The 285,592-nt window shown below is 50.9% G+C and overlaps 3 protein-coding genes and 3 long non-coding RNA genes across 9 annotated transcripts; 2 read left to right on the plus strand and 4 right to left on the minus strand.

Annotated features, from left to right (window-relative positions):
- The first annotated feature begins 14,899 nt into the window (after positions 1-14,899).
- RBM19 (RNA binding motif protein 19) lies at positions 14,900-135,731 on the plus strand. 4 transcript variants are annotated; one of them, XM_086345989.1, is made up of 25 exons: positions 14,900-15,030; positions 17,317-17,499; positions 17,875-18,000; positions 18,190-18,228; positions 18,499-18,691; positions 19,824-20,041; positions 21,694-21,774; positions 23,926-24,004; positions 25,289-25,360; positions 26,289-26,492; positions 27,023-27,153; positions 27,910-28,031; positions 28,472-28,568; positions 29,115-29,225; positions 33,404-33,604; positions 35,249-35,378; positions 41,757-41,932; positions 42,770-42,830; positions 46,656-46,735; positions 48,586-48,641; positions 51,971-52,087; positions 100,274-100,379; positions 115,090-115,210; positions 134,401-134,511; positions 135,184-135,731. In XM_086345989.1, exons 1-24 carry the CDS (start codon positions 14,995-14,997, stop codon positions 134,496-134,498), a joined length of 2,838 nt encoding a protein of 945 aa, XP_086202115.1. In that variant the 5' UTR covers positions 14,900-14,994; the 3' UTR covers positions 134,499-134,511; positions 135,184-135,731. The 4 variants fall into 4 exon arrangements, with proteins under 4 accessions (XP_086202115.1, XP_086202117.1, XP_086202114.1 ...); XM_086345991.1 differs by lacking the exon at positions 21,694-21,774; XM_086345988.1 differs by lacking the exons at positions 134,401-134,511; positions 135,184-135,731 and adding an exon at positions 117,774-120,043.
- Positions 55,144-65,312, minus strand: LOC147355526 (uncharacterized). Its single transcript, XR_015144009.1, has 2 exons — positions 65,181-65,312; positions 55,144-56,223 (listed from the first exon to the last, which is right to left on the minus strand). It is a non-coding gene; the product is annotated as an uncharacterized LOC147355526 (long non-coding RNA).
- On the minus strand, positions 74,979-78,498 carry LOC147355527 (uncharacterized). Its single transcript, XR_015144007.1, has 4 exons — positions 78,362-78,498; positions 77,127-77,231; positions 76,072-76,198; positions 74,979-75,428 (listed from the first exon to the last, which is right to left on the minus strand). It is a non-coding gene; the product is annotated as an uncharacterized LOC147355527 (long non-coding RNA).
- LOC147355528 (uncharacterized) lies at positions 102,843-105,302 on the minus strand. Its single transcript, XR_015144008.1, has 2 exons — positions 105,175-105,302; positions 102,843-102,971 (listed from the first exon to the last, which is right to left on the minus strand). It is a non-coding gene; the product is annotated as an uncharacterized LOC147355528 (long non-coding RNA).
- A 7,591-nt stretch (positions 135,732-143,322) lies between the features above and the next one.
- LOC147355529 (uncharacterized) lies at positions 143,323-145,213 on the plus strand. Its single transcript, XM_086345992.1, has one exon. The coding sequence runs from the start codon at positions 144,694-144,696 to the stop codon at positions 145,063-145,065; it is 372 nt and encodes a 123-aa protein (XP_086202118.1). The 5' UTR covers positions 143,323-144,693; the 3' UTR covers positions 145,066-145,213.
- A 105,153-nt stretch (positions 145,214-250,366) lies between these two features.
- On the minus strand, positions 250,367-255,365 carry LOC147355530 (uncharacterized). The gene is made up of 3 exons (XM_086345994.1): positions 254,502-255,365; positions 253,208-253,646; positions 250,367-250,510 (listed from the first exon to the last, which is right to left on the minus strand). The coding sequence occupies exons 1-2, from the start codon at positions 254,691-254,693 to the stop codon at positions 253,527-253,529; spliced, it is 312 nt and encodes a 103-aa protein (XP_086202120.1). The 5' UTR covers positions 254,694-255,365; the 3' UTR covers positions 250,367-250,510; positions 253,208-253,526.
- Positions 255,366-285,592: the final 30,227 nt, after the last annotated feature.

Raw genomic sequence — 285,592 nt, forward strand, 5'->3', positions numbered from 1 at the left:
CATGACATTGTAATTCAAAGCACAGGCTCAGGTGCCAGAGATAATCCTACTGTCTAGCTGTGTGACCTTGGGCAAGCCACTTTCCTCTTTTGAGCATCAGTCTCCTCATCCAGAAAGTGGGAATCTTACTATGGCCTCCCTAGTAGGGAAGGTTCATATGAAAATAAACCAAGGCAGCACCGTAAAGTGCTCAGAACAGTCCTCAGCACATTGTGTACACTCAGGAAACATGACCATTGTCCTCGTGATGCGGAAGAGCAGTGTCAGGCGATGCTGTGTGACCACGGCCATTGCAACCACCTCTCTGAGCAGATTCCTATCATGAAAGGATGATGATAATAACATCATTATTATGATAATATTGTTATTGTGATAATAAATAATAAATTTGTTATTATGATAATAACAAAGAACTCACAAATCTGAGTTCTTATCATAGGGGCACTGTGATAAGGCAATCCCACGAGGATAGATGGCACAATGGGTCACGGGTCGTTTAGGGTTAATTTCTTTTAAAATCAGGAGAAAAGGGGACTTCCCTGGTGGTCCAGCAGTTAAGACTCTGAACTTCCATGGCAGAGAGCATGGGTTCAATCCCTAGTCAGGGAACTAAGAACCTACATGCTGTGTGCTGCTGCTGCTGCTAAGTCGCTTCAGTTGTGTCCGACTCTGTGCAACCCCATAGACGGCAGCCCACCAGGCTCTGCCATCCCTGGGATTCTCCAGGCAAGAACACTGGAGTGGGTTGCCATTTGTGGGGCAGCCTAAAAAAAAATTTTTAGTTATTAATAAAAATAAAGTCAGGGGAAAAAAATGAACATAATAGTAATGAATATAAAGCTGTGAATCCAGCCTGGGTTATATTTATCTTTATACCAACACAGTCATAAAATAGATATATGACTACTGCAATAATTATATGACTAGGTATAATGTTACATATCATACATGTATAACATATATATAACATATGATTGTACATGTGTTATATATAACATGTGTGTATATACATATATAACATGGTATGTATGATATGTAGCATACTTAGTCATATAACTATTGCAATAGTCATATATCTATTTTGTGACTGCATTTATGAAAGTGAAAGTGAAGTCACTCAGTCATGTTCGACTCTTTGTGACCCCATGGACTGTAGCCCTGCCAGGCTCCTCTGTCTTTGAAATTTCAGGCAAGAACACCGGAGTGGGTTGCCATTTCCTTCTCCAGGGGATCTTCCTGACCCAGAGCTAGAACCCAGGTCTCCTGTACTGCAGGCAGATTCTCCACAGTCTGAGCCAACAGGGAAGCCACTACATTTTATACGTATACACTGTATGTAACATAAAATTATATATATAAATACATGTATCTTTTATTATGCACAGGATATATATATATATACACACACACATATAGAGGGGCTTCCCTAGTGGCTCAGACAGTAAAGAATCCGCCTGCAATGTGGAAGACCTGGGTTCGATCCATGGATTGGGAAGATCCCCTGGAGGAGGGCATGGCAACCCACTCCAGTATTCTTGCTTGGAGAATCCCCATGGATAAGAGGAGCCTAGCGGGCTACAGTCCATGGGGTTGCAAAGAGTCAGACACGACTAAGCAACTAAGCACACACAGCATACATATATAGAGATACATGTGTATATATATATACACAAACACACACATGTACGTGTAGATAGATATATATGTATAATTGTATTAATGGGGGGGAGCAGTCGTCTTACTGTGTCCAAGTCCCAGAGGAACTAGGAGTCCTGAAGTGGGCCTGATGCTGGCGTGGACGGTAAGGCTCAGCCAGGCTGGAAGTATCCGGGCAACTACATAGATCACACCTCAGAGATGTCCTCACTCCCCAAGGGACAGGGAATCTGGGACATGTATCCACCCACTTCGCTGGGTGAGAGTAATCACAAAAGCCTGCCTAGTGTCAGGGTGTGTAGGGCCTGAAGCTGTAGGAAGCTCTCGGAGGGGAGACAGGGCTGCAGAAGCAGTCTAGCAGGTGTCAGCGCCCAGGGAGTGTGGGCGGACATCAACGCCCTCTGACCAGAACATCACTGCTTTCAGTTTCTTAGGCATCTTCCCAGAAGTAGTCTATGCATATATAAGCATATGTATGTGTATTTGATATATTGTTACACAAGTGGTACCCTCATAAAAAAAAGATACATTTTTAAAAATGGATGCATTTATGAAGGCATCATCAAGACACTTGTTAGAGTAAAAATAAACATGTATATACAGTACGGTCTTTAAACCAAAATGGAATTATACTCTACATACTGTTTGGAACACTGCTCTCTTCCTCCATTGAATATATATCGAACATCTTTTCATGGCCTTCTTTTTAGGAGTTAAGTGAATATCATTGTGTAAAAATATTTCAGAGTTTTAAATATTTTTTCTTAAAGTTTTAAACAATTCTTGATGGTTGGCCATTTCTAGAGCTTTGATTTTTCACTATTATAAACAACACATACTCAAAGCTTTAATACGTGGGTGAAATAACTTCCTAAAATAAGCTCCAAGAAATGCAACCACTGTGGAAAAGTCTTCTATGTGGTTTTGCACCACTTCTATGGAATATTATAGAAGGTCCATTTCCCAACACCATCATCAATACTGATTATTACATTTTTTTTAATTCTTGCCAAGTCGGAAATAAGTTAATCAGTAAAGATATATTCCCGAAATATTCCAGAGGCACCATTGTGTGAAGTCTGTATGTTGTCCTGTGAAAGAGAGGAAAATCCACCAAATTGTGGGGCCCGTCCTGCTGCTGCTAAGTCGCTTCAGTCGTGTCCAACTCTGTGCGACCCCATAGATGGCAGCCCACCAGGCCCTGCCGTCCCCGGGATTCTCCAGGCAAGAACACTGGAGTGGGTTGCCATTTCCTCCTCCAATGCATAAAAGGGAAAAGTGAAAGTGAAGTCACTCAGTCGTGTCCGACTCTTAGCGACCCCATGGACTGCAGGCTACCAGGCTCCTCCATCCATGGGATTTTCCAGGCAAGAGTACTGGAGTGAGTTGGGCAATCTGGGCTGCAGGGCACAGACCTGGCCGGCTGGTTACGGTTCATTGACTCCCAGTCCCGCCCCCTTATCCGTCCTTCACCAGCCTGTTGGACTCAGCCAATGGGAGGCACCATCAGACAATCGGAGGCGGGTCAAAGAGCAGAGAGGTCCCACCCACGCCCGGCCTGCACAGGTTCATGAGATAGGTTGAGTCTCACTGTGCCCATAGCTCCCCTTTAAGTAGTTCGTGATCGCCTCACTCCCTCTACCTCTTCACTCCTGCAGTAACAATATCTCTGTATTAGTCTCCTATGGCTGCTGTTAACAAACCACAAACTTAATTTAAAACAAAACACATTTACTCTTTCACAGTTCTGCAGGTCAGAAGTAGAAAACCTGGGGAGACTGTCTCACTGGGGAGACAGTGAGGTATGTGTTGAGTCGTGCTGCCTCTGGAGGCTCTGGGGAGGTTCTGATCCTTTCCTTCTCCATCCTGGGGGTGAGGGGTGCTGCCAGCATTCCTTGGCTTGTGGCTGTACCTCTCTCATCTTCAAAGCTACATCTTAAAATCACCCTCTGCTCCATCTCACATTGTTCATCTCCTCTATGGGAATCAAATCTCCCTCAGTCTCCCTCTTCTAGCTTCACACAGAAATCTAAAAACACTTAATAGCTGAAAAGACACTATTTTTTTCCCCACTATATTTTTTCTCCAATAAGGTAGTATTCTCAGTTTGCAAGGATTTGTTGTTGTTCAGTCGCTAAGTTGTGTCTGACTCTTTGCAACCCCATGGACTGCAGCACACCAGGCTTTCCTGTCTTTCACCATCTCCCAGAGTTTGCTCAAACTCTGAGTTGGTGATGCCATCCGAGCATCTCATCCTCTGCTGCCCTCTTCTCCTTTTGCCTTCAATCTTGCCCAGCATCAGGGTTTTTTCCAATGAGTTGGCTCTTCGAATCAGGTGGCCAAAGTATTGGAGCTTCAGCAACAGTCCTTCCAATAAGTATTCAGGGTTGGTTGATTTCCTTTAGGACTGACTGGTTTGATCTTCTTGCAGTCCAAGGGACTCTCAAGAGTCTTCTCCAGCACCACAATTCGAAAGCATCCATTTTTCGGTGTTCAGCCTTCTTTATGGTCCAGCTCTCACATCCATACACCACTACTGGAAAAACCATAGCTTTAACTATACAGAGATTTGTCGGCAAAGTGATTGCAAAGATCAGGGCCAGGATAGCTAATCGGCAGGGCCGTTTCTCAGCCTGCCATGGGCTCCACTGTTGCAGCTCTGGTGCCTTTGGTCTGTCAACTAAAAATAATAGTCACAATCTAATAAGAGTTGAGAGTTATGTTTCACTCAGCAGGAATTTGGGGACTTCAGACCAAGAGAACTGCTCCGAGGGGGTAATGGGAGAAGATAGGTTATATAGAAGTTTTGCAACAAAGGGCAGATAGCCTGAATGTCAAAATAGTATTGCCAATTAAGGAAAATCAGTTATCTTAAGGAATTTAGCCTTTTCTATGTAGCTTCCCATGTGGCTCAATAGTGAAGAATCTGCCTGTTAATGGTAGGAGACACAGGAGACAAGGGTTTGATCCTGGGTCGGGAAGATGCCCCTGAAGGAGGAAATGGCAACCCACTCCAGCATTCTTGCCTGGGAAACTCCATGGGCAGAAGAGCCTGGTGGGCTACAGTGAATGGGGTCACACGGACAGATGACTGAGCAACTGAGCATGCATACAGACATGTATGGGAAGATGCAAGAGTCTGGGCTCACTGAAATCATGCCTTTGTTATGCACCTCAGCTATCTGGGGCCAGTATCCTGTGTTTCACATCCTGAGTTTCCTCGGAGCTCACCACTCAAGGGAGTAGATACAGTCTGATGGCTGCTGCTGCTGCTGCTGCTAAGTCACTTCAGTCATGTCCACTCTGTGCAACCCCATAGACGGCAGCCCACCAGGCTCCATCCCTGGGATTCTCCAGGCAAGAACACTGGAGTGGGTTGCAATTTCCTTCTCCAACACATGAAAGTGAAAAGTGAAGTAGCTCAGTCGTGTCCGACTCTTAGCAACCCCATGGACTGCAGCCTACCAGGCTCCTCCGTCCATGGGATTTTCCAGGCAAGAGTATTGGAGTGGGGTGCCATTGCCTTCTCCAGATGGCTGCTGCTGCTGCTAAGCTGCTAAGTCACTTCAGTTGTGTCCGACTCTGTGAGACCCCATAGACGGCAGCCCACCAGGCTCCCGCATCCCTGGGATTCTCCAGGCAAGAACACTGGAATGGGTTGCCATTTCCTTCTCCAATGCATGAAAGTGAAAAGTAAAAGTGAAGTCGCTCAGCTGTGCCTGACTCTTAGTGACCCCATGGACTGCAGCCTACCAGGCTCCTCCATCCATGGGATTTTCCAGGCAAGAGTATTGGAGTGGGGTGCCATTGCCTTCTCCACAGATGGCTGCTAGATGGCAGGTATTATTTCCTGAGTTCCCTCAGCGCTCACCCCTCACCTCCGGTGGTGGAATCACTGGTGGCTGGGACATCTTTTGTTTGCTGATGTGGCAGGAAATATTCCATTTATCAGATCCTTGGCATCTCCTAACCCTGCCCATGACTCTAGTCAGTCCCTGTATCCAATGTCTTCAAGACTTCCAGGGTCTTTTCTCTGCTTGCGACCGTGACTATCAGTGTCCTTTCTTTCCTTCCCAGACAGAACGTTCCCTCTTGGAGTCTGCATTTAGACAGCTTTCCTGCACTTCCTCTGGGTTCAAACCCATTTATGTATCCAGAAATATTTACTGACAAACGCCAGCTGCGCTGTTGAGCAGGCTCCCACTGGCAGGGAAGCAGTGTTCTGTCTCCCTGACGAGGCGAAGTCAGGAATAAGCCCCATCCATTGTGACCAGGTTAGGCCCATATGTCTAGGACTCCTGCGGCCCAGTGGACCGTGTCCTTGAAACCTCCCACTTTGAATTCAGGTTCACAAAGATTTTCCGCCTTGTTCCCGCCGCCCTAAATGTGTTTGCACATGGTCCTCTGGCGCCACTTGCTGGTCAATCTCTAGAACTGCAGACAAATTTCTAAATGGGCAGCGCAAAGACTAGATGAGTAGAGAAGCCTCTTTGTTGATTAAGATGGGCTTCCCTGATGGCTGGGCTCGATCCCTGGGTTGGGAAGATTCCCTGGAGAAGGGAACAGCTACCCATTCCAGTATTCTGGTGTGGAGAATTCCATGGACAGAGGAGCCTGGCGGGCTACAATCCATGGGGTCGCAAAGAGTCAGACAGGACTGAGCGACTTTCACTTCCCCTGGTGGTTCAGTGGTAAAGAATCCACCTGCCAATGCAGGAGACACAGGTTTGATCTCTGGGTCAGGGAGATCCCCTGGAGGAGGAAATGGCAACCCACTCTAGTATTCTTGCCTGGGAAATCCCATGAACAGAATCCATGGGGGCTACAGCCCATGGAGTCGCAAAAAGTTGAATGCGACTAAAGCAATTTAGCATATGAGGGATCTTAGCTCCCCAACCCACCAGGGATGGAACCCACACCCTCTGCACTGGAAGGGAGAGTCTTAACTACTGGACCACCAGGGACTTGCCTCTTCTAGCCTGCTGGTTCCTCATCTAGTCTGATGGTGGCTGGATCACTCAGGCTCCACCTCAGTCATCTTGCAGAGTTTTCCCTTTGTGTCTGTGTTTCCACGTGGCTTCATTATAAGGACACCAGCCTTTGGAATGAGGCCCCACCCTATATCTTAAAAGAATTCATCTTGAGATCCTTCACTTAATGACATCTGTAAAGACCTCAGTTAAATAAGGTCACATCTGCAGGTTCCAAGGATGTCAACATATCTTTTGCGGGGGCCCGGGGGTGGGATGGGGGAGAACATGATCAAACTCCTGGCAGGTGAGAACAAGGTTGGCACAGGTGAGAAGCAGAGAGTGGCTGGCGTGGCTGGAGCTGAGTGGAGGGGGAGCAGTGGTCAGTGGAGGGACCTCATAGGACCTTGAGGCCTATGTCAGGAAATGAACTAGCTTTTCAAGCCATGCCTCCTCGGTGATCCTCTTGGGCAGTCAGGTAGCTGTAACCGGAACGGTGGAGTGACCAGGCCGTGTGTCTCTCCTCCTGCAGGTTGACCTGGCCTTGTCCTCAGGGTGGGAGGGGCTCCCAGAGAGATGGCAACGTGTGAGCCCCCTATCATCAAGGCTCAGACATAGCCCCGCCGCTTCCACCCCGTTCTGTTCATCAGAACCAGTCCCCCAGCCAGCCTGTCCCAATGCAGGAAGGGGAAATGGGCTTTCTCTTGATGGGAAGAACTTTGAGTCTCCACACTGAGGATGGGGAGAAAAGAGGGAACAACCGAGGTCATCCTTACACTCGCTCCATCACAGCCGGATTAGAATCGTGGCTGCGTAACTTCTGAGCTACGACATTCATGCTTCCCTTCACTTCTTTTAACAGATAAACATGGATAGTAGCTAATTATCCATGGCTCAGGGGGCTGCTTCTCAGGTGGCGCTAGTGGTAAAGAACTCACCTGCCATTGCAGGAGACATAAGAGACACAGGCTTGATCCCTGGGTCGAGAAGATCCCCTGGAGGAGGGCACGGCAACCCACTCCAGTATTCCTGCCTAGAGAATCCCATGGACAGAGGGCTGGGCAGGTTACAGTCCATGCAGTTGCAAAGTGTCAGACATGACTGAAGGGACTTAGGAACAGCATGGATCAGGGATCCATGACCATGTCCAGCAAAATGTGGAGTTTCAGCTCTTCCTCTTCAATTTAATTACAACATTGCCTTTAAGTCCCTTCTTTGCATCTCAAACACGTTAATTGCCAGTTTTCAAGGCTCACTGCCTCCAGGAAGCCTTCCCTGAGTGCACACTGACCCACCTGACCAGGGCACTACCTTTGTTAAGCCCTTCTAAACAGTCAAATAATCAATGCCTTAAAAGCCTTTGGGCATTACTGTTTTTCTTTAGACTTAAAATATTTCAAGCATCTGACCCATGGCCCTGAAAGAGCCCAACTTCCTCTTCAACATTGCATTTGGTAAATAAATTCAATTAAAAAAAAATCAAATTTGCACCCAGCAACAATTACCCCACCTCCCCCCAGCCATCCTGTCCTCCTTCCTAGAGGAAACTGTTACCAATTTCTCATCTATTCCCCCAGAGCTAGCCAAGCACTGGCTCAGCAAATATTTTCTATGAAGAACCAGGTGGCAGTCCATAGATTCGGTTTTGCAGGCATGTGGCCCTGGTCACACTGTCTCACCTCTGCTGTCGTCACACAAAAGCAGCCACAGACATGACATATGTGAACATATTGGACTCGATTCCAGTACAATTTTACTGATGGACACACAGATGTGAATTTTACATTATTTTCATGGGTCACACACCACGGATTTTCTTTTGGTATTTTTTTCAACCACTTAAAAATGTGCAAACCTTGGGATTTCCCTGGAAGTCCAGTGGTTAAGACTCTGCACTCCCGATGTAGGGGACATGGGTTTGATCCCTAGTCAGGGAACTAAGATCCTATAAGCCACATGGAATCACAAAACAAAATAAAAATTTAAAAGGCGTGCAAACCCTCTTAGCTATGAAGTCATTACAAAAACAGTGATGGAACGGGCCAAACCCAGCCCAGGACACGGTATGTCGCCCCGCATTCAGAAAGACCACACCCCCCCCAGTTTTTTTCTACACCAAGGGCAACATCCTTCTACACCATGTTTTTTGCCCTATATAATATGCCTTGGCGATTATTCCACCTCTATAAATACTGATTGCATCAGTATTCATCCTTCTCTTTTAATTTTCAAAATATCTTTTTAAAGAGGTAGTTAATAGATTATTTTGAATCATTTTTGGTATACAGAAATGAGAGAAGATTTGAGCTCTCATGCACCCTGCATCCAGTTTCTCCTACCACGAACATTACTCTGGTAGGTTTGTCACAGTGAACCAATCTACAGTGACATATTGCGTTGGCCAAAAGTTTCATTGGGGTTTTTTCGTCACATCTTAAGAAAAACCTGAATGAATTTTGGGGCCAACCCCGTATTATTACTAACAGAAATCCGTGCTCTGTTTGGACTTCCTCAATCACCGCCCTGCCATGTCCTTTTTCTTTTCCAGAATCTCAGGCTAGATGGTACATTTCAGTTGGTCAACCCGCAGCCTTCAGCTCCTCCTGGCTGTGATGGTTTCCCAGATGTCTCTCATTTGGGTGACCTCGACAACTTGGAAGAGTTCCGGTCAGGGATCTTTGTAGGCTGTCCTCTCATTGGAATTTGCCTGATGTGTTTTTTCATAATCAGGTGCCTCGTGTGCAAGAAATCAAGGGTCCAACTTTCTCTCTTTTCTCCATCCTCCAACCCTTCTGAGATCTCTCCCTACCACTGGCCCCTCCCTGCCAGGAAATGAGTTACTGTGGGGTCTAGACAGACTTCTCACTGCCTGAGAACTTTTGTGAAGGCAGTGTGATTGATGGGAGTCAGCTTAGATTTATCTGCCTTTTTCCTTTTTAATCCCCAGGTGCAATCAGAGAGGCCAGCCTGGTAGGATCCAGGTGCCCCTGGCTTATATATGCTGGGAAGGAAAAAGAGGCAGCAGACGGAACAAGAAGGCAGGAAAGCAGGAAGACTAATAACAATGTTACAACGTAGCTGTTTATTAAATGCATTGGGATATACAGGTTCTTCCTTTCCTGGACATGTGGGGACCATATTTTTCCGGTCCAGAGTTGGGCCGTGTGATTAGCCTAGAGCATTCAATTTTCTTTTAAGACTTTTGAAAGGCCTTCTGATATGTGAATTGAGAGAAGGCTACATTTAGTTGCACATTTTAATAAAGGCAGTTCATGAAAATAATAAAAGAAAAGTACATGAAACCAGGCCTGGCTGGGCAACCCACACTTGCCCTCTCATAAAAGGCTAAGATCTCAGAGCTCCCTTGTAAAGCCTGCTCCGGCCGGGCCCCACCAGGCCTGTGGAGTGCAGAAAACAGCCCCCTAATTGTCATTTAATTAAAGAGCACTTTCATACCCATCAGTAAATAACTGTTGAATAAATTGAATGTCTTGGAAACACAGTGACCCGTTGTCACCTACTCTAGACGTGAGGGTCCGTTTTTACATTGGGGTGTCTGTTTTCTTTGAAACACACAGTATGTCTTATGTAGACAGGACATAAGACATGGAGAGGGTGAAATATGACCTTTGGAGTAACCTACTACCAAGCAAGTAAATCCTCAAGTAATAGGTTAAACAGACATGCCCACCTCCTACTCCCTAGAACCTGTAAACGTGACCTTACTTGGAAAAGGGTCTTTATAGATATCAACCAAGGAATCCTGAGAGGAGGCCATTCTAGATGTAAGACAGGCCCTAATAAACATGTGGACACCAAAGGAGGAAAGGGGATAGTGGGATGTTGGGAGATTGGGGTTGACGTATATGCACTACTGATACTACGGATGAAATAGGTGACTGAACCGACTGTGTAGCTCAGGGAACTCTAAATGCTCTGTGGTGACCTCAGTGGGAAGAGTATCCAAAGAAGAGGGGATACGTGTATACATGTAGCTGATTCACTTCGCTGTGCGTGAGTGCTCAGCTGTCTCCTACTCTGTGTGACCGCATGGACTGTAGCCCACCAGGCTCCTCTGTCCATGGGATTCTCCAAGCAAGAATACTGGAGTGGGTTGACATGCCCTCCAACCCAGGGGTGGAACCTGTATCTTCTGCACTGCAGGCGGATTTTTTACCACTATGCCATCTGAGAAGCCCCTCACTTTGCTATACAGTAGAAACTAACACAATACTGAAAAGCAACGATGAGTGTGCCCTATGTCACTTCAGTCATGTCCAGCGCTTTGCGGTCCTATGGACTATATAGCCTGCCAGGCTCCTCTGTCCCTGGGATTCTCCAGGCAAGAATACTGGAGTGGGTTGTCAAGCCCTCCTCCAGGGGATCTTCCGGACTCAGGGATCGAACCCACATCTCTTTACATCTCTTGAATTGGCAGGTGGGTTTTTTTTAACCATTAACATCACATAGGAAGCCCCCGAAAGCAACTATACTCCAATAAAGATTACTTTTAAAAGAAAAAAGATGAGCCCTACACCCAGTAGCAGGTATCCTCATGAAACAAAAGAGAGGGAGGTGGATTTGATTCAAACATGAAGATGGAGGCAGAGATGGAGTGATGCAGTCACGAAGCCAAGGTTCCCCTGGAACCTCCAGAAGCTGGGACACTCAGGAAGCATCCTTCCCCAGAAACTCTGGGGGCAGCCACGCCCTGCAGACACTTTAATTTTGGATTTCTGGACTCCAAAACCGTGAGAGAAAACATTTCTGTTGTTTTAGGCCACTGAATCTCTGGAAATTTGTGGCAGGTGGTAGGAAACCAATACACCCCAAGATCCTATGTCCACTGGCAAAAAAATGCACAAGCTACAAAGTAGAAATTGTGTTATATTCAGAAGACTTACTGAGGACTTAAGCCAAGGAGCTTAGGGCTTCTCAGATAGCTCTAAGTCACTGTTCCAAAGAGGTAAGGGAGGAGCCAGGATACATAGGACTTTTTGACTGAAAAAAAAAGTTGACTACAAATGATTACTGATAATCACAAAAACAGACATCTTAAATTAACAACTTTAGCGATTTTCTATGTATGGAAAGATGCAAGAGTGTGGGCTCATGCAAATTATTCCTTGGATATCTTGGCCACCTAGGGTCAGGATCCTGTTTTTCTCCATCTTGAATTCCCCTCAGGGGGCACCTTTTGGGGGCAGCTGCAGTGGCTGATGGTTTGGCAGCTGCAAACACCGTCTGTTTATTGAACTGGCAGGCAATATTCCTTGTCTACACCTGTCACGTAATATAACAATATTTAACAGCTACACTGAAACCATAATCACAGAAAACTAGTCAATCTAATCACACTAGGACCACAGCCTTGTCTAACTCAATGAAACTAAGCCATGCCGTGTGGGGCCACCCAGGACAGGCGGGTCATGGTGGAGAGGTCTGACAGAATGTGGTCCACTGGAGAAGGGAATGGCAAACCACTTCAGTATTCTTGCCTTGAGAACCCCATGAACAGTATGAAAAGGCAAAATGATAGATACTGAAAGAAGAACTCCCCAGGTCAGTAGGTGCCCAATATGCTATTGGAGATCAGTGGAGAAATAACTCCAGAAAGAATGAAGGGATGGAGCCAAAGCAAAAACAATGCCCAGCTGTGGATGTGACTGGTGATAGAAGCAAGGTCCGATGCTGTAAAGAACAATATTGCATAGGAACCTGGAATGTCAGGTCCATGAATCAAGACAAATTGGAAGTGGTCAAACAGGAGATGGCAAGAGTGAACGTCAACATTCTAGGAATCAGCGAACTAAAATGGACTGGAATGGGTGGAATTTAACTCAGATGACCATTATATCTACTACTGTGGACAGGAATCCCTGAGAAGAAATGGAGTAGCCATCATGGTCAACAAAAGAGTCCGTAATGCAATACTTGGATGCAATCTCAAAAACGACAGAATGATCTCTGTTCGTTTCCAAGGCAAACCGTTCAATATCACAGTAATCCAAGTCTATGCCCCAACCAGTAATGCTGAAGAAGCTGAAGTTGAATGGTTCTATGAAGACCTACAAGACCTTTTAGAACTAACACCCAAAAAAGATGTCCTTTTCATTATAGGGGGCTGGAATGCAAAAGTAGGAGGTCAAGAAATACCTGGAGTAACAGGCAAATTTGGCCTTGGAATACAGAATGAAGCAGGGCAAAGGCTAATAGAGTTTTGCCAAGAGAACGCACTGGTCATAGCAAACACCCTCTTCCAACAACAGAAGAGAAAGACTCTACACACGGACATCACCAGATGGTCAACACCGAAATCAGACTGATTATATTCTTTGCAGCCAAAGATGGAGAACCTCTATACAGTCAGCAAAAACAAGACCAGGAGCTGACTGTGGCTTAGATCATGAACTCCTTATTACCAAATTCAGACTTAAATTGAAGAAAGTAGGGAAAACCACTAGACCATTCAGGTATGACCTAAATCAAATCCCTTATCATTATACAGTGGAAGTGAGAAATAGATTTAAGGGACTAGATCTGATAGATATAGTGCCTGATGAACTGTGGACAAAGGTTCGTGACATTGTACAGGAGACAGGGATCGAGACCATCCCCATGGAAAAGAAAGGCAAAAAAGCAAAATGGCTGTCTGGGGAGGCCTTACAAATAGCTGTGAAAAGAGGAGAAATGAAAAGCAAAGGAGAAAAGGAAAGATATAAGCATCTGCATTGCAGGGTTCCAAAGAACAGCAAGAAGAGATAAGAAAGCCTTCCTCAGCGATCAGTGCAAAGAAATAGAGGAAAACAACAGAATGGGAAAGACTAGAGATCTCTTCAAGAAAATTAGAGATCTGCCTCTTGAGAAATCTGTATGCAGGTCAGGAAGGAACAGTTAGAACTGGACATGGAATAACAGACTGGTTCCAAATAGGAAAAGGAGTACGTCAAGGCTGTATATTGTCACCCTGGTTATTTAACTTATATGCAGAGTACATTATGAGAAACGCTGGACTGGAAGAAACACAAGCTGGAATCAAGATTGCCAGGAGAAATATCAATAACCTCAGATATGCAGATGACACCACCCTTATGGCAGAAAGTGAAGAGGAACTAAAAAGCCTCTTGATGAAAGTGAAAGTGGAGAGTGAAAAAGTTGGCTTAAAGCTCAACATTCAGAAAACTAAGATCATGGATCCAGTCCCATCACTTTATGGGAAATAGATGGGGAAACAGTGGAAACAGTGTCAGACTTTATCTTTTGGGCTCCAAAATCACTGCAGATGGTGACTACAGCCATGAAATTAAAAGATGCTTACTCCTTGGAAGGAAAGTTATGACCAACCTAGAAAGCATATTGAAAAGCAGAGATAGTACTTTGCCAACAAAGGTCCATCTAGTCAATGCTATGGTTTTTCCTGTGGTCATGTATGGATGTGAGAGTTGGACTGTGAAGAAGGCTGAGCACCGAAGAATTGATGCTTTTGAACTGTGATGTTGGAGAAGACTCTTGCGAGTCCCTTGGACTGCAAGGAGATCCAACCAGTCCATTCTAAAGGAGATCAGTCCTGAGTGTTCTTTGGAAGGAATGATGCTAAAGCTGAAACTCCAGTACTTTGGCCACCTCATGTGAAGAGTTGACTTATTGGAAAGGACTCTGATGCTGGGAGGGATTGGGGGCAGGAGGAGAAGGGGACGACAGAGGATGAGATGGCTGGATGGCATCACCAACTCGACGGACGTGAGTTTGAGTGAACTCTGGGAGTTGGTGATGGACAGGGAGGCTTGGCGTGCTGCGATTCATGGGATCGCAGAGTCGGACACGACTGAGCGATTGAACTGAACTGAACTGAACTGAACATTGACAAGTGATGCTCAGTAAATGATTCACGGTACCTGGCAGCCTGTCTGAGCCTCAGCCCATGTCTCAAAGACAGGCAAGATTCCCTAATCCTGCCCCCACTCACAGGGCCAGTTAAAAGCTGAATAATAATAAAATAAAACGGAAAAGATAGCTAAAACGATTTCTGCTTAAGCACAGTTCAAACACTGCTCCAGCCAGTCAATTCCCTGCCAATGTTACGAACGAGCGCCCCCTGCCGGCCTAGCCATTACGGTGTCTTACCCAGGCGCCGCCAAACAGCCTGCGCCTGTGCAGGATGCAAGCACTCAGGCCCGCCCCTTAGAGGGTGTAACTTCCTTGGGTAGGTCTTTGGCCACGCCTACTTCCGTAGAGGCGGGCTACGTCTCTAGCACGTGACTTTGTTCCGGCTTGCCAAAGATGGCGGCGCCCAGAGCGGTAGCGTGAAAGTTACTGGTGGTAGTCGCTGCCTATTCGTGCTGAAATCAAAACAGTGGGACAGTTCGCCATGTCGCGACTGATCGTGAAGAACCTCCCGAATGGGGTGAGTACAGAAACTGGGTTTGAGAATCTGAAATTGGGACCCAGCCAGAAGTTGGAGGTTGGGAGGGAGGTGCCTGGGGATTCTTGAGGGGCTTTCTCTCTCGGGCAGGGTTCCTGGATGATTCCGCAGGATTGTCGGCAGATTCATTTGACGGCTGGGAGAGACGGGTAGTGCCTCTTAAAGGTTTTACATCTGGCCCCTTGGTCCCCCAAACCTCTTTCCCAGGGAGGTGCTAGTCCCCACGTCGTGTCGAATGCCTTGCTCCCATAACCCCCTTGTTCGATCCCTTTTTTTTGTTGACTTCTGACTGAATTAGACACTGCATCTACATTCCTCTTCCATTTGGGATACTGTCTGGGAGAAAAATGGGGTGTAATTGGCTGGGTACCTGCGTTATAGTTCCCGGTTCTCGCCTTGAGGGCAGTAGGAATGAATAGTTTTAAGAAAACTGAGTGACTGTGAAAGGTTTTAAACCACTTAATTCCGTAAGTGTAAAGGGGTGGCCCAGTCATACTTGTCTCTGCCTAGAGCCCACAGAACCTGGCACTGTGGTAGGCATGCAATAAAAGCATCCCGAATAAATGTGAAAAGATAGCTGAATGTGTAGTGTCAGATGGCTAGATGCCTTCTACCCCAGAGGATTGTCTGTACGTATTTAACAGTGACCTTTCCTTGGGTGGAGAGGGCCCTCCACCTCTGGTGTGGCCAGTAAGCTCATTCCCCAAATACAAAATGTGCCATGTGGATGGCATGAGAGATCTGTACTCCTTAGAAAGAGTAAGAACATAAAGCCATTTCTGTTTCATTTTTGTGGTTTTTTACTTTACCTTTTTTTCCTCCGTGGCAGGTTGGGGATAATCACTTAACCATATGATTATTAAAATTCAGTATAAAATGAGGAGCAAAATCTTTTTTTTTTAAGGGTCTTTAAAATTTTTTTATATTTATTTGGCTGTGGGATCTTTAGTTGTGGCATTTGAACTCTTAGTTGTGGCATATGGAATTCAGTTCTCTGACCAGGAGCCCCTGCATTGGGAGCACAGAGTCTTAGCCACTGGCCAGCCAAGCAAAGACTTTTGTTCTGTCCTGTCCTCCATCTCCAAGAGTAACCATTTTTATGACTTGGCGTCTCTTGACAAGTTACTTATTTCAAAATCCTTAATGTCATCACACGGTAAGCCTGCATATTGTCAGCTCCTACTACAACTGTTTGTAACTAATTCTTTCATTTATCAGACAAGATATACAATAGGAAGAGATAGGCCATACTGAGAAGCAAAATGAGATGGTAGTTAGAGGGGAAGAAAGGGTCGCCATGCTAAAATCCTCATTCATCAGATTGAGGCATCAAGAGATGCTGTCTAAAGCTAAAGGATGGATCAGTAATAGATGGGTTTTTTTAAGATTTTTATTTATTTATTTAGTTTTGACTGTGCTTGGCCTCCATTGCTGAGTGGGGGTTTTCTCTAGTTGCAAAGCAAGTGCTTCTCACTGCAGTGGCATCTCTTGTTGCAAAGCACAAGTTCTAGAACAAGGGCTCAGTAGTTGTGGTGCACAGGCTTAGAGCTTCCACAGCATGTGGGATCTTCCAGGACCAGGGATTGAACCCGTGTCCCCTGCATTTCAAGGCAGATTCTTAACCACTGGACCACCAGGGAAGCCCCCAATAATTGGTATTTTTAAAGTAACCTGTTTAGGGTAAATGATGAAAGAATTAAAAACAATAAATAACAGAGACTGGAAGGGAGGAATGGATGATGTAGGTTTCTTATCTTTCATAGTGGAAGTCAGCAGGTAGTCTTTGGGGGTATAAATAGGCCAGGAAACAAAGTTGAGAGCTGACTGTTGGGACATAGAACGGTGCTTATGAGGAGTCCTGAAAACAAGCTGTAAAGATGCTTACTCCTGTCTCCCACAATCAGCGAACACTGTGCGGTTTACCATGTTCCGTATTTCACACATCTACTGTGACAGCATTTGTTAGATGTTTGCATCGCAGCAGCTACCGTGCTGGGCTCCTGGCACAATAGGTCTCATTAACCTCCTAGCAGCCCACAGGCCTGCAGGATTCTGAGTCTTGACTTCCTCACTGATGAAGGGACTTGGTTAAGGCCACACACAGACCAGTGTTGGAGCTGGGTTAGAACCAGGTGCCAGCCACAAAGCATGCTCTGCCACTGCCCCGCCTAAGGGGAGGAATCCCGGGGTCTCGGGTTCCCAGCCCATTTTGTCCCTTTGGCTCCGAGGCCTCCCAGCTCCTCCCTCACCATTCCTGTCCTGTCCTAGATGAAGGAGGAGCGTTTCCGGCAGCTCTTCACCGCCTTTGGCACGCTGACGGACTGCAGCCTCAAGTTCACCAAAGACGGCAAGTTCCGCAAGTTTGGCTTCATCGGCTTCAAGTCCGAGGAAGAGGCCCAGACGGCGCTGAACCATTTCAACAAGAGTTTTATTGACACGTCCCGGATCACGGTGAGCGGGCATGGACCTCACCCCTACCTGCCTGTCGCCAGGGATGCCCTGGCTCTTTCTCTCCACATGCGAGACCAGTGCCTGGCCCCTTCCAGACCGTGATGCCTTTGGTCTTCCTCACTGTTCTCAGATCCTCGTGCTTGTTAATCCCCTGCAGCATTTGTAGAAGCGGTTTTCCCCAGAGTCTCTTGATTCCCTGCGTTGGGGGAGAGGAGCCAAGAATTTGTGTGTCTCCCAAGCTCACAGGTGATGGTGTTGCCGCTGCTCCCAAATGAGAAGCTCTGGTCTACAGTGTTCACCCACTGCCCCTGGTCAGCACCCGCTTGTGCTGGGCGTGGTGGCAGGTGTCATCATCAGCCTCTCTGTCTCTCGCAGGTGGAGTTCTGCAAGGCCTTTGGGGACCCGACAAAGCCCCGAGCCTGGAGCAAGCATGCTCAGAAATCGAGCCAGTCCAAGCCGCCCCCAAAAGACAAAGACGCCATCTCCACAGAACCTAAGAAAGTGCGTGGATGGTCACTCCCGGCCATATCCCGGGTGTCAGCAGAGCAGTCACCCCGGGAAGGCAGGGTAGTGGGAGGTAGAGGGATCTGAGAATCCCTCTTGGATGGTTCCCAAAAGCAGCCCTCCCAGGGCAGTGGGGTTCCATCTCCTTTCATCTCTGACCCTCACACCTGTGCCTTCTGTTTGCAGGACGACAAGAAGAAGAAGGTCGCAGGTGAACTGGAGAAGGTGGGTCTGTCTCGGTGACCACGCAGAGGGTGGGCAGCAGAGACGGCCCTTGCCGCCCGTCTCTCCTTGCCATGTCTCTGTGGCTTCTTCGTCTTTCTGTCCAGTGCCACTCTCCCCAGGACCAACCCGCCTGGCCCCCGGGAGCCCTCTAGAGACTGGGGGAACATGGCCTCAGAGAACGTGGTTACTCTCCAAAGAGTTAGCAAGGTTGAGCCCTCCCTGACCTACTTTGCCTGTTCTCTCTTCTTCCCGCTTCTCTGGCGCCCACAGCTGAAAGACGATAATGAGTTCCAGGAGTTCCTGTCGGTTCACCAGAAGCGGACACAGGTGGCCACTTGGGCAAACGATGCCCTGGACGCTGAGCCCTCGAAAGGGAAGAGCAAGCCAGCCAATGATTACCTGAACTTTGACTCCGACTCAGGGCAGGAGAGCGAGGAGGAGGAAGATGGGGAGAACTCGGAAGGTGAGGGTATGCCCCCCGCTATAGTGTGCGCCCTGCACCTGCCCACACCTGAGCACGAGTGACCTGGGAGATAGCAGATCAGATGCTGCCCCATAGAGGGTTGATTATCCCAACCATGGGTACGTCGGACTTGATCGATCCTGGTCCCTTATCCAGTCAGTGGATTACTCACTCAAGAATTGATTGAGCGCCTGCTGTATGCCAGGCAGTGGATGTAGCAGTGAGCAAAAGACGAGAGTCTGCTCCTATGGAGCTGTCGTCCTGGTGGGGAAAGAAACAGTAAAGGAATCAGACTGATTCCTTTATTCAGTATTCAGTAAATGATGTGAATGTGAGTGCCACAGAGAGAAAGCAGGAAGTGGGGGGTGGGAGAGGCCCCGGAGAAGGGTGGTCCTTGAACAGAGGCGGTGAGGGATGAGCCTCTGTCCTTAGAAGGGGCTCACGGTGTAGCCATAAGGGGCTCAGCGTGGTGAGTGCGGTGATCGAGGGCTGGAATCAACTTCGGTTGAAAGGCAAGGGAGTGAATTTGAGGTGAGTTTTATGACTGGTAAAGTCTCTGTGCAAAGCTGGGATCCAAAGGACTCAGTGGGAGTTGGGGGGACTCAGAGAGGGTGGAGGGTGAGGAGGGGCTCCAGGCAGAGGGAAAGGCATGGCAGAGGAGTGGGAAGAGCAGGAGCCAGGGGGTGTCCACATGCTCAGGGCGGCTGCAGCAGAGGGGGCTGGCGGAGAAGCCAGTGAGCTCACCAGACCCCACGAGGAGTTTGGATTTCCCCTGAAAGAGCAACTGGGGTAAAACCCGAGCTCCTTGTTAGGCCTGGGAGCCACCGCCAGGTCTGGCTCAAGGAGTAAAAATCCTCTCTAGGGTCTCAAAAAGTCGTGAAGCCTCACACTTGGCCAGTAAGAGAGGCTGGTGAGAGAGCCCTGAAATTCTCCACGTGGAGTGTGGAAACTGTCAGAACACTGTCATTTCAGTTATTTATCCAAGGGCTTGCTGGGCACCAGTGGGGCTTGGCAGGGGCTCCTGGTCACCATGAGCTTAGCACCTAATGTGTCACACCACCACGCTGTCTGCCACCCCAGCCCTCTGGTTTGCTCGCAGCCATCACCAATTCCAGCCTTTCCATCTTTCCAGAGGAGGAGGATGGCCTCAAACCCAAGGAACCCAAGGCAGCCGTGCAGAAGGAGCTGTCCGACATGGACTACCTGAAGTCCAAGGTGGTGGCAGCTGAGTCACCGTCCTCAGAGGAGAGTGAAGATGAAGCTGTGAACTGTGAAGAGGGGAGTGAGTCAGAGGAAGAGGGTTCCTTTGCTGCCCCCGCCCAGCAGGACAGGGAGGCGGCCCCAGCCAAGGTGTGTGTGGATCTGTGAGGACCTGGGGAGGGAGACCTGGACCTCGCCTACCTTCCCTGCAGCCCCTTTGTGGGGAGCTTAATATTAAGGAAGGATAGTTCAGCAGCCTGGAGACCTGCCTTAGCTCTCAGCCCAGCTGCTTGCTTGTTGTGTTACCCCAAGTAAGCACACTCCATCTCTGAATTTGGTTCCTTTTGCTAAGAGAGAGGCTGCCTGCCCCTCCAGAGTTGGGGGGGATGTAAACAAGCTGAAAAAGGGTCTTGAATATACTATACTTAGTATTCAGTAGGAAGGTAGTCGGGTGTGAGCCCACAGTCGGCAAGAGTAGATGAAATTAACTGAGCGTTGACTACATGTGAGGTTCAATGCCAGGCATGTTGTTTGTCACTGAATCTCATGGTAGTTGTGGGGGAATGGGGTTTCTTGTCCCATTTTACAGGTGAGGAAACTGAGGCCCAGAGAAAGGAAGTGACTTGCCCACAGGCATGGCTGGGTAGTGGTGGGAGTCAGGACCCAGATCCAGGTCTGCCAGGCTCTGGAGTCTAGATTAAAACGTGGGCACTGCCTTCCAGGACAGCCACCCCGTCTCTCACATGAGGGTTCTCTTTGCTCAGGACAGCGTCCCACATCCTTTGGGTCCTCATTCCCTCTTCTCCTTCCTCCTCTTTCTCCTTTCTCTTTTCCCTCCTTTCCTTCTCTGCCCCCTCATAATTGCTGCTTCTTGTTCTCTTTTCCTAATATACATATTCAAAAGAGATAGTCAAGTGTGGCTAAGTCAGGGAACTGCGTTCAACTCCAAGCTCTGACCTGGAGCAGCCATGGGTCCCGAGGTGAAGTGCTTCTCCTCTGGCCTCTGACCTTCATGTGAGATGAGGCTCAGCGAGCCCTGGTCCCTGTGTCTGATTCCCAGGGCTCGCTGAGCCTCATCTTAGATGAAGGTCAACCCCCGTGCCTGAGTGTGCACTGAAACTCAGAAGTTGCAGGCTTCAGGGACGTATCCCACAACTCACGCAGGGCAGCGCCCCACAAAAGCACATGACTCTTTCTGCAGTGATGTTAGACCTGATTGTTCATCTACTTGGGATAATTGTAAACCTTAAATTGTGCCGGAACAGCTCAGAGCAGATTGCACCAGCAAATGAGTCCAAATCAGGGCAAGTTTTATTACCCAAGGAATTAACCCCCAAATTAGGTGTTTTTCAGAGCTGTTTCAATTCTAAAATTACAGAGGACATCCCGAACCTGTAACCTCTGTAAGACTGTTTTACAGATTCAGGAGGACGGCTGTGTCTGCGCAGTGCTTTGTGTGATGTCTGGCATAGAGTAAGCCCTGACTCCGTGGTGGCACATGTCACCTCAGGGCTCCTTCCATGTCTCTTGCCCCTCCGTGTGGCCTGGGGCCCCTGCGAGCAGAACCCCCGTGAGCCAGGCTGTGGTTCTGGCCCTCATCTTGGGGCCACATGGAGTCTTGGCGTCTCCTCCGCCAGGCCCTGGCCAGACTCCGCATCCCTGGCAGGCACGATGCTCCGGGCATCGCCCGTTCGCCTAGCGGCAGGGGTTTCAGCACGCTCACTGGGACGCCCAGGTTGGCTCCTCCTGCAGCCACACCTGGGACCTCAGTGCGATCATTTCTGCTCTCTGCCATCACTCAGACCGAGAAACCAGCCAGCCAGAAGGAACCCACCACCCCCCACACTGTGAAACTGCGGGGAGCCCCATTCAACGTCACAGAGGTGCGTGCCAGGAACCGGGTGAGGCAGGGAGCCCCTGGGGAGGGGGAGACAAAGCTAAGGGTGCCTGGAGCCTCTGTTTCGCTGGGGCTTCGGGGTCAGTTGAGGACTTGAGCTGGAGGGAACTGGGGGCCAAAAAGGCTGAGACATAGAATCTCGGGCATTGTCAGGCTCAGAAAACTGACGGCTATACCGAGACAGAGAAAGACTGAGCTCCCTCATTGATTATCTATACTAGGGGTGGGCAAACTTAGCTCTGCTAAAAACTTTTAAAAAGGGACCAGCTAGTAAATACCTAAGGCTTTGTGATCAGTCTGGTCTCTGTCACCACTATTCAACCCTGTTGTAGCAGAGACAGCCCTAGATGACAGGCAATCCAGTAGGCATGGCTGTGTGCCAATAAAACTTTATTTACAAAAACAGGCAGCGGGCCGCATTTGGCCTGCATCCTATAGTTTGCTGGCTCTGAATCTACACAAGAGAGAACACTTTGTAAGTTTCCCTCCTTATGAAAGTAGTATAAGTTCAGTGTAGGAAGTTTTGTTAGTGTAGCTAAACAAAAAAGCAAAAATGACCTATTGCTGGGATGACTGTAGAAATTGCCAACCCAACTGCATGGAGAGAGGGGAGTGGTAATTAGAGAGGATCCTTGGATGCAGTACTAATGACCTCCAGGTCTGGTTACTATAGGCGGAAAGAAGGACCTTCCCAGGCAAATTGGAGCAGGCTCCTCCAAGCCCTACATCTATATCCCGTTCACTGACAACCACTAATCAATTCTGGGTGCATCTTCGTAGAGATTTTTTTTCTTTGTATACAGACACTGACCTATGTCTTTTCTTTCTAAAATGCAGTTCTACAGCAGGAACTATTTTGAAACTTACCCCCCCATCATATTATGTCATAAATATTTCTGAATATTGAATATTCTGCTATAACACCATTTTTCACGTTGCATGCTCTTCTTTACTTGGCTATGTCACGTCTTAGTTGCAGCACGAAGGCTCAGCAGTTGGGGCACATGGGCTTAGTTGCTCTGGGGCAAGTGGGATCTTAGTTCCCTGACCAGGGATCGAACCCAAGCCCCCTGCATTGCAAGGCCAGTTCTTAACCACTGGACCACCAGAAAGTCCCCTGCGTGCTTTTCTTTACTCTGGATGCACTGTGTTATATTCAGTGCTGCTGCTGCTGCTGCTGCTAAGTCATTTCAGTCATGTCTGACTCCTTGCAGCCCCATGGACTGTAGCCCGCCAGGCTCCTCTGTCCATGGGGATTCTCCAGACAAAACTGAGTTGTGTCGCCATGCCATCTCACAGGGGATCGTCTGGACCCAGGGATCAAACCCCACATCTCATATGTCTCTTATATCCAACCCCCTAAACTGAGACATGGGTGTTGTTTCCAGTCTTCTGCTGTTTTGAATAATGATGCAGTCAGCACATTTCTTGAGATCAGAGGTCAGCAGGCTTTTCTCTATCGACATCGGTGCACATTTTAGGTTTTTGTGGGCATATGATCTCTGTTGTGCTTTTTTTTTTTTTAATATTATAATCCTTTGAAAATGTAAAAGCCATTCTTAGCTTGTAAGCTGTGGGCAGTATTTGACCTGGGGGCTATTGTTTGCCAGTCTTGGCTTGTATAAATATTTTATACAAACACCTGCACGTACATTATTAAGGCTTGGATACAGAAAATCAGTCCCTCTCTGGAAGCTTGGCCAGTTTATGCTCTCTTCAACCGAGTATGAGAGTGCCTGTGAACCCTGGGCATCCCTCTTTATCAGTGCAACAGGTCAAAATGACATCTCATCTTTCTGAGTAATTTGTGGAACTCAGTAGTCATAAGAAAAAGATGGATTAATTGGCTAGATAACATTTAAAACTTCTCTAAGGCAACTTTGTACCATAAAGTCAAAAGGCAAACAGCAGGCATTTACAACACAAACAACAGACAGAACTCGTTTCTTTAACTTACAAACAGGTAAGTAGAAATCGGGAGCTATGGATGACCCGACAGAAAAGTAGAAGCAAGGATATCTTCTAAGAGAAAGAGTTCAAATGGCCCAGAAAGATGCTTGAGTTCACTGGTAATTAAAGAAATACAGACCAAATCTGTATTGAAATGGGGAACAAAAACTTTTTCTTCTCCTCACAGAAAAATGTCATGGAATTCCTGGCACCTCTGAAACCCGCGGCCATTCGAGTAGTGAGAAATGCTCATGGGAACAAAACAGGTGAGGCGGCGGCTGTTTCCGGGGGGGCTGGAGAGGCAGGTGCCTGGACCGGAAGGTTGGGACAGTGGAACTGTGGAGGTGCTTTGAGGGTAGTCGCTGTACTTCTCCTTGCGGCCCCGTCTCAGTGAATGTGACAGTGCCAGGACGGAGTCTGCCTCCTGTCCCCGCCACGGGCATGTGGTGTGCGGCTGTGGAAGCAGGCCCGGCCCCCAGGCCTGGGGGCTCAGTAATGACTGTGGCCTTCAGCCCAGGGGCTGGGGACCCCCGGGGACTGAAAGTAGGAAGAGGCCACGATCAGATTCAGGATGGCCCCCTGCTGGTGAGAGGAGGGTCTGGGGCAGGGCCCGAGGAGGCAGGTGGGCTGGGCTGGGGGCTTTTGCAGTCCCCAAGGGGAGGGTCTTGTGACACAGACCAAAACCCTGGCCTTTGGCGCAAATTATGGCCCTGCTACCTGCTAGCCATGTGTCCGTGGACACATCCCTTAACTCAGGTTCCCCAACCCTGGACCACGGATTGGTACACGTCCACGGCCTGTTAGGAACTGCACAGCAGGAGGGCAGCAGCTGGCGAGCAAGGGAGGCTTCGTCTGTATTCACAGCCACTCCCATCACTCAAATTACCGCGTTACCACAATATAACAGAAATAAAGTGCACAAGAAACGCAGTGCGCGTGAATCACCCTGAAAGCACCCCCACTCCCAGTCTATGGAAAATCGTCTCCACGAAACCAGTCCCTGGTGCCAGAAAGGCTGGAGACCTCTGTCTTAGCACGCCTCTAGGAAAGTGGGGAGGGGAGGCCCCTTTGCGGCTCTCGGGGTTGAGGCCCCTTGAGGTCGAGGCCTCTCATTCTCAGAAAGACTCCTTGGAAAGGCACCTCCTTGTCTGTGCCAGTCAGAGCCACAGGCGGTCACTGTGCAGGTGGCCCCTCTGGTGCCAAGCTGGGCACAGCCCTGCCACCACAGACACTTGTCTGGAGAAGGCCAAGGAGCAGGCACTGGTCAGCGCGGGGTGAGGCTGGGAGGGAGGCCAAGATCGCCTTTGTTCGTGACTCCTGTGGTCCAGCACTTTCGTTCCAGAAAGCCAGCCACAGGGTCAGAACTCTTCCTGCAGAGGGAAATTTGCCCTGGGGAGAGGGGAGTGGAAAGAAGAACCTGTGGGATTTGCCAAAAACTGTAGGTTTCCCTGCTGCTTCCCCCAAACACCTAGCACAGCGTGAGTGTTCCTCGTGGCGCCCAGCAGTGTCTGCAGCCTGCGGACCTCACCTTTGTCATGGTCCTTTGGCAGGGTACGTCTTTGTGGATTTCAGCAGTGAAGAGGAAGTGAGGAAGGCCCTGAAATGCAACAGGGAATACATGGGTAAGGATGCCCGCACGGTGGCAGGGGCTCTTTCAGTCAGTTACTCCGTAAGGTCATGTTAGGGGTCTGCTGTGCGCTGCCACGCACTGCCTGGGGCACTGAGGATAAGGCCCCTGCCCTCCTAGGGCGGAGATCAGGCTGAGTCTCCTGTAGAGGAAACATATCAAGAGGGGGAGAGAGGCGGTAACCAGAGGGGCTGTGCTGTGGACAGATGCAGGCAAGGGTCGGGATTGGAGGATTTAAACAGGATCTTGTCTTCTTGGACCACGTTGAGCTGGTGACATTGGAGCAGAGGCTGGAGGAATTGAGGAAGCTGGCTCTGGCTTTGTGGGGCGGGGCCGTTCCGGTACAGGGAACTTGAGGTCCAGACTTGGGAGGTCTCTGGACTCTCTACAAGGACGTGATCTCTGACCCCTCCCTGGTGTGGACAGGTGACTCAGATCCAGCCATCAACCCCTTGTGAGGACGTGAGTTCTCTTAGAGAAGGGAGTAACCTAAGGAGTCTTGCTCGCAGCCCAGGTGGTAGGATTTATTGAGTGCCTATGTGCGTGTAGAGGGAAGGTGATGGTTGCAGTCTAATCAGCTGCTCAGAGCGATGCAAGGACGCAGCTGAGCGGCACCACCAGGGTGGGGCTGTCACCCGAGATGATTCCCAGGGCAGCGCCAGGGACCGGGCCCTGGAATCAGGAAGATGCAGCCTCGTGACCCAGGCCAGCTCCTGCAGGGCTGAAGCCAAGCTTGCAGGCTGAGTGACATTCAGGCCCGGCTTCAGCTGGGGCCACTGCCCTGCTGAGCAGAGCCTGGCATGCGGTGCCATCCCCAGCCGCCTTCGCCGTGGCCTCTGGAAGGCAGCAGCAACGATGAATCTGGAAGCTGGGAGGTTCCGGGCCTCCCCCCGGCCGGGCCCTGACGGCCTTCCCTTGCCCAGGTGGACGCTACATCGAGGTGTTCAGGGAAAGGAATGTCCCCGCGGCCAAGGCGCCCCTGAAGAATGGTGCCAAACCCTGGCAAGGCTGGACGCTCGGGGAGCACGAAGAGGAGGAGGACCTGGCCGACTCCGGGAGGCTCTTCGTGCGGAACCTGCCCTACACCAGCTCTGAGGAGGACCTGGAGAAGCTCTTCTCCAGATACGGTAGGGTGGTGGCCTCCGGCTCACTGCACGCACCTAGGGCAAGTGGCCTGAGTCCCTGTCTGCCTAGGCTTAACCTTGGCCTGACGACTTCCCTTGCTGGTCTCAGTTTTCTCATCCATAAACTGGGCTTCATCATCTCTGAGCTGCTATCAGTCAGACAGGTTGTAGGTAGAGGAGCTCGAAGTCCTAGATAGCATCACAGCCACCGTTTGTGATCTGAACCCAGACTCCCTTAGCCCTCACTAATTAAAACTCAGAATTGACGGGGTTGGGTATGGTTTTCTGAGATATCCCTGGTGTCCAAACTCTGACTTTGGTCTTGGAAGCCCACTCACTGTGTGTGCGAATATGAAGTGCTCTCCAGTCTGAATTCTGCTGTCTAAATAGTCCTCCTGTTTAGTTCAGCAGCCGCCTCAGCTCCACGCTCTCACTGGTTAAAACCCCTCCCCTGACTAGTGCCCAGCATTTTCCTGCCCGGAGCTCACACCTGGCCCTTGCCCATGGGACACTGACGCCCTTCCTGCCCGCAGGTCCCGTGTCGGAGCTGCATTACCCCATCGACAGCCTGACCAAGAAGCCCAAGGGCTTTGCCTTCGTCACCTTCATGTTCCCGGAGCATGCTGTGAAGGCCTATGCCGAGGTGGACGGGCAGGTTTTCCAGGTGATGGCCTGTGGGCTGGCGGACGACTGGTGGGCCCAGGCGGTGGGAGGAGGCCGTGAGTGTATGCACATGCGCGTGTGCAGGCACGGACATGCAAGCCAGCTTCTAGGGACACGCACCTGATGCCCGTGAAGCCACCTCCTGATCTGAGCTGCTGGGAGGGTCCCCCCCCCCAACCCCACCCCGAGGGCAGGGTCTGCTCAGTTCTGGTCCCTGATTTAGTGCCTAGAGGAGCGCCTGGCACATAGTAGGCCTTTAAAAAGTGTTTGTGGATTAAATGAACATGCTCTCCAGCTTGAGAAATACCACTTGGAGGAGGAGGAAGGAAGGAAAGGGTTTTGAACCGGGCATTGAAACGGCCACAGTATAGAATGTAGGAAGCTTCTCTTTCCAAGTAGCGTGCTCGGCGCACGCGCCTCCCTTTCCTGTCATTCATTCACTCGTTCATGATCTGTTGATTCCCTGCAGGCGCCAGGCCGGACCTGATTCTTGCCCGCATGGGGCGCACATGCTCACAGGGACAGGGTAGGGTGGAGAGCCTACAGGCGTTACTTACAAACTGCGCAGCGTGCTCTTTAAGGCGGCATCAGACCCCTGTGCTAACCTCATGGGTGTTCTGCCCAAGGCTCCCGTCTTAAGACAGAACTCTCAGCGCTGGTCCAGCCCCCACGTGGAGAGGCCAGCGTCCCCCAGGCAGGATGTAGAAGCACTAGCCCCCTGCCTGTCCTCACCTACTTCCTCTCGTCCCCACTCCAGGGCAGGATGCTCCACGTGTTACCATCCACCATCAAGAAGGAGGCCAGTGAGGATGCCAACGCCCCGGAATCATCGTCCTACAAGAAGAAGAAAGAGTCCAAGGACAAAGCCAACAGCTCCAGGTCCATACCCGCCTCTGACCCGGGCTTCCCTGCCCTCGTCCCTCCTCTCCCTGCCCCCTGGGCTCCCGGCTCCTCGTGGTGACCTTAGCCCCTCATCTGTAACCTTGTTGCACCTCAGTTTCCCCATCTGTAAGATGAGGAGAATCAGAATCAGTGGTGCCTCACTTTCATGGTGTTGTAAGGATCAAGTGAGTTATTGTAAGTGAACCACTTGGTCCCTAGTGCGGAGTGAGTGCTTGACGGACCTGAGGGGGTGGTAGTATCATCGTGACTCCGTTGTCTGTGGGCCCTGGGGGTTTGGCCTACACCAGGGAAGACTGAGCAGAAGGAGGCTTTGGGGACTTAGGGAGGCAGGCCCAGGAGCTCCTTTCTTACAGGCTTTGCATCTGAAAAGAGCTTCCCCTATTCACCATCCGTCTGATCTCTTTGTCCTGCCTCAGCTCTCACAACTGGAACACGCTGTTCATGGGCCCCAACGCCGTGGCCGACGCCATCGCCCAGAAGTACAGCGCCACCAAGAGTCAAGTGTTCGACCACGTGAGTGGGCGCCCCATCTGACGTGTCCCCTGCTCTGGGCAGGGGAGGGGGTGCTCTGGACCTGCTCTTGGGGAGTGGTTCTGGGTGGGAAGGCAGCAGGGCCATAAAGGGCAACAGTCCAGCTCTTCTTGAACCTTCCACCAGAGGAGGAGGTGAGGTCATTAACCAAGGCGCCCTGCATTGGGGTGATAACTTGAAGAAAGCTTCAGCCAAGTAGGGGGACAGAGTGAGAGCGAGCAGGCCGCTCAGGGGTGAGACATTCTAGCATAAATTGAACAGAGGGTGAAGCTGAGTCTGTATAGAAGCCCCGAGGTATGAATGAACTTGACATGAGACCCTTACGTACGAGTGGAGGGGTGAACATGGGGTCCTTGATTCACCCCGACAGACGTGGAACCCAGAACCATCAAGTCAGCGGGCATCCACGGGGAGCATCCATAGGGTCTCACTCTATCCATGCCTCCTCCTCAGACTGTTAGGAGGTGTGACAGCTGACCTGTTGCCTGCCCAACAGCCGACAGGGCACCTTCCCTTTCCCTCCCGCAGGAGACCAAGGGCAGCGTGGCTGTGCGTGTGGCCCTGGGAGAGACCCAGCTAGTCCAGGAAGTGCGGCGTTTCCTCCTCGACAACGGGGTCTGTCTGGACTCCTTCAGCCAGGTGGGTGCCCTCAGGGGTGGGGGTCTCAACATCAAGGGACGTGGGCAAGGGTTGGAGGGTCAGGTCTGTCAAAGACGTTGACTTTGCAACTGTCAATTAAAGTAAGAAAGATCATTGGCTCAGACTCCTGGCCTGTCGGAGCTGGATGGTGTCTCTTGGGGGCTGATAGGCAAGAGTTTCTGCGCACAGGTTGGGTGTGTGTGTGAAAGTCGCTCAGTCGTATCTGACTCTTTGCGACCCTTTGGACTATACAGTCCGTGGAATTCTTTAGGCCAGAATCCTGGAGTGGATAGTAACCTTTCCTTTCTCCAGGGGTTCTTAACATCCCAGGGATCAAACCCAGGTCTCCTGCATTGCAGGCGGATTCTTTACCAGCTGAGCCATAGGGGAAGCCCAAGAATATTGGAGTGGGTAGCCTATCCCTTCTCCAGCGGATCTTCCTGACCCAGGAATCAAACCAGGGTCTCCTGCATCGCAAGGCAGATTCTTTACCAACTGAGCTACCAGGGAGGCCCTTACACAGGTTGGGGGGAGCCCTGAGCACCCTTCATTCTGTCGCTCCTCTGCCCCGCTAGCGCCTTACTAAGAGTACCTGTGGTGTGTTTGGCGGCTGAGACCTTTCTCGAGCCACGTTGGGGGAGGGTCCTCTACGTGCTTCTGCCCCACTACGTAGAGGTTCTTAGGTGTCTGGACAGTGAAGTCTTCGAGGGCCTGTTGTAACACCTGACGTCACCACCACACACCACCCCCCAACACACACACATCGTTTTACTAGGAACCTGAGGTCCGGGGGCAGAGATGGGAGGACCAGAAGGTCAGACAGTGAGTCTGTTGTAGGAGCCTGGACTCAGTCTCAGGGCTTTACACCCCCAATCTGCAGTTTCCTCAACTTCACCAAACCTTAGAGTTTCACCATAAAAGAATGGTTCAGATGGAAGGACAGGTAGCTAGTAGGAGGATAATTAAATGGTTGGATGGTAAGTGGGTGCATAGAAAGTGGGAATGATGGGTAGGGGCATCTCGTGGGTGAGTGGATGGATGAATTCAGAAAATGTGCTGGTCTAACGTTCACTAGGGCTTCCCAAAGCACTCTTTGACGTTTATGTGCTTTATTAATTCTTTCACCCTCATTACAACCCCGGGGAGGCAGCACCATGTGCTCCCCTTGTACAGAATGGCCCATAATCACAGATTCACTCGTCTTGGGTCACGGTGGAGCTGGATTTGAATGCAGGCCCGAGTGTCCATGCCTCTTAACAGTGCGCTCTGTGACCTGAGTTACACTTAAACACCCAGTGGTGCCCAGCTTTCCCCCGCTGCCGATGGCTTCTGTCCCCTTCTCCTCACTCAACCCTCACAGCAACCGCGGGAGGCCTATAGCTGAAAGGTGGGTGTTGCCATTAGCCCAATTTGGAGATGCACAAACTGAGGCCCTTTAGAAGAAAACAGAAGCAAAATACTCTTTGACATAAATCATAGCGGTATCTCTTTGGATCTACCTCCTAGAGCTATGAAAATAAACAAATGAGATCTAATTACACAAGAGCTTTTGCACAGAAGAGGAAACCATGATCAAAACAAAAAGACAAGCCACAGAATGGGGGGAAATATTTGCAACTGATGTGATCAACAGGGGATTAATCTTCAAAATAAATAGCTCATGTAGCACAATATCAAAAATCAAATATCAATATCAGCCCAATCAGAAAGTGGGCAGAAAATCTCAGTTGACATTTCTTCAAATGAGACATAAAGATGGCCAAAGGCACGTGAAAAGATACTCAGCATTGCTAATTATTAGGTAAATGCAAATCAAAACTGCAATCAGGTATCACTTGACACTAGTCAGAATGGCCATCATCAAAAAAATCTCCAAACAATAAATGCTGGAGAGGCTGCGGAGAAAAGGGAACCCTCCTGCTCCCTTGGTGGGAATGTAAATTGGCACAGCCACTATGAAGAACAGCATGGCGGTTCTTTTAAAAACTAAAAATTGAGCTACCATACGATCCAGCAATCCCACTCCTGGGCATATATCTGGTTACTGCTGTTCAGTCACTAAGTTGTGTCCAACTCTGTGACTCCACGGACTGCAGCACGCCAGCTTCTGTCCTCCACTGTCTCCTGGAGTTTGCTCAGATTCATGTCCATTGAGTTGATGACGCTATCCAACATCTCATCCTCTGCTGCCCCCCTCTCCTTTTGTCGTCCATAATTTGAAAAGATTTATGTTAACATTCAGTGAAGCACTATTTGTGATAGCCAGGACATGGAAGCAACCGAAATGTCCGTCAGCAGATAAATGGATACAGATGTCCACATCTAGACTGGAATATTACTCAGCCATGAAAAAGAATGAAGTCATGCCATTTAGAGCAACATGAAGGGACCTGGATTATCATACTAAGTGAAATAATTCAGAGAAAGACAAGTATGATATCACCTACCCGTGGAATCTTTAAAAAATTATGTGAATTAACTTACAAAATAAACAGATTCACAAACTTCCAAGAAAAGCTTACAGTTCCCAGGGCAGGGGATGTGGTGGGGAGGGATAAATGAGGTTTTGGGATTGACACGTACACACACCACTGTATATAAAATAGATAATCAACAAGGGCCTTCTACTGGAGGGCTCCCTGGTGGTCCAGAGTGGTTAAGACTGCATGTCCACTGCAGCGGGAGTGGTTTTGATCCCTCGTTGGGGAACTAAGACCCCAAGTAGTGTGACCAAAAAAATGCCAAAAAGTACCTACTAGGGACTTCCCTGGTGGTCCAGTGGTTAGGCTCCATGCTTTCACTGCAAGGCACATGGGTTCAATACCTGGTCTGGAAACTAAGATCCCACAAGCCACATGGCCAGAAAATAAACACAATTTAAAAAAAAAAAAAGGACCTACTGAAGAGCACAGGAAACTCGATATTTTGTAACTGCTTATATGGGAAAAGACTGAAAAAGAACGAATGTATGTATAAATGAATCACTTCACTCTAACCTGAAAACTAACACAGTGTTGTAAGTCAGCTGTGGTGTTGTTTAGCTGTACAGTCATGTCCGACTGTTAGTGACCCCCCAGGCTCCTCTGTCCATGGGATTCTCCAGGCAAGAATCCTGGAGTCGGTTGCCATTTCCTTCTCCAGGGAATCTTCCAGACCCAGGGATTGAACCCGCATCTCCTACATTGGCAGATTCTTTACCGAGTATACTCCAGTATAAAACAAAGGAAAAGAAAATAGGCCTAGAGGAAAAGCACTTGATCAGAGGTTTCAAATTAGACCCGTGGCTGAGTTGAGACTTGTACCCAGATAGACCCCATGCCTGGAATTCTTCCTGTTAATTTTTTCAGCTCTTGCACTCCATCTGCCATTCATTTTTAAGAAAATAATTTCTAACGTTAGCCAGCTCATGCTGAATCAGTTTGCTTATGTCAACTTGATAGACTCTTTTCCCGGAATGATCCATGAAATGGGTGTCGTGTCCCCGTGAAAGGTGATCAGCTGAGCCATAGCCGAGGGTATGTCTCAAGGTCGGACACCTGGTATCTTGGTTTGGGTTCTTCCAAAAGCCAGTTCAGAGACAGATTCAAGCACAGGTAGTTCATTGAACAGAACACACAGGCAAGAACGGGCGAGGGGGCAGATGAGCCCAGTACAGGCTGTGCTGCTGGGGTGGCAGGCTGAGGCTTTCCCGGGGGGAACACTCACCCAATTCACATGGGAGTTGTCCCACCCAAGGGACTGGGGATGTACCAACTCCAGAGGACCATGGGCTGCTCCCACTCGGTGTTAACTCCTCACACATGTGGCAACAGGTGATCTTCAGTTTCTGGCAGAGGCCCTGAGTGCAGGGATTCAGGTCCCGGCCCTGGCTGGAGTGTTCTGGAAGGTCCAGCTGTGGTGAGGCAGTGTCAGAATCTGCCTCGCCTCAGAAGTGGAGGGGCTGGAATTTGACCCGGCGGGGGAGGGGGGTACAACCCTGGAGCCCTCACTTTCATCCCTGCCCCTTATCCCCCTCCAGAGAGGGTAGGGTTTCCTGGGCCAGCTTCCTGAGGGCCTGGTACCCCAGGTCTCACGTGGGCGCCTGGTGTGGGTTTATCCACCCCTCACTTGCTGCCAGTGGGGGTCCGGTGAGTCCCTTCCATCGTCCCACCTGAGCTGTCCTGTCCCCCTCCCTGCAGGCTGCTGCTGAACGAAGCAAGACCGTGATCCTGGTGAAGAACCTCCCTGCGGGCACCCTGGCAGCTGAGCTGCAGGAGACCTTCAGCCGCTTCGGCAGCCTGGGCCGCGTGCTCCTGCCAGAGGGTGGCATCACAGCCATCGTGGAGTTCCTGGAGCCGCTGGAGGCCCGCAAGGCCTTCCGACACCTGGCCTACTCCAAGGTAGGGCCACCCGAGCCCCGCTTCCAGGAGGGGACAGAGGGAGCTGACGGATGGGCCATCTTGGCATAGACCTTAGACCCGGCGTGTGCTGGAAACCACCGTCACTGTCGGGACTGCAACTGTCACCCTGCCCCTGGGAGCACCTTTGGATGGGAAATGTGAAAGGCAGGCTACACACATCCCCCGGGAAGCCTGCCTTGGTTCCCTGCCAACCCTGGGCCCCTCAGCTTTCTAGTGCCCCGTGAACTTGACCATCATCCATGCTGCTTTGGATGGCTTGTACCTACGATTAGTTGAAAGCCAAAAGGCAGGCTTCCTCCTTTTGGTGTATGCTAAGTCACTGCTGCTGCTGCTGCTGCTGCTGCTAAGTCACTTCAGTCGCATCTGACTCTGTGCGACCCCGTAGACGGCAGCCCACCAGGCTCCCCTGTCCCTGGGATTCTCCAAGCAGGAACACTGGAGTGGGTTGCAATTAAGTCACTGCAGTTGTGTCCAACTCTTTCTGACCCCGTGGACTACAGCCTGCCAGGCTCCTGTGTCCATAGGATTCTCCAGGCAGGAATACTGGAGTGGGTTGCCATGCCCTCCTCCAGGGGATCTTCCCAACCCAAGGATCGAACCCATGTCTCATGTCTGCTGCATTGGCAAGCAGGTTCTTTACCACCAGTGCCACCTGGGAAGCCCTTTGGTGATTACGGAAAAAATATATGTATTAGTGTATTCCTTTCTGTGGTTGCCATGATAACACTAATTTAGTGGCTTAAAGGAACAGAAATGTTTTCTCTCACAGTTCTAGGGGTCTGAACACTGAAACCAAGCTGTTCAGGGGCCAAGGGTCATGCTCCCTCTGAAGGCTCTTGGAGGTGGGGGCATGGATCTTTCCTGGCCACTTCCAGCGTTTGGTGGCTCCAGGCAGCCCTTGGCTTGTGTCTGCATGACTCCAGTCTTTGCCTCTGTCCACACAGCTTTCTCCTTTTCTTCAACTGAGATCTTCCCTCTCCTTTTCTCTTACACGAACTCTTGTCATTGGATTTAGGGCCCTCCCAAATAATCCAGAGTGACCCATCTCAGAATCATTTACTTAGCAAACACTTTTCCACATTCAGAGGTTCTGGGAGTTGGCACATGGACTTACCATGGGAAGGGCCACCATGCAACCCGCTGCAAGAAGCTACTGTCTATCAGGCTCTTCAGTGCTTTGCAGACCGTTTGTCTTGTTTATCCTTAAAAAAAAAAAAAAAAAAACAACCCTCTGCACGTACACGTGTGCACGAGCACGGTCTGTGAGTGTGAGTCTGTGGAAGGAGAGAAAGCCGGCTGTCCCACAGCCTGCTGTACTTCCTCCAGGGGGCTGCCCTGTGTCCATGGTTCTGCCCCCAGTTCCGCTTCCCATTCACACCCCGTTAGAGAAGGTTGAGGGGACACAGATGTGTCCAGTGACAGCAGATGCTCTGACTTCTCCCCTGAACCCCGAGGTGCAGCAGCGGCCCCCTGTTCTCAGGGCTCAGGCGGCACATAGGGCTCTAGGCTGTGCCCCTCCTCCTGACTCCACTCCCTGAGGTCAGGGAAGAGGGTCACCATACTCTGAGCCTCAAGCTCTTGGTCTCTGTTGTGAACTGAGTCCCTCTCCCCACTTCTCTGCAGTTCCACCACGTCCCCCTTTATTTGGAGTGGGCTCCAATGGGCGTCTTTTCCAGCCCAATCCCCCAGAAAGAAGAACCCCAAGATGCACCAGCGGAACCAGCGGGAACAGACAGGATGGAGCCAGAGACCGGTGAGAGCTGGGTCTGAGATCACGGTGTCCTAAGGCAGCAGGCAGGGGAAGGACAGAGGGCTGGGGGCAGCACCAAATTGTGTATCAGGTATTTGGTTGAAAATTTTTTTCATCCTGAGACTGGTGGGTGGGTGCCCGACTCTTGGATTTTATAGGCACAAAAAATGTCCTTAAAAAACAGAACATAAAAATGATGGGTATGGTTAAGGTAGGCTGACTTTTTTTTTTAATATAAATTTATTTATTTTAACTGGAGGTTAATTACTTTACAATATTGTATTGGTTTTGCCATGTATCAGCATGAATCTGCCACAGGTATACACGTGTTCGCCATCCTGAACCCCCCTCACTCCTCCCTCCCCGTACCATCCCTCTGGGTCATCCCAGTGCACCAGCCCCAAGCAACCAGTATCATGCATCGAACCTGGACTGGCAATTCATTTCATTGTGAAAGGGGAAAAAAGGCAGGTAGAATCTTTTAGGAGCGATTCAGAACAGAGCAAGAGAAAACAGCCTTCTAGTTCATACATCTGCCAGGATAGGTGAGCCTGGCTGTTGGGAGAGAGACTCAGTCTCTGGGTCCTTGGGATGGTATGGCGCCCTCTGGTGTCCAGTGACTGCAAAGGCAGGAAAGGGGAGGGACCTGAGACCCCACCGGCTTCACGCTTGGGTGGGGAGGGGGCGCTGCTGGTGCTCAGCAGCACAGCTCTTCCGTGTCAGCCCTGTTGTGCAGATTGAATTTTAAGACAACTTGCTGACCCTGCTCCCTGAATGTCAGGAGTGTCCCCTGTAATTGTAATGTCCCCTGCATGCCAGGTGTCCTCTAGGGGACAGTGCAGCCCTCGATTGAGAACCACTTGGTCAGAGGCCTATGATTCCGTCCTAGAATCTGAGATCTTTAGAGGGGACCTGGCAGCCCCTTAACCAGACAGTAAGATCTTGCCTGGGGACCTCCCTGGTGATCCAGTGGTTAAGACTCCAGGCTTCCACTGTAGGGGGCATGGCACAGATTCTATCCCTGGTCAGAGAACTAAGATCCTATGTGCTACACGGTTTGGCCAAAAATAGATAAATAAAAACCAGAAACAGTTTTTTAAAAAAAGATCTCGCCCATCGGTAATATCCCTCCTCCTTACCCCCATCTTATCATTAGGTTGCCAGTTTATTCAAATAAGGATTAAAGAACTGCATCTCCCATCTACCCCTAATAAAAGAATGGGTGTTATAGGAGTGGGAGAAGTGAGCAGTGGGAAACAAAATTCTCAGATGAAAGAACAGCCGTTTAACTGAATAGACCTCGCTGGTCACAAACCTCCCTAAGCTGTCTGCATTTCCCAGTTCGCCCTGGATTGGTAAAACCGCCTTCAGGACTGGCCCGGTCGCTACAAGGCATTGGGAGCCCCTGGACAAGAAGCCTCGTTTCCGTTAGGAAGGAAAAGTCCTCAGTCTCTGCTTTGTGGGGCCCCCAAAGCACCCCTCCCCATTGTGGTTACCAACCATGGATACAGATCTTTCAGAAGTCCCTCAGTAGCCCCCGTCTGTGAGTTATTTTTGTCTACAGATTGGATTAGCCTTCTCTTCCAACCTGCTTATGCTCTCTTCAAAAGGAATTTTCTTTATGTAATCACGATTTCTTCTTAATCAGCCATCAGCCTCAAATTATCGTCAACTTTGATTTTTCACTTAAGTTATTAAACTTGGACGTGACTCTTGTTTTTTGTCCAAAAGCAAGTCGTCCTTTAGAGCACGGATTTGCCAGGAGTGAGGGTCCTGGGAACAGACCAGCGGAGGCCTCTCCCTGCCTTGGTGGGATCGCTGAGCGTGGTGGCTGCTGCCACGTGGCTGCGCCCTTCTACACCTGTCCTGGTGCTCCCCTCCTGTCTCGCCATCCTTTTCTTCTGTGGTGCTCGTCACAGTTTGTATTTATCCTGTCTATTCATTTGTTTCACTTGCTTAACATCCATCGCTGCTGGGTGCCAAGCACCCCGTGGGGCCCCAGGCATAGGGTGGCTCAATGAATGTGAGTCGAAGGAGTGAATGAATGCAGGAAAAGGGATTTCTGTGCGTCTCTATCTCCCCCTGTGAAAAGTAGGGCCTGGGTCATCCTTGTCCTGTGTCCCGAGCCCCAGCATGGAGTAGAGCTTGGTGACGTTGGAGGATTTGTGCTCCATGGTTAGTTCAGCCTCAGCATGTGGCGCCATCTGTGGCCGTCATCGCCATGGCTCCCCTCATGGGTGCCAATTTGCACCCACCCCTTCACCTCCCTCTTTATTTAAAATTAATTAAGCTTTGGCTGTGCTAGGTGGTGGTTGCTGCGCGTGGGCTTTCTCTATTTGGGGCAGATGGGGGCTACTGTTCATTGCGGTGCTCGGGCTTCTCATCGCGGTGGTTTCTCTTGTTGCAGAGCACAGGCTCTAGGGCCTGTGGGCTCAGTAGTTGGGGCTCATGGGCTTAGTTACCCCGAGGCAGTATATGAAATCTTTCCCGATCTGGGATCGAACCTGTGTCCCCTGCATCAGCAGGCAGATTCTTAACCAGGGGACCACCAGGGGAGTCCTCACCTCATTCTTAACTTTGTTGCAAACGCTTGTCACTTTCAGATGTGCATTGTTACGGCTTCACTTCCTGTCTGTCGGACTCCCTCACTAGCCGTCCATCCCACAGGGCGGGCGCTGCTTCTGCGCACTGCTGTACCCCAGCCCTTGGCAAAGCAGCGCCCAGTGTCTGGTGGGAGAGCAGGAAGTGGTTGCTGAGCAAGTCCACGGGCCAAAGCCGCATTTCCTCCCCGCCAGGCCCTGCACTAAGCACTCTGGGTCCTCAGGATTTGAGGCTCATGGCTCCTGGGGAAGTCTCTGTCTTCCTTGTCCTCTCCTAGCCCTGTGACCGGGCAGGCCACCAGCCTTCTCCGAGGCTGTTTCTGCATCTGTACATCGGGCAGGAGGCATTTGTGAGAGTGTGGTGAGAAGCCGCCCGTCCATCACCATTACTCTGACCCGCATCCTGCCTAATTCAGCACCGTCAGCTGAAGCGGATGGTCTCGAATTCAGCCCTGAGCATCAGCCAGATGCCAGCTGCTGAGCTGGGGTGACCAGGATTTCCCCAGAAGCTCCCAGGCTGATCGGGAGACGGGGAGCTTTTAGGGGGTAGCTGAGATGTCACAGTCATAGACGTGGGCCCTGGACGCAGAATGTTCTGGAGCCCTTCAAGGGGAGGCTTTGCCAAAATAGTGTACTCTGGTCAGAAAGTAGAGGACTGCCCCGCCCACCCCCAGAGTGCAGGTGTTGAGCACACCAGACCAGGCCCTGCCTCCTGCGAGGGGCTGCTGTCCAAGGTCCTGCGGCCACTCACACAAAGGCGGCCTTGGCGCAGGGAGGAGGGAGCCTGTAGTTGTGGCAAATACAGGGGATTTGGGGCCAAGAAGTTGTGTGCGCCTGTGCTGATTTGAGGCCCCACTGAGTCCGGCGTCGTCGGCAGGCAGATCCCCACAGAGCTCATCTCCCGGCCTCCGTTCACCCTTTTTTGTTCCCTTTCTTACTCATATCTCATACATGGTCCCTGAGCTGTTCGTTTTCACCCGCTCCTCCCCAACGCCCGCCCTCTACACACTGTCCACGAAGCTCCCCCAGCTCCCCGTCCCCTCGGCCCTGGGGACTCAGCCAGCCCCCAGCCCTGGATTTTCCCAGGCTCCCCAGGAAGGCAAGCAGGAGGGGAATGGATGGAGGAGTTTTTGTTCACTGCCCCCCTCTCCCCTCCCCCTGCCCCCGCCTTCTTTTCTGCAAAGCCCTCCATTCTCTGTACCTGTCTCGAGGGAGGGGGACAGTGTGTTTTATCTCTCCACAACCAAGACCCTCACCTCCAGATAAAGGGCTCCGAGTGGGGGGAGGTCCTGAAAAGCTGCTTGCAACTGATAACAGTCTGTGCTGTCAGCCTTCCGCGCCCAGAGCCGGGAAGGGGAGGGAGCCACCGTAAATTCTGCGGCCCGATTATAATAAAGCCCCATGTGGCGACGCGTGACTGGATTTTACTGTGCCAACCACAGATGGAAGCATACCCCCTCACCCCCGCCTCTCCCAGCCCCCTCCCACCCCACCTTGCTTTCCAAGCCTCCCCCCTGGTCCCCAGCACCCCCACCCCCGGCCCCATCCTGCTCCTGCTTCTTCCCTCTTTTCCTTGATCCTGGTGAGGTTGTTGGCAAGCATCTATGTGGTTCATGATACATCCTTTCTCCTTCCCCATCTTCCTGTCCTCTGCCCACTGGAGGTCAGGGGAGGACGTGCACTTCACAACGACCTCTGGCTTCGTCCTTGGCCATTTGCGCACCTCTCTAGACCTGGGCGTGGGCCACAGCAGGCCTGGACACCCGGGGAGGAGGAAGCCCTTCCCAGGGACGTGGCTGGCAGAGACACAGTCCCCTGGACTCAGAGCTGTGGCACCCGCCGTTCTCTACAGCCTGCCATGGGCCAGCCTGCTTCTCAGGGCCATCGGCCTTCAGAGTTGGGGATTCACAGCGTCTCCCCCGGCCCACTGTTGTAACTGGCTTCTGTGCATTAACTCCCGTAACCGTGTGACTGCTCTTCCCCTTTTCTGAATGGAAAGAAGGAAACACAGAAAGGTTGAGTGACTTCTACCAAGTCCCACATCTGGAAAGAGCCAGGCTGTGCCCCACAGCCACCAGCTCCAAGGTCTGTGCCCTTAGCCATGAGCCTGCAGCTTCTTGTGAAAGATCCGAGCACCGGTCCATAACTTGGGTCCATCTTCCCACATGGCAGCCGTTGGCTGGTGCCAAGAACAGGCTGCCACTTAAATGGCCGTGAGCTCTCCTGGTTACCATCAATCCCACCAGTCTTTTCTGCAGAAAAAAATTCTTTTCAGTTAGTCTCCCATGAACCTCTCTCCCAACCTGAAGATGCCTGGGGTTTAGGGTTCAGGTGCAGCGACTTCCAGGACTTTCTTCGGGCCCCTCCCATCTATGGTGATGTGTCACTGTGGTCAGCAATGGGATAATGTCCTCATAGTGCCTGGCCCAGCCCATGCACGCAGTGGGGCATCTGATCAGCATCTCTTCCTTTCTCCTTTCATCTCCAAGACATCGGGCACAAGGAGAGCCAGTGGGGCGGGTGTCCTTCAAAGCTGAAGGTCATGGTGTTCTTTCCAATTGAAGTTCTCGTTCAGAACCTGGAGTCTTAGCCTCTGCATAGCTTTCTTCCCTGTCATTAACAATACTTTTTTTCCACCCCGCTTTGCTTTGAAAGTTGAGTTTTGAGGACAAATGGCCACCCCACGGAGTCACTTGTTGGATAAATTGTGTGAGTTTCTCGGGTAGGGGAGGGAGCCTTCATGTAGATTTCTTCTTTTTTGTCCTGGAGCGAGAGTCTAGATTCTAGGTTCACCTCCAAGGGAGTGCCAACAGCAGAGGCTGCCCGTTCAACTGATGTGGAATGGCAAAGTCCTCACTGTTGCTGTTTCCATTAGGACTTGAAAGGGTTGTTTCATGACAAAGTGGTTGAAGTTTAATTAGGACTGGCCGGCAGTGGGCTTGCATCAGAAAGGGCCAGGGAGATGGAGATGGCTCTGGTGCTCAGCATGAGGATACAGGGGACGGATATGAAACCCCAGTAGCTCCCTTGGGCTTGAACTATTTGAATGCAAGTGTTCATAAGAGAATGGAGGGTCCCCATTGTGTGCAGGGCTCAGACCTGGGGTGGGGGAGGGAGCCTTGGAGAGGTGGTGATGAACTGCCTTGGAGAATGGCTGAGATGAGGTTTGATTTCCCCGGGGTGGTGGTGGTTGGCGGGGGTGGGGGTCGGTATGGGAGGAGCCTCTAAAATCTGTGGGGGAAGGGTGATTGTCCCCAGACCCTGATCATGAAAGAAACTAGGGAGGTTGACCCAAATAGAGTACATTTCCCAGCAGCATAACTTCTCAGGAGGTTCTGATGTGATTCTCAGCCTCAAGAGGCTTCCACACTCACCACCAGGGCTGACCAGTGGCCCAAGTTGCAGCCATACGCCCACCCTGTAACTCACAACCTCACTCTTGCCCTTCCCTTCCCCTGCAATGCTGTTCCTTCAGACGAATGTTGATTCGTCTAAGTTAGGGCTCCTGGTTTTTGGTCTGTGCTGCATACTTTTTTCTCTTGAAGACAGGAGCAGGATAGTTTCTCCCCTCCCCAACTTTGCCCCCCAAGAGTTGCTAAAACCCAGCATGAGCCAGAGTCTCCAAGTCCTGTCCCTTCCTGACACTGGCCACTCAGAGACAGAACCCTCTTGATCCCCCTTGGTCTAGCAGGTTCTGTGCTTTAGGTCCTGGTGCTTAGGCAGGTAAGACATCATTTAATGGATTTCTTTTGTTGGGGGGGGGGGCGGTTGGCCTGTGCAGACGGTGAGACCCCAGAAGGTGAACAGCCGACGGATAGAGCAGCACACGACGCTTTAGCAAAGATGGAGGAGGAGGAGGAAGAAGAGGAGGAGGAGGAGGAGGAAGAGAGCCTTCCCGGGTGCACCCTGTTTATCAAAAATCTCAACTTCGACACCACCGAGGAGACGCTGAAGGGAGTAAGTGACTTCTTGGCCCAGAGGGAATGGGTGGGGGTGGGACTTCCAGTCTGCTGATCTATCCCTGTGGTCCCTGCATCTGTTTCCCACTCCCCACCCCCTCGCCTGGAAGTGAGACCTGCGGCAGCGTGTAGATGAAGAACCTACAGCCACCCGCTTGACTCTTTTGCTAGGCTGTGTGGTGGACATCTCACCCAGAGATTTGAGCCATGGCCAGACCAGTGTGGGGGCTGGGAGGGGCATCCGCGCGCACGTGAGACACAAGAGAGGGCCTGTTGGGGCGTCTGGGGAGGCGTACGTGGTGTGAAAGCTGTAGTCAGAAGACCGGGCCCCTCCCCACATGGTGTCTGCGAGGTTGACATAGACGCCAGGCCAGCGCAGTCTCCTGGCTTGGCAGAGCCAAGCAGGGGCACAGCAGTGAGCACGTCAGGGGCAGCCCTGCCAGGAGATCCTGATGGCCAAGAGTGTTGCATTCATAGGAGGGGGCAGAGGGGAAGACGATGGGGAACTCAGCAGCCTCTGCTTTTACTCTCATCCTCCGCACGCCTGCGGTGACCTGGGTCCCCTCCAGCTTTCAAGTCAGTGGGCCCAACCTTTTTGACACTAACAACCAAATTTTGTGAAAGACAATTTTCCCATAGACCAGGACAGAGGCCATGGTTTCGGGATAGTTCAAATGCATTTCATTTCTTGGGCATTTTTATTTCTGATCTAATACTGCCGCTGATCTGACTGGAGATACCGGTCCACGGTCTGGAGGTTGGAGACCCCTGTTTCAAGACGCACCTGCACCAGTCACAGGATTAGCTGGTGACACATGCCGACCTTCTCTTCCAGGTGTTTTCCAAAGTGGGTGCGGTGAAGAGCTGCTCCATTTCCAAGAAGAAGAACAAAGCAGGTATTCCACACGAGAGCTCAGTCAGAGAGAAACAATTGTGAAAGAAATGGTGTTGCTCTGGGTGGGGGGTGAGGGTGCCTCTCGCCCACTGATTCTGAAGGTCTCCTTTCATTTTGGAGCATTGCCAGCCCCACACTCTCCTGTCTGGCTCGTCCAAAATGGTCCTCGTTTCTAGGTGCGTGGAGACTCGCGATTTCCAACGGGAGCAGCCATGCACATCAACTTCTCCTGAGTCGAGACCCTTTGCCACCCTGGATTGTCAGGGGTGGTTTCGGAGCAGGGCTGTTAGGGGGCTGGCAGGGTTGACCCTGTTCAGCGGCAGACACCTCTCCATCCTCCCAGCGTCTCTGCGCTCCTGGAGGTTCTTCCCTCCAGGGAGGAGCAGGAACCGACCCACCTTGGGCTTTCCCACTTCCCTCCCAAGACCAACCACTCAGATGTGGAGCACCTGAAACACTCCACTGAGTCATCAGCCACACCCCTCACTGGCCTTGGGGTGCCTCGGCCAGGCAGACACCACCTTCATCCCTCCAGTCCACCTTGGGCATTCTGACGAGTCCCTTGGCCTCTGGTCTATTTTTCTTTTCCAGCCCTGGCTTCCTACAGATGATGGACAGGCCCTCGGCCCTTGCTTTTTTTTTTTTTTTTGCAGTCACAGAGTCCCTGTCCCTTCAATTTGGGGTATTTGTAGGGATACCATGTGGGTCAGCCCACGACTGTGTCCTAAGAAAAAAATGAGCTAGTGATGAGAGCCCGGGGGGCCTGGCTGGACAGGAGCCCAGCCAGGGGTTCTCCACGTCAGATCGAGACTCAGAGAGGAGGGAGATGGAGCAGTTAGTGGGGTGTGTGGCTGAAGGAGGCAGCAGAGGGCTGTGGTAGCAGGTTGGGAATGTACTGACGGGGCAGAAGATGCTCCTGGAAAGGTAGGTGGATTCCACATCACAGAAGGCTTCCTGCTGGGGAGAGGAGTCTGGGCTTTTTCCCAGAGCCGCCTTGGAGGGTTTGAAGCAGACACGTGGCACAGGCTTTGGGGCATTCCCCCGTATTGGTTTGGGCTGCCATCACAAAGCAGGAACCAGGAACCAGGTGGATTCCATCTCAGAAGTTCACCCTCTGGTTCTGGGAGCCAGAAGTCCAGGATAAAAGTGCAGGCAGGGTTGCTTCGTTCTGAGGGCTGTCAGGGAGGATGTGTTCCAGCCTCCTTGCTCGGCTTGCAGGGGAAGGTCTTCATGTTCACGCGGCATTCTCCCCGTGTACACCTATCCACCCGCTCCCATCACCACTTTTTTTTCTCATAATGACACCAGTCTTAATTGGATTAGGGCTTAGCCTGATGCCACTAAGTCACTTCAGTCATGTCCGACTCTTTGAGACCCCATTGACTGTAGCCCACCAGGCTCCTCTGTCCATGGTATTCTCCAGGGAAAAGTACTGAAGTGGGTTGCCATGCCCTCCACTAGCGTATCTTCCCGACCCAAGGATTGAACCCGCGTCTCTTAGGTCTCTTGCACAGGAGAGTTCTTTACCCCTAGCACCACTTGGGAAGTCTAATGACCTCATCTTTAACTTGGTTATCTCTGTAAGGAACCTGTCTCCAAATAAGGTCGCATTCAGAGAGGCAGAAAGTAGGACCTCAGCATACACATTGGGGGGTCGGGGGATAGGCCACCGTTCAAACCATGACATCCCTGTTCCCGTGAGAACTGCATACATAGTTTAGGCTACAAAGGAAAGGCTACAATGTAAGCATCAGGTGAACAACAAGAAGGCTGTCTTGTGCCGGATCAGGAAAAGAGGTGATCCCTGAAGTCTGGGGCGTGAGTCATGCTGGCAGAGGGGTCGCCCACTCCACCTGCGGCTGTTCCTGCTGGTTTTGGTGTCACTTGGCCCCTCTGGAGCCTGCCTCCCGGCCCCCCAGAACACCCTTCAGCTTTAGAGCAGTTATCTGGTCTTCTGGTGTTGTGAGCAGCTCTCAAAATCTACACTGTCTTTCAAGAGTCTCTGTTTGAGAGCCCTGCTCTCTGGGGCTCATCCATCAGTGTCTGTTACCAGCGAGGGGCTCCAGAGGAACCAGAAAGCTGGCTCAGCTGGGGTCATCAGGGGACAGTTGTAATGAAGGGGGCAAGTGCCTGGACGTGGGCTGGGCTGAGACCCACGGGATGCTGAGGCAGTGGGTCCTGTGGGAGAGCACCCCTCCCCTGCTGAGCTCAGAGGCTGTCGGGGAAGGAGTGTGTGACCAGAGCCGTAGAAGAGGGGCCCCCAGGGACTTTCCTGGGGATGGAGGTCGGGCAGGGGGTGAGACTCCATGCTTCCAGTGCAGGGGGCTGGGGCTCAACCTGGTCAGGGAACGAGATCCCCCATGCTGCAACTAAAGGTCCTACGTGCCGCACCTAAGACTGAATGCAGCCGAATAAAGAAGTACTCAGAAAAGAAGAAGAAGAGCCACCAGCAGAGCCAAGGGTGTGGATTGGTCACTGGTGCTGCCAGAACACACCAGAGCACGGAGACAGTGGAGTGCTTGGAAAGAGCCGGGGCCCTCGACGCGCTCTCCTCCGCCCACCCATTTCAAATCAGGGTTTCCCATTGGCTAAACCCGACACGAAACCAGAAGGCCAGGGAGCCCGGGTTGTACTGTCTGTGGCCGTCAGCCTCCCAGGGCAGGAGAAGGGCGGAATGGGTCTGCACAGCGTCAGTGACTTGGGGACGAACTTGACTTCTTGTATTTGCCGTTCGCTCGATGCACTTTTTAAATAGCCTGTGTGCACAGACACCCCTCACCCACCACCCACACCCTTGACCCTGAGAACAGAGTGCGCACAGATCCTCTGACACACAAATACTGGAAGTCCCCACAGGGCGGTGCAGCCCATCAGCCAGCAGTTCGTCTGAGCCTCCCTGGTGTTGCCCAGAGAGCCATGCACATTTGGGCTGTTTGTGGAATGCCTTCCTGCCTTGGGCCCCCCCTGTTGTGACAACACGTGGTTGTGAGCAGAAATGCTCACACGCAGGGGCATGTGGCAGAGGGGCAGCCTCACAAAGAAGAAATGCAGAGATGAGGACCACTGAGCCAGTGATGATACAGCTTGGAACCTCCTTTGAGCCCATCAGCCTTGAGCCAGCCCTCTTTGAGTGAAGCTGTGAAAAAGAATACAGAATACAGTCAGTAATCGGCATCCCATTTTGTGTCAAAAGGGTGAGCTGTCAAGACAGAGCTTATTCTCATGTCCCCGCAGTTACACGCGTTTACGTACAGGAAGCCAAATTCCCTATAAATGGTTGCACTGTCCCTGGCTCTCTGAACTCGGGACTCACGCCCCAGCAGTAGGGAGCCAGAGAGGATCTCATAACACAGTCACCCCCCCCATCCCAAGCTGATGTCTGAAACCTGGGAACCGGAGGTCCCTGGACGGTCAGGAACACTTGGGAGAGTAAGCCCCTGACACCCTTGACTCTGCTGCGTGTGTCCATTCTGTGTGTGACGTGTGGAAGCAGGGGACTGCCTAGGTAGAGTTTTTTGCTGCTTGGCCCAAAGGCGGTCATCCCTCCCTCTGGAAGACGGGATTCTATCACAAAGCTAATTATCATGTCTATCATCTGTTAATTAATAGTCCACCAGGCCTCAGGTGGCGGCTCTGTAACCGTGTTGGCTGATTCTTCAAGACGACCAGTAATAAATGGCAGACCAGGGGCTGGGGTCTTCCTGGGAACCAAGAGGGGCATGAAGAAATCAGGGGGCCCCTGGGAGCCCTTGAACTTGGTCCGTCCTAGCTTTGTTTTCCTCCCCGCCGGGCACCCTGGTGCGACTCCCAACTCTGTTTCTTTCAGGAGCGCTGCTGTCCATGGGATTTGGGTTTGTGGAATACAGGAAGCCGGAGCAGGCACAGAAAGCTCTCAAGCAGCTCCAGGTAAGCGGGGAGTCTTGGCCGAGGTCTCCCAGAGGCGGCGCTAGGCAGGCGGTGGGGCCGGTGTCCTGTCCAGCCTCTGAGACGGAGCAGGAATGCAGGCAAGTGCACATCTTCTGAGGCCCTAGGCTACAGCGGCCTGAGGCCCTGCAGCTTCCTCCGCTCTCCCAGTCCCTGCGGTGCTCTCATTCACTCTCTTGATCAAGAAGAGCCTGGTTTGTGCCCGGCCTTCAGGAGACCGGTGAGCAGACCTCTGAAGAAGTAACACCAAGACCAGGTCGTGAGAAGGGCTCGGGTTCCCTGGCAGAAAGGGGGCAAGGGGCAGTGTTTGCTTGTGCACCTCCTTCTTTCTGGAGACCCCCTTGCTCCCCGCTATCACCTGCCACCTGTCCTGCCATGTGGGGTGGTGGCCAGGGTTGGGGCACTGCGGACAGGCTGGGCACTCATGCTTGTGCCTCTTGAATAGCTTCTAAGTGCAGGGAGCATGGAAGGGCCCCACAGGGGTCCAGGATCCCTTTTAAACCAGTATTTGGAACAGCCCATGTCTGTCTAGGCTGGGCAGGCAGAATGAGATGGAGCTGACTAGGGCGGAGTTTACAAGCCAGGGCCTCGCCCCCTGGCTCCTTGTTCTGAGATGTGTGCTGGCTGGACTCTGGGTGGTAAGGGCACCCATACGGGGCCACCTCTCTGGGGAGCCGGACTTCATCATAGGGACCCTCCAGGCAACTGAGTCTGTCCCGGTAGAGCTTGCTGGTCAAGAGAAAGGCCTTAGGGGTTAAAGGAAATGGAACTGGGCGCTTAGCCCGTTTGATAGTTTTTGTAGACAGTTGTGTAGACTTCTGACAACTCTCTCCCTGGCCCAAGGTGACTCCCAACAGAGCTGAATTGGGTTTCGGTGGGGGTTGGGGCGGGGGTGGCCTCTGCTTCTCTGCTCTCCACCTCAGGTGCCCACGGGGCCAGGGTGGCCGTGTAAACTAGCCAGGGGCTGGATCACCCAGAGCAGAATTGGAGTGTCCCCCATCCAAAGGGGCCACGTCTTGGCCTCAGCCAGTTACTGCCTCACGGGCAGGTGGGCCCCAGCCATACCACATCTTCTCTGGTTTTTTGTTTTGTTTGGGGTTTTTTTCAAGAGACAGTGGAAATCCAGCTGTGTCGTTAGATGCCATGTACTCCTCTAAGTGGATTTCAGCTGTGCACGCCCAGTGGTCTGTCTTTTCTCGCCCGTGTAATCCAGAAGTCTCAGATTCCCCCGCACACGGGAGAGTTACATTCTGTGCCTTGCTGTGTGCTGCATGTGGGCATGTTGCCCGCCACCCAGAGCCGTTTCTACAAGGCTGTGTGTGCTGTATTTTATGGGAGATTTAAAGGATTTTCAAGGGTAATTTTGCTAATACACCAGTTTTGCCTAAGGGACCCATGTTAGAGCCTCGCTTTAGAGACATCTCCGCTGTGATTTAGAATTTTTTTTTTTTTTCCAAGAGCCTACAATTCAAACCAAACTCTCTCTTTGGAAACCAGACCGAAGGGGCTTACTTGGCCTGAAAATGCTTATAAACAATGAAAAATTCTGTGCCCCTCGAATGGCTTAAAGGTTAAGGCCATTCTTGGCTCCAAGAGGACTCCGAGGGCTGGGTCTCCATCACCGGCAGCTGCTGCCCACGCTCGGCAGGAGCCACTTCTGGAAGAAACCTTCATTGGTCCTTGACCCCAGCGGGCTTCTCTGCCCTGAAACAGTCAGCGCCCCCTGGTGTTGCCATTCCCCTTGCTCAGCCAGAGCCCGCTCCAGCAAAGGATGGGGCTACAGGCGCATGTTTCTAAGACAGAGGGACAGGCTGTGTTGTCTCCTCTCGCAGGGTCATGTCGTGGACGGCCACAAGCTGGAAGTGAGGATCTCGGAACGAGCCACCAAGTGAGTCTCCACCTCCGCACCCCCTGGCCCTTCCCTTGGATCTGAACCTGTCCCTTTAGCCCTGATGCCGGTGCCTCAGAGGGCGTCTCACGGCCCTTTAACATCCTCCCCGACCCGACCCCTCTCACCTCTGGGGCCCCTTCCTGATCAAGGGGGTGCCCCACATGCCAGCTTCGATGCCCTTTCCCTGGTGAACTGGGATGGTGCCAGTCCCCAGAGTAGATACGTAATACACATTCATTACAACAGAAGGAATACAGGCCAGAGAAGCAAGCAAAGCTGGCTTGTTCTTGCTGGTATCAGTGAGCCAAGGTAGAGTCAGCTGCGAATTGTTGGCACTTTGATGAACCAAAAGCAGCAGTTAAGACCTAGACGTCTTATTCTTTCCGTCTTTACGGGGCTTTCTTTCTTGGAGCCAGACAACAGTGCCCAGAGAGCCTCTGCTTAATTCGAAAAGAGGTTCAGTAGGCGTCAGAGATGGAAGCAGACCACTGCACTCAAAGACCAGTTACGTGAGCTAGTGGAGGTCTTCTCGGGGTTTAGTGTTGTCCTTGTGTCTTCACCCGCTCGCACATCCTCGTTGAACTCATACACCAGGAGTGCTTTGAACAGCGGCCAGCACGTAGGGATCAGACGTTCTCGTCGTTGTCCTTGTCAGAGCCACCCGCCCCACCTCACTGTTGTCATTGAGCAGATTGGTTGCTGGTGAGCTCACCTGAAGCTGCTGCTGTTTCTTCCTTCTCTGTCTGTTTTTCTAATGCTACCTGTGAAGCCTGCCTAGGCCACATCTGGTGGTCTCGATCCAACCTGGTCCATGCCATGCTGAGCATCTTCAGCCAGAAGCAGGCTTGGTGCGGGAGCCCCCAGAAGCTAACAGAGGTTCCTGAGCCATGACTTAAGAGTGAGAGTCCAAGCTTTGAGCCCCGCAGCTTTGGGTTCTAATCCAGGGGGCTCCATGGCCTTGGGTAGGTGACTTTGCCCATCATGTAAAATGTGAGAACCGGAGATTGTGCACAAAGCATTTAGCACATGCCCTGCACATGATCACTCAGCTAGTGGTGCTGGTCTTTTCTTCTCAGTCCCCTGACTCCAGGGAGTCAGGCTGAAGTCATCTTACAGGTTCTCAACTCCTAGGCCGTGTTTAGTCTTTCTTTCATTCAACCAAAAATTACAGAAAGTCTGCTGGGAACCAGACAGTCTTCTCAGGAGCTGGGGAGGGAGAATCCTTGGGTTTCTGAAGTGGTGCTGTTTGATAGACCCTTCTGCAGGGGTGGGAACATCCTATGATGCTCTCTGCACTGTCGCTACGCATGGCGTTTGAGCGCTTGGGACATGACAGGTACCGCTCTGTTAGTTACCTGTCACACTATACCTGAGTATCCCCAAACTTGACAGATTAAAACAATAAACGTTTATTATTATCGCATAGCTTCTGAAGTTGAGGAATTCAGGAACACCTTAGCTAGGAAGTTCTGCCTTGGGGTCTCTTAGGAGGTCACAGGCAAGATGCTGGGCAGGGCTGCAGTCTCATCCGAGGGCTCAACTGAGGTTGACGGTTTTGCTTCCAAAGTGATGCCCTCACACGGCTGTTGCCAGGAGGCCTCAGTTCCTCACCACATTGGTCTCTTCCCTAGGCCTGCACGAGTGTCCTCACGGCACAGCAGTGGTTTAGCTCCAGAGCAGGTGATCCAGGAGAGAACAGGGAAGACGTGGCAGTGTCTTGCAGTGTCTCTTATGACCTGGTTTCACAGGAGAGCAGGAGGGGCATAAATACCAAGAGGCAGGGGCCGTTGGGGACCACCTTGGAGGTTGGATGACCCAGCAGCTGAGGAGTTGAATGTCTTAATTTTGTGTCATGTTAATTGCAATTTAATTGCTTGCCACATGCGGCTGGTGGCTACTGTGTTGAACAGCACAGCCCTAGAAGACAGACAGCAGAGAGACACACGACTAAATGTGTAAAGGGACTTAAGACTCCGTGCTCCCAATGTAGAGGGCCCCGGTTCAATCCCCAGTCAGGGAACTAGATTCCACTTGCCACAGCTAAAGATCCCATGTGCTGCAACCAAAAACCCTGCATGCCGTGAGGAAGATAGAAAATCCCTTGTGCTGCGGCTAAGGCCTGGCTCAGCCAAGTAAAAATAAATGAAGTTTAAAAACCAAAAACCCCCAAGTGAATTTTTTTGACAGTAACGAGTGCCAGGAAGAAAAACAGCCAGGGGGTGGGAGTGGGTTGCTGTTTCAGTGGTGATGGGGAGGAGGTGACGGTGGATCAGACTTCAGATGAGTCAGAACAAGTCATTTTAATACCAGCTGCTGTGTATGGAGGGCTTGCCCTGTGCTGGGCACAGTGCAGAGTGTTTCGACACATCTTTCTCTCATTAAAACCTCAAACAATCCGACAAGGTTGGACGGTTATTAGGCCTGTGATACAGCCAAGAAAACTGAGACCCAGAGAGGCCAAGTGATAACTTGCTCAGGATCACACAAATTCTAAGTGGCCACGAGACTCTGACACTCAGATGGTCAACTCATGCCCCTGCTCGCCACCCTCCCCTGCTGCCACGGAGCGGAAGGTCTCCCTGGAAGAGCAGGGGGACAGGGTCCAGGTGGCCTTGAGCCTCAGGTGGAAAGTTTCCTCTCGCAGCCCTGGCCTGCCTCCGTGGTTAGAAGCTGCTTCAGGCCCCTCGTAGCTCAGTTGATAAAGAATCCGCCTGCAGTGCAGGAAACCCGAGTTCGATTCCTGAGCGCAGAAGATTCCCTGGAGAAGGAAATGGCAACCCACTCTAGTATTCTTGCTTGGAAAATCCCATAGACAGAGGAGCCTGGCAGGCTACAGTCCATGGGGTCGCAAGAGTCGGACACGACTTAACGACTAAACCACCACCACCACCGGGCCCCTGTATGCTGTGCTTCCGATCAGTGATGAAATGTCTCTAGCAAGACCTGGGGAGCAGCCAGAGCCTCTCTGGGCACCTGCAAAGATACGGAGGAGACTGGGTTTGGGGTGAAACTGCCCCAGCTGCCCCCATCAGAGTTCATGAGTGCCTGCTAGTCCCAGATGAAGGGCAGCAGACACCCCCTGGGTGGGATGTGTCACCTGGACATCCACAGCTGCAGCGGAGACGAGAATTAGGCTGCATGCCACCCAGGGAGCCCTCCTTCCCTTCCCCTTCCTCTCAGCTGCGTCCACACTGACTCTGTGAGTCCCTCACCTGAGCAGAGGAGGAAAGCATCAGGGCTGGTGGTGGGGGTGGTGGTGGAGTCAGCGGAGGGCAGCAGCTGTGCCGAGGTCCCAAATAACCCGAAGCCTTCCCCTGACCCACCAGGCCAGCCCTGACATCGGCCCGGAAGAAACAAGCGCCCAGAAAGCAGACAACCTCCAAGATCCTGGTGCGGAACATCCCCTTCCAGGCTGACAGCCGCGAGATCCGAGAGCTCTTCAGGTGAGAGGCAAGGCTGTGCTGGGTGGGAGCCGGCTGGGCCTTCGGGTCCTTGATGGTGAGCTGAAGGCCATCACAGTGGCCTCTCAAAGGTCATGTTCTCGCCACCAATGATGTGTCTCCCTTAATCTCAAACACTGCTGTCTCAGAGCACTGGGCAGAAAGGTGTGCAAATGGGATGATCAGTTTTTCTCTATCCACACTGGTGACCTACAGGAGGGGCAGGAACCAGGCAGACTGAAGCCCAGCTCCTCCCTCGATGGGCCCGAAATCCTGCCGCCCAAGTCACCCTTTGGTTTAAGCAGGCAGTCTGCTGCCGTCTCTGTACATGTGAATCACCTGGTGACTTTGATAAACACACCTTTGCTCAGACTCCGCCCCCAGAAAGTTACATTCCTTCCCTTGGGGGTGGAACCCAGACATTGGTCTTGGGATCAGAGTGCCCCAGGGGATTCCAATATCCTGCCGGGGTTGGGGACCCCTGGTCTACATTGCTGTCTGTGGAAATCCCCTTTTGAAATGAGGGGAGATCGCGTGCCTACATTATGTAGTCCATCGCCAGCTGCTAACACAGGAATCAGAACTCAGAGGTCTCTCAGAGGCCAGGCAGGAAACAGCCTGGGAGAGCTGGCAGGTGGGGACTGACGGGCTGAAGGCCAGCGGCAATCTAGGTGTCTCAGGTGCTTCTCTTAGGTTTAGAGAAACTGGCAATCTGGATCCTTGGGGAGAATAAGTTGGCAACTAAAAACGCACTTTCTAAAAACAGCGCTTGTGGGACAAAGTCTATGCGTGGGCCAGATAGAGCCTGGGGCCACAGGTTTGCAGCCCTGTGCTGGAACATTGCACCAGTTGGTTCAGGTAAGTTAGCTACCACCTAGTACCAAGCCCTGGATGAAGTGTCTTTAGGGAAAGGGCCTAAGGGGGAAACGTTTAAAGCAAGCGCGCTCTCCAGGTGTGTGCCACGCAGCACAGCGAAGAAGCCACTAAGCTCTCAGAACCTAAGGGCAGGTGGTGTTGGCCCCAGCCTAGCAGACCATGGGAGCCTGGCTGCAAACTTGGAGTGTTCTGGGAACCTGTAGCCCCTTGCCCTGCACGTGGCGGGTGGGGTGGGGGGCATTTAGGATTCTGCGTGTTAGACCTTGTTTGTTGATCCCGCGTTTGTCCAGTTCTCGAACAAGGATCGGGAGAGCCAAGTCCCCGTTAGGGTTACCCATTAGCTTCTTGCCAGGTAAGCTGTGGATGGAAGATAGAAGTCCTAGATTTTGGAGACTAGAAAGGATGTATCATCGTTGTGTGAAATCTACTCTCTTTGCTCTTAGCGGTTTAAAGAATGGGAAGCCACTTGAGGGATTTCCTTTAAAAACTCCTGTCCTCCTTCCCACAATCTAAATCACACACTGGCGTGCCGTTCGTTAACAGATGTGGTCAGCACGGTGCCGATGCAAAGATGCTAGCCCTGTCGGTTTCTGAGTAGTAGGGTCTTAGTTATAATTTCTGGTAAGGTGGAGTCACAATGTGGGGGCTGTTTTCCATCTCCCGATATCTGGGGAGACAAGTCAAGAAGAGTGAGCTTGCCATCCCAAGAAGGTACGTACCCTGAGCCTCTCGTGGCTGCTGGTTTCAACGAGCTCCTGCTTTTTGAGGAGTCCAGTTTAAAGAACTGCCAGATCAAACCAGGATTGTACATGTGGATGGAGAATCGCAACTCGCCGAAATGACAGCTTCGCTTGGTTTTGCAGTCTGAGAATGACACTGATCCAGGGAAACAAAAGACAGAGATGGAGAAGGAAAAGCACTGTCTGGTCTCGCATTTTATGTTTGTTTTGAGAAGACAGGGAATTAGTGTCCCTCCCCGAACGTCATTACGCGTGGCATCTCTTCTTCCTGCCATTCCCGGCAGTAGTTTTCATCAGCCCCTGAAAACCCAGAGCCTTCTTGGAGCCTGGCTTTGTTGTGTGTCCCGGCTGGGAGTTTGAGACCATTCCGAGCGTGGGCAGCAGGGGGCGCTGTGAGTCTTCTCAGAGAGACAAGCTGGGCCAGAAAACCAGACCCAGTTTCAGACAAAGCCAGCAGCCCTCAAGGGTCAGAGGCAGGGGAAGATGTCAAGGTTCAGGGGAACCAGTCCAGTCCATTTTGATGGGCAAGTTTTGTGGGGTTATCCTACCAGGCGTGACCACAGCTCACTGCGTGTTGGGCTCCACACCATGCTTTCCTGTGCTGTATCTTTTTTTTTAAGCAGCAGAGCAGCGCTGCAAAGGAGGGGTGCTGTTATCCCTTCTGTACCCAGAGGGACGCTGGAGACCTGGAGAGATGAGGTTTCCAGCCCAGGACCACACGACTGAGCTGGAAGTGGGGTGTCCTTGGTCTGACCCAGAGCCCTGGCTTGGAACTGCACCTCTCTGGGCCTTGAACCATGAACTGCACCTCCCTAATCCTTCTCTTGGGTCTTGAAGAAGTTACCGTCCCCAGATCATTTTAGTAGAACTGCCATCCCGTGAGGGTGTGTCGTTTGTGCCAGGCACTGTGCTAGTTGCTGGGCACAGAGCCATGTCAGGAGAGATGGGCTCCTGTTCATGAAGGACCAGGGAAGAAAGTGACTGTGACAGACAGTGACACACTCAAGGGGTGCGAGCTGGAGTGCAGGGCCGTGGGAGAGTGTAGCCTGGTTCTTGAGACCACCTGTTGAGAGGCAGCAGCTCCCCCTGGGGGGACCCTGCCCGTGAGCTGGGGGCAGCAGCTTCTCGGCTGAGGCAGTGTTGGCCTGGGCCTTCCTGGAGACCGCCAGCCTTCCATCTGGGCTTCACTGCACCGGACCCCAGCCTCTGAAACCCAGCCTGACGGGTGCCCAAAGACCCTGCAGATCCACGCCTCCACAGGATTGTCCTCTGGGCCAATTCAAGGCTCACCCTTTAGAAAAGTCAGGGAGGTGGGACCTCCCTCGTGGTTCAGTGGTTAGGACTTCCCCTTCCAGTGCAGAGGGGTGTGGTTCAATCAGGGAGCTGAGATGCCACATGCCTCAAGGCCTAAAAACCAGAAGATAAACAGCAGAAGCAATATTGTAACAAGTTCAATAGAGATTTTAAAAATGGTTCACATCAAAAAAAAACACAAAAACTAAAAAGTAAATGGAGTAGCACTTCCCAGCTCCCTCCCTGTTGCCCCCTTTCTGGACCTCAGTTTCCCCCGGCATGAAATAGCAGTCCTCATACTGCTGGTAACGTGTGCTGTGAATTTTGATAACGATGCCAGAGTAATAATCACTAGTGTCTATCCCTATCACGAAGCAGACTTTTGGAGCCCAACCTCCGCACCAGGCACTGCAGAGTGCTTGTCGTCATTGTCTCCAGAAGAGAAACCAGCTCCGGAGCCCAGAATCCTACCGCTGCGTCGTCAAGACGGCTCGGGCTGGCACCCGGCTCCCTCACCACGTGGTTGCCTCAAGGGCTGTTAAAAGGATTAAGTGAGATTATGCATGTGGGGCACTTAATACAGCGCCGGGTACGGAGCGGGTAGTTAATCAGTGTTCGCTGTGGTTATTAAACAGCACAAAGCCAGTGGCTTCGGGCTGGGAACCCCGGGCAGGGCTGACTAAAGACAGAGCCTGTGTCTTTGACAGCAGTGCCGAATCCTTGGAAGTTTTCTGGAGTATGTCCATTTTAAAAAACTTGTATTTATTTTATTTTTGACTGCGCCGGGGCTTCGTTGCTGCACAGGCGTTTCTCTAATTGTGGAGAGCCAGGGCCTCTTCTCGAGTTGCAGTGCGCGGGCTCCTCGCTGTGGTGGCTTTTCTTGTGGAGTGTGAGCTCCAGGCCACGTGGGCTCAGCAGCTGCGGGTTCTGGGCTCTAGCACACCGGGTCCAAGGCCACGCGGGCTCAGCAGCTGCGGGTTCTGGGCTCTAGCACGCCGGGTCCATAGTCGTGGCCCATGGGCTTCGTTGCTCTGTGGCACGTGAGTCGCTGCCGAACCAGGGATCGAACCCCTGTCTCCTGTCAAGCGGGCGTCCCCGCTGCTCTCTGGGTTGGCTCTGGGGTTGGTCTGTGGTTCACTGTGGAGGCCACAGGCCCCTGGTGCATGGATGGTTCCCAGTAAATGTGTGCTGAGCACCTGGATTTAACTGCAAAGCCTTCCTCTGTGGGATCTGATAAAGACAGGGCGTGAGACATGGAGAGGTTAAGGAGTTTGCCCAGGGTCACACAGCTCTGCAGCGGCACAGCAGGGTGGCTCTCACTCTAGACGCCCCTTCCCTCACCTCCCCTGAGGTCAGGATGTCAGGTGGCAGAAACGCAGCCACCTCGGGCAGGCTGAGCCTTCAGCCCCAGGCTGCAGATGGACACTTTTTCATCCGAGCAGGTTTCTTCCGCTTCCTCAGAGGTGCGAACCGCCTGCCAGGGGTGTGAATGGGTGAGCTCACAACAGGTGTCTAGAGGCCTTAATTACTCGGCTTGCGTCTCCCATCCCCAGCACACCTGTTGTGCCCGCTTTGTGGATGGCGTCCATCCGTCCCCGGCCCCCTCTCCTCCTCATTTCCTTTTGCAGTGACACGGTGACCACGACCAGGACCGTGGAGGGAAGGCCAAACGCAGCTGGCCTGCCGAGTTCCTCTCTCGCGCTCCCCCCTACAACCCGCGTCTCCCCTCACCCAAGGGCGGGGTCACTGCCGGTTTAACTCCTGGTGGTCCGCAGTACTTTTCCAGAAGCTTTGAGCCCTGTTATCTGCTCTCCACAGACTCCCTGGAAGACGCCTGGGGCCACTTCCCCTTCACCAGGGAGAAGCCCTGCAAAAAACAGCTCAGGTCGTTCGAGAGAGCCAGCCTGGACCAGTCCTGAAGGCGGCGGGGTCAGGGGTTGAGGGGGAGAGAAAACCCTCAGCCAGGTTCTGAAGGGGTGGGGTGAGGAGGGCACAGCTGTCCCCAGGTCCCCCCTCCACCCACCCCTGTCATCTGCCAAGTGCCACCCCCGCAGAGCGACCCTGAAAAGAAGGCTCTGCATCCACTGATCAGACCTGGCCATGCTCATTCATGGTTTTGTCCACGGCTGCTCTCACCTGTAGCAGCGTCAGAGTTGGGTGGTTATGACCAAAACAAGATCCACAAGGTTATGGAATACTGACAGTCCACCCCTTCATGGGGAAAGTTTGCTGAGCCCCGGACTAAAGGAGATCGTGGGGCCTGCAAGGAGACGGGGCATGCCCTAAGGGGCTTTGTTTCTGTCTTCTAGTTTTAATTGTACACAGAAAGTAGTTTTTTCTTCCCCCTCTTATAAAAAAGAAAAATGTGACAGGTAATGCTAGGGCCCCGCTGACCCCTCTGAAGACAGGATGTGAGGTCTCAGCTCAAGGAATTGCCCTGTCCATTTCTGCAAACTGCACCCAGGCCATTTTTTCCATCAGAGTATCTCTGCTCCTCCAACGTTGCTGAGTTTGTTTGTTTGTTTGTGTGCTTGCTTTGTTATAGGACCGTTTTTTTATGAGCAGTTTTTGGTTTACAGCCAAATCGAGAGGAAGGTTTAGACGTTTCCCACGTGCCCCTGGCCCCACCTATATGTACACGGCCTCCCGAACTAGCAGCGTCCCTACCAGAGTGGGACATTTGGACTCAGTGACTGTGTGGTCTGCGGTGTTTTGTCTTTTTTGAATAACAAATGCTCCTGGGAACATTCTTGTGTATGTCAGTAGCCATGTGCGTGTTTTTCTGTAGGGTGTACCCATAGGAGTGCAGTTGCCGGGTCATGGGTGAGCATATGTCAGCTTCAGTAAACATTACTGAGATGCTTTCCAAATCAGTTCTATCAGTTTCCACTTGCAGTTGCCCACTGACCTCGCCAACACTTGGTAGTGTCTGTCTTTCTCTTTTTAGGCATATCTGGTGCGTATATAGTAGCATCATCCCATGATTTTAACTTGTGCTTCCCTGATGGCTAAGGAAATCAAATCCCTTTTCATACTTTATGGTGATTTGATCATGTTATTGTTCAGTCGCTAAGTCACGTCTGATTCTGTGACCCTGTGGACTGCAGCACACCAGGCTTCCCTGCCCTTCAGCATCTCCCAGAGTTTGCTCACACTCATGTCCATCAACTCGGTGACACCATCCAACCATCTCATCCTCTGCCTCCCTTTTCTCCTGCCTTGAATCTTTCCCAGCATCAGAGTCTTTTCCTGTGAGTTGGCTCTTCACTTCAGGTGGCCAAAGTATTGGAACTCCAGCTTGAATATACCCTTGTGGAATGTCTATTCAAATCTTTTGCTCATTTTTTAAAAATTGGGTTGTCTGATTTTTTTTATTATTAATTTTCTTAGTTACCTTTTACATAATTATGCACATTCTGGATTCCAGTCCTTTGGTGGATGTAGGATTGCATGCCCTTCCTCTCCCATTCTGTGGGTAGCTTAGCGGTGTCCTTGGATGAACTGAGTTTCTTAATTTTAAACATTGTCAATTTGTCATTTCTTCCCTTTCTTGGTTAGAACTTTCTGGGTCCTGTTTAAGAAATTGGTGCCTCCTCCAAGCTCATAAAGACGGTCTCCTATGTTTTCCTCTGAAATCTTTGACCCTTCGTAGTTATGCAATCCATCTGGAATTGATTTTTGTGTATGGCGTGAGGTAGAGATCAAGGGACATTTTTCCCCCACATGGATATTCAGTCGGCCCAGCATCATTTATTGCAAAGGCCATTCTTTCCCCTGTGCTCTGCAGTATTGATTTTGTCATAAATCAGGTGACCGCGTATGTGAGGGGCTGTTTCTGGACTCTCTAATCTGTTCCACGGGTCTATTTGTCTCCCCTTTGCCAATACCCCCAGTCTTAATTACTGTGGCTTTGTAATAGCTTGCTCTGCGGTGTCTTTGTTCCTCGTGACGGCCTCGGCTGTTCTCGGCCCCCGTGCTCTTTGGGTCTGTGTGTTTTATTCCTCAGCAGCTGGAGGTTCTGAGCAGAGGGAGTGGTGGGATCTGACATATCTGTGAATGATCTTGTAAGGAGACTCGAGAGGTTTCTGTAGTCCCCTCGGCTAGAGGTGACAGTGGCCGGGACCAGGTGTCAGCCGTGGAAGTGGGGTGCCAGATGTGTATGGGGGTGCATTTTCAGAGTCCTGCTAATGGCTTTAATGAGGACTGCGATGCAAACGGGAATCAAGGATGACCCCTGAATTTAAGTCCTAAGCAACGAACTGGATGGTCCGGGGGCAGGGCAGTCCAAGGGAGGATGAGCCCCACTCTGCACACCCACCGCCTCCTCGCCCGTGATCCAGCACACATAACAGGGGCCAGAGAGCGCGGCTCAGTTGGCCTGTCCACTGGTGTGCTTGTGTTTGGGGGTTCGGGGCCACCCGTTAGCTGTGTGATGTCAGCTGCGGCAGCGGCATCGCTGTGTCAATGTCCCTCACCGGCATGCTCTCTGCCGTGAGAGGGAGGGCTGTTGACAACAGTCGGGTGTTTGCACGGCCTTTACCAGCAGGCCCTACCGGGGCCTGAAGTGCCTTTGTGCTCACGATTTCATCTGTTCCTTCCCCCCGCAAGCCTGGGGAATGGCCGCTGATGAGGCAGATGGCCATGCGGCCATAAAACCCCAAGCAAGCGGCAGAGTCAGATCTGTGCTCCCAGTCATTCTCTTTCTCTGCTGCCTTTCCCGTTACAGAGTCGGGGACAGAGACACTCCTTGTCCCATGCGCTCCTCTCATTCGCTCAGTCGTGTCCCACTCTTTTCGACCCCATGGACTATAGGCCGCCAGGCTCCTCTGTCCATGGGATTTCCCAGGGAAGAATACTGGAGTGGGTTACCATTTCCTTCCCCAGGGGATCTTCCCAACCCAGAGATTAAACCCTCATCTCCTGCATTGGCAGGTGGGTTCTTTATCACTGAGCCACCAAGGAAGCCCCCATGTATCCATGTAGCTTATATCTATTAAGTCCTTATACTATGCCCATGATTTTCCATGTCCGTGATGCTTGTCAAGGCCTGTCTACAAATACTTAACATGTGCTCACTGCAAGCTGGGTACTGTGCCCATTTCATTCAAAGAGCCTGCTTCTGTCCCTGGGATCACTACATTCTAAGGACATGATGGGCCCACCTGGGAAGGTGATTACAGTTATGAGGCATAACAACAACAACAAAAACACAAAGGTATCTTCTTTCACTGAGGGACTGTCCCAGAGACAGAATGCAGGAGTCCCTGCCTGACCTCTTTTTATTTTGAAAGAGATCCAGGGTTCTGAGTGGACTCCACAATCCAGCTGTAGAACACAGCTCAACACCCTTACATGGTCCAATCCCAGAGGTCCCACCCAGCCCAGCCTATGGGGTGACCACATCTCAGCTCCAGCTTTTAATGCAAGGGCCCCATGGTATAGAGGAGAGAGGCATGAACTAACCAGGCTGTAACTGATTAGAGGAGACCTCAGGGCAAGACTCTCAGCAGATGTTACTGGGCATCTTATTTCTGCTCAGGGGAAAACCAAGCAAATACATACACCTGTCACCATGGCTAAAAGAACAAAATAAGAGTAATACAAAAGGCCAATGAGGATGCAGAGAAACTGAATCAAACACATTGCTGTTGAGATGTAAAATGGTCCAGCTATCCTGGAAAAGTGTGTGGACAGTTTTAGACAAATGAAACAGACACTTATCACACGACTCAGCAACTGCACTCTTGAGCATCTGTACCAGAGAAATGGAAATGTGTGTTCATACAGAAACCTACATGGAAGACTCCCATGGTGGTCCAGTGCTTATGAATTCACACTTTCACTGCCAAGGGCCCGGGTTCAATCCCTGATCAGGGAACTAAAATCCCACAAGCCACACAGCACCGCCAAAAAAGAAAAAAGTTTACACATGTCTAACCACTGATGAGTGGATAAACCAAATGTAGTCTGTCTCCACACTGAAATGTTACTCTGCCATAAATAGGAATGAAGTACTGTTGGCTTCTATACCATGGGCGAACCTCAAAAACAATATGTTAAGTGAAAGAAGCCAGACACAGAAGACCCCACATTACATGATTTCATTTATATGCAAAGTCCAGAAGAGGCAAACCGAGAAAGGAAGTAAATTAACGGTGGTTTAGGGATGGGGTAGAAATTGCGGGTGACGGCTAAGGGATGTGAAAGCTGATGAAATTTTCTAAAATGGCTGCAGTGATGGTTGCACAACTCTGAACACACTAAAAGCTGTGGAATTGTACACTTTGGGCGAATTGTGTGGTATGTGAATTGCATCTCGATAAGCTGTACTCTTGCCTGGAAAATCCCATGGACAGAGGAGCCTGGTAGGCTGCAGTCCATGGGGTTGCTGAGAGTTGGGCACGACTGAGCAACTTCCCTTTCACTTTTCACTTTCATGCATTGGAGAAGGAAATGGCAACCCACTCCAGTGTTCTTGCCTGGAGAATCCCAGGGACAGAGGAGCCTAGTGGGCTGCTGTCTGTGGGGTCGCACAGACTTGGACACGACTGAAGCAACTTAGCAGCAGTATCAGCAAGCTGTTGGAAGGAAGGGAGGAAGAGGCACACACAAGTTCATACCTGTTTCATTCATAATGTCCTTCAGTGGGCACGTGGTTAAAATGCGATGCATTTGGGTGGTAGAATACAACTCAGCAATAAAAAGGAACAAACCAAGACACCGTGGTGTCCCAGTGGTTAAGAATCTGCCTGCCAAGGCAGGGGACACGAGTTCAACCCTAGGTCCGGGAGGATTCCACATGCCTCTGGGCAACTGCGCCCAAGCTCTAGAGCCCGTGCTCCGCACCAAGGGAAGCCACCACAGTGAGAAGCCCGCGCACCGCGACTCGAGAGTAGCCCCCAGTCCCCACAGCCAGAGGAAGCCTGTGCACAGCAACGGAGACCCAGTGTTGCCAGCGCCCCCAAGTTCATTAGTTAGTGAATTCTTTTTTTAAAGAACAGATCGGGCTTCCCTGATAACTCAGTGGTAGAGAATCTGCCTGCTAATACAGGAGACACGGGGTTGATCCCTAGTCCGGGAAGATTGCACATGCCGTGGAGCAACTAAGCCCTTGGCCACAGCTGCTGGAGCCCACGAGCTGCAGCTTCCGAAGCCTGCGTGCCCTGGAGCTCATGTTCTGCAGCGGAAGCCGCCGCAGTGAGAAGTCCACACACCACAACTCGAGAAAAGCCCATGCAGCGTTGAAGACCCAGAGCAGCAAAAACAAATACATAGACTATCGACACAGGCAGCAATCCAGATGGATCTCTAGAGAATTACACTGAGTGGAAAAGCTTATCCCCAGAGGTTACATACTGCCTGATTCCGTTGCTCTAATGTTCTTCAAATGACTGGATGACAGAGGTGGAGAGCAGATGGCTGGTTGCCTGGGATTGGGTAGGCAAGAGGGAAGGATCCTGTGATGGGCCGGCTCTGTGTCTTGTGTGGGCAGACGAGTCTACATGTGATAAAATTGCACAGAACAGAATATTCACACACATGGATACATGCAAAACTGGTGTTTGGGAGCTTTGGGAGCATGGAGTATTAGCCCCTGGACCACCACGGAAGTCCTTTGTGATGTGCTAAGTTGCTTCAGTCATGTCTGACTCTCTGCGACCCTGTGGACTGTAGGCCGCCAGGCTCCTCAGTCCATGAGATTCTCCAGGCAAGAAAACATGAGTGGGTGGCCATGCTCTTTTCCAGGGTATCTTCCCAGCCCAAGAATCAAACCCAGGTCTCATGTATTGTAGGCAGGTTCTTTACCATCTGAGCCACCAGGTTTATGTATAAACTTGGCTATGGAAAAAGAGTAGGCTTCAGTTGTTTGCAGTGTGAGTGAACAGGTTAAGTGTTTTTGCACCCTTTTCGGAGAGCTAGGGAACCAGCAGGTAGGTTCCTTAGGCTCTTGTCCATCTGCAGATCCATCTCCAGGTCGTCAGTCCTGCAGGCTAGGTAGGGAGCCCCGAGGGGTCTGGTTGACTTGTGAGCTGGGTGATACTCCCTTCATTTCAGAGGCCTGCTTTGCAGAAAATCCACGCCAGACTCTGCTTCTGTTTGTTTTTCTAATGACCCTGTTCCCTCTCTACCAATAATACATCTACTCAGGGGCAGTCTGGAGAAGGCAATGGCACCCCACTCCAGTACTCTTGCCTGGAAAATCCCACGGATGAAGGAGCCTGGTAGGCTGCAGTCCATGGGGTCGCGAAGAGTCGGGCATGACTGAGCGACTTCCCTTTCACTTTTCACTTTCATGCATTGGAGAAGAAAATGGCCACCCACTCCAGTGTTCTTGACTGGAGAATCCCAGAGACAGGGGAGCCTGGTGGGCTGCCGTCTATGGGGTCGCACAGAGTCGGACACGACTGAAGCGACTTAGCAGCAGCAGCAGCAGGGGCGGTCAGAGGCTGTAAAAGTGACTGCAGCACTTGCCCACAAGAGGTACTCGGGCCACCTGAGTTCTCCTTTTCCACACCGTCCTTGTCCCCCCGTCATCAGAAGTCAGCCATGAGCTTGGAAAGGAGCCAGTGTGATTTTCCAAGTGAGAACGCCCAGCCAGGGAGTCAGGAGAATTTTGGCTGAGCTCCGCCAGCACCCGCTGCATAGCCTTAGGCACTTGGTGACTTCTCAGAGAGTCTGTTTATTGAGTGACTCAGTGATGGGGTTGGGCGAGACCAGTGGAGCAGAGGGCTTCCTCCTCTCGAGAGCCAGCACAAACCCTTTGGTCATGGCTGCTGTTCGGTCTCAGAGGATTGTGAGGCTGCCTGGGCTCTGCAGGAAATGGCACTGTAATTGACTAGCGATGTCTGCCACGGACGTGGGCGCGGCATCTGTGATAGGCAAGCGGCTGCAGGTATCCACCGAAGAATATGGTATTTATCACCCGTCGCTGGAGCTCTTACATTTCCATCTGCTGGACTGAGTGGTAGTGCAGTTCCAAACCCCAGCCTGTGTGAAAGCCTACTTCGCTCTCCTCTCTAAAAAAATAAGAATGAGCTGAGAAGTTGAGAGGCTGTTTCTTCCTGTGGTTGTTCTCTACCTTCCTTTGCGATTCTGTAGATCTGGTCTTCCAGCGCAGCCAATGTTTCCTATCTCTCCATGCCCAGACTCATTCCAGAGTAAGGTGACGAAGCCCAGACAGTGGAATGGGGCACCCTGGGGAGAACCACGTGGTTCCGAGGTTGGGGGGCAGGAAGGAGGCTTTGTGCACTGGCTCCCGCCCGCAGCAGCCCGCCCCTACCTCCTCGCTCCGCATTTGGTGCCTTTTCAGTTACAAGGTCTCGGCGCTTTGTCTGGGTTTGCAGGAGGGCGGCAGTCGGCTCATTGTTGCCTCGGGTAATTGTGCTCTGTGTCTCCTGCACCCTGGCGCTGAATGGCAGCGGGGAGGGAGCCCCAGGAAATCTTGGGACACCTCGGAGTAAGAGCAGCTTCTGAATCCTCTCCCATCTCGGAGCTTTCCATGGAAAGGGGGTCCTGCCACACTGCATTTTAGTTAACAAATACCTCTTGGGTTTAGCAGATATTTACAAAGCATCTCTCACGAGGCAGGGACTGTGCCAGAAACCATCGTGAACTCCCGAAAGGGAAGGGACTATCTTGGTTTAGGGAGAAGTGGATCCAGGGTTCACTCCAGTAGAACCCTCACGGCAGAGGGCAGGTCATACACATGGTTGGTCTGGTGACTCAGCTTCTCTAGGGCTCAGTGTTCCTCTCTGTGCGTGGGCGTGTGCTAAGTCGCTTCAGTCGTGTCCAACTCTTTTGTGACCCTACTGGCTGTAGCCCACCAGGCTCCTCTGTCCATGGGATTCTCCAGGCAAGAATACTGGAGTGGTTTGCCATGCCCTCCTCCAGGGGATCTTCCTAACCCAGGGATTGAACCCAAATCTCTTGCATTGTCTCCCGCATTGCAGGCGGATTCCTTACTGCTGAGCCACCAGGGAAGTCAGTTCATCTCTGTAGAATGGCAGGATTAACTGCTGTTTCCAGTTTGCCATAAGGACAAGGTCAGTGCTATTGGTGAAGCACTTGGCCCTGCTCCAATTCAGAGAATGCTGTATCTGGTACCCAGAACTCCCACGGTACACTGGGAGGGCACTGCTTATTCCCAGCTCTCCTCCTAACTAGCCACACGCTCTTAGAAGACTTACCTTGTTTTTCTGCTCCTCCCCAAGGATACTCAGAAGTGAGGGAGCTTAACAGCATGAAGGTCTCCAGAAAGGTTTTACATTCTAAAGGAGCATTTTGTAAAATCACTGGCCATAGCCGTGTTTCTCAAACTTGAGAAATATATAAACAGCCCTCCTTTTAAAAGAAAAATGTCATGGCCCTTCCCCCCAACAGCAGTGATGCAAATATTTTTATTATGACGTTACTTAACTGTGTACAAATGTAAACCCCAGCATCAACCAACAACTTAACACAGTTCTCTTAGGACCATATAACCAAACACATTTTCACATTAAATACAAACAAAATTCAAAATCAATAACATTCGGATTAACAACATTTTTTTTAGTGTGATGGATGATGTTGTTTTGTGGAAACCAAATTCAGAATGTGGGTTTTAATATTAGGAAGATGTTGCCACAGGTCCAGATCTGTAGTCAGTTTCCCTACTTTTCTGTCAGTCATACTAATGTGGAGGATGCTTGTTTGCATAAGTAAGTACGGGCAGGAGGGGAGGGATTTATTTGCCAGTGCAGCATAATCAGACCTCTCTCCTATTGGAATCTCAGCCAGTCATCAGGTGTCCCTTTTCAGGCAGCGTCACTCAGTGGTTCTATAAAGCCATCTCCATCACTTGAAAATAAAAAGTTAGCATTAAAGCGTCACTGAAAATATCAATGAATAGGACAACCAGTTTCTTGTTGACTTGAGGACAGAGAAGTGTTTCATTGTTCCTTCCGGCTAATCATTTTCTTGTTGCAAGTTGGGGCATGTAAAGGTAAGTTCAGCACGAGACAGCATCTGTTCTTACCCCAAGTGCTGTCTACCCTGGTACAGGCCTTTTGAGGTTAGCGCTCTTGTACCAGGACTCTCCATAGCACTGTTATAATTCACATATGCATGCATATATTAAAAATTGCAGAGTGGGATGGGTTGGGAGATTGGGATTGACGTATATACATACATATGAAATAGAGAACTATTGAGAACCTGCTGTACAGCACAGGGAGCTCCGCTCAACACTGGATGGTGACCTGAAGGGGAAGGAAACCCAAAAAAGAGGGGATAAATGTAAACATATAGCTGGTTCACTTTGCTATACAACGGAAACGAACACAACATTGTAAAGCAACTATACCCCAATAAAAAGTAATTTAAAACAAATTACATTTTCTGAATACAAACAGAAGATTTTTTAATTATCCTACAGAAGTAGCTAATCTTGCCCATATCCCTGCCCCTACTATCGTACATGTCCCCAGGTCGAACTGAGAGGCAGCAGACCTTACAATGAGAAACTCAGTTCTATTAAGTAGGCGCTTACCATAGTACAAATTTCAGGTCCAAGGCACTTGTGGGGTCCACTTAGACCTGTAGATCTTTTTCTCTAGCGAGCCCGCTTACAGTTGAAATGCTACTGTTTTTTATGCAGTTCATGCAGAAGTCACTCACTTGGTCACGCAGAGTTCATTGAAGCTTTTGGAGCTCTGTAGCTTGCCCTCCCCGCTCCGAATTTGTTGGGAAAAGATGGGGGCCAAGACAATTGGAGATGTTAAAATTAAAGCAAGAGGTTGCTCAGCGCAGGGTCTGTCAGAGCTGGAGGCTTGTGCTAAATCCATCACCACCCGTTAGCTTCATAATTCAGAGCACCTCACACTGTAGTCTGTGGCACTTGCAGCATTGTGCAGTATTCAACCTGTACCACTGTCTGTGGCAACCCTGGGAGTCCATCAGGTTGCAGTTTCACTGCTGGCCCCTTCATCACCAGCTGTCAGACTTGAACAAGTCATTTAAATACCCACATCTCAGTGTCTGCATCTGTAGAATGGAGACCACAGTACACACCTGTCAGCGTTATTGAGGATTCAGTGAGGGGATAAAAGTGAAAGTGATGTGCTTCCCAAACTGTGCGCCGAGGCTCTTCAGGCTGCCTCAGTGACCTCAGAGATGCACTGTGGGTTTTTCAAGAAGAACACAGCGACATCATCAGTCATGGTGCCAACTGCAGCTTCAGTTGTTTATACCTATTAATGGTTTATGGGCTTCCCTGGTGGCTCAGACAGTTAAGAATCCACCTGCAATGTGAGAGACCTGGGTTTGATCCCTGGGTTGGGAAGATCCCCTGGAGGAGGAAATGGCAACTCACTCCAGTATTCTTGCCTGGAGAATCCCATGGACAGAGGAGCTTGGCAGGCTATAGTCCATGGGGTCAGAAAGAGTGGGACATGACTGAATGACTAAGCAAAAGGCACATTAATGGTTTAGACTGTTTAGCTATTATAACGTCCTCAGTTTGGTTCAGTTCAGTCACAGTCGTGTCCAACTCTTTGCGACCCCATGAACCGCAGCACGCCAGGTTTCCCTGTCCATCACCAATTCCTGGAGTTCGCCCAAATCATGTCCGTTGAGTCGGTGATGCCATCCAGCCATCTCATCCTCTGTCGTCCCCTTCTCCTCCTGCCCTCAATCTTTCCCAGCATCAGAGTCTTTTCCAATGAGTCAGCTGTTTGCATCAGGTGGCCAAAGTATTGGGAGTTTCAGCTTCAACATCAGTCCTTCCAATGAACACCCAGGACTGATTTCCCTTAGGATGGACTGGTTGGATCTCCTTGCAGTCCAAGGGACTCTCAAGAGTCTTCTCCAACACCACAGTTCAAAAGCATCAATTCTTTGGCGTTCAGCTTTCTTTATAGTCCAACTCTCACATCCATACATGACTACTGGAAAAACCATAGCCTTGACTAGACAGACCTTTGTTGACAAAGTAATGTCTCTGCTTTTGAATATGCTATCTAGGCTGGTCATAACTTTCCTTCCAAGGAGTAAATGTCTTTTAATTTCATGGCTGCAGTCACCATCAGCAGTGATTTTGGAGCCCAGAAAAATAAAGGCAGCCACCATTTCCACTGTTGCTCCATCTATTTGCCATGAAGTGATGGGACCGGATGCCATGATCTTAGTTTTCTGAATGTTGAGCTTTAAGCCAACTTTTTCACTCTCCTCTTTCACTTTCATCAAGAGGCTCTTTAGTTCGTCTTCATTTTCTGCCATAAGGGTGGTGTCATCTACATATCTGGGGTTATTGATATTTCTCCCGGCAATCTTGATTCCAGCTTGTGCTTCTTCCAGCCCAGCGTTTCTCATGATGTACTCTGCATATAAGTTAAATAAGCAGGGTGACAATATACAGCCTTGACATTCTCCTTTTCCTATTTGGAACCAGTCTGTTGTTCCATGTGCAATTCTAATGGTTGCTTCCTGATCTGCATACAGGTTTCTCAAGAGGCAGGTCAGGTGGTCTGGTATTCCCATCTCTTTCAGTGCTCAGTCATATCTGACTCTTTGTGACCTTGTGGACTGTAGCCCGCCAGGCTCCTCTGTCCATGGGATTTCCCACACAAGAACACTGGAGTGGGTTGCCATTTCCTTCTCCAGGGGATCTTCCCGACCCAGGGATCAAACCTGCATCTCCTGTGTCTTCTGCATTGCAGGCAGATTCTTTACCTGTTGAGCCATCAGGGAAGCCCAACCTGTTACAACCAAACTATTAGGTGTGTCTTTTGACCTAGGAATGCCATGAGAAAATTACTGAAGTGTCAAGGACAGCAGGCATGAACCAAGAATGTTTGGGAAGCTGTGGCCTACTGTTTGGTACAGTCACAGCTCGATAAAGGAGATTGTTTTATTATAATTTAACCAGAAAGGCTGTGCCGACCCCACGCTTCCATTCTCAACTCTTCATGTGTTGCACGTGTGGGATTGGTGTCCTTGATGGCTAAGCTTCCCTTCCTGCCTCCCTTTGCTCCACCTCTGCTTGCTTGTAAAAAGCATTTCAGAACATTGACTTCCCAGCTGAGATTTTTTGAAAAACCCTGGGCTGCCCGCAGTCATCTCAAAGGGGTATCATGACGCGTCTGAAACATAAAAGTCTTTAGAAGGAAATGCATTCACTCGAGTGTCCATGTGCCTCACAGGGTTCTTGGCGAAGGCCAGTACCCGAGGTCTCAACTCCAGGGTGGGGGAGAGGGAGTGGCCTTGACCGCCTGACTTGTGCAGAGGATGGCCTTGACACCCTAAGCCTTTGAATTGTACATGCTCCCCTGGTTGTGGAATCCCCCGTGCTCCCACAGCAGCTTTCCCTGCTCTGGGACAGGCAAACACAGCACCCTGCAGGGAAGGTGTGTGAACCCAGGGCCCAGCATTGTGTGTGTGTGGTTTGGTGGTGGTGGTGTTGCTGTTCAGTCATTAAGTTGTGTCCCACTCTTTGCGACCCCATGGACTGTAGCAGGCCAGGCTTCCCTGTCCTTCACTATCTCCTGGAGTTTGCTCAAACTCATGTCCGTTGAGTCAGTGATGCCATCCAACCATCTCATCCTCTGTTGCCCCGTTCTCCTCCTGCCGTCAATCTTTCCCAGCATCAGGGTCTTTTCTGATGAGTCAGCCCTTCGCATCAGGTGGCCAGAGTATTGGAGTTTCAGCTTCAGCATCAGTCCTTCCACTGAATTGGTTTGCTGTGGTTTGTTTTAATTCTCCTCCTCCTAGCCACCTCTGACCGTCTGGCAGGACTGGGGGTACACTTTAGCGTGCAGATACAGAGTTAAACTCTATGAGCATGCCAATATGTCAGTTTTGACTGGCAAAAACAACATTTTTACTTCAGCCTAAGTAATTGTTCATCCTTAATTGAATACCTTCCATGCAACCGTCAGTTCCATGCACTCATGTTTGTGATCTCCCTTTTTATTAATTTTTTTCCTTTAAAAAAAGAATTAGTTGCACAACTAAAACAGAAATGTTTTCCTCGTTGAAAGAAAGCTGGAAAGCCAGACGTTTAACCACTGCCACCCCAGAGAAATCTACATGATCCATTTGGCCACCCACCCACCCCTGCCCCCATCCCCTCTTCTAGGTCTTTTCTCGTGCTTTCTATATATATGTGAACCCTGGTGGCTCAGACAGTAAAGCGTCTGCCTGCAGTGCGAGAGACCCAGGTTTGATCCCTGGGTTGGGAAGATCCCCTGGAGAAGGAAATGGCAATCCACTCCAGTACTCTTGCCTGGAAAATCCCATGGACTGAGGAGCCTGGCAGGCTACAGTCTGTGGGGTCGCAAACAGTCGGACACAACTGAGCGACTTCACTTTCACTTTCACTTTTCAAAGACAGAATACACAATTGCATTGGTTGATTTAGACCGAAACGGTGCCGTATGTCATGTATCATGAAGAGTTTTTCCCTCCTCAAATGTATCTTGGCGATTTTTCCAACTTAGTCCCTGTAGCTCTGCCTCATTCTTCTCAATGTGCTATGTCATCGCTTTACTCTGGGAATCATGCAGCCCATTTTACAGATGAGGAAAGTGGAGTTTAGAGTGGAGACAGTCACAGAGCCAGGAGGTGGCAAAGCCACTTCTGACTCCCCAGCCCAGGCTGGATTTCCTCCCCCCGAGCAGCCTGCTCGGTCATCGTTTACAGACTGATGTATAACTCCCTCCAACCCAACGGGGCTGCTGGGCACTCCCATCATTCAGGTAAATGGAGAATTACCACTGATAGCATAGATGGCCAATTTCCAAGGAATTAGAATAGAGTCATGCTGGAACTCCGTGGAGTGTAATTGAATGTTTGATGATAGGGGCCTGCAGGACCCTGGGTCATCATTGCAGATATCAGTTGTCACTGCGAGCTGGTAGAAACCTTAGTTCACAGGGCGTCCTGGCTGCTGGCCTGAGCGACTCTCAGTGAGTGCCCGTCCCCTGTGACAGGCCTTGTCCTCCGGCCAGAAAAAGCAGGCTTAGAGAAAGAGACAGTGCTTGTCCAACATCGGAAAGCTCAGGGACGTCGGGGGTGGTGGCCCCCAGCTTGGCCTTTAACATCACCCCACCAGATGTGTCCCACCTGAGCTTCTGCAGAGCCCCGTCAGCCAGAGTTTGGACTCTGCGCTCAGCCACCACTGGCCTTGGTCACAGCCCAGACCTTCACTCATTTGAAGGAACAGATGTGCAGTTTCTTCCTTTTTTTGGGAAAAGGAATATCTGAGAGTTGAAGGAACTTGAAAGTGCCAGCGGCTTGCCTAGGAATCTATAAAGGGACCTTGTCTTTTTCTCTCTATTTACAAGTAGATTCCTCACCCACTTGCAGAAGGAGTAAGACCTTAGTTCAGTCACTGCAGAAATGTAAGAAAACTGTCAATTGGAAGGAAATTATAGTACAGTTCCCATACTGGGGAGTCCTTCAGTAAAGGGGTACTCAAGTCTGAGCTTCGTAGCAGTCAAAGCAAAAAGGGGAAAAAGCACCAGTGCCTGCTAATTCTTAAGCTATCGTCCAGCCCTCTAAAGAGATACTGCTCCCATGGAGGGCTCCCATGGGACTGGCAAGATGAATTTTTTTTTTAAATTTATTTATGTTTTTGCACAAATTTACAGCCCTGTTCTGGAATAGAATACAGAGTTGACACAAAACATTAAAATGAGCACAAGACAACTTTGAATTATATTCATGGAGTCTTATCTTGTCTGACCTTTGGGATAACGTGCATCACTGAGGCGTCTTGAGAAGTCTCAAGTTTAAGTGGAGAGAAAGGGCTAGAAAGAGGGGGATGAAAGAAGGAAGATGGTGCCAGGTCAGGAGGAGGCCCAGTGCCGAGCTTGTGTTAGTGCACCAGCCCATGCTGTGAATGTGTGGTGCGTTCTGAGGGCAGCATGGTCCTGTAGAACTCTGCGACCGTGGAAATGTGTCCACTCTGGTGACCATCAGCTCCATGTGATCACTGAGCCTTGGAACACGGCCTGTGCAGCTGAGGAACTGAATCTCAGTGTTGTTTAGTTGACCTTAAATAGCAAGTGTTTTTCCTCTCAATTTGAAGCAGTCACATGTGGCAGAGGCTGCCATACCGGACAGCACAGTATAGAAACGTTCATACCTTTTGATCTGGCGATTATGTTTCTAGAGTTTTATCCTAAAGAAATGATCAGAGGTAGGGACGAACTTGCTACACAGGGATCTGCCATGAAGGATTGCTCATGGCAGTGAAAAACTGGAAACACTATTAATACCCAGCAGTGAGAGAGGGTGGGTTGAGTAAATTTTTGAATGGAATGCCAGAGAGACATCAACAGCGTTCATAAAGAACGCAGACGAGAGGGGAAATGCTTTTGTCCAGCAATTAAGTGAAAGACGCAAGAATCCAAATAGGGTACAGTGTGATCTCCAAGTAAGCATGGGGAGAAAAAGACAGGAAGGAAGTGCTCCAGAATAACAGTTGCTGTTGGTGGGTTTATTGTCACTTCTTATTTCCATCTCTGCATTACTGTGCGTTCGGCAGATTGCCTACATGAGCGTGAAGGTTGCTTTAGATTCAGAAGGAAAAGTAGTTCTTCAAAATAAGACAGAAGAAGATGGCTATCCATTGCTCTGAGTTTCAGGGGCCAGGAGGGTGGAGGATATTTCTTGAAATATTCTGGTCAAACTCAAAACCCAGTTAACTTAGAATAGATCCTCTGAGTGGCTCCTAGCTTTCTCTCTTTCCCCATCTCTATTCCCTATTGCCCTTGAACTCCAAAGCCAACCCTTTAAAAAAAAAATCTATTTGCATTTAGTAGAGCCAGGATAATATACCACTTTAGTGGTGTTTTCTTTTTTTTTTTTTTTTGCTCAGCACTGTACAGAATTTCAAAACTCATATTGAAAACTCTATTGCATCTTTCTCTGTTATTAGTAAGGCAAAGTTGTTGTTTTGGCTGCGCCGGGGCTTAGTTGTGGTATGCGGGATCTTTAGTTATGGCATGCGGAATCCTGGTTCCCCAACCAGGGGTCAAACCGGGGCCCCCTGCGTAGGGAGCTCGGAGTCTTAACCGCTGGACCACCAGGGAAAGTCCCAAGGCAGAGTTTGACTCTTTTTAAAATTCTCTCTTCTGATTAGAAAAGTCACCTCATTCCAGAGCCTTTGGAAAACCAAGCACAAGCCAAAGAAAACTGCCCCCTCCCCACCACGAGACACAGCAGCTGGCTTGGCGGGTGCCTTCCCGCGTCCTCTTTCATACGGCTCTAGTCAGGGCAGGTATTAATATCACCGTCTCACACATGAGGAGACAGCGGGGTCAGCGGGGTTAAGTGCCTCGCCTGGGGTCTCGTGGCTGGTTAAGTGGCAGAACCAAGCCCAAGCCCGAGTTCTAGTCTGCATCCTTTCCCTGGCTCTCTAGGTGAGGTTTGACGTGGCCCCCAAACAGGCTCCTCACCTATTCATGGGACGTTGAGAGCCTCTTGTCCTTCCGAGTGCGGCACTTAAAAGCTTCCTATAATGGCTCAGCTCACAGAGTAAGTTACACCGGGCTGATCCTTTCTTTATGGGAGTTTACTCTTTAAAGTAGGCACGGGTGACACAGACGGGGTTATTCAAGACGTGCATTGTCGCACACACAACGGAGTAAGCTAAATGTTTACCCGACACATGGACGGGGGAATAAAGGCTTTCTGCAGAGAAATGAGTGGGAAGAAAGAGAGTGAGTCATGTGGAAGAGGTTTTAATCCAGGCAGCATGATTGCACTTCCCTGGGACAATTATACTCTGCCTACCTTGAATTTAAATAAAGTCCCTTCAAGTCCCTTCAACAGCTTGTTCGCAAAAGTGCTTTTTTTTTCAATTTCACCCCAGCCTGAGCCGTCACCTCGGCTTCTCTGACTATAGCCAAGCTCAACCCAGTGTGGTGTGTACTCTGGAATTTTCAGAGGCATTCCGTATCCTCAAGTGAATGAATGTTACGGCCTCTGCCTCCTCTCCCACCTGGAGGATCCCAGCCCTGCCTTAGATCCCAGATGAGGGCTGGTTCCAGCCAATGAGAAGGGAGTTTCAGATCCTTTCTGAGCCCCCTCCATCCTAGGGAAGACAGGGAAGTGCTGACCACACACTTTGTATTCCCTGGGGCTTATTTGTGCTTTTCTATACAAGCTGTGTTCCTGTTGGCTTCCCCAGGGGAGTAACAGCCTAAGTTTGAAGGAAAGAGTTGGCTTGATAAATAAAAACACAGCCCAGCAGATGGTGATGCGAGGGGGCGGGGGGCGGGGGTGTGAGGCATCCTGGGAAGGAGCCTCCCCCTCCCTGGCTCTCTCCCTGGGGCTTCTGACTCAGCCTCCCTGGACGGGTGGAGAGAAAAGAACCCCACCACCACTGGCACATCCAGCCACATCTTGGAGTGGGCAGCATTCCCTTTGGGGAAGGATGGTGGACCCGTTCTGAAATCCTGTGGGACCCCCTTTAAGGGGAATGGAATGGGGACCGTCTTCCACGTCTTGGTGGTTTGGGGTTTTTTCCTTAGCCCATCTCTCCTCCCCTCGGGCCAGCACTCATATCTCTAGCATCCCTGACCATTCCCCGCTGCACCCAGAAGCCCGCGGGGTGGTGGGGGGCAGCGGCACGTCCCCGCTCACGAAGTCACTCATTTGTATCTCATTTTCGAGTTATTATCGAGCCACCGGTCGTGAGAGTGTTTTGACAGCAGCTGTCAGCAAGGTGCAGGCAGCTGCCATCGCCTCCGATTGGCTGAAGACACCTATGGCAGCGTGCCGAATAACATCCTAGCCTGTCTCGCCCCGACCCCAGCCAGGGACCGGGGAGACCAGGGTGCCAAGGGGAGAAAAAGCAAACAGAAGAGCAGAGAAGGGAGACCACGCCGGCCACTCGAGGCCCCAAGGCAGCCAGCCCGGTTCTCAGCTCGGCAGCATCCGGAATCCATAGCATGTTTTCCGACTCCCGCTAGAGAAGACGGCCGTAAAAGACTCAGATTGTGTCTCGCGTTTTGTGTAATTTATTTTATTGGAGGTTTTTGGGCAGCAAGGGTGGGGAGGATGAGAGAGCATCCATCCAAACAACCATTTAGGCTTGTCAGAGTTCATTTATTGAATTAGCGAGGTTACCACTGCCGGGCTCCCAGCTGCCAGCCCGCAAAGCTGGGCTGGATGCAGCCTCGAGCCTGGAGCAGAACCAGGCGCTCCGATCAATTACGGTGGCTTTTTTTTTTCCTTCCTCCCTCTGCTCGACTGAAGTGCAGAGGAATGTGTGTGTGTTTTCCTTTCTCCCCTGAAGAGTCTCCTTCTCTCTGTAATATCAGTCGTTCCACGTGTTTCTTTCCAAGCACCGTGCATCCAAGCAGGGAATAAATAATGCTTTGTATTCACTGCCTTTTACCTAAGCAGTTTAAAATTCATTCTTTTCTCTTCTTCTTTTTCTTTAAGTACTGGGGTCCGGGGCGGGGGAGAGAAAAATGTGAGCGACACCAGAGAGCAGCTGTTTCGTGATCAGGAAGCAAGCTCACTTCTGCCTTAAATCGAGGGCCCGTGGGGTAGTCGCAAAGACGCAGTGACCGCAGGAGAATGTAATCTTTATGTACCAGGTAAGGGAGCCCATGTGTCATCCTTGTTTCCTCCCCTCAAAAAATTCCCACATCGACTCAGACTTCCACGATGGGGGTCTCTTACTTTGGGTTTCTGTCGCTGCAGTCAGACTTGGGGCTGAGATGGTTTGGGCATTACAGCCGGGTACCCTCCTCCTCCCTGCAGAGTTCCCTCACCCGTTGGTACCCAGAGAACTGAAAAGGGCTACATCCTCAGGATGCCTCTGTTTATCTCTAGCACAAGTGGTCACGGGGCTTCGCTGGTGGCTTAGCGGTGAAGAGCCCACCTGCCAGTGCAGGAGATAGGGATTTGATCCCTGGGTCAGGAGGATCCCCTGGAGAAGGAAATGGCAACCCGCTCCAGTATTCTTGCCTGGAGAATCCTATGGACAGAGGAGCCTGGCGGGCTGCAGTCCATGGGGTCACAAAAGAGTCTGACATGACTGAGCAACTAAACTGAACAAAGGCTTCAGCAGCGAGCACTCACCAGGGGCGTTTGTGCCCACGGGGGGATACTCGGCAGCGTCTGCAGTCGTGTTTGGTCGTCACAGTGTGCTAGGTGCTAGCAGCCTCAAGCGTAGGCCAGGCATCCTTCAGGGCACAGGACGGCCCCCCTACAACAACAGAGTATCCTGCATAAGACATGGGTGGTGCCCGGGGGGAGAAACCCTGGCCTGTAGGGAGAGGGACCTTATTTGCAGAGGAAACAGCAGAGGAGCTGTCAGTGTACCAGTGTTTTTAAATAGGGCTGCTGTCGGCATGGGATGAGAGGCGTCTGAGGGGTATTTCATCTGTAAAGCTGCCACTTAATCAGTGCCACTGATGTCCCCGCCTTCATTGTGACAACCAAAAGCAGCCCCCTTCTGGGTGAGGGCTGCCTCTTTCCTTAAGAATCCCTGCTTTGGGGGCTTCCCTGGTAGCTCGGTGGTAAAGAATCTGCCTGCCAATGCAAAAGACGAGAGTTTGATCCCTGGTCCAGGAAGATCCCACATGCCTCAGAGCAGTTAAGCCTACGCACCACAACTTCTGAGCCAGTGCTCTAGAGCCCAGGAGCCACAACCCCTGAAGCCCACATGCTCTAGAGCCCGTGTTCCGCAACCAGAGAAGCCACCACAGTGAGACGCCTTTGTACCACAGCTGGACAGTGTGCCCCGCTCACTGCAACCAGAGAAAGCCTGAGCGAGCACGGAAGACCCAGAGCAGCCAAAAATAAAACTAAAAAAACACCTGCTTTAGTTTTGTTTTTAGTCATGACTGTGTGCCCAGTGCCAACCTAAAGTCTTAGGTATCCTTTTTTTTAAATAAATGTTTCATTTTCTTGGCTGCACCACACTGCATGTGGGATCTTAGTTCTCCTGACTAGGGATCAAGCCCAAGACCACTGCACTGGAAGCGAGGAGTCTTAACCACTGGACCGCCAGAGAAGTCCCTTTGCACATCCCTTTTTATATTTAGTCTTTACCGCAGTCCCAGGAGGTCGATGTTCTACCTCCACTGTAAAGATAAGAAAAAAATGAAGACTAGAGAGGTGACAGCCCTTACCTGCAGCCAAGAAGCAGGGAAGACAGGGTTAAAACCCAGACCTGTCAGAGGCCAAAGTCTCAGTCACTCTGCTTTCCGATCCTCTCGGAGCCTCCGTCTCCTCACCTGTTAAATGGGTGGAAGTGTGATAACCATTCTCCCATCTCAGATGTTTTCCTGAGAATCATGAGAGAGAATGCATGCAAAGGGCCTTTGGAAAAGTACAGGGTACAGATGTAAGGAAAGTGTAGTATTGTTGCACCTGCCAAGAATCTGAAGCCGTCTGAACAGTGAGAAGTGTTTTTCGTGAACCCATGTCATCAGCTGAGTCCGTGGCCCCTGGAATGTGAGCTTGGAAGATCGCCCTTAAAGCTAGACGAAGTTGGGCTGAAACATGCAAAGTGGCCACATGGCTGTCTCAAATACCCTTTGGGTGATCAGATGCTGGCTTCTTCAGGACTGTTCCATGCTGTGTCATTAAACAAACTGGTTATATAATGGTATTTCAAGGGGGATGTTTTTAAAGCATTGAGTTTATACAAAAAGCATCATGGGTGTAGTGGTTAAGTACCCACAACCCAGAATCTCAACAGAGCAATGTTCTGTGCTGTCTCTCTGTCCCCAGCTTGGATGGGTGATGGGGGGGTGGGCAGTAAGTCGGGGAACCAACAGCAGGGTGAGCTGCACATCCAGATCACTTTGGGGGCTTTTAAAAGTGGGGAAGACAGAGCCTCATCCCAGCCCAATTGAAGTGGAACCTCTCGGTACTGGCATTTTTTTTTTAACACCTTAAGTAAGAATGTATTTTTTCAAAAACAGGGTTGTTTTTATCATTGCAGTGCAGTTCTCAAAAATCATGAAATTACCTTGGATGCAGTCATCTTATCTAATCTACAGACCTTATTCACATTTTGTTAGTTGTCCTAATAATGTCCTTTATTTGGGGAAGAGGCAGAGGGGCCAGGTCTGATTCAGAATTCAGTCCAGGATCACATGTTGCATTTAGTTTACTCATCTCTTTAGTGTTTGTCCCTCAGTCGTGTCTGACTCTTTGCGACCCCATGGACTGTAGCCCACCAGGCTTCTCTAAAGTCTGTGGAATTCTCCAGGCAAGAATACAGGAGTGGGTTGCCATTCCCTTCTCCAGGGGATCCTCCCGACCCAGGGATCCAACTTGAGTCTCCCACATTGCAGGCAAAGTCTTTACCATCTGAGCCACCAGGGAAACCCAGTTTCCTTAATTTTGGAGACATTACCTGGCATTTCTTTGCCTTCCGTGACCGTGACAGTTTTGGAGCAGCCAGCCAGTTGTCTTGCAGATGTTCTCAGTTGTGGCTGCAGGCTGCCTCCTCGGAATTAGATTGGATCGAGGCTCTTTGGTGGCGATAACCTCAGAAATGGCATCCTCTGAGGTGCTCAGCATCAGGAGGCACCTCCGCTTTGTCCCACTGCTGATGATGTTATCTTTCTTTTTAATTAATTAATTGGTTGCACAGGATCTTAGTTGTGGCTCGAGGGCTCTCGGGTTCAAGGGCTCAGTGGTTGCAGCGCACAGGCATCTGTCTAGTTGCGTTACAAGGGCTCGGTTGCCCCATGGCATGTGGAATCTTAGTTCCCAGATCCTCGTCCCTCTACATTAGAAGGCAGATTCTTAGCCACTGGACACCAGGTGATGTTATCTTTGATCACTTGGTTAAAGTAGTTTCTGCCAAGTTTCTCCACTGTTAACCTATTATTGTTCCCTTTGCAATTATCAATATTAATAGTAAGTATCTCATCTCAGGAGGTGCTTTGGGGCTCTGCAAATACCCTGTATCTGGGCTCGCCATACTGCGGTTAGCATCACTAATGGTGCCTGAATTATTCATTGCTGTGCTGGCTAACAAATGGTGATTTTGTAATTCATTCATTGCCCACAGTTATTGGTTGGTAGTCTCCTGGGAAGAGCCTCTCTGCCCTCTCCCTGACCCCCGCCCTGCCCATATTTATTTTTTAAGTTTTTATCAGTGTAGGCTCAAGAATTATTCAATGAGTCAAAACCCATGATCATCATTATTTATTATGTTATTGAAATTGTCCCCAGTTTGGCCAGTGGAAAGTCCTTCAGGCTGGGGTGTATCCTTTTGACATGCCTCTCTTTTTTTTTTCCTCTTTGAGTACTTCCTTATCTTCTGGCGTAACAAGATACTGCAAACTCATCTTGTACTTTTTCAGCTCCAGCCCTGGAACCAGCCATGTCTCCAGGGAGCCCTGGTTCTTTTCAGTGAGTGATGGTATTTAGATACCAAGATCTGGGTGCGGGGTGTGCTCAGGGGTCTCACGGCTTCTGGACCAGGATTTTAGCTCTTTTAGGGCAGGATAATTTTCTGTGGTAGAGGCTGTCCTACATATTGTGGGACATTTAACAGCATCCCTGACCTTTAGTGCTAGATGTTGGAATTTTAGTGTCTGGAAGCAGTGGCGGTTACAGAATTTCTCCAGTGGGAGAGACGGGGTGTCTGCAGGGACTCATGTGGGAGCTGTAGTCACACGGTAATGAAGCATATGTCTTACTTAGAGAGCAGGTGGCATGGGGACAGTTGAAAGTCCTGAGGGCTAGGGTACCCCCAAGTCACTCCTTGGAGCCGTCCATGGTCTTGTCCAGCTCCCCTCCCCAAAACTCTCCGAGCCTTCTCATCTCCCTCTGCCTAGAGCTCTCATTTTAAATTCACCCCAACCCCAGTGCCTTCTCGCATCCCTCCTGGTACCAAACAGGGTTTGTCTTGCAACTCTTTTTTAGTATGACCTTACTTAAAATAAAATGTGCTGGTCCTGGTCCTTACCTCTGAGGCAGAAGTGTAATACTAGAACACAGAGTGATGACGAGTTGGGATGAGGCTTTACAGTCTGCAGACCTGGAGGCCAGGTCACACATGGGTCAGTGCCATGGCCACCCGCCCAGAGTGCCACAGGCCAGGTTGCCGATGTCGCTGAACAACCTGTTAAAACGTGAAGAACCCGGCAGCCTGTTAGTCTGTCCATTCCAAGGAGAGTGAAGATTTTCTTCTTCTTCTTTTTTTAATATTTGTTTGGCTGCACTGGGTCTTAGTTGCAGCATGGGGGATCTTTTGTTGCGGCATGCTTGCTCTCAGTTACAGCATGGAGGATCAAGTTCCCTGACCAGGGACTGAGCCCAGGCCCCCTGCCTTGGGAGCCTGGAGTCCTAGCCACTGGACCACCAGGGAAGTCCGGAGCTTTTCCTTCTTTTCCCCACAAGCCAGGAGACGCCCCCTCCCCAGCACTGCATCTCCTCCTGTATTACTGCCATTCGGTGTTTGGCACCCCAATTTCAGAGCTTCCTTCCCCGACACATCCCCAGACAGCTCCAGGCTGGACTTCCCAGGACCCCTGCCCGCTGATGGGGCCTGGCAGTTTCACGGAGGGAGTTGCAGTTATGAAAGGCTTAGCAGCTGGGGTGCTGGCCGCCGGGTGTGTCCTGGACACACCCTCGGGTGGAGGGTGTCTGCATCACCCATGTGGGCGGGGTTGGCTTCCATCCAGACGGATTGGTCACCTAAAAGAGCCATTCACCACCCCCAGAGTTAGTGTTATTTCCAGAGTCAGTGGTGTAAGGAGCAACGGTGGTTTGTAGAATGAAGGGTTTCTCCAGCTCCTAGAAGCAAGCTCCACTCAAGTCAGGGAGACAGGAGGTCACAGAGCCACAAACGTGGCTCCCTTTCTCGTCCACGCCCTCCGTCCACACTGCCACCTAGCATCCTGACCACCCTGTCCTCTCCTGTCCCCACCTTCATCCTCCTCCATCCATGGGCCCCCAAAGGAGGGAGGAAGCCACTCAAAAGCTTTGACAGGCAGTGGCTTTAAAGAAAGCTTTCCAGGTGGCACAGTGGTAAGGAATCCGCCTGCCTATGCAAGAGACGTAGGTTTGATCCCTGAGTCGGGAAGATTCCCTGGAGGGAGAAATGGCAACCCACTCCAGTATTCTTGTCTGGGAAATCCCTTGGACAGAGGAGCCTGGTGGGCTGCAGTCCGTGGGGTTGCGAAGAGTGAGATATGCATGCACAGCTTTAAATAAAGACCCTTGAGGCTCTGGATATAAAAGGAACGTAGTTGACAGCCGGAGAAAGGCACAGTTGGGAGTGGATGTCCCCACAGCTTTTCTAATTCACTCGTTTCTCTGCTGCAAAGGTAGATAGGGAAGGCATGCCCACCTGGGTCCTGGGAAGAAATGTTCTCAGCCTCCCATCTCTCCAGTCGGGAACCTTCTCTAGCTGCGGGTGCTTCGATTATTTTTTGGAGGTGGGGACATCAGGCCACTCGACACTCGTCCTCCTTCCTCTGTTCCCATGACAGATTAAATTATTCCGCAGGAGCCTGCACTCAGGCTAAATGACCGCAACAGCCGTATCATGGCAACTATACCTGCCTCTGGTTCTATCACTTTCTTCTGCAGCCGCAGCTGCTGAGAAACTTGGTTGAGAAAAGTCATTTTCAGCGTCGGGCGGGGAATCCAAGACAATAAGGTTCCAAAGCTCCCTCCCGTGTCCACACACCCTTTAGAGCAATGCCCCAGTTAGGGCAAAGCTTGCCCATGTAACGAAGCAGATTGAGGGCATGGGCGTTTGAGAGGTGATGTAGGTGCTTAGGTTGGCAGGCTAAAAACTAAAGGGTGTTACAGACTAAGTGGAAAAAAATTGTTTTAATTTTTACTTATTGATTATTATTATTTGAGGAGGTGCTATGCTGAGTCTGCGTCACTGCATGCCGGCTGTTTCTAGTCGCGGCGAGCTACACTCTGGGCTCCCAGGTGGCACTAGTGGTAACGAACCAGCCTGTCAGTGCAGGAGACAGAAGAGATACAGGTTCTATCCCTGGGTCGGGAAGATGCCCCTGGAGGAGGAAATGACAGCCCACTCCAGTATCCTTGCCTGGAGAATCCCCATGAATAGAGGAGCCTGGCAGGCCACAGTCCACAGGGTCGCAAAGAGTCAGACACGGCTGAAGCGGCTGAGCAGGCATGCCCTCTCGCTGTGGCGCTCGGGCTTCTCGTTGCAGAGCACAGGGCTCGGGTGCGTGGACTCACTAGTCAGGGCACACGGGCTTAGTTGCCTGTTTCGTGTGGGATCTTCCTGAACCAGGGATGGGACCCATGTCCACTGCATTGGCAGGCAGATTCTTAACCACTGGACCTCCAGGGAAGTCCGACCAAGTGACATTTGATGAGGTCCGTGGGGCGGCAAAGAGTCGGACACAACTGAGCGACTGAGCACAGAGCCACAGATATCTTCATTTGGTTCTCCTCACACCAGAAGCTTGGAGAAAGGATGTAGGTATAGAGAGATTGGCAGGTGACCCGGGAGCACCGAGGGGAGGTCAGGAAGGAGCAGTCATACACGGGGGCGGCCAAGGCCACTGCTGTGTCACCAGGGCCTGATCCCCCGGAGACTCCTGAGATGGGCACAGAAGGCCTTTCCAGAACAGTCTGCCTGAGAGCCCGCACCCTGCCAGCTGGACTACCCCCCGGGGCCAGGGCTGCCTTCCACTTGGGATTGAGCAGGCACCGGGAGCAGAGCGGGGGCCACCGGAGGGGGACGCTGGCAGGGAGTGGGATTGGAGTCCTCGGGGGGACTGGCCACCACAGCTGCAGCCGCACGCCAGCACTGGGGAGAGGTGTGCAACAGAGTCTGGTCCCTTGAGCTGCTCCCCACAGGCAGCCGCATAGCTGGTGGCGTGTGCTTCTCTCCAGAAGTGGTGCTGTGAGCACATGCCATCCCATGTCCTGTCGTCTCCCTGCTGGGTTTTGTTTTCTTTTTTTAACTCCCTGGCACCTGTTTTTTGGTTTTGTCTTCTTTTGTGTTGTCTTCCACTTAATCGACTATCTTGGCTAAGTCTGATTTGGGAGCAGTTTTCTAACATTGCACCCAAAGGGAGTGGGGAGAAGGGAGAGGGGAGTGCCCTGTTCTGAGCACAGCATCCTCTCCTCCAAGGACAGAGTGTTCAGGTGGATATTCTCTTCTCGTAGTCCTAGAAAAGCTGAGTTGGGGGCTGCTGGAGTGTCTCCAGGCCCAGCCATCTGCAATGGCAGGCTCCCGGGAAACCATCCCCTATTAGGGTCTCCTCCAGTGGATGTTGCCTTGGGAGGCCGAGGGGGGGGGGCCTAATGATACTTTCTGCAAACCTCCCTAATTACCAGCCGACATGAATTTTCTCACGGCCTCTGATAGTGCCCCCTGCTCATACAGGCAGACCTCGGAGATACTGTGGTTCAGATCCAGACCACATCAATCAGGAGATTCACAATAAAGCGAGGCGCACACACATTCTCTTTGGTTTCCCAGCACACGTAAAAGTTATGTGTTCACCCTGCTATTAAGAAAGTCTATGAAGTGTGCAACACGTTGTGTCTAAAACAATAATGTACTTACCTTAATTGAAAAGTACCTTCCTGAGAAGTCCCTGGCAGTCCAAGGGTTATGACTCAGTGCTTTCACTGCTGAGGGATCCAGGTTCAATTCCTGATTGGGGAACTAAGATCCCACAAGCCACTTGGCGTGGCCCAAATAAATAAATAGTTCCTGATTGCTTAAAAATACCAAAATGATTACAGTCATCACATCCAGGATCACAGATCAGGGACCACCACAACCAATCTAACAGTGATGTGAAAGTTTGAAATGATTCAAGAATTACTAGAATGTGATGCAGAGACACAGAGCAACCAGATACTGCTGGAAAAAATGGTACCAGTAGACCTGCTCGATGCAGGGTTACTGCAGATCTTAAATTTGGTCTGAAAAAAAGTGCTGTAGTATTTACAAACCACAGGAAAACGAGGTCTGCTTATGAATGCCTGATCAGGGAAAACAAGTAACGCAGGAAGGAGCCAGGAGGTAGACACCTGCTTTTCAAGGTGATGTAAGGAGGACATGGCTGTGCAGGGGGAAGGTTCTGAGCTGGGGTGTGGGGTGGGTGAGGGCGGGCAGTGACGGTGTGATGACCGAGGGGAGTGGGATTGGGCCAGAGGATGAGATTGTCTGGAACTGGGGTTGTCAAACTTCTGTAAAGAACCTGTGATGGTTAATTTTAAGCATCAACTTGACAGGGCCACTGGGTGCCCATAAAGCTGGTAAAGCATCATTTCTGTCTGTGAGGGCCTTTCTGGCAGGGGTGAGCATTTGACTTTATGAACTGAGTAAAGGGCAGGAACCTCACCAGGTGGGGGAGGGTGGGGGGCAGGCACCATCCACGGCCTTACGCCAGAGCCCGAATAGAACAAAACAGTGCTGGAAGCGGGACTCTGCTCTTCTGCCCCCAAACACTGCTGCTCTCGTTCTCAGGCCTGGGAACTCAGACCAGACTCACGCCAGAGGCCCCTGGTTCCTGACCCTTGGACCTGGGACTTCAACACCATTGCTCCCCTGGTTCTCCGACCCTTGGACTTGAACCAGAGCTAGCTTTCCTGGGCCCCAGCTTGCAGGTGGCAGGTTGTGGGGCCAGTCTGCCTTCGTGAATGTCTTTCTCTGTATGTATTGGACTGGCCAAAACCCGTATTCACGTTTTCCCTACGATGTTGTGGAAAAACCCAGATAAACTTCTTGGCCAACACAAGATAGAGAGAGAGAGAGATAGATAACCTATTGGTTTTGTTTCTCTGGAGAACCTTGAGCCAGAGAGTAAATATATTCGGCCTTGTGGGCTGTGTGGTCTCCATCACAGATACTCAGCTCCATCTGACTCGCCAGCAGGCCTAAACAGACTCTAAGCAGACAGGCAGAGCTGTGCTCCGTTGAAACCTTACCCAAGAGAGGTAATAGGCCAGATTTGGCCCGTGGGCCAGAGATTGCCAACTCCTGGTTTAAAAGAACCAGTCGCTTTTTCCTCATCAGAGTAGACACGGATACTGGAGAGCAGGTGATGTCTCTGCTGCAGTAACTGACCTTCCACCCCACCCCCCAGTCCACCCCATACACCATCAGTCAGTATCCCCAGAACACAGTAGTAATGATCACTGGCAGAGCTGCTCCCCACCAGGGAAATCACACACACACACCCCTGCAGAATTCTAGGCTCCAAAGCACACCTGTGCACAGCTACCCTGTTTCGCATTGGAGAGGATGAACTCTGGCATCCCGGGCCCTGGGGCAGCCCGTCCAGTGAATAGAGCATCAGTCTGTGCATGCTGAGCATCATCAGTCTGTGGGTACCAGTCCCATCTCTGCCACTTGACCTATAGAAGGGAGGCGAGGCCAGGGGCCTTCCCCCTCTTTCTCATCTGGAAGGTGGGTTGCAGTCCTGGCCCAGGACTGCTTTGCATTGGCTCAGAAAGTCAGAACTTGCCAGAGAGGAGCACCCTTACCTGCCTCACCTGATCCCCTGTATTGACTCTGTCACCCTCCCCTTCATTTGTCCCTTGTGCTCTTAGCATGCACTAAGGGCACAGCTCTGTGTGAAATGCTTTAGACATTATGTCTCCTTTAAGCCCCACCACAGCTCTGTTGAGTGTGAGGGATTGTTATCCCCATTTTTACAGACTTGCAAGCCAAAGTAGAGAGTGGGGGAGGCAGCTTGACCCCCAAGCTTGTGTCGTGAGCCCGTGTATCCCTTGTAACACCACCGTGCCTCCTGACCTCTGATGTCTCTCACGTTGAGTGGTTATTGTTTAGTCGCTCAGTCATGTCTGACTCTTTGTGACCCCATCATGGACTGTAGCCGGCCAGGCTCCTCTGTCCATGGGATTTCCCAGACAAGAATACTGGAGTGGGTTGCCATTTCTTCCGCCAGGGCATCTTCCCGACCCAGGGATCGAAGCCTCGACTCTTACATCTCCTGCATTGGCAGGCAGGTTCTTTACCACGGAGCCACCTGGGAAGCCCTAGTTTGACTGGGGGCCACCCCAAACATGGGGTACGAACTCATCCTTGTCTTTGGAGGAACAGCTCCCCACCAGGGGTTGGGAAACAAGACGTCTGATCTATGTAGAATTTGTTTCTCTGGGGGATGGGGGGTGGCTTGAATGGAGCCAGAGAAACCAAGCCTGGTTTTCTTTTCTCTCCCATCTTGCCCCACGAGGGCGTGAACACCTTTGATTGTTTTTCCTCTCCCAGTAATTCCCCACGCCCACCCCAAGGTGCGCTTCGCCCCAGGTCTGCTGCTTCTGAAAAAGTTGCAACCACACTTCCTGTCTTCCAAAAGAAACGGGGGCAGCCGTGGGGGACGGGAGACGCGGCCAAGATCCACACCCCACGTGCCAAGAGGCAGCTGGGAGATAAAGCACGTCCACGGCTTTGTACGTTGCCAGAGACAGGATAATTTACTCTTCCCTCCTCTCGAACTTTGCAGAGGACGCTCTTTAACTCGCTGGGGAGATAAACAGTGTTTGTTGCGGAGGGGACCTCTCCCTACTGATGACTGACTCTTCCCTTTCTCTTCACCCCTGCCTGGGGCTCGTCAGTTTTCTTACACCCTGAATCCTATCTGGCCCTAATTGGGTTTCTTATCATAGAAAGACGCCCCCCCCGCCCCCCCGCCTCAACCCGAGACACCTGTACACACCAAGATGCATCCCACGGTGGGACGCATCGTGGCCCTCACGTCCAGACTCTCTCCCTCTCCTCCCCCCAGAGCCACTGGAACTGGCTCTCTGGAGGCCATTTCTCTCTGTCCCTGACTCCAGACCCCTCCAGCTCTCGGCTCCCACTGGACCCTCAGCTCCTGAACTTCCTCTTCCCTCCTGTAGTTGAACTGAGCTCTGCGCTGGTTTATTCAGCCCCAAACAGATGGCTCCCTCTCACCAATCCATTTCCACCTCTCCCTGCCTCTGAAAACTCGCCAGCCAGCCCGAGCTTGGTTTGTTTTATTGTCATTTTCTTTCCCAGGCTTTTAAAAATTCTGTTTGTCCCAGTCAGTCAGGGTGAGCGTCCCCCTCCCGCTTGGTGCCGGCAGGGGACCGTCCACTCCCTGTCTCCCGCCAGCCCCTGGAACGGCCTCCCAGGCCTTCCATCAAAGGCCCACGCTGTGGATTTGCATCCCACATCGTCTGCAAGGGTGTGTCAGCTCTCTTCCCCCTGGTGACAACCTGCCGGCTTTTCTTGGAAAGCTCAGATATTGAGGCTGCTCAGTTATCTGAGGCACACTCCAGTCTGAGCCCTCTGGACCAGAGAAGGGGGTCCCTCCCGGGTGTGAGGTCTCGGTCAGGGGGGCCTGCCTGCCCGGCAGACCTGGCAACCACACTGTCTGCCTCTTCCCAGCCATGAGTAGGGCTTGATGGATGCTCAGGATGCTTGCTAAGGGGATGGAGAGCTTCCTGACGCTGTGGCGGTCCTGTGGCGTTCCTTCTAACGGTAGGTGTCAGAAGTTTCTAGGATGCCAAGCTCTTTAGGAGCTGCTTTCCGTATCTGTCAGCATCTCCTTAGCCTCTTTTTCTGCTCCCTCCCATCACTCACCTGATGGCTTCCCAGTGGCTGACAGGTTCCAGCGAGAACCCGAGAAGGGGGTGCAGGAACAGAAGTGGGTTACTGCGGTGGCCTGGGGACGCGGTACAGCAGAGGAAGAAGTCGGGGAACTCCACGGTCAGACAGCCCTGGGCATTGCCCTGTGGGTTCAGACAGTTGGCCCCTCGGGGTCACGTACACTCTGGGAGCTCAGCGTCCATGAACCTTGCTCCCAGCAGTGACTGAGAGCAGCAGTGTCCACCCTTTTGGCACCAGGGACCAGTTTCGTGGAAGACAGCTTTTCCCTGGCCCGGGGGTGGGGGAGTGGGGGTTGTTTCAGGGTGCTTCGAGCACATGACTTTCATCGTGCACTTTGTTTCTAATCTAATGCCGCCGCCCATCTGACAGGAGGTAGGGGTCTGCGGCCCAGAGACTGGGGACCCCTGGATGAGAGCTTCCTCCGAGGCCCCAGGCACCCGTTTACCTCCCTGAGCTGTGTTTCCTGTTTCTGGCATCGAGGACCTGGGTCCTAAGAGGGACCACACATGGTTTGTTCTGCTGCACACCAGGCACCTTTAGCCCCATCCCGGGCCCTGGCCACACAGTAGTCCAGCAGGGAAGAAGGACCTTAAGCAAAGAGAGAGCAAGATACAGGGAAGGATGGAAGTCGGTGACATCCAGGAAGAGGCGTGCCTCAGGTGATGGCAGAGGCAAAGCTGATGTATGTCAGCGGGCCGGGTGGGAAGCCTTCGGGATCCTCCACCTGGCAGTCTGTCCCGCTCGCCGTTTTGTGGGGCAACAACCAGGCTTATGGGTCTGTGTTGACCTCCAAGTCACTGAGCCCAGGACATATCACAGAAGGCGTGTCAGGGCTGTGTAGATACGTCTGCCGTTTGCCCCTGCATCTGATGGCCCCGGGCTGCTGTGCTTGGCCAGTTCTTTTAATACTATGTTTTGGTTTTTTTAGATTCACACAGGGGTCAGCAAACTAAGGCGCACATGCCAGCCCCCCGGGGCTTCCCAGGTGGGGCTAGTGGTAAAGAGACTGCCTGCCAATGCAGGAGATGCAAGACACGCGGGTTCGATCCCTGGGTCAGAAAGGTCCCCTGGAGGAGGGCATGGAAACCCTTTCCAGTGTTCTTGCCTGGAGAACCCCATGGAGGAGCCTGGCAGGCTATAGTCCATGGGGTCGCAAAGCGTCAGGCACACTGAAGCAGCGTGGCACAGCCCCCTGCCTTTGTTAGTCAAGTCTCACTGGCACATAGCGGTTTGTTGACACGCTGCAGTGGCAGAGCTGGGAAGCTGTAAAGGCAAAACTATAGACTGTCTGACCCTTCGCAGAGGAAGCGTGTGAACCCCTCGTCAGCCCTCACTTCTTGAGGCCTTTTATTAACCTCTTGGCCCTTCTCAGCTGCTTTGGGACAAGAAATTAGATCAACGAGTTTGCAAAGTAAAAGCAAACAGGCTTTCAGTGGGAGGGGGCAGGGTCAAGGGCTCTCCCATGGGTGACCAGCGGAAGCTTAGGACGTGGGCTTCCTGGCGTCATTCTCTTTTGCCCGTGGGACTCTGCTTCCTTCTGGAGTCTACGCGAACACGCAGCAGCATCTCCTCCTGCAGGACGCAGGAGCTGTGTGGCACGGATGGTATGCGACTTGCCATGCTCTGAGCCCCCTGCTCCCCGCGCCTCTGTCCTCGACCCCTAAGTGGTGGTGTTGACTCACATCCCATCGGAGCTCCGATTCCTGAACCCGGGCAGGATGCTGCTATCGCCTTCCCGCCCCTTTTCCTAGAGATGCTGTCGGGACGCTAGAGGCTTGTCTGGGTGCTGGGCTGCCGCCTTGTGCTTCTCCAGAGAGAGGAGAAGAGCCGGGCCTGCAGCCATGAGGCAGGCGTGCTCACTGGTGCGCCCCGGCAGCCCCGAGTCGCTCTGTGGTCCATGTTCAGTCTCCCCGGGATGCCTTCCTCTTGATGCATCAGGAAGTGGGAGACGCTGTTGGCAGCTATGGGCTGCTGATTGGCACTACAGTGGGGGGACCATCAATGGAGAGTTTCTAATCCCCCCAGTGACTAGAAGTTTTCTACTTAACCATGTCTGCCCCTTAAGATCCCTTCAAAACCTTACAAGCTCAGCGGAAGTTCTCCCTGTATTTGTGAGATCTGGTTTCTCTTTTTTTTTTTTTTTTTTCCTTCACATCCTCCTTCGTCCACCCACCGTCCACAGTCCCCAGTTAGGACCTTGTGGATCACTGGGAGACCTGTGCCCTTAGCTTGAGGTGTCAGAACAGGCCATGTTAGTTTGGGAGAGTGGTGTGGGCCTGATGGCAATCAACTGGAGGTCATCTGGCTTCATGACATGCAGTCCTCCCTAGGGTTCTGAGCGTTAAGATGGATCCAAAAGAAATGACGTTGAAGGGGGGCCCTTCTGTGTGTGTATGGATGTGGCAGAGGAGGGGGCGGGCACTGAGTGGAAGTGCCAGGGGCTGAGAAGTGGAGTGGCCCCCCTTCATTCAGCCTGCTCAGGAGGTCTGGCTGTGACCTGGCAGCGGGCATCATGAGGGCTGTGGGCCAAGGGGCATCTCTCTGCCCAGCACACCATGCCCACCCTGCATAGTGGGTCCACCTGCCTGCCCTGTTTAGCATGGGAACTAACCGTACCCTTTCCTGCCTCATAGAGACCCCAGGAGGGTACAATTCTAATCCAGTATCAGAGGGCTCAGAGTCTGATCGTGAGGGGGGTGCCTGGGAGTGGTCCTTCTCTGAGTGAGTAGCAGCAGTGATGGGCAGAGTCACCAGGTATCAAAAGGCATCAAGTTGTACCCACGTTTAACCCCGACTTCAGACTTCCTGGATTCTCTCATCCTCATTTCCTATTTTCTGCAGTTACTGTGGAAATATCGGGCACCACAGAGACCATTACAGGAAGTCAGATACACAGCAGATTAATTATTTAATCAGATGTAAGCCCACCAGAAAGAGGCTAGGTCTTAGAGAAAGTGTTTTTTTTTCTAATTTTTTTCTTTCCTCCCTCTCGAATATTTTCTGTATTGAGACTAACACCAAAGGGTGTTAAATTGGTTCTGAATGTCCAGCTCTGGCTGCCCACATTCTTGTAACGATTTCATTAGCCTGAATTATCCACTTTATTTTCTTGTAATGGGATTAGCTGTACTTGAGGCAGCGGAAGACCAGAGGGGGAGAAAGGTGGTGGGGAGAGCATCCGCCACGTATTCCATTAGCTCAACCCGGCAGAGGCGTGGAACCCACCAGAGTGCACGCCCCCGGCCAGCGGACGTGTCTAGGAGCTCTCCTTCCAAGAGGAAGAGGGGACACGCTCTGCCCCAGTGGGCTTGCTCGGCCCGAGGAAGATGGAGGAGCCTGGGTCTGGCTGAAGGATGCCTCCTTGAGGACAGTGCTTCTGATTATCTTGTAACAGCGGTAGGACATGTGGAGAAGATGGAGCACCGCTGCTTTCTTCAGGGCTCCAAGAATCACAGTCACACCTGGCCCTCTTAACCTCTTCTCCTTGCAGGAAACGCCTGGGTTCCCTGACCAGCCCCGCCTGCTCCTTCTCAGCTTTGACCTGGCACATCATAAGAGCTTGGGAAGGGTCACTCTTTTGGCCCCAGTACAGATCTGTATGGAAGACAGGGGTGTTACTGATAAGACAGCTTCCCTTTCTTCCTTACGTGTGGGAACCATGGCATCAGCAGCCCCTGTATGGCGGCCTAGTTATTCCCATTTTACAGATAAGGAAACCAAGCCTCAGAAAGCTGACATCAGGTGCAGGGCTGAAATCTGAAGCCACGTCTGACTCCAGACTTAGATTCTTTCAGCGATGCTGTGACTTGGCCCCTCGTGGTCAAAACTAGACTCACTCTGAGCATTCCCCCACTTTGCACAGTCCTGGGTGAATTTGAGGTTTCACCCAAGTGTTCAAGACAAAGGCCTTTCACCTGGGGGTGTATGACTCTCTTACTTCTCTTTCTCTTCCAAATTGGACTTCCCAGCTGTGTTCAGTGGAATACCAGTGTCTTGGGAGATGCTCGGGAGGAGAGATTCAATGGCTGGATGAGCTTGAGAAACGCTGTTTTCTTTCTCGCACTTGCAGATAAATCCTCCCTGCTTGAGATGTCTTAAAGGCACTGACAAGGTCTGCAGCCAAGAAGCTTGCTGAGTTCTGTTTAGCCAGATCTCTCCTACATGTATTTAATTTCAGAAGTCTTCTTACACAAAATACCTATAAACATCTTTCAGGACAAATTTGGAACATGTTTTTTTTAAAAGTTACCTGTTATTTCAAAAATCTTGTTTTAATGGCATTTTCTGCCTGAAGCCTACACTTGGATCTAACAGACAATGTTCAGTCTGGGGCTACGTCCTGGAGAATGGTGAGGGGCAGTTGATTGGCTGCATGTGTAGCCACCCACGAAGATGTCCATGCCTGGTTAGGTGCTGCGTGGCAAATGCAATGGGAAAACCCTCTCTGTCCTCAGGGAGCCCAAGGGGCCAGGAAGGGAAGGGCAGGGGCCCAATCTGGGGTAATAAAGAGCGGAGGACAGTCAATCACTTGGGAAGTAGACCAGCACTTCTGATCACTTAGGATCGAAGCAGAACAGAACCCACATGTGGGGATGCTAAAAACTCAGCACTGAAAATGTTTTGACTTTGTTACCAGTATTTGAAAACTCCATTTCTTCAAAGAGTCTGGACTGCAGACCTCTTTAGAAAAAAGATCTCCCAGCTGGCTGTTTAAGATGGGGCTGAGGGGTCCCTGCCCACTCTGATGGAGCAGTGGTCCTCAACCTGGGCAGGCGCACCCTCACCTGGAGGGCTTGTTACCACTTGGACTGCCAGATCTCCCCCAGAGATTCCGATTTCAGAAAGAGAGGAGTGGGCTGAGACTTTCTGACAAGCCTCACAGATGACACTGATGCTACTGGTCCAAGAATTGCCCAGAGTTGGGACTTGGCCAGTTTGCCCCAGCTCTTGGCCCCCTCCTGTCATCTGTCTGGCCCCAGAAATTTTTGACTCGAGGGCCAGCGTTCTGTCCCTTACATTGTCCTGGGCCTGGCACATCTCAAGATGTTCTTATACACCTTCCTCCCTTTCTCTCTGTCTCTCCCCTGATTATCAGTCCAGCCTGGAAACGACTCAGCCAGGGTCACACAGGCGGTGAGGGCAGAGCTGGGCCAGAGCCCCTCCACCAGAACCTCTGGGGAGAATCTGGGCTCTGCCTGGAACGCAGGCCCTGAATCTGATTCAGAGATGCCATTTAACTGCTCATCCCCGAGAGGGTCACGCCTGCCTGCAGAGGACCCTGTGAAAGGCTATTGAGAAAAGCTAAGCGCTATCCTCCATACCTCCTTTCTCACTTTCTTGGAAACCAGGCCATTCTCAGCCTCCAAGAGGCAAGAATGAAAGGCCTAGTGCGCCGATGGTGATAAGGTAACCTTTCTGCATCCAGCTCTCACCTCAACGAGCGGTGCGTAATTGGAGAAGTTCACTCTAAAAGGCACTCTTTAAACAGCGAGCAAGAACAAAAGAAGGAGGAACAGCTCTGAGCTTAAATATGCCTCCATGAACCCGCCCCCTCCCCACCACCACGCCCCCACAACAGAGTAGAGGCCTGACTGGGGGTCAGCGCACACCTTTATAACCTTCTGGGGGAGCAGTCACTGCAGGTGGAGCCTCACACCGAGACCCCCAGCACCTGGCTGCAGCTTGGCCAGGGTTGTCTGGAGGGAATGATGTCGTTGCTCTCCAACCTAGCAGGGCAGAATTCTGAACCCCGTTGTCTGGGCTCTGGTCCCTTGGTGAGTAATCCTGTCCCCCCACCCCCACCCCCGTTTTGCTGCTGTTACTCACTCCTGCAGTTGAAGGAATCCCTGTGGCTACTTTGGAAGGAGCGTGGACCTCCAGAGGCCAAACACTCCCTGTGATACCGTGTGGTTGTGCAACATGAGAGAGCGTCCTGAGGACAGAAGGACTGCGTGTCCTGGCCTGGCCCCAGACATGCCGGTGTCTGTTGCAATAGCTTATGCCTTGTGTGAGATGATCAGAGAGAAGGAGGGGGACCTGGTGCTCACCAAGGACTCGGTCAATGTCAAGTGCGTGTTTTTGTGAATGTTTACAGGGCGTTTTCTGTGGGCTAGGCGCAGGCCAAGGTTCCGCAGACGCAACAGAGACTCGACCCTGCTGTCTTAGAGTGTTCTTTCTGTCTCTTGTGGGTCTTTGTGAACAGCAAGGGAAAGACAGATAAACAAGCCATTCCAGACAGTGTTCAGAGGCAACAGAGAGTGGCTGGTGCAGCAGAGGAACAGCGTTAGAGTCTGGGTTCTGCCTGGAGCACAGAAGGCCTCATTGAGAAGGTGGCATTCAAGCTGAGACTGGATGATAAGAGGGTCGATCATGGGAACAGCTCAGCACTGAGAGTTGTGGGTTATGGGAAGAGCAGGGTCATAGGTTCTGAGGCTAGGCCAAGCTTGGTGGCTTCTGGAGCAGGAGGAAAGCCAGAGTGGTCAGATTAGTCTCCGTTTCCCAGTTTATGAGGCTGGAGGATTGGACGAGGAAGCCTCGGCTAAAGGCTTTGCTCTGTGCACATTCCAGAAGCCGGAGGTTTGGGTGATGGGTCGTGTTGCCTGGCTTCCCTCGGTTGCAGAAACCCATGTGTCCTAGATGGAGGGATGGATTTGTCCTCAGGTGTCCATTCAGCCCGTCTGTCCCTCCATTGTGCTTCCGCTGGGGCCCTTAGCATCATGGCGACTCAGTAAGGAGAGGAGCCTTGAGACGGGATGCCGGGCGAAGCAGCTGCTGACCTGCCACATTCATTTACCTGGTGGGAACTACTCTGTGGGTCCGTGAATTCACAGATGGACTCTTCATCAGCATGCGGGAAGAGAGGGAGAGCAGTGAGCAGAGATCAGAAGCCCCCAGCTGTGGACACTAAGCAGTTGAGATGGGGAGGGGATTGATCCCAGAGTCCTTGGGCAGTGGTGGGGGAGCTCACCACCTGCCTGTAGCTCTTCCCTGCCAGCCCAGAATCCCTAAGAACAAAGTTGATGTCTGGCCCACCCTCACCTCTCACCTGGCACCTTGCACAAAGAGCCCTTTGGCCAATTATTGATAGACAGACCACGCAAATGTCCAGTGAGCAGAGGCTCAGGAGCAGACTGCCCACTTGGAGTTCAGCCTGGCTCATGACCACCTGTGGGACCTTGAACAGGTCACTTCACCCCCTGTTGTAGGTAATGACTCAGGGGCTGACCTTGGAGAAATCACATAATTTGAGCCTCAGTTTTTTCCATCTATAAAGTGGGCACAGCAGTACACAGATCATGAGGCTGTTGTGAGATCATGTGCAGCCCGTGTTTAACACGCCGTAGGGCATGTGGCCCTAAGAAAGACCGTAGGGATGGATGGATACGTCATGTGTGTTAGAACATTGCTGGTGCCAGTGGTATACTGGAAAGGCTTCTAATGCCAAGAGCTTTAGCCCTTTTTTCTTGGCTCTAGAAGAAACAGAAAGAAGCCTGCAGTTTATTCTTATCACAAAACCAGCCCTTCATCTCATTCTTGTTCAGACCACAGTGTTGTTCCAATTCTGGATCCCTTGGGTGGCAGCTGATTTCCCTGCGCCCACCACCCCCTCCCCCACCTCAGTAATGCCTTGAGCACCGGTGGAGAGATGTCAGACTTCCCCCACGTGACTCAGCACTTCTACTGAGACCCTGGTTCCTCCAGTGGATCCAAATAGGAGAGCAATAAGGACTTGTGTCCTGGGAGCAGAAGGGCCGAGGCTCCCTAGGGTGTGCCTGACCTCCACTTGGTGTCAGCGTGCAGGCTGGAAGGTTGGCCTGTGCATGAAGCCTCCAAACCCAGGCATCAGAGTAGCTACAGAATCATCAGGGTCGGCATCTCTGGAGGGCTCTCTCTCTCTCTGTCTCCCCGTCACTTCCTTCCCCTCCCCAACCTATCCCATCACTTCAGTGGAGGAGAGAGAGGCTGCTTCATCCTTTTCAGTAGCAGAGCTAAAAATACCCCCCCACCCCACCCCCCGAGCAAAGTTGCCATCCAGGACTGCAGCAGGTCTGGTCACAGAGTCTCAAGGGAGGGGATCCCTACACACACGCACACGCGTGCACATGCACACGTTGTGTCTACATTCAGACCTTGTGTGCAAACAAATTTGCATGCCTGGACTTGTTTATGAGGCCCAGGCATAATTGGCTTGCCTCGCTCTACACCTCAGCGTCCCCTCCCCACTCCCCTACCCCCTACCCCCATCCCTACCCCCACCGCACCTCGAAAGAGATGAGAAACATGACAACAAACTCGTTGTCGAAAGCCCACGAATCCCCTACCAGTCACGCGCTCCCTGGCGTGGCGGAGATGGGGGTGGGGCTGCGGCGTGGGGGAGTGATGGGTGAACCCGAGGTGAATGAAATAATTGGAAAAGTGAGGTGTGAGTTTGTTACTGAAGTGTGAGCGTGGTGGGGGAGGGAAGGCGGGCCATGTTTAAAAGCCCGGTATGTCCTCTTTATTCACAGCTTCTGATACAGTAATTGCTATTTTGTGGTTTCTATTATCTACACAGTGGGGAGCATCCGTGTCTCCTTCCCAAGCGGTAGAGTCTGGGCTTGGGTAGGAGCGGGTGGGAGGGTGGGGTTCCTGGGTGCCCTGTCATCTTCTCCCTCTCTGGTTCCCTGGTGGCCCTGCCCAGCCTCACCCAAGCCTCTGCTCCCAGGAGACACACACAACTTCCTGCAAAAGCCGCTCTTAAACATGGCTCCATGGGCTTTGCTGCCAGATAAGAACCTTAATAATGTTTGGTATTTATATATCGCTTATCTCCAAGGAGCTAAAGGTACTTCATTGATTTTCTCCACTGCCCCCACCCCCCCCACCCCGGCCCACCACACCAACCTTTTTTCTTTTTCTATTTTAATTCTCTTTCAATATCTCTCTGAGATCATTAGTGTCAGCTTTATTTTCTCCCACACAGTAGTTTCAACCAAAGCCATCCACGTCCCCAGCATCCTTTCTCCACCAGGAGCAAAAGCTGGCTTGGGTTTCACGTCCCGGACCGTGGGGCTTAGGGGGGCCACTTGGCCTCTTTGGCGCTTTAAGTTTTCTCATCTGTAAAAACAGGAGGCAGCGACTCTTAACCCACAGTTGTTGTACCTAGAAACGGTATGTTTAAAAGCCCTAGCACGTCACAGGCACGACGACTCTGTCGTCGATCGCTGGGGTGACAGCCACAATGACAGTGTCTTGACGCTACAGCCGTTCATTCTGGGGCTTCACAGGTAGCGGTTCTAAGATCTAACCCTAATCTTTCAGCCGTTTCAGAAGCCTGCCCTCTCTCTCATCACATTCTCAGAAGGAAGGAACAGGCGGGCCCACCATCACCCCTTCCCAGTCCCCCAAAGGGTGCTGTTGTTCAGTCTCTCAGTCAGGTCTGAGTCTTTTACGACCCCATAGACTGTAGACCACCAGGCTCCTCTGTCCATGGGATTCTCCGGGCAAGAGTACTAGAGTGGAGGGCCATTTCCTCCTCCTCCAGGGGATCTTGATGGCCCAGGGATCAAACCCATGTCTCCCGAATTGCAGGCACATTCTTTACCATCTGAACCACCTTGGAAGCCCCCAGCCCCCAAAGAATAGTTTTGGTTTTGTTTTTTAAGCTCCTCGGGTCCTGGGACACAGCATTTCCTTGGCCTTGCAGATGTCTGTCTGGACATCTGCACAGCCCAGATGGGCTGTGACCTCCCCCTTGGCCCACCGTCTCCCTGGGACAGGACCCTAGCTCCCTGGTCCCTGCCCTCATCCCTTATGGACTGAGGCTGCCCTTCCATCCAGGCTTTCCCCGCCGAGCTCTCATATCCCACTTCTCCAGGCCACGTGAGCATGGCTCCTTCAGCTTCTCCCCATCAGCTTTATTCTCCACCTTTTAATTATTTTCCTCGCCTTTCTCCGGACCCTCAGCTGCTTACCATGCATAGGGCGTCCACAGCTTGCAATGCTCTGCGGAGAGGGAGGAATTAACCTCACCAGTCTCTCCCTCTGTCTGTCTCACGCGCGCGTGCGCACACACACACACACACACACACACACACACACACGTGCGCGCGCGTGAGCTCCCCTGAAAGGAGCCAGGCTCAGGAGGTTGGAGCCCCTGCGGGCAGAGGCAGGGGGTTTGCACTTAGTATGGAGGTGGAAGGAACTGGAACTCAGTCAGCCGTCCTTACTGCCATCTCAGGCAGGTCACTTGGACCCCTCAGAGCCTACACGGGGCAATCCTTGCTGCCCCCTACACTCGGCCTTCCTGCTTCACGCCAGATGGGGCCATGCCCCAGGGACAGAAAGAAAGTCCCCGCTCCTGAAAGTGGTCCCCTCCAGATAACTGAAGGGGGTGAAACACTGGGCAGTGGAGAGAGCTCCGGGTTCACGTCAGACACTCTCTGGCTCTCTCTCCAGCCCTGCTGCCTACTTGCAAGAAGCACTTGCCTCCCTGAACCTCAGTTTCCTCATCTGTAAAATGGGCATGGTGAGACCAATGATAATGAATGTTTGTGCTGTTGGTGTGTGTACCCAGTGGCCTGGTTCCTCCACCCTCCAAGTGTGGCTGTGATGTCCCAGTGGTCGTGTCCCCCTTCCACTAGGGGTACTGTTTCTTCATTCCAAAACTACCTTCACACATCCACTCTGAGCCAGGCCCGGGGCGCCTTGCCACAGATCCAGTGGTGAGCAAGATAGATGTGGTTTCCACTCTCGCAGAGCTGGGTTCCAGCCCCAGGGGGAGGCAGAGACTTACTTGGGTGTCCGTATGGCAGCACCCTGAAGCGCAGTGGGCCCTTGAACCCCAAGCAGATCAGCCAAGGCTGCTGCCTTAAGTCAAAGCCTAAAAGAGCCTGGAAGCTGAGGCAGGAGTGGAGGGCGAGTGGAGAGACCAACACACCCATAGGTTGTGTCTGTCCAGTGCCCAGCATGGCCTGGACACGTACAGGTGCTTGCCAAGGCCCCCTGTGCCTGAGAGCCTTCTCAGACCAGGTTTGGATCCATCCGATGCTCCTGCCCCTGCAGCCCCAGTGGCTTTCTGAAGAACTTGGGGCCAAAGGGCCGCTTACATCTACCCGAAGGGGTCTACCAGGAAGTGTGTGTATCCCCTGCCTTCCGTGTCCAAGGCCAGCCCTGGAGGAGGCGCTGGGGCTTCGCTGGAGAAAGAGGCGGTGTATCTGTCGTGGGGCGTGTCGGCCTTTAGGTGGCAGAGTAAAGCAGGGTTTGTGGACTGGGCTCCACTGGGCGCTCTTCCACCTCACCTTCCTGCTCATCCCCCCCTGCCCAGCCTCCAGGCCCTTCCAAGTCGGCCATGAGCCCCAGCTGGGGGGGGTGGTGCTGGGAAGACTGACAAGGTGCCCCCCAGCCCCTCCCCTCCCTGGCAGGCCGGCCTCCTCACCAGCAGCAACCCCCCACCCCCTGCTCAGAGCGAGGCCAGGAGGGGGAGCGAAGCGGCCGGGTGCGCGCCAGGGAGACGTGCAGATTCATTTTGAGGCCTCATAATGCCGCATTTACACACCATCCTGCCTCCAGAAATTGGGCCGGCCGATGCCTGGTCATGCTGGCAGGGCCGCGGGTTAACTCCTTGGATTTAGCTTAGATCATTTCACAAGAGCTTACGGCCTTTACTGTGTTTTTTTCGCCCAATCGGTCTCTGGCCCTGAGGCATCCTAGACCGTCGTAGGTAGGCGCGTATGCCCCCGCACCCGCAAGTGTGTGTAGATTTTCAAATAAAATAATACCTCTCTTCAGATGCCACACACATTAAATATTTATTGGCAGCAATCGCGTGTATACATTTGATAAATGGATCTGAGGATGGGGTGGGGGTGGGGGCGGGGGCAGTGGGATGGGGTAAAAGCAAGGGAGGCCCCATCCTTTTGTCCCGGAATTTCTCAAAGGCTTATCCTTGAGGGGCAGGGGGTAGAAAGGAGGGGAGGGGCTGGGGGGATGGCCAGGGACCATGTTTACCTGTCTGATCCCTGTTGGGAGGGGGTGGGGGGAGGGTGAGCCATTTTCTCCCCCAGAGCTTGGCCTGACTTCACTTAGCACATATCAAAACCCAGAGGCCGGTGGGAGAAGTGGAGTTCAGAGGGCGTGGCTGTGCGTCATTCAAGCGCCAAGCACTGAAGAAGCACTTCAGGTCCCATGTCTGGGATCAGGGACTCATCCTGCTTACACAGTGCAGCCGTGGGGCCGATTTCAGGTCAAGAGACCGTGCTGACCCCAAGTCCGGGGGCCCCTGGCGCGCACACATGAGCAGGCCCTGGCCCTGGCCAGTCAGGTGTGCAGGAGTCTGGATCCCCGCCCCCCACTCGCTGAATATTTACCCCTGCCCTCCAACTCCCCAGGAGCAAAGGGAGGATGAGTGTGTCCACCCATTAGAAAGGAAGGGAAAAGTCTCCATCAGCGGGGTTGTCCCCTTGCTGCCCGGCGTGATGACCAAGGCCTGAAGGGAGGAGGCCACCCACGCACCCCCACTAGGGCACATGCTGGCCAGTGGGGAGCCGGCACTGACACGAGTGTGTGCACACCTGTCTGTGCACACGTGTGCAATCTGTAAGCACCCCAGTCTTCTGACTGGCAAGGATCAGCAAGTGGGGATCAGTCCTGGCCCACCCTCATATCTGCCCCCTACCCGGCTCCAGTGCAGGCAGTTCTGAAACTCGCATGTTTTTGTTCCAGCACCTTCGGGGAGCTGAAGACCGTCCGCTTGCCGAAGAAGCTGACCGGGACGGGCACGCACAGAGGCTTCGGCTTTGTCGACTTCCTCACCAAGCAGGATGCAAAGGTGAGACCAGGGTTCCTCCCACCCAGCCTCTCCTTTCTGGGCCATTTTGCCAAAGAAGCAACAAGGCACCTTAACAGATGTGGGTGCCCCTACCCGCCCCCCGCTGATGTGGGTTTCCTCTTCTCTCCCTGCAACCCTGCTAATTTGTATGATGTCCTTGGAAGAGAAGACCCTGGGTTTTGTGTTGGAGGAAGGGGCAGTTCAGGGTGCCGGCTACTGCAGGTCAGACAGCAAGCGTGGGAGACAGTGTGGAGAGTGTGGAGGGGAGCCGGTGGGTGGTGCTCAGTGAGGAGGCCACCAGACAGCCCAGTGGGAACCCCTGGGGTCACCTCTATCCCTACTTCTTCCCACTGGTGCCGGGGGCTTCTGTTTTGTGCTCGCTTCAGGTCAGGCCAGGCAGGTGCTGCTGTGTATAAGCACGGGTGCAGAGCTACTTGGAGAGAGCTTTTCTTTTCGAAGCAAGGCGGCCTCTCTGGGTTTGGGGCTTGGCGCACGGGGGTCCTGAGTCCTCATGCTCTCTCCCCAACAGCAGAGAGGGGCAGAGGCTATGTGACCCAGGGTTCATTCAGCTGTGTCTGTGGTCGCTGGGCTGTGGCGCCGTCTCCGTGGGCTCCTTCTGTGAGCCCGTGCCACAGCCCACCCGCCCCCACCCTGGCCTGTCATCCCTTGAGGGCTCAGTGCAGCGGGGGAGCAGCTCACACTGAGGGCTGGCACGCGCCCTGCCTGTGACGAGGTGTCTTCGGAGAAGCAGGGTGTTGGTTGGGAGCACACCCATTGGCCTGCTGCAGGGGTGGGTGGGGCTGGAGGTGGCAGCTCAGGGACACAGCTGCGGCCTTTGTGGGCCCTGGGAAACACGCACAGGCAGAGAGGGCACCCTGGGACCCCGGCAAGCCTGCCAGCCAGCCACCTTTGTCTCTCAGCGTCTTGAACTCAAGTGCCTGCTTTGTTGACACGTGGCCATGTTTGTCCAGACATCTGCTCCTCTTTCTTCTTGCCTGGCAGCCCTTCCCTTGCCTCTCATCCTCGTGGCAAGAGAGACCGCACCCCCTGCTTGCAGCCAGCCCATGCATGGCCTTGACACTCACCAGTAAGGGGTGCACCTGTCGGGGTCCCCACGCTGGCTGGCCGGGAAGCCGGGAACAGCATGTCTAGAGCACGGCTTCTAACGGCTGGCCGCTCTGCTTTCCCAGCTCTGCCCTGTTCCTCAGTCTTCTTGTCTGTAAAAAACGGGGCAGTGACAGGTCCCACGGTCACGGAGTGAAGGCAGATGGTGACACGGGTCCTGGCACACGGTGCTCATTCACGCCAGCCCAGGTCCCTTCGGGGCCACCAGCCCTCCATCCGCAGACAGGAGAGGAGAGGCCTGCAAAGTAGTGCTTTCTGTACTGCATCCGTTGAGCCCTCAGCTTCCGTGTTTGTATAGAACCACCGTCATCTGCTCTATGTCAGGGAGACTGTGACCAGAGGAAAAATGAAGGGGCTTTGCTCCTGCTCCCTAAATCACATCTTTTATTCAGATACAGTTGGGTTTCCCAGGTTGCTCAGTGGTAAAGAATCTACTTGCCAATGTAGGAGATGTAAGAGATACAGGTTCAATTCTTGGATCAGGAAGATGCCCTGGAGGAGGGCATGGTAACCCACTCCAGTATCCTTGCCTGGAGAATTCCATAGACAGAGGATCCGGTGAGCTACAGTCCATGCGGTCGCAAAGAGTCGGACACAGCTAAAGCTACTTAGCATGACACAGCACAGCCAGGGCTGGCTGTCAGGGCACAGACTCTACAGCCGGGATCCTAGCACTTAGCTGCGGTGTGACCTTGAGGGGGGTCCTACATGCCTCAGTTACCCCCCATATAAAACAAGAACGGGATTTTCCTCATCCTGTTATCATGAGGTTTGGATGAAGTGATAGTCTCAGAGTGGGATCTGGCCTCTGTGAGCTCTGCATGTTAGCTGCAATGAGCAGGAGTATGGTGAGGGTGGTGGTGGTGATTGGAGAGGAAGGCACAGAAGGAGCAAAGAGAAGAGTTGTCAGCGCTCCTCCAGCTGGGAGCCGAGGCCTCTCCCCAGAGCCTGACAGCAGAATTAACGTGGCTCTCAGGACCCAAAGGGTGGGACCAGACGTGAGCTCCCAGCCTTGAAATTCCACGTGTCCCCGTCCCCAGGACACAGTCAGTATCTCTTTGTTCCCTGGGATCATTAGAATGGGGCAGGAGGGCAAGGGTCCACAGGTGGGCAGGGCAGTGCCAGCTCCCCGTACCGGAGGCCAGGCTGCAAATGTTCTCTGCCAAGCCCAGCACAGCCCTCTGCCGATTCTTGGAGATGGCTCCTCCTCCCCCACCCACCCCCGCCCCCGCCCCTTCTCTCCCTTCCATCCTGGGCTCCAGGAGGAGAAAGGGCAGCTGAGGACAGCAAGGACGCAACCCCACACCCCTCCGGGACTGGCTCTCATTGCCCCTCACCTCACACAGGCGGCAGCCGGGCTCCTGAGCTGTCCTGGCCCCGATGTCCCCGTCTCTCTCCGGCCCTTTGTGCTGCCGAGGAGTGAGCTGGTCTCCCGTAAAGTCTGAACCCGCCAGGAGCGCGCCTCTCCTGCAAAGATCCCTTTGCTCTTTTTGCTTCCCGGAGAAGCCGCCGTGCCTTCTCCCTCTCCTTCTCCCCGTCTGCCTGAAGAACTTTATTGTCTCCCGAGTGGAACATTTAGCGCTCTCCACTGACCCATAGCGCCATGCGTGCTGCATGTTGGTGAATAGGATTCTGAATATTGTAAATACCTGGTTAGCTCAAGGGTGGGCGTGAGTTTGAAGAGGGAAAGCAATGCTGGAAGGAGACACTGAGTTAGAAAACCCCAGAGATCCTTTTTTTCCCTTCTCCAAAGATAGCACTCATGGGAATCCCAGGGCTGGCAGAGGGGCCTCCAGGACCTCTCCCCATCCCCCATTTCTCAGGGCAAGCACCCTCCTGACCCCCAGAGGTTCTCCCTTTGAAGATCTGCTTTAGAAACCCTTTCCAGGTCTTTACTGAACCCTGACCACTCGGCTCCCTCACCAAGGGCTTCATTTCATCCCCGTTTTTTTCCCCCACGTGAAGATGAGTGGTCAGGCACTGTCTTGGAGTCAGCAGTGACTGAACCTGGAGATGTAAGCCTCCCACGGGGACCCCAAGAAGTCCTCAGACAGGAGAAAAGGCAAAGAGGAGGAAAAAAAGGGAAGGGGGACTCCTACGACGGGCGGAGGCAGGGAGGAAATAAAGGCCGATTGCAGCACCTTGGGTCTGGAGAACAGTGAGGAGATGAGGTCTGTGAACCCAAGTGTGTGACTCCGGGCACAGGGCTCCTCCCTGGCACCAGCTGGTCCATTTCACCAGCTGGCAGAGGAGAGAGTTAGGCTCCCGGTCAGTCCCCGGAGGTATCCCCACAGCACCCAGGTCTTTCTTTGGGCCCTGAGCACCGGCCATCTGCGTCATCCCCACACCCAGGGATTCTCAGTCTTCTGACCTTGCTCCATGACCCCGTGTTCCAACCCAGCATATCCTGGGGAACTCCATCATCTGTCTGCCCCCCACTCCCAGGGTCAAGCACAGACCCCCAAACAGGAAAGAGAATGCTAGCACAAGGCTCCACGGAGAGCTCAGGGTAACCAGGCAACTGAGGACAATAGTCAGAGGCTCCAGCGACGGCCGGGCAGGCTTTGTGTGTAACACGTACTCGGCACACGCATTGTCTCCTCCCAACCTGCGGCAACCCCGGAATGCAAGAGAGATTTGCATTAACTCGTTCCCTGGTTTCTCCGAGCACTGGCTAACCTTTGTGCGTACAGGACCGTGGGAAGCTGGGACCTGGCTCTTGCTGACATGCTAAACTGGGGGTGGGACCTGGCCTGGCCGTCAGCCCCTATCACAGGCTCCCGGAACTGGCAGGTTCTCCTAAACCTAGGGCGTTTTACCAGCCCCTGATACCCCAGGCATAAATGTCAGTCCCTTTGAAAGGGCTGCTTATTATCTGAGCCTCCAGGTGCAATGAGCCTGCCTGTCTCAAAGAACCTTCCCGCACGTGCTAGAAAGAAGCAGGGATAAAGGTTGGTGAGAGCAGACGGGAAGTCCCAAATTCAGTGGTCTTCTCCCATGGCCTGGGTCTGCCCTTACGTGTAGGGGTGTTTGTCGTGTCTCGGGCTCACACAGTTCTCTGGGCCCTGATGATGTTTCTGGAAGGGGAGCCCCTTGGCACCAATTTAAAAAGCACATCCACTTCTAAAAGCCCATCTGGGCGTTCGCATGCATAGGCTTAAGGAAGCCATTTGACAGATGGAAAAACTAAGGTTCAAAGGGATGGGGCCACTTGGCCAGAGCTGAGAAACCCCACATGTCCATCTGATTCCAAAACCCATGTGTTAGCACTTCCTTCCTTCATTCACATATTCACTTAAAGCGAGTGTTGGCTGCAACCAGACGGTGTGCCCAGCCCCTCTGCCCCACACCCCCAGCCAGCCCCAACCCCTCCCCAAAGAAAAGGACTCACCAATTAGACATTTTGGAGGAAGGCCAAAAGGCTGGGCCTTAAAATGTCTCTTGGGAACAGGCCCAGGATGGAATCAACTCCTCCAGGGGCCCCAGAGAAGTAGCAGGCATCCCTTTAGCAGCCTCCACAGCCCCAGTCTCCATCCAGCCCTCCCAAGCAGCTTTCTACCTGCACGGGTGACCTGGGATTCCAGACCAGCTGTGTCCCCGCCCATTGGCCAAGAGGCCACCGATAGCCATTGGGATTCCATGTAGAAGCCGCCACCTTCTCCGTCTTTACCTGGACTGCCGGTCGGTCACTGAGGAAGAAGAGCAGACTTGAGGTTCAGCAACCAGAACATTGTTTTTTTTTCTTTTTCTTTTCCTCCCCATGCATGCGCCTTTAATTTCTCCCTTCTCCGAGCCCACCGAGCCTTTGTACTTTTGCAGTTGCAGCTGTTTTTATTTGCCGCTGCTGCTGTTGTTTTAAAAGGTCTATTTTCACATGGAATGTTATCCAATTAGCAGAGCAATGTGTTGGCTTAAATAAACACTTGGGGGGAGCCGGCAGTAGGGAGATGGGATGGCGGGCGGGTTGGCAGGCAGCGTTCTTCTCACTGGTAAACAGCCGCAGCTTTAATTGGGGGGTCGCGCCAGTTGACGTCTCCTTTCCCACTTCTCACTTTTTGCTCGCTGCCTGCGGAGGTGGTGGGGGGGCAGGGAGGGGTGATGTGGGCACACGGCCTCAGGCCCACCGCAGTTGGGGTGATACTGAGCATCTCGTAGTGGGAGTCCCACCGGGCCTCTCCGCACCTATGGACTTCGCCTTGCAAATTCCACCAAAACGAGACTGGTGGTGGGAAGAGGTGATGGTGAGCGAACCAGACAGAGCTTCTCAAGGCGGAGACAGCCGCCTCCGTGCTGGGTGCCTGGCCATGGTGCAGGCGCCATCAACAGCTATCGCCATCAGGCTAGTGATGGTATGCGGTCTGCACACATTTGCTTATCCAAGTGCAAGGACAGCAGAGAGTACAGCCTGCTCCATGGCCCCGAAGGAGTGCAGCCAGGGACTGAAGGGGACATGGCCCCATGGGAATGAGAAATCCAGGCTGTGTGCTCCCCCGGGCAGCCCATGTTCTAGAAAGGCAGGGCGGCACAGTGGTTAGCAGCGTGGCCGTGAAATCAGAGCTGCCTCCTCCATCTGTGTGAATGTGCACAAGGGGTTTTACCTCCCCGCACCCCAGGTTACTCGTCCCCACAACCAGGAATAGTAGTACTACCGCCAGGCAGCTGTGAAGGTTAAGTGGAAGGATGCGTGCCAAGCGATTGCCATAGGCTTTGGCAGAGGGCAGCAGAGAAGGAGAGGCAGTGGTGTGCTCTGGGCCCCTGGGAGGTGGTTTCGCTGCACTTTGGAGACTGGGGTCAGTTGTCTCTGTTGCCTTAACTGGATGCAAATCCGGGAATTAGGGTGCTGTCCCCACTGGTCCACTGAAGCGTGTGTGTTAAGTGTGTGCATTCATGCTCGTGGGGTTCTTATTTATTTATTTTCAGTGTTGATTGCACGGAGTCTTCACCGCTGTGTGGGCTTTTCTCTAGTTGTGTCGAATAGGGGCTTCTCTCCAGTTGTGGTTCGAGAGCTTCTCATAGCTGTGGCTTCTCGCGTCTCGTTGTGGAGCATGGGCTCTAGACGCGTGGGCTTCAGTAGTCATGGCATTCAGGCTTGATTGCCCCACAGCATCTGGGATCTTCCTGGACCAGGAATCGAACCCGTGTCTCCTGCATTGGCAGGTGGACTCTTAACCTCTGGACCAACAGGGAAGTCCTCATGTTTGTACTTTAATTGCGAGTTTTGCCTAGTTCCTATCATCGGGGCCCGGGGCTAAAAGAAAGCACCTTTGAATCCTGAGCCTTGCATTTGAGAGCAAGGATTTGGACTCAGCCAGCGCATTTATGGGCTGAGAACCCGGGATCAGGACAAGCCACCCTCCTGCAACGAGCAGATGTTCATCCATCACCACCGGGCATGAGTGGCCCAAAGCGTGCCCGTGTCCTTCTGTCCCTCTGTATGTCCTGCAGCTGCCCCACCCCCGTGGGGTCAGAGTGGAGGCCATGGGGCTCCACCGCTCTGAGAAGGGCCTGGGTTCAGATGTCCTTGTCTCAGATTTACTCAGCGGTCTAGACCAGTTCCCAAGGAAAGGTAACCAGCCCAGCTGAGCTGACCGGCCTTTCTCCCTCCCAGTGGCACAAAGTTATCATCATCTTAAAATCAGATTACCAGGAATTCCCTAGCAATTCTGTGCTTAGGACTTTAGGCTTTTGCTGCCGAGGGCCCAGGGTTCAGTCCCTGGTCGGGGAACTAAGGTCCTACAAGCCGTTGTGGTATGGCCCAAAAAAGTAACGATAAAACTACACCACCAAGGGCAGAATCACCGGTCCCAGCAAGCACAGGCCCTGAGTGTGTGCTGGGCACTGGATTAAATGCCTAGTCATGTATTCTCAGCCTCAGGAAGCCTGAAACTCCACCACTTTGTAATCGAGAAAGTGAACACCGAGAAGTTTCTCGTCAGATCAAAGGCAAGAAAGCACCAGGACCAAGCTTTCCGTGCTGCTGTGAAGCCCAAGGCCATCGCCAGACCCCACCGCCCCACTGCCTGGTCACTCTGGGCCCTCGGCTCCCTGGGGGGGCCTCTTTCTCTAGTGGCTCTTTTCTCCGTCTCTGAGGTCAGAGGTCATGTGTCACCTTCCTGTTCCCTGGTTCTGTCCCTTCATTTGGGCTCTTAGTAGGTCCTCCAGTGATGTTGAGTAGAGTTGAGCTGTGTGGATGGATGGATACAAGGTAGAGACATCTAGTCATCTGAAAGATTTGGACACAACAGCCTAGAAAATGGGTCCCTGAGCGTTCCTTAGAAAACTGCCCTCAGCTCCACGATATCAGACCTCAGAATGGCCCTAGGTGCTAAGTGGGGGGCCCCCAGTTGGAGTCACCAGTGTTGTGCAAAGAACCCCACTTATTCAGGGGGGTAGCTCCTCCCCCGTGGAGGCCAGAAGCAGCTGGAAGATTTGCCAAGAGCACGCGTACAGGAGTCCGGGAGTGTTGGGCCAGGGACAGAAGTGATGTGTCCCTCAGGCGCACGGTCCAAAAGACAATACCAAACGTCCCAGGGTGGTGGCCCCCCCTCTCTGGAGCCGCCAGCCCCTGGTGTCCGACGCCCTCGGCCGAGAAGGAGCCGAGCTCCCAGCAGGGCCAGCACTCCGAGCTCACGTGGTCGTTCTTGGCTGGCACAGGCCATGATTCCTCCAGGCAGCGGGGACACAGATGGTTTGGGACAGGTTGGCGGCATCCGTGTTCAGGTGGATCTGGCATGTGCTGAGAGATGCTGCCCTCCCTCTCGGCAGGAGACAGCAGAGGGCCGAGAGATGCCCTGTCTTCTCAGGACAGGAGGCCTGGCCTGGGTCCCTGAGACGGGAGTCCTGCCAAGGGCATCGAATGGGCTGTCGCCAGGAGGCAGAGGCCTGTCTCCAGGGAAAGCCAAAGAAAGACCTTCCAGCCGGCGCTGGAGGCCAGGGCTCTCAGGGCCTGCAGTTGGTGGCTTAGGTCAGAGGAGGTGAGAGAGGCGTGCTTCTGGGATGGCCGGGGCAGAGAGCCGGGTGATGGGGACAGCTCCGGACCCAGGCCTGAGACCTGCTGTCTGAAGCGGGCCGTCCATCTGCCCGGGTCAAGGCAGAGGGGACTTCAGGCGGCCATCTGCATCAGCAAACAGAACCCAGCCCCAGATGGTTCAAGGGAAGAGAGATTCATGGAAGGGTAAGAAGGGCTCAGGGGCTCACCAGGGACCATGCAATCCACCCCCTCCCAGGGCCAGTGACAGTGGGAGCTGCTGCCACCTCAGGCTAAGGGACCTTGAAGGGACAGGTGAGGGCTTGAGCTGTCAAGGGGGAGCCACCAGCAGGAGCTGTCGTCCTCGGCAGAGGGAGCAAGGGAGAAAGTCCCCCAACCTCTCTGATCCCTCCCTCCAGCCTCCCATATGCTTGTCCTAAATTGAACCCAGGGCCCATGAGCCCTGGTTATTCCCTACAGGAGAGTCACCCCGGAGAAGGGGTTGCAGAGGAAGAGCAGAAATAACCAGCACGGGCACATGGGATCGTGGCAGGAATGGCCCCGAAGTGGCCCAATTAGGGGGGTGTCTTGTCATCCGTTGCCGCCTCCTCTTTGCCAAACCACTGCATCCTTAGAGTTCTGTTCTGCATCTTCAGGCTTCAGCATTTACCCTGCCGGGGGACCGATCAGGTGTTCAGCCAAGTCCTAGTGGCCCAGGGGACTTCCCATCCCGAGGTCCCGAAGTCACGCATGTTGGGAGCGGGGTCTTTTGTCCATCTCGGTGCCACACCCAGAAGTGTGTGTGTGTGTGTGTGTGTGTGTGAGGTCTTGGCCTAACCAAAGGCGGGGTCTTCTGTCCATCTCGGTGCCACACCCAGGAGTGTGTGTGTGTGTGTGTGTGTGTGTGAGGTCTTGGCCTAACCAAAGGCGGAACCTCGGGCTTGATGGGCCAGAGGTACTCATTTTCCTGCCACCTGCACGGACTGAATCCAGGGGCTGGGGGAGCCAGGGCAGGACCCCTAAGTCCCAGGCAGCCCTCCGTCTCCAGCCAGGACCAATCTCAGCGTCCCTCCCGGTCTGGAGATGTTTTCAAGACCCTCGGTGGAGAAGACTCCAAGGCTGTATCCACTGATCATGTGTTGCCCCGAGCAGTGTGCTGCGGATAGCAAGGATAGAGACCTCCCTTGGAGGTCCAGGTCAAGCTGGGGAGCCTGGCACACAAGCAGATGCTGGAAGACAGCTGGGGGCGCAGGGCACAGCATGGGGGGTGCTGGAGTCTGTAGGAGGGGAGCAGGGGGCCACCAGCAAGTCGGCTCTGACAAGGGGAGCCCTCCAAGGCTGAGGAGAATGTTGTGAAGGCTCAGAGATGGAACCCATAGAGGCGGAAAGGATAAGTAAGAAGGACCTTGTGCTGTGCTGTGCTTAGTCGCTCAGTCGTATTCGACTCTGCAGTCCCATGGACTGTAGCCCACCAGGATCCTCTGTCCATGGGGAATCTCCAGGCAAGAATACTGGAGTGGGTTGCTGTGCCCTCCTTCGGGGGATCTTCCTGACCCAGGGATCATACCCAGGTCTCCCTTTATAGTCTGAGCCACCAGGGAAGCCTAGGAATACTGGAGTGGGTAGCCTATTCCTTCTCCAAGGGAATTTCCCGACCCAGGATTCAAACCAGGGTCTCCTGCATTGCAGGCAGATTCTTTACCAGCTGAGCTACCAGGGAAGCCCAAGAAGGACCTTGACGTGCCTACAAACTTTGGCCTCAGTTTTCCTCTCCTTGAAATGGGAGCATGACCTGTCTCCTCATGAGTAGGCTGAGGTCATGTGCTTAGAGTTCTCTAGAGCCCAGGAGATCTATAATCCTGGGTTTGCAGCCCCTTGGATGGCAGGGGAGGAACACAGGCACCAGAAGCAGGATTTGGCGAGAAGCAGGGAGCTGGGAACAGCTAACTTGCCACTTCCTCCTCCGTTGGCACACCCAGCCCTGCACAGAGCTCTGGACAGCCTGCCATGACTGAGGCCCCATGGGCACACCGTGCCTGGAGCTGAGGTCTGGGAGGCTTTTCTCTGGGGAGAAGGTGGCTTGGATTGGGAGGAAGCTGCTATCAGACAGCAGTCCAGAGGGTCTGGGGCTGGGTCTCCCCTTCACCATTCCCCTGTCTCAAATATATAACAGGCTCCTCTGGGCTCTTTTTTTTTTTTAAGCAGATCATTCTTTTAAAATTCATTAATTATTCCTGGCTGCACTGGGTCTTCCTGCTGTGTGCAGGCTTTCTCTAGTTGTGGCAAGTGGGGGCTACTCTTCGTCATGCATGAGTTTCTCATTGCAGCGGCTTTTCTGTGGAACATGGGCTCTAAGCTCGCGGGCTCAGGAGTTTCGGCTCCCAGCTCTAGAGCACAGGCTCAGCAGTTGTGGTGCATGGGCTTAGTTGCTCTGCGGCGTGGGATGTCCCGGGGCCAGGGATCGAACCCATGTGCCTTGAATTAGCAGGCAGATTCTTAACCAGTGGACCACCAGGGAAGTCTTAACCATTTCTTTTTTTAAGTCCTTACTGAATTTGTTAACAATATTGTTTCTGTTTTATGTTTGTTTGGGGTTTTTTTGGCCCCAAGGCATGTGGGATCTTAGCCCCCTGACCAGGGATCGAACCTGCACCCCCTACAGTGGAAGGTGGAATCTTAACCACTGGACCACCAGGGAAGTCCCCGGGCTCTTTTAAGGAAGCCCAGATTACTCGGGATTATACAAGGCCAGTTTTAGCCAGGAATCACTGTCCTTCCTGCCCGGGACAGTTTGAGGCCACCACATTCCAACCAGCAAGGCAATGGGGCTGGAAACACAACCTGATTTCCTACTCACCTGAGGGGATTAGAACCAGGAAGGGTAGTTCTGCTATTTTTAGAGATTCACATATTGTGCTCTAACCTCAAATACAAAAGAGCTTTTGTAGCCTACTTACTATTGTTCCTGCTCTTCAGTGTGGCAATGGGAAGTCAGGGGCACACGTCATAATAATATCAACAGCCAGCCTTTAGTGAGAATTACCGTGTGCCGGGCAATGTGGTGTTAGACTTAATAGTTCATTGAATCTGCGCAACCATTCTTCTTTGCTACCTCTAGATTTACACATGGGGAATCTGAAGTGCAGAGAGGTTAAGCAGCTTGCCCAAGATCACACAACTTACAAGCGATGAAGCACGGATTTGAACCATAAGTAGGCTTAGACTGTAAAGAATCTGCCTGCAGTGCAGTAGACTCGTGTTCGATCCCTGATCCAGGAAGATCCACTGGAGAAGGGAATGGCTACCCACTCCAGTAGTCTTGCCTGGAGAATCCCATGGACAGAGGAGCCTGGGGGGCTACAGTTCATGTGGTCACCGGAGTCAGACACGACTGAGCAACTAACACACAGACACAGCCCAGATCCAAGCCCCCAACCTTAACTGCCATGCACCCTCATGTCTTAGAGTGAAAAGCCCTTCCAGAGAGAAGGGGATGAAAATTTGAAAGGGGTGACAGGAGGCTGGGAGACAGAATTTTTAGTAATTCCCACAATGAACAGGGCTTCCCTGGTGGCTCAGCCGTAAAGAATCTGCCTGTAATGCAGGAGACACAGGTTCAATCCCTGGGTTGGGAAGATCCCCTGGAGGAGAAAATGGGAACCCACTCCAATATTCTTGTCTGGGGAATCCCATGGACAGAGGAGCCTGGTGGGCTACTGGGGTGAGCCTGGTGGTCGGTCCATGGGGTCGCAAAGAGTCAGACACAACTTAATGACTTTATCACCGCCACAGTGAACAGAGACTGCTCCAGGCTTTGTGTGGCACTGGAATGGAGAGCGGGTAAGAAAGAAACACAGATGCGACGACTGGAGCTAGAGAGAGGCTGGGGTAGGAGCATCACGCCTGGACCCTCCTTCCAGGCTCCATTATCACTTCTTCGGACCCTGACTTAACCCCTCCCAGAGGCCGCCGTTCGGCCACCCCCACCCAACCGTGTCCCCGGGACCACCGGTCCTCAGGGACCCTGGCACCAGAAGTACCCACCATGCCAGACTTGCAACCAATTTCTCTCCCCCCTCTTAAAACCCCAACTCCCCCAGTCAGGCTGTTTCTCTGCCTTGCCAGCTGAGAACGCGTGTGTTTTAAAGCTCTGAATGGGCCATTTCGGCTCGGAGTCCAGATGCATTTTTATATCTGTGTGGGAAAAAAATGCAGAGGCTCGGCTGGCAGTCAGAAAGAGTTTTTAAATTAACGTTTTAAAAAAAAGAGAGAAAGTTTCCCGCACCTGGCCCCGCTCAGAAAAGCACAGAGAAGAACAAAGACATTTCTTTAATTTGGCCCCACCCACATTTAATTTTTAAGAGATAACGTGTCCCGCCCAAGTACTTTTCAGATGCAGCTGTCTATCAAATACCTACCCTGTGCCAGCCTCGGGGCTCATACTGTGTAAGTCACACACGTAACCCCATTTTACAGGTAAGGTAACTGAGGCTCATAGTGGGGCAGTTGGCTTACCCAGGGTCACACTTGTCTTCCTAGGCTGCCATGGCTTAAAAGAGCAGTGTTGTCTTCTCTTGGTGGGTGCTTGCTAAGTCGCTTCAGTCATGTCCGAGTCTTTGCAACCCCATGGACTGTATAGCCCGCCAGGCTTCTTTCTCCATGGGATTCCCCAGGCAAAAATGCTGGAGTGGATTGCCATGCCCTCTTCCAGGGATTTTCCCGACTCAAAGATCGAACCCGCATCTTTTATGTCTCCTACATTGGCAGGAGGGTTCTTGATCACCAGCGCCACCTGGGAAGCCCTTAGTGTCGAGGCCAGAAATCCAAGATCAGGGTGCGGAAGTGTTGGTTTCTTCTCAGGAAATCTCTGTTCCACGGCCTCTCCTAGCTTCTGGTGTCAGCCAGCATTCCTTGGCTTGTGGACATCACTCCAACCTCGGTCCTCACGGGCATTTACCCTGTCCGTGTCTTCTCATGGCCATCTCTTGTAAGAATGCCAGTCACCCTGGATCAGGGGCCCGCCCTGCTCCACCAGGTCCTTGTCTTAATTTAACTGCAGCTGCAAAGACCCTCTGCGAATTAAGTCACAACCTGATGGGGCGTGGAGAGGGTTAGGATTTCCATGTATCTTCTTTGCGACAGGGACCCAATCCAACCCGTAACCATCACAGTACAGATGAGGTTAGAAAGGGCTTGGTTCCGGTCCAGACCACTGCTGGGTACGCACTGCCTCCTCGCAGCATCAGAGAAGCCAGAGGGACATGCCCCCACAGCGTCTCTTCTCGTAGCAGATGGCGCTGACTGCTACCCAGAAGCAAAAAGCAAGACATTGCTGCCAGCTGCTGCTGCTCCCCGGTGCTCACAGTGCCCAGGGACCTGCCGTCTTCAAACTCAGTGCTAACCCAAGGCCCCTCTACCGAGAGAAAAAAAGAAAAATCAGAGCTATCTGTGGCAGCAACACCACCTCCAAGAGAACTAGTATCTATTGAGCGCTTGCTGTGTGCCCCCAGGCTGTTCTGAGCACTTTGAGTGTTAACACTACTCTAGAACCCTAGAGGAGGGTGCTGTTAAAACACCTATTTTATAGATGAGGAAACTGAGGCCGGGGAGGTTTCTTTAACTAGCCCAAGACCCTGAGGCTAGGAAGTACAGGACCCGCCCTGCCCAGGCAGAGTGGCCTCAGAGCCCAAGCTCCTGGCCACCAAGCACCACCAGCTCTGTGTACGTCAGGGATATTTTGGGAAGGGCCCCAGCACAGAGCCGTTTAGCTCTAGACCCGGTGATACTGAAGACAGAACCTGCTGGTGCCGTACAGTTCCATTTATATGAAGAACAAGCAAATCTGCAGACCTGGAAAGTGGACTAGTGTTTGCTGGGGCTCCTGGGGGGTGGGGAGTGGCTACCGGTGGGTCCACAGTTCCTCTTGGGGTGATGATGTTCAACGAGCTCTAAATGTCCTTGTCCATCACTGTTCTGAAACAGGTGTGGGGACGGTCACATGACTGTGAATAGCCTAAAAGCCGTTGCATTGTAGATGGGTGATGAGTTATATCTCAGTAAAGCTGTTACAAAACAAAAATCAAAAAGAGCAAAGTAGGCAGCGTGCAGGGGAGGGTCAGGAAGGGTGGAAAGCAGGAGGCGGGAAGAGCCGGGTGGATGCTGGCAGCCCTGAGCGTGGTTCTGCAGAGGGCAGCAGAGAGCCGGGGGACGGAACCCCCAGGGCCGGCAGAGGACGTATCTGCCACCCGGTGTAAGCACGGGGCCCGTGTGCTTGTCATCGAGGGGCCAGACCGGCTCGGCTTCCTCAAGAGGCGCTGCCCCGGAGGAAGGCCAGCCGACTCACAGGCTCGCCGTCCCCAGACGGGCTGTGACCCTGGCGGGGAGCTGGCCACCTGGCCCACGCACCAATCACAGGCGGGGACGGTGGCTGTTGTGACCACCCCACCAGTTGTAGCTCTGCCCTGGTCACGTAACCCCTAGTGGAAGAGGAGCGCGCAGTGCCTCCTCACACCCCTGCCAGGGAGCGGGTGTCCCGGGGCCAAGGCTGGCCTTCAGCTATGCGGGGCAGGGGGCCAGGCTGCGAGGAGGTCTCTGCTCACGCTCTGTGTCTCTCTCCAGAGAGCCTTCAACGCCCTGTGTCACAGCACCCACCTCTACGGCCGGAGGCTGGTGCTGGAGTGGGCCGACTCAGAGGTGAGCCTGCCGGCCCTGCGGCGCAAGACGGCTGAGCACTTCCACGGTAAGAGGACTCCCCCGCCCCTCCATCTCTCTGCACCTACTTTCTGTATTCCTTCTGCTTTCTCCGAGCCGGTGCGGGGTGCTGACCTCTGCGGGTGGCATCAGTGGCCTCCACACCATTGGTGTTTGCCCGTCGAGTCCGGTCATCGGGAGGCCTGGAGGAAGTCAGGGAGAGGGGCAGCCTGGGTCAGGGTGGTCATCCTCACCACCCCACCCCCGCCGCCTCCCTACCTGTCCGGGTGCTGCCGGCTGGCTGTGACTGCCACCAAAGGCCACAGCTCCCATCCAGTAGCCCTCTCCACCTAGCGAGTGCTCTCTGTCCAGGGTCCAGGGGCCCCTCGCCCCAATTTCTCTGCAGCCGCTACCCCTTTACTTGTGCGTCCTCAGTTGCCCGTGTGCTTCCTGCCAGGACCAAGCCCCGCCTCTCACAAGCCTTGGTGGTATCACCCGGCCCCGCCGATGACTCAGCCCACCCCCGCTAATTATTAGTGAGCCCCTGCCGTGCCCCGTCCGGCAGTGCAGCACTGACCTGGGCGGGTGGCCGGGGTTGGGTCCAGGTGGAAGGCGCCGGATCCAGACAGGCCTCCCAGCAGAGGCGACGCTTGTGCCCACAGAAGGGCTCCCCGAGGTTATGAGTGTGACAGTGGAGAAGCAGGCTGGCCAGCATGATGGGAGCAGGTGGAGTCAGAAAGGGTGGCCGGAGGGGCTTACACAAGCCTTGCCTTCTCCAGCATGTCGTCCAGAAGTGGAATGGAAGCCCTGTGACTGTAGCTTCGCCCACCAGACTCTTTAGAACACACCCCCTGCCCAACCCAGGGGCCTCTCCCGCCTAATCCTTCCCCACCACACCTCCCTCGGAGGTCACCATCCCCAAATGCCCAGCAAGACACTGACTTTGCATATGCTCTTCCCTCTGCTCACAGTGCCTTGCCTCAACTTTTTTTTCAACCTGGTCAGTGCCTATCTAGCGTTTAAGGTCTAGCGCAAAGGATACCTCCTCCAGGAAGCGTTCCCTTTCCCCGCTCCTCAGGTTATCAGTAACGGCTCTGTCCTCTGCTGTTTCCACGGGTGTTCCTATATCTCCTTGCCGCATCATCATGTATTTCTTTACGATTCTTCTCCCCGCTGGACCAGCGCCTTTCCCATGGTGGAGACTGCACCACTGGGCTTACCTTTGTCACTGATGGGCTGATCTCTGAGCCCCCATGCCAGCCGGGGCCCGTCCAAGACTGGGGAATCCATAAGTAAAGGCAAACGAGAAACCAGAGACGTTAGGGCTAAGTACACAGCCACAAGCACACGACTCAATAAGTCCCCAAATCCTATCTTTATCGACAGCCATTGACAGGCCCAAATGCACCCATCGGCAAATGTTTGTGTAAGGGACTCTTCCATCCCCCCCTACCTCTCCTCCCTGGGGCCAGCGGGAGAGTGCAGGCTCAGCAGTCCTGCCCTGCCTTGGAGAGCAACCCCCTTCAATAGATTGATCTCCAAAGACAGCCTCCCCCCAGAAGAAAGCCGCAGCTGGAAGCGCTTCTGTGAGATTGGCCATCTCCCCAGGTCAACTGCAGGCCGAGGCCCAGATGGGCAGGTATTAGGTTGGCCAAAAAGTTGGTTTGGGGGACTTGCCTGGTGGTCCAGTGGTTAAGAATCCACCTGCCAATGCAGAGGACACAGGTTTGATCCCTGGTCTGGGAACTAAGATCCCACATGCCCTGCAGCCAAAAAAAAAAAGAAGGGGTTAGGGTTAGGGCATGTGGGACCGTGCGTGCCACCACGCAGCACACCTGCTGAGCCCGCACCCTAGCAGCCGTGCTCTGCAACAGGAGAAGCCGCCTCGACGACAGCCAGGTACCAGAACTAGAGAGTAGCCCCCGCTCGCCGCCGCAGCTAGAGAAAAAGGCCATGTGCAGCCAGCAGGACCCAGTGCAGCCAAAACAAATTTTTTTAACAGTTTGTTCATGAACTATCCGGAGAAGGCAATGGCACCCCACTCCAGTCACTCTTGCCTGGAAAATCCCATGGACAGAGGTAGAAAATCCCATGGTAGGCTGCAGTCCACGGGGTTGCTCAGAGTCAGACACAACTGAGCGACTTCACTTTCACTTTTCACTTTCATGCATTGGAGAAGGAAATGGCAACCCATTCCAGTGTTCTTGCCTGGAGAATCCCAGGGACTGGGGAGCCTGGTGGGCTGCCATCTGTGGGGTTGCACAGAGTCGGACATGACTGAAGTGACTTAGCAGCAGCAGCATGAACTATCTTTTGAAAAAACTTGACGATGGTTTGGAAAAGATGGTATGGAAAAAAAACCAAATGAACTTTCTGGCCAACCTAATGCAATAATAGTGGGAAAAACAGCAGTGAATTTGCATCCATCTTCCCATTCATGCTCTCACAGCGCTATGCAGTGGGTGTGAACAGCCCCATTTTGCAGATGACAGAACTGAGGCCAGCTGAGTGTAGAGGGACTCATAACAGCTACTGTGTACTAATAATAAGGACTTCTTCTGTGCTGGGGCACCGTCTGTATGTGATACGCGTCGTGTCTCTCATCCTCACAGCGGCCCCTGCTGCCGTGGGTACTGCTGCCCCAGCTTGCTGCTCTTCAGTCGCTAAGTCGTGTCGACCACATGGACTCCAGCACGCCAGGCTTCCCTGTCCTTCACCGTCTCTTGGAGTTTGCTCAAACTCATGTCCATTGAGTCAGTGATGCCATCCAACCTTCTCATCCTCTGCTGCACCCCTTCTCCTCCTGCCCTCAGTCTTTCCCAGCATCAGGGTCTTTTCCATTGAGTCAGTTCTTCGCATCGAGTGGCCAACGTATTCATCGTACAGATAAAGAAACAGAGGCATGGAGAGGCTCCGCTGAGTGCCTCCTAGCCGAGCGTCCTGGGACGAGTCCCTGCGCCGCCTGGGGCTTCTGTTTGCCATCCCACAAGTGGCTCAGTCGTGTCTGACTCTCGCGACCCCACGGACTGTAGCCCACCAGGCTCCTCTGTCCACGGGATTTCCCAGACGAGAACACCGGCGTGGGTTGCCATGTCCTTCTCCAGGGGATCTTCCCGACCCAGGGGTCGGATCCACGTCTCCTGCATTGGCAGGTGGGTTCTTTACCGCTGAGCCACCGGGGGTGGATGCCCTCAGTCACTCCGTTTTACAGATGAAGGGACTGAGGCTCGCATAGATGACAGAACTTGCCCAGGGTCACCTAGATAGTAGGGGGTGGAAGCAGAGTTTGCACTCTCGGACAGCCTGGCTGTAGCACCCCATCCTTGGAGTGACACCCCCTCCGTCCCTCCCCAGTAGGCAGAACGCTGTGGGGGAAGCAGGGCAGACACGTCAGCTGAAAACCGGTGCTCTGAAAATGTCAGCCCTCTCACCCACCTGCCCATTGTCTGTGGATCTCCTTGGGAACGGGGTACCGCAGCGGCCCTAAATACTCAGAATAGGGCTGCTGGCCTCCTGCCCTGCTGGCTGCACCCTTTTCCCGGCTCTGCCCCTTTCCCATGGCGAAAAGTACCCAGCTCGTTTGTGTCAAAATCCGCATTGTTCAGAGCTTCCAGGTCCCTGGCAGACTTCAAGGGCAGGTGGGATCCATGCCCAGTTCCTCCCCCCAGGCCCTGAGCTGTGCCAGGAAGGCACTCAGATCTCAGGTGGAAGCCCCGAGCCCCATTTGCCCAACTCGAGCACCGAGGCCACGACAAAGGGCTCCCTGGGGAAGGTGGGCCTCGGAATGAAAGGCCGGCGTCTTAGCCATTTGGGGGGACCCAGCAGGGAGCTCACTGGTGACACCGTGGCCTCCGAGGTGGTCAGAGTGATGGAGAGGCCCGCCATTATGGCTGGTGCAGTCACCGTGCATCACCCCAAGTTCACCCTCACCTCCGGGGCTCAGCTCCTCCACCAGGCCCACCACTCCCCTGGGGGAGACCGTGGGGACAGGGTGCTGCTGGGCCGAGGGCTTCCCAGGCCCTCTGACCAGCTCTTCTCTCCCCTGTCGGTCACTGACAAGCCGAGGTCAAGGCGCACAGTTCCACGAGCAGTTCGGGCCAAGTAATACTCATTACTGTTATTATTCCCATGACAACCTTCATCTGTTAAGCCTCAGTCCGTGCCAGGTACTGTCTATGGGCTTTCACAGGTATTAATCCTGCAGAATCCTGGCAGGTAAACACCGTCATTATCCTCCGTTTCCCAGATGAGGAAACCGAGGCCCAGAGAGGGCCAGTGACTTCCCCAGGGGTGCCCAGCCACTAGTGACCGAGTCAGGAGTCAGAGCTGGGCCTCTAGCCATCCTGCTGGCTACCCGTGAGCAGCTGTGCACATGGCCCCTTACGTTTCACCCCAGTCTGTGCAGTGACCTCAGGCAGGTTGCTCCGCCTCGGTTTGCCATCTGTACAGTGGGACTAGGGTGTTACCTCAAAGGAGGGGCAGGGGCCGGGGCTTACAGGAGATGATGCTTCTGAAGCTGAGGGTGCCCAGTGAGAAGGCAGCAGATACTACATTTTCTCCCCTCCCCTGCCAGGTGCTTACACATCCTGTTTTCCTTGCATTCCTGTGGACCCAGGCCAAGGGAGGATGCTCTCTGGGCAGAGGAAAGAGACGTAAAGAGGAATCCTAGTTTTTAGAAGCCCGGACAACAGGGAATATGTGAGAGAGAGGAAGGGAGGGAGAGAGAATGAGAATGAAATGCCCATCAGCTGGGCAGGGCACGGGATGGTGTGTTTGCATCTGATCCTGGATGCCACCTGGTCCCCATGCCTGGCACACAGAAGGTGCTTCTCAGTACACGGTAACAACAAGGAGGAGGAGATGGATTCCTCGCTGATAAAAATTCGTGCTGTCTGGCCATCTGATGCGATCGTGGGAACTAAATGCCCTCAGCTCCCTGTCTCAACCTCACCACTTACCTAGGGTCCCTTATCAGCAGCCACAAAAGCTCAGAGCAAACCCCCCAGTGCCCCTTCCCCAAGGCAGGGGTGGGCAGTCTTCATTTCATCCACTGGTGTCCCTGATCACGTGGGGCATTAGATAGTCCCTGGTGAATTGACATTTAACAAAACACCCATCAAATGGACCAGCCGAGAGCAGGTCTTTGAAAGTCATTGGAAAAGCTGCCCCGAGTAGGCAAAGCCCTTGATTCCGGACAGCGATACTCGCGCCCAGGGATGAACACGACCACCCCGTTCCTCAGTCCCGCCTTCCCGTCATCTCCCTGCCTCCCTTCCTGGCCGGAATCAGCTATCTCATCCACAGTTCTGCGGCCCCCCGGCAGGTGAAGTGCTATTCTTCGGTGCCTTGCATGCGGGAGGGTGAAAAGAGAGAGCACGGAGGGAAGAAAGCAGAAAGGCGGCCACTGGCTGCGTCCCTTTCTTCCCGAGCGTGTTACAAACCAGCAGGGTCAGGGCATTGAGAAGCTTTCAGGGCCCCGGCAGGCTGTGGTACCTGCGAGCGCCGCCGACAGAATATAATGGTACGGAAGCAATCCGCCCGCAGAACCCTCTGTTTTCGAGCGCGCACAGCCAGGGAGGCCGGGGCAAACAGGCTTTTATTTGGCCGGGAGCGCGGCTCTGCTTCCCAGCGTTGTCTTATTCCAGCTGGGAGACTGATGGGCTGTGGTTAGCGGCTGTACCTTTCACCTCCAGAGCTGGGAGCGCAGACATGACCAGCGTGGCAAGTGGCTGGCAGTGCCGCCGCTCCCCCACCCGGCCAAGCCAGGCCAGCCTGGGATGTGAGAGCTGCCCTCATCAGGCCCAGGCTGTCACTGGCTTTCAGCATGGTGCCCCTCCCTGCTGGGGAAGTAAGGAGCCCAATTCCTGGGCCCCTGGCTCCGTCGGCCTGACCCACCCACCCGTGACTTGAGATCTCAGCCCAAGTATCAGAGATTGGACTTCTCCCCGACACCTGCCGTCCTGGGAGTTCCCCTGTCACCCCACACCTCATCTCCCTGACACTTTAATGAACACAGGTTCCCATGCCAGATGCATAGTGAGGTCATACTGAAACGTGAGAAAGGTTTATTGCAGGGCCATGCAAAAAGACAAGCTGGCTTCTGACCCCAAAAACCCTCAAGCTCCCCTAAGGGTTCCAGCAGAGCGTATTTAAAAGCCTGTTGGGAGGAGGGGATCCCCGGATCCGTGATCAGATCGTGCATAATTTTCTGACTGATGGTGAGGTAACAGGGCGGTGTCACAGGGGTTAACTTTATCGGTCCTTAGGCTCCAGGAAGCCTGGGGCTATGAGCTCACGGTCATCAGGTGGTGGTTGTTCAGCCGCTCAGTCGTCCAACTCGTGATCGTATGGACTGCAGGACGCCAGGCTTCCCTGGTCCTCCACTGTCTCCGGGAGGTTGCTCAGATTCATGTCCCTTTGGGTCGGTGATGCTGTCTAACCACCTCCTTCATCTCATCAGGTAGTTAACACCCTCCATTTGATGGGGTGGGTGTTCATATCTGCGAAACAACTGGAGAAATTTGCATCAATTATTGCTGTCTGGACACTTCAGAGAAGAGCTAAAGCAGAGGATATGGGGGCAGGCCTGTCCTGGGAAGGCCCCATAGGGTCCTGCTCTGTTGCACTGTGTGTTCACCTCTGTGGTTCAACCTGGCTACTCCCCAAGAGACGTGATCCTCCAGGGGACATGGTCCTCCCCACGTCCCTGGCCTCGTCTTAGCATCCAGCACAGAGCAGGTGCTCACCAACAACCCGTGGGGTGAATAAGCGAACAGAAAAGCCCTGGTCATCAGAAGGGCCCCTTTTAATGGAGCGTCTAATGTGTCCTGGACTCTCTGAGAGCAGCCCTGTGTGCTGTGCTGCCAGGGAGCCCTAACCTTGACCCTTGAAACCCCACTGGTCAAAAGAGAGGCAGTCAAGTGCCTCCTTGTTAAAGATGAAGTCAGAGAAAGAGGAGAGAGCTTTGTTGAAGATGTACCGTGCACCGGGGGCGGTGCCAGGTTTCACGCGCTATCTCATTTTAGCCTCAAACTCCCTAGAGAGAGGTGCTGTTCCCGTTTTTCGGGAGACAGCCGTAGAAGGGTCGAGTGACTTTTCCTGAGGACACTCATCTTTGCACACTATAGGACAGCTCACCCTATCACCACTGCCGAGACCCCAGCAGTTCCTAAATCCCTAAAATTATCCCCGCACCTTTTATCAGATCTGGGTTCCATGGTCCAAGTAGGACCATGGTTACAAACTACAGCCCACAGCCAGATCCAGCCTACAGCCCATTTTTGTAAATACAGCTGTTTTTTGGCACACAGCCATGCCCATTTTTCACATAAAGTCTCTAGCTGTGTCTTCACACCGTAAGGACAGAGTTGAGTAGTTATGACAGAGACCCTACGGCCCACAAAACCCTAAAATATTTACTGTCTCCCCTTTTAGAGAAAAAGTTTACTGCCCCTAGGGCTTGTGAAATGGCTGCCCTTCTTTTATGTCTGAAGCCATGTGGGTGACTAATTTCTCCCACATAACCCCCCTTTCTCAGAGAGTGTACTGTTTTAGAGGCATGATAATCACAGTCTCATCCTCCTACCTCAAGTCCTCTGCCTAGGAATCCCCCAGCTTTTCCTGGAGCAGAGGCTCCAGAGCCTTGCTTCCCCTTCTGGTCATTCACACCCTCAATTCCCCATTGATTGTCTAATTACCCAGCCTTAACTTGGCAGCAAGGACAAAGCAGCCACCAGAAGAGACAGTCCCTGCCCTCATGGAGCTGGTGTTTGAGTGGGAGAGACTAATAATTTAAAAAGTGATGACAAGAAAGTTCTGATGATCGCAAGCTCTGTGCAGGAAATGCAGACGGCTAATTTATTCTCCTCAAGGGTGGGAGGAGGGAGGAGAGATTCCAAATGTGGTGGTTTTTGTTGCAGGAAGGGGGACCCTTTCCAAGGCCCAAGAGCCGGCTCTTGTCTAACACTCAGAAATGAATTGTCCAAGGAGACACATGCGCTCACAAAGCAAGAGATTTTTGGGGAAGGGACGCCTAGGTGGGAAGCAGGACGGTAAGGGAGCCCAACAGGACCGCTCTGCCATGTAGTCTCAGGGTTTATGGTGATGGGGTTAGTTTCCGGGTTGTCTCTGGCCAATCATTCAGACTCCATTCCCGGTGGCACATGCATTGCTCAGCCAAGATGGATTCCAGTGAGGAGGATTCTGAGAAGGTGGGTAGGACATATGGACTGGTGTCTCCTCTCTCCTTTTGACTTTTCCCAAATTCTTCTGGCTGGTAGGGGCTTGTTAGCTCCATGTTCCTCACCAGGACCTTCTGTTGTAAAATAATTCATGCACATGACTCCTACAGTGCCTGGCCAGGGCGGGCAGCTTCAGTCAGTGTTCCCCTAACAGTTGCAAAAGTCTTTCCCAGGCGTTGGTGTTTTTGTGTGAGGGAAAGAAGCCGGCCAGCCCAAGAACTGGGGGGACATCCTTCCAGGCAGAGGGAGCCGCAGGTGCAAAGGCCCCGGGGCAGAAGGCTGCTCATAGCAGGCCACTGTGGCTGGAGAAGAAGTCCCGGGTGGAGCGTGGTCGGAAACAAAGCCACAGAGGCCAGCAGGGCTCCCTCGGGGGATCTTGTGGCGTGGGATCTTATGGGGTGGTGCAGGAAGCCTGACTTTTCATCAAGTTACATGGGAAGTCCCTCAAAGATTTAAACTGGGGAGTGCCATGGCCCGTCGTATCACACTTCATACTTCATGCTCGCTGCTATACCGGGCAAGAATATGGAATAGGAGTCCCAATGTAGTCGTCCCAGCTGACCAGGGCGGTGGTCTGAGCAGGGACGGAGACCAGAGGGGTGGACAGAAGGCAGTGGTTTGAGCATATGCGGTAAAGGTACAGCTGACCAGACTTGCCTCTGGAAGGCAGAGGGGAAATTAAGGCCAGAATGGAGTTATTTGCTCAAAGCGAGCCTCTCAGAGGATGGTGCTGCCACGTGATGATGAAGCTGGGAAGAGCGGGTGGTGGGGGGAGGTGATCTGGACACGTCGGGTTTGAGACACCTATTAGGACTCACCGTGGGATGTCAGGCAGATAGATCTATGAGTTCAGAGCTCAGGGGCGAAGTCCAGGCAGAGATATAAATTTGGAAGTCATCAGCATACAAATGATATTTAAAGCCCGCAACAGTTCACCAAACCCTCCCCTTCTGTAACTTAATCATTCACCGGACGGCACATTTTCAAAAGATCGGGGACCAGGAGAGCCTGTTATCCCCATGCTAGCCCTTGCAAATGGCCTCCTTGATCTTGGCCATGAAAACATAATCTTCAGGCTTTAAAAATCACAGTCAGGAAAGTTTGAGCAAGCATGTGGAGTCACAGAATTTATTATTCAAAATATCCGTCTGCCATGGATCTTGCCAGCTACCTGGAGACAGAAGGTTCCCATAAGCTCCCCTCATCTCATTTTTATTCCATTTGTGTGTCTCTCATTCCCACCTTAAGGCTTCGCAGTGGCAGCCCTTGTTCCAGAGGCCTCGAAAGACCCAGGAGGCGAGGGAAGACTGTCCTGGATTGCCACCAAGGGTCCCAACAGAGTAAAGGCCACCATGGGCCCCGGGGTGCTTTACAGGAGGTGTTTCACCCCTGCCCCTTGGAAGTGGCTGCCCATCCCTGTCCAGGGTGCTGAATTTAGTTCCTTCTCCTGCTCCCAGCCATATTGACGGGCCACAGCAGGAGAGGTTGAAACTGACCAGGAAACACACTCTTCCTCGACACCCGGCCACCCCAGCTGATGGAGGCAGAATCGAGAGAAGAAAAATCAGGAAGCAGGAGTGGTTTCAGTCATGGTGGCTCCGTGGTGGCAACTGCTAGCAAGGGTACCAATGGCTGGGCCGTGGGGAGGGAGCCAGGCTCCGAGAGCCGAGTGTTTTCTCCCTGCAGAGGCACTGGGGAGGCTGGAGGGGGCCTGGAGCAAGCCAGAGCAGGTGTCTCCCTGGGCACCCCCTCCCCCTTGCTCCCACCCACCCCATGCCCCGATCTTCTTTGAGTGGTGTTTTGGAAATATTTCCAAGCGCTCCGGCAATATCCTGCACACCGTCTCCGCCTTCCCCCGGGAGTGGCTGTCCGTGCGGAGAAGGTACTTGCTCCCAATCCAGCTAAATTGTTATTGACTTGTGTTCTCTGCGTTCTGCAAACATTTCACTCAGCCATCGCCAGCGAGGCCAGGAATCCCTGCTAGGGCTAACGGGGAAACCAGCTGTGCCGGGCCATTTCTCCTGCTCTTCCTCATCGATCACAGAATTAAACTGACAGAAGGAGAATTTCAGAGCAACTTGGGAGGGGAAGGGGCCGAGCCCGGATTGGATGAAGGTTCAGGGACCTGGGGACCAAAGTGCTAGAAATAGGGGCTGGAGGAGGGTGGACTCGCCTCCAGCTCTGTGGCTGGTGGCAGGGGGTGGCCGGTTTGTTTCTGAACCGTAGGCTGGCCCAGGCCTGAGAAACCCAAGGAAAACACACGGACGAGGAGGTTGTCGTTACTGCTCAGGGCCACAAGTGAAGCTAGTGGGGCCCTGTAGGCAGAGGGGAGAGAGAGTGAAGCAGGCCGCTCTGGTGAGCCGTCGATAAGATCGCGGGTCTGTATTTTGCCTAGAAGATAGGAAATAAGGCGGGTTTTTTGAATTAATATTATTATAAATTTTACTTACTTAGTTTTGGCTGTGCTGGGTCTTCGTTGCGGCACCCGGGCCTTTCTCTAGTTGGGACTCGCGGGTCTCCTCTCCAGTTGCGGTACTTGGGCTTCTCATTACAGTGGCTTCTCTTATTGGCCTCTCTTGAAAAATAAGATCTGACCGCTCCTGGTCCTGCACTCACAGGGTAGCTGGGGCCAGGTTACATGGGCTGTTTGTTTATTGTTGTTGTTTTTCCCCCTTTTGCCACAGTTCGTGTCCGTCCCTGTGGTCACCGCTCAGACCGATTAACTCCATCACATTCCTCCCTGGCGCCTTTAGGCCTTTGCACTTAGAGATCCTGGTACAGACAGCATCCCACCTTGGCCTCTTGAGATGACGTTACTGATTCTTTTGAGCCTCTACTCCCAACCCAAGGACTTTGCCAAGAGAAAAGGGACAGGGATCTAATGCTGACCAAGCCCCCAGAAATGGGAAGATCTCTCCAGGCCCGAGACAGGAGAGTGGGGGGCACCTTCTGCCTCTCCTGGTTTCTTTTCCTTTTTTTTTTTTTTTTTTTTGGTCCTCTGCAGTGAGTCACCTTCCTTTGGTCTCCCCACTGCCTCCCCAGCCTATACAGGCCTCTGCAGCATCTGTAACTAATGCAGACATGTGCTGGACCAAGCCCCAAAGTCCCCAGGCTTAGCCCAGCCCCAAGGCCCTACCAGGGACTAAATCCACAATAATCCAGGCCAGGCAGCTTCACCAACCCCCGTGGATGGGAGCCCACCAGCCCAGCTACCTGTAACTCCTAGGCCCCCAGGATGCCCAGAGCACAGCAAGGTCGACCTGAGTCCTGAGCACTGTGAGTAATCATAGCAGTAGTCACAGTAACCAATGCCCACCCCAGGCCATTTGCATCAGAACCTCTGGGAGTAGGGTCCAGGTATCAGAGGTTTTCTAGATGATTCTATCAGGCTATGGGTTGGGAACCAATAGCAGCTTTTTTTTTTAATTTTAATTGTGCCCCATCTTTGTTGCAGCATGTATAAGCTTTAGTTGCAGCCTGTGAACTCTTGCGGCGTGTGGGTATCTAGTTCCCTGAGCAGGGATCAAGCTTAGGCCCCCTGCATTGAGAGCTCAGAGTCTTAGCCGCTGGACCACCAAGGAAGCTCAGTAGCTCCTGGAGAAAAAAAACAGCTGATGCAGGCAAGGGGGTGCTGACACATGGCCTGCGTCTGTTTCACGCCCTTCCTGTCTAGGAGTGCCTTCTGAGGAGTCTGGGCCGCTGGCTCCCCCTGCAGGGCGGGCAGCAGAGCCAGGGGACACACGTGTCTCTGGGGTGTGACAGGAAGGCCCCGGGACCAGCCCGATCTGAGCTCAGGGTCCCACGTGGGCACATCTTCCCCAAAGCCCTAGAACAGCTGCTACTGCGTCTGAAAAATGGGGCAGTGATATCTCCCGGCTCGTGGGAGGCCTGTGAGTCCACGCCCATTCCGCTGCCTGCAGCCCAGAGAGCTGGGCTCGAGGCCCAGGGATGCAGGGTTCTCTGGGCTCCAGCTCAGCCCACTGGCTTCCCCGTTTCCTGAGCACTGCCCGCCCTCCGGGTGTTCTTCGAAGACACCTGTGTTTTTACGCTTCTGCGTACCTGGCATTGGGTTGTGGGTGTCCACACCTTATTTGTTGACTGCTCTGCAGTGGCCACTTCGGTCACGCCCTTTCTACAGATAGGAGCGCGAGACTCGAGCAGGCCAGAGGTGACTGGGGTGACCACTGGTGTGAGTGACAGGTGACTCCTAGTGTGAGTGACAGCTCACAGCCCACCTCTGCCAGCACCGGGACCCAGCGTGGCCTCTGTGGCTGCTGGTTCGGTTTGTCATTTGTGATTTTCTTGGCAGCTGATTCCTAGCACCAGGCCTGGTACAGTGTGTGTGTGTGCGTGTATTCAGTGACTACTGTGTGTGTGTGTGTGTGTGTGTGTTCAACGACTACTTGCTGTGAATGACTAAAGGCTGGAACCTTCAAGGCCTGAGATCAGGAGAGCAGGCACTATCCCCATTTAACAGATAGGAACACTGAGGAATGGAGTTACGCGACTCCCTTAAATCCTTGAGGTGGCACAGGTGGGCCTGGGGCCCAGTCTCCCGCCTGCTGGCTCAGAGAAGATTCTTTCAGATCACACGTGCTTCTTGGGAACCAGCTGTGCTTTGAAAAGGTACCTCCTTGAAACAGCCTCCTTGTACCAATAAAGTGCCACTGGTTTGGTCGTGGGAGCCAGGCTGGTCCTGTCTACACACTGCCCATTATTCTGTGAGCATCTAGTGTGCGCCTACTGTGAACAGAGCCCTGGGATGCAGACCTGTCTGGGAATCTGAGGATTTTGCCCACGGGGTCCGCAAGTCTGGAGCATGGGAGGCAGGGCTCCCAAGAGCGGGCAGCCTCAGACACTAGGCCAGCCTTCGGGGTGCCCAACACCCCCTCCCCACCCCCGCCGACAGGGCCCACACCCTGTCTCCAGCGCCTCGTGTGCCCGATGGCCTGGGGCAGCAGGCCATCTGAAGGCGGTGGTGCCCTGTCCACACCTGGAATGCCACCCTCTACTCCCCACCCCAGCCTCCTTCCTCTCCTCCCCTTGAGGGACAGACGGGAGAGGGTTACACCTGCTACCCTTTCCCGCCGCCCCCAGCCTGTTGGAGTCGCCTGTTTCGGGTTTAATAGGGGAAACCCGCTACACGGGCCTGCACTTTATACTTTGCCTCACTTGCCCTTCGTCTCGGGGAGCAGTGAGCTTCGGACCTCCTGGAACAGTCAGAAAACACCCAAATGAGTGAGGCCTCCATCTCCAGGAGCAACCAGCACACAGCCCATCAGTTACTCTTAGGTGGGGACATGGGCCCGGTGTGCCCAGGTTAGCCGGTTTCAAGAGAAACTAGAAATGGAGGCTCTTGTGTAGCCTTTCCCATTTTTCCATATTAGTAACTTTTTTTTTTTTTTAATCAATGATGTCAGCAAATCCAGACGCTCTTCAGTGTGCCGGCCCCGTGAGGCCCTGCTTCGTGCCGTTTGCTCACCTGTAGACACAGTGTCTGCCGTTTGCGTGCCTTAGTTTGGGTTCCCCGGAAGCAGCCCCTGAGGTGTGGGTAAGGCTCCCAGCAGAGCAGCTGGGAGGGGAGCCGGTAAGCAGTGTGTGTGCAGTATGCAGCCCGGGGGGACCCCCCTAGAGCTGTGCCGCTCCGAACTGTCCCCCAGAAGTCGAAGGAGCCGGGACATCTTTTCAGGGGGCTTCAGTCCCCATCACTGCCAGCCTCCCCTGTGCTGGGGCCAGGGGTGCCCTCGTAGCCAGAGAAGGCCCCTGGCCCTCCATGTGGGTAGGGAGCTGTTAATACATCCCCAGGTTGCCCGCTGACGCCGTGGGTGACCCCCAGGAAGGGGTAGCCACCACGGCCACTGTTACCTGTCGAGGGTTGGTGCCACCACTCTCGTTCGTCTCATGCAGGAGGGAGGTGGCCGGCCCATGTGTTCTCCGTCACTGCACCCGCTGATGACAGTCAGGGTTGGCTCACCTTCATCGCATGCCTCGTGGGTACAGGGCTCTGTTGTAAAGGCCTTCAGCACCTCTGCCCTGCTGATGGCTCTTCGGCCCCCGTGAAGCCAGGTGCTCTTCAGTACCTGCCGAGACGGAGCACAGAGCGGGGAGGCCAGGCCCCCGGTAGCCCAGCGGGGACAGCAGCCTCACCTGCGATCTGGGCAGCCTGGCTCCAGCCAGCCACGCCATCGGTCGCAAACCCCTTGTCCACGACCGGTCACACTGGGGTCCCTTCCAGAACCCTCTCCTCCCTGACCAGCCATGAAGCTTCCTCTCCTCCTCCCAACAGCCCCCTGCCCCCGCCCGTACCCTTCCCCCTGCCCGCCCCCCGCCTTGCACGCAGGGCGACAGCGCCAGCCAGGGACGGGAGAGAGACGCGGGCTGGCATTCTGTCAAGGAATTAATTGAAAAATAAAATCATTAGATGGGGAACTCCAGAAATGCAAAATGGTAGTTGGAGGGTGGTTGGGGGGCGGTGGGGGGGGACGGGGGCAGGACTGGGGGGTTGTTGGGGGACGGCTGAGCTCTTTGTCAAGTTAATTTCTCGGGTATTGATGTTTGGTGACATTCACTTGTTGTTTATCTTCGGGTGCAGCTGTAATACGGAAAGAAAACGCACAGCTTGTTTCGTTTATTTATTTTACACCTTTCTCCGGCTCTGCATTATGTTTGTTTGGTGAAAACCCACTGAGGCTTTTGATGTCGGGGAAATAGGATTTGAGCAGCTGTTCCCGGCAAGCGGGGCGCTCCGCATGCGGGCAGGGCCAGCAGGGGGTGCTGGGTGTCGCTCGGTGGGGACTCGGGGCCTGACACGTCCTCCGGGGAGGGCGGTGCTGGGGGCCCAGCCTGAGCCAGATATGCCAGGCCCCCCCGGGTGCTGAGCCCTCGGGGTGCCAAGCTCCCATAAACTTGCTAATCCTCGCCACCGCCCCAGGAGGTAGATGAGTCCTGTGCCCACCCCCAGTGGACTGACGAGACAGCCGAGACCCAGGGAGCACAAGTGACCTGCCCAAGGTCACCGAGTGCGCAACGGCAGCGCCGTGACCTCAGACCGTCTCACTTCTGGGCCGTGAAGTCGGCTGGTTGCTAATGACTTCCCCCACCCCTCCCCCACAGCCCCCAGGGGAGACCCCTGCGCCTCTCCAGTCAGTGACTGGAGGAGGTGGGGATTGGGTTGTACTTGCTTTGGCCTTGACGAACCAAATCGCTTCGTTCCTTTCCCTTTTATTGATCACCTGCTATGTATTGGCCTTCCTATGACAGCACCCCCCCCCACCAGTGGCACTCCCTGGCCTGATGGTAGCCCGCCCCACCAGTGGTGCTCCCTGGCCTGATGGTAGCGGGACATGTTAAGTCAGCACCTCTGATGTGAGTGATAAGTAAAGGTGGTGGCCTCGGCGCTGCCATGGAGCCCTCACCAGGTGCTGGTGTCGCTTCTTTCTCTCCTTCAGTCCTCGCCGCAGCCCCGAGGTGGGCAGTCCTAGTGGCCCATATTACAGATGAGGATACTGAGGCCCGGAAGGGCTCAGTCTGCGGCACACAGCCTCCAGCCTCCAGTCAGTGCTTGGGGCTGCGGGGTCAGTGCCAGCCATTCCTGAGCTCAGTTATGACAGGTGCTGGGGACAAGTCCAGGGGCTTTGAGGGGTTTTCAAAGGAAGGAGGAGCCCTCACCCTCAGGGGAGGTCAGGAAGACAACGGAAGGCGGCTGCAGAGAAGAGGGGTAGGAGAACAGTCATGTCCCCCCATTTGGTACATGAGGGGTTCAATCCCGGACCGGGCACATGCCCTGCCCAGGGTCACCCAGCTCGGGAAGAGCCAAGGCCAGTGCACCAGCCAATCCTCAATCCAGACTGTGACCACCTGCCCTGTCAGAGTCCTGGGTGACCTGGGCCCCTCCACACATCCCTGCCCCCTGGGGGGCCCGTCAGAAGATGCCCCTCCCCTCCCAATACAGAGGGTGCATGTTGCAAACTGAACTGTCTGAGGTGGAAGCCAGGGGCTGCCATGTGTCAGCTGGGGGGCCTTGGGGGGCATGCGTTTCCCTGCACCTCTGTTTTCCCATCTGTGAAATGGGGGCAGTGGTCTCACACCGGGGGCAGGGGAGCTGTGTAAGGCTCAGGTGCGGCCCTGTTTCTAAAGTACATGTCCCGTGTGTCTCCTCTTCCAGCCATGCCCTCACCGGGCCTCAGTTTCCCCAGGATCAGCACCTCTTGTCCCGCCTCTGTTTAATTATTATCCTGACAACTGCTGTTTTATTATTTTAAAGTTCCCCACCTCAGTGCCCAAGAAGGACTTACTCATTCATTTGTCCGTTCATTTGTCCACTCTTGTGTTCTCCAGATGATGACCTACTGTGTGCTGAGCCCTGGGACAAGATCGCCCCAGTTCCCATCTCACAGGGTTCAGTCTGGCAAGGCTAGGCCAGCGTGATGCTGGGGACACTCAGGTGGCAAGGGGCCCTCGGAGCCCCCAGGCCCCTGGACAGCGGGCCATGCTTCTCTGAAAGGTCCCCCAGGTGGGCCGGTGCCCTTGGGGGTGCCCTGTGCTGGCCACTGGGGGCACCGGGAATGTAACCCACAGTCACCACCTGCAGGGCACCCCTGGGCCAGCTGGATAAGAGGTACCAGTACCTGGCACCGCCCCGGTATCAGTCTTGGAATCATGAGTCAGGCCGTGGGAAAGAAGAAACAATTCTGCCAAAGTGAAGACGGTATCTGCCACCATCAGGACTACTGCTGGCCGCCACTAGCTACCCTCTGGGACCCCAGGCCAGTGCAGGAGAGCAGGGACACGCCGTTCCCAGCGCTCACACCCGCCCCGTTGTTAGTCACTGGGAGGGGGCGTCAGTGACAGGCCTGCAGGCTCTCTTTGCTTCCATTTCCCGGCTCCTATTACCTGCCCACAAATTCAATTTCCAGAGGCCATTGTGCACCTCTGGTGATTATGAGGAAACCCGGGGTGAGGAGAGGAAGGGGCTGACTACCCTGCAGGTGGCCACCTCAGCTCCTAGCCCGTCCGGTCCCCTCTCCCTCCTCCTCCTCGTGACTACCGATGCTGGTGATGCTGGTGTGGGGCTCGGGCCATGCGGGCCCCCCACCCCTTCTTCACCTTCCCCAAGGGGCCAGCTCCACAGCGTCGCCCCTTCCTGCCCCATTTGCTCAGCCTCCCTTTCGACAGCTGCTCGTGGGCCCCCACTAGGTGCCCAGCAGTGTGCTGAGGCAGGGGACACGGACATAAACGGGACAGTTCTTTCCCGAAACGAAGAAACGCGCGCCATCGGCGGTGAGAAGCACTTCGAAGTGAGGGGTTCCTGTAGACGATGGCCAGCGGGTCCTCGCTGGGGAGGAGGCGTGGGGGGGGAGTCTCGGGTAGGAGCAGAGCCGGGAGACCCAGGGAGGGGCCAGTCCAGTGATGTCCTAGGACGGCCTTTCTGCACTCAGCTGAGCTCCTGGAGCAGAGCAGGAGCGGAAGGACCCGTCGCGCAGCCGTTGGGGGCAGGGTAGATGGCCACAAGGGTGAGCGCAGAGGCCAGGAGTCCACTGAGAAGTGGGAGTGCTCGGGTCAGGCAGGTAGCCATGGAGAAGACAAGGGCCAGTGATGGCGTCCGTTTCGTAGGAATGAAATGAAATAATCTGAGACCAAGTCACTCTCCCAGGACCACCTGGAAGAGACCCAAGATGCTCCATCTCCAGGGCAAGCATTGGACTGGGCCCTGGGGAGACCCGCCGCCTGCAGGAGCCCCTGACCCAGCTGGGGAGATGGCCGCTAAGAGTCACAGGGGCGATTAGTTCTACCCGGAGGACTTCACAGAGCCAGAGGAGGAGAGGGGATTTGGACAGCCTCTAACAGCTGCCTCTGAACAAGCCCACCATGAATGAGTGGTTAGATTAGCAGGAGACAGACAGTCGATCTAAGCTCGGAGCCTGATGTTCCCCCATCCCCGCAATTCCCCTCCTGGAGGGCCAAGGGAACCAGCACATTCTCTTGCCCTACCCTTTGTCTCCCTGGCGATCTCTGGGCAGCACCAGAGACTTAGGAAAATAGGAAAGACCGTGGGCTCTGCTGTGTCTTGGGTCCTGGCTTCACCGCTTCCTGGCTGTGTGACCTCAGGCTTAGCTGCCTGCACTCAGCCCCCGCGCTTGTGCAGGTGATGACAACAGCTGCCTGTGGGATCGCGGAGAAGACGAGCCGCGGCGCACAGCAGGTCATCAGTAGTGTGTGGGACCCAGAAGACATACATTTTGCTGAGCCTGCCACGTCCGTCTTTCCACACTGTGCATCTCTGTCCCCTTCCCTGTCTTCTCACAGAGAACTCCTCCACACTCTTCAAAGCCCAAGTCAAATAACCCCTCTTCTCTAAAGCCACCTCTTATTCCCTCCATGTTGCCTCTGGAGTCCTTGAGCATCTCGTCACCCTGCTTTTCCTGAACACCTGCCGTATGCCAGCTGCCCACTACCCCATTGAGAGTCCATGACCTCCAAGCAAACAGGAATAGTTCCTACTTGTTCCCTAACCTCTGCCCTCACTTGATTCCGCCCCTCTGGCTCCCTCTACACCCCGCAGAGATGCTCTAACCTCTGCCCCCGCTGGGAAGGGCCTTCCTCCATCTCTTTCCTGGGTGGGTGGATGATGGGCAGGGATGGCTGGCAGGACTGGGAGAGGGGCCACCCCTGGACGAAGCAGAGACTAACCCTCCATGTTTTTGTCTTCCTCCCTGTGCTCTCTTCCCCTTTCTCATACCCGCTTTGATCCTCCTCCTTCCCACCCCCCCATTTCTTGTCTGGTCTTATTCCTTCTGCCTCCTGTCTCGCCTCCGTGTCTGTATCTGCTCTCCCGTCTCCTGCCACTTCCCTGTCTTTCTCAATTTCTTCCCCCTCCTCCCCACCCCCACCCCCCGGCTTTCCCCTCCCCCTCCCTCTGTCTCTCTGTCCCCGCTGTCTTCCCGCCTCCCATCCCTGTTGGCTGTTCTGTCCTCCTCTCTCGCCATCTGGGCGCCCACAGAGCCCCCGAAGAAAAAGCGGTCTGTGGTGTTGGACGAGATCCTAGAGCAGCTGGAAGACAGCGAGGACGACGGCGAGGCGCAGACCCTTCAGCTGTGAGCTGGCACCGAGGGTACGTGGCAGCGGGGCCCTGGGGACGGGCTCAGCCGCGCCGGCTTCCGCACCCCTACCACAGGGCTACCCCGTGCTCCACTGGTCCAAGGTCAGAGGGACGAGGGTCTCAGCTCACAGCCCCAGGCATCCCGGGCATTGACTGCGCCTGCCCTGTGCCCGGCACTGGAGGCCCGGAGAGCAGCCGAGGCACCACCACGCTGGGGCGTCCCGCGCAGCAGCACAGGGACCCAGAAGTGGCCAAACCTCCCAGCCCCGAGTCCCCCGGCTCGCTCCTCCTCCCAGCAACCCCGAGACGCAGGCAGGGCCCCATCTGCCTGGGGCGAAGGTCAGAACACAGAGGGACTTCGGGGTGCTCACTCCAGGGCAGGCAACTGCATGGTAGTGAGGACCTTCAGGCCCCACTGCCCACAACCCCAGAACAATCCCCAGGGTAACGGCCACTCTGTGGAGCTGGGCGTGAAGCCCCCCAGCCCACCACACCCCGCTCCGGCCAGCATAGACCAGGGACCCCAGCCGAGTCAGCTCGCCTCCCTGGGCCCAGCCTCCGCCTCACTAACTGGTTCCCACCACGTAGGGCTTTAGCAAGAAGGAATCAAATTCATCAAAAAGAATGCAGACATGGTGCCAAGCATGTAAGGCTCCAGCAGCTTCTCTTCTTGTCCCCTTCTAGGGCTGCTGAGCTGGAGTTCCCACCTCCGTCTCCTCAAGGGATAGACGGCTCAGAGTCCGGGACATGGACTCTGTCCTGCCCCTTCCTCGCCACTCGGACTGCGAGCTGTGGTTTAGTCCTCCGTCCGTCCACACTGACCGTGGGGCCACTCACAAAGCACCAGGCTCCGAGCCCAGACATCAGCTCGTTGGTGGAGCTCAGCCGCATCCACTAACGGCAGACACCCTCTGCTCACGGGCCGGGGACCCCGCAAATGCGAGCAGGTCCCCAGTCCTGGCCAGCGGGGTCCCAAGGCTCATCCCAGACCTATTGGAGATCCCAGCCTAGCACATACCAAGATGGGGTGATGGACAGGAAAGAGCAGTAGCCTGTCTGCCCCGGGCCTGAATCCCAGCCCAGCTGCCCCCAGCTTTGTGACTGTGGACCAGCAAGGGTCCGTCTGAGCCTTGGCTTCTCTTTCTGTAAAATGGGCGTGATCTTGTGCCTACCTCACAGACGGTGCTGGGACCACACCAGTCAATCCAAGTAAAGCCCAGAGCAAGCACTCATCAGCATTTTCATTTCCCTCTTCATTTGCAGGGCTGGGGGGCTCCGAGTCAGAGCCCTGGAGTCTTCGGACTGGCTGTGTAAAATTTGCTCTGTGTGTTTTTTCTGGGAGGACTTTCTGATCCACATCTGGCAATTTTCAGAGTGGCCTGGAATCCAGGCAACACCACACAACGCTGACCACCTTGCGAGGCTGAGCTTGTCCCTAGTTCCCTGGGAGGCAGGTGCCTCCTAACCCATCCTAGCCCATACCAGGAATGTAACAGAAGCGAAAGACACAGATCCAGTGCATCTCATCCAGTCTCTATAGTGGGGTATCCCCCCAGCCCCAGCATCAGACCACAGCGTCTGGGTAGGGACCCTCGGTGACCAGGCTTCTACGTTGCCATGGGTCCCAGGAACGACAGGGCTGAGGTCCATACCCTCCCTCCCCACTGCTCATCCTCTTATAGGCCATGTGGATTCTCCTGAAATAAGATTGCAGGCCTGACACGGAAGGAGGCGACTTTGGCACTGATCTCACTGACCCAGATGAAGGTACTAGAACGTCCCCAGAGAGGGGTTTGCCACCTCCTGGTTTTGCTGTGCCAGCTCGGGCTCTACGTTCAGACCATTCTGAGTTCCTAGTGACATCCATCACTCACCAGCCTCATGAACGTGGGGCAGTGAATCTTCGATTCCTCAGTCTCCTCATCTTTAAAATGGGCTGGTGCTGACAGCGCCTCCGTCACAGGGGTGCTGTGAGACCCAGAGAGCTTCAGGGATCCGCAGGATGAGACTCCGTCTGACGCCCAGGCCTCGAGTCTTTCTTTGACCTTCGTGCCTTACTGCCTTCTCTGTGTCCAAGAGAAAAAGCTCGCAATCCACAGACCAAGCCCAAGAAAGCTGAGTAATAGCATGGGAGCAGGGAGGTCAGGAAGCTGATGGTCTGAGGGGGCCGCAAGGGAAGAAACAGCAGCCACTCACGCGGCGCACAGGGAGACCACGGCCCCTCCCTGCCTGCCTGCCTGCCCCAGCCTGGCCTCTCTGCCTCCCACCCTGGGGGCTCCCTGTCTGGAGTGGAAGGGTCCCCCCACCATAAACAAATAGAAGCAGTTGCTTCCACACCCCTAGAGATTTCAGGGTTCCTCGTCACCCCAGCTTCATGCCACTCCTGGCTCTCATAGTTGCCAACAGCAGACTCCACCCTTACCCAGAAGCACTGTGTTCTCCACACACAGCCAGAAACTGGATCATCAGACGTACAGTGGCAACCCCCACAGCACACTTAGAATGAAATCACCCTCTTCACCAGGACAAGAAGGCCCTGTCTCACCTGCCCTGCCCCTGCCTCTCGGCCCTCTGGCCCGCACAGCACAATCTACCCCAGGGCCTTTGCACTTACTTGCTCTGCCCTCTGCCTGGGACATCGCGCTTCCCCCACTTTTTTCCAGACTCTGTCCTTCCCCACTCCCACCCTACCTGCTACTTTCAGATCTTAGTCATAAGCTTCCCTCCCTCACTCAGAGAGTCAGCCCCTGACCACCTTATCACAAGCAGCACACACAGCTGGTCTCTCTGCCCAGCCCCGGCCCCCACGTCCCTTCTCAGCCCATCTTGCCCCTGAAAGGCACGGGGAGGGCTTGGAGTTTGAACAGGTGTCTCAGGAATACTGAGCCCCATCCCCACCCCTGCACCGGGTCTTGGCTGTAGCACGCAGGCTTCTCTAGTTGCAGTGTGCAGACTTAGTGGGATGTTAGTTCCCTGACCAGAGATCAAACCCATGTCCCCTGCACTGGAAGGTAGGTTCTTAACCACCTGACCACCGGGGAAGTCCCTGAAAGTAGCTCTTTAAACGGGAACTACTAAAGCTCTCATTTTATCGTAATCATCGTCATTATTATTGTGGATTGTGGAATGAAGTGTTGCTAGGTAATAAAGCCCTAGCTGGCCCAGAGGTGGCCCACCTCTTTCCCCTTAAGAACAAGGGACCAAGTGAAAGCATTTTAGGGAAAAGGAATCCATCCAGCGTGTGCCGGGTGAACTGGGAGACTTCATGCCTTTGAGCCAAGGCAGCGGGGAGACTGATGGTCACTGGGCTCACCTGGGAGGTGGAGCTTGGGGGGCTTTCAGGGAGGGCTTCAGGCGAGCTGAATGATCATGGGACGTCACTGCTCCCAAACCACTGCAGATCTCAGAGAGAGATTCCAGAAATAAAGCACAGAGGTCACGGCTGAAGAAGGATGAGCCTTCTGATCTTCATGTAGACAGGAGACAGCATCACCCCTTCCCAAAGGGCCTGTGTCCCCCAAGATGGTCCAGGGAGAGCTAGGAAGAGCCCCTGATGGGGGCCAGACTAGAGCAGGTGCCCAGGAGAGGGCAGGTGATGCCAGAAGCCCAGGGATTGTGAGGGCAGTGGGGCCATCTGTACCTGGACAAGGCTTCTGAGCTCAGGGTGTTGACACCTGGGGCCTGGACAGGAGAAAGAGGGGCGGCTGAGGCGCCTGAGCCTGGCGGGACAGACACCTCTGATGGATGAAGAGGGTCCCAGCCCTGCTCCAGACACAAGGGGTCAGCCTGCAGGAGTGGGTAGGGCTGCAGAACACACGGGCCCTGAGCCCAGGAAGGCCTGGTTTGGGATCTCAGCAGTGTCACCCACCGCCTGTGTGACCTCAGCACCTCTTGCCTTGATTCTCATATCTTTAAAATGGGTGTAAAGAGAACCAGCCCTGCAGGATTTTTATAAAGACTAACTAGATCTTCGATGCGAGATTCCCTGGTGCTTTGACTGCCATCACCCAGTTCAGTCCCTGATTGGGGAGCTGAGATCCTGCAAGACATGTGATACAGCCAAAGGGGGAAAAAAGAAAAAAAAAGATCATGGATGGAAAGGATTTAGCAGACTATTGGGCTTCCCTGGTGGTTCAGGTGGTGTAGAATCTGCCTGCAGTACAGGAGACCCAGGTTCAATCCCTGGATCAGGAAGATCCCCTGGAGAAGGGAATGACTGCCCATTCCGGTATTCTTGCCTGAAGAATTCCATGGACGGAGGAGCCTGGCGGGCTACAGTCCATAGGTTCACAAAGAGTCGGACACAACTGAGCAACTAACACTTTCATTTTTCATACCTCGTGAACCGTAAGTAATGGTGAGTGAGTGAATAATGGTCATGCAGTCATGTCTGACTCTGCGACCCCATGGACTGTAGCCTACCGGGCTCCTCTGTCCATGGGGATTCTCCAGGCAAGAATACTGGAGTGGGTTGCCATTCCCTTTTCCATGAGTAATGGTGGTAGTAGTAGTAATTATGATCCTTCTTATTATTCAACAAAGAAGAAAACTTATGGGGCTACACCCAGGAAATGCCTAAGGAAGCAAGTACCTCACGTGTACATGCCAGACCACCTGGGCCCACGCTGGAGGCCCAGGCAGGACTGGGTGGGAGTCAGCAGGAGGCAGGGCCTGATGGGAAGGAGCCCTGGTATCCTGGAAGGCAGCCTGGAGGGGATGCCCTCTGCCCAGCACTTACGCAGTCACTCCTCACACAGAGCCTACAGCAGACTCGGGAGGGGCCCACAGTTGTCCCTCCCCCAGGAGCCACCGCCTAGGTGTTGCTGTGCTCATTCCTAACCCTTGGGATCCTGGGGTCACCCGTGGGCAGCAGCACCCCTACCACTGTCGCCTGTAAGCCAGGCTCGGGTCCTTGTGTCAGCGCTTCTGGGCCATCACACAGACCCGAGCCGTTTAAAGAAAGGCCCTGGTCAGCATCCTGCCGGCAAAGGCCCTCAGCCTTGGGGTGATGCCAGGGTGTGAGGCCTGCCTCTTCCCTCCCGGGAGAGCCAAGCTGACATCCTCCAGCAGGTTTGCACACATGGCAGAGGCTGGCATGGAGGATCACGAGACCAGAGAGAACCCAGGTCCGAGCGGAAGCACCTTGACCCTGGGAAGGACGCCAGGCACCTTGTGGTGTCTCAGGAGAATATGGGGGTGAGAGGGAGGGCAGAGACCAGAGGCAGAGAGAGGTTGGTGCAGTAAGTCCTCAGAGCCAGCCGCTAATCTTCACCCCGTCATTCATTCATTCATCCATTGCACACTGGGCGTCCCTATGGGCTCAGCTCTGTGCTGGGTGCCCAGGATGGTCTGGATCCAAACAAGGGTCTGTCTCCCAGGCTGAGACCCACGAACCAGGCAGAAGACAAATCTCCAGCAGCCTTTGCCCCCGTGGTTTTTCCTCCTTTCCTTTCACGGCCTTCCTTGGGCTCTTTTGTCTTTTGTGGCAGGACCCGTCCCTCCCAGCGCCCGCCCGAGCTCCGCAGCCTCTAGGAGGGGATTAGTGCAAGCCGAGCATGCAGGCTTTGGTGAACAGAGCCGAGTTTGGTTTCAACATCTAATTCAATTTGTTCTGCCGAGATTGAAATATGAAATGGTTGCCAGTCAAACGTTCAAAGGACGGCGAAGGGAGAGTGAGCGCCTGCTGAAATTTAAATTTTAATGAAAATGACTTTAACCCTTTGGTACTCCTCGCAGAAATGGAACACGTGCTCCCATCCCACAAAAAAAAAAAAAAAAAGCCTCTCGGGTTCTCTCTGCTGAGCTTCGTTAGTAATATGCGAACATTTTTTTAAAGCAGTATTAATAATAGCAGATTAATAGAATCCTGGCTTAATAATAATCTGTTCTCTCTTGTTGCCCCAGCTGTTGAAATAAGCACCTTCCCCAAGCTGACTTTTTCAAACCCTACGCTGGACAGTCCAGGCTCCCCTGTTAGACTGGCCCTCATACCACCTGAGCGCCTTCCTGGCACCTGTGCTATGCTTAGCTGCTCAGCTGTACCTGACTCTGTGACCCCATGGACTGTATAGCCCACCAGGCTCCTCTGACCCTGGGATTCTCCAGGCAAGAACACTGGAGTGGGTTGCCATTTCCTTCTCCAATGCATGAGAGTGAAAAGTGAAAGTAAAGTCGCTCAGTCGTGTCCGACTCTTCGCGACCCCATGGACTGTAGCCCAACAGGCTCCTCCATCCATGGGATTTTCCAGGCAAGAGTAGTGGAGGTGCTTGTAAATATCTGATGAAGGAATGGATGCCACTTGGTCCAGCCACTGTGGAAGGGAAATTTATGAGATGTACAGAAAAGGAGCATCAGAGGGGCAGGCGACATAGCCCCAGGTGACACGGCACCTGGGGGTGCCCGGGGGACACACGCCCAGCTCCGCACTTTTCTGCCCCGGGGCAGCACATGCTCACCAGAGAGCCTGGCCCTGTGCAGGTTGCGAATGCACGCCCTCCTCTCCTCACCCTGTGTCAGGGGGTGGACGGCACTCCTGTCCCCATCTTACAGATGAGGAGCTTGAGGCACAGAAAGGAAGGCCAACATGTGCTAGAACTCCAAACCCAACCTCAGGGCAGCTGGGATGAAATCCGTCACATCACTTTCCCCCCAGGGAGGCTCTTCTTGCTCAGCATCTACTTGCCATGAACCCCTAACAGGCTTTTTGATTTTGTTTTTAACACCTTCAAACGCCATTGATCCCCAGTACACGGGAGCTTTTTGGAGGCTCAATGTGGCTGTGGAGGGCACCAGGGTAGAGAGTCGGGGTGATGGGGCACCCCCTGAGACTCCCGGAGGATGGTTGACTCCCGAGGACAGAGCCCGTGGCCTCATCCCTGGGGGCTCCTGTTGCTGAAGAGCCAAGGAGAGGACTGAACCCGGAACACCTGGGCGCGTGCATCCCACAGGTGTTTACTGAGGCGTCTGTGCACCACACCCAGCCCTGGGTGCTGGGGGCAACCTTCCAGGATCCCCAGGAGCTGTCAGTGGAATGTGGAGAGACGGCAAGCAAATGTTTTCTCCTTTGGTGCCCCTGAGGCCGTTATCCATGCAGAGGTGTCTGGAGGGGCCGAGGGAGGGCTCCCCGAGGAGGTGGTGTGAGAGAGGAGGGGTAAGTGGCAGGGCAGTGGAAGCAAGGTCCCTGGGGTGGGAGAGCCCACTGTGCAGGCTCATTTTGGTTTGGGGAGTTGGGTATGGCCCTTGCAGTAATCCAGGGGAGATGTGGCAACTTTGACCGGTGGAAGAGGTGACAGGGTCCCAGAAGGTGGAGACCAGCGGACAGACTCGAGATCTGGCTGTAGGCTCTGTGGAGCCATGCTTGGGGACTTTAGCAACTGGAAAAAAGAAGAAAGAAGGCAGCCAAGTGCAGGAGCTGGCCCAGAGGGAAGCCAGGAGTTGGGTTTTTGATGCGTTTGGTTGGAGACACCGTCAGGTGGAGATGGAGAGCTTCCTGGTGGACGTGTATCTCTAGTTCGGGAGAGAGGGCTGGGTCAAAGGCGTAACAGGAAATCATGTTTTTCCCTTTAAGAAACCCAAAAAGCAATGTGGTACTCAGAGCCCCATGCAGGAAGAGCTGGGATGTCCTCGCTCGGAGCTCACCAGTTCCTAGTTCATTTTGAAGCTACTTTTATAGGGTTCCAAACTCTTTGGATCACAGGACCCCTTTTCCCAAACAAAAGCCTCAGGCAGAACCCCAATGGAGAAAACAGAGAAAGTAGAATCGCTGTATTCAAAGTCAGGCAGGATACAGGGTGTGGCCCCCACTACCTGAGTGGGTAGAAAACTGCTGATATATATGTCTCATGAAGCATTGGCTTCCCTGGTGGCTCAGATGGTAAAGAGTCTGCCTGCAATGTGGGAGACGGGGATTCAATCCCTGGGTCGTGAAGATGCTCTGGAGAAGGAAATGTCAACCCACTCCAGTTTTCTTGCTTGGAAAATCCCATATGGAGGAGCTTGGCGGGCTACAATCCATGGGGTCGAAAAGAGTCATACAGGATTGAGCAACTAACACTTCGGTGAATCATAGAATACAGGCTTCTGTGGCATGAGTGCTAAGTTACTTCTGCTGCTGCTGCTGCTGCTGCTAAATCGCTTCAGGCAGCCCACCAGGCTCCGCCGTCCCTGGGATTCTCCAGGCAAGAACACTGGAGTGGGTTGCCATACCCTCCTCCAGGGGATCTTTCTGACCCAGGGGTTGAACCCACGTTTTCTGTGGTTCCTGCCTTGCAAGTGGATTCTTTACCACTGAACCACTGGAAAACCCCTTCCGTGGTACACGAGATGATTTTAGGCAGTCCATGAGCTTTTGTTTTTTTTAACTTATGGGTTTACTTTCACATGTATGTTACAATTAGGAATACACAGCTAGCTCATCAAGCCAATGGTTTTGCTAAACTGTAAGGAGCAGGTTAAAAAAAAAAGTGAGTTTGTATAAAGAAAATCCTTAAGAACATGAATGTGATATAAAGAAGTGGTAGAGAAGGAACATGAGTGACCTAAACCAGGAGTTTGTACACTGCAGCCCGTGGACCAGATCAAGCTGCTGCCTGTTTCTGTAAATAAAGTTTTATTGTCACACAGCCACACCCATTGGCTTCCAGATGGTCTAGACTGCCTTCCTGCTGATTCGGTAGAACTGAGTAGTTATTAATACAACAGAGACTGTATGGCCTGAAAAGCCCAAAATATTTACTCTCTGGCCCTCTACGTCAAGTTTGTCTGATCTAAAGCAAGCCCTTCCAATCTTACAGCTCAGCAAGCCAGCGCCAGAGAGGGCCGGTGGCTTCCCCAAGGTCACACCCCAGCATTGCTCCCCATTCTGTGCCTTTCTCCTGCCGCCTCTGCCCAGACCCCTCCAGGCTCCCCAGGCTGGAACCCACCTCTGCTGCTTACCTACAGCACAACTTTGAGCTTGCTCCTCGACCTCTCTGAACCTGTCTTCTCATCCATGAACTGAGAGCGACAGCCCTACGACTCCCGAGGTTGAGAGAATCAAACGGGTACAGTGTGATCCCTGCCACGTGGCGAGCACTAGACCAGCAGGCACTGTCGTTACCCCATTCCCCTAGGAGCAGACGTGCCCCCCGAGCCCGGGCAGGCTCTCACCATCACCCACCACCCAGCGCAAGCCCCGAGACCAGGACCTTCTGGCTCAGTGGCAAAATAAGAGGGTCCTTGCGATCTAATTAGAGCATCGCCAGAAGCCAGGGCTACATCCCCTCCAGCTTCCTCAATAGACCCCATTTCCCCTTAATTGCAGCTTTCATGAAAACGATCCTCTGGGGCTGCGGTGCCCCATCCTTGGGCTCAGGCCAACAGCAAACATTTCTCTGTGGTCGTGCAGATTTCTGGATGGCAGCTGCTCCTTCCTTCCCTGGGAACTGTCAGGAGCCCTTCCCTTCTCCTGGTCCCCCCAGAAGATTCCAGGCCATGATGCTTCCACCACCTTGCACATCTGGGTGTTGCACCGCAACACAGGGCTGAGTCTCGTCTGAGACGAGGCAGAGGAGGAAACAGGCTTGAGGACTGAAGGAATACTCCAGGAAGGTGCTGGAACAAGGCAGGTCTCCTTCCCTCCAGGCATCTACACTGGCCACTGCCCCACAGTCAAAGTTTTGACTGCTTGGAAGAAGGAAGGATGCTTGAGAAGTGGTGGGCCACAGAAGACATAGCCTAAAACACTGGTTCCTTTAATGATTCTCAAACTGGATTCCCCAGAGGAGCTAGGATGTGTGGCTCCTACTGCTCCAGGATTTCTACTCTTGAGTTTCACGCCCAGCTCTTGTGGAATAAACATGTCACCGCAACAGTTTTGAGCTGCAAGACCTTCTGTAGACCCTGAGATGCTTAGCCAGCTTCTCCTGGTGCTCAGCTGAAGAACAGGAGCCAGATAGGAATATAGCCAACTGTGGTGACCTTGAAGACAAACGGTGTAGCAGTTAGAGTATATGTTCCCTTGTTGTGACAAACCCCAAAATCCACGGTTTTAAAGCAGATGGAGGCTGACTTAAGGAAGCTGTCTTCTCATCTCCACCACGCTGTGCTCAGTCGCTCAGTTGAGTCTGACTGTTTGCGACCCCGTGGACTATAGCCCGCCAAGCTGCTCTCTGTCCATGGGATTCTCCAGGCAAGAATAGATTCTCCAGGCAAGAATGGAGTGGGTTGCCATTTCCTCCTCCAGGGGATCTTCCCAACCCAAGAATCGAACCAGGATCGCCTGTGTCAGCAGGTGGATTCTTTACCACTTGGCCACCTGGGAAGCCCCTTGGCCATCCTATGTATGGCTGAATTTGCTCCTCACCATGTCTTCTCACAAGACTTTCAGGCGATTCCTGGCCAGGAACCAAAAGCAGAATCATCCCATTCACCAGTGGATTCGAATGAATACTGGTAATAAAATCAGGCACGACCCCAAGAGAAGACACTGGAGAAGAACCAGGCTGGGTCTACAAGGAGCCTCGCATATGAAGGGACACCCATGTATGTGGTGTCGAGGTCGCTTGTGTCTGATCACACCACAGTAGAGAGAACGTCACTACTGTCTGAACAGGCACGTGTGTCTTATGGGACAGGTGGGAAGGCTGTTTCTCTTGTCAGTGTTGCTCAACGAGGGTTTTGGCTTAGTGATAGACATGTGAGAGCTTTTGTTGAGGAAAAAAAAAAAAAAGGAAGCCTTCGAGAGCTTGTCCGCAAGTGTGGGGTTCCCACCAAGTCACTGACCTTAAATTGAACTCATGTAAACTGATGCTACTACTAACTACTACCAAGTCGCTTCAGTCGTGTCCAACTCTGTGCGACCCCACAGACGGCAGCCCACCAGGCTCCCCCGTCCCTGGGATTCTCCAGGCAAGAACGCTGGAGTGGGTTGCCATTGCCTTCTCCAATGCGTGAAAGTGAAAAGTGAAAGGGAAGTCACTCAGTCGTGTCCGACTCTTAGCGACCCCATGGACTGCAGCCCACCAGGCTCCTCCATCCATGGGATTTTCCAGGCAAGAGTACTGGAGTGGGGTGCCATTGTACCAGGGTTTAAATTCACTTATGTTTATAATCACATCACGTTGGTTCATACATATATTTTGGAATCATGTCATGAGAATTTATTATGTGTCAATTCATCAAAGACGAACATGCCTGTTCGGGCTGAAGTATTTCCATGCTACCAAGTCAACGTCAGTGTGTGGAATTATGTTTTTGCTTGTTTTTTGTTTAAAGCCTTTAATTAATCTTTAAAAATTGTTCTATAATAAATACCCATTTTCATATTTGGAAAAAAAAAAGGTCATCCCTAGTCCAGCCTCTGGAGAAGCAGGCCATTCAGAGACTCTTAAAATTCCCAAAACCAGGAAAATTCTAGCCAGACAGGTGAGTCTGGCCTCCTTGATGTGTCTTTTCACTTCAGGAGTGTTCATGCTGCCAAGGGACCCAGATGGAGCTCATCAAGCCCCCAGTTGTCAGTGGACCAGCGAGTTTATAACCGCCTGCATGGAGGGTCTGTGCTCTTTGCCCTCCGATCGTCACAGCTGGGTGGGCCCCAACACTGCCCGGGGTCACTGGGAGATTCCCTCCAGCTGGGGGACGCTCGATCCCAATCCTCCTCAAAGGGGAGCCAACCCCTCCCCACAGCGACCTGAGCGTCCTGTGTGTGGGACATGGTTCCCATCCCCCCATTTTTAAAAAAGCCCCCAGGTTCTTTCAACACCCAGTTCATTCCGGTTCCCAAGACTCAGTCCGTTCAAAGCCTGTTTTCTCTGGGAAACATTTGAATTTGAAAATCGGAGTTTGGGGTTTAACCTCTGCAGCCTGGTTCCTGTCCAATCCCTAGGTCACCTGCCCTGGCCTTTGGAAGCTGGTAATCTAGGTGGGGGGCAGTGGGGGCAGAGAGGGAGCGTTGCAAAGTGGTTCCTCCTGGTTCCTGCTCGGAGAGGCCAGACTTGAACTTCCTAGTGTCTGGAAACCATCTGGCTGCTCCCCACTCTCTGCCCGGCCCCTCCTCTCTGCCACCATCCAGACTGGAAAGCCTTACTTCACCTCCCGGTCCATCCACGGCTGGGGATGGACAGCTGTGAGTCGGGGGCCCTGCTGCATGCGGGGCGGCTCAGGTCCCCGTATCCTCAGAGCAGCCGCCTCCCCAAGGCAGAGTCACGTGGCAGCTGACTGAGGTTTCAGACGTATCCACTCATGAATATCAATCAGGCCTGGTAATTCACAGTAAGTGGGCTCCAGATTGACTAATAAGCAAGGCTTTCACCCCAAACCGGGGCCCGGGGAAGGAGAGTGCAGGCAGCAGGCAGGTGTGGTCACGATGTGCCCAGAATCCGGAAACCTGACGGCAGGGCTGCAGACGGTAAGGCGGTCCAAGCGTGGCCGCTCGCACCCTCGTGGGGCTGCCAGATGGCTTGGGGAGTGGGGGTCCCCTTACACAGCAGCCAGCACCCTGGGGGAGCTGGGGGCAGGCCCTGGACCCTGGACCCAGAGCACGTGAAAGGGGCTGGGGAGAGGGGATGGGGTCTTTTGAAGATGATGGCACCCACGCTGCCATCATTGAGGGTGGCTGCCAGGCATGGAGGGTGTGGGACCCCAAATGAGAGCTGGGTCAGCCTCTCTCGGGGATGTCCTAACCATGGTCATGGGGACCAACCAGAGACCCCAGGAGAGACGTTGCCAGGGGCAGACCATCTTGGAAAGACTGAGACTCAATACCAAGTGAGGAAGGCCTGGTTCTGAGAGCTGTGGGCACATCCCATGAGCGCCCAGCTCACCCACCCTCCCCACAGCCCGAGGTCTGTGAATCCGAATCAGGCACAACTGAGTGGGAAGGGCCAGACTGCTGGCTGGATCCCAGCTCGACCGCTTACAGTGAACTCTGTGACCTCGGTGCCAAGTGGCCTGGTCTTTCTGTGCCTCAGTCTCCTCTTCTGTAAAATGGGAATGACAGGAGCGCCCACCTTGGAGGATTCAGAGAGCAGGCCTTGGTGGGTGATCGCCCCCCTGTGTGACTCAGGCTGGACACTGAACCTCTGAGCACTGACCCCATTTGTAGGCTGAAAGAGACATAAAGCCCCTGGCACACAGTGGGCCTTGGGAGAAGACCCTTCCTTCCTTCCCTCGGCCTCCCCTACTGTGGTCTTGACTCATCCACCATCCTAAGTGACCATCAGCAGCGCTGCTCTAACAATGGATCTGTTTACTTAATCCTTCACCACCTCACAAGATAGGCACCATGATCACCATCCGCATCTCCAGTTGAGGAATCAGAAACCCAGAGAGGTTAATTGCCGTGCCTAAGACCACACAGCTCCAAGGTGAGCCAGAGTTGGAAGGAGGCGGCCGACTCCAAGATGTGCTGTTCCCCACCCAGCCTCCGTGTCTGCCTCTGCCTGCTGTCTCTCAAATGTGGGAACACAGCCCCGCCTGTCTGAGAAAGCCCTGGTGAGGCTCTGAGCCTCCCTTCCTGCTTGTTCCTGTGAGCTGGAATCTTCCCTCCAGCCAGGCTGATGGCAGCCAGAGCCCTTCCCTTTTCCTCTTGCACCTGGAGTATTTAGATTATATACATATATATATTTGTATATATGGTCATGCAAGATCTTTAGTTGTGGCATGCAGGATCTAATTCCCTGACCAGGGATCAAACCCAAGGTCCCTGCATTGGGAGCGCAGAGTCTTAGCCACTGGGGCTTCCCCGGTGGTGCTAGTGGTAAAGAACCTACCTGTGAAGGCAGGAGACTCAAGAGATGCAGGTTTGATCCTTGGATCGGGAAGATCCCCAGATCAGGAGGATCCCCTGGAGAAGGGCATGGCAACCCACTCCGGTGTTCTTGCCTGGGGCAGAGGAGCCTGGTGTGCTACACGATCCATAGGGTCCCAAACAGCTGGACAGGACTGGAGTAACTTCACACACACAGTGTTAGCCACTGGAGCACCGGGGAAGTCCGAGTGTTTGAATTGTTAAACAGAGCTCGTGGAGGCCTGCAGAGACTACATCCTTCACTTCTCTGGGGTCTTCCACCTTGGTGCCACAGTCCCTAACTGTTAGGATGCAGTCTGTTCAAGAAGCAGCACCTGCCCTCCTGCCCCCTCTTCACCATGGGTATGGGGGCGGCATCGGTGTTCAGACTCCCATCGAGAACCTGCGCTCTGTCTCCAAAGGCAGCCAGTTCCGTCAGGGATGGTGGTCAACCCAGAGTAAGGACTTGAGTGATTTGCAGCCCACATTAGAAGACCCTGAGCCTCCCGGGCACACCTGTGACAGAGTCTCGGGGCTGAGGTCTGAGTCCTAATGACTCAGCCATCGTTCTTTAAGAGCTCAGTCCTGGACCTGGGGATTCAATGATCCAGTTCAGTCCAATGATCAATGACTGAGTCCTCACCACAGCTCTGTGGCCCACGGGCACTGCTCTTCCCCCCATTTTGCAGATGGGAAAAGTGAGGCTCGGGGCTATGTCAGAGACATCCCTGGAGTCTCCTGGCTCCTTAGAGGCTGGGGTGTTCCTGCCGGGTCTTCTTGACATTCATCCAGGAGCTCCATTAGCCATTAGCCCCATCCACCATTAGCCAAGGGCTTTGAGAGAGAAGGTTGACTGGCACTTTCCCCAGGCCAGGTCCCAGGGACCACGGAGAGGAGGGGCAGACATAGCCTCCCTCGGGGCCCGTGGGCTGGCCAGGAGCTGATGGTTTGGACTGTGGCAGCTGAGACTGCTGAGCAGGGGGACGCCCTGGGGACACTGGGGATCTTCCCAGTTCTGATGAGGTGTGCGTGTGTCTGTGTATCCAGTGTGCAAACGATGGGAAGCCAGGCACACACACTCTGCGTCATCCAGAGCTTAGCTCTGGCTTCGGAAATCTGTGTGCCCTGAACAAGCCACTGCCTCTGCTGCCCAGACAGCAACCAGGACACGTTTCCAGCGTCCTCTGGGCCCCTGCCCACCACTCTGATTGAGGCTGTTTCTCTGATTCAGGACAACAAACCAGTAGTTTACAGACCACAGCCTCTGTGACCCAAGGAGGTGAAAAGGTCAGATGCCTTCATCACAAAGTCTGGGTCCATCCCTGAAAGGCCTGTGATATAAGATCAGGCAGAGGGAAGGGCTGGAGATCAAAGCAAGGAGAGGACACCAGAAGTGGGCAGGCGGGACGCCTTCACATGGGCTCGGGGGCTGGCTCACTGCTGAGGCAACAGTCACCCACCTTCCCCGGGTCCTTGTGAGGACCGGCTGAACCGACGTTCACCGGGGACCTCAGCTCAGTGGCTGTTATGCAGTACGTGCTCAGTAAATGGCAGAGTTTGGGGGGCGATCAGCGGTGTTCACTTCATGGTCGGTCCCATCAATTCTTAAGGAGATGCCAGGTCAGCTTCAAATTCCCCAGTCAAAAATGAAAGACGGGCGATATTCACGCGGGCCCGGGGAATAGCTGAGCCGACTTGCTGCTGCTGCTGGTTTTCATTTGCATCTCAAGTGAGTCTGCAGGCCTCCAAGCTGCAGGGGAGCTCCTCGTGGAGGCTGCGGGTGCTGGGACACCTGCCTCCTGGTCCCAGGGCTTCCAGTTTTCCCCCCACTTCTTGGGGAGGGGGCAGGGTGAGGGTCGGCCATCGGGGCTCGGGAAGCCCAGCCCACTGCCTCCCATGAAACACTGGGTAGTTTCTCATTTTCCCCTTGAGCAGTTTCACAGCCCAGTTAAACCTGCGGCGAAGGCTCGATGGGATGGAGACCCAGGCCTGGGTAAGGAGGAGGGTGAGGGGAATAAATACACCCAGCACGGCGCCCTGCCCCCACCAACAACAAATGTGAAATACCCAGGAAGAGCTCAAGGGAGAAAGTGATTTACAGACACTGGCCCTGGCCCCTCCCCAGACCCACTATGAGTATTCGCCAAATACATAAATATTCCCAGCCTATAGATTCCGCTTTGGACATTTATTTTGCCAACCAGGCGGCAAACCGTACAAAGACACCCTGTTCCAGCTCTTTGAAAGCAGAGGTTTGTCCCCTGGTTCATCCCCCTAAGTGTGGTTCAGCTGCAGCCTTCTTTTGCTCATAGACATACTCTTTCGGAGAAGGCAATGGCACCTCACTCCAGTACTCTTGCCTGGAGAATCCCAGGGATGGGGGAGCCTGGTGGGCTGCAGTCCATGGGGTCGTTAAGAGTCGGACACAACTGAGCGACTTTACTTTCACTTTTCGCTTTCATGCATTGGAGAAGGCGATGGCACCCCACTCCAGTGTTCTTGCCTGGAGAATCCCAGGGACGGGGGAGCCTGTGGGCTGCCGTCTATGGGGTCGCACAGAGTCGGACACGACTGAAGTAACTTAGCAGCAGTAGCAGCAGCAGAGTCAGCCTTCAGAGCCCAGAGTCTATCTGACTCCATGGCCAGTGCTCTTCTCAAAAAATACCCTGATGGGCGGAGCAGTGAGGGAGAGAGGGGTCTTTCTGGGCCCATTATCTTGAAAAGGGTCCCACATCTTGGGTCCAGGGAGACTCAGGCCAGCCACAGTCCTGACAGCATCATCTTACCTTCCGGCTCACTGGGCCCCTTTGCAACTCACTTTCAATCAGCCAGCCGCAGCAGCTGAAATGAGATCCCCCAGCAAGTGTTGGCCCAGGCCCGCCAGCCATGGACCGGCATCTCCAAACACTGTTCCTCCCTGTTAGAACCGGAATCAGATTTAACCAGGGACTGTCCAAGCTCGGTTGCATTGAGGCTGGCCTCATGGAACCACGAAGCATCAAAGTCTTCAGGAGTCTAGCCCCGCTGTATTCTTGCCTGTCTTTGTCCCCGTCTCCAGCCTTGCGATATTTCTCAGAACAGAATCATCCAGCTGGGCCCCTGGGGCTTCGCTTTGCAGCCCCTCTGGTGAGCGTTCCCTGCCCTTGCTTCCTTCAGGAAGCCTGTCCTTCCACCGTATAACGTAGCACCACTACCCAACCCGCTCTTTGCTCTGACTCTGTTTCATTTTCTTCCTAGCATTTAGCACCCTCAGACATCCTTATTGATGATTTATTATTCGTCCCTCCTCCCTATCAACTAGAATGTTCCCAGAGAGCAGATGCGTCCTCTTGGCCACTGGTAAGTCCTCAGAGCCCAGCACATCACTTGGGACAACAGCATATGGATACCCTGCAAAGGAATCAGTTCTGCAAGTAGCCAGTAGGTTCTTTTTCCTTCAGTCGGGATGGCTCTGCCAGGCGAGTCTTACCACCACTTCACAGATGAGAAGACTGAGGCCCGAGGGCCCTCCCAGGCACAGAGAGCCCCCTGTTGTTTCGCCCTCCAGCATCAGCCAGCCACAGGACCCTTTCCCCTCCGTGAAGGAGGCATGTCCATCCAACTCTTGGCAAGCTGCTTTCTGAAAGTGACAAAGGGGAATACAATCAGACAAGAAGTTAGAAAGTTGAGTTGGCCAGAGGGGCTCCGGGAGGGGCCGCAGCCGCTGTCTGCGCCAGAGACGGAGCGGCCACGGGGTCTTGGGGTTTGCTGGCAGACGGCTGGCTGAAGGCTCGCGCCTCCACTTAGTTAGAATGCAGCCGTTAGATCGCTCCCTTCTCTCTGATGGCAGCGAGTGATTGACACTTACAAATTACCCAGCCGAAAGTGTCGAGTCTTTGACCCCTGAGTAACATCTTTGGCAAGCCTGAGATTTGCCAGCATTTTGTCATCTAATTACTACAAATCCCTTGAAAATTCACTGGCTGGTGAATTTTTAATGCGGGGCAATTTCAATGTGATGCATTGCCCAGATGGGTTCTTGTGTTTCTCACCTCTCTCTCCCTCTCTCTCTCTCATGCTCACTCTCCATCCCTCCTCACTTAACTTTAATAATCTCACAAACTTCTGGATAAGCTGGCAGCCGGACCCCAGCCTGAGTCAGGGCAGAGCTGTTGGAGGCTGTGCTGTCTGCCCATCTGATCATGTCTCTGCTCTGTTCTTTGGAAATGGCTATATGACCAGTTCTCAGAAGAATGCTTCATTCCTGTCTCCCAGCCAGCTTGTGGATCTCTGCCCTCTTCTGCTCCATGTCCCCAACTAGCACAAAAGACTAAGCTATAAAGTAAACCAGCCTCCTTCACGACACACTGTGTGAGTGGTCACTTACCCCTAGCAGAGGGGCTGGTAACTCTTGGGCAAAGCAAGCATTTCAAGACATTATTTAATTTTTTCTCCCTAGTTCTTTAGACCCTTGAATGATGGCACTCACCGAGGCAGGGGAGAGAAGCTGCCTTTTTTTCAAAGCAGAGGAGAGATTGTACAGATTCCACTCTGTGTACCCAGACAACCTCCTGCCTTCCCCGACCCCCAAAGGATGCCCGATTTTCTGCGTCCAAGCACCACAGTGACCCACCGGTACTCAGGATGAACTTGGACCGTCAACCGCCAAGAAGCCAGCACTTACTGCTTGCTCCCCACAGGAGCAAAGCTATTGTCAAACATGGGTGAGAAGTGGCCGGTGAACAGGAAACTCGACTCCGTTCTCTCCCCAAGAATCGTTCTCCTGTCGTGGCTCAGTTTTCAAATATTTCTTACTCTTTTTTTTTTTTTTCTTTCACCTTTTCTATCTATATCAGATTCTTATTTTTAATACAAAAACAAGATGGCTTTTAAACTTCGCCCCCAGAACAGCCCACAGTGGTAAGGTTTTCCAAGCTGACAACGCAGAGAGTGAAAACCACGGTCGCATCCGTGTTCTGGTTGTTGACCTCTTGCAGATAAGTCCCTTCCAGCCACCCCGCCAGCCCTCTCCACCCCCGCCCCCCTCCCCCTATTCAGGGAAATGAGCTTTTGCTTTTCAGCCCCACTTCTGGTTACATATGTACACGGCTGATAAAATATTCCACTTCACCCCTTCTCCCCATGGGACCCGCCGTCTTACGGGAAGAGGGTTTGTATGACAGCGACCGCGACAGACCGCGTGTCGCCTGGAAACAGTGGTGGTGGGGAGGGGTGTGGGCAACTCTCTCCTTGCGGCTCCTTTTTATTCAGATTCCTTCCTCTGCTTCTGAGGAGGGCCATTGCTGGAGAGAAGAGCCCTGAGCCTCCTCCGTGGGCTCCGGGCAAGGCCCAGATGTCCCCCGCTCCTGTCCCTCTAGTCCTTGGAAAGAGAGATGCTGTCCCAGCCCCGCCCACTCCCTGCCTGGCTACAGCCCCCTCCCCTGGACATCCCCCGGGGCCACCCAGACACGCAGAAAAATCAGCTCTGCCCCAGCTGTGGCTGTTCAGTGTCCCAGGTCCCCCTCCGTGGATGCCCCCCAAACACTGGGGGGAGCAAAGTCAGGTGGCAAAGTTGGCTGGACCAGAGGGGACCCAGCAACTGGAGAAGGAGCTGAGCCTTGTCCACAGAGGTTGTCCAGGAAGGAAGGAGATTGAAGAACGGTCCAGGAGTCCCACCCACAGAGGCCCTCGAAGGGATGTGATGCCACACTGCAGACCCTGATCCCTGCTCCCCTCTCTGCCCACTTGCTTCTCTCACGTCTCCCTTCACTGATGTTCTCAAACCCAGAACATTCCAGAGGCCAAAGCAGGGGCTGAGGGAGACATCCCCAGGCTTCTTTCTAACCCCCTTTTACAAAAAGCTCCAGCTCCCTTTGCTCTGTGTTCATGGGACTGGGGACTTGCACCCAGCATTCTTCTTCTTTTGTTTAAATATTGTTTAATATGCCATAGTGCAAGTTCAATTACTTTTTTTTTTTTTGGCCACACTGGGTGGCATGTGGGATTTTAATTCTCCAACCAGGGATCGAACCCAGGCCCTCTCGGTGCCAGACACCAGGGTGGCAAAGATGATAGACATGCTCCAGGCCTCGAGGGGTTAAAGTTTACCGGGAATGACCTCTCATGCAGATGATCCCTTAGAAGGGGGACATCAGGTAGCAGGTTGCCAGGTGGAAGCCAGGGCAGCTACAGTGGTCTTCGTGGGCCAGGAACCACTCCTGCCTTGAGACCCTGCTAAGCCTGGGCTGGGTGGTTTTCAGGCAAGCTATTTTCAAACAAAGGTGCCCCACGTGCATTTTGCATGAAATAAAGCCCGGTCCCTCCATGCCGTGGTCCAATTAGCACAAGCTAGCAACGCTGGGGCCATGTGAAAAGAAATGCATTGGGGCCTAAAAATAAGACAGCGCTGCAAATGATTAGTTCTATTTATCTACCCATGGATGCTACCTGTCATCCCCCTTGTGGGCCTCAAGACAGGAGTGAAGCAAAAAGGCTGATGGCAAGTATGAGGGTGCCTTTATTATGACTCAAAATTCCTTTGCTTTTTTCTCCTTTTGTTTTATTTTGGAGAGTGTGTGTGTGTGTGTGTGTGTGTGTGTGTACACGCATTTTACTCCTAACAAAAGTGCTCTCATTTGAAGGTCTGGTTTTATCTTAATCATAGTCTCCACTTGCCAGTATCTGCAAACAGTTCTGAGACTATTGACATTTTTTCCCTCCACCTTTTCATTTATTCATTCAGCCAATATTTTGGGGAGCCTGGCACTGTGGTTTGCATGGAGAGACATACTGCTCGAACAGAAAGTCCTGCTCTCCCTAAGTCTCGTGAGGAAAGAGGTGATAAGGCAAATCATACAAATACATGGATGATTTCACGTAGGGATGAGGGTTAGTGAAAGGGCCAACTTTGGTCTGGGAAGGCCATGCTAAAAAAGTGAAATTTAAGCCAAGACTTGAAGATTGAAAAGAAACCACTCATGCATGATGGAAGTGGAGGTGGGACACAGGATCTTGGGCAGAGAGACAAGCGAATCCAAAGAAGCAGGGGAGCCTTTCTTTGAGGACAGAAAGTTGGCCAGGGTTCCTGGAACAGAGTGGATGATATAAAGAACGGACACGGGAGATAATTAGAGGCAACTGTCGAGGGCTCGCCATTCTCTCAAACAGGAAAGACATAAAGGTTCCAACAGTGACGTGTGGGAGGTGGGGTAGAGAAAAGATGTGGCAGATGCTGGGGATAAACAGTTGTTTCCAATCTCCTTCACCTGTGCTGACCTCCACTTGCTTTCCCAACCCCCTTCTCCCCATGGCAGCTAGAGGCATCTGAGAGACAGTTCTAGGCAATCAGACATAAGCAGAAATCTGCTAGAAGCTTCCTAGGAAAGTTTGTATTTTCCTGACAAAGAGAGAGTGAAACTGCAGCATCTTTCTTTTTGCCTTTAACTTGAATGTGATGGTTGGTGCTGCAGCATCCGTTTTGCAACTTTGAGGGCAAGGTCAAGAGAATCACAAAGACAGACAAACTATTTATAATTCACACTCCCCTCTAGATTTTTTATTATATGAGAAGAATGCCCCCCCCGCCCCGTTCATTTAAGATACAGTTAGTTGGTTTTTCTGTTATGTGTTGTCAAAAGCCCTCCTGGGCTGGTACATAGAGTAGGGAATTGGGGCTGGAGAGAAGTGAATAACAATATGGATTATGGATTATGAGTCTGAGTTCAAAAGCATCAGACTTGGGACCTCCCTGGTGGTCCAGTGGCTAAGACTCCACACTCCCAATGCCTGGATTTGATCCTTGGTCTGGGAACTAGATCCCACATGCCACAGCTGAGTTTCATGCCACAACTAAAGATCCCCAAGTACCACAACTAAGACCTGTTGCTGCTAAGTCCCTTCAGTCGTGTCCGACTCTGTGAGATCCCATAGACGGCAGCCCACCAGGCTCCCCCGTCCATGGGATTCTCCAGGCAAGAAGACGGGAGTGGGTTGCCATTTCCTTCTCCAGTGCATGAAAGTGAAAGTGAAGTCACTCAGTCGTGTCTGACCCTCAGCGACCCCATGGACTGCAGCCTTCCAGGCTCCTCCGTCCATGGGATTTTCCAGGCAGGAGTACTGGAGTGGGGTGACCTGTCACATCCAAATAAATAAATAAAAAAATATATATTTTTTAAAGCATCAGCCTTGAGATTCTAACATGGAGCACCAAGTGTGGAAGAGCCATCTTTGACAAATGAACCTACTGTTTACTTGAATCTTTCTGCTTCAAGTGCCATATTTATCAGGAAAGGCTAAGAGGAGATGAATCAAGATCAATACACACCCTTTATTTACATGTGATCCTGATTTCATCCAAAAGCAAACTGTCTGTGGACAGACATCACTCTTTCAGAAAGACTGCTTTCTGGGTTTTAATTCATGTATTTATTGAACTTGGATGGAGAAAAAGCCAAAGGAGATGAAGGGTGAATCAGAATGAGAGGAAGAAGATTTTTCTGCACAAGCCCCCAGAGGCCCTCATGCTATTTCCTGGATTTCTGGGGTTTGAGGGACATTGTGACAATAAACATTGTTGTAGAACAAAAAACAAAAATTATTCAATGTTCTGTGTTCTCAAGAGGCCTAATAAATCCTTGATAAGTGAAGGTATGCCTCAAAATAGAAGTCATGATGGCCACAAACTTCAGAGTTCCTAGAGTTGAGGCCTCAGAAATGTGACGGTTGAAAGCACAAACGACAAGGATGGGATGAGCACAGAGCCCTGCTTCCTAGAGTCTGGCATCAGGGCCATTCCGATTCTGCCCTCCTAAGCTGGTTCCAGCTGAAATCAAGGTCCAAGTAGAGCAAAAGAAGCCATCATGCCTCATGGGAGTGGGACCAACACTACGGCTCAGATGCTGAACCCACCGCTCTCTGCCTAAGCTTGCGGCACGTTGACATTCCATCAACAAACGTGTTGAAGACCTACTATGTCCATACTCACTGGGGTGTTGAAATCATCTGGGTACAAAGGATTATTGACATAAAAGGTGGCTTTCAAGGTAGCTGCCAGGACTGAGAATTGAGAACATCATGACAGCTACGTTCTCTGCAAGAAAGTGTGCTTTTAGCTGCCTCTCAACCAGGATGCCCCTAGAGGAGGAAATGACAACCCACTCCAGTATTCCTGCTTGTGAAGTCCCATGGACAGAGGAGCCTGGTGGGCTACAGTCCATGGGGTCACAAAGAGTCAGACACGACTGAGTGACTGAGCAGGCAACCAGGACGTGATCATTCCATGCCTGGAAAACGCCAGAAGTGGCATAAGTGCTGAGAATCAAACTAATGTTGATATTAGCATCATCTGGAATGTTTTAACGTACAGTGGTTTGGAGGAAGTATCCCAGGATCTCGGTGTGATTGAAAATACAAAGATTTCAGGAAAGAAGCAAGGAGACGTGCAGAAACACATGTACCTTGGACTCAGCTCTGCTTTCTGCCCTGCTCTGCTACAGCTCAGGCCTTTCTACCGCTGGAGGAATGTGGCCACATAGTAGTCTAACTTTCTTTTTCCCTCGTGCAAACAAATTTATCATCAAAAATTAGATTTGGGGTTAGTTGTGTCCTGTCATGCCGCAAAGAGTCGGACACGACTTAGTGAGTGAACAACAAAAACAACAAGGTGAAGGAGGAAAAGAATAAAATATCATGTAAATCAGGACACAGACACAGAAATATCTGTATCAGAATGTTAAACAGCAGCTCAGATTGCAGAGGCTAAAGGCTGGAAACCGCCCACATGTCGATCGACAGTGCAGTGAGTAAATAAACTGTGGCATGTTCACACAACTGAATGCTTGTCAGCAATGGAAAAGAAACAAATGACGTACCCAACTGCACAGGTGAATCTCACAGGTAGCGCATCACAGAGTGAAAGGGGCCAGACACAAAACCGCTGTGATTCCACTTGGTCCAGAGTTCAAGGAGAGGCCAAACTAACAGCTGGTAATAGAAGTCAGAAGAGTAGGTCTCCCTGCGGACGGAAACAGTGACGGAGGGGCTTCGGGAGGTTGCCATGGCTGGTCATGTGTGCACGCGTGCTCAGCTGTGTCCGACTCTTTGCGACCCCGTGGACTGTAGCCCGCCAGGCTCCTCTGTCCATAGGATTCTCCAGGCAAGAGTACTGGAGCAGGTTGCCATTTCCTATTCCAAGGGATCTTTATCACCTAGGGATTGAACCCGAGTCTCCACATCTCCTCCATTGACTGGCAAATTCTTTACCACTGAGCCACCTGGGAAGCATGCCGTGGACTGGAGATGTTCAATATCTTGGTCTGGGTTGTGGTTATGTGGGTGTTTACACAGGTTAAAAATTCATAGCTGTGCACTTTAACTTATGTCTCCATTTTTTAAAAAAAGAAGATACATAATTAATCACATCTGTGTCGTCCAATTATAAAACCTGTTATGTGACTCATCTGCATCTGCCTGCATATTAGGATACTCTGAGGAGTTTCTTTAAAATGCATCCCTGGGACTTCCCTGGTGGTCCAGTGGTTAAGAATTTGACTTCCATTCAGGGAACACAGGTTCGATCCCTGGTCCGGAAAGATCCCACGCGCCTCAACTAGAGAGAAATCTGCACGCCACGATGAAGAGCCCTCAAGTAGCACTGAAAGATCACATACACCGCAACTAATACCCAATGCAGCTGAAAACAAATAAATATTTTAAAAAACACAGCCCTTAGGACTTTCCTGGTGATCCAGGGATAAGACTCCGCACTCCCAATGCAGGGGGCCTGGGTTCAATCCCTGGGTCAGGAAGATTCCTCTGGAGAAGGGAATGGCAACCCACTCCAGTATTCTTGCCTGGAGAATCCCATGGACAGAGAAGCCTGGTGGGCTAAAGTCCAGGGGGTCACAAGAATCTGACAACTCAACGAAGACCCAGGGCAGCGAAATAAATATTTTTAAAATAAATATTAAAAATATTAAATATTTTTTGAGAGAGAGCACATTTTTAAAACATATATAAATAAAAATTAAAAATAAAAACACATGCCTTGATCCCACTCCTAGGGGTTCTGGAATAACTCATCTGGGACATGGGTGATGTTTCAAGGCTCTCCAGGTAATGCTGATGAGCAACCAGGGTTGAGAACTGCTGCTCTGCTGAGCCAATCCGCAGCCACGCATGAAGCTTCCAACCTGGGGCTTCTGTCAAGAACAGCCCTATCCTCCCTCCCTCCAGGTGTTTTTCCATCTGTCCCAAGAGATACCAGAAATGACTGAAACCTGGGATGGTCTCTAGCTCCAAAGAATCTCAAGAGAGAGGTTGGCACAGACCTCAGGGGAAAAAAAGGCTTTGTGGACAAGATGGATCTCAAGTTAAACGGGTCAAATGAAAACAGGGGGAGAATGCAAGGATAAGCATTCCAGGGTGGAATGGCATGAACGGAGGCACAGAGGCAGACCAGCCTCACTGTGAAGGGCACTACCCATCTCTTAGTGCCTAGCCCAGCCGGAATCCTCTCCCTGGACTCTCCTCCGCCTCCTCCTCACCTCACATGACCTTTGTACATCCCTTACCTTACCTCCCTCCAGCGGTAGACTGCCGATTTTGCAAGCCTGGCTCCTTATTAAACCATAAGCTGCCCCAAATACCATCATTGACATATCTGCTTTTGAACCCCACACCTTCTGACCCCATTTCTTGGGTCAACAGGGAGAAAGGGATAAAGTTTCCAATGGGAAGTCAGGCTGAAGATGGTGTCAAATAAAGATCTGACCCAAATGGCTCAGCTTGTAAGAGGTAGAGGTTAGCTCAGGATCAGATGCTGGACACCATCCGTTTGCCCAGATCTATTGTCCTCCTGCTCTGTGCCCGGGAGGCTGGGCCAGAGGCAGTGCATCAGTGGACCCCTCTCAGGCTCTCAGGTGCGTGTGACCCATGGGAAGCTCTGGAAGAAGACAAGAGGCAGGAGGAGAAAGAGACTAGGGTACGGATTCATCCTCTCCCCTGCTGTGGAGCCCCCAGCACTGTATCCTTCTGCCAGAGGTCACAGCCTCTGACCCAACACTTCTCTCCATCAGTTACAGCAAGGTTTCTCAGCAGTTTTCTTTTTTTCCATCATCATCCTTCTCAGAAGACTTTTTAAATACTTTTCCCCCAATCCTTTCTTATCCTCTCTCATTATTGAGACTGTAATACCACAGATACACTGTAGATATGTTTCTACGTGCTGTGTGTGTGTTTGTGCTTCATAAATAGAGTAAGATTATCTCCATAAAAACAGTAAAAAATAATACACCCATAGAGTCCCAGGGCTCCATGTACACGATCTGAAAACGGAAATAACAGCTAATGTCTACGGAACATGTCTTAGAAGCATGGTGCTGTTCTGAGCGCTTGACGTGTATGAATTCATTAAATTTTCCCTGCCATGTACAGTTCATACCTGTGCCCATTTTCCAGATGAGGAAACAGATTCAGAGAGGCCTCATAATTCACATAAGGCCACACAGTTTGTGGCCATGTCAGATGAAGAACTCAGGGTGTTTGTGTGGGTGTGTGTCTGTGCATGCAAGTGCTAAGTCGCTTCAGTCGTGTCCGACTCCTTGTGACCCCATGGACTGTAGCCCGCCAGGCTCCTGTGTCCAAGGAATTCTCCAGGCAAGAATACTGGAGTGGGTTGCCGTGCCCTTCTCCAGGGGATCTTCCTGACCCATGGTCTATAATCATGATGTTTGATGGAAAAGTCTGGAAAAATGGGCACTTTCCAGGTGGTAAAGAAGTGGTAAAGAAGTCGCTGGCCAATGCAGAAGACATAAGAGACCTGGGTTCGATCCCTGGGTTGGAAAGATCCCCTGGAGAAGGGCATGGCAACCCACTCCAGTACTCTTGCCTGGAGAATCCCATGGACAGAGGAGCCTGGTGGGCTACAGTCCAAGGGGTCACAGAGAGTCAGACATGGCTGAAGTGACTTAGCACGCACTCATACAAACCATAGGCAGTGGTCACATACAAGTTTGAGAACACAGATGGGCCTTTCTTTACCTGAAATGCTTGAAATTTTCAATTAGAAAGACAACATAGAGATTTTTAAAAAGAAAGTCAATAATACTTTTCTTGCTGACCCATGGAGCAGGTCCTGAGTGTGTGACTCTGTGTGTGCTGGTGGATGTGTGTGTTTGTGTGTGTGTGTTGGGGTAGAGAGAGAAACTTCCAGAAAATCACAAGCTTGGGGGAAAGTTGCCCAAGTGCCAGGCACTGTGAGGCTGGATTACGAAGTGATGCCCGTTTTGCAGAAGAGGAAACAGATTCAGAGAGGTTGGGTAACTTATCGAAGGCCACACAGGAAGTGGCCATGCTAGGTGAGGAACTCAGGGAGTTCTGTGTGTGTGTGTGCGTGTGTATCTGTGCTCATAGGTGACTGAGGGCCATGCTATCTTCCCCTGATGTCCTCAAGGTGCCTGCCTATATTGGGGGGTGGGCCTTGGGGGTCCCCCTAGAAAAATCTGTGGCTGCCTCAAGCCACTGGAACTTGCTGGAGCCATGGGCCTCGCCCTCCAGGGGGACCACAGTCACCCTGCGAGTGTGAACACCCCTCCCCCCGAGTCCCCCCAGAGTTCACAAGGCAGGAAATTCTCATTTTCACCCAGAAGACAGCCTGTCTGTCGGAGCGCTAGGAGCCTCCTTCTGTTTTTTTTTTTTTCCTGAATGATAATTTCCCCCCCCTTTTTTTGTAGCTAAAAATCACCCAGGCTTGTCCAGACGAGAGGGCAGAAAATTATGCAGTGAAAGAGAAGGGAAGATAATTTCTCTGGGTCACAGGCATTCTCACTTGTCATTCGTCTACAAGAGGAGAAGCGGAGGGTGGGGGAACCAGCCGGGATGCGAGAGCAGAGGATGAAAATGAAGGCTGGCCCAGATCCATCACTGTCCACCTAGGCTCTCCCTCGGGGGATGAGCCTGGGGGAGGGCGCGAGGAGGGATGGGGGCTTTGGGCTCTGATCAAGGGGCCAGGAAGAGGGGGAGAGCTTCAGAGGGCCAGAGGGAGGGCAGGCCCACTATCCCAGCCAGACAGGCCCCCACATCCCCCTCCTGGGGCCTCAGTTTCCCCATCAAGAACCCCCTCCTCCGCTTACCACCTGCGCCTCTCACCCACACCAGAGATAACAGATGGGAATGTTCTGGAGAATGTGGACCATAAGAATACAAAGTCCGAGTCATTTGGTCCTGCACCCCGGTTCTGGCCCCGTGGGGTCTTGGTTCCGGGTTCGTTGTCCCGGTTCCCGGCCCCAGCTGGTGTGTCGGGCCGGCCCGGCCGCGCGCAGCACCAGTAAAAAAAAAAAAAAGAATACAAAGTCCGGGAGCTTTCCTGGTGGTCCAGTGGTTAAGAATCCACCTTGCAATGCAGGGGAAGCGGGTTCAATCCTGATCACCGAACTAAGATCCCACATGCCCCAGGGCACCTACTTAAAGTTTAAGGACTGCGTTAATACTCCATGTTTAATTGTTAATTGAGAGTTTAAAAATCAAAAATGCCAACTTTGCCTTCCATGAGATGGAAAATTATGCTGCTGTAGAAGGTAACCTGCTCCAGGGCAACCAAGTCTGCGTGCCACAACTAGGGAGCTACAGCGAAAGATGTTCATGTTGCAAAGAAGAGCTCGTGTGTAGCAACTAAGACCTGAGGCATCCAAGCAAACTTTTTAAAAAGACACAAGGTGTGAGAGGGAACATCACCGAAGCTCACCCAAAGCAGATGAACCTGCAGGCTAAGGTGCGCAGGAGTGAGTTCAAACCCCAGTGCTGTCCCAGGGAGGGCTTGGGCAAATCACTCCCTTGTCTGAGCCTCAGTTTCACCATCTGTAAACTGGGGATAATAACACAAGCCATCTCACTGGGTTATTGAGAGGACGAAGGGAGAATTATAAATAATGCCTTTGGCATATAGTAATCTCTCAATTATAATAATATGCTTCCCTGGTGGCTTGGCAGTAAAGCATCCGCCCACTGATGCAGGAAACCAGGGTTCAATGCCTGGGTGGGAAAGAACCCTTGGAGAAGAAAATGGCAACGCACTTCAGAATTTTTGCCTGGGAAATCCCGTGGACAGAGGAGCCTGGTGGGCTGCATACAGTCCGTGGGGTGGCAAGAGAATCAGACCTAGCAACTAAACCACAACAAACTGTAGTAACAACAGAAATGATAAAAAATTGCAAGGGAAATGGGAAGGAAATCCAAAAAAGAGGAGATATACGAATATGTATAGCTGATTCACTCAGCTGTACCGCAGAAACTAACACAACATTGTAAAGCAACTGTACTCCAATAAAAAATCAAGATAAAAAATCACAAGGGAATGACTGACAGTCGCCCATTGCATGATGGGTGATGCCTTAGAGTCTCAAAGTCTCGTGTGTGTGTGTGTGTGTGTGTGTGTGTGTGTGTGTGTTTTAATATCTCCTAAGCTTTTAAAGAGAAACACGGAATCTATTGTCAGGCAAACTGGTTTGAGTCTTAGCTCTACCACACACTGTGTGACCCCAGGCAAGTAACTTTACTTCCATGGGCCTTGGTTTCCCCATCTGTAAAGAGCAGGTTGTGATACCTCTCAGGGTCACCAGGAAGATTATAAACACTGAGTGAGACATGCCTAGTCTAATCATGACTGCAGGTCCCCAAAAGTGCCAACTCTTCATCATTTCATATAATTTCTTTCCCTCTCCTTCCTCTTCTCCTCCTCCCCACAACTCCTCTCCCTCCTGATTTAAAAAAAAAAAAAAGGAAGGAAGGATTTTTTTTTTATTAAAAAATAATCAAAACCCCTACTCTGATTTCTCCTCATTTCTTTGAGCTTATCATGTTCCTCCTGTCTCAGGGTCTCAGCATCTACTGTTCCCTCTGCCTAAAACGCTCTTCCATGCCTCTTCACCTAGTCAATGCCTCCTCACCCTCCGCTCAGGTGTCAAGAATCCTCAGGTGTCAAGCCTGCCTCTCCTGCCCGGATATTCTCCCTCAGAGCATGGAGAATTTATGATTTGATAGCATCACCTCCTCCACTGGATGTAAGCCCATGTAACTTGATTCATTCATTTTGCAGAAGCTGACTGAGAACCTCCCATATGCCAGATTGAATGGTGAGGAGGAACAGGAAGCAGGAAAAAGCTAGATCCTTACAAGAAAATAAGTGCACAAAGCCAAACATGGCTGGAACAAAGTGAAGACGGAAGGAAAGAGCAGGAAGAGATGAGGTGCAGGGGGAGGTTGGATGAATACAGAAGGCAAAGGGAGGCTGTATTAGTCAGCTACTATGATGATAATGCTGCAGAACAAATAACCCAACATTCAGTGGCTTGAAACAAAAAGCAGTAAGCATTGCTTCCTGAGTCTAGGGGTCACATTCCTGGCTTTGTCTGGGCTGTCTCAAGCCTCTGTGGTCTGCTGCGGGTCAGGCAGGTAGCTCTGCTGACAGAGACTAGCCTCTCTTACATGTTTGAGGGTCAGTTGACTAACAGTTGAGCTAGAATGGCTACTGCTGGGAGGACTCCGTTCTCTCCCATGGGTCACTCCAGCAGCAGGTTTGCTTAGGCCCGTTCTCCAGGTGGAGGCAGGACTATGAGAGAAAGCTGAAACTTTACCGTCTCTTGAGGTCTAGGCTCAGAGCTGGTGTAGCATAACTTCTGCAATAAACTCTCGGCCAAACCAAGCGTGGAAGCCGGTTTGGTCCACCATTTATCTATGTCCACAATAGCACAGCATCAGGCATAGGTGAGGAGCTTGGTCAATATTTGTGGGATGAAGGGACAGGTGAAGGAATGACGGATGGATGTTCTTGGCCTTTGGCTGGGTCAGAATTACGGGGGTAGGGGCAAAATCCCTCTGCCCAGATAATTAGGAGCCCCCACTCCCCTCCCCCAGGGCTGAAAAGAGGAGAGGAGACAGCGTTCTTCCTCCCTAAGTTTAATTAAGTGATCTGCCTCCACGGGGCTAATCCTGTTATCACTGCACAGAGCCGACCACAGGGGCGGTGTAAAATGTCAGCTGTCTGGAGGGCCTGGTGGGGAGCTGAAAGCCACTGGAATTTGGGGACTGGCAGGGGGTGGAGCGGAAGCCAGAGCCCCCATGGGAACAGAACATCCTCTTTCCAGACGTAACACAAAGGCGCAAAGCTCAGCTTCAACCCTATCCCAGGAGGAGGTGCAGAGGAGGGAGTTGGCTTCTGACTCAATGAGTGGACTTTGCTGTGGCCGCTGCCCATCCCAGGCGGCACATTCCAGGGGGGAAGCTTCCGGCCCCATATTCCCTCCTCTTCTAAAGAGGTGGACACTCCCCTGTCCTGGACACAAAGTCCTGGGCCAGAGGAGCTTAGGTTTGGATTCTATGTCAACCATTTTCTGTGTGGCCTTGGGCAAATTGCTTAACCTCTCTGAGCTTCCATTTCTTCTTCATCTGTACAACGGGGGTGGTAATATCCATCTTCACATGTAGTGAGTGCTCAGAAAATGCTGTGCAGAGGCTTCCTTCCAGTGTTATGATCATACAACAAACGGTTCCTTTGTCTCCCCTACCTACCTCTGGGCTCTTGGGAGCAAAGACTGTGTCTTAGACATAGGGCCACTACCCTGCTCCTTTAAGGCCACCTATCACCTCGTGGCTTGTGACCAACGCCCCCTTGAAGGTGTCCAGAGCACATGCTCAGTGACCTTACCAGGCAGCTCGGCTCAGGGCTTGGCAAGTGTTGCCCCAGCTTTTCACATGTGACTCATTCATTCATTCTTCAACAGATACTGGTTGATACCATTCCCCTGTCTATAAAATGGGGTGTGGGAACAGAGGCAGGGTCATCCGACAAGACTGTTCCTCTTTGCTCTAACGTGTGGTAGTTTTGCTGGGGGGACTTAGAACTCCTCTTTTTCCCTGAATATGATTCCCTAACCTATAGCCTAATATTCCCTCAAAAGGCAGAAGACTTGCTGGTTTCCAGTCATGAAGACTCAGGATACCTGCCAAGGTGGGAGTGTTTAAGAGCAGTTGCTATTTGAGAGAAAGGAATTAAGCTCCCAGGATGGGAATGGGGAGGAAAAAGCAGAGCCCAGGGAGGCAAGGACCTTCACTAGTTCCCCAAGCTGACCCTGGAGTCACCTTCATTTATTTATTTATTTTTTATATTTATTTATTTGACTGCATCGGGTCATAATTACAGCATGGGAGATTTTCATTGCATCAGGCAGGCTCTTTTGTTGTGGCACACGGACTTTCTAGTTATGGTGCATAGGCTCAGTTCCTCTGTGGCATGTGGAATCTTAGTTCCCCAATGTGGGATTGAACCCATGTCCCCCTGCATTGCAAGGCAGATTCTTAATCACTGGACCATCAGGAGAGTCCCTGGAGTCATCTTTATAATAGTCACCAGCTTATCCCCAGAGCTTTCCAACCATCATATTCCACCCTAAGCATTTATATTCCATCGTCCAAATAACCTGGGAAGCAGGTACTATTTTTACTCCCATTTTACAGATGAGGAAACTGAAGCTCACAGCTGATACATGGGGAGCCAGGCTACCAATGCTCTTGGAACCTCTGTTTTCTCATCTGTAAAATGGGGATGAGTCATTGTGCCTACCTCCTGAGGTGATCAGAGGATGACAGAGCTGTGTGTGTGTGTGTGTGTGTGCGCCCAGCACAGAGGCAGCAGGTCAGGGAGTCAACCCCACATGTGGCTGCTACCCGGTTCGAGTTCACGGTAGTCACCAGCCGGAGATGGGAAAGAGGACTCATCTGCCTCATGCCACTGTGGTCTCCAGAAGTCACGCAGAAACAGCAACCCCAGAGAACTGCATAAAATCCAAGTGGTAGTTAAGTGGGACTCATGAACGAACAGGAGTAATTAGTGCACTTCACTCAGAGAGTAAAACCCAAATGTCAGACAATGCCGGGGCCATTAAAGCGGGTCTCCACTGCAGCTCCCGCCCGCCGCCGGCTGGGTCTCCACCTGGCCGCTGACCTTCTCGAAGGCCGCAGACAGCATGGCGGGGAACTAGCCAGGCCGGGGACTCGACTGCAGGACACTGGGCCAGCCGTGCAATCTACTCATCTCTGGGACCAACAGAGCCTCAACGTTATCTGTAAAATGGGTTGTTTCTGCCTCATAGAGTTGTAGGGAGAATTAGATGCGGTTATGGGGCTGGAATGTGAGTCACGTGACACTCACTCTCTGAGAAGCTGGTAAATACTGTGAGGGCGGATAGTGCCTGACACATTGTAGGTGTAACAGATGCAGCTGCTAACCACCCTCCACCCCAGATCACCTTTCCCCAACACCGGTCCCCCACTATCAAGGTGGCTGCTAAAGGCTTCCAGGTCCAGAGACGTTCCCTTGGCCAACGGGAGCTGCCCTTGAGTAGATGGTTTTGTCACCCCATTTCCCAGGGCAGCCTGCAGCCAATGCTTAGTTGATACAGGAATACAAGAGCTCAATCATTTGCTTCAGGAGCTGGGGCAACCCTATGATACCATTCACACACACCCCAATCCTGAGCTCCTCATGGGACTCTGGCTAAAACCACTTCTTCACCCAGCGCAGTCCCCTGCTCCATCTTGCTCCCCTCATCTCTTACAGATTTCTTCTGCAAATGCCTCCTTTGATAAAACACTTCCTGTGAATCCCCATCCCAGGCCCTACCTAAAAAGGGAGTCACTTAAGCCCATGCTGCTGTTGCTGCTAAGTCACTTCAGTCGTGTCCGACTCTGTGCGACCCCATAGACGGCAGCCCATCAGGCTCCCCGGTCCCTGGGATTCTCCAGGCAAGAACACTGGAATGGGTTGCCATTTCCTTCTCCAATGCATGAAAGTGAAAAGTGAAAGTGAAGTCGCTCAGTCATGTCAGACCCTCATCGACCCCATGGATTGCAGCCTACCAGGCTCCTCCGTCCATGGGATTTTCCAGGCAGGAGTACTGAAGTGGGGTGCCATTGCCTTCTCTACTTAAGCCCGTAGGTATTCAATAAAGACTTGTTGAACAAGGTATTGTTTGCTATTCCAAAGCAAGCAGGGTGTCTAGGGTGTACAAAGGGTACACTCATTCCTAGAGTTGTGCAAATGCCCAGTGCTGCTAAAAAAACTGGAAATTGATTATACATCCATCAATAGTCAGCTGGCAGGGGGGCTTCCCTGGTGGTCCAGTGGTTAAGAATCTGCCTTGCAATGCAGGAGACACAGGTTCGATCCCTGGTTGGGGAACTAAGATCCCACATTCTGCAGAGCATCTAAGCCCTCGTATTGCAATACTGAGTCCTCACTCCACAACTAGAGTCCATGGGCAGCCAGGAAAGATCCCAAATGACTCAACTAAGACCTGAAACAGCCCAATAAATAAATAATTATTTTTTTAAAACCAGCTATGTAAATGATGGAACACACTGAAAGTTCGTGATTTGGAAATTGATCCTTGAGTTGGTTGCAGATAGACCTGAGTTCGAATCCTGATTCTGTTACATCATAGCTGTGACCTCGGGCAAGTCACCTTGCCTCCCTGAGTCTCCATTTCCTCATCCCTCTTTCACAGAGCTGTTGGAGGATTTGATGAGATTATGTTAATATGCTTCACTGTGAAGGTGTCCGAGGTGGGATGTCTCCTTCCCACAGCTGCCCTGTGGTCCCATCCAAGACTGCTGCTGGTCTCCTCCATTCCAATTCTCACGTACTGTGCGGTAGAACAAATGATTAACTTTTAATAATGCCTACATTCCCTCTGCTTCCCAGTGGGCAGCTGGATCGATGTCTAAGGAATATTTCAACCATAATTATGATAAAATGAGGTATGCATAGGGGCACCTCATTCTATGAATTGGAAGGAAGGAAGCTAAAAGTGGGGCTTCCCTGGTGGTCCAGTAACTAAGACTCCACCTTCCAATGCAAGGAATGAAGGTTTGATCCCCGGTCAGGGAACTAAGATCCCACAGGCTACAGAGCAACCAAGTCAACATGCTGCAACATAGACACAGAATAGCTAAAATTTAATAAATAAATAAATAGCAGTTGCAGATCTGCAGTTCACTTTCCCCTGAGGGGGCTTCGCAGGTGGCGATACTGGTAAAGAAGTCGCCTGCCAATGCAGGAGACGTAAGAGATTTGGGTTTGATACCTGGGTTGGGAAGATCCCCTGGAAGAGGGCATGGCAACCCACTCCAGTATTCTTGCCTGAGAATCCCCAGCCTGGAGAGCTACAGTCCATGGGGTCACAAAGAGTTGGATATGACTGAAGCGACTTAGCACACACGCATCCCCTAAGGACCAGAAAGGAAAGGCAGGAACAGTGGCCAACAGAAGAGGCCTCCAAAAAATCTGTGGGAGAAATGAGCTTAAAATAAGGAGATGCCATGCTACTGCAGGCTCTGGAGCAGTCATACTTCAGGAGGGTTTGTAACTCAGCTCTGCCACTGACCAGCTTGCTGTGCGGCTTTGGACAAGCTTGATACCTCTCTGATCCTTACTTTCACATCAATAAAATGGAGATGGTCATCCTTGCCTTCTAGTGTCAGGAGGAGGAAAACTGGCTGCATCCAAGTCCCTCTTCTCCATTCAAGCTGCACCACTCCAGACATCTAATGTTCCCATTTTGTGCCTCAGTTTCCTCAGCAGTAGCAACAAAACTTAACTCACAGGGAGGTTGGAAAGAGGAGACAGCTCAATTAATTAAATGCTAGGAACCAAGCCTGAATTTAACAGGCGCTCAATGTACGTGGCTGCTGCTATTTTCTGCTACTTCTATATTAGTATTATTAGGAGGAATACTAATATAATGTCAAGCACACAACACAGAGCCTGGGGGACTGTCGGCCCCTTTCTCTCCTCCGGATGAGCATCCTCGCTGTGTCCACCGGCTGACCCACCCCAATTAGGTGGCTCTCGTGGTAATATTGAGACACAAAGGAGCCAGCTGGTGACCTCTGAACTCAGCTCGCCTGGGATCACAGGCTGATTCCGGACCCGGCCCTCAGCTCTGAGAGCAGGACTCGTAATCTTCTTTGACGTCAAAAGGAGCTGGCCTCAACCTGACCTTTGCTCCCCGGCTCCCTGAATCCAGTTCCCGACAGGAGTCACACTGCCCACAGCACAGACGTGGCCTGGCCCGAGTGAAGGCAGTGCTGCAAGAGCCAGTGTTTGCTGCTTGGAGAAGGGAGAACCTTTTGAAACAGGAGGTTAAGGGAGCAGGGCACAACCTTGAAAAGAATGGTAGAGCCACAGGACGTGACATCAACTGATTAGAATCAAACAGGTCCAAGATGGCAGACGAGCGGACTTCCACTGGCCCTTAAGCCTCAGTATATGCTCGCTGTAACACATCAGCAAGCTAAGCGACACACTCACAGGCACCGTGATAGTTCCAAGGCTGACCATAATCAAAAGGGTTTTTTTTTGTTTGTTTTTTGCAGTCAGAACCACTAGAACTTTAATGGACATTTCATGGACATTTAGTAACTTCCCTGCAGCTCAAACGGTAAAGAATCTGTCCGCAATGCAGGAGACCAGGGTTCGATCCCTGGGTCAGGAAGATTCTCTGGAGAAGGGAATGGCAACCCACTTCAGTATTCTTGCCTGGAGAATTCCATGGACAGAGAAGCCTGGCGGGCTACAGTTCGTAGGGTCACAAAGAGTTGGACATGACTGATCGACTAACACACACACGGTAACTTCTCAGCTGAAGGCCATTTTCCATCTTTTCCCAAGGGGCTCAAGCTCCCTGCATGGCCACCCCACTGAACACTGCGGGGATGGAGGTGAACAGGGTGAAGAAGCAGTGCCCTGACTTTGCAGGCCCCTGAGCAGGGCAAGGATCAGACACTGTCAGCTGCCAGATAGCGGGCAATTCATGGCCGGGCAGGACTGGCAGCGCTCAGATGGGTCTAGGGCACCATGCTCCCCCATTTAAAGGCAGAGGGCACCTGGCAGATGTTGGCATAGAAGGAGAAGTCTCTGATTTCAGTCAGGTAGCAGTGAAAGTTGTTAATGAAAGTGCACTGGAATCCCGGAGACTCCAGCAACTGCCAGATCTTTTCCTCCAGGTACTGGGTGCCTTTGATCTGGGGCCCAAAAGGCTTGGGGATGCCCAGGTTCAGGCCCATCCTGGAATTCCCCACCTCTTCCCCAAAAGAGCTAGAATACTCCTTCCATAGGCTAATACTCATTAGCCAGTGAAATTACTTATCTCTATAAAAACTGACAATCCCATCCTCTGGCCCCACTCTCACCTTGCGAAATGGGCCATTCTGTCTGTAGAGTGTGTTTCTCTCTAAATAAATCCACCTCTTCGTAGCTCAGCTGGTAAAGAATCTGCCTGTAAAGCAGGAAACTCTGGTTCAATTCCTGGGTTGGGAAGATCCGCTGGAGAAGGGATAGGTTACCCACTTCAGTATTCTTGGGCTTCCCTGGTGGCTCAGATGGTAAAGAATCCACCCACAATGTGGGAGACCTGGGTTAGATCCCTGGGTTGGGAAGATCGCCTGGAGAAGGGAATGGCTACCCACTCCAGTATTTTGGCCTGGAGAATTCCATGCATAGAGGAGCCCGGCTGGCTACAGTCCATGCGGTTGCAAACAGTCGGACACAACTGAATGACTTTCACTTCACTTCACCTATCACTTTGTCTCTCACTGAATTCTTTCTGCTATGAGGCATCAAGAACATGAGCTTCATTAAGTCCTGAGACCAGGGGTGTGCTCAGTTAAAAGATCATGGATTCAAGCCCCAGTCTGAGTTGCACAGTTTCACTTTGATTCAAGAAAAATTAGCTAGCTTCTGGGTAGAACACGGCTACGTGGGGGCAGACTGCCAGCCGAGGAGCCCAGTTAGGAGATCTGTGCAGTCATCCTGCGGGGAGATGCTGATCGCTGAAGTTGGGTGCTAGTTGGAAGTGAAGCATGGATAAGACAGAAACTGGGAAGGTGGGCACTTCGGGCTCATGGAAGAGTACTGGGAGGGATGGTCTAGGAACAAGCTCCCTTCCCAAGTGCACACACACAGGTAATGTTTTTCTCACCAGACAGGAGATCAGGCACCTCATTCACTGCCTGTCTCCCTGCCATGAGTGACTTGTTGTTCCATTGCTCAGTCATGTCCGACTCTTTGCGGCCCTGTGGACTCGAACCCGGCAATTAGAAATTACCAATAGAAATGGCCTTGCGTCCCTAGCCTGCTGTCTCCACCCACATCCAGCACTGGCCTCAGCCCTGCCTACCCCCGACAGGGAGCCCAGGAAACAGACCCAGAATCTGGTGATGCCCAGGAGGAGTTTCCATGGCGACAAGCATGCTGGCACAGCAAAACAGGGAGTTTTACTGACCCATATCCAGCCCGCTAGCTGCCCTGTTGACAGAAGTCGTGAACTGTCAACTCTCCTTGGAGCTGGCACTGGAGAACTTGACTCTGGATGTCCCCTCAAAGGAGAGGTTTGCCGTGGTTGTGACTGGACAAAGAGCACCAGGCCACCTAGATGGAGCTCTCTAGGTCATTCCAGGGCTTCCCTGGCAGTCCAGTGGTTAAGACTCTGAGCTTCCACTGCAGGGGGCATGGGTTCAATGCCTGGTTGGGGAACTAAGATCCCACATGCCTTGCATCATGGCAAAAAATAGTCTCTGGGTCCTTCCAGATCTTTCTATGATGCCTTTGATTATGGTCCCTTCTGGAAGACAGTCTGCTTCCATTTTCTCCTTGGACTTCTCCCCTCCTGTGTTGATGGGAGATGATGCCCCAAGCCCTGGATTGACTGACATCCACCTGAAACTCCTTTCTGTGATGGGCCTGGTGTTCACAGAGGGTAGACAGGGATGCAAGAAGTGTCAAAATAATTAAAATTAAGGGTGTGGGCTCTGGCCTCTGTGTGTGCTTGATCTGACCCCCTCATTCACTAGCTATGTGACTTTGGGCGGTAACTCAACGTCTCTGGGCCTCATTTTCTCATCGGCAAACTGGGAGTGATCACTATAGCACTCATTTTATTGAATTGAAGTGAGCATTAAATGAGATAATACTGGACAGTTCCTGGCACAGTGTAAGTGTGTTCAATTCTCATCACTCTTTCCTTCTTTGAAATCACTTGTTCTCAGGAGGAGGAGCACATATTGCTGGCCACAGAGCCACGGAGACTCAGAGCGTTAATAAAATTGTAAAAGAGTAAACAAGTCATAACTAGGTGTTCTGAGAGATACAAAGAAGGGTGCTTTTAAAATATGATCTGAAAAAATAAAATAATAAAATAAAATATTATCTGCACTAGACTGTAAGCTTTCAGGAGGTAACAAGCAGTTCTGTTTGATTTACCCCAATCTTCCCAACACCCAGAACAGGGCACAAACTCTTATTTTCAGAGTCTGAAGATACCATCGTTGTAAGAGGCACCCATTTAATTATAGTACTTTCTGCAAATAGATGTGGGTATTATATATGTAATATACCCTAGTTTCAACATGCTAAAAAGAAAAAAAAAGAAATTGATCTTAAAATTGTGGAAATAAATAGGTCAACAATCAACAGTAACTGCCTGTATGAATGAATGAATGGTTGCAAAAGCAATACAAAGACATATGGTTAAATACCATGCATCACCAATATTGGAAGATTAAGGAAGGAGATATACCATCACAAACAGAACGTATCTGGGAAGGCTGCCTGGAAGAAGTGGCCCATGAGTGGGAACAAGCAAGAACTTACCCCATGCAGGCAGAGGAAAAACGGTGGGGGAGGAACATCTTGATAAATCAGGAAACCAAGTGACTATCAACCTCACCCCTTTGGTGCCCCTCTCTAGGCCATGGAAAATGGCAGAATTATCCAGGGAGGTGACTTCTATGTCAGCCCAGAGGGGTCAAGACCAAAACAGATTCAAGTCCCAGGATATGGGCCTGCATCAAGCTAAACAACATTGGGGACTTCCCTGCTGGTCCAGCGGTTAAGAATCCACCTGCCAATGCAGAGGACACGGGTTTGATCCTTTGTCCAGGAAGATTCCACATGCCGTGGGGTAACTAAGCCTGTGAGCCACAACTACTGAAGCCCATGCACCTAGAGCCCATGCTCCGCAACAAGAGAAGCCACAACCATGAGAAGCCTGCAGATCGCAACGAAGAGTAGCCCCCGCTTGCCGCAACTAGAGAAGCCCACACGCAGCAGTGAAGACCCAGCACAGCCAAAAATAAATAAATAAATAAATAAAATTTTAAAAGAAACAGCAACCAAAAAAAAGAAAAAGGGGGACTTAAAATACACAGGTGTGTGTACTCAGTCCTCTCCAACTCTGTGCAACCCCATGGGCTGTAGCCCACCAGGCTCCTCTGTCCACGGAATTTTCCAGGCAAGAATACTGGAGAGGGTTGCCATTTCCTTCTCCAGGGGATCTTCCTGATTCAGGGATTGAACCCGCATCTCCCGCATTGGCAGGCAGGTTCTTTACCACTGTGCCACCTGGGAAGCCCCAGTATATGGGCACTGGTGGCAAAGAAGCCTGGGTTCCTTAGCTGGGCAACCCCAGGCTGATAACTTGGCTTCTCTGAACATCAAGTCCCTCACCCAGGAAGTGGGGAGACCAACAGGGCTCTGAAGTCAGGCAGGCACAGACTCAGATATGCAGAAAGTGCCTCATAAACATTAATCTGAGAATAAATTGGATGAAGGAGGAGATTTGGGATTAAAGGCCACCAGCACGCAGCCAGGAGACAGACCATCCTGTCTGCTGATTCCCCTTCCAGCCCTGGAATTAGAGAGCCCCAAGCTCTTCAAATGAGTTACTTTCTCCCAACCCACCAATATTGATGGGTATAGACAGAACCGGTTATTTTGCAAGGCCCAGTGCAAAATGAAAATGTGGGGTCCTTTGTTCAAAAATTATTCAGGACTTCAAAAGGAGGACAACCGAGCATGAAACCAAGCAGGGGGGGGGGGGGCCTTCTAAGCACGGTGCTCTGTACTATTAAAAATACGAACCCATGAGGTGGGCACTGGCCGGAGAAATGTGCCCTCCAAGTTGCCTCTCTGGGCCTCTCAGAGGTCACCCAGCCTCCAGCCATAATGCTGCTAAACACCTGGGAAGGAAATTAACATTCTACAGCCCCCACCGCGGACTGGAACACACTTAATCAGAACACAGCCTTGTAAAGTAGGTAATATTATTATTCCATGTTACAGATGAGAAAACTGAGGCACACAGGGACGGACCACCAGGCGGGCCGCCAGAGGGCGCACAGCTGACTAGTGGCTTAAACCCAGGTCTTTGGGAACCCGCGCCCCGGGGATCTGGAGGAACCTGGCCTCCACTAGCTCATTCCTTCCAGAAGATGAAATATACATTTCCGTCGCCACCGTACCCCCCCCCCCCCCCGCCCGCCCCCTGCCCAATGCTAGCAGTCTCTGATGAGGTCAGATTTTTAATCCCAGCCTCGGTGGGTACCTCCTGTTCATTGCACCCGTTTCCTCCAGTAGGGAGCCCCCTGCCTCCAGCCAAGTTGCTCCCCGGGCCGAGGCCAAGAGTTAACGTCGGAAGGGAGCCGGGAGAGTGTGCGAGCGGAAGGACATGTCAAATCAATCATATTTAAACAAAAGCCTCTCCCGCCCAAGGGCCCTTTTAAAAGCTGCTTATTTAATTAAAAGTCCCATTTTCCATATTTATGGCCCTTATTCAGTTAAATATTAACCGCTGGGGCCAGGGCTGCTGTGTGCTTTGCGAGCGGCGTGTGGGGAGGTTCATTACCGAGGCCGGGATTTCTCCGATGGCGTCGCGGCCGCGGGATCAATGCGCCTCCTTGGACAAACACCCGCTCCGCCCGCTCCGCCCGCTGCCCGGCTGCGCGCGTCTCCCTCTCTCCCACCGCTGGCTCTGCCTGGAGCCAGAGACCAGGGGCCGGGAGAGACAGTGAGGGACCCGGAGAGACAGGGAGAGACCCCCCCACACACACCCAGGGACGGAGAGCCAGAGCTAGAGGGAGATCGTGAGAGACAGCGAGAGATCCAGAGAGACAGCGAGAGAAAGACATGCAGAGAGACGCTAAAGACCTAGAGAGACAGTGAAAACGCTAGAGAGACAGTGAGAGACTCAGTGAGAAGCTGAGAGACAGAGACCAGGGAGACAGTGAGAGATACAGAGAGAGACTCAGAGAGTCAGTGAGAGACGGAGGCCCAGGGAGACAGTGAGAGATTCAGAGAGACAGAGACAGTGAGAGATACAGAGACCCAGAGAAACGGTGAGACAGAGCCCCACAGAAAAAGTGAGGGACTGGAGAGACATGTATCGTTTTTCTCGGTGTGTCCCTGTGACTCAGTCAGGACCAGGTACTTTGTGGGGTCAGTGAAAAATGCAAATGTCCAAAGTCAAGACTTTGAAGACGGTCCTGCATGACTGCACCGGGTGCAGGGGACGGGAGGGGGCGCCCTGGTGTCTGTCAAGAGGAAGGTGTGTGCTGGGTGCCAGATGGCAGAGGTGCCGGTCCCCCCACCGGGGTGAAAAGGAAGGTCCCACGCTGCCCCCAACCACTGCTCTTCCTGGCCTCCACTTCACTGGGAGATTGGCCAAAAAGAGGGAAAGGGAGAAACTGGCATCTCTTAAGTGTTTGGTTCCCAAAAGCTCAGGGATAGGAGGTGTGGGGTGGGCGGGGTGGGGGGGGGCGGTCCCTGGCCAAATACAGCCATTACAAAGAAAGGAACCTTCGGGAGAGGAAGGTGTCTGCGCCCCAGGAGGGTGCTGGTGACTGCAGAATTGTCATCACAGTGCAGACTTTATCTAGGCTTCCCACGGACATGTATCACCTCAGTCCTGTCCAAGGATTGACTCAGAATCCTCCCTTCCATCCTGTGAGGTGGGTACCAATTCGATCCCCATTTTCCAGATGGGGAAACTGAGGCTTGGGAAAGTTCAATACAAGTCCAGGATCACAGAGCAAGTGAGAAGCAGAGTTGGGATTTGACCCTTGTCCTCTGACTCGTAAAGGAAACCAACCCTGAATGTTCATTGGAAGGACTGGTGCTGAAGCTGAAGCTCCAATACTTTGGCCACCTGATGCCAAGAGCCAACTCATTGAAAAAGACCCTGATGCTTGGAAAGGCTGAGGGCAGGAGGAGAATCGGGCGACAGAAGAGGGGATGGTTGGATGGCTTCACTGACTCAAAAGACATGAGTTTGAGCAAATTCTGGGAGATGATGAAGGACAGGGAAGCCTGGCACGCTGCAGTTCATTGGGTCACAAAGAGTCGGACATGACTGAGGGACTGAACAGCAACAACCTCCGACTCCTAAGCACACAACAGAAACTTCCAGGTCACTAAGACCAGACTGAGGGCCACCAGTGCCTTTTATAAGCCCTGGGACCTCAGGAAAATTCCCGACCCTCCCTGAGCCTCAGTTTCCCCATTTGGAAAATGGGAGAAGATTTTGGGGGCCATTTTGCATCTGGTTTTTGGTCGCTCTACACAGGGTCCACTGCATGCTGCAGCCCCTGGTCACTGCAGGTGGCAGACACACTCAGCCGTGTCCAAGAACCACTGCTCTCCCTCCCACCCCCTACCCCTGCCCTCCCTTCCACCTGCAGGTCCCGTCAGCCCTTGTTCTGCCACATGACATGACCTCTGGATGTCTGAGACAAAGCCAGAGTGCTCCATCATCAAGTATTCAGTGCTCAAAGGGGCAAAGCTTTCTCTGCCCACCTTCCAGCCCCACTGCAGGAAGCAGCATCATGAATGGAAAAGGTGTGCTTTAAGGCCACAGAGTCCTAGGTTCAAATCCCGCCTCAGCCAATTTGGGCTGCTTCATATCACCTATCTGAGCCTCAGTTTCTCCATCTGCAAAATGGGGGATAATGATAGAACCTCCCGTTAGTTATTTCAAGTATTAAAGGACATGATTCTTGAAGAGGGATTGGCTGAGCCTGGCACCTAGGGAGCATCACTGCCAGCCCTGCAGGGCCTGCGAGGGGTGGCTGCTGCACAAGCTGCTGGCCTGGCCCCCTCCCAAGAGTCACAGCTCCGAAGAAAGGTGATACTCCAGTTGCCACGTCCACTTTGCCCATCTCCCAGAGTCCCAACAGGTCGAAGCTTGGGCTCCAATGCTACCTACTATGATCTTAGTCATTGATCATGCTGCTGTGCCTTCTGGGGCCTCAGTGTACCCATCTGTGGAATGGGGATTGATGGGTGTAGAAAATCTGAGGGCCATTCACAGGGCTGACACATCTCAGCAGCAGACAGGGTGACGAACTTGACCTGCATGTGAGAATCTTGGTCAGAGGTGCCTATTTATGTTCTAGAAGGACCACATGAAGGCAGAGGGGTTAGGTGCCCACGCCAGGCTGTGCAAGGTGCCTTCTGCATCACAAACACACAGGCACACCCATGGACACACACACACCGTGTGCACCCACACACCGCGTGCACACACACACACACACACCCCCCGCACTTTGGCCCTGTGCTGTACGTCTCTGGGTGCATCCTGTTAGGAGCCTGGTTCCTTCCCCCGCTACCCCCTCCCCCAAAAGAAAAAAATTCTGAAAAGCCAGATTAGAACTTCACACACGCATCGCCGGGAAAAATCTATGTCACATTTTCATATCTAGCAAAATAAAATGACACCAGAACACTCTAGCAAACCCCTAGAGGGGGAAGCGAGTCTGCCGAAGAAGAGGGGTGGGAGGGGGAGACCCCTTTCCCAAAGCGGGGAGGCCCCAGGGCCAGAAACACAGGAGGGAGCCTCGGGCCTGGTAAGAGGCTGGGGGTGAAATTGATCAGACCATTTTCTCCCGGGGGGTGCCTGGGAAGAGCCTGGGTGTCGGGGGTAGGGCTGAATGGGGGGTAGGGAGGAGAGAGAGAGGAGGAATAAAATCCAGGGGATGGTGGTGTGAGTGAGGGAGCGGGAGAGAGAGACACTAGGTTATCAGAGAAGTGTGAAGACAATAATACAATCTGACATTTCTGAAACAAGACCCCCCGGTTGCCATGGCAACGTCTCATGTGGGAGCAGCTCCCAGGAGACGGCTCCGAGATGTACTATAAATGATGTTTGATTAGAATTTAAATCATTTAGGCAGAGAGAAGATAGGCCTTTTGTCAGCAAGGGGACCTGGGGGTGGGGAGGGAGGGGGACCGGGGGTGGTGGCGGGGGAGGGGGTGCAGCCAGAGACCGCAGGCTTCGGCTCCGCCAGCCTGGGCGTGGGGAGCAGGGATCGGAGGTCAGCCCGGGGGTTGATTACTTTTGCCCTCGGCTTCATTCCCGTTTACAGTAACCTTTCCATGGTGGCCGGAGGGACTTGGAGGGCAGGAGAGGAGAGGCCTGGGGGGACAGAGGGCGTGGGAGGGGTGTGAGTGAGAGTGGCAGAGATGGGGAGAGACAGAGATCATGGAAGAGGGGAGAGAGACAGATGGGGAGAGAAACCGGAAGAGACACAAAGAGAGAGACAGACACACAGACCTGCAGAGGGGCAGAGGCGTGAGACGCAGAAAGGATATAGACTGAGAGATGTGGGAAGAAGGTACAGAGCGGTAGGAAAGAGACTGGGGGAACAAAGAGGGACAGAGAGACCAAGAAACAGAGAAAAAGAGACACACAGACAGAAGGGGTCAAAGCCGAAGCATTTGTTGCTAAAAGAGGCAGAAATACTGAGACACGTAGGCAGAGAGACAGAGACCAGAGTGAAAAAGACAATTCCTGAATCCACAATCTGGGAATCACTCTCCAGCTTCTATAAATAAAATGCGTCTTGAACATAGGGGCCGTGGGATGAGCTCAGCACTTAGAAAAAGCTCCCCTTCCACCTCCCACTCTGGTTTCCCCCACCAACAGGGAAATTCCCTGGGCCTGGGATTCCTGGACAGGGCATAGGGACCCACAGAAGAGGCACTGCCTGTTTCTGGTCTCAGAAAAAGAGGTCAGGCTGACTCTCCCCATGAAATCTTAGGCAAATCACAGACCCTCAGTCTCTTCATCTATAAAATGAGAAGTCTGAGTCAGATCAGCACGTGGACGATGAGTTCTGTCTCATTCAGTTTTGATTTTTAGTTGCACTTGTTGCCAAGGAGACCTCATATAAATATTTGGATTTTGGGGTTCTTTAAAAAAAATAGGGAAGTCTAACCACGCTGGGCCTGCACTTCTGCGTGGCAGCCACCTGCTAGAGCTCAGTAGCAGTCTCACCGCTTTTAGGCAGAGCATCAGTCTCCAGTTTGCCACAGTCCCCACCACTCCCTTTTGTCTTATACCCAGCCACACTTTACTCATTTCCAGGTCCACAGGAAAGGATAATCCTCTTCTGTTTCTGTCTCCACATTTTACTATTCCTGGATATTTTTTTTTACTATTGGGAGGTTAGACTCTGACTAGACGTGGGCACCTAAAGGGTGACTCCCAGAAAAGCTAAGTCTGACAGGCAGAGCTGACAGCCTGGGAGGCAGGGAGATGTCATCTGATTGTTTCTGAGAGTGGGTGGGCCATTCAACATTGCCGTGCCAATGAGCTGCACACCTTGAACTGGAACTCCCATTAGGTGAGAGGCCCTTGGGGGCCTGGGGAATTTGCATATCCTCTTTATTAAAAAATGTTTATTTATTTGTCTGCGCCAGGTCTTAGCTGTGGCACATGGGATCTTGGATCTTCATTGCGGCATGTGGGATCTTTACTTGCAGCATGCGAACTCTTAGTTGCAGCACGTGGGATCTAGTTCCCTGACCAGGGATTGAACCTGGGACTCCTGCATTGGGAGCACAGGATCTTAGCCGCTGGACCACCAGGGAAGTCCCCCAGAATATCCTTTCGACTAGAATGGAAGCATAATCAAGATGTTGCTGGTGGTATACTTGGCACAGTGCCTGGCCCCGTGGGGACTGCTTGTGGCATCTGCCCCTGGGTCCTGGTGTCATGTCGCCTCAGCCCACCTCTAATCGAGTGCAGGTTCTGCGCAAGCAAGCTGAGATTCGCGTCTGTGTTGACAGCATCCTATCTTGAGCATATCTCTGTGTGTCTTTCCTCCCACCCCAGATCTCGTCTGATGCCATGCAAACCCACGCCCGCTCAGCGCAGCCTGGGCATTTAGGTTATAGCTTTGTATTTGTTTCCTGTGACTGTTGTATCAAGTTCCTGTGCTGTTTTCATGGGAACCCAAGCTCAGACGGTGCTCAATAAATGGTAGCTATTGCATTGGTCAAGCTGGAGGTGATAGATACAGCCGTAGTGGCTTGAAACAACACACATTTATTAACTTACGGTTCTGGAGGGCAGGAGTCCAACATGGGTCTCGCCAGCCAAAATCAAGTGCCGCGTTCCTTCTGGAGGCCCTGGGGGAGGATCACTTCCTTGCCTTTTCCAGCTACTCCACATTCCTTGGCTCCTGGCCCCTTCCTCCATCTTCAGACTCAGCACCATTAGGCCAAGTCCTTCTCCCACTGCCATCGCTCTGGTTGTCCATCTTTTGCCTCCCTCGTCCACTATATATATGTGTCTGTGTGTGTATATACACATACACATGGGCTTCCAGGTGGCACTAGCAGTAAAGAACCTGCCTGCCAATGCAGGTGATGTAGGAGATGAAGGTTTGATCCCTGGGTTGGGAAGATCTCTTGGAGGAGGGCATGGCAACCCACTCTAGTATTCATCCCTGGAAAATCCCATGGACAGAGGAGCCTGGCTGGCTATGGTCCATAGGGTCGCAAAGAGTTGGACATGACTGAAGCGACTTACGCACGTGCACACACACACACACACATATTAATATATATGTATTTAAATGGGGCATAGTTGCTTTACAATGTGGTCTTAGTGTCTGCTGTACGACAAAGTGAATCAGCCATATGTCTACACATATCGCCTCCCTCCCCACCCCCCCACCCCACTAGGTCATCACCGAGCGCTGAGCTGAGCTTCCTGTGCCCACTGCCTGTCTGTTCTGCACATGGCAGTGTGTATATGTCAGCGCTAGTCTCCCAGTTCATCCCACCCTCGTGTCCACACATCCGTTCTTTTTGTCTGCATCTCTATTCTTGCCCTGCAAATAGGTTCATCTGCACCACGTATATGCGTGCATATTCAGTATTTGTTTTTCCTTCTTCCATTTATAAGAATTCTTATGATGACACTGGGTCCACCAGGATGATCTAGGATAGTCTCCCTATTTTAAGGTCAGCTGATTAGCAACTTTAATTCCATCTGCAACCTTCATTCCCCGTTGCCATGGGCAGCCCAACACTGCACAGGTTCTGGGGTTTACGACGTGGACAGCTTTAGGGGCTATTATTCTGCCTATCATATCTCTCATGGGGTCAGCCCATCAGTGGAGGACAGAAGCCAAGGGATAATGCTCCAACCTCCTGGTGTTCCGTAGCTAATTCTGGAAGGCATTCTCTGTACTCCTAGGATGTCCTGGAGAAACCAAATCCCGACTGTCTGCAGTAGCAACGTCAGTAATGCACCTTTATATCTACTATCCTCCTTCCCTGAGTCACTCTCCCTGTGCCTCACTCCTGCTCCCAGAGATCGGCTGCCATATAAACCATCTGCACCCCAGTCCTCATCTTAAGGTCTGCTTTCAGGGGAGCCCAAATTAAGACAGTGCTCAATAAATGTTAGTTATTGCCTTGATTGAGCTGGAAGGGGAGGGAGGTGATAGACATCCAGTTCAAAGTGGCTTACTGTGTACTCTACTGTGCTCAGTTGTGTCTGACTCTTTGCAACCTTATGGACTGTAGCCCGCCAGGCTCCTCTGTCCATGGGATTCTCCAGGCAAGGATAATGGAGTGGGTTGCCATGTCCTCCTCCAGGGGATCTTCCTGACCCAGATATCGAACCCAAGTCTCTTGTGTCTCTTGCATTGAGAGGCAGATTCTTAACCACTAGCACCACCTGGGAACCCCAAACTGACTTAAAAACAATTTATTTTTCTCATTAAAAAGTTTATGGTTATATCTAGGACTTCAGGTACAGCTGGATCCAGGTCCTGAAACAATGTCATCAAGAATTTGTTTCTGGCACAACATTGTAAAGCAACTATACTTCAACAAAAAAAAAATTTTTAATTGTCTTTTTTTCATTTTGAAAGTTGTCCTTTCCTCTGAGTTGGATTCATCCTCAGGCAGCCCCTCCTCACACTTTGGCGAAGATGTCCTCCAGCTGCTTCCAGCACCAACCACAGGAAAAATGAAAGTGACTCTTACCCAAGAGCGCCAGCAAACATCAGGTATCCTGTTCCTTAGCTCTGATTGGCTCATCTTGGGTCATGTGCCCATGCCTGAACCAATCACTATGGGCAGAGGGAACATGGCCCTCCCATTGGTCCACCTGGGGTCACCTGACTATCCTGGGACCCGGGGGTAGGGTAAGTCATTTCAAGGCCAACTGGCCTAATAGCTAGTAAGCTGAGCTTCCATAAGGAAATTGGGGTTATTTTAATGTAAGAAAAAGAAAAACAGACATCCTCAGCAAGTAAGATCATCATGTACTATTAATTTTAGGCAAACCTCTGCCAGGGTTGGGAGACAAGATGCTGTGCAGCAGGTGGGGGCCTGGAGCTGGGAGGAAGGGAAGCCAGGCATGGTGCCAGTCAGCAGTGCCAACCCATCCTGGCTGGAGGGAATTCTCAGGATCAGTAATCTGCAGTCGGAGAACTTGTCTATGTTTTTGCAATTTCTATTTTCTTCTCTCCAAAGCTGAGGGAAAGCCAAAGGAAATAAAGTTCCTTTCAGAAATGCCAGGTTATTTGTGCTGTATGAAACGGCATATGAAGAGAGAAAGCACCTTTTGTGGCAGCTTCTGGAGAAAGAAGAGAGGGTAGAGGGCAGTGGTGGCAAGGAAGGGGTATGGGAAACCCCATCCTCTGGGGAAGAGGCAAACAGGGATGGGGAGGGAGAAAAGGGGTTTTTTTTCTGCACAGGATGAGTCCAGGGGAAGTTTGAGTGCATTGACTATTGAGAATCACACAGACAAGAATGTGAATCCCAGCCCTACCACTGTGTAGTGGTATGCCCTTGGGCATATTTTTTCATAACCTCTGTGAGCCTCAGTTTTCCCATCTGTGAAATGGGGAGGATAACAGTCCCTCCTATGCCTCTTGTGAAGATTAAATGAAATGATACATATGAAGCCATTAACTTGAATCCATGATGTACAAAATATCACAATTTTAACTAAAGACACCATCTAACTACTTTTTTTTTTTTTTGCTTCACTCTAATCCTGACTTGTCTGGGATTAGGCTATAGGCCAGAAGCTGGTTGTTTCTGGGGCACTACAGGTGGGCACAGAACTGTGAAGACTCAAAGCTGGCCTTCTGGTTTGTTATGATGACATATTTGTCCAGGCAGGAGGATAGAACATATTTTATTTATGAGTTTGTTGCACCAGCTTCTTATTGCGGTGGTTTCTCTGGAGGGCTACAGTCCATGGGGTTTCAAAAAGTCAGACACGACTAAGCGACTAAGCATGGCACTCTTTTTGCAGAGCATAGGCCATAAGTGCTCGGGCTTCAGTAATTGTGGCACACAAGCTTAGTTGCTCCGCAGCTTGTGGGATCTTCTGAGACCTGAGGATCAAACCCCCAGCATTGGCAGATGGGTTCTTAACCACTGGACCACCAGGGAAGCCTTATAACTTTTAAATACTCAGACATATGGCTCAGTTGGTAAAGGGAGACCCAGATTCAATCCCTGAGTGGGGAAGATCCCCTGGAGAAGGAAATGGCAACCCACTCCAGTATTCTTCCCTGGAAAATCCTATGGACAAAGGAGCCTGGTGGGCTATAGTCATAGGGTCACAAAGAGTCAGATATGACTTAGTGACTAAACCACCACCACCATGGTATGTGAGCTTCCCTTTGCATTCTTATCTCTGGGCTTGCTGATGTTAGTGGCCAGTGGTCCTCTCCTGAGTCAGAGGTTATGCTGTGCTGGGAGCAGGACCCCATACCTCCCAGGCTAAAGGGGCAGAACAGTCATGGGGTAAGATCGAAGGACAAGTGCTGGAAGAGGAGGGGCAAAGAAGGGGAAATAGTGGGTTTGCCAAGAAGGGACAGGGAATGAGCTGGGTTGAACTGTAGTCCCTCAGATTTGTGTCCATCCAGAACCTCAGAATGTGACCTTACTTGGAAAAGGGCCTTTGCTGATGTAATTAAGAATCTCGAGAGGAGGTCATCCTGGATTTAGGGTGGGCTGTCAATCCAATACCTCATGTCTTTATTTTTAAAAAGTAGGGAGGGAGGAAGACCTGAAACAGACACACAGAGGGGCACAGCGTGACGGTGGAGGCAGAGATTGGAGTCATGCATCTACAAGTCAAGGATTGTCAGCTTCCCCGAAGCTAGAGAGGGGCATAGAGCACACGTTCCCTCAGAGTGTCTTGTCTAAAAGGCACCACACTTGCCAATACCTTGATTTCAGACTTCTGGCCTCGGGATCTATACAAGGATAAACTTCTGTTTTTTTAAGCCACCCAGCTTGTCATCATTTGTTATAGCAGCCCCAGGAATTCAATACAGAGAAAAGAGGTACTTGGGGCAGGGGACCAGCCAGGGCAAAGGCCTGAAGGTTCTGGGATGCTTATACTGCCTTAGACAAGGCTGGACATTCCCATCAGAGTTACCCAGATGCACACACCTTTGTTTTATATGGTTAAAGCACTAAGACACGTGTTAATTTTCTAATATGTCTCAACACTAGATTGTGAACTCTGGAGGACAGTGACATCATATACTTTAAAGATGCCAATGCAAGCTTTGGGTTAATGAAAACAAATGAAGCCTGTGTTAATTACTAATAGTATATTGCATGCTGGCTAAGCACCATGTGCAGGCCAAGCATTTTATATACATGATCTCTTTAAATCGTCACCTCTCATTGGAAGGACTGATGCTGAAGCTGAAGCTCCAGTACTTCGGCCACCTGATGCGACTCATTGGAAAAGACTCTGATGCTGGGAAAGATTGAAGGCAAAAGGAGAAGGGGGTGGGCAGAGGATGAGATGGTTAGATAATGTCACCGACTCAATGGACATGAATTTGAGCAAACTCCAGGAGATAGTGAAGGACAGGGGAGGCTGGTGTGCTGCAGTGCATGGGGTTGCAAAGAGTCGGACACACCTTAGCAACTGAACAATCTCTAAGGTAGATATGTTAATATCCCCATTTTTCAGGTAAATGCTCAAGCTCCCAAAGAACCGCTGCATTGAGGAAAATAAAACCAACAGCTCATATGTAATGAAAACAATGATGGCCTTCCACAATGCTCAGATGTGCCTGTTAACAGCCTAAGAGTTTTGCATACGTGTCAACCCATTTCACCCTCAGAGTGACCTGATAAGGGACTTACTATGGTTTGGGCCCATTTAACCAAATGAGGTACCAGAGGTAAGGAGACATTCACCTTTTGCTGAGGATGGGGCTGGAATTTGCACCCAGGCAGCACCTCTCCAACGAAACTGCTTCTCATTCATTGAAGGCTTGTGCCAGGCAGCAGGCTGGACATTCTACATGTTGAATCCTCCCAACCATCCCCAGGGAAGTGCAGAAATAGTGATGACTGTTTTGTACGGAATATTTGAATAATAAGCAGATGATAGCAGAATGCAGGGCTCAGAGGTAAAGAATCCACTTGCCAATGTAGGAGACGTGGGTTCAATCCCTGGGTCAGGAGGATTCCCTGGAGAAGGAAATGCAACCCACTCCAATATTCTTGCCTGGAGAATCCCATAGACAGAGGATCCTGGCGGCCTGCAGTCCATGGGGTCGCAGAAGAGTCAGACACAACTTAGCAATAGACAACGATAGCAGAACAAAGGGACGGTGACACTGTGCTGCCTTTGGGCCTTAATTGTTTTTCTATGTATCCCCTACCCTCCTTGCAAGACTCCCAGAGGGCGTGGACCATTGATCTGGAACATGGATCCTTGGGTCCCAGATACACAGGACGGGGCCTGGCACATAGTAGGCATGCATGTTTCCTGACCTTCCCACTGCCCACATGCTGCCTTCACCTGGCATGGGCCAGAGAGGGGCAGAAGGCTAGTGAAGCTATTTAGCTGAATTTATGCCCTCTCTCCCTCCCTAGGGGCCAGTGAGGAGGAGGAGGCAGGACCCTCTCCAGTGCCGCCTTGATGGGCCTATATATCACCCAGTATAAATGGATCCACTCTGAAACGTATTAAGCGGAGGGAGGCAGGTGTTGCAAGGGTAGCTCGCCTGCTTGTCCATCAGAGCTGCCGTCACTGCTGCCCCCGGGCGAGGCCACGGTGGGGCCCCTCGCAGGTGCTCCGTCAGGGTCCCCTGCCCCCAGTTATCCCCTTGGCAGATGGGTGCGGGGTGGGGGCAGCTATCATTTAAGGATAAGCGTCCTCTTGTGGCCCCAGCTGTCCTGGACCCAAGCTGGAGGCGTGATGGGCAGATAGAGGGTGACACTAAGATGTTTATAGTTCTGATAGGGCTGTGGCAGAGGCAGGTGGGGCCAGGGGAAAGGTCAGCGCAGTCAATGGTACTTCTGTCTGATGGATCCGGGGGGGTCCAAGGCAGATGACCACCGAGACAGCCAGCCTCCACCACAGAGAGTTCAGACCCATGGGTAGGGGACCAGCAGCCACATATGGGCAAGTGGAAGGTGTGTATTTTTAGAGATGAGTTGGGGAAGATGAGAAAAAGTGTGGAAGCTGGAACAGTTTGGGCAGCTCTCAGGGGAAAGGACCAGAGACCCCTGGGTGCTCACTCTTTCTCAGTCTTTCTGTCTCTCCTTGTCTCTGTTTCTGTCTCCTTATCACTCTGCCTGCTTCTCTCTTTCTCTGGTCTGTGTTTTAGCTTTACCCTGTCTCTCTCTAGGACTTCCCTCGTGACAGTAAAAAAATCCACCTGCAATGCAAGAGACACCCAGGTTTGATCCCTGGATGGGGAAGATCCCCTGGAGAAGGGAATGGCTACCCACTCCAGTATTCTTGCCTGGGGAATCCCATGGACAGAGGAGCCTGGTAGGCTACAGTCCATGGGGTTGTGAAGAGTCAGACTCAACTGAGAAACACTTTCACTTTCACTGTCTCTCTCTCCCGTTTCTTTACCTCCTGTCCTCCTTGTCTTCCTTCTCCCCCTCTCCTCCCCCTCCTCCCCCATCTACTCACCCTCCTCCTCCTTCTCTTCTTCTTCTTCTTTTCTCTCTCTCCTCTACAGGTACGTAGTATAGCTGGCATTTACTGGGCACGTGATATATTCAGGACACTATTCTAAGCTCTTTAACTCTATTTGCATACATTACCTTGTTCCATTTTCACTCAGCCCTGGAAAGTTGTTAGCTGCTGTGGATCTTAGTGTTGTAGAACACACGCTTACAGCCAATCTTATACCCAATGGTTTGTCGATCCCTCTCCCCTGCCCTTATATGGCCCCTCCCCCTCCCGCTGGTACCCACTCGTTTGCTCTCTGTACCTGTGAGTCTGCTTCTTTTTTGTTATATCCACTAGTTTGTTGTATTTTTTGGATTCCACATATAAGCAACATCATAAACTATGTGTCTCTGACTTATTTCACTTAGCATATTGCCCTCCAAGTCCATCCATGTTGAAACAAATGGCAAAATTTCCTAATTTTTATGACTGAGTAATATTCCAGTGTGTGTGTGTGTGTCTTCCCAGGTGGCACTAGCAGTAAAGAGCCCACCTACCAGTGCAGGTAGACATAAAAGACACGGGTTCAATCCCTAAGTTAGGAAAACCTCTGGAGGAGGGCATGGCAACCAACTCCAGGATTCTTGCCTGGAGCATCCCCATGAACAGAGGAGCCTGGCGGGCTACAGTCCATAGGGTGGCACAGAGTTGGACACGACTGAATCTACTTAACGTGCACACATATATATATAAATATCACGTCTTCTCTATCCATTGATGGACCTTTAGGTTGCTTCCATATGTTCACTATTGTAAATGATACTAACAGCGTGTTTTGAAAGTGCTTAACATAGTACTTGGCACAAAGTAAGGACTCAATACATAATACTATATAATAATTATTGAAATTATTATTAAATATTAAACTAGGGAGTTGGTTGCTCTTTCACCGTGGCAGCTTCCCTCATTCACAGCTGCTAATGCATCAAAAGAGTTCTTATTTAGCACTGGCAAAACACTGAAAATTATCTGATGCAACCCCAAAACCACCTTTAAAATTGCACATAGGGACTTTCCAGACTCTTGAAGGGGTGCCGCAATAAAACCAGGTGACAACTGCAATATGGGATTGGTTCTTCCTACCAGCTTAGAATCTTCTGCTTTTTCCAGTCAGTGGATCACGACTCTTAGCTAATTAAAATCATTTGGGACTTTTGAAACACTGTTAATGCCACTTGAAAACCTGCATCTTGATGTGGGAGCCAAACACTGGTATTTTCTAAAGCTTCCCAGGTACAGTTGTCAGGTAAAACACAGGAGGCCCAGTTAAGTGTGAATTTCAGATAGACAACAAATAAATTCTTTTTAATATAAGTATGATCCAAATTTTGTGTGGGATATACTTAAACCAAAATTAAATATATTTGTTATCTGTCGGAAATATTTTATTTGCTAAGGAGATAGGAAAGCACCGGGGCAGATGACTTCCTTGTCAACATGGAAAATCCAAAGGTCTAAGTCTCATGGTGCCAAGGGCTGGGGCTTCATCATCTAGGCTGTGGTTTGGGTTGATTTTCTCACCATTTTTATGGGTGTATCATGGCATGATGGGCTCAGACACACCCAGGGTGAGGCGGGGGCCTGGGACTTAAACCTGACTGCCACCATCCTGGCTTTGATACACTGATTAGAGGCTCTTTGCAATGGTCACTCTGCACATTACAGTCTTCTCCCAAATATTGGTACTACAGTGTGCTGTAAGCATAACCAGTCTTATTATAATTTATAGGAGTCTCAGTTACTGGTCTAAATTTACTGGTTTACTTAAGCTGGTCGAAATTCCACCAGGCCAGGGAGCAGGCCTGTTTTGTCCTCTGTGGCAGGTGATGAGAAACACCCAATATTAATGGGCAAGATAGATAAATGATGAAGCTTTGCATCTCCCTGGTGGTCCAGTGATTAAGACTCCACCTGCCAATGCAGGGGCATGGGTTCGATCCCTGGTGCCGGAAGATTCCACATGCCAGGGAACAACTAAGCCCATGAGCTGCAACTACTGAAGCCTTGGAACCTAGAGCCTGTGCTCCAAAAGAGAAGACATTGCAGTAAGAAGCCCAAGCACCGAAACTAGAGAGCTGCTCCCACTCACCGCAACTAGAGAAAACCTGTGCAGCCCAAAAGAAATTTTTAAAAACATAAATGATAAGGTTTTGGGGTGGCACCAGATCAATTTCCTGGTTTGTGTCCCTTCCGTATATCAGTCACTACATCTGTGCCACTCCAGTGTGATCCGTGGACCAGTCCCATCGACATCACCTGAGAACTTGTTAGAAAAGCAGTCTCAGACCCCACCCGGACTGCCTGCGTCCACTGATGGTAGTTTACCACTTGCTTGTGGATCATTTCCTCCAAATCTCCAAGTCACAGTTTCCTCAGCTGAAATAGAAAAGGTCCTTTACCACCTGCTTCTAACGCTGTCGCCTGTCTCAGACGAGAGAATGCAGTGGAAGGTGCAAAGTTGAACATGCTTCTTGCAAGGTGGCGTTCTTGTCATGAGTGTCTGCACGAGTGTCAGATAGCTCACTGTGTCCCCATTCCCTTCCCAGCTCATCGCTCCCTCTCTGTTTCTCTGCTCCACATTCCTGGTCCCTCCAGGTTTCCCTCCCTGCTCCTCTTCACCCCTCCTCTCCGAGCTCCTAGGAGCAGGGAAAATCGCCCAGGTTCTTCTCGGTTTGGATGGCTTGAAGCAAGCACTTGGACGCATCGATCTGAAGGAGGTTGAGATGGGGGAGTGGCTGGGTTGATAGCAGGACCAATTCAAACAGGATCTAGTCTCCTGCACTCTGTTTTGTCTTTTTGCAAATGTGCTGTTTGATGCGGGCCTGATCAGACACGTCCCTGAACTGGGGGATGTGGGGAACAGTGGGAGGAATTAACATTTTTCTCCTTGCAGAGCCTGCCAGTGTTCCATCTCCTCCTACACTTGGGCCCCATGGGGATCGCATCCAATTATAGATGGACTTCCAAGTCCGGGATCGCCTTTCCATTCTGCATCAGCACTGAAGGTTTTCAAATGAGTGAGCTAACATCTATTAATGTTTTCGACGGGCCGAGCTGGTGCTTTACAAACATTTTTCTGGGGTTACTGGGGGATAAAGTGAAATACAGGGTTAATGCATTTCCTGAAATCGAAAATTCCATCAACTGTAGCTTTGCCCCCTCGATTTAATAACAAGCACATTAAATATATAAGGCGATGGTTTCCCGGCTACTCAGAAGGTGGTCCACAGGCTGGCAGCATCCATTGTCACCTGAGAACTCATTTAGAAATACAGCATCTGGGTCCCACCTCAGAGTTAGGGAACCAAAATCTGAAATTTAACAAGAGTCACCAGGCAATCTATGGGCATTCCAAAACTGATCTTGGTTTCCGAATCCTTAAAATATGGGGGAGTGGAACAAGTTTTAGACACAAGGACGTAGAAAGTTTTCCACTTCAGATGAGTATGTTGAGGCTCAGAGAGGCAAAGCAACTTGTCCAAGGTCACACAGCTTATAGATGACAGAGGCAGAATTTATAGCTCAGGTCTCAAGGGCTATGCTGTCAGCAGCTTGAAATGAGGAGATTAGAAGTGGCAGCAGCAGAAGAAAGAAGAAAGAGATGGGGGATCCAGCCCCATGATCTTCCCACCCCACTGCACTCTCCTCCACCCTCCTCAAATGGAGAATGTCATTGCCATCAGTGATAATCAATACATGGTTTTTGATGTCAGCTCAAGATAGTTACCAAAGACCATGTGTGTTTCTCCTGTCACTTTGAGAGACTGACCTTGTCAACCATTATGGGTCTGGCTGTGAATATTTGCAGGTTAAAAAAAAAGTTCTGCAGGGTTTAATGTTGGTGATGTTGATGACCATATTGTAGTGATCAAATAGCGGGTGATTTTCTACAAAGAAGAGCTCTCTGCTTGCCATGTAGTTCTCATGTATGTGTCCCCCCTGCCCCTGCCGCCTGCCACTAGGGGCTGTCCTTGAAATAAGTTGGGCCTTTATCTCTTTCTAGGACATTGATGTGCCCTAATTCTAAGTGCGGCCCTTCTCATTGGTGAGATACTCTTGCTTATTTACTGACTTTGTTTATGGTCTGTCTTTTCCCCACTGGAATTATCAGCTCCGATAAGGGCAGAGACTTTATTTGCACAGTTCAACACTGGATCCCCATTGCCTAGAAAGGACCTGGCACATGGTAGGTGCTCAACAGATATTTGTTAAGTTGGTAAGTGGATGAATTAATGCATTTTTAGATGGATGAACTATTGTTTGGATGGATGAATGAGAAGATAAGTGGGTGGATGGATGGATGGTTATGTGGATGGGTGAATGGATGGGTGAATGGGTGGATGGGTGGACGCATGGATGGATGGATGGTTATGTGGGTGGGTGGATGGGTGAATGGGTGGATGAGTGAATGGGTGGATGGGAGAATGGGTGAATGAGTAGATGGGTGAATGGGTGGGTGAATGAGTGGACGGGTGGATGGTTAGGTGGATGGGTGGATGGATGGGTGAATGGGTGGATGGGTGGATGAGTGGATGGATGGATGGATGGATGGTTATGTGGGTGGGTAGATGGATGGGTGAATGAGCGGATGGGTGGATGGTTAGGTGGATGGGTGGATGGATGAGTAAATGGGTGGATGAGTAAATGGGTGTGGAATGATGGGTGGTAGATGGTAGATAGATGATTAGGTGGGTGATGGATAAGTGAACGGATGGGGAGAGGGATTTTAGCCAGAGGATTTGAGAAGAATTCAACGTTCCCCTTTTAGACTTTGAACCATCAAACCAAAGTCTCCAATAAAAACCACTTTAAAACATTATTCCCATCAAAATGAAAGAAGAAACAATCCCAAGTGCTGTAACTGAAAGAAGTGAAAGAAATTAAGTTTCATTATGAAAGAAGAAAATTTACCAAAAAAAAGAAGAAACATTTACTTGGCCCAATGACTCTCATCTTCAAGCAGTTGAGGATATTTAAAGTCAAAACAAAATGATAATCTTCCCCCTCTTCATTTTCTCACTTTTTGCTTCTCTCCCTTGTAATTCAGTGGGGCTGAAACTGAGCCTCCTTCTGCTAGACTCTCGACAGCTTGGGGGCAGCTCCTGTGCGTCACCGGGTTCTCACCGCCTCTGAGCCAGGACCATCACGAGCCCATATGGCACTTTTGTGAAAACTAGAAGAAGACTTGCCTTCTCCCAGATGGGCATGGCCCAGGGTCACGGGAAACGGTTTGGTGAGCGGACCCCCAGGCATCTCTCTCCTTGGCTCGGGACCTTTGTGCAGGGACCAATCTGCTCAGCTCTGCACGGCGGCCTTGTCTCACCCCCCGGGACTGGTTTGTTTCAAGCTCACAGGCTCTGAACTACCCGTGACCTTGCCACATCTTCTGCATCCCAGCCTGATCTCCTTAGGTCATCCTTTGATCCTTTCCTAAGCAAAAGCCTACTGATTGGGAGAGCTGGTTCTTAGTGGCAGCCCCCCGCCACCGCCGCCTACTGCTGACAGAGGTACCTTTAAAAGACCTCTCTCAGCCCAGAAAGTTCTCTGTCTCTGTCTCTCCATCCTCTCCTCTGTTATCCTCCACAATTAATTGCTGGAGTCTTCACTAATATAACAGCTTCCCCAAACTCCCAGCGATGTGGGCTCCACCAGGTGGCAGTCTGAGTGATGAATCGCAGCCCCCTTCCCTCAGCTCTGAGGACAGGTACAGATGGAGGGGCCAGCCTGCATCCTTGCTCGTGTAAGGGTGACTCTGAGACCCATGGCCAGAATCCTGGCCTTCCTGCACAGGGCGGAGACTATGGCTTAGCAGTGAGGAGCCCGAACATAGGAAATGAAAAGACTTGGACCCAGATCTGCTTAGTAGATGCGAGTTCATGCAAGCGACCTGACCTCCTGGAACCTCTGTTTCTTTTTCTGTGAAACAGGTATAAAGATGCCCATGGGGCAAGGCTGTGACGATGAGAAAGAAAAGGCTAGGATTGCCATTCTGATGGGAGGTTCTGGAAAAGTGGAGGGAGGGTGCAGGGAGATGGCCTCATGCAGTAACCAGGACATGTCATCCCAAGTGCCAGGGGCATGAGGATGCTAGGAGAGATGGCGGGAGGGGGGGCATGGGGCGACGTGCCCACCCAGGACTGGGGCAATTTTTCCATCAGTGGGCTGCAGTTTTGGTCCTCTGAGGTTGGAGGCACCTCTGGCCAATGTCTTATCCTCCATGGCCCCCTGATCAGCAAGGAATGGGAATTCAGCTGAAGATTCATGAGTTCTAGCCAAGGCCAGCTCACTGTGGCCCTTGGGCCACTTACTCCAGATTCAGTCTTCTCAGCTGCCCAAGGCTGATGAGGAGCCCCCTTACAAGGCAGCTGATGGAAAGTGATGAGGGTGAGAGCACCCTGCAAAGTCCTTTGCAAACTGGGAAGTGCCTCACAGTGTGGGCAGGTACTTTTTAAACTGGAGAGTGCGTTACAGATGGAAAGGTACATTATCCAATTAAAACCTGTGAGCTGCAGTCCCTGCCTGGCCTGAGACACCTGAAACATCTCCCGCCGGGGTGATGTGAGTGGCTCTAAGCCAGGATACACAGCAGGTGGGGATCTTGGCATTGGGAGACCAGATAGCCAGGAGGGCAGGGACAGACCTTTGGCCCAGAAGCTGCTGGCTAGTAGCTTACCCTGGGGTGCAACTTAGACTCATTCCTGGGCCTGTGCTTCCCTTCTCTTCTGGCCCAAATCTTCGTCTCCCTCTGAACTGTTGTCCCCTTCGGGATTTGGGGCAGGGGGGTGTTTTTTAAACACAGGTTCCTGGCTCCACCTTGAACCATATCCACTGAATCATCATCTCTGTGGGCAGGGCCCAGGAATCTGCATGTTAACAAGCTCCCTGAGGAATCCCGATACTCTGTGATGGCTAAGAAATACCCGGGGAACTCCCAAGTCCCACTCTGTACACGGCGCTCCGAACACAGTCTCTGGTGCATAGCAGGCACCCAGCATATGCTTGCTGAATGGACGCCTTAATGAATGAAACCTTTACAGGCCTTAGTGTCCTAATCTAAGAAATGGGAAGAATACTCAGCCCTGCCTTGCCCACTGTCATTGGAAGCATTTCAACAAACGGCACTTCTTCTGAGGATGAAGTGAAGGTTAAAAGTTAAGAAACATGGTCCTAGATAATCCGTGAAGACCAGAGTGCCCTCCTTTTATTTTTCTTATATTCCAGGAGAGCATTTTCTCAGTCCAAGGCAAATACTAAAAGGATAAAGCAAGTAATAAATGCCTCTGGGTTGGAGACTCAGGTTCTGTGTGGTTGAAATGGACGCTATCTGCTTAGCCGTGAGCCAGATAAGCATGTGTGCCTAGACGTGGCAGGCAGGGACCCTCCATGCAGACGTGGTCACAGTATTGGACATCTGTTGAGCACCAGCCCTGTGCGATACATTGCACTGGGCATAGATTTGTGGGTCTGCTGGGCAGTGACCCGAATTCAGTGCTGGGTAGAGTGCCGGCTGCATTGGGGGAGATCAATAAGCAATTATAATTATTATTCCCATTAATAATAAATGCTACATGGTCTGGACAAAGAAGCTATGATGAAGTGGGCGCCTCGGAGCCCAGGTTTCACATGTGTGGGTGAAGCAGCCCGATGTTGCCTCTGATTTCAGCCCTGTGCAAGTATAGAGCGCTGCTCTGCATGGAGAAACAGGGAGGGGTCTGTTCTTATAGTCTCTGCCCCCATGGTGTGCTTATTTGTAGCTTCCCTGGGAGGTTAGGAAAGAGTCAGGGATCCACAAGGAAAGCAGAGTGGTCAGGAGACATCCCTAGGGGTTGACTGTTTATGAAGGGAGTCCAGAAGATTCCATTGGATGGTTTGGCTCAATGGACCTCAGTCCCACACTGGCCCTGGGTGGAGTCCATTGACCCTTCCGCCACCCATAGCCCTTCACACACCTTCTGGGCGAACTCTCTTCGCCTGTACCCATGTGAAAACAAGGTGGCAGTGTCTCCCAATGGTTAGGCATGCAAGCTCAACAGCCAGGCGTCCTGCGTTCCAATCTAGGCTTATGAGCTGTGTGTCCTCAGACAGGTCACGTAACCTCTCTGAATCTCATTTCACTCTTGTATAATGATGACAGCAACAGTACCCATCTCATGGGGCTTTGGAGAAGATGTAACCAATAAGTATAAAGTGTCTTGCATACATAACCACTCCAGTGGTCGCTGTGGATGTTTACTTTCCTGTGACTTGTTTGTCACTGAAAGCCTGGTGTCCTGTGCAGAGGAGGGGCTGGGACATGTGGGTAAATCAGTGGCTGTATGAATAATCCCAGCCGGTATTTACTAACTGCTCACTTTCGCCAGTCATTATTCTGAGCATCTGTTTGCGTCTATTAACTCGTCCATCTTTGCACTGGTTCTTAGAGGGAAGGCCTTTTACTGTTTCCATCGAACAGATGCATTACTTATCTCACTCACGATCATTTGAGGGGTGAGCTAGAACCTGAACCCAGTCTTTCTGGGCTCAGAGCCCCTGCTCCTAACCACTGCACTGGACTGCCTCTTGACGGAAGGAAGAAGGAAGGATGGCGAGAGAGAGAGAGAGAGGAATGAGATCACTAGATGGATAGCCAATAAATTCATGGAGAGATGAAAGAGTGAGAATTGACTTTAGAGAGTTACTGTGAAGATTAAAATGAGTGAAGAAGCTGGGACTGGAGCATAGTTCGTGCTCAATAAACGTCAACAACAATGATGATGTTGTGACAATGGTAACAATGAAGACAGGATGGTAAGTGGATAAACACCTGTTTGATAGTGAATGGGAACAGACCGTGGGCATTTGGAGGCTCTGACCAGCCAGATCTCGTGAGACATCAGCACGTGAGCTACCCAGAAGCTTGAATTTCTACCCCCATTGCACAGATGCGTAATCTGAGGCACTAAGAGTGGAAGGACTCTCCCAGGGTCACACCGCTGTACTGGAGGCAGGATTCAATTCCAGAGCAACCCCCTGGGCACAGGCTCTGTCCTTCAGGGTCTGAACTGGCTTCTTACTGTATCAGAATGATGGGAGCTTTCTAAAGGACTGAGGCAGAAGTAGAGAGCAAAGCTCATAGTTTTCAGTTCACCAGGCATTTGTCCAGTGCCTCCCACGTGAATGCCTGGCCCCGTGTGAGGGGGTTTCTGATATGCTCATCCACATTCTGTTCATGTGCCCCCCGGCTCATGGGCCCTGGGGCTGTTCTGGAGGGCAACATATTGGTGGGTAGGACCGGGCCGGGTGCAGAGTGTCTGCCTTCGGAGGGAATGAGGTTTCTGGCTATTATCAGTCAGGTTATACCACGATCCTGTTTACTGACCACTGCACAGACCACAGGGAGGAGGAGGGGCCTGTGGCTGCAGGTAGGAGCTGTTCATTTGCTGCTCCAGAGAGAGGCCGGCCAAGGGGCGGAGCCTGAGTGCAAGGTGGGGTTGGGCTCAGCCTATGGTTGGGATCTGGGTTCTGTCCCGCACCAGTGTTAGGGCTCAGTCTGTGACTAGATTTGGAGTAGTGAGTATTTGACTGGGATCAAAGCTCAGTTTGTGACTGGGATGGAGAGGGGGAGTCAGGAAAAGTCTGTGACTCGGATCAGGACTCAGTCTACAACCAGTCTGGAGCAAGTTGTGTTGCTGCTCAGTTACTATGTCATGTCCAGCTCTTTGTGACCCTATGGCCTGCGGGCACGCCAGGCTTCCCTATCCTCCACCACCTCCCAGAGTTTGCTTAAGTTCATGTCCGTGAAGTCAGTGATGCCATCCAACCGTCTCATCCTCTGCCTGCGTCTTCTCCTTTTGCCTTTAATCTTTCCCAGCATCAGGGTCTTTTCCAGTGAGTCACCTCTTCGCCTCAGGTGGCCAAAGGATTGGAGCTTCAAGAGTCTGGGCTTAATCTGGGGCCAGGATGAGGGTCCACCCCTTGTCTAGGGTCTGAATTGCCCTGCGGTCCAGCAGTTCCTACCGGTGTCCAAGGCTGGAGCCTCACACACCCCAGGAACCCCTGATCAGAGCATCGGTCTTAGCCCAACCCTCAGCCCCAGGCCCCCTGCCCTACTTCCACTTCCCCAAGACGACTGTCCCAGAGAGGCACTCCCCTCCTTCCTTGCCCGGCGGCAGCCCCAGGCCAGCCCAGCATGGTCCAGCATGGCCGTGGGCACCGGGGGCCACCCTCAGCCCTGCCCGCCCTCCGCGCGCCTCCCCGCCGCCTCCCTCCCCCCGCCGCCAGCTGCCGGCTCCGTCTGCTCCTTCTCTCCCCCGCTCCCCCGCTCTGCCTTAGAGACAGCTATAAGTCTCCCGTGAAATATATACAGTGTAAATATATAAAAAGCTTGTGCCTGCCTGCTGCTTATGTATTCATGAAATAGTAAATAAATTTTATGGGATAATTTGAAGGCTGCCAGGAAGCCGGGAGATGAAAACGAGAGCCTAATGAGATGGAGTACCAGGGCGGCGCACGCACAATCGATCTGCAGCCGCCTGGGCCCGAGCGGGGCGAGCCCATCTCCTGTGGCCCAGGGCCTCGCCGCCCGAGACACTTCGGAGGGGCTTCTGGGGGTCATAAACCACGGGTGGCTGCAGCCGGGGAGGCCCGGGCCGGAGGAAGCCAGGATGGCGGGCTGACAGCCGCCTTCTGGGAAACCCAGGGAGGGGGAGACGTGGGCTGGTGTCCTTTTCCTAGCTCTGCCCAGGACTTGCTGTGTGACCTTGAGCCAGTCACATTCCCTCACTGTGCCTCTGTGTCTCCATGTGGGTGAGGAAGGCCTTGAAGGAGAAGGTTCCCAGGCTGGGGCACGGGCCAGTGACAGAGTCCCCTGCTCCTTGTCACCCTGTTACTTATTGCAGTGGGCAGCGTGGTCTTGGGTGCATGTGTGCTAAGTCGCTTCAGTCGTGTCCAGCTCTTTGTGACCCCATGGACGGTAGCCAGCCAGGCTCCTCCATGGGATTCTCCAGGCAAGAATGCTGGAGTGGGTTTCCGTTTCTTTCTCCAGGGGATCTTCCCAACCCAGGGATCGAACCCCTCATCCTTTAGGTCTCCTGCATTGGCAGGCGAGTTCCTTACTACCAGTGCCACCTGGGAAGCCCACAGCATTGTCTTATTTTATGAATGAAAATGAGACAGATGAATATCTGTCTCCCCACTAGACTTCCATTCCATTTGGACAAGGGTCTGTGTCTGTTTTGCTTAGTGTTTCGTATCAGGTGTCTGGTACAGAGAGAGCTCTTAACAAATATTAAATACTTACTGGTAGGAGGGATAATGGAATAAATGAGTGAATGAATGAATGAGTGTATGATGGAAACATCCAGAGCAGATCCAATCCTGCCCACTGCCATGGTCCAGGCCACCATCATCTCATGCTCAGGCTGGTGCAGTAGCCTCCTGTCCAGACTCCCTGTTTCCACCCAGCCTCACTAGGCTCCATTCTCCCCCATGGCCACCAGAGGTATCCTGTTAAATCTAATAAGTCAGATCAAGTCCCTCCTCTGCTCAAAACCCTCACATGGCTCTTATCTCACACAGAGAAACAACCCAAGTCCTCCCCATGGCCCACAAGGGGACATGTGACCTGCCATTGGCCCCTCTGGCCACCCTCACCCCTTCCCTTCTCCTTCCCTCCCAACTTCACTCCAACCACAGGCTGCCTCTGCTCCAGGATCCCACCTCAGGGCCTTTGCACTGGCTGTTTCCCCACTGCCGGGAACATCCTTTGCCTGGATAGCCTCATCGCAAACGCTCTCACCTTTCTCAAGTCTTTGCTAAAATTACATTCTCTCCCTCTGAGAATACAGACACTACCTCTGTCCTCAGCCAGCACATCTATAAAAGGAAGCTGTGGATCACACCTGCAGTGTCTAACTCGGTGTCCCTGGGCCACCAGGTGGGGTGGGAGTCTTTGAGGAGTGCGTTGCTGGATGTTAATAAGATGGGCTCTGCATGTGCTCATTGTCTGTCCTTCCTGAAATGTGAGCTTGGGAAATCCAGTGCTTGCCACTGATGGGCTCTCTCCACCAAGCAGAGAAATGCCTCACCTTCCCTGGTGGCTCAGTTGGTAAAGAATCCGCCTGCTAAGGCAGGAGGCACAAGAGACATGAGTTCGATCCCTAGGTCAGGAAGATCCCCTGGAGGAGGAAATGGCTACCCACTCCAGTATTTCTACCTGGAGAATTCTATGGATGGAGGAGCCTGGCAGGCCGCAGTCCATGGGGTTGCAAAGGGTTGGACACAACTGAGCACAAGCAAGTGCCTGTCATCCCCATCCTTCCCCCTCTCCCCCCTCCCCTCCCCCCACTCCCCTCCCCCTCCCCTCTCCTCCCCTCCCCTCCTCCTTGTCTTCCCCCTCTGGCTCCTCCACCCCCTTCCTCTCTTCCCCACCTCAGCCTCTTTCCCTTCTCCTCCCCCATCTGCAGCTGCTTTCCCACCCTCCCCATCCTCCTGCCAGTTCTCCTCACAGCAGTGAGCACGTGTGGACCTTGGCACTCCAAGGGGCCCTCGTTAATCCTGGCAAAACTTTTCCCAGCAAGCCCTTAATCCGCTTCCTCCCACTAACCCAGAGAAGGCAGAAGCACCAGCCACCCTGGGGTCAGCCAAGCCTGTGGGCCAGACCTCAGGCCCCTCTCCCCTCCCTTCCGTCCACTCCCCTGTCCTTCTTGGGGCTGCCTCCTTTAGGAAGTAGAGACGGCCTTTTCTTCTTTTCTTTTCTCCCAAAACCAATCTTTATATTGATTTCTCCACCTCCAGCTGCAGTCAACAGGAGAGAGGCTGAGCATGTCGGTTTTGCTTAAGAGTCAGCTTAGCCTTCAGCTATGGGTTGCCATTTCCTCTTCCAGGGGATCTTCCCCACCCAGGGACGGAACCAACTGCCACATCCATCTGGCTACAGGGACCTTGGCTGCCTGGCACAGACATCCCTAGGGCTCCGGAAAAACACAACTAGCACCCGTTCACAGGCAGGCTGGACCTATCGTTTATGCCCTAGGCATTGTCTGGGCACCTCGGGTGTGCCAGGCTCAGTGCCTAAGGTGGAATCACTGAATGATTCATTCAGCTACTATTTAGCGAGCACCTACTATGTGCCAGCACTCTGCTAAGTCCTGGGATACAGCTGTGAGCTTCATTCAGAGATGACGATCCCCTCCCCTTGAGGGTGTGGAGGAAAGGAAACCTTCCTACACTGTTGGTGAGAATGTAAATTGGTGCCTATTATGGAAAACAGTACAGAGGTTCTGCAAAAAGTTAAAAAGAGAGCTACCATATGATCCAGCAATCCCACTCCTAGATGCATATCAGAAAAAGAGGAAAACTCTAATTCCAAAAGATGCACGCACCCAGATGCTCAGAGCAGCCCTGTTTACAATAGACAAGACACGGAAACAGCCCAAGGGCCCACTGACAGACAAATGGTTTTAGAAGTGTGGAAATATAATGGACTATTACTCAGCTATTAAGAAGAATGAAATATGGCATTTGCAGCCACATGGATGGACCTGAAGAATATCATGCTAAGTGAAATAAGCCAGATAAAGACAAATATTATATGATATCTCTTACAGGTAGAATCTAAAAATAATACAAATAAATATATACACAAAATAGACTCACAGACATAGAAAACAAACTTATGGTTACCAAGGTAGAAACGGAGTAGGAGAGGGATAAATCAGGAGTAAGGGATTAACAGATACAAACTACTACATACAAAATAGATAAGCAGTAAAGATTTACTGTATAGCACAGGGAACTATAGTCAATATCTTATAATGACCTATAATGGAAAATAATCTGAAATATGTATATATAACTGAGAAAATGCCTCTCCTTGTAGAATGGGAAACAAGAGAAAAAATAAGAAAATTAATACGTCAGATGGTGGTAGGTACTCTGGAAAAAGTAATGTAGATTTAACTGAAAGATTCTTTCACCTTTAGGTGTGAAACTTCATAATGAAATGTTGGAGACCAAGAGGTTAATAAGACCTGCCTCACAAAGTCAATGTAAGGCCCAAGCAGGATGAAAAGCTATGACAAACCTAGACACCATATTAAAAAGCAGAGACATCATTTTGCTGACAAAGGTCTGTACAGTCAAAGCTATGGTTTTTCCAGTAGTCACGTATGAATGTGAGATTTGGACCATAAAGAAGACTGAACGCCGAAGAATTGATGCTTTTGAACTGTGGTGCTGGAGAAGACTCTTGAGAGTCCTTTGGACTGCAAGGAGATCCAACCAGTTAATCCTAAAAGAAATCAGTCCTGAATATTCTTTGGAAGGACTGATGCTGAAGTTCCAATACTTTGGCCACCTGATTCGAAGAGCTGACTCATTGGGAAAGACTGATGCTGGGAGAGATTGATGGCAGTAAGAGAAGGGGGTAACAAAGGATGAGATGGATGGATGGTGTCATTGATTCAGTGGACGTGAGTTTGAGTAACTCCAGGAGATGGTGAAGGACAGGGAAGCCTGGCGTGCTGCCATCAATAGGGTCACAAAGAGTCAAACATGGCTTAGCAATGAAACAACGAAAATGACAAAGCAGGACGAAGTTTGCAGTGACCAGTCCAGAGAGGACATGATGCATAAGCGTGATTATGATAAACAGAGATGCTGCATGGAGCACAGGGAAACATTTGGAAAGGAGAGTGGAAAGATGTGAGATTTGTCAGACCCAAGTTGGCTAATCCTTACTATTATTACAATTTTAAATTTTTATCTGTTTGAATTGGTAGTACTTGCATGTGGTACAAAATTCCAAAGCCACAAAAGAGCATAAAGAATGAAAATTTTCCCTTTCTTTGGTTCCCTGGCTACCCAGTCTTGTCCCCAGAGGCAATCAATGATAATTGATTCTTATTAATTTATTTCTTATAATTCTTTTCAGGGATACTCTCTCTATATCCATAATTGCATGTATTTCTCTAAGATGTTCCAGAAAAACCTGAATGAACTTTTTTACCAACCCAATATATAGTTTCTTTTGTCATAGTAGAATGACATATACTGTTCTAACATTTTTTACTTAATATATCCTGATAATAATAACTGATTATGTGCTCAGTCTTGTCTGACTCTATGACCCCATAGACTGTAGTCCATCAGGCTCCTCTATGCGTGGGATTCTCCAGGCAAGAATACTGGAATGGGTTGCCATTTCCTCCTCCAGGGGATCTTCCTGATCCGGGGATCAAACCTGGGTCTCCTGTGTCTCCTGCATTGCAGGCAGATTCTTTACCTGCTAAGCCATCCATGAAGCCCTTGGGCTGGTTGCTTAACTTCTCTGTGCCGGTTCTATAAAATATGGATAGGTATAATACCTGGCTCTGTTGCCTCCCAGATGGATGGCCTCAAGCAAGTTGCTTTTGCAGGCAGATTCTTTACTGCTGAGCCATCGAGGAAGCCCAGTACTTCCATATCAATACAAATAATCCATTCTTAGTCTTTTATATGACTGCATAGTACTCCATTGGCTGTATAGACCATAGTTTATTTCTTTGTTCCAATGTTGATGGGCACATGGGTTGTTTCCATTGTTCATTAAACAATGGTGTCATTGTTTTAAAGACTTTGAATCTCCCATCTCTCAATAAATTGAAGAATTAGTGGGTTTCTCTGATCAAAACCCATGGCACATGATTAAGTCCTTGGGTTTCTTCACTCCAGCTTTTATTAAATTATCCCAATTTGTCCTTTCAAATAGATGTCTTTTCTTAAGTAGTGATTTACCACAATTAAGCCCCCCAAAATTAAATTAAATGAATTACGTCTCTTAGGTTGGGTGTCTGCGGGAACTGAGGTTGGGTGCAGTAATGGTCCAGATGCTATTAAAAGCAAAGGCAGGAGGATGTGCGCTGGGTTAGAAGGGAAAATTCATAGCTCCACTGATACGCCATGATAAATAATTATGAGTTATTAATTTTAAATTACATCTTTAATGCGTTGCATGATTTTAATTCCCCCTACAGTATTAATATCGGACTGGCTTTGATTAATTTAAAGCAGAACAGAAAGGTGCCAATTAAGGGAACTAGCTGGGAACTTTGAGGTGTTTATATCTGTCTCTTGATAGCCCCCACGGTGGGGGGCAAGGTCATTGCTCCAGGGAAGCGGGTGATTATCCAAGAGAACCCAGGGTGGGATGTGTCAAGAAGAGTGGGAGATGGATGTTAACCCTTTTTGTGTCTTCGAGTGCCGGGAAGGAGAGAGATAAGGATGGGAAAGCAGGGGGCGGCTGTACAAGTGCTTGGAATGAGCCCAGAGAAGGTCAGAATAGAGCTGGACATCCCATGGCCACAGAGAGGACGCCAAGGACCAGGACTCCTGGGTTCTGAGGTTTGCTGCATCACCCCAGACCAGAGCTTTGACCTCCCTATGCCTTTATAGAATTCAAGACTTGGAAAAAGGGAGGCTCACACTTGATAAATATGAAGCCGTAAGTCAAAGAGTTGCCTAACTAGCTAAATGGTAGCAGAGTAACGCACGGGACGGCAGCCCACGGTTAGTTAATGGCATACATAGAGCCGCTTTGGGGTAGCTGATGGGCGATCATTTTATTGTATTTTATAGCTAAGCATTCACTTTCCTGTATGCTAGAAAGAAAAACATAACCAGCCCACTGAATTCACAGTTTCATAGATGATATTGCTTAGGTTGAGGCTACATTTAAGGGGGAAAAGAATGACCCAAAACAAAGTGTTGAATAATAGTAGTATTTGGTGTGTGGCTATGGCAAAAAATAATAATAATGATGCTTGTGATGATGATACAGAAGTAACTAGGTTAGCGTCATCAAATTAATGTCATTAGAGCCGCATAGGACATCAAGCCCTAGGCTTGGGGAAAGGAGACAGCACTTGATAAATACTAAGCAATGAATCAAAGCATTTTCTACTCAGCTCAATGGCGAGAGGGTAATGCCTGGTATTAGATACTGTTAGGATATGGCACCAATGAGGATACACTTTTTTGGATGGGAGGGTGGATATTATTTCACTTAATAGCAAAGTTTTTAGTGGAATTGGTGCCAGCCCATCAAACTTTTGGTTTCATGAATAGTATCGCTTAGGTTAAGGTTATATTTAAATTTTTTAAAAAATTGTGATTCCAAACAAAAGCATTGTTTTACGGGGTATGTGACTATGGCAAGTCATAATAATTATGATGATGATACACAAGTAACTGAGGTTAGTGAATATCAAATTAATGTCACTACAGCCCCATATGATAGAAATCCCAGTCAGGGCTCTGAATTAATGACCCTAGAGGTGAGTGAGTTGAAAAAGAAGTCACCACAAGCCACCGTGTGAATTATGACCCCCTTCTTTTCCATGACAGAACAGCCTTGATATTGCCAGAGCTCTTTCCCATTTGGTACATCTGATCCTTAAAATAATTCTAGCAGCATGCAGTGCCAAGGAAAGTGCCTTCATTACAGCAGATGCCCTATCTGGTGGTGGAAGGAGGGAAGGAAGCAGGAGGAAGAGAAACCAGGACAGAGTGGAGGAAAAGATAATAGCAGGAGTTTATCAACCCTCACATGATTGTCCCACACCAAGCACCATTTCAAGTGCTCAGCATGGACTACCCCATTTAGGGCTCTAGCAACAGCCCTATGAAGCAGGTGTTAGACATTCTCCTTGGTTCTGATTCACAAATGAGTTCGCTGAGGCTCAGAGGTGAAGCAACTTGCTTGAGGTCATCCAAGTGGGAGGCCACAGAGCCCGGCATTGTGCCTACCCATATTTTGTAGAACCTGCACAGAGAGGTTAAGCAACTGGCCCAAGGGCACACAGACATTAAATGACTGAAAGCCAGGCAGTCCAGATCCAGAGTGTCAGCTCTTAAACACAGAACGGTATGTCTTATGAAAGAGATACCCAATATGCAGATGGGGAAAACTGAGACCTACCTCGTGCTAGTCCTAAGGGCACCAACTCAGTGTGGATTGAACCCGGGTATCAGGACTCCCTGCCCCAAGTTCTGGTCATCCCAGGCAAATGTCCGCATGACCCCATTAACACTGAAGAAAGGTCTCATAGCAGGCTGAATCCTGTCCAGCACACAGTATGTGTTTCCGCATGGCCTCCTCCATCCTGGTTCTGCTCACTCGGGACTCAGCTCCCTGGCCGAATGGACTCCCACAAGAACCTCCTGGGGCCTCCCCGGCTCTGGGGGCGTCCGGAAGCCCAACCCAAAGCCCCAAGCTCAGGCTTCCCAGCAGAGCTGCGGAAGCGAGACAATCGCATTAGATCCCTGGAGCGGATTTGGCAGCCTTGTCATGCCCTTGAAAGACCAGGATCGGCCACTGGACAGCGGGAGCGGCCGGAACTGGTGCCCGTTCAAAGCTCCTTCCTCCAGAGGCATTAAAGATGGATTAGAATTCAGAGGGTTAGAGAAGGGCCACTGAAGCCAGTCTTCGTCCCAGATAAGATGGCCACGCAGGTGGGAGCTTCCTGTCAAGGGACAGCCAGGGTCCAGAGACGACAGCAACAGCCACAATAACAAGAATCGTGAGCACCTGCCCGGGGCCAGTGCTTTCTGAATGCTGTAAGTCACTCGTTTTAACTCTCATGGTCCCCAAATGAGAAAACCAAGGCACAGAGAGATCAGTTAATCAGCCACAGCAAGCCAGCCAGTTACAGGGCAAAGCTCAGATTCGGACTCACAGAGGACACATTTCTTGCTTTTCACTAGCCTGTCCCCCAACAGTAACGAGTTAACTGTCTGAACAATTGGCTAAGTCCCTGTCTTCCTTCTGGAGGAGGGAATGCAACCCACTCCAGTATTCTTGCCTGGGAAATCCCATGACAGAGGAGCCTGGCGGGCTACAGTCCATGAGGTCGCAGAGTCAGACACGACTGAGCATACACGCACTGTCTTTCCTGCTGCTTACGAAATCAAGGCCAAGTTCCAAGTGTGTTTTACTCCCATCATATCTCCAGGGTCAAGCAGAGTGAAGACTACAAAACTCACACAGTAGAAGGTGTGAATGGGGGATGGAGGAACACTGGGGACCAGTTTCGTCATCTACGGCACCATGGTTCACTAGTCAGCAAATGTGAACTGTATCCCTTCTATCAACAACTCATGACAACCACTATCATTGGCTTTTTCTATATCTACCTGGAGATATTCTCTGATTTTACAACATTTGTAATAATTTTCATGCCTCAGTTTTCCCGACCTATTTCTTATTATCCTTCTAAACTCAGCACCGGCTGACTGTGTAAAACAGGGGTCCCCAGCATCCAGGCTGTGGCCCAGTACTAGAATGGGCACGTGCAGCTGGAAGCGAACAGTGGGATAGCAAGCAAAGCTTCCTCTGTATTTACAGCCACTCCCCATCATACACTTCAGGTGTCACTGTCTCCCATCACCCCCCGATGGGACCATCTACTTGCCCAAAAACAAGCTCAGGGCTCCCACTGATTCTACATTATGGCGAGTTGTATGATTATTTCTTTATATATCACAATGTAATAATAATTCAAAAAGACTGAAGTGTCAGTCACTCAGCCCTGTCTGACTTTTGCAACCCTATGGACTGTAGCCCACCAGGCTTCTCCATCCATGGGATTCTTCAGGCAAGAAGACTGGAGTGGGTTGCCATGCCCTCCTCCAGGGGATCTTCCAGATCCAGGGATCGAACCGGGGTCTCCTGCACTGCAGGTGGATTCTTTAGCAAACTGGGCCACTAGTGCACAATAAAGGTAATGTGCTTGAATCGTCCTGAAACCATCCCCTGACCCTCGTCCGTGGAACGACTGTCTTCTGAAAAACTGGTCCCTGGTGCCCAAAAGGCTGGGGACTGCTGGTGTGGAGGCTGTGATGTCAGCGCCACTTCACATCATGTCTGTGACGTCTCCACCACCTTTGGCACATCATTTCCACTCTCTGAGCCTTATTTTCTTCATCTGTGAAATGGGTGTGATAGTGTGTCCCTGATGGGGGTTATGATGAAGCATAAATGACGCGCGTGAAGAGTGTTGGCTATATAACTGCTAAATGCTTTGTCCGTATGAGCATTGTTGTTGTTGTTAGCTCAGGAAGTCAGGATTTGCTCCGCTGGTCTCAAGACTTCTGGGATTCCCAATGGGAAAGGGCTTTCCTTCTCTGGGAGCCATCTGACCATCTGCCAGGAGGGCTCTCTGTTTAACAAGATCTTATCATCTTTGCTGTGATCATGACTCCCTTCCCGGCCCCGGGCTGTCCTCTGGGACCCAGCCACCTCTTAGGCTAAGCCCCTGCTGATGCTCTGAGGATCCAAGCACCTGACCCGCATTTCAATACACCCAGCCTGACCCTGAGCTTGAGTACATCCTGGAGACCTGCTCCAGGAAGGCAGTTGCACATTCTCTGTCCTTCCAGAAGCTTCTGCTTCCCCACCACCAGAAATGGTGTTTCATCCCTGTCTTTCACTCAATACATATTTATTGTATCCTCCACTATTTGTGGAGCCCTGTCGTAGACCTCGCAGCGATTGTCAGTATCGTCTGACTGCTGCTTCTGAATCTCCAGTGCTGTTAGGGCTTCTTGAAAGGAAGTTGAAATGCTTGGCCAAAAACAGGGTTGCTGCTGCTGCTGCTAAGTCGCTTCAGTCGTGTCTGACTCTGTGCGACCCCATAGACAGCAGCCCACCAGGCTCCCCCGTCCCTGGGATTCTCCAGGCAAGAATACTGGAGTGGGTTGCCATTTCCTTCTCCAATGCATGAAAGTGAAAAGTGAAAGTGAAGTCACTCAGTCATGTCTGACTCTAGCGACCCCATGAACTGCAGCCTACCAGGCTCCTCCATCCATGGGATTTTCCAGGCAAAAGTACTGGAGTTGGGTGCCATTGCCTTCTCCAAAAACAGGGTAATTAGACCCAATTTACATTCAGAAAATGAAGATCATGGCATCCGGTCCCATCACTTCATGGGAAATAGATGGGGAAACAGTGGAAACAGTGTCAGACTTTATTTTTCTGGGCTCCAAAATCACTGCAGATGGTGACTGCCGCCATGAAATTAAAAGATGCTTACTCCTTGGAAGGAAAGTTATGACCAACCTAGATAGCATATTCAAAAGCAGAGACATTACTTTGCCAACAAAGGTTCATCTAGTCAAGGCTATGGTTTTTCCAGTGGTCATGTATGGATGTGAGAGTTGGACTGTGAAGAAGGCTGAGCACCGAAGAATTGATGCTTTTGAACTGTGGTGTTGGAGAAGACTCTTGAGAGTCCCTTGGACTGCAAGGAGATCCAACCAGTCCATTCTAAAGGAGATCAGCCCTGGGATTTCTTTGGAAGGAATGATGCTAAAGCTGAAACTCCAGTACTTTGGCCACCTCATTCGAAGAGTTGACTCATTGGAAAAGACTCTGATGCTGGGAGGGATTGGGGGCAGGAGGAGAAGGGGATGACAGAGGATGAGATGGCTGGATGGCATCACTGACCCAATGGACGTGAGTCTGAGTGAACTCCGGGAGTTGGTGATGGACAGGGAGGCCTGGCGTGCTGAGATTCATGGGGTCGCAAAGAGTCAGACACGACTGAGCGACTGATCTGATCTGATCTGATCTATGATTAAGCAAGGGCTTCCCTAGTGGCTTAGCAAGGTAAAGAATCTGCCTGTCAATACAGGAGATGCAGGCTTGATCCCAGGGTCAGGAAGATTCCCTGGAGAAAGAAAGGGCAACCCACTCCAGTATTCTTGTCTGGGAAATCCCAGGGACAGAGGAGCCTGGCGGGCTACAGTCCATGGGCTCGCAAAGAGTTGGACACGATTGAGCAACTAAACAACAACAAACAGTTAAACAGTCCACTTGCTTCCACAAGTTTATCTAAAGTCTCTGTCTTAGGGAACCCTAGGTGAGTTCTCTAGAAGCAGGCCTCTGATGGGGTTTCATAAAGAGTCAGTGACTGATTGAGAAAGCTCTTAGATGACACCTCGAGGAGAATGAGGGAGGAAGGAAGGGGCAGGGGGAGAAGCCAAGCAAAGATGTGACATCTAGTCCCAACCTGATCCCCAAGGGAGCTCTGGATGGTAAACTGCACTTCAAAGTCTGTCCTGCCTTAAGGCAAGGGGGTGGGGCTTCTGTGCCCCCACGTGAGTCATCCATTGGCTACAGGCCACCCAGGTGTCTTCGGGAGGCATATGTCATTCCAAGGCAGTTCCGGCAAGGCAGCTCCCACCATTGTCCAGGGCAGTCCTCCAGGGAAAAGTTGCCAGAGTGAAAGTAGAGTAGCAGCACCTGCAGCAGCTAAGGGGCGTCCACTGAACCAGAAAAGAAGCCCCGTGGAAACAGACAGGGCCCCTCTGTACCCCCATGGGATGAGATAAAGGTATGGGGATGGGGTGGGGTGAATACCCTTCCCTGGGGTCCTTTTCTGTTTGGGTTTCTGCATCACGTCTCTTTCCCAGGCTCGGCTTCTAGGAGCCTTGACTACGTCACTGGTAGCGTGACTCTCCCTTTGACGGATGAGAGGCGAGGTCCCTTGCCCAGGCACAGGCACGGCACAGGTGGCTAAGCAGGATTTGGCCCTGGTATGTCTTAGGATCATGCCCAGGCTTGGCTGATCGCGGTGGAAGCCCATTGCAGCTGAACACCTGCCCTGTCGGGGGAGGCAGAGGACACGTGGGCACTCCATCAGGGGCTGAGTGGAGCTGGGTCACAGAGCCCCTCTCCATCGAAGACACAGGACCTGCCCTTTGGGATGAGGTCACTGGGCAAGCAGGGAACAAGAGATGGGGTGGGGGACAGGGGAAAAAGGAATGAACTGGAGACTGCTCCATCAGGTAGGGGGGTGGGGGACCACCCACACTCCAGATGGGCCAGAGTCTCAGGTGGCCGAGTTACCCAGCCCTGAGTCAGACAGAGCCAGCTTCACTCACCACTTCAGGGGTACTCAGCGTTCCAGCAGTCATCGGGGACATCGAGACCTGTTCTCGTACCGACTCAGGGCACCTGCCACTGAGATGGCACGGCTGAGCCAAGGATATCTGCAAGAGCACCCCACATACTGTCAGGGGCTGCTGGCTTTAAAGGTCACATGCAGAGAGAGAGGCTTTCCTGCACGCCCTCATCTCCCAGACATGGATGCTCTGGAACTGAAGAAGGAACGCCAAAGGCCATTCTGTCTATGCGTGCGTGCTAAGTCGCTTCAGTCATGTCTGCCTCTTTGTGACCTCATGGACTGTAGCCCACCAGACTCCTCTGTGGGATTCTCCAGGCAAGAATACTGGAGTGGGTTGCCATGTCCTCCTCCAGGGGATCTATCTGACCCAGGGATCCAAGCTGCGTCTCCTGCGGCTCCCGAATTGCAGGCGGATTCTCTACCACTGAGCCACTGGGGAAGCCCCGGTCTGCCTATACCTACTTCTCAGTACGGTCTTTGTCCCCAAACCCTGCATTAGGGAGCATTGCTGGCATTTGCCCATCACCCCTTCCAGACAAAAAATCCATTCTTTCTACAGACTGGCAGATTGGTCCATGTCATCACACCGTCTCCCAGTGTGTGAACACATCTCCTTCCCTGGGAATGTAATGAGGGAGATGTCAACTCATTCATTCCATGCAAATGAACTGAGCACCTACTGTGTGCCGGGCTCTGTGGGATCCAGCGATGGACAGTTTAATTGGGGGTGGAGGGATACAGACCAGAAATAGTAAACACACAGCTAATATGTGTAGAGTAGCTGATAACAGGATTAACCCTGCAGAGGCAGGGCACTTAATTAACTTTGGGGACCAGAGAGGGGAAGGGAAGACAAGGTTCTTAAAGGGACAGGTCGATGGATCTCATCCTATTCAGTGATCAGCCAGGACTCAACCAAAGGCATACAATCTCTCATTCAATAAGTATTGATTGAGCATCTACTGTGTATCCAACACTATGTTAGGTACTGGGTAGACAGGGATGAGTGAAACGGACAAAAATCCAAGCCCACGTGGAGCTGGCACTCTTGTGAGAAAGATTAAAAAACACCACTTGGGGACACAAATAAGTGCATATTATTAATAACAGCTACTGATGTGTATTAAGGCTTCATCTCTACCAGGAAGTGTTAGGTGCAGACATGCAGGAGGATACAAAACAGGACTACTGCCCTCCCCCAAAAATGTTCTTTAGTCGCTAAGTCATATCTGACTCTTTTGCAACTCCATGGATTATAACCTGCCAGCCTCCTCTGACCATGGGATCTCTCAGGCAAGAATACTGGAGCAGATTGCCATTTCCTTCTCCAAGGGATCTGCCTGACCCAGGGATCAAACTCACGTCTCCTGCATTGACAGGTGGATTCTTTACCACTGAGCTACCTGGGAAGCCGCTGCCCTAAGCCAGCAGCTCAATGGACAAGTTCATTGTCAGGGGAGATTGGGCTGAGAGGGCATAAGATTCAGGCATCTCCTCTGGAAAATGGGGACATCGGTGGTACCTCTCCCACACGATTAGAATTAACCTCATATAATATGTGTGGGAGATGCTCAGAACAGTACCAAGTGCCTTGTAAGAGCTGCGTCACTCTAAGCTAGCGTTATTATTTAAAATCAAGGGAGCTCAGTTCTACCCTGGCAAGCCTCCCAAGTTCCATTTCCTCTGCCTGTAGCACAGAAGGAAGAATGTCCCCTCCCGGGGTCTTCACATCTTCCTCCACACTGCAGAACATCCCAGAGGCTGTTTCCACAGCAACTGTGGAGGGCCCACCCCTGTGCCAACCTCACAGCCAAACTGCCTGCCACCCCCACGATGGCTGGCAAGATTAGGTTAGCCACAGGCATTCCCATCAGTGTGTTCTCACCGTCTTCACAATAACTCAGGGCAGTTGGGTAGACCGTGCCCATTTTCTAGATGAGGAAACTGAGGCTTTCCTAGAAGGAGTTAGTAATGGAACCAGAACTTGCACTCCCAAGGAAAGTCAAGAATTCTCAACATTCATGATCTTTGTTCTTGCTCCATCTTTGTCTAGAAGGCTTTTGCCTCTAGTCTTCACAGCTAGCTCCATCTCCGTGCTCTGATTGGCCAAACCCGGGTCACACAGTCAATCACAGAGACCAGGAGGGTGAGCCCCATTCAAGACATGCGACCTGAGCATGTGGGAAGGGAGAGTTCCAAAAAGGGTCAGGCAAGATGCTATTATTTCTTTAGAGCGAGACAGATTCAAACTGTGGAGGTGATATTTTGTGCTATGATGGATAGAAGGGGGCAGACTGACACAGCCTCTTTTAGTGAGGAGTTTACCCTTTGATTGGAGTGAAAAATGCTCTGGAAACAATTCAGGGATAGGGGAAAAAACAGAATGGGCAGAGGTACAAAGACATGGGTTAAAATTGTACATCTGAAATGAGATAGCTCATAAGTGGCACTCAGAGCTGAGATCACGACAGTCCAATAGAAAGATGTGAGCCACATATGTTATTCTGAATTTTCTACTGGCCTTATTAAAAAGAAAAAGCATAAAGACACAGCTGAAATTAATGTTTAAAATATATTTTATTCAACCCAGGGTGTCTAGGGTATTATTTCAACATACAATCAATTAAAAAGTATTAACGAGATATTTTACATTTTTTTGCACTAAGTCTTTACAACCCACTGTGTGCTTCACACTTAGGGCACATCTCAATATAGATACATCACGTGTCAAGTGTTCCATAGCCGTGTGTGACCACCGTGCTGGGCAGTCCAGCTCTAGACCCGACTAGAGGAGAGGGTCTAGAAGGGAGCTAGAAATGCAGAGTCTCAGGCTCCCACAGACCTCCCAAAACTGAGTCTGTGTTTGTTCTAGTTGTTCAGTCCCTAAGTCGTTTTCACCTCTTTGCGACCCCATGGACTGCAGCACGCCAGGCTACCTTGTCCTTCACTATCTCTCAGAGTTTGCTCAAACTCATATCCATAGAGTTTGTGATGCTATCTGACCATCTCATCCTCTGTCATCCCCTTCTCCTCCTGCCCTCAATCTTTCCCAGCATCAGGGTATTTTTCAATGCTTTTCACATCGGGTGGCCAAAGGATTGGAGCTTCAGCTTCAGCATCAGTCCTTCCAATGAATATTCAGGGTTGATCTCCTTTAGGATTGACTGGTTTGATCTCTTTGCAGTCCAAGGGGCTCTCAAGCGTCTTCTCCAGCACCACAATTTGAAAACATCAATTCTTTGGCACTCAGCCTTCATTATGGTCCAACTCTCACATCTGTACATGACTACTGGAAAAATCATAGCTTTGACTAAACGGACCTTTGTTGGCAAAATGATATCTCTGCTTTTTAATATGCTGTCTAGGTTTGTCTGTGTTTGAGTCTGTGTTTAACCTTGTTTATCCCAGGTGATTCCTATGAAACGTTAAATATGAAACATACTGATCTAAACCAGTGTTGTCCGAAAGAGCTTTCTGCAATAATGAAAATGTTTTATATCTCTGCTGTCTGACGTGGTAGCCACAAGCCTCATGTGGGTATTGAGTACTACGAAAGTGCCTGTGAGACAGGAAACCAAGATTTTCATTTTACTTCATTTTAATTTAAACAATCACAATGACTATCTATTGGACAGCACAGGCTTAAATCAGTATCCAGACTCTTAGACGTTATTATTGTTGTTGTTGCTGTTATTGTTACCCAGTTACTTGGTCAAGGGGAAGCATGAAATAAAACAAAAATATATTAGGGTTTCCCAGGTGATGCTAGTGATAAAGAACCTGCCTGCCAATGCAGGAGACATAAGAGACGCAGGTTCAATCCCTGGGTTAGGGATGATCCCCTGAAGGAGGGCATGGCAACCCACTCCAGTATTCTTGCCTGGAGAATCCCATGGACAGGGGAGCCTGGGGGGCTATAGTCCATGGGGTCGCACAGTGTTGGACACGACTGAGTGACTTAGCACACATACACACAACACATACTTAGCAACACAGGCTCATTGTTTCTGGGGTAGGTATGGAATTATCCTCATCGAGCAGATTTGGAAAGTGAGGTTCAGAACATAGTAAATAGTAATGATCCAGCCAATGTACATCATTGATCAAGCCCACCTGTATGTCAGGAACTCTATATACTTGGTTTTTAATCCCTTCACTAACCACGGTGTGATTATACCTGCCATTTTACCAATGGGAAGCTTTGGGAGACTCAGAGGGGTAGGGTGACTTGTCCAGGGTCACACAGCATCAGGATGGTAGAGTTGGGATGTGGGTCCCAGGTCTGTCTCCCCAGCTGAGGTTTCTCTCAAGGTGGTACCCAAGATGTACTCTGAGTAGTTGGGAAGGCTAGCCACGCTTGAAGGGCTCTGCAGCCTGAGGCACAGGGTGGATACTCTCTACCTGGAAATGCTGCTCAGAAGTTTGTGGTGGGGGTGGGGAACCACAATGACCTCCAGAGGGCAGTGGCAAATGCCAAGCAAACACTGCAGCCCACAAGAGCCTCCACTTGCCATGTGGAGCAGCGTCCGGTCAGCTCAGGCTGCAGGCAGCAGCCACCAGGGGACATCAGCTGCTTCCTGTGGAGCCGTGCAGGCAGGCGGCTGTGGCCAGCAAGGTTCAAGAAAGTCCTCCTGTCTGCTTGCTGTTGGTGCCTTGCTCCATTTCCAGGCAAGCGTGGGAGCTCTGTGTTTGTTTGTCTAGCGACAGAAGGCAGCCTCCCAGGGAAAGCCGCCCCTCCTTCCCCGGCCCCCCTCCAGGCTCACACACCCCGCCTAATGCTGCCTGGTGGGAACAGGCAGATGATCAGAAAGCAGGCTGGGAGCATCCGCGGAATTGGCCACCGCTCTTGCCATTGGCCATTGCCTTCCACAAAGGGGCTCATCTGGACACGTGAGCCACTCCCAAATGTCAAAGACCAGGGGCTGGCCATCCCCACATGATGATGGGAGTCTGAGCTGGGAACTTAGAGATTGTGGGGTCCAATCCCCAACAGATGGAGAAATAATAACGATAACGGCAATGAAAATTGCAGGTGCCCTTAGTGGACACTTATTATACACCACACAGTTCACACACATCAATCTTTTTCTTTCTTTTTGGCTGCTCTGGGTCTTCACTGTGGGGTGTGGGCTTAGTTGCTCTGCAGTATGTGGGATCTTAGTTCCCCCACCAGGGATTGAACCCACGTCCCCTGCTTTGGAAGGTGGATTCTTAACCACTGGACCACCAGGGAAGCCCCCACACACTTCTACTTTGATCCACACAGGCTCTGCTATTATCCCCACTCTACAGAGGAGCAACTGAGTCTCAGAAAGGTCACACAGCAAGGACGTGATGGAAGTAGTGTTTGAATGCAGGTCTGCCTGAAAAGCAGGAGGCCAGTTAGAACCACAGAGGGGGAAAGTGTGGGTTTGGGATTTTGAGGTCCTCTGCAATGTCTTTATTGTGTCACCTTGGGAATCTTAAGTCTGTACAGTGGGGACAATAAAGCCAAATATTCATGAAGAGTAGGAGAATTAAGTGAGATGAGACACACAGTGTTCAGGAAGGAATCAGTGGGTGAAGGAATACATGTCACAAATGCAGCACAGCGCTGGTATACAAGAAGCACTTAATAAATGGTGAATCTACACCATAGAAGAAGTCCCTTCCCTTAAAAAAAAAGTTTATTCAGGTCCTCTGCCTATTATTTTAAAAGATTTTTTTGAGGTGTACCACTTTTCAAATCTTTATTGAATTTTGTTACAATATTGTTTCTGTTTTATGTTCTGGGTGTTTTTTTTCCCCTTTTCTTAGTTATTTATTTATTTATTTTGGTGGAAAGGTATATGGGATCTTAATTCCCTGACCAGGGATCCAGCCCACATCCCCTGCATCGAAAGGTGGATTCTTAACCACTGGACCACCAGGGAAGTCCCAGGCCCCCCCTTTTAAATCTCTGGGCCCCACCACCTGGAGCAACAAGGTCTTATCCCCAGGGAGAACGAAGCATTTTTCTCCCATTATCTCATTTAATCCTAACCATACCCCTCTGACAGAGAAGGCAATGGCACCCCACTCCAGTACTCTTGCCTGGAAAATCCCATGGATGGAGGAGCCTGGTAGGCTGCAGACGCGACCGAGCCACTTCATTTTCACTTCACTTTCATACATTGGAGAAGGAAATGGCAACCCACTCCAGTATTCTTGCCTGGAGAATCCTAGGGACAGGGGAGCCTGGTGGGCTGCCGTCTATGGGGTCGCCCAGAGTCGGACACTACTGAAGCGACTTAGCAACAGCAGCAGCAGCAGCAGCATACCCCTCTGAGTGTGATCAGCCCATTTGATAGACCTGAAAACTGAGGCTTCAGAAAGTTCGATCGTCTGCTGGGGGAGCTCAAAACTGCTAATAAGCATCTGAGCTAGGAAAACAGTCAGGCTCCAGTGGAGTCACCGTGCAAACCAAATGCCCTGTGGCAAACCAGAGCCAGGCCTCCAACCAGGGCCGCCTCCAGGGCGAGCACCGAGGGTGGCGAGTGAGATGTCTGCCCCTCACAGATGGAAAGCCAGAGGGGAGCCGGTACAGACTGCCATTCTCACTCACACTCACACACAGCTGCTGCTGCTGCCGCAAAACGTCCTTGCCCAACTGCTGGGGACAGCCATCGCCATGGCAACCGCCAAAGGCCAGCTGGCCTCAGGTGCGAGGAGGCGCCGTGGCCACCTTGAGCCCTGGCCCTGGTGCCCTCTGACCACTCTTGATGATGTGTCCAGTCTGACAGCCTCTGGAAGTCACCAACCCTGGTGGCCGGGTGAAGGGAAGAATCCTGAGAAATAAGCCCTGCTGGCCACACCCCAGCCTCTGCATCCAGGGTCCTCCTCTGGTCCCAAGGATGCTGTTGCCCTGAGAATCTGGGGTTCCTGTCCGGAGAAGAGCTGGAGGCCCCAGCTCTGTGGGCGGGAACCGCTCAGCAGTCACAGCTCTGTGCTACAAATATTAATTATATCCTAACGACTCTCCAGGCAGTCATTATATCTCAGCTGCTGGCAGCTGTTCCTAAAAATCTACCCAAGGCGTCTCCAGGCAGAATGGAACCCGCCCCAGTGGCTGGAGGGGTTAAAAAGGCCCTGCCAGCATATGGGGTCAGAATAGAGGCTGGGGGACTCTGGGAGGGAAGGGAACCTGCTTCAGGGAGGAGGAGAATTCAAGAGCAGTGAGGTGGGGAGGGGCCTGAGTGAAAGAACGCTCTGGAAAGACAAAAATTTAAGGCTGCAGAGATGCCCAGTCTTTGCTGAAAATCACTTGCATTTACTAAGCATTTATAACATGCATGCGTGATAAGTCGCTTCAGTCGTGTCCGACTCTTTGCAACCCTATGGACTGTAGCCTGCCAGGGTCCTCTGTCCCTGGGGACTCTCCAGGCAAGAATACTGGAGCAGGCTACTGTGCCTTTCTCCAGGGGATCTTACCAACCCAGGGATCGAACCCGTGTCTCTTACATCTCCTGAACTGCACACAGAATCTCTACAGCTTAGCCACCAGGGAAGCCCGTAACATACCACGTGCTTTAGTGGCTTGCTACTCCATGGCTCAGTGGTAAAGAATCTGCCTGCCAATGCAGGAGATATGGGTTCGATCCCTAGGGGAGGAAGATCCCCTGGAGAAGGAAATGGCAACCCACTCCAGTATTATTGCCGGGGAAATCCCATGGGCAGGGGAGCATGGCAGGCTACAGGCCATAGGCTTGCAAAAGAGTCTGACACGACTTAGCAACTAAACAACAACAACTCCAATTGTGGTTCACAGACCTACCACCTCAACATCACCTGGGAGCCTCAGTTTCCTCATTTGTAAAACGGGAACAACCACAGTACTTGCCTTGAAGGTGGATGGTCCCAATTTGATAAGACAAGGTGTGGAGAACACTCAGCCCAGGGCCCAGGTTATTCTTGTAAGATTGTTTCTAAAGTGTGGAGCAGGAACCAGGTAGTCACAATAATTGTAAGTGGTCCAGAGAAGGAGCATTAACTAATAAGAACAATAGAGTTCGAAAGGCATTCCGTTTTAATTCTCTTGACCCTTCTGATACCATTGAAGAGAAAGGCTCAGTTTGATGCTGCTTCATCTTTGACTCCTTCTAGTTTTCCTCTTTTTAAATACCTTTTCAAACAATTTTTATTGAGGTATAGTTGATTTACAACGCTGTGTTAATTTCTTTCCTCTTTTTTTAAAAATTGAGGTATAACCACTTATTGCACACAATACTCTTAGATTTCTTTTATCAGCTTATTATCCGCTAGAGGCATCTGATTTTAAGAGCCTTGGCCTATGGGGTTTTATAAAGTCCCAGTCAGGTTGGAGAGTCTAAAAGAGGTGGTGAGACAAATTCTGATGGCTGAACAACCATTAAATGGGAAACAGCCATGCATGCCAGGACCCAAAGCAAGGAAATGATACTTAATGTTAGGTCACTGACAAAGCTCCAGCTTTGGCACCCAAAGACCTGGGTTTTATCTCATTCACTAGCTACATGACCTTGAACAAGTCGTTTCTCTTCCCCGTGTCTGTTTCCTCACAAGTGCAGGGAGATACATCATAATGGACATGTACAGCCTTCTTCTTCTCACCATGTTGTCCTTGTTTTTCGTCACTCAGTCGTGTCTGACTCTTTGTGACCCCATGGACTGCAGCACACCAGGCTCCTCTGTCCTCCCCAAGTTTGCTCAAATTCATGTCCACTGAGTCAGTGATGCTATCTAACCATCTCATCCTCTGCTGCCCCCTTCTCCTTTTGCCTTCAATCTTTCCCAGCATCAGGGTCTTTTCCAATGAGTCAGCTCTTCGCATCTAGTGGCCAAAGTATTGGAGCTTCAGCTTCAGCATCAGTCTTTCCAATGAATATTCAGGACTGATTTCCTTTAGGATTGACTGGTTTGATCTCCTTGAAGTCCTAGGGAATCTTAAGAGTCTTCTCCAGCAGCACAGTTCAAAAGAATCAATTCTTCAGCCTTCTTTATGCTCCAACTCTCACATCCAATCATGACTAGTGGAGTTCTCACAATAGACCCTCTGAATGCAAAGCACACAGTAGGTCTTCATCACAGGCCAAAGATCACCACAGTCATCATCTCCGCTGGCCTTCCCTGCATGGAGATGCCCCCAGCAGCCACCCGGGCCTCTGTCTCTTTCTTCGGAGAGCGGCTAGGAGGACGTGCCAATAAGTAGCTAGTTAACTAAATAAATGAATGAGGCAGGTCTATGCTGATATAAATCTCTGGAAGAGAACATTTAGACACTCCATATTTGAGCTGGATGTCATTTAAATTACCAGGCTGCCTCCTCAGCCCGTAGCCCCTTATTACCGTGTTTTTAAAGCTCAGAGCTTAATTGCACATCGCCACAGCCTTTACCCACGGCGCTTGTGGAAATTAGAGGTGCTTGCCTGCCCACTCATTTGTAGCCCATCACTCCCTGGCCAGCACATGGCCCGGGGATTGGGCATTGGAGGAATGGGTGTGTGGGAAGCAGGATCCAGTGTAATACAGGGGCGGAGGGGAGTGGTCCCGGGAAGAAGTTCATCCATCACTTGCCTGCTTCCATCTTTGCCCCCTGATGGGCCATTCTCCATGCAGCAGCCAGGATGATCCGTCAGCATAAATCCCATGATGTCACCCACCCCAGCTCTGACTCCCAGATCTTTGACTCTCTCAGATTAAAGGCCAAACTCCTCACACAGGCCCACGTGTTCTGTGGGATCCTAACTCCCACCACTTCTCCACTCCCATCACCCCTCCCACCCCGCTTTGCTTACTGTGTCCCAGGGATACCAGCCTCCTCACTGTATCTCCCGCAAGCCGTTCTGCCTCAGGACATTTGCACCTGCTGTTCGTGCTACCTGGTATGCTCTTCCTCTGATATTTGCATGGTGGGCCCCTCCACCTGCTTCAAGTCTCTGCTCTCAAGAGACTTATTATCTAAACTATGTCCCCTCTCCTACACTGCCTGCACTTTCTGCTTCGTTTTTCTTCATGAATTTCATCACTGCATATATAAATATTTTGCAACTATTTGTATACCTTTTTTTGGACTCTCCTCCACTGGAATGTCACACCATGAGGGCAAAGGCTTTGGAGAAAAAGCAGGGAACAAAGACAGGCCCTTCATGGTGCCTCCACAGTAAAAACTCAACCAGTGGCCATTAAGAGAATATGTGAATTGTTATTACTGGATCACAATTCTAGGCCACTTTTACTATTTTGAGCATATAAGTTCCCATATCATATTCAGCAGAAGTGATGGGAAGAAGCAGGTAGCTTTGCACCATTTGATAAATGGGAGAATTAAAAAATAATTTTTTTGGCTGTGCTGGGTCTTCGTTGCTGTGCGGCCTTCCTCTAGTGGCAGCGAGCAGGGGCTGCTCTCTAGTTGGGGTGCATGGGCTTTTCATTGCAGTGACTTCTCGTTGCAGAGCACAGGCTCTAGGGTGCAAGGGCTCAGCAGTTGTGGTGCACGGGTTTAGTTGCCCTGCAGCGTGCAGCATATTCCCAGACCAGGGACCAAACCCGTGTCCCCTGCATTGGTAGGCAGATTCTTAACCACTGGACCGCAAGGGAAGTCCCTGATGGGGGAAGTGAAGCTCAGGGATGTGACACGAGTTCCCAGAGATCACATAGTAAGTTGGGGGGCACGCTGTCTCCCTCACTCTCTGACCAAAATGTACCTTGTGCCTCCCACCGCAGGGCCTTTGCACAGACTGCTCTTCCTGCCTGAGCAGCCCTTTATCCCACCCCTTTGTGAAATCCTTCTCTTCCTTCAAGATCTCTGTTCTGCATCACCCGTCCCAAGACTAGAGCAGACCTACTTTTCAGAAGTTCTCAGCATCCCTTGTGTCTCTTCACAGTGCTGATCAGAGCCGTAAATGTAAAAATGTGAGAAAATATTTTTTGTTAACTTAGGAGCCTCTGCAGAATGCAAATGTAAACCACTCTCTTAGACTGGGTTCCTACAAAGCAAATGCTGAGACAAAAGAGGGGGAGGAAACAGTTTTCTTTGAGTCATGGTACCAAAAAGCAGAAAGGAGGGATGGTAAGACAGGGGAAGGAAGAAGACTATACAGCATGCATTCATGGGCTGCTGTGGGGAAGGGGAACTCAGTCCTGCTGAGGGCATTTGGGAGGCTGCATAGAACGTGCCTTTGAAAGGCAAGGAAGCTGGGATTTTTGTCAGTCTGCTCCCATCGGTCATGGATGAAGATTGCTCCTGGGGGCATTAACTTCCTAGCCCTTGTGACCTACCTTGTGTGAGGATGGATATCATTCCTATGACCGTAGGAAGCCCCCGGGGAAGAGAGAGGCAGGAGTTGGAGGTAGGTCCCCATCAGTTTGAGACTTCTCCTCTGAATCTGGGGGTGGGGCCAAGTGACATGTGTGGCAGCTGACAGTATCTGCTACAGCTTCTTTTTTTATTTTTAATTTACTTGATTTTATTTATTTTTGGCCACACCAAGCAGTAGGCAAGATACACGATCTTAGTTCCCCAACCAGGTATTAAACTTGCACCCCTTGCATCGAAAGGCATAGTCTTCACCCCTGGACCTCCAGGGGAGTCTCTGCAACAGCTGCTCGCTATAGTTACTGTTCACATATTTATAAAACAATCACTCAACAAATATTATATTTCCTAACCCTGACTATGCATTCAGCACTGAGCCTTGAGGATCACACAGAAGCCCAAGACCTTGGCCCTGCCGCCCTGGAGCAGAAACGTGAGCTAAGGAACCCAGACTCAAACACTCAGAACAGCTCAAAGAGGTGCGGATATTTCCCAAAGGCTCAGAGAGATGAAGTAATTTATCCAAGGCCACACAGCTAGTAAGTGGTAGTGCTGGAACTTGAACCCAGGGCCACATTCTTATCATCCATCTGTAAATCCCTAACAATGCACCATTAATAGCGGCTGTTAATGTTATTCTTGCCAGTGACCCTCCCATCGTATGAGTAAAATTCTGCATCTCCACTATCGTCCCATTTTACAGGTGAGGAAACTGAGGACCAGCAAGTGCATGATCACAGGACAACTGGGAGCTTAGAGACGCAAGTCAGTTACCCTCCTATCAGTCAGCTCCATCACTTTCCGCTTTATTAGCCCTCTGGAAACTAGCAAGAAGAAGAACCGGAAATAATGATCTCTGCCATTTAGTGAGCAACTACTATTTGCCAGGGCCTTTTGCATAAACTAGCTCTAGCCCTCGAATTATCCTCCTTCTGAAGTGTTAGTGCACCCATTTCACAGCCAAGAAGACTGACAGAGGCAGGTTTAATTTTCTTCTCCAAGCAAAGGACAGAGTCAGGACTCAAACCCTGGTCCATCTGACCCCAGAATTAAATCCACCTTCCTGCTTAACATAAGAATCTCTGTTAGGAAGTCTGAGCTTGATTGCTTCCAGTGGATGGGGGTGCTCCCTACCTTACAACGCATGCTGGGCACCTCTAGCTGCCTTCTCCCTGGTTGCCTATGAGGATTCCAAGCTTCAAGCCTCAGTTTCATTCAACTAAGGATCCTCAGAGCCCAGCACCAGGCCTGATCTTCATGGACTGGATCATTGTGAGCTGCAGTCTCTTCCCTTGCAAATTCTACATCTTAGTTTTTCATCTGTCCTGTGAGACACGAAAATGTCAACTTAATCTCTCTGGAGAGAGGTAGAGAGACAAGGAAATAAGCTGAAATCACACAAAATATCATAAGTAAAGTCCAGACCAGCGTCCCCAGCACATGATACACAGGCACAAAAAAGGGAAGCAGATATTATCACCATTATTATTTGTAGTATTATTAGATTATTCATAGCAGCAGCAATACTGGAGCATTTAAGAACATTTAACATTGTTGATGATGAACATTGTTTAACATTGTAACAATGAATTTAACATGAACATGTTTAACATTCTTTTCTGTTGTCATTAGTAAATTTTTATTATAAAAACTCAAGGCTTTATAACATAAAATGTATATGAGAAAAGCATAATATTTATCATCTAAGTCAAGAATTAGAAATTTGTAATTCTGAGTTAAGCTTTCCCAAGAGGTAGTCTGAAGTGTACAGTGTTTAACATTCTTCACATAGAAGAACTCCAGGCGGGAGGGGCCCTAAGCACAGTCACCAGTGTAAGAGCCTCCGACAGTGTATCCAATACACGGAAATTCGCATCCCCCATTAAAGACAGTTTTCTGCAAACAAACAAACAAAAAAATCATTTGGAAGGAATTTTGTAATTTTGCTCTGGATATTGCTATCAATTTTGATTCTGAAAGTTCCTCTTCACATAACAGAAGTAGTTTTTTTTTCCCCTCTCAGGGGTCAAACACTCTTGTTTAGGAATTGGATGGGGAAACTGAGGCACAGGAGACGAAGCTTCTTGCCCAGTGAGACACACTTAGCAACACTGGCTGTGTTCAAACCCCACTGGGTCTGACTCCAGACCTCGCCTTTCCCCTCTCAGGGTGAATCAGAAGCAGCTCGTGGGAAGGGGTGAGTTGCCTCAGGAAGTGGAGGGCATTGTACTGGGGATGAAGGGTCGGCAGAGGGGGGGCGGCCTGGGGAGGAGTGGGAGCCCCCCTCACCCCCCACCTGCTTAATTGCTCCCACTAAGGGTTCAGGGCCAAAGCTTCGAAGAGGTCTTATCTTGGTCATCACCATTTTTCTTTCTGGGCAATGAAGTTAAAAACCCCAGCACTCCGATGGGGTTTTGTAAATGTAGCTTCCATATCACTATTTAACATGCACTGCTAAAAACTCGATAAATAGCGACCGTCATTTGAAGATTAGCTCTTCACATGACGAAATGATTTATTTAGAAGATTTCTCTCCCTCCCTCCCTCCCTCTCTCTCTCTCTCCTTCCTTGGCTAAGAACATATTAATCAGAAATTAAGGCCGGGGGAGGAATGGAGGTGAGCCTGGTGGGGGATGGTGAGAGAAGGGGTGCGGGAGGCAGAGAAGACAAGTGTGAGGAGATGCTTGGGGCAGCTGGCGGAGGGATGGAGGCTGGGGGGGACCAGGATGCTGGGGGCGCTGAACGCGGGGGAGGTGAGGGGGAAATAGAGAGCTCCGGGAGGGTCTGGAGAGAAGAGAATGCAGGCAAGGGCTGCCAGCGAGGGTGGGGAAGGACACAGAGAGGAATGGGCTAGGGCAGGCTGGTAGAGACACAGGGAAAGAATCAGCAGAGAGGAGAGAGAGAGACAGGAGAGACTCAAAGGGGAGAGAGAGAAAGAGAGAGAAGGTGGAGGGAAGGGAGCTACAGAGAGCTGAGAAGAAAAAAAAACACAGAAAAATATAGATACAGAGGGTCATGAAGATGAGAAAACAGGGGAGAGAAAGATACAGGAACCTCCTTGCTGGAGGGAGATGGGTCCCCAGGGAGCCGGCCACTTGGATGCTGGTCCCCTACCCCACTGGCCAGGCCAGCCACCCTCCTTTCTCCCACCCCCATACCCCGCCTCCCTGCCACAGCCAAGACAGGTGGAGGGAGCAGAGAACACAGAGGTCTTTAGAATCTTCTCCATGCCTCCCGGGCCAGGCAGAGGGGCCAGCCTGCTTGCAGCCAGGCTGCCTCACTGGGGAGAGAGAAAAGAGCTTAGCCTCTTTTTTGGTGCCTCCTTTTTTCTTATTTCATGCATATACATATATTTATAGCAATTTCTATCAAACGTAAATATATATGTATAAATCTCTGGCTTTCTCTCTCTTGCAAGCCCACGAGATAACCAGGCCTGGAGCAGAGGCTACAACGATAAGAAGATTAGAGAGGATTGGTTCATTTGTTGTAAGATACTCCAGGAGGGATATTTCGCTCTCAGAAGACCAACCGGAAGGTTATCTAAATAGGCTAGGTCTGAACTCACCAGAGCTGCACCCCACTGGGACATTAATGGTACAAAGAGCAAAAGACAGGAGGGGCGAAGATGAGTTATAATGATTATTTGATTATCTTGGGCTTTAACAAACCCAGCCAGTTCGTCTGGGTGTGAAAAATTAGCTGTTCTCACAGCGGCAAATTTCACAGCATTCAGCGTTATATATCTTTTTCTCCAGAGAGGAGGCAGGCGCTGCACTCCAGTTCTGGGGTGACAAGGACACCCCCAATTCCTCTTGAATGGGGCCCAGTGGGCCTGTCCTCTGCACAAGGAAGTCACCTAAAGATTCAAGGACAGTTCAAAGAATGTTCTGGTGCAACAGCTTAAAAAAATATTTATATATATACACACACACACACACACACATATATATATATATACATGGTTGGCGCAGTAGTAAAGAATCCACCTGCCAATGCAGGAGATGCAAGAGTGCAGGTTCGATCCCTGGGTCAGGAAGATCCCCTGGAGGAAGAAATGGCAACCGACTCCAGTATTCTTGCCTGGAGAATCGCATGGACAGAGGAGCCTGGCGGGCTACAGTCCATGGGCTGCAAAAAGTCGGACATGACTGACACAACCGAGCCCAGCACAGGTTTCAGGCAATAGCATCAAAGAGGAGGGATTGTAATTAGAATCTGATATATTAAGAGGACAAGGGCTCACAGAATTACTTTCCGCTTCCATTCTGAGCACATTATCAGGTGGCTTTGTTCCTTTAGTCACAGCTGCCCTGAAAGGTAGGGTCAGGGCTGTCCCCACGCTGACGTTTATTGAGCACTTACTGGGTCCCGCCTCTGTGCTGACTCAGCACTCACTCTTTCATATCACCCCCATAGTCAAGGCTGGCAGGATCGTGACCCCCAAGGAACACATGTGGAAACTGAGGCTTGGACAGGTGAAGCGATTCACCCAAGGTCACCGTGCTCATGGGATTCACGTCCCTAAGTCACAATGGGCAGAGGTATTATTCCACCGCCTGCAAACCCAGAGACACGCAGGCTGAGCAGAGCATGGGGGACACATGGAGACAGGAGATATAATCTCCACCATCTGGATTCTCACCTTCCTTCTCCAGGGCAGTGCTGCTTCAGGTATGGACAAGTCCAAGAGGAAGCAGAGGGATCTGGGAGGGCTTCCTGGAAGAAGGGACATCCCCCCAGGCCTTGATAAAGGAGGAGGGGTGCGCCGCCGGGCAGGACCTTCTGGACAGAGAAAACGGCAGGAGCACATGCAAGTGGGGCTTGACTCGTTCTGGCAGTTTAGGGGTGCCGCGTCCAGTTCCCCAGCTGTTCCACTGAGCTGCTGATAGCTGCCCCCGCTCTATCACAGGCAGCTGCCAACTTGCACTGAGCTATCAGACAGGAAGTGGCTTGAAAGGTGAAAGTGACCAGCAGACATGCCTGTCACTGTTGTCACCACTGCCACCCCATCCTTGCCCTCACTCCACCCTCCTCTAAGCTGGCTTCTCTCTCCATAAAACCCCAAGTCCATTTCCCTGCCTTGCCGCAGGCCCGCCCTGAATTTTAAGATGAGGCTTCAATTTGAATCCTCTCTGAGTGAAGAAAGAGTGAGCCGGGAGGGACCTGGACCACGCTGGGTTTGTGAGAATGGACCTTGGCCTGGGGCAGTCCTGGGTGTGAGTGCTGTGTGGCCTTGGGCAGTCACCCCACCTCTCTGAGCCACAGTTGCCCCATCTGCCAAATGGATTGACTGCTCCTTTCTAGGTGAAGTCTTCCATCAGCTACTTTGGGTCAAGGTATACAATATGTGCTTCATAAATGCTCATTAGGAAGCCCCTGGGGTAGACACAGCTAATTGCCTACCCAACATCACAATATCATTTCCCCGCCTTCCTTGCTGAAGAGTCTGGATTTTATTCCAGGCAGCTTTGGGCCGGTGGAAAGAATGTATCTTCTGGCTTTCCTTGCAGCTAAGCTGGCCGATAAGATGTCCAGAGAAGTTGGGGAGTAGAGATCTCGAGGGCTCTTTAAAATGGGCTCTCCCAGGAACTTCCCTGGTGGCCCAGTGGTTCAGAATCTGCCTTGTAATGCAAGGGACACAGGTTCGATCTCTGGTCTGGGCAGATTCCACATGCCACAGAGCAGCTAAGCCCACGTGCCACAACTACTGAAACCCGTGCCCTGCAATGGGAAGATTCCCAGTGATACAATGAATGTTCCGAATGATGCAACCGAGACCCGATGCGGCCAAGTAAATCAATATTCAAAAAAAGAAGCAGCAGCTACCCTAGCTGGACAATGGGTATCCCCTTTACATCCTCAACCTGCTCTATCCTTCCACCTTCTTTGAGCCTAGAATAAGGATGAAAGTTAAAGTGTTAGCAGCTCAGTCATATCTGACTCTTTGCAACCCCATGGACCATAGCCTGCCAGGCTCCTCTGTCCATGGACTTCTCCAGACAAGAATACTGGAGTGAGTAACCACTCAATTCTCTTCTCCAGGGGATATTTCCAACCCGGGGATGGAACCTGGGTCTCCTGCACTGCAGGCAGGTTCGTTACCGTCTGAGCCAATGGGGAAGAATAAAGATAAGGGGTGCTGGAAACTGGACCTGGGGTGGCACCTCATGGTCTGAACTCCCACCATTTCCCGAGGCCCAAGGTACGTGACCGGAGCACTGCTACTGCTGATGTTGCTGAGTGAGGGCAGGAAGGAAATTAACCAGCTCAGCCTGCTCTCTGAGGGCATTTTCCAGGGACAAGTGCTGGTGGCATCTTACCCTTATTATGATTATCACTGTCATTATCATCGCCATTGTTGGACAAAGCCAGCCCTCCTCTCTCTTTCTCTAGCCTGAGCCCTGCCACCCTTCTCTCCCTGAGACACCTTGGCCTCTGTCTCTCCATTCTCTCCCCCAACTCCCTCCTTTTTCCTTGTATGTTTTCTGCTCCCCACCGCTGTCTCCACTCCCCTTTCTCCTTCCTCTTTATTTTATCTCAACTTGCCACAAATCTGTTCCCCTACAAAGCAGCTGCCATCTTTGTTCTGGGCCATTATCTGTGGCAGCATGGCCCGAGCAGGGCCGCCGGGCGGACAATCACCGGGTAATAGAGTGTCTTTGAGCTATTGTGGAGTGTGTCCCGGCCGATCCATCACCCGCCGCCTGACACCGCGCGAGGGAGGCAGCCCGAGAGCCCGCCGGGGCCACTCTCGGAATCTCCACCCTGCCCCTCCAGAAGCACGACCGGGGACCACTGCCCTGGGCTTTCTCTCCACCTGAAGGCCATGGGCTAGCCCTGGCTCTTGAGGCTGTAGCACAGTTAATTCAGGCTCCAGCTCTATCAGAGGAAGGTGGCTTATTCCTCTTCAATTAACAAATGTGGAACTGAGGCTCAGAGAGGGGAGGTCATTTGCCCAAGGTCACACAGCGAGTTGAGTCCCAGCTGAGACTTGAACCCAAGTCTGTCTGCCCCGAAGCCAGTAGTCTTTTTTTTTTAAAATAGTGTGTTTGTTTTTTTTTTAAGATGTTTTTAATATGGACTCTTTCTTTAAAGTTTTTATTGAATTTGTTGCCATATTGCTTCTGTTTTTAATGTTTTGGTTTTTTTGGCCATGAGGCATGTGGGATCAGGGATCCCACCTTAGTTCCCGGGTCAGGGATCGAACCTTCATCCCGTGCATTAGAAGGTGAAGTCTTAACCACTAGACCACCAGGGAATTCCCAAGCCTATAGTCTTTTTTGTTTGTTTGTTTAAAGAAGAAAGCTTCTTCTTCTTTTTTTTTTTTTTTTCCCCTGGCTGCAGGGCATGTGAGATCTTAGTTCCCAGACCAGGGATTGAACCTCTGCCCTCTGCAGTGAAAGCGTGGAGTCCTAACCACTGGACCACCAGAGAAATGCCCCAAGCTTAGTCTTATATACCCCTAAGATGCTGTTTTCCAGCACCTGCTGTTGCAGGACTGCAGTGTTGTACATGTCCAGGACACAGTGTGGGCCCAGTATCTTTAGGACCATGCCTAGACATGGAGAAAGCAGTTATTAGAAGAGACATTCCCCAGGCATCTGCCTACTCCACCTTGGAGCTGGCGGTCTAATGGAAAACCATGGGGGAAGCAGAAAGAAACATTTATCATGGTAGGAGACAGTGTCGCTGTGGAAGCCTAGTTTGCCTTCCTGCTCTGCCACTTAAGTGTGTGACTTTGGCCAAATGGCTTCACCTCTCTGTGCCTCAGTTTTCTCACCTGTGACAATGGCAGTCCCTCTGTCATGGGATGGCCGGAGGATTCAGTGCACAATGAAAGGGCCTGGCACTTAGGAAATGTCATGTTAGATATTTCTTTTTGTCCTGGGCTTACCTGAGACCTCATGTTTTATTCACTTTATGCCACATGCCCAACAAAAAATCCATACAAGGTAGGTAGATGCATAAATTGAGGCTCACTAATGTGCCCAGAATCATCCAGCTAACAAAATGCCATTCTTCTTTGTGCATCTTTTAGGCATTAACTGAGTGCCTACTGCAGGCCAGGCTTTGTCAGAAGTGCTCTAAGAGCCATCAAAGGATGCCTTTGTGCAGCTCCTGGGTTTATTAGGAGCCTTTCCCTCTGTTAAGCATCTGAGCTCAGTTAATCCCCTAGCATTCCTCAGAGTGGGAGGTCATTATCCCCATTTTACAGAAGAGAACACCAAGGCACCGAGAGGTTAACGAACAGATGGAAGATCTCAGAGTCCATAACTGGGACATCCAGGACCATGCCCTGGCAACCTGACTCCAGAAATGGAGGGACAAGAATCACCTTGCCTGAGAACACTCTGGTCCTGAATTCACGGGGGAAGGTCAGCTGGGGAGGCCCCTAATTAGGGTGCAAGACTTACAGCCACCCAAATGGAAAAGCCATCCCAACAGGCACTGGCAGATCAGAAGGAGAACTCAAGTTAAATGCCACTGAGGGGATCAGGGAAGGCTTCCTGGAGGAGGAGGAGGAGGAGGGGATGAATGGGGACCCCAAGAGCCCCAAGAGTGGAGGCCTAAAATCAGGCAGGGGCTCTGGAGCACTTTGTTTAGCTGGAAAGGACTCGCGGGAAGAAAAAATCAAGACATTCTGGCCATTAAGCTGAGCTCACCACCAGGGCTCTGCAGGACATGGCCCGGGAATCTTGAAATGTTCCCCAGGGATCAGTCGCCCTTCTAGACATTTTAATCGAGTGCCTACTGTGTGTCAGACCGCTGTTGTGTGCTCCTTGGCCTTAAATTGCTCACAGTCAAGCAGGGATAACACAGAGTGACGTGTGCTTGATGGAAAACATAGAGAACAGCAGGGTCTCCTGAGAGGGCCAGGAACCCTCTTAACTTGGGGAGCTCAGAAGGTTTCCGAGGGGAGCCATCATCTAAGTCAGCACCCAGAGAATGAGATGGGGGTCTCAGGAAGAGGAAGGGATGGTTCCAGGCAGAGGCACCAGTATGCAAGAGCTGGGAGGGGGGCCATGGATGGAGCTTGAGGGTGTCAGGTGGGGAGCAGGAGTAGGGTCTCAGCAGTGGTTGGGATTTGCAAATCAGCTGAACAAACAGGCCTGTGCCCATGAGAGGGAAGTTCCAGCTCTTCATGAATAAGTCAGCACAGAAATGCTCAAATGGGTTACTTTGGGGGTTGGGGGTGGTCAGTCCACATCAAACTTACGATATCCACACACCATCTCTATCAATCTTTTTCCATAATCCTTATTAGAGAGGTCCTATTATCATCCCCATTTTATAGATGAGGAAACTGAGGCTTGGAGAGTAAAGTCACTTAGCAAGCATCTGAATTCAGAGCCCAAACTTTCAGCTGCTGCAAAAAGCAGAGGTCCTCCTTGCCCAGAGGATGGCTGGGGCAGAGCCTTCTCTATCCAGCCATTGTGGAAGCTCCTCCCACCTTCCCAGTGGCCTCACCCTGTCCTTTCCTAGTCACAGCCATCAGTGAGGCTCCCTGCCTCCTTCTGCCAGCCGGCTCATATTCATCCTTCAGGACCCAACTCAGATGTGCCCACCCCTGGGAAGCTCTCTTGGCCAAACTGCTCCCCTCAGAGTCATTTCTCCCTGTGAAGGGCACTGTGTGCTTGGAGCCATTTCCTGGGTTTCTTGATTAATAGCTTGATGTCTCTCCATAGCAGAGTCATCACTTTGCCGACAAAGGTCCATATAGTCAAAGCTATGGTTTTTCCAGTAGTCATGTACAGATGTGAGTTGGTCCATAAAGAAGGTGGAGCACCAAAGAATTGATGCTTTCAAATTGTGGTGCTGGAGAAAACTCTTGAGAATCCCTTGGACTGCAAGGAGATCAAACCAGTCAATCCTAAAGGAAATCAACCCTGAATACTCATTGGAAGGACTGATACTGAAGCTGAAGTTCCAATATTTTGGCCATGTGATGCAAAGGGCTGGATCACCGGAAAAGACCCTGATGCTGGCAAAGATTGAAGGCGGGAGGAGAAGGGGACGACAGAGGATGAGATGGTTAGTTAGCATCACTGACCCAATGGGCATGAATCTGAGCAAACTTGGGGAGATAGTGGAGGACAGGAGAGGCTGGCATGCTACAGTCCATGGGGTTGCGAAGAGTAGGACACGACTTAGTGACTGAACAACAACAATTATTTATCATTTATTAAACACTAGTACATCCCAAGAACTGTAACACAGCATATGTAGTAACAGTCATAGAAGTTTTAGACTAGTAATTATAACACTAACAGCCCCGTTACTACCTGGGGAGGCCTCCAGCTCCAAGGAGGCAGGGGTCCATGGAGGTGCAGGGAACTCAGGAGACAGCAGGGGGTGCTGGCTGACCAGAGAAGCCCTCCAGGACACGCGCCCATCAGGACGATGTCAGGGTGGGGAAAGGCCAGGGGGGCAGCAAGGAAGGTGGGAGATCCTGTGGGGGTGAGAAGATAGGGGCCCAGAGGCACTGTCAAATGGCATGACCCAAATCAGAGGTTTAATTGACTGGGGAGGGATTGAGGAGAGCACTAGACTGTATGTGTCTGGGTGTGTGTGTGTGCGTGTGTGTGGAGAGAGAATGGAGATAGGGTATGTGTGTATGTGAACAGAGGATGCAGATGTGAAGAGTGTGTGTGTGTGTGTGTAAGAGGGCAGGACAGACTGGATTACCCTTGAGTATAAGCGAAGGATCCAAGAAGACCCCAAGTCTCCTCCTGCCTGCCCAATTCCAAGAAACATACATGCATAAACCCAATAGCCTGCAATGCTTCTTAAAAGCAAGTGCTATATATATATATATGTACATTTTTTTTCCTTTAAAATCAAGAGCTGTCAGGAGTGTCAGGGAAGCGCCCCGCGCCAGGCCCCGACGCGGTAATTAACAAAGGAGCCTCGGTTTCCCCGTGCCTGTATTTACTGATCTATGCATGCGCACACAAGGTGAGATAGGATGAATGGCTAATTTCCCAGCGGCTTTTGCTCCTGCTTGCTGCAAAGTTGTGAACAAAATGACTGGCCATGCATTGAACTGGCTTACACAGCTCTCCATATGGAAATTAAGATAATCCCGGGCCCAGCTTTGTGTCTCGGCGACGGCAGGGGACCAAGGAGGGAAGGGGAGGGGCTGGGGAGGCTCCGAAGAGACGGGGTGAGGCTCCCGGGCCTTTCAGAAGAACAGTTTACTGCGCGGGCTGGGAATTTAGCTAGATTTTGTTGGTCAAACACTCGGGAGAATGTATTCTTTCACCTCCCCCCCACCCCCGCCCCACCCCCACGCCCCGCTCCCTGCCACCGTCTTTCTTCGGCTCAGACCTCACCAGGGATGGAACGCTGGGTCCAGGGTAGGAAGGTTTTAGGCAACCGCACAAAAGAGGAGGGATTATGGGTAAGGTCAGAGGGCGCCGGGGATTAGAGATATGATGTATTAAGAGGGCAAGGCTGCCAGGAATACTTTCCGTTTCTATGAAGCCTGTGTTAATTGATGGGAAAAATCTCTCCCTCCATGAATCCCCTCCCACAACCTCCTCTCCACCCTCCAAATTCAGCTTCTCTTTCTTGTGTCCTTGCCTAACTCTCTCTTGTTCCCTTCTATCTTTCCCCCTTCCCCACCCCCCCACGCCACCACCCCAATCTCTTCCTAGCCACAGCTTTTCTGGTGTGTTCGGGTTATAGGTGGGCTTCCGGGGTGGCACAGTGGTAAAGAATCCACTTTCCAATATCGGAGCTGGGAGAGATGCAGGTTCCATCCCTGGGTCCGGAGGATCCCCTTGGTGTGTTAGGGTTATAGGTGGGCTTCCCGGGTGGCACAGTGGTAAAGAATCCGCTTTCCAATGTCGGAGCTGGGAGAGATGCAGGTTCCATCCCTGGGTCCGGAGGATCCCCTGGAGGAGGAAATGGCGACCCACTCCAATATTCTTACCTGGACAGTTCCATGGACAGAGGAGCCTAGTGTCTCCAGTCCATGGGATCACAAAGAGTTGGATACAACGGAGCACGCACACAGGGTTACAGGTAAAGGTGGAATGTTCTAGGCGAGGTGGTCCTATATAAGGGGTGAAGTTTGGGCACCATGTCCCCTGCAGCATACACACACAGATATTCAGACATACACACACACACTATACATGTGTGATTAGGAGAGTTTCTTCATCTTGCTGGACCTCAATTTTCTTTCCTAGTTTTTGGCTTCACTGTGCAGCATGTGGGATCTTAGTTCCCTGACCAAGAATCAAACCCGTGTCTTTGCAATGGAAGCACAGAGTCTTAACCACTTGACCACCAGGGAATTCCTTGAACCTCAATTTTCTACTGTATAAAATGGGAATTAAAATAGCAATGGTTCTTTCTTTCTTCTTCTTTTTTTCTAATTACTTGCTTTGGACCAAGCATTGTGTTGGGTTCTAGAGGTTGGACATAGTGGGGAGCAAGCCCCATCCCTTCTTGGAGCTCACAGACTAGCGGAGGAATCAAGCCACAGGCAGGGAAATCAATAAAGAAAACAGAGTGTGAGTTTGAGATAAGGGACATCAACAGGGTCCGGGTGACCGAGGCTAACAAGAAGTAAAGATCGCAGAGGGAAGTCTGCAGTGATTGAGGAATCAGGGAGGGCCTCCCTGAGGAGGTGTACCGAAAGGTTGAGAAGGAACCAGGCTTGTGAAGAGCAGGGAATGAGCTAGGTTCTCCAAAACCCAGCAAATGCTAAGACCCCAAGGAGGGAAGGAGCTGCTGTGTATGAGTAGTAAGGAGACCGGTATGAAGGGGCAGAGGTTCAAAGAGAGGCTACAGGAAGTCAGGTTGGAGATCTGGTGGGAACTGGGAGAGATTTATTAACCCGGAAGTCAGAAGTATGTACGTCCGCGTGCACTCAGTTGTGTCTGACTCTTTGCAACCCCATGGGCTGTAGTCTGCCAGTCTTCTCTGTCCACGGGACTGTCCTGGCAAGAAGACTGAAATGGGTAGCCGCTGGAGGGTCTCATGCAGAGAACCGATGTAAACCAGATGGGAGGGCTTGCATTTTTACAAGATCACTTGGTTGTAGCAAGTGAGAACACTTCATGAAAAGGCCATAGAGGAGGCCAGAAGAAACTGTGAGTTTGGCGTGGCATCCCGAATACAGACTCTGGAGCCAGATAACCTGGGTTTGAAGACCCGCCTTCCCTATTTGTCACTTGGAAGACAGTCAACGGACAAGTGACAAGATTGTCAGAGAGAATGCTGTGAATCCAATTCAGAGTTGTCCAAAGATGAGAGGTGTTGCCTTGGTAGGGAGTGACCTCCCTGTCACTAGGGGCATGCAAGCAGAAAGTTGATGATGAACATCTGATAGGGATGAAGTGTTATGGTGAGAACATTTAAGTCGTATGCTCATAGCAACTTTCCAGTATGCAATACAGAATTGTTAACTCTAGTCATAATGCTATTGATGCTTCTTTTTTTAATATGGACCATTTTTAAAATCTTTATTGAATTTGTTGCAATATTGCTTCTGTTTTATGTGTTGGTTGTTTTGGTCACAAGGCACGTAGGATCTTAGCTCCCCGACCAGGAATCAAACCTGCACCCTCCACATTGGAAGGTGAAGGCTTAACCACTGGACCACCAGGGAAGTCTCTACTTTTAAAAATTTAATTTAAAATGAAACCATGCCACGATTATACATGGAAAATCAGTTTCTCTTGCCATAAATTGATGGTAACCATACAAATAAGTACAAGTAACAACAAAAACAAAATTATGCTATTAATTTAAGCCAATATTTTTACCTGTTGAAGGCTCCAGGCTCTTTCTGCTCTCCCTTCATTAAAGACAGAGGTGAACAGTTTTTAGAAAATTGCTAAAGACCCATTGGCACCAATGGAGACTGTCTCCTTGCTGGAATCCCAAGACTGGAGGAAGACAAGAGAAAAAAGGCAATGATTTCTCACCATGTGATTCAAGATTATTTAAAGTTCTGTGAGCTACTTACCCTGGAGGAGGAAATGGCAACCCATTCCAGTATTCTTGCCTGGAAAATCCCATGGACGGAGGAGCCTGATGGGCTACAGTTCTTGGGGTCGCAAAGAGCTGGACACAACTGAGCAACTAACACTTTCTGTTTTTAGGAAGCACGCTGTCCTAAATAAAGCTGCATAAGCTAATAAGACAGCCAATAGCCTCGTGTGGCTATTTACATTTCAATTAATTTAAATTTAATACCGTGAAAAATTCAGCTCTTAAGCCTCACTAGCCATATTCCGAGTGCTCCATCGCCACACATGACTAATGGCTACCACATTGGGCAGTGTGGAACATTTCCATCATTACAAAAAGTTCTATAGAACAACACTCTTCTAAGGCATTTCCTTTTGATTCAGGGTTTGGGGGAGCTTACTGACATAAGCATGTTTTAAAACTCCCTTCTCTAAGTGCTGATGAAAGGGGTCAGGTCAGGTGTCTCTGGAGACTGCAGGGAAACAGATGGGGCCGAGGCTGCAGTGAGGCAGATGGGGTGTCAGCTCTGCCCCTTCTGGAGCTCACCAGAAGCCCCTCCCGCCTTTGCATCCTTAGAGAGAAGACCCCCTTGCTGCTATCTCCCTGAGAATGGGGCCCTCTCTACATCTCTTCAAGGCCTCTTTCTCCTCCCCACCATGCAGCATCCAGAATGCCAACCCAAATGCCTATTAATGTCTATCTCAGAGACAGGCCAAGACAGAGCTGGGGTCGGCAGGGTCGGGGGGAGGGAAGAGAAAGATGGCTTAGAAACTAAGATTTTGCCCAAAGTGGTCACTGAGTCTAACTTGACCATCCAAATCAGAGGTTTTCCAGCTGTCCAGTTTCACATAATCAGCCATACTACTCAATTTTCAAAATTCTTTTTTTGCCCCTCCTTTGGAGAGACGCAGGGCCAGTATTTGGAGCATATTGTTGTTGTTCAGTCACTAAGTCGTGTCTGATTCTTTGCGATCTCATGGATGGTAACCCATCGGGCTCCTCTGTCCATGAGATTCCCCAGGCAACATTCCTGGAGTGGCTTGCTATTTCCTTCTCCAGGAAATCTTTCCTCATTAGGAATATAACTAGCCACCTATTACCTCGATTCAAACCCTAACTCTGCCATTTGTTAGCTGGACAACCTCGAGCAAGTTGCTTAACCTCTCTGAGCCTCAGGTGTTCTGCCTGTAAAATGGGGATTCATCGTAATATAGTGCTCACAGGATTAGGTGAAACAACATGTGTAAAGTCCCTGGTGCGTGGTTAATGGTAAAAGAAAATATCAGTGCTTATTTTGAGCATTGGAAAGATTAAGAAAGATATTTGTGGATATCCTGCAGAGAATATAAACAAGTACAAAAACAATAAGGATGGTGATGGGAATGTTGCTACTAATAACTGAGAATTTTAATATTCTGGAGGAAGTTACTCTTGGGTACCCCATTTCCCAGACCCCCAAAATCTCTGATCCCCAACATTCTAAGAACCATACAGTAGACATCATTAATATCCATCCATGTCCAAGTCTCTAGTTCCAGGTTCAGAAAAGGTTACAAGTTCTCTTTCCCTTGAAAGTAGGTGTGATCATGTGACTGGGTTTGGCCAATTACATATGAGCAAAAGCTCATTACATTGCTCATTAAAAAAAAAAAACAACTACGTTGCTTCCTGCCAAAGCATTGACTTGCGGGTGCTTAGACTCCACCGTCCTCTTCCTCTAGTGCATGGATCATGGAAATGTATGCTGAGATGTCAATGGCATAAAATGGTGACTGTGCCTCTAGCTGCATCCAGGAGCGACTCCAGTGAGCAGAGATGTACCAGCGGACCTACACTGGGCAAGTGGAAATGAACTTGCATTGTTTGATTTTTTATTTTCTTTAGTTTTTAAAAAATTTAATTATTTTATTTTATTTTTGGTTGTGCTGACTCTTCGTGGCTGCATGCGGGCTTTCTCTAGTTGTGGAGACTGAGGGTTGCTCTCTAGTTGCTGTGCGAGGTCTCCTCATTGTGGTAGCTCCTCTTGTTTCGGAGCATGGGCTCAAGGCACAAGGGCTTCCGTGTTTGCAGCACGCAGCTCAGTAGTTGTGGCTTGATGGCTCTAGAGCTCAGGCTCAGTACTTGTGGTGCATGGGCGTAGTTGCTCTGTGGCCTGTGGGATTTTCCCAGACCAGGGATCAAACCCATGTCCTCTGCATTGGCAGGAGGACTCTCAGCCACTCTACCACCAGGGAAGTCCGAACCTTTATTCTTTTAAACCATGAGATCATCAGACTATGTTATAACAGTAAGACCTAGCCCATCCTGACTCATACAATGCAGTTAGCCATTTCCCAAAGGCGGCATATTACAAGCAGAATTTAGGTTTGCTCTTACATTGAGTGGGACTTCCCAGTGGCTCAGCAGATGAAGAACCCATCAGCAAAGCAGGAGACCCAGGACATTTGGGTTCAATCCCTGGGTCAGGAAGATCCCCTGCAGAAGGGAATGGCAACCCACTCCAGGATTCTTGCCTGGGAAATCCCGTGGACAGAGAAGCCCCAAGGGCTACAGCCCATGGCGTCGATAAGAGTCGGACATGACTGAGCGACTGAGCACATACACTGCACTGAGTTGCACCTCATACCATTGCTGAAGGAATGATCAGCTCTGGACTCACCAAGGCCGTGGAACTTCCCATGACCCCAGAACCTCAGCCTCTACCCAGCCAGTGATCCCACACATTGTTCAGATGTGGGATCCAGTTGGGACACAAAGACTCGGATCTCACCAGCAAAGAGTTACAGAAAGAATTCCAGCCCTTCACCAAACTTCCTCCTCCCTGCCTGCACGAAATGCCTGCCAAACATTATGTGATCTGGCTCAAGTCCAGAGACATATTAGTCATGACACTTTTAAAAACCCGCATCAACAAACAAGACACCACAGAGAATTCACTCCCCTCTTTCCAAACAAGAAGAGCCATATTGCTCTTCCAAAGAGCCACATTGCTAATTACACAAACACTCTCCTAGTAACCAACAGCAGTGAGCTCTTTGCAATACTGTCTGCATGCTTTGGTTTGAAGAAAACTAAGAAAATAATTACAAGATTCTAAATTATCTGCTAAATGAAATTGTTCTTCAGTAGACTGTTGATTTTTTTTTTTTCTTGGCAGCTTCAAGGGTTGTTTGGGGGCTAAAACTCATTCCATACTAATTGTGTAATTTGTATGACATTTGTCATTCTCTTATTTGAAACAATAAAGCAACAATAATCTCAAAACTAATAAGAAAATCCCTTGGTCTTCAGATTTCCTGGGATGCTGTTGAGCCTGTAAGGAAATTCCATATTGGTTTCTGGCACCCTAGAATAGAGCATTTGAGAGGCTGGGGTGGGAACCTGGCCTTTGAATTATAATGGAGCACTAGGAAGCCTCCAGAAAAGTAAGCCTTGACTCTTGCCCTTGACCTGATTGCTGAAAGGATTATCAACTCTGGACCTCCTCAAGGCCAGCCTTGCCCTCGACTCATCTGATCTCAGTGTGTTGTTTTAGAAATAATTTTTGTTGGCTTTCCTGTTAAAACAAACATATAATGAGATTCATAAAAAAAATCATTCCCCATCCCTTCACGCAGTTCTTACCATTGTTAACAGTTCAGTAAAAATCTGTTTAAATTTTCGAATGAATAGTAAAACATTCAAGTATGTTAAGGAGCACAGATATTACGGTTGTAATACAGTCCCCCCGGGTCATTGTTGACTGAGCCACATGCCATTGTGATACCTGCAACTTACCACCTTTCCCTTTTCTGAAAAAAATATTTGTTTATTTATTTTTGCCTTTTCACACTGTTCATGGGGTTCTCAAGACAAGCATACTGAAGCGGTTTGCCATTCCCTTCTCCAGTGGACCACGTTTTGTCAGAACTCTTCACCATGACCCATTCGTCTCGGGTGGCCTTGCTCTGCATGCCTCATAGCCTCATGGAGTTACACAAGGCTGTGATCCATGTGATCAAATTGTGGAGTTGGAGAACACTCTTGAGAGTCCCTTGGACTGCAAGGAGATCAAATCAATCAATCCTAAAGGAAATCAGCCCTGAATATTCACTGGAAGGACTGATGCTGAAACTCCAGTACTTTGGCCACCAGACACAAAGAGCCAATTCATTGGAAAAGACCCTGATGCTGGAAAAGATTGAGGGCAGGAGGAGAAGGGGATGACAGAGGATGAGATGGTTGGGTGGCATCACTGACTCCATAAACAAACTCCGGGAGATAGAGAAGGACAGGGAAGCCTGGGGTGCTGCAGTCCATGGGGTCACAAAGAGTCAGACATGACTTAGTGACTGGACAACAAGGATACCAGCCTCCTGGGTTTCATACCCTGTAGAGGATGGGCGGGGCCTTGACTTGCTTCTAACCAATAGAATACAGCAAAGGTGGTAGATGTCACTTCCTTGATGATGTAACGTAAGACTGTCACTTCCATCTTGCTGGTCAGCTCTTTCTCTTGCTGATTTTGATGAAGCCAGCTGCCGCCTCTACCAGGCAGAAGTCCACCTCTGCTCCAGCGATGAGAGCGATGCACTGGGCACAGCTTTGTGTGGCAGCAAAATTTCTGGGAGCATGTTTCAGCTTCCTCAGAGGAGGAACTGTCTTTAAGGAGTACAGCATTTTTTTTTAAATTTTATTTCTTTATTCATTTGGCTGCATCAGGTCTTAGCTGTGGCATGCAGGCACAGGGGCTTAGTTGCCCCGTGGCATCTGGAATCTTAGTTCCCTAGCCAGGAATCAAACCCTCATCCCCTGCATTGAAAGACAGATTCTTAACCACTGGACCACCAGGGAGGTCCCAGGAGTGTAGCATTTTAATTGCTAATTAAATAGGCTCATTGGTAATAACATAGAAATTTGCTGAGTGCTTCATACATGCTAGGCATTGCCCAAAGCACTTTACCTCTCTTCAGTCTTTAAAAACATGTTGTGAGATGGGAATTGTCCTTCTTTCCATTTTACAGATGTGTAAATGGAGGTCCCAAGGGATTCTATAACCCGCTTGAGGTCACCCAGAGACTGAACCTGGATTTGAACTTTATGCCACCTGCCTCCAGAGCCCTCATCCCAAGGCACTGACCCTTGTTACCTCTGCAATTGCTATTTCCCAGTGAACGCTTTCTCTGCATTTAGAAATTCAAGGCCTTCATTTAGAATTTCATACGAAGGAAATTGATTTCTTATTGATTGGGGGATATTTAGTTTTCAGACCTGCACCTCATTCAAGCCCCTCTTTGCTCCCTCTACACCTCCAAATCAGAGAGGGGTGTTTGTTTATCTACAGCATTTGCATTGGTATTCACCCAACAGTTGCTTTGATAAAATTACCTCCGTCTGAAGGTTTCCTGCTCTGACTCTCACATGTTCCCTTTTGATTCCATTCTTGTTCCCTATAATTTAGTTTCAAGACTGTGAGCACATCCAGCTTTTTCTTTATATACCTCGGACCAGCCATTGGCCCACAGCAATTTCATCCTCAATATTACTCCTTCTACAAACATTTCTGAGATACAGCTTTTGCAGACCCAAAGCCTTGGGCGAGTGGCAGAATGCTCAGAATTTGTGACCCCTGGGCCTGAAATCCCCCGAAATCCCAAATCCACACATAGCTTAGTGCCTAGGATTGAAGAGTTTTGATCCTTTGTCCCACTCAGTGAAAGAGACTTTGACTGGCAGAGCCAGAGGTAGGTAAGTCGAAGGAAGTTCTTAAATCAGACTCTTCACGCCAGAGCGTGTGAATACATAATCTCCCGCATATGCCAGGATACACAATATATCATCATCCATAATCGTAATATGGCATCATATATCACCTGCTCATAATAAATAGCATATCATCTGCTCATAATATTTTATCATATAATATCATGACATCTGCTCACAACATCATATATTATGTGATCGACACTCAGCATTTCCTCCTAGAAGGAGCGTCCTCAGATATATTTGTTTAAAAAAAAAAGTGCTGCTGACTTTTGTTAGAAGGTGGGGTGTTTTCTAAAGTCCTGGAGGCTGACTTGAGTAGAGTTATAAAAATCCTAACATAATATTTCAGTGGTAAAGAATCCACCTACCAGTGCAGGAGATGTAGGAGATGTGAGTTCGATCCTTGGGTCAGGAAGATCCCCTGAAGAAGGGAATGGCAACCCACTCCAGTATCCTTGCCTGAGAAATCCCATGGACAGAGGACCCTGGTGGGCTACAGTCTATGGGGTTGCAAAGAATCAGACATGACTGAGCAACTGAGCATGCAATAACAGCAGTGTAGCTCCTCATCCATGATGCATGGTTTAGGCGGGACAAAGAGAAAAGGCATTTGCCTTCATGGGCTCAAATCCTGGGGAAATAAAACTGGTTACACAGTGTGTATATATCAGATTTCTCAGTGGACAATTTAACACATGGTCCGCAGATTCTTTGACATCTCTCCACTGAGTGGGGGTCATCTATGTCCATCTTCAATCTGCATGGGCATATGACTGTTTCAACCAATCAAATAGGGCAGAAGCAATGTGTGGCTTCCCACACTGGGTCATAAAAGACCAACCAGCTGACCATGACATAAGCTGTCTGACTCCCCTGAGGCCACCATGCTGTGAGGAACCCCAGGGTTACATGAAGAGGCCATCTGCAGTGCTCCAGTCAACATACCTTTCCTCTGAGTCACCCCAGCTCAGTCTCCAAGCATGTGAGTTGAAGATATTTCCAGGTGAGGCTAGCCCCTAGCTGCTGTGTTATATTCTGCCTTCAAGGGTCGCCGGCCATGGTCCCAGACATCGTGGAGCAGAGACAAACCATCCCCACTCTGCCCTGTCTGAATTCCCACCAGACAAAATCTGGGGTTATTTTCTTTTGATTGATTAATTGGCTGCATCAGGTCTTGGTTGCAGCCTATGGGATCCTTCACGGCAGTGCATGGACTCTCAGATTGTGACTCGTAGGCTCAGTGGTTGCAGCAAGTGGGCTCTCTAGTTGTGGCTTGCAGACTCCAGAGCTCGTGAGCTTCGGCAGTTGCCATAAGTAGGCTTAGTTGCAGCGAGGTACATGAGATCTCATTTCCCTGACTGGGGATTGAACCCATGTCCCCTGCATTGCAAGGTGGGTACGTAACCATTGGATCACCTGGGATTGTTTTAACCACCATGTTTAGGGTCTTTTAGTTAGGCATCTATACTAACTGGCATAATATGCATAGAGGCCGAACAGAGCTATCAATGATGATAGTTATAGTAACAATGATAATAATAATAATCATCAAAATTTGATGAGTACTTAAACGACTCTCTGGAATTGGTATCATTGTTATCATGCTCATTTTACAGGTAAGACAACTAAGGCACATGGATTTAGTCAGGAAATAGGTATTAAGGGTGTGCATAAGGCAGATGCTATCCTAGGGACTGGGGGTACAGCAGTCAAACAAAACAGAGATCCGTGGGAGAAGCTGACGATAAAAAATAAACCCCCCAAAATTAGTGATGCCCAAAGTAAGTCAGGATGCAGAAACTGGAGCCCGAGAAGTCTAACTGAAGTCATACTTGTCTGCTTGCCAACAGTCAAGGACACTATCCCTGTATGGTCTCCTGGACCCGGATGATTTAGAAATATTTACCTGCAAGTATTTTTGCTACACTCAGAGATAGACTAAAAGGTGACTCAAGATGTTAACCAAGCTTGACCGCAATAGCACATCCTTTGACCTCACAATGAAACGTGAGTCAGAAGCCTGACTAGCCCAGGAGCTGGTGAGAAACGCAGTCTCGGGCCCTGCCCCAGACCTGCAGAATCAGACTGCAAGTTGATAAGATCCTCAGGTGATCCGAGAGCACGTGACAGTTTAAGAAGTGCTTTTGGACACAGGATGTTCATATTCAGCTGCTGTTAAGTAGAAGAGATGCTTTTTTTTTTATGTTTTTTTTTATTTTTAAACTTTACATAATTGTATTAGTTTTGCCAAATATCAAAATGAATCCGCCACAGGTATACATGTGTTCCCCATCCTGAACCCTTCTCCCTCCTCCCTCCCCATACCATCCCTCTAGAAGAGATGCTTTTGAACTGTGGTGTTGGAGAAGACTCTTGAGAGTCCCTTAGACTGCAAGGAGATCCAACCAGTCAATCCTAAAGGAAATCAATCCTGAATATGCATTGGAAGGACTGATGCTGACAATGAAGCTCCAATACTTGGGCCACCTGATGCGAAGAGCCAATTCATTGGAAAAGACCCTGATGCTGGGAAAGATTGAAGGCAAAAGGAGAAGGGGGTGGCAGAGAATGAGATGGTTGGATAGCATCACTGACTCAATGGACATGAACTTAAGCAAACTCTGGGAGATAGTGGAGAAGACAGGAGCCTGACATGCTGCAGGACATGGGGTCACAAAGAGTCAGACACGACTTAGCGCCTGAACAACAACAAAGTAGAAGGAAGAGGGTCTTCTGGGCCTGCATTCATGCCCGGCTCAAAACGGCAAACCAGCAAGGAGGATGTGTGACTCCACGCTCACGTGCCGGGGTGCCCAAGTGCAAGTGCTTGCACATTCTCACACACACCTCCACGAAAGATTCTCCAACCTCAGAATCAGTTCCCAGCAAGCACCACGCATTTCCACTCAGTGTGACAGTTGCCCGGCCAGGGGCGTTCAGGCTGTGAAAATTTCTATCAGGCCAAGTATTTTTTTTAAACACATTTATCTTTATTTTTTTTGTAAATTCCCCAAGGGATCACCAAAGAGTTGAAATTACCTAAGTAAATACAGATTTTTATTCTTGTATTTAGCATCTGATCTCTGGTTTCTTAATCCTATCTTTTAAAAACTATATGTATGGGACTCCCCTGGTGGTCCTGTGGTTAAGACTCCACACTTTCAAGGCGGAAGGTGTGGATTTGATCCCTGGTTGGGGAAATAGAATCCTACATGCCACGTGGTGCAGCAAGAAATAAAAAAAATTAAATAATGTCAAAAAATAATTCTAATGTTAAAAAATAAATAAAAACTATATATACTAATGCACAGGTACTTCCTTGTCATGAAATGAGAGATCTAAAGAAACACTTTTTAAAATTTAAATTAAAAAATAAAAACAAAACCTCGATTCCAGGATTTCTCAACCTCAGCACCATTGAAACGTGGACTGGATAATTCTCTGTGATGGGATCTAGGCATTGGAGGATGTTTAGCAGCATCCCTGGCCTCTACCCAAGAGATACTAGTAGCATCTTCATCCCCAACCAAAAATGTCTACAGATCTTGCCAGACATCTCCTAGGGGTCTAAATCACCGAGGTCGAAAACCGCTGTATTATCCTACGAATCAGAGACTGCCAACACCTGGGTGCAAATCCAACCCCAGTTCCATCTTCCCGAGATGTTTTGAATGGTCAACATCCTGGGTAGATGGGACAGCTGTCAGTTAACGCCTTCTCCTCACCCGGTCTGTTGGTGCCCCAGTGTGAACTCCTGGGTGACTCTGTGTGTGTGTGTGTGTGTGTGTGCACGTGTGTGTGTAGTACGTGTGCGTTATTCCAGTAATTCTTTTATCTACTTCTCACACCCTGAGCTTTATGAACATTCATCAAAATAATTGACGTGGATGAAATTAGCACTTCCTGCTATGTCGGGCAGATAAACTTTGCTGAATATTGATTTCACACAAAGAAAATGACATGTGCTTAGGCCTAACCCTTTATCTGGCCAGGCCAGGGAAATACGGCAGGAGGGGGACGGGCCGGCCGCCGCCGGTGGAGAAGCGGCCATAAGAATTACTTTTATCTCTTCTTCCACAAGAAGACAAGGGAAGATAAGGAGCCAGAAAGAGAGAAAGCACAGCCCTGGGCATTGGGGAAATCCGCAGAAGGCGTGGGACAGGGCAGTACTCGGGGGACCGGGGGGAACCAGAGCTGATGAATTCAGAAGAGGAGGAGGAACAGGGTGGGAAAGGCTGAGGGGGGCAGGCCCTGGGGGAGAGGGGGCTGAGAGGAGTTGGCTGGCCTTGGGTTCAAATCCCAGTCCAGTCGCTAAAGATGAGGGTGACCAATCATTCCAGTTTGCCCCGACTGAGGGGTTTCGTGGCATGCTGGAATTTCAGTGCTAAATTGAACAGTCTTAGGCAAGTCGGGACAGGTGGGCATCCCTCATTTTAGCTGCATGGCACCAAACCAACTGGTCCTCAGCGTTCTTTTTTTTCTTTTAAGATTTGTTCATTTATTGGCTGCTGTGGGTCTTTATTGCTGCATGAGGGCTTTCTCTACTTGAGGCAAGTGGGGGCTCCTCTTCGTTGCAGTGTGAGGGCTTCTCACCACGGTGGCTTGTTGCGGAACACAAGCTCTAGACACATGGGCTTCCGTAGTTATAGCTACTGAATGTAGCTACTGTAAGCTATGGGCTCAGTAGTTGTGGCTCGCAGACTCTAGAGCACAGGCTTAGTTTCTCCATGGCATGTGGGATCCTCCCGGACCAGGGATTGAACCCATGTCCCTTACATTGGCAGGTAGATTCTTATCCACTGTAAAACCAGAGAAGCCAGGCCCTCAGTTTTCTTATTTGTAGGAATAACCTACCTCTCTGGTCTGGGACAGGGACAGAAGTGAAAGCCCCTTGGAGTTGAGACATGTGGAGCCCCCAATCCTAAGAGGCAAATTCTAGATCAAGGTCACCTCCTCCCAGAAGCACTCCCTGATCACCCCAGCTCACAGATAACTCATGCTCCATGAAGGCCCCCAGCTCCAACTGCCTGGCTTTTTCTTCCAAAACCAAGTAAAGCAGAAGAGGCAGTTTCAGAAATGCTGGTTTCCTTCCTTTACTTTTGCTTGCAAATCATGTACTTATCCTTGCTACTGGCTGGGGCCAGGCAAGTCTCTGAGATGGGAAACATTTTCCTTGAGATAGCCAAGTTCACTTTGCTGAAGGCCTACTATGTGCCAGGAACTATGTCAGGAGGAACAGGAGGTGTGATGGCTGACAGCCAATGGCCACGCCTTCCTCTTCACAGGAGAATCCCTAAATATCCTCAGGGTCTTGGGCTTACACTTAGCAAAATGTTTGGCCACACCCCACCCTGAAAAGGAAGCAGGCTGGCTTTGAGGTCAGACTCTAGATGGGGTCCCTGCCACTCCTGAGTCACTACCCAGGGTTCTCATGACATGTGGGGAGCATGACTGACTCTCTTGCCCTGACTGGTTCATTCGTGGGAGCACAATGAGTGGCAAGTGACCAGCAGAAAGTAGAAAGGCACTGGGGAAGTAGGTAGGACAGTGTAATGGTTAGGGTGATTCGAGAACTGTCTAGGCCTGGGTTGATTCCCAACAACACCTTTTACTGTGTGACCAGAGGAAAAAAGCTGTCCTTGTTTTATTTTCCTCTTTATTGAAAAGTGGACCTAGGGACTTCCTTGGAGGTCCAGTAGTTCAGTCTATGCTTCCACTGCAGCGGGTGTAGGTTCAGTCCTTAGTCCAGGAACTAAGATCCAACATGCTGCACGGTGCAGCCAAAAAAAAAAGAAAGAAATAAAAATGGGCTTATAATAGGAGCCACCTTGTAAAATTAAGTAAGGAACAAATGAGCTAAAAATATTTGTAAGGAGCTTAAGACAGCGCCTGGCATGGGGCAAGTGTTTACCATCTTTATCAAAATGAGAGTTGCTGTGTTGTATGACATGGAACACAACGGGAAGGGCATCCCCTGGGAGTGTGCAATGTGGATTCTCACAATCATCTCACAGTCATAATAGGGACAATTCTGGATCAAGGTCACCAACTCCTAGAAGCCCTCCCTGACCACCTCAGCTCACGTCTGCATGCCATGATGGTTCACAGCCACGCCTACCTGGCTCACTCCGGAAGCATCAGGGAGTGTTCATGCAAGGCCGGGCTGTCTTGGTCATCTCCACACCCACTCAAAGCCTCTGGGCAGAGCAGACTGACTACACTGAGGAGGGCATGTTTGCCGGCAGGCAACCCACCCCCCAGACCCCACGAGATGCTTCTCTCTTCTCCAGTAAAGCTTGATCAGGATGTAATAATAACATCTGTCATTCACGGAGCCTTGTCTGCTGCCATAATGCCTTACATTCTCATTTAAACCTAGAAACAACACTATGACGTGGGCAGTAGTAGCCACATTTTTCAGGTGAGGGAATTGAGTTTTAGAGAGCAGAAGGCACCTGGCGGAGGTCACACAGCCAGAGCTGAGACTTGCACCTGGTGGGCCTTAATCACCACCCTCTTCTGCCTCCCCTTGGAGGTCACTGTAAGAGGCAGCTGTAATGACCTTGGGAGTCCAACAGGCCAGAGTTCAAGTCCTCCTCCTGCCACTTCCAGAGTGACCTTGCAAGAATCCCATAACCTCTCCGAACATCCACTGGAGAAGGAAATGGCAACCCACTCCAGTGTTCTTGCCTGGAGAATCCCAGGGACGGCGGAGCCTGTTGGGCTGCCGTCTATGGGGTTCACACAGAATCGGACACGACTGAAGCGACTTAGCAGGAGTCATCTCCCTGCCTCCCTATTCGGGAGGATTTATGATCGGGGGAAAGTACCCAGCACAGTGCCCAGAGCACAGTGGCTTGCAAGGAGGTGCTTCGGGCACCATTTCTACAGAGGCAAGAGTGTGCCACGGCCAGAGCCCCATCCAGCACCCCCTCTACGAAGGGCAAGAGCAGATCATTCCTAACGCCCCTCTGACCTGACTAGGTCTTGGCCTTGACTATTTGGGAGCAAACTGTCCCTACTTCAGCTCCAGTCAGGCCCCACCAGGCTCAGAGACCAGTCAGGTCTGAGATGGTCAAGTTCAGCCACTGCCACACCGTCTCCATGGGCACTGGGCGGCAGCCCCACCCCCTGGCCATTCCCCACTCGGTGCCCAAGTCTCACGTCCCAACGGGGGGCCGTGGGGCTGCGGCTAATTGCAAATCATTTCTCAGGGCTCCCCGCTGTTCAGCTAAATTCACTGGAACTAATGTGTCCCGAAACAAATTTCACAGAAGAGCCGGGGCAATTACATGATGCTTAGTTCCCCTCCCCACCTCCCCCAGCAGAGGCTCCGGACTCGGGGCAGAGAAGGCTGGGTGGAGTGGGACAGGGAACATGGATGCCGGATGCCTTCTAGGAGCCAAACCCCTACTCCATCCAGCCTTCCCAAATCTTATCACCGTGATCACACTGTCCAGCATCATCCCTCCTTGGGCCCTCTTCCCTCCCAACATCTCCATTATCTTCATTTCCAAGCTGAGGACACACTGAGATATAATGAAAAGAGTAAGCACGGAACCAGACAGACTTGAGTTCAAATCCCAGCTTCAGCACTCATGAGCTGTGTGTCCTTAAAAAAACCACTTAGCGTCTCTGAGCCTCTGTTTCCTAGTCCCTGGGATGAGGATACCAAACTCGGCTGGCATTGGCTATGGTGATGACTAGAGAGAATCACATAAGATAGTTTATGTGGGCCCAGAACATACTGGACCCTCAATAAATATTGGTCCCTTCCAGCATCTACTTTATATGATCCTTTCAAGGTGATCAGGCAAACGTCTTCTGAGAGTCTCAGAATCAATTCAAAGCAAGAGAACCAGAAAGCAAAGACCCAGTCTCACCTCCCCGAACAAGGAACTAAATATGCAATCTCTTTGCTACCGTTTTCTCCTCTCATCTCAGCCTTATCTTTTCAGAACCTCCCCCTCCCTCCTCAGACCCTCAGCATTTCCCATGAGCCTCTCTGAGAGCTTTATTTCATCCAGCATCTCCAGTTTATTGGTTGACGGAAATCACTTTAGAACTCTGTGGCCAAGCTGACTTGTGGAGACCGTTCAGGCCAGTCGCTGGTGACCATTTTTCTATCACGGGACTCACGGCAGGCAGGCCCAGGTCCTGCAAAGGAAAACAATAATTTGTCATCAAGATTGCCAGCAACAGGGGCTTCCCTGGCGACTCAGTGGTAAAGAGCAGCCTGCCAATGCAGGAGACACGGGTTCGATCCCTGATCGGGGAAGATCTCACATGTGGCAGAGCAACTAAACCCATGTGCCACAACTATTGAGTCTGTGCTCTGCAACAAGAGAAGCTACTACAAGAAGAAGCCCAGGAAACTAGAGAAAAGCCTGCACAGAAGGAAGACCCAGCACAGCCAAAAATAAAACTAAATAAGAAATTATTTTTAAAAGACTGCCAACAACAGGACCTCAGTAAATGTTTCCTGAGCTGCAACCGAGTGGGCTTGGCTGAGAGTCACCTGTCACCCTGGGGTGGTTAGGAACCCACTCTTTTGATCCCTGCTCCAAGACAGCATGCCAGTCTGCAAGGAAGCGCCCGGGAAGACTGTCCTGTGTGACTGAATTCCTGCCATATTTTGTTTTTCAAAAGTTAGGAAACCACTCACTCACTTATAAATAACTAAAAATGCATCTAGTAGTGTGCTGAACCATCAGGGTTCAATGACTGATTTGACAAATGCTCATTGAGCCCTGCTATGCACCAGCTCCTCTCTAAGTTACTGAGATGCCTACTGAACAAGACAGATCCGCTTCCTGCCCTTGGCTGACAATCTGATGGGAGGAACAGACATGAAACAAGCAAAGACGCAAGATAGTATCAGATAGGGCCAGGAACAAATAAGATAATAGAGGACAGAGTGAATATTAGAGGTCTACGAGATTGAGTGGTCATGAGATGGTGACATTTCAACTGGGAACTTAAGGACAAGAAAGAGCCAGGGTGGTCGGGCGTAAAGTGTCCCAGAAAGGACCAGCAAGTACAAAGGTCCTGAGGTGGAAATGAGTTGGAGCAGATGGACTTAGGTGGGCAAGGCAGGGAGTGAGAGGAGGTGAGATGAGTTGGCCAGGTCATGGAGAGCCTCAGAGGCCAAAATAAGGTTTCTGAAGACAAGGGGAGGCTTTTGAAGGCTGTAAGCAGAAGAAACTGATTCAGGTTTTTGGAAGGTCTCTGTGGCTGTGATATGGAGAAGGGAGAGGACAGGGGAGAGGGGAGAAGAAGCAGAGAGGCCAGAGGGGAAACAGTTGTCCAGCGAAGCAACAGAAGCACGTGGCCGAGGGTGAAGGTGAGACAGCTGCAGACATGTGATCGGGCCTACCAGTCATCCAAGTGGACAAACTAGATTCAGAAGGGAAGCCATCTGCCCCCAACTGCCCAGTCAGATGTGCAAACCCAGAGCTCCTATCTCAGGCCAGACCCTGTTTCACTTCCCCACCATCAACTGCTCCAGAGGGGAGCCAGGCTGAGTGAGCTCCAGCTAACATTTCCACACTTCCAATCTTCTTTACCACTTCAAAAAACCCTGTAGTGGATTGTTTGGTGATGAGAATAATCCACCTGTAATTTATCTGCTTCCGAAGTTTGGTATCACTTTTAAGCTCTGTGAACATATCTGTGTTCCCTGTCCAAAATAAAAAACTATTTAAGAAAAACTTAACTTGGGGGACTTCTCTAGCAATCCATTGGTTAGGACTGGGTACTTTCACTGCAGAGGTTGAGGGTTCAATCCCTGGTTGGAGAACTAAGATTGTACAAGCTGTGCATGGCCAAAACAAATGAAAACAAAAACCCTAACTCGGTTGAAAGGAGAGCCATTCTTTCATGTCAGAGAGCACCTTTGGGGGCAGAGGCTCTGTAAGTTGTCTCTGGGCACCCCTAGCAAACAGCAAACAAAGAGCAAGTAATAAAAGCAATCCCTTTTAAGGGCAGTGATGATACTACCCTTACGATATACTCAGTGATTGCCAAGCAGTTCCATTAACTTTTCATTTAATCCTCATAACATGAGAGAAGGTGGGCTTTACTGTTGTCCCCATTTTACAGATGGGGACACTGAGGCTCAGAGAGATGAAGCCACTTGCCCAAGGTCACACAGCCTCACACAGGACTCAAGCCAGGTGACAATTAAATCCATGTTCTGAAATTTGAGGACTATTTTGAGGAAGGAAAGAGGAAAGGGATATTTACTGTTAAAACTCACTTCCTTTGTCATCCAGTGCCTCTTTAACTAAGCCTTAGATGATTCTCCTCCTCGAAGGGGTAGGAGGTGAGCAGGCGGAGGGCAGAGATTCAGCCATGGCTGGCTGAGAACTGGCCTCTGTCACCACAGGGTCTCTGGCACTCAAAATCTCTTTTCTGCCCTGAGCTGGTTGTCCCCAACCTCTCCTCCAGTTTCCTTATTCCCTCTTTTCCAAAGTCCCCACTAGAGAGTAGGGGCAGAGGGACACAGAGAATATATACACATATGAGTAAGTTGTCTCTTGTGACCCCACCTGCCCTTGGCTAAATGAATGCAGTGTCAGCCCAGATAATTCCAAAGCCATAAAGATGATATAAAAAAAAAAGTGGGGGAGTCAGTGCTGGGGAGGGATGGTGGTGGAGGAGATTACAAAAAAGGAGGATGAGCTGTGTGGCTTTGCTCCTTATCTAACCCACAGCAGGCCTGGCTGGGGGCTGTCTCTCTCTAGGGGAGGAATCAGTGCCATCACCCCAGCCAGGGTGCCCCCTCCTCAGTCCCGCCCCTCCCCCACCCACCCCCACAGTGCAGCAGGAGGCCCCAGAGAAAGAAGGACTCACCCCAGCAGAAGCACAGGATCAGTCTGGGAGGCATTAACAGCTGAGTAGGAGATGGTGAGTTGGGGTCTCCAAGAGCTATCTCCAAGGCTGGGGCCTGGGAACCTAGGGGCCTGCCTGCCTGCCTGGGAGACCCAAGACACAGACCCCTGCTGAGAAGGGACAATGTCCCAGGATGCTAGAGGTCACTCTTGGACAACTTGGTTATTTTTCTGAATATTTGACTCCGGAAAATAGGGCAGGGCAGGGCATATAATCACTGGACTGACATCTCTGAGCCTTAGCTTCCCCATCTGTACAATGGGCTCCATGAAGCCCCCACTCAGGCCCTTCTTTCCTGAGATGTCAGAACAACTGTTTGTGGGAGGAGGAGGGGCAGGGGGCCGGGCAGCAATCCAAATGCAGGGGCTGAGAGTCTCCACCAAGGGCATCCTTCTTTGTCCTGGAGAGAGACGGACAGACAGACACATTCACAGAAACAGAGTTAAAGCAGCAAAGACAGACAGAGTAAGATGGTCAGAAACAGAGAGAAAGAGAGAGAATCGGAGAGGCAGAGAGATGGAGACAGTGAGACATACAGAGATGGACCCAGAGATGGGGACAGAGACAGAGTCAAACAACCAGAGAGGTAAAGCGAAATAAAGAGAGAGAACGGAGAGGCAAAGAAATGGTAACACAAAAAAGATAGAGACAGGGAGACAGTCACGGCAGACGGAGAAAGAATGGAGAGAGAAAGAGAGAAGAGAGAAAGGAAGGGAAGGAGGGAGGCGGGGAGGAACAGAGAGAGAGAAAGCTAATGTAGACCCAAAGACCAGGGGTGTGGATAGCAGAGCAGATTTGCACCCTCCACCCCAATTCGGCCAGCCACCTCCTTCCTCTCCAAGCACCCTCCATCCTGCCTGCCCCACCCGCTCTCCCCACTTTTGCCCTCCCACCCTTGGGCTCCAAGTGCCCCTTCTTTCTTGCCTATGCCCCGCCCCTGCTCCAGCCGCCCCCCACCCCCACCCCAATCCCCAGCAAAATGGGGTCTCTAGATCCGGCAGTGATGGTGTCAGGCTCTGACCCGCACCCCCACTCCCATATCCAGCACCTCCATCCAGCGTGCGCCCCACCTCCCATGCTTTACCACCACCCCCCCATCCTGCCTGTGCCCCTGCGGCTTGTTCCAGCCCCTCCCCTCCCCCCTCCGCCCCCCCATTCCCGTCCAGGCCGCACTCTGCACCCCCCCACCCCCCACCATTGGGCGGTTTCCCTCCCTCCGGGTCCTCGCCCCAGCCTGCCTGCGCCCCCTCCCTACCTCGCATCCCGGTGGCTCCCTCCCCCCACCCCCATCCTTCCGAACACGGCAGGGTTTTCTGGCGCCTTTGTGGCCGGCCCCGAAGTGCGCGGCGACAATGGCGAGGGTGACGGGGGTTAATTCGCGCGCGGAGGTAGGACGCGCGGGCGCCGGCCCGAACAATGCCCGCGGCGCGCCTTTGAGGCGGCCCATTGTGCGCTGTGTGAAACGGGAAATCTGTTCCCTGCGCCCAGATGCGGGCCGGCCCGCGGTGGGGGCGGCGGTCTGGGAGTGAGCCCCGGCCGGGGGGCGGCTGGGGCTGCCGTTTCGCGTTTGGGTGGATTTTAACCCCTGTCTGGTCCTCTCCGCATCCTTGAACTCTGAGCTGGGGAGGGCCAAGGGCAGCGGGAGGTCAAGGGTCTCCCCCCGCCCTGCCCCTGGTGGGCTGTGTGACCTGGGGCAAGCCCCTGTCCCTCTCTGAGCCCCACCTCCCCACCTGCGGACTCAGAGGAGGGATTTCGACACCTGACTCGGTCTGCGAGGCTGAAACTTGGGCCTGGAAGGGGTCCACAGCTGAGGCGCAGAGTGAGCAGGCCTGACTCTCACACAGGCTTCCCAGCAAAATGAGGTCTCTAGATCCGGCAGTGATGATGTCAGGCTCTGACCGCCCGCCTACCCCTTTCGCCCAGTTCCAAACATCCAGCTCCACCAGCACCCGCTGTGTGACATTGGGGAAGCCTCCGACCTTCTCTGTGCCTCTCTTCTTCTCTGTGATGGAAAGCATTCTTCTACCTTCCTTAGGGAGCCCTTGTGAAGACTGAAGCAGGTGATGAATGTCGGGCTCCTAGTGGGGTCTGCTTTGTAGATACATAAAGCAAAATAATAATTGCATTTACTGAGTCCTCACTCTGTGCCAGGAGCTGCTCTACTGTTAGGAGAGATATATATATATATATATATATATATATATATATATATATATATATATATATATATATTTTTTTTTTTTTTTTACTGCCTTTTCAGTTCAGTTCAGTTCAGTTGCTCAGTCATGTCCAACTCTTTGCGACCCCATGAATCGCAGCACGCCAGGCCTCCCTGTCCATCACTAACTCCCAGAGTTCACCCAGACTCAGGTCCATCGAGTCAGTGATGCCATCTAGCCATCTCATCCTCTGTCGTCCCCTTCTCCACCTGCCCCCAATCCCTCCCAGCATCAGAGTCTTTTCCAATGAGTCAACTCTTCGCATGAGGTGGCCAAAGTACTGTAGTTTCAGCTTTAGCATCATTCCTTCCAAAGAAATCCCAGGGCTGATCTCCTTCACAATGGACTGGTTGGATCTCCTTGCAGTCCAAGGGACTCTCAAGAGTCTTCTCCAACACCACAGTTCAAAAGCATCAATTCTTCGGTGCTCAGCCTTCTTCACAGTCCAACTCTCACATCCATACATGTCCACAGGAAAAACCATAGCCTGGACTAGACGGACCTTTGTTGGCAAAGTAATGTCTCTGCTTTTGAATATGCTATTTAGGCTGGTCATAACTTTCCTTCCAAGGAGTAAGCGTCTTTTAATTTCATGGCTGCAGTCACCATCTGCAGTGATTTTGGAGCCCAAAAAAATAAAGTCTGACACTGTTTCCACTGTTTCCCCATCTATTTCCCATGAAGTGATGGGACTGGATGGCATGATCTTCGTTTTCTGAATGTTGAGTTTACTGCCTTTTACACATACACATAATACATACATAACATATGCACATTTACATATATGTAAAACATTTACTGAACTCCATTATTCACTAATGTGGCCACTTAATCTAATGCCTCTGCTCATCGATACAGTGGGGACAATGGTTCCTACCACACAAGGTAGCGTGGACTCTCCAAGTCCTCTTTCAGAAGCCTCTGTGCTGGAGTGGGACAGACATGGACCCCTTTCCTCTCTTTCCATCCCCCCCATCCTCCTGGTGGGGTGGTCTCCATCAAGACCCCCACAGCATAGTCCATCTCCTTGGAGAAAGGACCTTCCTGGTGGACACAACCCAGCCCAGGCGCCTCCTATCTGAGCACCTGGTGAACAAACCCCTAATGACTGAGAAGTGGGGCTGAGTCCCATTCGGTGTGCAGGTGCTGGTGGGAGCAGAGAGGGAATAGGGACTGATGGAAAGAGCCCTGCGGGGGTGCGGGGGTGTCTCATGGGTTGCCCTGTGAAGCATCTCTTTGCTGGTGTCCTCACATTGGTCCATGGTGTGAAGGATTTGGATGATTCTTCCAGAATCACGGAGAGAAGGAAACAATTTCAGGGATGCTAATCTAAAGATGCTTTACCTCTTTTGAGGGCTTCTCCGATGGCTCAAGCATGTAAAGAATCTGCCTGTAAAGCAGGAGACACAAGATACATGGGTTCGATCCCTGGGATGGGAAGATGCCCTGGGTAAGGAATTGGCAACCCACTCCAAAATTCTTCCCTGAAAAATCCCATGGACAGAGGAGCCTGGTGGGCTACAGTCCAATAGGTCCCAAAGAGTCAGACGCAACTGAGCGACTAAGCACACAGCACTCCTTCTAAGGTCATCCACAGCTTAAGAGCATCTATGGATGCTCCAGAACCTCTTCCCCAAAAACCTGCCTGTCTGTCTACCCACAGAACATTCTCCTTGCAACTCCAGGGCCCCCACATTCACCCTGCAGCTGGCTGAGAATTTCCACAGTAGCAAAGAGAATCCAAAGCTGAAATACAGATCTGGGCTTTACCAGGTTCACCGTATGGATCAAATTAGTGGTCTCCTTTAGCAAAAGCACTGGTCAAGCACTTACGCTTTCCCAGCATTCAGAATCAGGGTGTTAACACTGCATACACCTGGCCCCACAACTAAGTGTGATGTTGGGCTGGTGGACACTCTATCCGGGCCGAGCATAGCGTTGATACACCGTCCTCCAGGTGGTGCTGAAGCAGGTGGCCTGTGGGATGCGTTTGAAGAAACCTCAGTGCAGGAAGTCGGTGAGAATATACAGCATCCTCACTTCCGGCTCCTGTCTTTCTCACCCTGCTTTTGCACCCTGCCCTTCATCTTCCCTCATCTATTTCAAGTCCTCTAAACCTCCTTCCCAAGAGAAAGTTGAAGCCCAGTCTCCGGTCTCCCTGAACAGTGCTCACTTTTCCACGAATAGCGTGGACAGGGCTCTGAAAAGCCCTGGACTGTTGGGAGGCAGGGGGAGCAGCGGTGACCGGCAGGTGCCTACGGGACCCCACGTGCCGGGACGGGCACAGATGGAGTGGCTCTGGGCTGGGGGCAAGGGGCAGATGCAGCCATCCCTGGAGCCTCAGCTGCCTTGTTATCTCTTCATTGTCTCCCTGTCACCCCAGTCCACTACCCGCTCCCCGGCCGCCCTTCTGTCATCTCCACGTGCCCCGCCCTCCCCCAGCCAGCAGCCCAGCCCCAGGACTCCAGAGGGAGCTCCCGAGAGGGTCCCCAGGCTTCCCTGCTCTGGGGTGGGGAGTGGTGAGCAAAAGGGTGGGGGCCGTGGGGTGAGTGGGAGGGAGGGGGCTTGGCTGGAGAGGCCGGGGATGGGGGTGTCAAAGTCTATAAATCACGCCCCACTGCGCTCCTGTTTAACACACACTTCTCTGACGAGTTGTCAGTGAAACCGTTAATTAATTAGCTAATCCCGCAATGAAGTGGATTCTAAATGGCTCTCCCCCTCCCAGCCTCCCATTTAGATAATTGCTGCTGAGGGATCTTTTGTGAGTCATTTTTTTCCAACAGGGATGGCCCTCCTGGAACACGGAGGGAGATGAGTTTAAAGAAGGGGTCAGCCACTGTCCCCCAAGCTATGATGAGGGGGAGACAACCCAAGCAAAAACTGGAAAAGGCAGTTGGCTGTTGGAGGTGAGATGAGACGTAGGCAAAGGGAACTGAGTTCCTGTGTTTGAGGGTCTGTTCTACATCGCTATGGTGCTTTGAGACTCTGTGGGAATCTTCCTGGGGCAGGGGCCTGAGGCTGGTAATAATAATAATAACCAGGATGATGGTGACGATGACTACTGCCAAATTGTTGCCTGGAGAATCCCATGGACAGAGGAGCCTGGCGGGCTACAGCCCATGAGGTCTCAAAGAGTCAGACACGACTGTGCGACTAACACTTTCACTATTTTTTTTTTTTCAAGGAATGCTAAACACGGGCCAAGCATCTCGCTACATGCTTTACATGCATGTTCTCATTCATCCTTCTCACAACAGCTCTATGAGTAGGTAGGTTGATGGAGGTTGGGGAAACCGAGGTTCCAAATGGGGAGGTGAATTATTCAAGGCCACAGAGCTGGGAAGCAGCAGAGACTAGAATGAAACAAAGGTGTCTGACCTCAGAGCTAACACTCTTAAGGATGAAAGGGTTTTAGGAAGGTCTGCACCTTTCGCAGAGGGGTACTGAGGTCTTTAAAGAGGGATGTGATGAACTTGAAATCACACAGGAAGAATAGGGAGTATGTGATGACTGAATGGAACCCAACTCTTCTGACTTATGACTCAGCATTCAGAAACTTTGCTGATCCTCTGTTGACCTTCACTGGGAGTAATGGAGAAAACACGGAGAAAAAACAGGAGAACCTCCGTTTCCCCAACCTGCATCATCTTACCCACTCATGGAGCTGTTGTGAGGAGGATGAATGAGAACATGCATGTAGAGAGAAGCTTGGCCCATGTTTAGCATTCCGTGGAAAAAAAAAAAGTGAAAGTGTTAGTTGCACAGTTGTGTCTGATTCTTTGAGACCCCATGGGCTGTAGCCCGCCAGGTTCCTCTGTCCATGGGATTTTCCAGACAACAATTTGGCATGTCCATGTCCATCCTAGTGTGGAAACACATGACCTTACCTGTCTCCTCTTGTGATTGCCTCCATCTCCTCTGTCTCCACCCATGTAGTTTCACTGGGCCTGACCCCACCTGCAGCCCCAGGACGCTCCCCAAGCCTGGTCAATCCGAGTATGTTTTCCACTACAAGTTCTATTCTCAGCCATACTGAAGTAAGCCAGAGATGGATGTCTGACCTCCTAGAGCTACTAGGAAAGAAGTGTTCTGCTTTCTCGGGATTGCTGGCCTGATAGCATAGCAAAGTCAGCTTGCAGTTGCTAGAAGCCATTTTGCCACCCAGAGTGGAGTCACACAGAGGAACCACAATTACTAACAACATTGTTTGAGCACCTGGATCCAGCCATGCCTGAAACCCATGCATGTCAGGATTCTCTCCTTTTATCTTTAGTAGTGTGTGTGTGTGTGTGTGAGTAGCTCAGTCATGTCTGACTCTTTGCGATCCTGTGAACTGTAGCCTGCCAGGCTCTTCTGTCCATGGGGTTGTCCAGGCAAGAATACTGGAGTGGGTAACCATTCCCTTCTCCAGGGGATCTGCCCAACCCAGGGATCGAACCCAGGTCTCCTGCATTGCAGGTAGATTCTTCATTGTCTGAGCTGCCAGTTACATAAGTTTTATTGGTATGGCAGATGCTGCTGGTCACCTATCAGTATCCATTTTTCCTCTCTTCCTTATCTGCACTACCCAGATTTTACTTGAGGCCGCAATGCAGCTAACTGAAATGTGTGCTCAGACCTTTTTGCAGCTCTCAGTGGCCATGTGACCCAGTTCTAGGCAATGAGGTGAGTGGCAGTCCTCGGCAGGACATTCACTCTCAAGGAAAAACACAAGACCCTGGGAGAAGGCTCTTAGCTCTTTGCTCTCTGCCCTTCCACTTTTTCCTATCTGGATGATAAATGCAATGTTTATCTCTGGATTCTTGTTACCTGTGAAAAAAAATAACCCCCTCTGCTTGTTTCAACTATTGTACTTGCATTTCTATCATCTGCAGCCAAATACCATCCTAATTGGCAGAGTGGGGTTCCTGTATTTGAAACTGAAAACCCCCTGCCTCATACCTCCTCTCCAAGAGTTGTAAGGAAAGTGAGAAGAAACTGGAAGGATTGGGAGAAATAGCTTTGACATCCCTCCTGCTCAAAACGATCACCCACTTTGCTCTCTCATCTCTATTACCCAGCAAAGAGAGCAACCAGGAAGGACCATAAATCGTAAGGTGATGGGGAAGAAAATTGGCCTTTAGCAAGGACTGGCTCCAGGCAAAATTTCAAAATAGGAAAGGAAGGAAAGGGTCTAAAGAAACAGCTCTCCGTTTACATCGGGATACAAGAGTCTGCCAGCTAAGAAGCCTTCAACACAGCTTATTGGTCCTGTGTTGTGTTCTCTTGAGGACCTGTCATCTACCAACTGGTGTCTGCTCATTTAATTAGGCAGCATCTCCATGCCTGTGACAGTTCCTAGGTCCACGGGAGCCAGCCTTCAGTGCACCTAAGGTGCCCCTCATGGATGTGGAGAAGCTAGCCACCCAGAGCTGGTGATCAAGTTCTATTCCAGAGCCAGGTGCTGGATCTTGACCTAAATCTAGAACTGAACTGGTGAGCCCCAGGAGAATCTGGGTCCAAGCGCTGGGAAGGTGACTATTTGGCTTCAGAGATATCTCTCCAGCTGCAGATTCTGCAAGAGATCGTAGAATCTTGGAGTGAGGGAATTTTAGAATATTAGTTCAAGAGACACTTGCCGCTGCTGCTGCTGCTGCTAAGTCGCTTCAGTCGTGTCCGACTCTGTGCAACCCCATAGACGGTAGCCCACCAGGCTCCCCCATCCCTGGGATTCTCCAGGCAAGAACATGGAGTGGGTTTCCATTGCCTTCTCTGCAAGAGACACTTACAACTACATTATTTTAGAATTTTAGGAGACAAAACAATAGCATCTTAAAATTAGAGTTTCTAAATATTAGACCAAGAGAATCTTAAAATTCTAGCTCTGTAAGAACTCAGAACCATAAAATTTCAGAATTAGAGAAGTCTTTTAAAATTGAACCCCTAAAGCCTGACAGCTCTTAATTTATATAACCTAAGAATCATAAAATTTTAGAAAATGTAATGAGTAAGATCTGGGAATTTTTGTGGCACTAGTGATAAAGAATCTGCCTGCCAATGCAGGAGAAGCAAGAGATGCAGCTTTGATCCCTGGGTCGGGAAGATCTCCTGGAGGAGGAAATGGTGACCCATTCCAGTATTCTTGCCTGGAAAATTCCATGGGCAGAGGAGCTTGGCAGGCTACAGCCCATGGGGCCGCAAAGAGCCAGACATGACTAAGCGACTGAGCACAAGCACACAAGAATATTAAGTTAATTAACTTTATAAACTAGCTTTAAGGTGCCTTATACCCTTGAAGCTTTATAATTGCATAAGAATCAAGGAAGCATAGACTTTTAGAATATTAAGTTAATAGAATTTTAGAATAAAATATACAAAGTGTGAGAATTACTGAATTTTTAAATCTTAGAATTATAGAGTTTTAGAAGGCAATGGTATCCCACTCCAGTACTCTTGCCAGGAAAATCCCATGGACAGAGGAGCCTGGTAGGCTGCAGTCCATGGGGTTGCGAAGAGTTGGACACAACTGAGCGACTTCACTTTCACTTTTCACTTTCATGCATTGGAGAAGGAAATGGCAACCCACTCCGGAGTTCTTGCCTGGAGAATCCCAGGGACGGGGGGAGCCTGGTGGGCTGCCGTCCACTGGGTCACACAGAGTCAGACACGACTGAAGCGACTTAGCAGCAGCAGCAGCAGAACCCTAAGACATTCAAGTGATCAAGGTTAACAGCAGGAAGTCATGTTGGTCATTAATGTACCCTGAATATGATGTGATGAAGATGGTACTTTGCCTCTGTGGTCTTCCTCCCGAAGACCATCACCCCAATCTAGTCATGAGAAAAACATCTGACAAACCCCAGGTGAGGGACAGGGGAAGTCTGAGAAACTATCTCAGTCAAGACAATCCTAAGGAGTTAGGACCGTTAGGTGTGATGTGGTATCATGGATGAGATCCTGGGACAATGGGTAAAACTAAGGAAATCCAAATAAAGGATGGACTTCAGTTAATAATAATGTATCGATATCGGTTCATTGAAAGTGACAAATGTACCAGAGCAATGTAAGATACTAATAGGAGAAATAGAGTGTGGGTGTATACAGAACTCTCTGTACTAGCTTTTCAATTTTCCTGTAAATCAAACTATTCTAAAATTAAAAGTTTATTTAAAATGAAAGAGAGAAGGACTTCCGTGGTGGTCCAGTGGTTAAGAATCTGCCTTGCAATGCTAGGAGATGTGGGCTTGATCCCTGGTTGGGGAATTAAGGTACCTCATGTCTTGGAGTCACTAAGCCCAAGCATCACAACTAAACATTCTGTATGCCGCCACTAAGACCCAATGCAGCCAAATAAATAAACAGTTTTAATGTGTTTTTAAAAATGATAGGGAATGGCTTTACAAATGTCCATCAGCAGGGGAATCAATAAACACTTTGTGGTCTACGCACATGACGGAATACCGCCCTCCGTAAAAAGGAGTGAACTATTGATACACACAGATGGCATTCATGAACTTCCAAATGTTACGCTAACTGCAAGAAGACAGATCGAGAAAGACTGCATATTATATGACCTCTTTCCTACTCAACTTTAGCAAATGCAAAGTCGTCTGTACTGAGAGAGAAAGCAGACCTGAGGCTGTCTGGGGATGGGAGTGTGGAGAGAGGGAAGAGGGAAGAATTGCAAAGAGAGAATTTTCACAGGTGATGGATATGTTTAGTATCTTGACTGTGGTGATGGTTTTATAGGCATATGCTGTATCAAAGGGCTTCCCGGATAGCTCAGTTGGTAAAGAATCCACCTGCAATGCAGGAGACCTGGGTTCAATTCTTAGGTCAGGAAGATCCCCTGGAAAAGGGATAGGCTACCCATACCAGCAATCTTGGGCTTCTCTTGTGACTCAGCTGGTAAAGAATCTGCCTGCAATGCGGGAGACCTGAGTCCAATCGCTGGGTTGGAAAGATAGTTATACTTTAAATAGGTGCAACTTATTACATGTCAATTACTCTTCAGTAAAGTTGATTTTTAAAAAATGAATGTCCAGGGAATTCCCGGGCAGTCTAGTAGCTAAGACTCCATGCTTTCACTGCAAGGGCACAGGTTTCAATCCTGGTCATGGAACTTAGATCTTGCAAACTGCACAACCAGGCAAAAGAAAACAAAACCCAAATAAATAAATAAAAATGCATGTTCACAAAGAGACATATTAGGGAATTGATGGTATCTGTGGCCTGAGTCTGTTGGGGCGGGGGGCGGTGGTCAAAGTGGCCCCAAATGAGAGAGACTGAGAACAAGCCCACCTTTGCTCTTTTTTCTTTAAAGATTTTCTGATGTGGACCATCTTTAAAGTCTTTACTGAATTTGTTACAATATTGCCTCAGTTTTGTTTTTTGACCCCAAGGCACATGGGATCTTAGTGCCCCCGAGCAGGGATCAAACCCGTGTCCCCCTGCATTGGAAGGCGAAGTCCCAACCACTGGATGGCCAGGGAAGTCCCCCTCCTTAGGGAATCAGATTCCTGCTCACAGGACCTCTGGTGGTTAATTCCTTTTCCCTGGAGGGAGTCCTGGAAAATCAGGCCTCATTACTTGAGCGCTTGGCTTCCCGGAACTTCCTGTTTGTTAAAGATTAATGGGGTGTCTCCAGCATGGGAGCTGAGGGGTCTCCTGGCCTCGTTTCTTCTAAATCAGCCCCCTGCCATGACTCGTCATCAGTCACAGGGGAGACAGTGCCGCCTGAGAGCTGGGGAAGGAGGACTGGGGAGAGCTAATGGGCCTCTCCCTGTCTTCCCCGCAGGCCTCCTAATTTCCTCTAAAGACCAGAGAAAGAGGGAGGCCACCCACTCAGCGTCCTGGTTCTTTTTTAACACGACTCAGCACCCAACCATCCCAAGGGGGTGTTTCCCCTTCAAAGTGGTCACCTTGGGAGGCCATATGCTTATTCCAAGGAGGCTGCCATATTGCAGGATGGTGGGGATAACTTCCGGATTAACAGCATCTCCAGAGAGTTTTCTTCAGCACTTCTCCCAGTTAGGTGGCAGGTCTGCCTCCAACTGATGGGTTCCATCTCTGGAAACGGCTACAGGTTCAGGGCAGCCAAGACACCTGCATCTTCCCCCTCATGTCTGATCAGAACTGCTATTTCTTCTTTCACGTCTCTGAGCTCTAAAAGCCTGGGGTCTTATCTAGCTTTGTCCCCTTGCTGTATTTCCAGCACCCAGTGCTGTGTGGCATATAGCTAGTGCTCAGTAATCGCAGGATAGATTGATGGGTCGTCTCTCTACACATTCAGACTCTCTCCAATGATGACAGTTCTCTCCACAGCTATTGCCTCCGCCAACCTGGTGCAGGCTACATCGTGTCTCACCAGGACACCAGGGGTTCCCCCCACAGGACCAGCCCTACTTTCTGTTTTGCTTTCCATCCCTGAAGACAGCAGCCAGTGAACTTTTAGAATGAAACCAGCAATGGATAAAGAAGCTGCAGTGGTACTTTGTACCACACGTACACAGTGGAATATTACTGAGCCAAATAAAAGGAATGAAATTGTGTCATTTGCAGAGACATGGATGGATCTACTGTCATACAGACTGAAGGAAGTCAGAAACAGAAACACAAGTATCGCATGTTAACTCATATATGTGGAATCTAGAAAAATGGTAAAGATGACCTTATTTGCAAAACAGACACAGAGACACAGACGTAGAGAACAAACATATGGATACCAAGAGGGAAGCGTGGGGGATGAATTAGGAGACTGGGATTGACGTATATACACTACTATGAACAAGAATAGGTAACAAACGAGAACTTACTGTGTAGCCCAGGGAACTCGACTCGGTGCTCTGCGGTGACCTAAATGGGAAGGAAATCCACAAAAGAGGGGATATATGTGGGGGCCAGTGGGGGTGGGAGTGGAGAGGAGGATGTGGAGCTGTCAGTGGGACTGCTGGAGACAAAGTTTGCTCTGGGGCCCCCAGCCCAGCCTGAGAATCTGGGAAATTAGTGATGTTTGCTGAGCAAACATCGCCGGGTGGGAAGAAGCTGCCGGCGGAGTGTTTAACACACATCTCGTGTTTGCTGGCAAATATCCCCAGCCTGCCAGGCCCCTCCGATGGGGCTGCTGGTGCAAAGAGGATGAGGGAGCCAGGAGAAGGAGCAAAGGGTTCCCAGGAGGGGTCCCAGCAGGGGAGGGACGAGGGACCGACTCCACAAAGACTCACCCTGCAGCTGGGAGGACGAGGGTGCCTGATTTGAAGGCCCCTTCGAGAGAGTCCACTTTCTCACCCTCTGCCTCGTCTGAACCAGCCTGGGGTCCATATAGCCCTTGGGGAGGATACAAGCGAGGCCCTTCAAAGCTGATGTCTATCCATTTTCATGCTGTGTGAAGATGAGTCTTGGACTCAAATATAAATGCTCAAACAGCTAACATTTCTTGAGTATGTCCTACAGGTGCTAGCTGCTCTATGCCTCAGGTTCCCCATCTGCAAAATGGGAGCAATAACAATGCCACCCTCATACTTGTGTTTTTCCTTTTTATTTAACCCAGTTTCAAGCCTCTTGAAAAGTTGCAAGAATAATAAATCCATGAACATCTGTATACCTTTATCTATATTCCCCAAGTGTTAATATTTTTCTTTCTTTCTTTTTTAAGTGTTAATATTTTGATACATTTGCTTTCTCAGCATCTGTCTCCCTATCCGTCTGTCTGTCTCTACTTTCTTTTCTTTGCTGGACCATTTGCCATTTTGCCCCTTAATACTCCAGTGTGTATTTCCCTTGAGCTGGAGCCACAATTAACCACCACATAATTATCCAACCTCAGAACCCTGACATTGCCCAGCTCTACCATCTAACCCACACCTTGTCCATTGCTGTGAGAAATGACTGAGTTAATGTTGTAAAGGATTTAGGAACGTGCAGGCACATAACTCAGTTACAAATACCCATGTTTAAAGTGGTGCTGTTATGCTGATTGCTATTGTTGCAGTTGTTACTTTGAGCGGAGAGGTCATTGCCGTCACCTTCTATGACCCAGGGCTGTTTTCAGACCCCTTCCCCCTCCAGACTTCTGGGTGCCAGTCACAGTGAGGGCTCCAGGATGTGAGAGTGCTCTCTGCAGGGAATGCTGACTCAGAAGATAGAATAAAAGCAAAGAAAACCATCAGCATTGTCCCCCACCCAACCCAGACCCCGCATGGAGGAGAGGGAGGGTGTCAGCCATGTGGCAGCCTAGAGGAGGGGGCCTGAACCAGCAGCCAGCTGGTCCCCTAGGGGACTGGACGGGCCTCACCTGGCCCTGAGAGGCGCAGCCTTTCAGGGAGACTGAGTGTCAGGACAGCTGTAGCCCCAGGCTGCCGCAAAGAGGGTCCTTGGGTCCTTCCTTCCATAGGTTGACCTGCCCATCAGGGGCTGAGTCAGACCTGCCCCCAAAGAGCCTTTTACAGTAGGCAGCTGGGTAAGAAATGGACGTTACCCAGATGTCCATCAGCTAATGAATATATAAAGAAAATATGGTAAATACATACATATGACTGTTATTCAGAAAGGGAATCTCGCCACGTGCTACAACATGGATGAACCTTCAGGATGTTTTGTAAAATCAAATAAGCCAGTCATAAAAAGACAAATAGGGCTTCCCAGGTGAGTCAGACGGTAAAGAATCCATCTGCCAATGCAGGAGATTCGGGTTCGATCCCTGGGTCGGGAAGATCCCCTGGAAAAGGGCATGGCAACCCACTCCAGTATTCTTGCCTGAAGAATCCCACAGACAGAGGAGCCTGGCGGGTGGCAAAGAGTCGGACACAACTGAGCAACTGAACAGCAACAACAAAATGCTTCCCATCTCCAGCCAAACTGCTTCTTCCTTATTTCAATCTGCATAAGGAAGGCCCTTTCTCCCCCTCCCTCTCTTCCTTCCTTTCTCCTTTTCTCTCTCTTCCCCATTTATACTCACTTCAAATTTCCTTCTCCCAGATATCATTTTAATGATTGCTTTCAATGCGTCCTTGCAAAATGGCCAGTTATTTGCGTGCGTGCATTTTTTACATATGCGGATTGTGCCGCATCAGATACCTTATTTGCTCCCTCCTCTCCCGCTCCCCGCACTCCACTCTGTGCTTTTCCAATCCAGTTGTGCTTCCCAGGACTGCACGACACTCGGTGGTGTTTGCTGAGCCTGAATCTCCCCCCCACCACCACCACTTCCTCCTTGTGTGCAAGTAGGACATTGGTTGATGATCCCAGGAAGGAGGGAAGACATCAGGGAGAAAAAAGAAAGCGATACTGAACTTCCTTGGCAGTCCAGTGGTTTGGACTCCACACTTGCACTGTAGGGTGCGCGGGTTCCATCCCTTGTCGGGGAGCTAAGATCCCACATGTCACAAAGCAGAATCAAAAAAATTTTCAAAAAGAAGGCAATACCAGGGTGAATTGTGGAGACCTTGCCTTGGGTCCCTGGAGCTCGGTTCTGCTAGGAACCCCCGAATGTACTGAATGCCTGCCAGGACCATCTGCTTAAATAAAGGAAGTGGGGAACCTGTCTCCACTAGATCCCAGACCCCATTGGCTGAGATTTCCACAGGAGAAATGAAATGCCTCTTTGTCGCAGAAGGACCAAACATGCCCACAGCAGGGCTTCGCTGGTGGCTCAGCACTAAAGAATCTGCCTGCTAACGCAGGAGACGCGGGTTCGATTCTCCACGTCGGGAAGATCCCCTGTAGAAGGAAAAGGCAACTCGCTCCAGTGTTCCTGCCTGGGAAAACCCATGGACAGAGGAGCTTGTAGGCTATAGTCCATGGGGTCGCAAAAGAGTTGAACACGAATTAACGACTAAACAACAATTGCCCGCATCAGAGGAGAGTGGAAAAGACACACAGTTGTCGCTTCCCAACTCTGTTCCGCCGTGTCAAACGGGAATATTTGCACCATGGAAACTGACAAGCTCACAGACTGGAGAGGGTGGGCAGGAGTGATAGAGCCTGATGTTAAAGCTTTACCAGCACACCACTGCCTAAAACCCTCATGGTGGCTTAAGACACACAGTCATTTCTGTCTGCAAGTCTAGAAGCACAGAGGGGCAAAGATCCCTTGCTTTATTTGGGGGACCAGGAGAAATTGACTTGCTTCCCTCAGGTCTCAGACCAACCAGCAGGGAGAAGCAATCCATACGGGTTCCCAAACCACCCAGCCATCCTCCTCCTCCCCCAGCTCAGCCTCTAGGCTAAGACCCGACATTATCCCCGCTGAAATTTCCACATCTTGTAACCACTCTGACTGCCCCACGCCTCGTTTCACGGACCACAGTTTGCGGCAAAAGAATGAGACAGCATTTTTCGTCCTGAGAATGACTCTCCATAATTGGGGCCCCTACTTGCTATTTTTCTGCCTTCTATTTTGCCCGAAAAATGCCTGGCAGTAATTGCCCATCCTCTGGCATGGTGAGGAAGCCAGCCCCTTCTGCCGCTCAGACTCCCAATTGGGCTATTACGGCCCCGGCCCACTTTCTCTTAAATGGCCCTGCGTCAATTTGTCGACATTTTGAAAAGGGTCTCATCTCTCTCACGTCTCACACAGAAAAAGGAGAAGATAGAATAGCTCACTTTACCTTTCAGGGAGATTGCTTCTTGCTCATCCTCCCTGCCCCCATTTTTTTTCTCGGTGAAGAGAGCCTACTTGTTGTTCCCATTTCATAGATGAGGACACCAAGGCTGATAACGGATAGCACACAATTCCATCATGAAAGAAGGATTCCAGGCAGAACCATTTCCCGATAGGTAGGCACACGGACACGCTTACCTTGAAGACTCCTTCCCACATTATAAAATCCAACTAAAAGCAGGACAGAGACCTGGTTTTGCTGTCAAAAAATCTGAAAGGATTTTTCACATTTTCCTTTTGCAGTTTGCTTGTAAGGGACTCACTGAATTGATGGTCGGCTATGATTGCCCAGCCATCCGCAGGTGTGCTTGGCAAGTTCTTGCAGACTGAGAAAAATCTGATCTGAAACTAAAGGGATGGAGGGCTTCCCTGGTGGCTCAGTGGTAAAGAAACTGCCTTGCCAATGCAGGGGATGGGGGTTCGATTCCTGGTCCAGGAAGATCCCATGTGCCTTGGAGCAACTAAGCTCGTGTACCCCAACTATTGAGTCCACACCCTAGAGCCTGTGCTTCGCAACAAAAGCAGCTACAGTAATGAGAAGCTCGCGCACCGCAACTCGAGAGCAGCCCTCGTTCTCTGCAACTAGAGAAAAGCCTGCACAGCAACCAAGACCCAGCACAGCCAAAATAAATAAATAAAACTATTTTTAAAAAAGAAGAGGAAGAAGAAAGGGATGGGAATTCCCTGGTGGTTCAGTGGTTAGTATTTGGTGCTTTCACTGCCAGGGCCCAGGGTTCAATCCCTGGTTGGGGAACTAAGATCCCATAGGTGTAGCTACAAAATGAAAAATTAAATAGATAAAGGAATATTTTGGGGGGAAATATAAAGAGATGGTTACCTCTGGCAGGGAGGGAGAGGTTCGGAATCAGGATGGGAGGACCAAGATAGTATAAGTCATGATACACTGTCAGTGTGGTACGAGTGTTAAGTATGTTATACTAAGTAAGAGCATTGCTCCAGATTTGGGTTGGTCCCCAGGTGTTCAGTTATATCAGGGGAAAGGAAGGAGACAAGGAGGGAGAGAGGGAGGCACGGATGGAGAGAGAAAAATGAAACCTGCCCCACGAGTTCTTTTCATATGCCGTGAAATTTTTGTGAATGTCGAATTGAACAATTAGGACAGCTGACCTAAGATACATTGTGCAGACTTTAAAATTCTGCACTGATTCGTGTTGGAGCTGAGGGCTTTATTTTCTTATGTTGCAGCCGGCCATTTTCCTCCAGGTGTCAAACATTTTTGCAAGATGCTGTCTGGTCTTCGCCGGGAGAGATCAGGAGCCCCAGGCTCTGTGTCTGGTCCCTGTGATGCTCTCCTGAGAGGTCTCAGGGATTCTGATGGAGGCTGAAGGGCCTGTGTCCTCTTCCTGGAAACCTCTTGGCTTCTTTCAGGAATGCTGACCAAGCCCACACCAGGCCTCAGATGTCTCTATTGCCCCTGTCAGGCTCACACGGGCACACGCTCACACACACTCGGTCCTTCCCAACACACGTGCCGGCATCCAGGCCTTTCCTTTGGATCCAAGGCGCGGCAGCGACCAAAGCAGGTACAGTCCGAAGCTAAGGGTCCCTCCAGCCCGGGTTTATGGTGGGGGTGGGGTCTCTTCCCCAAGAAGCCCCCTCTCTTCCTCCTTTGCGCTCTGCTCCCCTCCCCCTCCTCCAGATTCTCCCCAGCCTCACTCGATCGGTGAAAGAAATACTTTGCAGCGAGGATGTTAGGTCTTTGTTGGGGCGGACGAGGACTCAGCATAAAGGGTCTGAGAAAGTGGAATGGGGTGTGTGGGGTGGAGGGAGGGAGGGGGCAGCCAGGGGAAGAAGACGGATTCTCCGTATCTAAAAGGGAATTAAAGTGCTTTTACTGGAGTGAAGAAATCAGCTGAAGAATGGCCCGGGAACAAAAGCAGAAAGACTGTGGACAAGCCCTGCTGAATAGGGCCCGATCCCCTTAAGTTTGTAAGCTCCCCTCCCCCGCCCTGTAAGCCTTCCTTACTTACTTCTGCTGAGAACAAACGCAGGGAGGAAAACACGCCCGGGGGAGGGGGCGGGGGTGGATAGGCAAAACTAGGGGAGAAAAACCCTAAAATAAAAGGTAATCCCTCCAGTACTTTGCCCTCCTAGTGCCTACCAGGGATCTGATTAAAGGTCCCAGATGAAGCCATTCCGCTATTCACATGCAAGGAGCGGGATTTACAAGAAAAGAGAGAGGGAAGAATAGGCGGAGAGGAGAAAGGGGGCATTATTTGTGTCCCTTAATGCTTGTTAAGTACTGCTCTTTGCTGCACACCAGACAAGACAAGGCTCAGAACTCGAAGAGAAAACTTGTGCAACCCACCCCCTGGCCCCGTGGCCTCCCTCCAACCCGAGGCCGAGCTTCCCTCAGTACAGGGACACACAGACGCGCGCATCCGTATACACACACACACATACACACACACACACAGAGTTGTGAGTAGAGCTCCCCAGCCAAGCCAGACTCAGAGAGAATAGCAATTAACCTCCCGTCCCTCCCTGACAGTGATCTAATCAAACCAGCCCTCCCTGAGTCTTGCTCTGTGCCCCAGAGCTGGGTGGCCTGGGCTGGGAATGTTTGGGGACCAGCCAGGAAAGTGAGAACCTCAGGAGCCACAAGAGTCCTAAGGGTGGCTTCCTCATTTCAGTTAGGTTGCTCAGTCCTGTCCAATTCTTTGCGACCCCATGGATTGCAGCACGCCAGGCTTCCCTGTCCATCACCAACTCCCAGAGCTTCCTAATGAGACTCAAGAAACTGGTTGAAATTCCTGCCCATCCCTCCTGTTCCCCCAGACCTCTGGCTTCCCACTAGTGACTTAAATATGCTGCCCCAGGTCCTTTGCACATACCCAGACCTCTGCCTGGGATGCTGTTCTCACCCTCTCAGTAGAGTTTTCCTGAAGCTCTGATTGGGGAAGCGGTCTCTAACTGATGCCAGAAGCTTGGCCTCTATGCACTGATGCCAACTGAATCTTGGAGACAAGAGTTTTTAGTGAAGTAGAAAAAAAGAGCTTTATTGCTTTGCCAGACAAGGGAACACAGCGAGCTCGTGCCTCTCAAACCTGTGTCCCAACCCAGGAGGAACTGGTGAGGAGTTACAGTCTGGCTTCAGCCGGTCTCCTGACTTCTCTGAAGAACTGTTCATCAAGCAGTTCCATCTTCCATCTGTTGGAGCTTTTAGTTCATGTGTGCTAAGTCACTTCAGTTGTGCCTAGCTCTTAGAGACCCTCTGGAATGTAACCCCATTTCCCCCCTGTCCCCCACCCACCCACCACCGCCAGGCTCCTCCATCTGAGGGATTCTCCAGGCAAGAATATTGGACCAGATTGCCATTTCCCTTCAGTTCAGTTCAGTCACTCAGTCGTGTCCTACTCTTTGCGACCCCATGAATCACAGCACACCAGGCCTCCCTGTCCATCACCAACTCCTGGAGTTCACTCAAACTCATGTCCATTGAGTCGGTGATGCCATCCAGCCATCTCATCCTCTGTCATCCCCTTCTCCTCCTGCCCCCAATCCCTCCCAGCATCAGGGTCTTTTCCAATGAGTCAACTCTTTGCATGAGGTGGCCAAAGTATTGGAGTTTCAGCTTTAGCGTCAGTCCTTCCCATGAATACCCAGGACTGATCTCCTTTATGATAGACTGGTTGGATCTCCTTGCAGTCCAAGGGACTCTCAGGAGTCTTCTCCAACACCACAGTTCAAAAGCATCAATTCTTCGGCGCTCAGCTTTCTTCACAGTCCAACTCTCACATCCATACATGACCACTGGAAAAACCATAGCCTTGGCTAGACAGACCTTGGTTGGCAAAGTAATATCTCTGCTTTTTAATATGCTATCTAGGTTGGTCATAACTTTCTTTCCAAGGAGTAAGCATCTTTTAATTTCATGGCTGCAATCACCATCTGCAGTGATTTTGGAGCCCCCCAAAATAAAGTCTGACACTGTTTCCACTGTTTCCCCATCTATTTCCCATGAAGTGATGGGACCAGATGCCATGATCTTCGTTTTCTGAATGTTGAGCTTTAAGCCAACTTTTTCACTCTCCACTTTCACTTTCATCAAGAGGCTTTTTAGTTCCTCTTCACTTTCTGCCATAAGGGTGGTGTCATCTGCATATCTGAGGTTATTGATATTTCTCCCGGCAATCTTGATTCCAGCTTGTGCTTCTTCCAGCCCAGCATTTCTCATGATGTACTCTGCATAGAAGTTAAATAAGCAGGGTGACAATATACAGCCTTGACATACTCCTTTTCCTATTTGGAACTAGTCTGTTGTTCCATGTCCAGTTCTCACTGTTGCTTCCTGACCTGCATATAGGTTTCTCAAGAGGCAGGTCAGGTGGTCTGGTATTCCCATCTCTTTCAGAATTTTCCACAGTTTATTGTGATGCACACAGTCAAAGGCTTTGGCATAGTCAATAAGCAGAAACAGATGTTTTCCTGGAACTCTCTTGCTTTTCCAATGATCCAGCGGATGTTGGCAATTTGATTTCTGGTTCCTCTGCCTTTTCTAAAACCAGCTTGAACATCTGAAAGTTCATGGTTCACATATTGCTTAAGCCTGGTTTGGAGAATTTTGAACATTACTTTACTAGCATGTGAGATGAGTGCAATTGTTCAGTAGTTTGAGCATTCTTTGGCATTGCATTTCTTTGGAATTGGAATGAAAACTGACCTTTTCCAGTCCTGTGGCCACTGCTGAGTTTTCCAAATTTGCTGGCATATGGAGTGCAGCACTTTCACAGCATCATCTTTCAGGATTTGAAATAGCTCAACTGGAATTCCATCACCTCCACTAGCTTTGTTTGTAGTGATGCTTTCTAAGGCCCACTTGACTTCACATTCCAGGATGTCTGGCTCTAGGTGAGTGATCACACCATCGTGATTATCTGGGTCATGGAGCTCTTTTTTGTACAGTTCTCCTGTGTATTCTTGCCACCTCTTCTTAATATCTTCTGCTTATGTTAGGTCCATACCATTTATGTTCTTTATCGAGCCCATCTTTGCATGAAATGTTCCCTTGGTATCTCTAATTTTCTTGAAGAGATCTCTAGTCTTTCCCATTCTGTTTTTTCCTCTATGTCCTTGCACTGATCGCTGAGGAAGGCTTTCTTCTCTCTCCTTGCTGTTCTTTGGAACTCTGCATTCAGATGCTTATATCTTTCCTTTTCTCCTTTGCTTTTCGCTTCTCTTCTTTTCACATCTATTTGTAAGGCCTCCTCAGACAGCCATTTTGCTTTTTTGCATTTCTTTTCCATGGGGATGGTCTTGATCCCTGTCTCCTGTACAATGTCACGAACCTCCGTCCATAGTTCATCAGGCACTCTGTCTATCAGATCTATTCCCTTAAATCTATTTCTCACCTCCACAGTATAATCATGAGGGATTTAATTTAGGTCATACCTGAATGGTCTAGTGGTTTTCCCTACTTTCTTCAATTTAAGTCTGAATTTGGCAATAAGGAGTTCATGATCTGAGCCACAGTCAGCTCCCGGTCTTGTTTTGGCTGACTGTATAGAGCTTCTCCATCTTTGGCTGCAAAGAACATAATCAGTCTGATTTCGGTGTTGACCATCTGGTGATGTCCATATGTAGAGTCTTCTCTTGTGGTGTTGGAAGAGGGTGTTTGCTATGATCAGTGCATTCTCTTGGCAAAACTCTATTAGCCTTTGCCCTGCTTCATTCCATATTCCAAGGCCAAATTTGCCTGTTACTCCACGTGTTTCTTGACTTCCTACTTTTGCATTCCAGTCCCCTATAATGAGAAGGACATCTTTTTTGGGTGTTAGTTCTAAAAGGTCTTGTAGGTCTTCATAGAACTGTTCAACTTCAGCTTCTTCAGTGTTACTGGTTGGGGCCTAGGCTTGGATTACTGTGATATTGAATTGTTTGCCTTGGAAACAGAGATGGTTCTGTTGTTTTTGAGATTGCATCCAAAGTGCCCCAAGGCCACACTATTGTTTCCTGCATTTCGAACTCTTTTGTTGACCATGATGGCCACCCCATTTCTTCTAAGGGATTCTTGCCCACAGTAGTAGATATAATGGTCATCTGAGTTAAATTCACCCATTCCAGTCTATTTTAGTTCGCTACTTCCTAGAATGTTGACGTTCACTCTTGCCATCTCCTGTTTGACCACTTCCATTTTGCCTTGATTCATGGACCTGACACTCCAGGTTCCTATGCAATACTGCTCTTTATCACCAGTCACATCCACAACTGGGTATTGTTTTTGCTTTGGCTTCATCCCTTCATTTTTTCTGGAGTTATTTCTCCACTGATCTCCAGTAGCATATTGGGCACCTACTGGCCTGGGGAGTTCCTCTCAAAATCCTATCATTTTGCCTTTTCATACTGTTCATGGGGTTCTCAAGGCAAGAATACTGAAGTGGTCCCTTCTCCAGTGGACCACATTCTGTCAGACCGCTCTACCATGAGCCGCCTGTCCTGGGTGGCCCCACACGGCATGGCTTAGTTTCACTGAGTTAGACAGGCTGTGGTCCGTGTGATCAGATTGACTAGTTTTCTGTGATTATGGTTTCAGCGTGTCTGCCCTCTGATGCCCTCTCACAACACCTACCGTCTTATTTGGGTTTCTCTTACCTTGGACATGGGGTATCTCTTCACGGCTGCTCCAGCAAAGCGCAGCTGCTGCTCCTTACCTTGGACGAGGGGTATCTCCTCACAGTCACCCCTCCTGACCTTGAACGTGGAGTAGCTCCTCTCGGCCCTCCTGTGCCCGCGCAACCGCCGCTCCTTGGACATGGGGTGGCTCCTCTAGGCTGTTCCTGTGCTGTCACAGCCTGGCACTCTCAGTCGCTGCCCCTGACCTTGGGCGAGGGGTAGGTAGCTCCTCTCTCCCTCTCTGTAGAGAGCTTAAAGATACTGTTTCTTGTATCCCTTGAGGCAGAGCCAGGACTCTGCCCCAAGGCCACACTATTGTTTCCTGGCTGTTCCTCCTTTGTCTCTCCATCCTCTCCCTTCCCTGATGAGCAACTGTTCAAATTTGCCCTTAGGAACTCAGGAAGGTCTTGGAGGCTGGAGTCTGTTCCCTACAAACAAGGAATGGAGGACACAGAAAAGCCATGCCCAGGAGCCCCTGCTGGGTTTCTTAACTGACCCTCCCTCTCCCCCAGACCACCTCATATGTCCTTGTTCTTGGCTTTCAAGAGACCTTATAACCTTATAACGTATGCACGGGGGACGAGGTCGGCACAGGGCGGCCCTTTAACCAGGCACAGTAGACACAGTGCCTGGGCCCACAGTACTTGTAGGCTTGTTGTTCAGCCACTAAGTCATGTCCAACTCTTTGCGACCCCATGGACTATGGCACCCCAGGCTTCTCTGTCTTCACCAGCTCCTGAAGTTTGCTCAAATTCATGTCCATTGAGTCAGTGGTGCTATATAACCAGCTCATCCTCTGTTGTCCCCTTCTCCTCTTCTTTCCCAGCATCAAGATCTTTTCCAATAAGTCATCTCTTCACATCAGGTGACCAAAAGATTGGAGCTTCAGCTTTAGCATCAGTCCTTCCAATGAATACTCAGTGTTGATTGTCTTTAAGATTGACTGGTTTGATCTCCTTGAAGTCTAAGGGACTCTCAAGAGTCTTCTCCAGCATCACAATTCAAACAATTTTTCAGTGTTCAGCCTTCTGTATATTCCAAATCTCACATCTGTACATGACTACTGGAAAGACCATAGCTTTGACTATATGGACCTTTGTCAGCAAAATGATGTCTCTGCTTTTTAATATGCTGTCTAGGTTTGTCACAGCTTTCCTTCAAAGGAGCAAACATCTTTGTGATTTTGGAGCCCAAGAAAATAAAATCTGTCACTGCTTCCACTTGTTCCCCTTCTATTTGCCATGAAGGGATGGGACCGGATGCCATGAGTTTCGTTTTTTGAATGTTAAGTTTTAAGCGGGCTCTTTCACTTTCATCAAGAGGCTCTTTAGTTCCTTTTCACTTTCTGCCATTAGAGTGCAATCATCTGCATATCTGAAGTTGTTGATATTTCCCCTGGCAGTCTTGATTCCAGCTTGTGATTCATTCAGCCTGGCATTTTGCATGATGTACCCTGCACGTAAGTTAAACAAGCAAGGTGACAGTATACAGCCTTCTTGTTCTCCTTTTCCAATTTTGAACCAGTAAGTTGTTTCAGGTTCTAACTGCTGCTTCTTGACCAGCACACAGGTTTCTCGGGAGATAGGTAAGGTGGTCTGATATTCCCATCTCTTAAAAAATTTTCCAGTTTGTTGAACACAACTTCTAGGGACTAGAAAACAAAGTTGTTTATTGAACAACTTTAAATGTTTATTTTAAAAGTAAAAAATGAATAATGTACATATAACAATGACTCTAGCCCGTATTATATTCATCTTTATAACGACACATTCAGAAAATACAGTTTTTATATTTTTATCAGAGAAGAAGGCCATGAAAGTCATAATATGGCCCTGGCTCAGACAGACCAATTGGCCAGAGGCAAAGGGAACTCTGGACTCCTCTTTCCTCCATGGTGGGAGTGGGCCATTGAGGATCCCATGGGTTTCTTTCATGCACTTATTCATTCAGCAACCATTCAATGAGTGTCTTCTGTGTGCCAGGCTCTGAGGACACAGCAAGCAACACACAAAAGCCATGCTCTCCTGGAGTCCAGAGTCTACAGGGAGAGGCACATATTGAATGAATGAGCACAGCAAGAAAGCCATGATCACTATCTGGGGTAAGTGTGCTGAAGGGTCCGTGTCCTTCAGAAACCTCCCATAGAGAACCTGAGACTGATTCTGAGATGTGACGTGGAGTCTGAGACCTACACAGGAAGCCAAGGGCTTTGCCAACTGAAGAGAGCGAGCAAGTTCAGGGTGAGGGCCACTGAATCACAGCAATCCAGAGTGGGTCACAGCGAGGCTAGCCCAGTGATTTTCCGTGTACATGAAGACACCTCCCTCACTCAGCCAGCAAAGGCATACAAGGAGATGCTAGCCTCTTCCACCTTCTCTCCCAAGCCTGCGAAGATCAACCGTATGATCACATCTTTGAAAAACATCCTGGCACCTTTGAAATAAATGTTCCAAAGAAACAGCAGTCGGCGCTGGTCGTTCCTAGAATGTACGGATGTGTCATTGGTGCTGTATTGTTGACAGCTGTTAGCCTTTCCCTCGGTTTGTGTGTCTGTTATTAATTCTGGTTTTCTGAGTGAGAGCAACCTGGTTCATATTAATTTTTTAAGGGAATATGGCACCGTTTTTTTTTTTTTTAGAACCAAGTCAAGACAGCCAGTAAAAGTTAGGATTCCATTTTAGACCCACTCAATTTATGAGAAGGACACGTTTATATAGTGATAAAAATAGATGAGAGGAGAGAAGTCTTTGGAAAAAGGGAGACAGAGAGGTATTTTACACTTTATCAAGGTATTGGCATTGCTGCCAGCTTTTAAAATACTGTATTTCCTATTATAAAACCAATTTGTGCTCATTAGTCTATAATTTTCTAAATGGGAAAATCCAGGGGAAAATGGAAGTTTCTAGAAGGCTTTCTAAATCAGCCTATCCAGAGAAATTGACTATTAGCATTTTGGAATGTTTCCTTCCAGTCTTTTTTTTCCATGCAGACATATCCAAGTTGTACCTTTTTCTGTACACAATCTCATACCCACTTCACAAAGACATATTTATGCAAGACTTATTTTCATCTTATTTCAAAAACCTTCTTAAACAATATTTTTGAATTTGTAGTCATATTTTTCTACTGATTCTAAGCACAGAAAAGCACAAAAAATGATCTGTAATCCAGTTCACTAAAGTGAATCATTAGTGACATCATGGTGTATTACATGCCTGTCTGTTGCTTGTGTGTGTGTGTGTGTACCTTTTTACAAATCTGTTTCCATATGTTAAGTTCTGTATCTTTCCCTCTGTTACTTTCAATGGTTTCATTCTATGCTAACCTGTCGTCTGATGAAAATTTAGATCATTTCTCATGCTTTAAGATCATGAATTTTTAAAAAGGAAAAATCTTCCTGCATGTGCATATAGTATTGTTTGCATTTCAGATTCTTTCGTTGGGGTCGATTCCTAAACAATAACAAAACAACTCACACCAAAAAATAAATTCACCTGATAGCTAAGTGCACAGCAATGGGAGAACCAATGTCTGTGTCAACACGGACTAGGTTATGCTGCAGTAACAAACAACCCCAGCAGTTTGCTTGCCTAGGTTGATGGAGGCACCACCTGGACCCAACCTTCTATGACGGCAAAGGTAAATGCTTATAAAAACTTGGCCTAGATCTGACACTGATTTTATCTTTACCAGAAATCAGGGGGAGAGTGGTAGCATTGGCCAAAGCAAGTCTTGATATCGACAGCATGATACTGTGTCCTTTTGATACCATCTCTTGTAACTCCCTGTGTTTTTCCCTCCTATATGTTGTCACAGTCATAATTACATACGTCATGTGAATATTTTGTAAAGTCTACTTCCCCCACTAGATCATAAACTCCTGAAGGCAGAGTCCAGCTTTTTTGTTCCCTGCAATATTGGCTCAAAAAATATTTGTGCAAAGCATGAATGAACAAATGCTTAATTTTTTTCCAAGCTTGGCACTTAACCCTTTTCTAGTTATATGATTTCAACTAAGCTTCTTGCTGAAAGCACCATGAAGCTATTCTGGTCTCAATATCTGAACTTTATTTATTAGATTTAAACCTCTCATTTTTCTTTTCAAAGTCCCTATTTTTTAATTTCCATCTGATTAGCTGCCCAGTACAGGAAGGCATGGAGGTTCCCTGGTAAGAATCCACACCTGGTACACTGGCCACTAGCAAGAGATCCCCGTGTATGTGACGTATGACACCACGTGACCTCCAAGCAAGTCAGAAGACTTCTCTCTGGGTTTCATTCTCTTCACCTGGAAAATGACACCAAAAATCCTTACTGTGCACACTTGGAATAAACAAATGAGTTGGAGAGTGAAAGATAGGGAAGAAGAGTGACGAGAGATCCTGAGTATTAGGAATCCAACAGAAACCTAAGTTCAAATCCCAGCTCCATCATTTATCAGTTGTGTGACTCGGGGCAAGTGACTTCCTCTCTCTGACCCTCAGTTTTCCTTATCTGTAAAAATAAGCCTGGGCTTCCCGGGTGGCTCAATGGTTAAAAAAAAGTCCTCCTGCCAATGCAGGAGACATAGATTTGAACCCTGGGTCGGGAGTTCCCCGGGAGTAGGAAATGGCAACCCACTCCAGTATTCTTGCCTGGGAAATCCCATGAACAGAGGAGCCTGGCAGGCTTCAGTTCCTGGGGTCACAAAAGAGTCAGACATGACTTAGGGACTAAATAGCAAATCACACTTAGTGACTGAACCACAAAATAAACCTACAAAGACTGCCTACGAATTAGCAATGATACACGCAAAGCACCACAGATACAGAGCAAGGGATGGGTAAACGGAGCTAGTAAGACAGTGAAAGTTACAAGTATAATTTAAGGGAAGAAGATAGTCTCAGGATGGCCCATCTGAGCTTGGATATCGTGATAACAATAATAGGAGCTGTGTTTCATTGAGGGCTATCACAATCCATGTACTAGGCACTGTGTGTTCATCTACTATGCATTTTGCAAATATTATCCTAGGGATATGCTTGTGTAAATCAATTAATATTTACTGAGAACTAAACAGATACTAGGTACTATTCTCAGTTCTGAGGACACAGCAATGAGCAAGACAGATGAACTTCCTTGTCCTTATGACGTTCACAGACTGGCAATGCCTGTATTTAGGAAGAAATTGAGCTTGGCTATTTCTATGTATTGACTTTATTGATTTTAGGTCACTGCTCCCACTCCTAGCCCAATCCAAAAAAGTACTTCTGGGGACTTCCCTAATTGTCCAGTGGTTAAGACTCCACCTTCCAATGCAGGGGGCGCAAGTTCGATACCTGATAGGGAATTAAGATCCTGCATGCCAAGCTCTGCGGCCACACACACAAAAAAAGTACCTCTGTGTGGCACACTGTATGTTGGTTTTTAAATAGAAATTTTAAGAATGGTGAAATGGGAATGGGGATTCTTGTGCTGAATACCCTTCAGCTCTACTGCTTTCCTAGATTTTTTGGCAAAGAGGAAGGAAAACATGAAATGGGAGCCTTGGAAGAGACAGTTGAGCACATCAAATGGAAGTAGTTGTCTTCTCCACAAACCAAGGAGACACACACACACACACACACACACACCTCAATTATACCTCGGCAAGCAGAGCTAATGGAAGCTAGATTGATTCAAAGATAATAATTAGAGAACAATTTAATCCCTGCTGTGAATGAGACACACAGTTTATTTTTAATTTGTATCTATAATAAAAAATAATAATTAAAAGGACTGGCAAATTGCAGCTTTTGCCAAGAAATGAGATGTACCCTGCCCACCTTCACCCCGTCACAAATGATATCTTCTCCCCCGCCCTCTATTTCTTCTGCTGACACATTCCCAACACAACTTGCTCGCACATGGAAGCCACAGACCCCATTTTAAATACAGAGATTCATTAATGAAAGGAATGGGAAGTGAACTTTTTTTAGCATCTACTCTGTGCCAGGCACAATGCTAAATATGTTCACGGAGATGATTTCGTTTAACCCTCACCGTGGTCCTGTGAAAAGGGAACCCCAGTTTCCTCTCATTTTGCAGAGTAGCATTTGCAGAAGCTGATGCTGGGAAAGGCTGAAGGCAGAAAAAGAAGAGGGAGACAGAGGATGAGATGGCTTGATGGCATCACCAATTCAGTGGACATGAAACTGGGCACACTGTAAGATGGTGAGGGACAGGGAAACTTGGCTTGCCACAGTCTGCTGCTGCTAAGTCACGTCAGTCATGTCCGACTCTGTGCAACCTCATAGATGGCAGCCCACCAGGCTCCCCCGTCCCTGGGATTCTCCAGGCAAGAACACTGGAGTGGGTTGCCATTTCCTTCTTCAATGCATGAAAGTGAAAAGTGAAAGTGAAGTCACTCAGTCGTGTCCGACTCTTAGTGACCCCATGGACTGCAGCCCACCAGGCTCCTCCACCTATGGGAGTTTCCAGGCAAGAGTACTGGAGTGGGGGGTCACAAAGAATTGGACACGACTGAGGACTGGGTGACTGAACAACAACATTTGCAGGAGTACCAACTGCTTGCTGAAGTTCTCACAGGGCGTATGGGACACAACTGGGTCTGATTGGCCAGACTCATTCCTCATACTGCCTTTCCTGGGGGCGGGTACTAAAGCTTCTGTCCTCCTTAACAGAGGTGCTGCCTCGCTAACGTCAGAATTTGCCCCAATTTCTATTTCAGCTCCAACCACTAACTAGCTTGTGAAGATAATTTCATTTCTACACAGAAAGGACCTGAGCTACGCTTTGTACATGCTGCTGCTGCTGCTGCTAAGTCGCTTCAGTAGTGTCCAACTCTGTGCAACTCCATAGACGGCAGCCCACCAGGATGCGTGATAAGCAAACGACCTTTCTCCACATTGCTTCCCCTCTTTTCCTTATGCCCACCGCTCTTACATATACTTTTCCTTTTTTTCCTTAAAAAAATTTTTTTTTGGCCACATCCCACAGCATGCGGGACCTTAGTTCCCCCTCAGGGATCAAACCCGTGCCCTTTGCATTGAAGGTGGAGTCTTAACCACTGGGCAACCTGGGAAATCAGTTCAGTCACACAGTCGTGTCCATTGCTTTGCGACCCCATGGACTGCAGAACACCAGGCTTCCCTGTCCATGACCAACTCCCAGAGCTTGCTTGAACTCATGTCCTTTGAGTCGATGATGCCATTCAACCATCTCATCCTCTATCACCCCCTTCTCCTCCTGCCCTCAATATCTCCCAGCATCAGGGTCTTTTCTAGTCCCCATATAACCTTCTTATTCATCCAATAGCCTCCCAAACTAATGACCTTTTCTCTCCTTCCTCATCATCATCTTTGGGGAGGAGTCACTTCATTCATTACTATCCCAGTGGACAGATTCATGTGAGCCATTAAATTGCCATTTTTGTAGGTCCAACTTTTTGTGACCCCAACTCTTTGTGACCCCTATACAGTCCATGGAATTCTTCAGGCAAGAATACTGGAGTGGGTAGCTTTTCCCTTCTTCAGGGGATCTTCCCAAGCCAAGGATCGAACCCAAGTCTCCTGCTTTGCAGGCAGAGTCTTTACCAGCTGAGCCACAAGGGAAGCCCTTTTGTAGGTCAAAACCAGTCAAATATAGGCAATTTCATATTAAAACAGTAAATGCCCTGAGACTTCTCACTCAGCCTTTCTAGACTCAAGAGGTAGATTCATATTTGGGAAAGGCCACCTTAACTAATCATCGGATGGGGTTGGTGAGGGTTGGGGAAGCTCACCAGCCTATATTAAACCTCACAATAAAACTTGCAGACAGCAAAAATGAAATACACCCCCAGGGTCTATGTCCTCCAACACAAGGCTGGCTATTCATCCATTTTCGAAGGAAAAATATACATATTCTTCTCACACTTAGCAACAAATTGGCTTAAATAATCTGCGTCATCGTCTCTTGTCTTCTCAGCTAATCATGTTGGTAAATCGTTGGTTCTTTATTTTTTTTCCTTCCCTCTGTGGCTGCTGCATCGGAGGAGGGAAAATGCTGCACACAGAGCGGGGACGGGGAGGAGGGGGAGGTTTTGTGATAGATGAGTGGTTCAAGAATGCCTCTGATATTCTTGGTTAACTTCCTCACAGACGCAGGGAATTGGATTGGTCGGACAGCTCCCCCTGTGTGGCACAAACAAGAAACATTAATTAAAAATAATTGCCACCCCCCTCCCCAGAATTAAGAGTGTGATGTTCAGATTGGTTTTAAGAAAGGTAATTTGATGCCAATAAATTACAATTATAAAAACTTCATTACAGTCAAGAGCAATCTATCCACCATTGTCCTAATTACACATTGTAGGAATAATGAATGCTAATGATTTAATGTACAATAATTACCACGATTGAAAAATAAAATATAATAATCACTATCGTTATTGTTATCAATAACACAGATACTTTGGCATGGCTGATCTCCTCTTGAGGCTGAGATAAAATTTCAGGGTATTTTGTTGTTGTTGTTCACATTTAGAAACACTCCCTCCCCTTCTCCCTCACCCTCCCCCCCAGCTCTATCTTTATTAAGACAAGAAATCTGCAGCACAGATGGAAATGATCTGTTTCTCCTAGCAGGTCAGAGTTGAAAGGTCAGGTTCAAGTTTCTAATTCCTAGCCAATAGAACATCTTTGGCTTCTTCCTGAATATCTTTTGAGGTGGGAAGGAGAGAGAAAGCAATTATTCTGGTATGGAAACCCGACTGCATTTTGACTGGTCTCTCTCCAGTTCTTTTATAAAACCATCCATGACTTCCTGTGGCAAAAAGGAAATGCCCGGGTTGATCTTAGCCTGACATCTGCAGGATTGGGTTGTGGCAAAAAATGTGGTCTCTGGAGCCAGACACCCTGGGGTCAAGGCCTGGCTCCACCACCTGCTACTGTTGGAACTGTAACCAATCTTTTTTTTTGGCCATGCCATGCAGCATGTGGGATCTTCGCAGACTAGGGACGCAACCCATGACCTCTACACTAGGAACTCAGAGTCAACCACTGGACCACCAGGAAGTCCTAACCATTTTTTTTTTTTTTAACAAAAACTTTTTTTTTTTTGTGGCTGCACAGTGCGGCATGTGGGATCTTAGTTTCCTGATCAGGGATCAAACCCATGCCCCCTGCACTGGAAGGCAAAGTCTTAACCACAGAGCCACCAGGGAAGTCCCCAGATGTTAAGAATTTTACTTGTGTTACTTTATATAATCTTGGCAATAATCTATACAGTATGTTCCTGGCATCCCCATTGAACAGATGAGAAAATTAGCATTAGGGAGACTAAATATTTTCCCAACATTGTACAGCTAGTATGTGACACAGCCAGGATTCAATACAGGCATTTTGCCCCCAGACCTACATTCTATCCTTTGTCTTTCAGTGGGCATTATCTGAATATATTTTCATGTCCTTAAATTATTTTAATGATTTGCACAGCAATCAATCCTGTGCAAAAAATACTTTTTGGCTGCACTGGATCTTAGTTGCAACACGCAAGATCTTCAATCTTCAGTTTCAGCATGCAGGATCTAGTTCCCTGATCAGGAATCGAACCCAGGCCCCCTGCATTGGGAGTGAGGAGTCTTAGCCACTGGACCACCAGGGAAGTCCCAAAGCTATCATTTTTTTCATCCCACCTCTACAGCTGAACATTTTGCTTGTATTCAGTTTTTCATCATAATAAACATTTCTTTGAAGTCCATCCTTGTACATAATCTTTGTTCACACTATGAATATTTCCTTAGGATACCATCTTAGGAGAGGAATTATGCCCCACCTGCCTCATTGAGGGATCATTCACATACAGTAAAATCCCCCAGTTCCAAGTGGGCAAGGC

This window comes from Bos grunniens, chromosome 17 (genome assembly GCF_055505025.1).
Source record: "Bos grunniens cultivar Pamir isolate PY7600 chromosome 17, Bosgru_T2T1.0, whole genome shotgun sequence".
NCBI classification, from domain to species: domain Eukaryota; kingdom Metazoa; phylum Chordata; class Mammalia; order Artiodactyla; family Bovidae; genus Bos; species Bos grunniens.

What these genes read in the sequence shown, in the direction of transcription:
- LOC147355529 (XM_086345992.1), top strand. Translation starts at nt 144,694, where the DNA reads ATGGAGTGGGTTGCCATTTCCTCCTCCAGGGGATCTTCCCAACCCAAG.
- LOC147355530 (XM_086345994.1), bottom strand. Translation starts at nt 254,693, where the DNA reads ATGGGCCGCCTCAAAGGCGCGCCGCGGGCATTGTTCGGGCCGGCGCCC. An exon ending in GGGAGCCACCGGGATGCGAG is followed by an intron (nt 253,647 to 254,501) that starts GTAGGGAGGGGG and finishes GTCTCTCTCCAG; the next exon opens with GACAAAGAAGGATGCCCTTG.
- RBM19 (XM_086345988.1), top strand. Translation starts at nt 14,995, where the DNA reads ATGTCGCGACTGATCGTGAAGAACCTCCCGAATGGG. An exon ending in TCGCAGGTGAACTGGAGAAG is followed by an intron (nt 18,229 to 18,498) that starts GTGGGTCTGTCT and finishes TGGCGCCCACAG; the next exon opens with CTGAAAGACGATAATGAGTT. An exon ending in ATGCAACAGGGAATACATGG is followed by an intron (nt 25,361 to 26,288) that starts GTAAGGATGCCC and finishes TCCCTTGCCCAG; the next exon opens with GTGGACGCTACATCGAGGTG.